This window comes from Podarcis gaigeae, assembly GCF_964106915.1.
Source record: "Podarcis gaigeae genome assembly, chromosome: 2".
In the NCBI taxonomy this organism is placed as follows: domain Eukaryota; kingdom Metazoa; phylum Chordata; class Lepidosauria; order Squamata; family Lacertidae; genus Podarcis; species Podarcis gaigeae.
In genome coordinates, this window is record NC_139679.1 from 8,167,293 (window position 1) to 8,453,522 (window position 286,230).

General features: G+C 46.5%; 6 protein-coding genes and 1 long non-coding RNA gene across 9 annotated transcripts; 4 read left to right on the forward strand and 3 right to left on the reverse strand.

Moving 5' to 3' along the window:
• Window positions 1-45,525: 45,525 nt before the first annotated feature.
• Window positions 45,526-115,567, forward strand: CTDSP2 (CTD small phosphatase 2). Of its 2 annotated transcripts, XM_083729517.1 has the most exons (8): window positions 45,526-46,218; window positions 98,560-98,708; window positions 100,833-100,871; window positions 106,217-106,318; window positions 107,803-107,859; window positions 109,523-109,615; window positions 110,299-110,484; window positions 112,163-115,567. In XM_083729517.1, the coding sequence occupies exons 1-8, from the start codon at window positions 46,155-46,157 to the stop codon at window positions 112,286-112,288; spliced, it is 816 nt and encodes a 271-aa protein (XP_083585643.1). In that variant the 5' UTR covers window positions 45,526-46,154; the 3' UTR covers window positions 112,289-115,567. The 2 variants fall into 2 exon arrangements, with proteins under 2 accessions (XP_083585643.1, XP_083585644.1); XM_083729518.1 differs by lacking the exon at window positions 100,833-100,871 and having other exon boundaries at window positions 45,585-46,218.
• On the reverse strand, window positions 104,703-109,462 carry LOC310840246. Its single transcript, XR_014561868.1, has 3 exons — window positions 107,907-109,462; window positions 106,778-106,842; window positions 104,703-105,582 (listed from the first exon to the last, which is right to left on the reverse strand). It is a non-coding gene; the product is annotated as an uncharacterized lncRNA (long non-coding RNA).
• A 1,867-nt stretch (window positions 115,568-117,434) lies between the features above and the next one.
• AVIL (advillin) lies at window positions 117,435-165,360 on the forward strand. Of its 2 annotated transcripts, none has more exons than XM_083729381.1 (20): window positions 117,435-117,684; window positions 124,761-124,860; window positions 126,339-126,413; window positions 129,920-130,116; window positions 135,744-135,852; window positions 135,967-136,077; window positions 138,941-139,146; window positions 140,685-140,763; window positions 142,747-142,845; window positions 144,007-144,160; window positions 145,239-145,339; window positions 147,758-147,895; window positions 149,933-150,091; window positions 153,436-153,615; window positions 156,327-156,472; window positions 157,463-157,607; window positions 159,646-159,834; window positions 160,761-160,829; window positions 162,321-162,514; window positions 162,875-163,402. In XM_083729381.1, exons 2-19 carry the CDS (start codon window positions 124,795-124,797, stop codon window positions 162,504-162,506), a joined length of 2,409 nt encoding a protein of 802 aa, XP_083585507.1. In that variant the 5' UTR covers window positions 117,435-117,684; window positions 124,761-124,794; the 3' UTR covers window positions 162,507-162,514; window positions 162,875-163,402. The 2 variants fall into 2 exon arrangements, with proteins under 2 accessions (XP_083585507.1, XP_083585506.1); XM_083729380.1 differs by lacking the exon at window positions 162,875-163,402 and adding an exon at window positions 164,793-165,360 and having other exon boundaries at window positions 117,438-117,684; window positions 162,321-162,452.
• A 2,356-nt stretch (window positions 165,361-167,716) lies between these two features.
• On the reverse strand, window positions 167,717-179,730 carry TSFM (Ts translation elongation factor, mitochondrial). Its single transcript, XM_083729492.1, has 6 exons — window positions 179,611-179,730; window positions 177,540-177,683; window positions 175,997-176,125; window positions 170,487-170,609; window positions 169,262-169,346; window positions 167,717-168,370 (listed from the first exon to the last, which is right to left on the reverse strand). Exons 1-6 carry the CDS (start codon window positions 179,695-179,697, stop codon window positions 167,952-167,954), a joined length of 987 nt encoding a protein of 328 aa, XP_083585618.1. The 5' UTR covers window positions 179,698-179,730; the 3' UTR covers window positions 167,717-167,951.
• Window positions 179,731-184,793: 5,063 nt separating this feature from the next.
• EEF1AKMT3 (EEF1A lysine methyltransferase 3) lies at window positions 184,794-189,308 on the reverse strand. The gene is made up of 3 exons (XM_083729529.1): window positions 189,113-189,308; window positions 187,127-187,238; window positions 184,794-185,244 (listed from the first exon to the last, which is right to left on the reverse strand). The coding sequence occupies exons 1-3, from the start codon at window positions 189,290-189,292 to the stop codon at window positions 184,847-184,849; spliced, it is 690 nt and encodes a 229-aa protein (XP_083585655.1). The 5' UTR covers window positions 189,293-189,308; the 3' UTR covers window positions 184,794-184,846.
• A 24,824-nt stretch (window positions 189,309-214,132) lies between these two features.
• Window positions 214,133-232,062, forward strand: METTL1 (methyltransferase 1, tRNA methylguanosine). Its single transcript, XM_083729514.1, has 6 exons — window positions 214,133-214,316; window positions 218,257-218,423; window positions 221,906-222,090; window positions 223,228-223,341; window positions 227,395-227,496; window positions 229,375-232,062. The coding sequence occupies exons 1-6, from the start codon at window positions 214,147-214,149 to the stop codon at window positions 229,513-229,515; spliced, it is 879 nt and encodes a 292-aa protein (XP_083585640.1). The 5' UTR covers window positions 214,133-214,146; the 3' UTR covers window positions 229,516-232,062.
• Window positions 232,063-244,649: 12,587 nt separating this feature from the next.
• CYP27B1 (cytochrome P450 family 27 subfamily B member 1) lies at window positions 244,650-257,953 on the forward strand. Its single transcript, XM_083729455.1, has 9 exons — window positions 244,650-244,916; window positions 248,080-248,270; window positions 250,094-250,290; window positions 251,416-251,616; window positions 252,738-252,901; window positions 254,015-254,181; window positions 254,899-254,980; window positions 256,038-256,235; window positions 256,690-257,953. The coding sequence occupies exons 1-9, from the start codon at window positions 244,713-244,715 to the stop codon at window positions 256,801-256,803; spliced, it is 1,518 nt and encodes a 505-aa protein (XP_083585581.1). The 5' UTR covers window positions 244,650-244,712; the 3' UTR covers window positions 256,804-257,953.
• Window positions 257,954-286,230: the final 28,277 nt, after the last annotated feature.

Sequence of the window (286,230 nt, forward strand, 5' to 3'; positions counted from 1 at the left end):
GGCTCTGCCTGTCATTGGCTCTGGCTCCACCTACTGTTGGTCTCTGTGCTACCTGCCTAATGGGCACCAGCCACCACTGATGCAGAGCCTTGCTCCCAGCAGACCCTGGTTAGGAGAGATGTATCTCATGCAGAGTAGCAGTGCGCACTGTGTTCTGTGGAGAACGGTTCATTGGGCTCATGGGAGTCTTTCATTAATTACACACCCTCCAAGTGTCCCAGGGACAGTCCTGGATTTACAGAGCCATCCCAATTTCTGATCTAATCCCATAAAGCAGAGACATCACCTTGCCAACAAAGGTTCGTATAGTTAAAGCTATGGTTTTCTCAGTAATGTATGGAAGTGAGAGCTGGACAATAAAGAAGGCTGATCGCCGAAGAATTGATGCTTTTGAATTATGGTGCTCGAGGAGACTCTTGAGAGTCCCGTGGATGGCAAGAAGATCAAACCTATCCATTCTTAAGGAAATCAGCCCTGAGTGCTCACTGGAAGGACAGATCCTGAAGCTGAGGCTCCAATACTTTGGCCACCTCATGAGAAGAGAAGACTCCCTGGAAAAGACCCTGATGTTGGGAAAGATGGAGGGCACAAGGAGAAGGGGACGACAGAGGACGGGATGGTTGGACAGTGTTCTCGAAGCTACCAGCATGAGTTTGACTAAACTGCGGGAGGCAGTGGAAGACAGAAGTCCTGGCGTGCTCTGGTCCAGGGGGTCACGAAGAGTCGGACACGACTAAACAACTAAACAACAACAACAATCCCATAATGTCCGTCCCCCCTTTAGGATGTCCCTATTTTCATTGGAGAAATGTTGGCAGGGTGTGTAATTATATATCTTGCAACACTTCAAATTCACTTGTAAATCCTCATGTGATCAGGAAGAGGGTGAGGCGAGACCATGCCTTGCCCCTCCCACACACTAAACACGCAGTCACATGTCCAGAAGCACACGGGTATCAGGTGTGTGTGTGTGTGTGGCAGCACGTGAGTTCCTGCTTCGCTCTCATGCATTCACTGAATATTCAGAGAGGTTAAAACACAATTTCTACTTGCTTGATTTCCATAAACCTTCTTTTATAAACCTTCTTTGGCAGAAATAGATAAACTATTATTACCATGCTAGCTTAATGGCTTTTTCATATACCTTCTTTCACCTCCTCAATACAAAGAATAATTTGTTTGCTTTCTAAATGTGTGTTAGCGGGACAACTTGGGGTGGGTGGGTATGCAGCAATTCTCGAGCAGGCAATTCAGAATAATCAATGAAGCTCTTTCAGGCTCAAGGTACAATCTTAAGTGTAATGGTATTTTTCCACCCTAAACTGAGAAATGTGCTTCAGGCCTGCGCACTTAGCAGTCTGCGGCAGCTTCATAACATCTGCCTATGGGGGAAAGTTATTGCTCAACGCTCAGGAATGCATAGCCAATGTGACAGCAATAGGAAATAACCTCAGAGATTATAGTGGGGGCCACGAAGGGGCAGTGAATTCAAAACACAGACTGAATGTAAACAACATCTTTAGGCTGCAGGACTTCTTCTTTGAGAGATTTCACAGCAGCAAAGGCCTGTAGTTATGAAAGAAACACACCAGGAAGATGTCGATGAATCAATTTTTTAAAAAATAGATGGGATACAAATGTACTGCAATGCTAATTCAGTCATGCAAAATTTTAGAAAAAGTTGATTATTTAAAATATAAAAACGGGGTGGAAGGTATTTCTTCTATCACCCATGGAACAGAATGCCTCTCTTCTGAGATTGTGCCTACCATTAGGCAAATTGCAGCAGCCAATTTTGGGTGTTAGGGAAGAGAAGCAAGTTTTTAGTTATTCATATTTTATTGTATTTTTTCCCTGCAAGGCAGGAGCTCTATAGTGGGACTTTCTGCCTCAGTTTGCCAGGTGACTTGACAGGCCTTGGGTACTATGTACCTTCATTTTAGGGAATGGCAGTATAAGTGGTCTCAATTGATGAATTGATTGATTAAAGTTCCTAAAGCTTCTTTAATCATAGGACAATCCTATTCAAATGTTTCACCTATTCCCCTCGGCTTCCCCTTCCTTTTTCTGAACTGTGAGAGAGATGCATTTAGAACTAAGCTGCGAAATGTAGATGCTGATGACAGGAGTGTGTGTTTCATCTCTCCCATGTCATGCATTTAGAAATGTGTGAGGCGGCGGCAGGAACCCACCAGCAAACTGAAGACCCGGAAGGACACATATTCAGTATCACTGCAAAGGAGCTGTACCCTCAATAGAGTGATACGCACATAGGGCTGCACTGCAGGAGGAATGAACCTGGTTGTCCCTGAATTCCCCCTTGCGTGGAAGACGCTTGCATGCACATACAGCCCTTTCAAAATTGGTCCGTTTTAAAGAAAAGAAGGTGGTGGACTCTCCTTCCTAGAAGTTTTTTAAGCAGAGGTGGAAGGGCCATCTGTCACGGATGCTTTAGTTGAAATTTCTGCATTGCAGGGGGGCTGGACTATGCAATTTCAACTATGCAATTCTATGATTCACCCCAGAGCTATATACTTTCAGCATAACTTGTGAAAAACGCTAAATGCATTGCAAAGGATCTTGAAGTGTGTTGTATATCCATGTGGGACCGGCAAAAATGTTATGGTTGGGGTATTTCGGATAGGGTATGAGAAAAGAATACTCCAGTTATTAGGTAAGGTAAAGGTAAAGGAACCCTGGATGGTTAAGTCCAGTCAAAGGTGACTATGGGGTTGCAGCGCTCATTTCAGGCCGAGGGAGCGGGCGTTTCTCCAGAGACAGCGTTCCGGGTCATGTGGCCAGCAGGACTAAACCACTTCTGGCACGACGGAACACCGTGACAATAACCAGAGTGCACAGAAATGCCATTTACCTTCCTGCCACAGTGGTACCTATTTATCTACTTGTGCTGGTGTGCTTTCAGGCTGCTAAGTTGTCAGGAGCTTGGACAGAGCAACAGGAGCTCACCCCATCATGGGGATTCAAACCGCCGGCCTTCTGATCGGCAAGCCCAAGAGCAGAGGTCAGCTCACTTCGGGGGCGGCTTGTGGGCTGGTCAAACGACCTCCACGGGCCATTTCTGGCCCATGGGCCTTAGGTTGCTGACCTCTGCCCAAGAGGCTCAGTGGTTTAGACCAAAGCGCCACTCCAGTTATTAACCAACCAGTCAGCTAGTGCTGCTCAGCTTACAAGCGTTGCACAATTAATGTGTATTCTTTCAGGCATCTGAATGAACTTTGCCCTTTCTTGTGTCATGCATATTCATATTTAGTTATGACTGACAGCATCCCATCAAAAGCCAACCCCAGAATGGACTGGCATGTTAGACTGCCACTTTTCCCCCCCAACCCCAGGCTCACCAGAACATATGAAAGCACCAGCCTTGCTAATTGACTTCCCCTCCTGCTCCACTTAAACCTATTCACAGGTTCATCACAGGTCATCAAGATTTGCAAATGAGTCAGAGCTGCTGGTCTAGACATTGTTGATAGTCAATCAGCTATAAAAGAGCAGTGGCCGTGCATAAATAATGATTGTGATGGAATATTGAGTACAACAGAGAAATTAGGAAAAACAAAGAATCAACATGAACATGCCAAACTAAGGTGCTACTGTTTCAGTGCTCTACTCTTTTGTTAAAACCTGTTGCAAATTCCAGATTCACCCCAGCACATTTGATTGATTTAGCTTTCATTTGGGACCATACCTATGCTGATTAAAAATGGCTTAATTGAGAGAGCTTTTAATATATATGTTTAATTTCCTTTGGTGATTTTTTTTATTTAAAAAATAGTTTTACTATTGCATGTGTTTGTTGTTCTTCTGCAGGAAAAAAATATATTCAAGGTGACTCCCAGTAATAAAAGCAAACAAACTGAAATATACACAAGATTTAAAACATCGCATAACTCAAACTAGCTAGTGGCAACAGTCGGTTAATTAATCAATTTCAACCATTTCACTTCCCTGGGAGCACGTACTAGTGGCAGGCTGCCACAACAGAAAAGGATCTCCAAGTGGCCTCCACTTCAGCAAAAATGGAATGGAAAAGAAGCTTTGGGGATCTTAATATCTGGTCAGATTCATGAAGATATATGCAGTCATTGGCCGGCACCTTGAACTGGGCCTGGAAATGGATCGGAAGTGAGTGAAGCCGTTTCAAGAGTGGTAAGAGGTGTTCAGTTTGCCCAGCCAGTAATTAGCTGCTGCATACTGTACAAAGTGGAGTTTCTGAACCATCTCCATGTACAAAACACCACAATAATGCACATCAGCCAACTTCACATGCCCACCATTTTAGAAAATGGCAGCTAACACAGCATTAACCCTAGAATTGTAGAGCTGGAAATACTACAAGGGTCATCTAGTCTAGGCATGTCCAACAGGTAGATTGTGATCTAGCGGTAGATCACTGGACGCCTGCGGTAAATCACTGGTAGATCATTGGCTCCCCCCAAAGAAGCTGAACAACTGTAGATCGCAGTCTCTTGGGAGTTAGCCACCCCTGAATCTAGTCCAATCTTTTGTCCAACATGGGACTCAAACCCACAACCTTGAGATTATTAGTCTCCAGCCTTACTGACTGAGCTATAATGCCACTGAATGAATATGTCTTGTTTACACAAGCAAGTTCTGAAGCTATCCAGAAATTCATAGAAAAATATTGGTACAATTACTTTTTTTTTCAGGGCTGCATTGTGGATCCTAGACTGGATAGAGGGGAAAGCAGACCATCAGAATATATTTGACACAATATCATTCTAGGATTCTGTGAATTCAAAAAGATGACATCAAAGCGTAATGCATTGGAAAGGTGCATGAAAGATCTGCACGTTTCCACAAGCGCAGTAACAGCGCAAAGAGGCAAACCATTAAATGTTTCAAAGCAAATTCATCCTCATGAAGATTGAATTTCATATGCAGTGGCTGAATGTCCAAAACCAATGGCCTTATATACATTCATGAGAAGGACATGTTTTATACGGAAGAAAACATTTTCATCAGATTTTTTAAAAAAAGCTCTGTAAGGTGTGTACTCCTTTCTGTTTCCTTTGTGACTGAATCTCAGCAAAAATGTTGGGAGGGGGAAAACAAAACCAGTTTCTGGAAATGTATCCTCAGTGTGCAGGAGAATTTTCTAGCTGCTTGCTGAGTAGTGACCTGGCTACCATATTGTAAACCACTCAAAGCGGACAAGAAAAGCAGTATAATGGAACAAGAACATCATCAGCAATAATAATATTATGAATAAATAATAATTGGGATTTAGGTGGAGCTGTGTGCATCCTGCATTTGTGCTGTAAAGGGTAAAGGGACCCCTGATGGTTAGGTCCTAACCCGACTCTGGGATTGCGGTGCTCATCTCGCTTTATTGGCCAAGGGATCTGGTGTACAGCTTTTGAGTCATGTGGGCAGCATCACTAAGCCGCTTCTGGCGAACCAGAGCAGCGCACGGAAATGCCGTTTACCTTCCCACTGGAGTGGTACTTATTTATCTACTTGCACTTGGACGTGCTTTTGAACTGCTAGGTTGGCAGGAGCAGGGACCGAGCGATGGGAGCTCACCCCGTCACGGGGATTTGAACCGCCAACCTTCTGATCGGCAAGCCCTAGGCTCTGTGGTTTAAACCACAGCACCACCCGCGTCCCCATTTGTACTCTACATACTTGGAATTTGGTAGTGGCTCAGCATAGAGTCCCATCAAATTTCAGTCTGATGCAATCCCATGGGAGAACTGAATTAGGACATACATGGCTGGAACTGGAGCAGAGGACCCAATTCCAAAGCACCCAGAGGCATATCTAGGCTCCCTTGTGCTCCTGGCAAGGAGTTGTATTGGCATCCCCTCCCCCAGTCCCTTGCACCATTGGAAAGACCATGGACCAGGAACTCAACAGGTTTGCTTTTCATCACCTTTAGGGGTGATGGGGGTCAAAAGACCTGGGCCAGCAACTAGATTCTTCTGCCAATGATTCCTCCACCAAGGTGACCAGAAGAGCCTGCAGACCCAGAGCAGCAGAAGTGCAGCCTGGGGGGCACATAGACAAACGGGCAGGCTCTTAGCAACTCCGAGCCAGAGTGGAGAGGCGAGATTTTTGCACACACCCCAGGCCTGCAGCTTTGGTAGGGGCTAGCCTGACTAACCCCTAGGTATGCTCCAGAAGCACCCACATCAGATTTGTATGCACCTGGGCAAACAGCCTCCTTGGATTTCACCTGTGATCTGGAGTAACCTTATCCTACCACCACTTGGATCGCCGAAGTTAGTGGGAATAAGGTCAAGGCTTTCTCTGTGGTAGCCCCACAGCTCTGACATTCTTTGCCAATGGTTCTGCAGGAAGCTGCCACACTTCAGTTCTTCCAGAATGCCTTGAAAGCCTGTTGGTTTTAGATGGTCTATGCATGACAACGTTTTCTGACTGGGATGTTAACTTTTGCTTTTAACAGTTTGTACAGCATTAATTTTTTTTTATTGCTGTTAGTGGACGGATTGTGTTTTAGTGCTGATTTATTGTAGTGGTTTTATTGTTGATATCCTGCCTTTACTGTGTAAGCTGCCTTGAAAGAGTTGTGCTCAGAAAGGTGGCCTATAATTAATTAAAAATAAATAAGTTGGAAATGCTGCTCTCTCATTTTCTCCTTTCATGGAGGAGTGGTGCAAGTACATAATCAAATAAAATGGTTAAACTTGTCTCTAGCTTCATCTGGGTAGGAAATGCTGAATGAAACAAATATTCTGCTTTGACCTAAGGGCAGAATCTTTTCCAAGTGTTCCCTTGAAGGAAACAACAAAAACGGCAACATCCCTCTTCTTGGAAAGCGGAATGGGCGCATGACGAGAACGATTCTATTTCTCAGTGGGATATGACAGGGCACTTGCCATTTGCTTCTTGAACATAGGCGCAAGCCTTTTTCAGTCCACACCACCATCCCATGTGCTGATGGCCCACCCATTGAATTCTGTCATAATTCACGTGCAATCCATAAAGACCAGCTGCCCGGACATTTGACTTGGAAGCTGAAGTTTTGAATGGCTTGTGTTGTGTGTGAGCATGAGAATGAGAAAGCTTGCCAACATTCTATTCAGCCCTAGTCATTTTCATTCACGAGAGGCAAAGGCTGTGCCCGGGAGACCCAGCTCTGGGTCAACCCAGGAGAAGTCCAGTGCAAAAGGCTATGCAACTCTGCTAATACTCTTGTGTATTGTTTTGGATGGACTGTGGATGTCTTTTTTTCTTTTCTTTTTGTACAAAATAAGGATGGGAGGCCTGTGGCCATACAACTCAAATCATCATTGACCATTGGACATGCTGGCTAGGGCCGATGAAAGCTAGAGTCCAGTAACATCTGAGAGGCCACAAATTCCTTGTCCCTGCTATCAAGCTAGCAGCAGTACTTGTTCATTCCAGAGACAGTTTTCAACATGCTCCTGGATCCCTTTATACAGAAACAAGACAGTATACTAAGGCTGCAATCTCATGCTCCCTTGGAAATAAGTCCACTGGAAGTGCATCTTACATCCAAGTAAGGATGCTTAGGGATCACAGTGCACATGTACAAGGGAAGGCAACAAACTTTGCAGCTGAAGGGAGAGCAGATAGGTGGATCAAATGGTGAATGCTTATGTTTTGCCTTGAACGTAGCTCATCTCTTACAGCCATGTGATCTAATGCAATAATAACACTCTTTTCCTTCTGGGTCTTTGATTCCATACTGCAGCTCTCAGTTTTTGTGCTTCATTAGGCTTTGTCTAGACTCCTCACTCTCCTTTCCTGCTAGTCCAATGCAGATGGAGGAGCGATGCTGGCAAGCTACTTTATATCTTTCCCTCTTTTTTTGAAAGAAAAAACAAAACAGAACATCTGGGTAGTGATCATCCAGTCTTTAGAACACCAGCACAACTTGGACACTGACCTTTAGCTCACACATCCAGATCCTCAGTGGATTTTTTGATTGCTGTACACTTAATGATTGGCAGCCAAAGATGCAAGCATTATGTTTCGGAAAGATGTAAGATGCTATAAAGATTATATCTTTGGGGTTAGACCTGCGACGATCTGTTCACACATGCAAGTGTAGCACACGTATGTGTGAAGCAGCCCTCCTTCACTGTTCAGTCTCGAACAGCTTTCATGGTGTTTTCTGTTCTTCCCCATGATGTGCAAAACAAGAGATTTGAAAATATCTCGCTAGCAACACCACAAAAGCAAGAACTGTTGTGACAAGCAAAATGGGGATGCGTAGCCAGGTTCTAGTCTTCAGATTCCTGCTGGTTGAACATTGCTCATTGTCCTGAATGTATTGGAGATTTGTAAATCAGATCCTGCGGGGTGGGGGTGGGGGTGGAGTCCTCCTGCTTCCCATGGGGGTGGGCAGCGGATGAGGACCCACATTTCAAAGCAGCTGTCTCTGGGGAGTGGCACAGAGATCTGTACTGCTGGCAGCTGCACTTCCTGGGACCAGCCAGGAGCAGTTCTGCTGACGGGACTATTTTGAGTTGATTGCAGATCTCATGCTCTGATGTGCTGAAACCTCGGCATTTCCTTGCCTCGTCCTCCCAAGTCATTCCATGTGCTCTTCTTCCCAGCTCTGAGCATCGCTTGACATGAAACGGTGTACATCTGGCAGCTGCTGCCATGGAATAGATTTGCCGTCCTCCCACCTGCAAGCCATTTCCATGAAAAATTGCCACACTCCCACCCAAGGTGAAGACAGTTCAAAGTCTAGCCCTGAGACATCTCTCTTCCTTTGAAGCTGGATTTTAAGTGGGGTCAGGATCGTGTGTCTCAGGTGACTTCACTACTACTTTTGCAAGAAATCCAGGCTGTCCACACACTCCTGTTTACTCTGTGTCCAGTGTGTTCCCACCACGGTTTGGGGAAATGGTTTTACCTATGGCATTAGCCACAACCCTGTATCCATCATCTTGTTTCTTAGGAAATACTGTTTTTAGACACATCCCACTCCCCACCCCCAGCAAACCAGCTTCCATTCAAATTGAGAAAAAGAACAACCCAGCTGTTTTTTAAGCCAGTAATACATACACAGCCCCAGCGTTCCTGGAGATCAACAATGCAGGGCGTTTAGTTTGAAAAGAGGGAAAACAAAGAAAACCCAAACAACCTCAAATTCCTGACGTGCATTTTTTTTAAAAAATGTCTGGCTCTCTTTGGTTGAATGATCTGCATCCCCTTCCTCACATCTCCCCAAGTTCAGTCTCATAAGTATCAGGGAGTTAAAAAGAAGATAAAAAACAAAACAAAACCAGGACAGGCAGGTTTGTAAAATTATAGGGTTTAGATGCATCAAAACCAAGGCGAGGGGGAGAGAGAGAGTGAAGGTGAATTGCTGCACAAACCTCATCCAGAACAGGCCTCTTGGATAAGGATCCATTCTCCTGACAAAACGAGTTGCATAACAATGACGCTGAACTGGAAGCCTATACAAACAAGTCCTTTGGTGAACCCACCTCGAAGGGGGGGGGGAGAAAGGGGGACGCACAACAGCTGCTTCATCTTGCCCTCCCCCACACCACCCACACATTCTCTCCTGCACTACCAAAATCCTTACTCTGACACAGATTCCAAACAAAAGGTGGAGTCCAAGATGCTTAACGACATCTCCGAATATAGATGCACTTTTTGGGATCTGCAAGCTCTGGGGAGCGAGGGAGGGAGGGGCCGCTGCTATTCTTTCTTTCCCCATTGCATTTTCTCCAGGGCCAACTAGAGAAGGATGCCGGCCTTAAGCGACCCTTTGAATTTCAAAAGAGTAGCAGGAATAACGAATTTTGCACGGAGCAAATCCAAAGTGTTGCAAGGAAGGAGGATCGAATCAAGAGATTAACCGGAATGACAGTCATTCTCACGCCAGCTGGAAACGGAGACACACACACACTTTTTCTGCTGTTCTAAATGTGGCCTTTGCCACAGGAATCAGTTGAGCTTCACACGAGCCCATGGGTCAGGTTGGTTGTGATGCCTCCAAAACAAAGAACTCCAGGGTTGAAGAGGAATTAAATTGCACTGCGGAGCAAATTTCACCTGAAAAGAAACTGCCTGCACCAACAGACTTCCCTGGGACTACAGCCTCAAACACACAGGCCCCCATGGGAGAACTGTCCATAGGATTGCAGCAATGCTGCAGAGACTGAATGCAGGGTAGATGTTCTGGGTCATACCTGAAAACTACCGGTACTTTGCCACGGTGGCTGAGAGATTCAATTGCAAACTCAGGAGCCTCCAGTTCTGAAATATACTCAGAGTCGAGAGTGGATTTCATGCTCTTTATTCAGCTCATAGTGGTGAGGAGGAATGAAAGTTTCCCCAAAGTATCTATATACATTATTTACACGATGGGCTGCACGTGATTGGCTAATTCCGGAATTCTCCTGTAGGCCAATCAGGTTGTGGATTCACTTCCATCTGGAGCTGGATTGGGTGGCCCCCGCAGACCAATCATACTGCTGCATTGTTCTAGGACCAATCAGACTGCTGCATTCTGAATCCTATTGTTCTAGGACCAATCAGACTGCTGCATTTTGGGTCCTATTCAACTCAGTACATAACAAGTTCCAATTTCTCCCTCAGCCAAGAATTTGCTGGGTAACTTCCGGCAACCTACCAACTATGAGACCCAACTTTCCACCTGCAACATCGGGATAATAACACTGGTCTGCTGGAAAGGGTTGTGGTAAGGATTATTGAGTGAAATGATGTACCTGAAACATATACCCCAAAAGCACTATGTAGTTCCAAGCACCCGCCCAGATTGTCCCTACCCCAGCAAACTGCTGTGATCCCTAGTAAAAGATTTGCTGCATTCTTGAAAGTTGCATCCCTCCCTTGCGTCGGCCACAGGGTTAAGACCTGGAGCTCATTTTGCTGTGTTGTGATATTATGGAGACCGATAGTCAGCTCTGTTCAGAAAAGATTAGGCAAATTTGTGGAAGACGGGAACACCAGTGGCTGTTTGCCAAAGTTTTATCAGGGGATGGAGCCCGATGGAAGCTGGCCATGCCAGAAATAGATGGAACAAGGAAGCCATATAGCCACCATGTCTCTGCTTCCTGTTCACTTCCTTTTTGAGCATCTGGTACTGGCCTCCAATGAAGGAAGGACACTTTCAAGTTTGACTTATTCCGGAAGTCTGATTTGTTTTGAAATTCCGATGTTCGAGGTTAATGCCCAAACGATAACCTTTTCTGCCTTGTGGGCCTTGAAAACAGAGGGCTTAAAGGCCACCCTGCCAAGAGACAGGAGTTGCACAACCCTAGACCTCTCCGGCAAATGATTAAACTGCCTCTCTAGTCTGTGCTAAAGCAATAGTGGCGGACAGGATTGTCAGGCTGCAGCCTGGAAGTGGCCCCTCCAAGTTCCAACAGGAAACTGAGGAGCCCCATGCTGCCCCCTCCAATACTCTCCTCTTCTGTCTGGAATATCATAGATCCTAGCTACAAAAAGCAGGGGAGAAACACAATAACTGCGGGAAGGAATAAGCAGAGACACCATGACTGTGTTTCCTGCCTTACCTCTTGTTATGTACTGAAGTTCTCTCTTTTTTTAAAAAAAGATATTTATTAGAATTTTCAATATCAATACAATAAAAATCAAAAAGAAAAAAAGAAAAGAAAAATAGTAAAAATACAAAATAATAATAATTAAAAACACACAAATTTTCCATAACTTATTTTCCTTTAACTTACTTCCCAGACCTCCTCATCCCTTCCTTTTTTGTATTCCAATTCAAATTGTTAGTTCAGCAAATCCTTATCAATAAACTTTAACCTACTTCTAAACCTTTTTTTTCCATATTCTCTAAAAGCATTACAGCTGGAAACCACTTAATTTCTATACGACATCATTCTAACATTCATTGATTTTGCAATATTTCTGTAAATAGTCTTTAAATTTCTTCCAATCTTCTTCCGCCGACTCTTCTCCCTGGTCTCGGATTCTGCCAGTCATTTCAGCCAATCCCATATAGTCCATATGGGATTCTCACCCTGGGCCAGCAGGGGGATACTGTAGATAGTTCAGGTCCACATATGCAAATAAGGGATCGAAAGTGACGTTCAGTGATTGGATAGTTACAGAAAGTTGTTACAGTTACGTTGTACTGGAGCTCTATATAAGCAAGCATGGCTGAGCCCTTCAGTTCAGTTCTGCTCTGGCCTGTGCATAAACAAGAGCTGTTTGAAGAATCGCTGTGCCGTCTGATATGTTCACCCACAACTTAACACCTCTAGTTTTAAAGAAGGGATGAGTAACCTGTGGCCCTCCAGTTCCAATCAGTCCCAGTCATCATGGCCAATGGGCAGGGATGATGGGAATTGTAGCCCACTGATGCCCAGAGGGTCACAGGTTAGCCACCTTACTTTGAAAGTGATAGAGCAGATCCATGGGTTACAGCCCATACTCCTATTGGCAGAGTATGAGGATGTGTCTCAGAAATTGCCATCTCTTAGCATAGACAGGTAGTACCCTTAAAATCTCCTGGAGCAGGAGGAGATCAAAAAAGTGTGCCCACCTGTTCATTTTCAGCCATTCACTCCTTTTCCTCATGGTGGAACAGTGCAACTTGCCCCCCCCCCCCATGGCTTGTAGTCTCTTCCCCTTCGCTTGCCTCCCCCAGGCATGTGTCCAAAGGCACTCTCTGGGGAAAGGGGGTGAAATATACTTGGAGTCGAGTGTGAATTTCATGCTCTTTATTCAGCTCATAGTAGTGAGGAATGGAAGTTCCCCCGAAATGTCTGCTTTATATACATTATTTACACAATGGGCCCCATGTGATTGGCTCATTCTGGGATTCTCCTGTAGGCCAATCAGGTTGCGGATTCACTTCCACCTGGAGTTGGATTGAGTGGCTCCTGCAGACCAATCAGACTGCTGCATTCTGGATCCTATTGTTCTAGGACCAACCAGGCTGCTGCATTTTGGATCCTATTCAATTCAGTACATAACAGGATGTCTTCATACCTCGTGGCATTGCTGGGCTCCTTAATCCTACACCCTAGGGGATCACAAGGCAAGTGGAGTTAAATAGATGTTGGGCTGCCCAACTTTACCACTGGGACTACACCTATTCAATGAACAGCTCAGTGAATCATGAGCTGCCATCACCTATTGCAGAGAGAGGGAACCAGTGGCTCTCCCAATACTGTTGGACTCCAGTTCCCATCAGTCCCTGCCAACATGGCCCAAGGTCAGGGATGATGGGACTTGTAGTCCAACAATACACTGAGAGCCGCAGATTCCCCATCCCTGACTGACCAAGTGAGCAGAGCCGTCAGAGTTTTATGAGGAGAAAGTTCTAACTAGGGTTACAACCAGACTTTTTTTTCAGCTGGGACTCACCAGAACTCCGTTCTGGCACCTCTCAGGTGGGCACCATTGCCATTCTAAGAGCACGAGGGAGGTGTTCATGGCTTGTTCTGGCACCTCTTTTTCTAGAAAACAGCACTGGCTGCAACTCTGCTAGCTTCCAATCTCTGCCCACCCAACTCCCCAAGATCTAAATCTTTACAGCACTTTGCTGGTGCAAAGGCACAGCAATCTGCTTTGGGGTACTGAGTGGGATAAAACTAATGTCAATCGACCAGTCTTATCATTAGGTGTTTTTGCTCCCGAGGTGGGGGGGGGGGGAGTCCAGGTGAAACAAAGTTCCAATGTCAGGCTCGAAAAGATCTAAGATTTCTACAGTTTAACCTGCTGCATCCCAGCTCTCTCTGAGACAGAGCTGGGGAGACACCAGTGTTATTGTTTGAGGGGTGTGTGTCTGGAAATGGAGCATAGCAATTGTCGGTAGTTTTAGCACAAAGCTGTACAGCTTTCAAAATTGGGAGGAAAGGACGTTCGTACCATTTCAGGCCCCTGGCCTCAAAGCAAAAGTACTGAACAGTCCAGAATATTTCTGAGCAGTTGGTATCCCTTAAGCCTGGAAATTCATTCTTCTGCATTTAAAAATCCCCGAATAACTGAGAGATGCATCTGCTACGGCTTCTCCTGTCAATCTTTTCCTGGTCCTTTCTGTCTCCCCAGCACCACCACTCTGTTGTACACCTGGGGACCTGCTTGCTGTAGCAGCAGAGGGAGGAGGAGGAAAGGACCTGGGAAAAAGCAAAACAGATGGGGGAAGCTTCCACAGTTGCAGCATCTGCTGTTTAATTGGTGGTTATAAAGGGACAAAGCAAATCACAAGGTCACGACCTGAAAAATCCTATTGGCCGAAGCATCATGGGACAATATCCTGGGAGGACTGTGCGAGTTTTAAGCAAACTCTTGATGCCAACCTGGACAAAAAAAATGTTGGAGATCAGCGATCAGGATTCTTTAAAGCGATCAGACGCTATAGGAATCCAGCACCCATCAGGTAGTATGGCACAATGGTCAAAGATGGTGGGATTTGTGGTCCAAATTCTAGAGATCGCCATACTGGCTTTAATGAGATGGGTGAGCAGATTTCAGCTATCACACTGGGGGAGAGAAATTGTAACCTTTCCCTCCCTCACAATTTTTCCTGATGAATATTTCTCTCTCTGTCCCCTTGCTGCTTTCTCCCTGTTAGAGAAAATTTGTGTTTTCACCCTGTGTACATGTAGGCTTTCTCTAAATGCATACGAAGAACACACAACAGCTTCAAGAAAAGTGATTTTCATTAGGAAATGGTGCTGGGAGGGGGGAATGTCAGCCTCTCCCATAGCACTATGGTCCCAACCTGAATCTTTCCCTGTGACAGCTAACATTTAAAGCTGTACATTAAAATATTTAATGTGAGTTTTGTTTTGTTGACTGAGGCCCTAATAGGAGATCTCTGTGACTGTATCTTTCAACTCTTTGGATTCACACACCATACATTTAAAGTACTCTTATACCACTTTAACAATTGTTGTTGTTGTTTAGTCGTTTAGTCGTGTCCGACTCTTCGTGACCCCATGGACCAGAGCACGCCAGGCACTCCTGTCTTCCACTGCCTCCCGCAGTTGGGTCAAACTCATGCTGGTAGCTTCGAGAACACTGTCCAACCATCTCGTCCTCTGCCGTCCCCTTCTCCTTGTGCCCTCCATCTTTCCCAACATCAGGGTCTTTTCCAGGGAATCTTCTCTTCTCATGAGGTGGCCAAGTAATGGAGCCTCAGCTTCAGGATCTGTCCTTCCATTGAGCACTCAGGGCTTATTTCCTTCAGAATAGAGAGGTTTGATCTTCTTGCAGTCCATGGGACTCTCAAGAGTCTCCTCCAGCACCATAATTCAAAAGCATCCATTCTTTGGCGATCAGCCTTCTTTATGGTCCAGCTCTCACTTCCATACATCACTATTGGGAAAACCATAGCTTTAACTATACAGACCTTTGTCGGCAAAGGTCCGTATAGTTTAAAGGTCCATAACAGTCATGGCTCCCCTTAAAGATTCCTGGGAACTGTAGTTTAAGGGTGTTGGGAATTATAGTTCTGTAGGAGGAAGCACTAACAAACTGCAGTTCCCAGGATTCTTTGAGGGAAGTAATGACTGATAAAGTGCAATAAGAGTACTATAAATGTACACTGTGTAAATCCAAAAAAGGTTGGAAGATCCAACCACAGAGACCTCTTGTCACCTTGTCTAGTTAGTCAACAAAACAAAACTCAAGTCACTATCCTCCAGTTCACAACAAATGAAAACGAGGGGTCTATAAAAAGACTTGCGTAAAGCAGCATAATGAGGTCAAAGCCACGGAGTGAGCCACGGAGTGAGGTCAGGAGTATTTGCCAACCTCTTTTCTAGTCAATAGCCTACTGTGACTATCCAAGCTGAGCGTAAAAATTGCTACACCCGGACGCTGCCAGTCCAGGGCTAATGCTGTTCTCTTTCATGCTCTGGTTCATGTTGTCCTTGTCAGGACAAGGACAATTATGGGATTTTCATTTTTCCAGGAAAGGAAAGGCAATTCCCCAAACTTTTTAAAAGTTATGCACATTGTGGTTAAATTTTTAAAGAGCAGTTTCTAAAGGTGCTTCCAGGTGGACTCTGTTTTCAGATAGGGTTCAATCACACAGTAGCAAATTCAGGTTGAAGTTGGCTGGGGGTCTTGAGCAACAAACCTGCTTCCCCCAAAGTTTGGAGTTTTTGCAGTCAGAAAATGCTATGCGGGGGGGGGGGGGGGGACGGGGACGACGACACAAAAATTTGTGTCTGTGTGTCAAGGAGGGTCACTTGGTGAGGCAGTGAGAAATGTCCCTATTTTCATCTGAGGAATGTTGGAGAGTAATGGCTTCCCCATCAGCGAGGCTGAAAAAATATATCCATCTGCCAATATGTTCAGATTTTATACATAGAATGAAGGGGTGCATGCTATGTTGTCCTCCACTTCTGGTCACCTCTAGACTGCCAGCGTTTTGCAAGACAGGTTCAAGTGCATACCAGACATTAGTTTTGCACAATTAAAAGGTAAAGGTAAAGGGACCCCTGACCATTAGGTCCAGTTGTGACCGACTCTGGGGTTGCGGCGCTCATCTCGCTTTATTGGCCGAGGGAGCCAGCGTACAGCTTCTGGTTCATGTGGCCAGCATGACTAAACCGCTTCTGGCGAACCAGATCAGCGCACAGAAACGCCGTTTACCTTCCCGCCAGAGTGGTACCTATTTATCTACTTGCACTTTGACGTGCTTTCGAACTGCTAGGTTGACAGGACCAGGAACCGAGCAATGGGAGCTCACCCTGTCATGGGGATTCGAACCGCCGACCTGATCGGCAAGTCCTAGGCTCTGTGGTTTAACCCACAGCGCCTCCTGCGTCTGCACAATTAGAACAGATTAAAATGGATATAAGCAGTGGCACGTCACCCCTGCTTGTTCCTGCTCCCCTTAACCACTGGTAAGGCCCAGGGGCAGCCACAACGTGTGACAAAATCCTTCTTACAACATGGCAAGGCCGTAGAGACAACGGGCATTTGAAGCAGCTACGTGAAAGAGTGAAAACATCCTGCTTAGTAAATGGTTAGATGTATCCCATCCTCCAATCTGCTTCAGTCTGCACTCTATGTATAATCACAGAGTTTGAAGGGGCCACGAGAGTCATCTAGTCCACCCCCGTGCATTGCAGGAATCTTTCGCCCAATGTAGGGCTCACAGCTATGACCCTGGGATTAAGAGTCTCATGCTCCACCGCCTGAGCCAGGAGTCAGCAAACCTTTTCAGCAGGGGGCCTGTTCACTGTCCCTCAGACCTTGTGGGGGGGCCAGACTATATTTTGGGAAAAAAAGAAAGAATGCCCCACAAATAACCCAGAGATACATTTGAAATAAAAGGACACATTCTACTCATGTAAAAACACGCTGATTCCCGGACCGTCCGTGGGCCAGATTGAGAAGGCGATTGAGCTGTATCCGGCCCCTGCGCCTTAGTTTGCCTAGCCATGGCCGGAGCCATGTACCCATGCTCTGTGGAGGACCGCTCAGTGGCGTAGCATGGGGGGTGCAGGGGGGCCAGCCGCACCGGGCGCAACATCGGGGGGGGGGGGCGCGCTCGCACTTGCAGCTCTCTGCCCCTACCTGGCTCACTCACTCTCCACAGGTTAGGGGGCGCAAATTACTTGCCTTGCCCCGGGTGCTGACAACCCACGCTACGCCACTGGGACCGCTGTGTGTTTACAATAAAACTTTCTGCAAGTGCTGCAGCTGCAGCTCAGTGGTAGATCAGCTGCTTCGCATGCAGAAGGGCCACAGTTCAAATCACCAGCATTCCCCGTGAAGGCAAGAAAGTTGTGATCTTGCAAACGCCTTTTTACAAGCAAAGTTGCCCCCAAGAGAGAGCCAGGGCCAGTCCCATCTCCCTGGCACACAACTTAGGTTTGCCACAGTCCACGCATGTGAAACGTTTTATTCTGTTTTAAATTCTGATGTCGTCGCAGCTTCTCACATTTCAGGGGGTTTGTTTCCCCCAACTGTGCATATAAAATGATTTATGTGCACACTTCAAAAATATCACGGGTGAAGTGGCAGCAGTAACAGAATCTGGAGATGCTCTCCTTCTGAGCCTTCTTTTTGCTGGGGGAAATAGAGATCGTGGGAGGAGCCCATACTGGAATCTAAAAACAGCTGAGGCAGCTACAGGGGCAGGACTTCTTTTGTGTTTAAAACTAATTTTTGTCGAAACCCACCATTGTGTCAGAAGATGCTTTGGGGAAAATCCATATAAATGGGAATCCGTTGTTTTTTTTTAAAGGGAATCCATATAAAAGCGGGGCGGAGGGAGAAGCTTCCCCCCCCCCAAGGGCCACATGCAGTAGTTTAGTGGGTAGCTGGGGACCCCATGCCACAGAGCAGAGGCAGAGGTAGGCAACCTAAGGCCCGGGGGCCGGATGCAGCCCAATCGCCTTCTCAGTCCAGCCCGCTGACGGTCCGGGAATTAGCGTGTTTTTATATGAGTAGAAGGGACGCGGGTGGCGCTGTGGGTAAAACCTCAGCGCCTAGGACTTGCCGATCACATGGTCGGTGGTTCAAATCCCCGCGGCGGGGTGCGCTCCCGCCGTTCGGTCCCAGCGCCTGCCAACCTAGCAGTTCGAAAGCACCCCTGGGTGCAAGTAGATAAATAGGGACCGCTTACCAGCGGGAAGGTAAATGGCGTTCCGTGTGATGCGCTGGCTCGCCAGATGCAGCTTGTCATGCTGGCCATGTGACCCGGAAGTGTCTGCGGACAGCGCTGGCTCCCGGCCTATAGAGTGAGATGAGCGCACAACCCTAGAGTCTGTCAAGACTGGCCCGTACCAATATGTACTGAGTAGAATGTGTCCTTTTAGCATCTCTGGGTTATTTGTGAGGCCTGCCTGGTGTTTTTACATGAGTAGAATGTGTCCTTTTATTTAAAATGCATCTCTGGATTATTTGTGGGGCATAGGAATTTGTTCATTATTTTTTCCAAAATATAGTCCGGCCCCCCACATGGACTGAGGGACAGTGGACCGGCCCCCTGCTGAAAAAGGTTGCTGACCCCTGCCACAGAGCATGGTTGGAACCAGTGGCATAGTGTGGGTTGCCAGCTCCCGGGGCCATGTGGAGGGGTTGGGAGGGTAAGAGATGGAGTACACATGCACATTCAACTGCCTAACAGCATCCATGCCACCCAGGAGATCGCAGCCGCAGAGATAAGAAAAGAAGAGTTGTTCTGTTATCTGGAGATGTCACTTCTTGGTTCGCACTGAGAAGCCGTTTCCAACTGAGCCCAGCGCCGGAAGCACACAGCACTGGGTGTTGAGTTTTTGAGCCTGGGACAACCACCCCTGTGGTCCCCCCATGCTACGCCACTGGTTGGAACCAACAGTGGGTGTCAGCAACAACACACATTCCTCCCCCCTCTCTCCTACACATAAACGTAACAGTGATTCGCACATACAAATCCGGGTCACGTAACCTGATACAACTGGCTGGATTCACTGCCCCCCCCCCCCGGCTGCGCTGTGGCGATTCCCACAATGAGAAGCCTGCTCCTCTGGCTAACTTGGCAAAGGTGAGGGCAGGGCAGCCACTCCATGGGAGGAGCCTGGCGGGAGGTCAGTGCTGCTTAACACTTTGCTGAAGTGCCCCATAAACACAGTGCAGGACGAAACACAATCTGCCCTCGCGCGGCTTCCCTATTTAGGAGAATACGCTGCTGTTTGCTGCTAAATTAAATCTTGACTCCTGGGGTATGATGTCACATGACCTCTATGGTATAAGGTTACCATTCATTCCAGAAACGTGTCCAATGGGAAGGCCAGCGTCTGATCTCATGCCTGCCTACCTTTCCTTATTTATTTCTGTTGATGCTGATCTTTAAATAACAGCCAAGGTATAATTTCCCACATGACATTCTATTGTAAATGTGCGGGGGGAACAGGGAACCTGATGTTGGTTTTCCTCCACCTCCCTCACCTTTGCCTGGGATGCTCATGAACCAATTGCACATAAAGGATTATATAAAGGAACGTTAGGGACGCGGGTGGTGCTGTGGGCTAAACCACAGAGCCTAGGACTTGCCGATCAGAAGGTCGGCGGTTCGAATCCCCACGATGGGGTGAGCTCCCGTTGCTCAGTTCCAGCTCCTGCCCACCTAGCAGTTCGAAAGCATGTCAAAGTGCAAGTAGATAAATAGGTACCACTCTGGCGGGAAGGTAAACGGCATTTCCGTGCACTGCTCTGGTTCGCCAGAAGCGGCTTAGTCATGCTGGTCACATGACCCGTTTAAGGTATGACATAAGCTTGAAGTACAAGGCATAATACAGTCTAGATGTTCAAACTATTCTCCGGCTAAACCTAGGACTCCTTGGAAGCTTGCCAAGGGTTCCGCAATATATTTATTTATTGTTCACATTCTTATTTATCCTACCTTTCGTGCAAGGAGCAGAGTACTATATGTGGTCACGTCCCTGTCCCTTTGTTTCCTCACGAGGTAGATGGGGATGGAGGAGGATTTGATTCAGTGCATTTAAAGGCAAACTGAACTGAAATATACTCAGAGTCGCAAAGTGATTTCATGCTCTTTATTCAGCTCATAGTGGTGAGGAGGAATGAATGAATGTCCCCTCAAAGTATCTGCTTTATATACATTATTTACACAATGGGCTGCACATGATTGGCTAATTCTGGAATTCTACTGTAAGCCAATCAGGTTGTGGATTCACTTATATCTGGAACATGATTGGGTGGTTCCTGCCAACCAATCATATTGCTGCATTGTTCTAGGACCAATCAGACTGCTGCATTCTGAATCCTATTGTTCTAGGACCAATCAGACTGCTGCAATTTGGATCCCATTGTTCTAGGACCAATCAGACTGCTGCAGTTTGGATCCTATTCAACTCAGTACATAACATGAACAAATTCACACTTTCTAAGACAGTATGCTAACGGAGACAGCCATCCACCGAAAATTGCCCTTCTCCAAATTTTGCTTTGCAGTGCTCCAGCCAAGCAACGTGTACAAAATTGCATGTACTAGGGTCAAGTGTGCATATATAAATGCATGTGTTAGTGAAAGCAACATACAAAATTGCGGAGACTTGTTTGCAAAGAAATGGGAAATTTGCACTAAAATGATGGTGACTTTTCAGGAGGACTTTTAAGGGGGTGGGGATTGCAAATTCATATGGAGAACTGAACTTTAGATTTGAAAAATGAGAAACAGGGAAAAACCCAGAATTGACATATTTGCCCATGCCTACAGGTAACTTAGGGACGCGGGTGGCGCTGTGGGTTAAACCACAGAGCCTAGGGCCAATCAGAAGGTCAGTGGTTCGAATCCCTGCAGCGGGGTGAGCTCCCGTTGCTCGGTCCCTGCTCCTGCCAACCTAGCAGTTAGAAAACACGTCAAAGTGCAAGCAGATGAATAGGTACCACTCCGGCGGGAAGGTAAACAGCGTTTCTGTGCTCTGCTCTGGTTCGCCAGAAGCAGCTTAATAATGACCCGGAAGCTGTATGCCAGCTCCCTCAGCCAATAAAGCGAGATGAGTGCCGCAACCCCAGAGTCGGCTACGACTGGACCTAATGGCCAGGGGTCCCTTTACCTTTACCTTTACAGGTAACTTAGGCCAAGAAGTAGTGACTGACCAACAATTCAGCTTCATGGAAGAATATAATGATTTCAACCTGGGTCTCCCCATTCCATCACCCGAACCCCAACACCTGCTGCTTCATTTATGATGGCGAAGCTTCCTTGTAAGCCAGCTTATCTACCTCTGGAGCAGGACTGGATTTGGAGTATTCTTGGTTGTGCTCCTGACTTGAAGGGATGCTATTCTTGCAGCACACAGATCCCGGACTGCACATTGCATTGTTTTTTGTCATTGCCAGCTTCCTTTACTGCCAAGCTGAGGGTCAGTGCTGCCAACTGACAGCACCAAGGAGGAATAACCTACCTGATGGTGGGGAGACAGATTCCAGCGATTCCTTTCCCTCATCCTTTTCATCAAGTGATCAGCACTGTCAAAAGCTGAACGAATCAGGTATCTGTTCAGTGAGAAGAATTTGGATTTGATATCCTGCTTTATCACTACCCTAAGGAGTTTCAAAGTGGCTAACAATCTCCTTTCCCTTCCTCCCCCACAACAAACACTCTGTGAGGCGAGTGAGGCTGAGAGACTTCAGAGAAGTGTGACTGGCCCAAGATCACCCAGCAGCTGCATGTGGAGGAGCAGGGAAGCGAACCCGGTTCACCAGATTACGAGTCCACCGCTCTTAACCACTACACCACACTGGCTCAGTGAGGAAGAACGAGGCCACAACATCCCACTGCTGCCCATGTAGTCTTCTAGATCTGGGACTTTCATGTTTCCGGTTTCTCTCCAGTCTTAATCATAGCCTTTGAAGAAGAAAAAGAAGAAGATTTATGGAATTTATATACCGCCCTATACCCTATACCTCAAGGCAGTTCACAGATGCTTTAAAGAGTCTTTTTGAAAACTAATATTGTGCAGCTCACACATAACCATTATAATTCCACCTTAATAATAATAATAATAATAATAATACCTTAAACAAACAAACAAAACTTGCTAGTCCTCATCAATTCACCTTGAACTTTAACTTTAAATGTGCACCCAGGTGACAGCTGGGAGGGTACATCCCTTTTTGTGTGAGACGAGGGTTAAGATCTACCTCTGATAGAGGACTTTGTTTTGTTTTTTCCTCCTCTTTCTCCATTTTTAAAAATTTTTCATTTAGATCAGTTTGCTTTTTATTTGTATTGTACGCTGAATATTTTCCATCAACATTTTTAAAAAAGTGTTAAACTGAGATGCACTTAAAGATCAAAAGAATACAGGAGAATACATTTAGAAACACAACATTATTTTACCCAAATCTCAAAACGAACCACAGACCCCGGTCTCATCATTTGAGAGGCTGATACGTGGCTTTTCAAATGCAAATCTGGCAGCTCAGCTGTAGTATAGAAATGTCATAATTCCATCTGTCTGAAAACTACACGTCATTATATCCTTTTCTGGCCTCTCTGTCTCTCCTCCTCTCCTAGGGGAAGCATCTTATCTTGCTCCAAAGGCCTTTTCGCCCATCTGATGTACTCTGCCGGGTTCTGTGCTGCCTGCGGAGTACACAAAGTCCCTGTAATGAGTAGGTGCTGTGAAATAATAAGAGCACAGTTGCTGGGGGAAAGTAGCTGATGATATGTTGAAACAGCCATCCTTGCGCAGGGGATTAGTGCATAATATTGTTTAAGGGCACTCAAGCCTTCAGAAGCATAGTCTGAATTACAGAGAATCACGTCCTGCCTCTGAGCTTCCTGGAAACATGTGGCTGGCCCCAGTCAAAAACAGAATGCTGGGCTAGATGGAATCACGCAGGGCCAACCCTACCATTAGGCAAAGTTGCCTCAGGCAGCTGATGTTCAGGGGTGGACTGGTCAGCAGCAGTCATGTGCTGGGAGGACAGTGTGTCCTGGTCCTCCTAAGCTAGTCTGCTGTCCTCAGAGGAATGTCTGGAGGTAGTTGGAGGATGGATGGCGGCTAACAGATTGAGGTTGAATCCTGATAAGACAGAAGTACTGTTTTTGGGGGACAGGAGATGGGCGGGTGTGGAGGATTCCCTGGTCCTGAATGGGGTAACTGCCCCTGAAGGACCAGGTGCGCAGCCTGGGAGTCATTCTGGACTCACAGCTGTCCATGGAGGCGCAGGTCAAATCTGTGTCCAGGGCAGCTGTTTATCAGCTCCATCTGGTACGCAGGATGAGACCCTATCTGCCCGCAGACTGTCTCACCAGAGTGGTGCATGCTCTAGTTATCACCCACTTGGATGACTGCAATGTGTTCTACGTGGGGCAACCTTTGAAGGTGACCCAGAAACTACAAGTAATCCAGAATGCAGCAGCTAGACTGGTGACTGGGAGCGGATGCTGAGACCATATAACACCGGTCTTGAAAGACCTACACTGGCTCCCAGTATGTTTCTGAGCACAATTCAAAGTGTTGGTGCTGACCTTTAAAGCTCTAAACGGCCTTGGTCCTGTATACCTGAAGGAGCGTCTCCATCCCCATCATTCTGCCTGGACACTGAGGTCCAGCTCTGAGGGCCTCCTGGCGGTTCCCTCACTGCAAGAAGCCAAGTTACAGGGAACCAGGCAGAGGGCCTTCTCAGTAGTGGCACCCGCCCTGTGGAATGCCCTCCCACCAGATGTCAAAGAGAAAAACAACTACCAGACTTTTAGAAGACATCTGAAGGCAGCCCTGTTTAGGGAAGCTTTTAGTGTTTAATAGGTTATTGTATTTTAATATATTGTTGGAAGCTGCCCACGGAGGCTGGGGAAACCCAGTCAGATGGGGCAGGGTATAAATAAATTGTTGTTGTTGTTGTTGTTATATCACTACTGAAATAAGATTCATCTTGTCCTCCTAAGGCAGCAGCCTGTTTTGGGCTGAGTCCATGTTGTGACCCAACAAGGCAGTCCATGGGCACTTTGAAGTTGAGCCCCTCATGACCATCAGAGAGAGCCAGTGTGGTGTAGTGGTTAAGAGCAGTAGTCTCATAATCTGGTGAATCGGGTTCGCTTCCCCGCTCCTCCACATGCATATGCTGGGTGACCTTAGGCCAGTCACACTTCTCTGAAGTCTCTCAGCCTCACTCACTTCACAGAGTGTTTGTTGTGGGGGAGGAAGGGAAAGGAGAATGTTAGCCGCTTTGAGACTCCTTAAAGGGAGTGAAAGGCGAGATATCAAATCCAAACTCCTCTTCTTCTTCTTCTTCTTCTTCTTCTTCTTCTTCTTCTTCTTCTTCTGAGGGAGTCCCTTCCGTTCCTCATTTCCCTAGAATGGGTTCTGTGGCAAGACAACAGCTATTTGCTGGTTTTGCTGCAACAGACTGACACGGTTGTCTGGAAAAAAAATGAAAACTCAAAAACTGAAAGCATGCTGGGATCACGCCTCCTCTTTTCACAATTCACAGTTGGGGACTGAAGAGGGGAAAGTCGCACACAGATCTAAAAGATTGCCAGTGGCTCTCAGTATATTTCCAAGCACAGTTTGATGTATTGGTGCTGACCTTTAAAGCCCTAAATGGCCTTGGCCCAGTATACCCGAAGGAGTGTCTCCACCCCCATTGTTCAGCCCGGACACTGAGGTCCAGCTCCAAAGGCTTTCTGGCGGTTCCCTCCCTGCGAGAAGTGAGGTTACAGAGAACCAGGCAGAGGGACTTCTCGGCAGTGGATCACCCTTCCATCAGATGTCATGGAAATAAACAATACTTTGACTTCCAGAAGACATCTGAAGGTAGCCCTGTACAAGGAAGATTATAATGGTTGATGTTTTACTGTGGTTTTATAATTTGTTGGAAGCCGCCCAGTGTAGCTGGGGCAATCCAGTCAGATTTGCGGCATGTAAAATAAATTATTTTACATGAATTTACACAAATTATTTTACATTGATAATCATCATCGTAATACATTCCACTTTTGATATTGCAGTGGAAGCGTATAAATGCCCAACTCAAGATTGGCTCACACAAATGCGCTTGCTTTGTTCATAATAAATAAGATGAAAGATGGAAAAATCTTTTTTAATAACCATCAACCGTATAAAAATACCTCTTGCTTTGTTCAATTCTCCTTCTCACATTATGCTGGTTCATGAATGTGTGGAGTGGCTCAATTCATAAGCTCTGTTTATGTGTTATAATCTGTAATGGCATGTCATCCCTTGATGGTGCAGTCATCATCAGATGATGAACGTGTATGTGAACCAACCTCCTGGGCACTTTCTGCTTCAGTTCTTGCAGCTGCCGAGGAGGCAGCCATACATTGGAAGCACCCGCCTCACAAGAACCCAACCCCCGGGAACTGTTGAGGGGGCTTCTTCCACATTTGATCTCACCGCACACAAATATGTCGTATACACATACAGTGGTGCCCCGCAAGACGAATGCCTCGCAAGACGAAAAACCCGCTAGACGAAAGGGTTTTCCGTTTTACGATGTGCTTCGCAAGACGAATTTCCGTATGGGCTTGCTTCGCAAGACGAAAACGTCTTGTGAGTCTTGCGATTTTTTCCGCTCCCCCCCCTTTTTCTAAGCCGCTAAGCCGCTAATAGCGCTAATCCGCTAAGCCGCTAATAGGGTTGCTTCGCAAGACGAAAAAACCCCTAGACGAAGAGACTCGCGGAACGGATTATTTTCGTCTTGCGAGGCACCACTGTACGCACCTGTCCCCTTGAGCCAATTGCAACCTCTCCACTGAGCCTACTTCACAAGATTGCTGTAAAGAAAAAATCTGCAAGGGAAGGGATTGTGCACAAAAGCTTCGACAGATAAATGGAATGAAGTTACTGTATTTTTCGCTCCATAAGGCGCACCAGACCATAAGACGCACCTAGTTTTTGGAGGAGGAAAACAAGAAAAAAATATTCTGAATCCCAGAAGCCTCTTCAGGGCAGTGGGATGAAGGCTTCCCGTGCCCTGAAGAGGCTTCATGCGGCTAAGCCAGAAGCTAGAACAGCAGGAGGGAGCGCAGCGCAGCAATCCCTCTTGCTGTTCTGGCTTCTGGGATAGCTGCGCAGCCTGCATTTGCTCCATAAGATGCACACACATTTCCCCTTTTTAGGAGGGAAAGGTGCGTCTTATATAGTGAAAAATATGGTAAATTTTAGCTGTAAGCTTCCTTGAGTCCCTGTGAGGGGATAAGGCAGGAAATAACAACAACAACAACAACAGCAACAACAACAACAGAAAAAGAAAAAGAAACAAGAAACTATGGCAATGATCAGGAACATACCAGAGAGTAAATCCTATTGAATTCAGTGGGACTTACTTCTGAGTAAAAATGCTTAGGATTGTAGTGTAAGGCTCCACAGTCTTTACCCAGTTACCTGGGAGTAAGCTCCATTGACTACAGTGAGACTTCTGAGTAGACAAGTAAAGGCTTGCAGTTTAAGGCCCCATTTGCTTCCTAAAAAATGTCTGGCTGCTAAAGCATTGAAATTAAAGAACGTAAAGTGGATTGGTTAACTTTTCCTTCAAAATTATAGGAAGGGCTTCGTATGCCAGCACCACAATTTCCTTTGTTTCGTGCAGGTATTTTATTTTCAGTATAAATAGGACTCTGTTTTTGCATGCCCCCCAGCAAAGGCTCCTGTTTCCAAAAAGGACCGTGTCTCTCTCTCTCTCTCTGTGTGTGTGTGTGTAATTTTTCCACTTCTTTAAATTGTTCTCCAAGACACAGAATGCAGGAATAAGGGAAGCCAGGACATTGAGGGATCAAATAAAAAACCGGGATGGTTTCTGTAATTCCAGGACTGTCCCTGGAAAATTCAGGGTATTGTAAGCGAGTAGGCTAAAGTATAGATGTCAGGAGCTGTGCAATCTCTCCTCCCAGTATGTCCCAACTAAACAAAAGGGGAGGTTATGCTTTTTCCAAGTCAGACGCAACATGTCCCACAGTACAGCTGCAACTTATGGCAAATCACTAACCCCATGGGGGCTATGATTGTGTTTGGGCTCAAGGGCTGTGTTCTCAGCACTGTGAAAGATTATACGACTCACCAAAGGGTAATTAATTCAGCCTAATTTATCATCAGCAATTACAAGTTCATTATTTACCCTTCATTTCTCAATTGCCATTTACAATCCAGTGTTTATTATGCATTGTTTGCATTAGAATTCTCTGCAGTCAGTCTAATTGGAGTGTATTGATGAATATTCCTAGGATGCATGAGTTCATTTGAACAACCCAATAAAACTGCTAATAGGAAAAATGTGTATTTCAGGCAGAGTGTTACTGTCTCTTTCTTTCTCTCTGTCTCCTTTCTTTCTTTCTTTCTTTCTTTCTTTCTTTCTTTCTTTCTTTCTTTCTTTCTTTCCCACAAATTCCTTAGTTCAGAATTTATAAGATAGAAGTATTTCCCCTGTTTGGAAAAAATAAATAAAAAGTTAGCCCTTTAAAAGTCACACAATAAGTAACTTTTGGCTGCAACCCTGCACTCACCTAGGAGTAAATTACACTGAACTCAATAGGACTTACCTCTGATTTAATTGTTTGCCACATGGTTTGGCTTAGCGCTCTGTGTGCACCGTGCCATTGTCAGTAACAGACCATCCTGCAGAGATCTCTGTTAAGTATGCCAGAGGGGCTGGAGTGTGCCAATCAGAACATCTGACTTCCTTTTCTTATAAACATACAAAAAATAAACAGACATTTAAAAAGTCCTATACCTTTTGAAAGGTAAAGGTACCCCTGACCTTTAGGTCCAGTTGTGGACGACTCTGGGGTTGCGGCGCTCATTTTGCTTTACTGGCCAAGGGAGCCGGCGTACAGCTTCTGGGTCATGTGGCCAGCATGACTAAGCCACTTCTGGCAAACGAGAGCAGCACACAGAAACGCTGTTTACCTTCCCTCCAGAGCGGTACCTATTTATCTACTTGCACTTTTTGCCATGCTTTCGAACTGCTAGGTGGGCAGGAGCTGGGACTGAGCAGCGGGAGCTCACCCCGTCGTGTGGATTCGAACCGCTGACCTTCTGATCAGCAAGCCCTAGGCTCTGTGGTTTAGACCACAGCGCCACCCGCATCCCTTTTAGAAAGTCTAAATTCAAAACCCAGATTGGACATAAAAATCTGTGGTTTGGACCATTTGACTTTAAGCCAACAAACAGCACCATGAATATTGACCTCTCCTCTGGGATGCCTCATCAAATATTGCTTTTGCAACTCCCACAAGGCTGTGTATGGATGTAGTTAAGCATTCAGCACTTTGGGAAAGAAGGCGTTCTGTACAGGCAAACAAGTCTTTTCTACAGAGTCAACTGGTTCTTTCCATCCCGTTTCTCCTTGTTTTCTGCAGAATCCAGCCATGCATAGTTCTGATTGTCTGATAACACCAGGGTCTCCCCAGAAAATGACTTAGATTAGAAGCTGTAAGGAGCCAAAATAATGTTTTGGGGCACAATCTAGTGCAGCACCCAAAAATGCGCATTTCTGGGCGCCGTGCAAGAATGTGGTCTTTTTTCAAGGCAAGAGCACAGTTAATAATAATAATAATAATAATAATAATAATAATAATAATAATAATAATTTATTTATACCCCGCCCATCTGGCTGGGTTTCCCCAGCCACTCTTGGTGGCTCCCAACTGAATATTAAAAACACAATACAGCATTGAACATTATGTTGTTGTTTAGTCGTTTAGTCGTGTCCGACTCTTCGTGACCCCATGGACCAGAGAACGCCAGGCACCTCTGCCCACCACTGCCTCCCGCAGTTTGGTCAGACTCATGCTGGTAACCTCGAAAACACTATCCAACCATCTCGTCCTCTGTCGCCCCCTTCTCCTTGTGCCCTCCATCTTTCCCAACATCAGGGTCTTTTCCAGGGAGTCTTCTCTTCTCATGAGGTGGCCAAAGTACTGGAGCCTCAGCTTCACGATATGTCCTTCCAGTGAGCACTCAGGGCTGATTTCCTTCAGAATGGAGAGGTTTGATATTCTTGCAGTCCATGGGACTCTCAAGACTCTCCTCCAGCACCATAATTCAAAAGCATCAATTCTTCGGCGATCAGCCTTCTTTATGGTCCAGCTCTCACTTCCATACATCACTACTGGGAAAACCATAGCTTTAACTATACAAACCTTTGTTGGCAAGGTGATGTCTCTACTTCTCAAGATGCTGTCTAGGCCTGTCATTGCCCTTCTCCCAAGAAGCAGGTGTCTTTTAATTTCGTGGCTGCTGTCACCATCTGCAGTGATCATGGAGCCCAAGAAAGTAAAATCTCTCACTGCCTCCATTTCTTCCCCTTCTATTTGCCAGGAGGTGATGGGACCAGTGGCCATGATCTTCGTTTTTTTTTATGTTGAACTTCAGACCATATTTTGTGCTCTCCTCTTTCACCCTCATTAAAAGGTTCTTTAATTCCTCCTCACTTTCTGCCATCAATGTTGTGTCATCTGCATATCTGAGGTTGTTGATATTTCTTCCGGCAATCTTAATTCCGGCTAGGGATTCATCCAGCCCAGCCTTTCGCTGGGCCTATAATTGAACATTATAAACATCCCTAAACAGGGCTGCCTTCAGATGTCTTCTAAAAGTCAGATAGTTTATTTCCTTGACATCTGGTGGGAGGGCGTTCCACGGGGCAGGCGCCACTACCAAGAAGGTAGTTCCCTGGTTCCCTGTAACCTAACTTCTCGCAGGAAGGGAGCCGCCAGAAGGCCCTCATAGCTGGACCTCAGTGTCGGGCTGAACCCAAAATGGCCACAATGATCTCGCACAAAAAAAGGATGTCCCAATTTTCTCAGGGCACTTGGTGGGTGTACACGACCTCTTTTGCTTGCAGACATGATTGGTGGGGATTTTAGGGGGATTTTAGACTAAGTTTTAGACTAAGGCTGCCTAAACACTACACAGCTTATTCTTTACCTCAGATAATTACTCGGTTGTCAGCCCCTACATAAACATATTTGTTCTTAGAACCTAGTTAAGATTCATTTGCTGAAAAGATATGATCATACAATTTATTAGTACGTTTCTGGAACAACATGTAGATGTGTGGCATTTTACGATATGTGCGTGAAAAACGAGGCTCATTTTTAAAACTGTTTATTTGGAAAGACTCAGGCTTCACAAATCAATATCGTAAAACTGTTTAGACATTTAACAGTAGTTGTGGTTTCTCTGTGTGTGTGTGAAACTTCTGATTATCCACCCCTCAAATCACTCATAATTGTGTGTCGGACTAGATCAAGGGTCTGATTTTATAAGGAATGGGACATTTTAATCTTTATTTTGGCTAATCAATATTCAGCTGACTGCCCCCCCCTTCTACCTTTTCATTCCCAGGCTAAAATATTTTACTTTTCTTACTTTTCCTATTCCCCAAACTGAGGAAACAAAACGTGTTTTTCAGCTTTCTCCAATTCTTTTTGCAAGGGAGTGGATGTTTGTTGTAGTGAAAGGCTTTTCAGCTGTCAAAAGTGACAGGTCTCTTGATAAGGCAAGTTCTAAATCTGGAGTCTTCTTCACATCTTGATCTTCTTCTCCTTACTCCTCTGGGTGCCTCAGGGGACCGTGGCTCCTGAGGCGGAAGACTTCACTCCTTGTCAGTCATCTCTTTCTAGCATTCTGCCCCCATTTCGCTAGCAACAACACACCAATCCTTTCAGTTCCTTTGCCTGTGTTCCCCAAGGCTTGGGGAGCAGAGCCTTCCTGCATGAACCCTGGGAGACAATCTCCAAATTGTTAAGGACCGCACCGTTTACCTGAAGGCATTTATTTACTTTGTAGGTTCTAGTCAACTCTCAGCTCTCTTGCCTCTTGTGCCATGAAGGAGCCAGCAGAGCAATGATGGCAAGAATCTTAAGGTAAAGGTAAAGGGACCCCTGACCATTAGGTTCAGTCGTGACCGACTCTGGGGGTGCGGCGCTCATCTCGCTTTATTGCCCGAGAGAGACGGCATACAGCTTCCGGGTCATGTGGCCAGCATGACTAAGCTGCTTCTGGTGAACCAGAGCAGTGCATGGAAACGCCGTTTACCTTCCCGCCGGAGTGGTACCTATTTATCTACTTGCACTTTGACGTGCTTTCAAACTGCTAGGTTGGCAGGAGCTGGGACCGAGCAACGGGAGTTCACCCCGTCATGGGCATTCGAACCACCAACCTTCTGATCGGCAAGTCCTAGGCTCAGTGGTTTAACCCACAGCGCCACCCATGTCTTAAGGTACTGAAGGATAAAACAGATTGGCAGGTGGAGCGGACTCTCCTCCTCAGATAGTGCAGTTTGATAGCCTATGTGTTTTGGCAAGATACGCTACGATAATCTTTATTGTCATTGTCCCATACAGAACAACGAAATTGAAAAAAATCTGCATCAGTAGACATTCAACCAACAAGCCTGCTATCCCAGCTTGGTTAACCCCCTAAAAACTCTGATACCCCATAATTAAATACAATATTATCCCACAGAGACTACGGTACCTTACACTGTGTTTAAAACCAAGATCACATTTGGATAAAAACTGTTTCTCAGGCGACTAGTCCTAGTCTTTATAACCTTGTACCTTCTTCCAGAAGGCAGAAGCTGAAAGAGATCATTTCCGGGGTGCGTATTATCCTGCACTATCTCTGTAGCTTTCTTATGACACCCGGAAGCATAGATGTGATCAAAAGTGGGAAGAGTGCACCCAGTTATTCTCTCCACTGTCTTTACAACCCTGAACAGCATTTTTTTCCCCTGAGGGTGCAGCTTCCAAACCACACAATCAGGCCATAAGTTAATACACTCTCAACAGTACAATGGTAAAATGCCACCAACAGGTCCTTTGAGAGATTATTTTTCTGGAGGATTCTCAGAAAATATAACCTCTGCTGTGCTCTCTTCATCAGGTCTTTACTGTTGTCTCCCCAAGTTAGGTCATCTCTCAACTCCATTCCCAGAAATCGAAACACCGAGACCTCCTCCACACACTTTCCCTCAATAATGAGTGGCTGAATATTCAACTTACATTTCCTAAAGTCCACAATAATTTCTTTTGTTTTCTTTAAGTTAAGGAGTAAGTTGTTTTTCTTGCACCACTCCCCAACTGCTCAACTTCCTTCCTATAGGCCGCCTCCCCCTCTCCAGCCGTGATTAAGCCAACCACCATGGTATGTCAGTAAGATGTACTGCCATAACTATATACAGTGGTACCTTGGTTCCCGAACAGCTTGGCTCCCAAACAAATCGGCTCCCGAATGCCACAAATCCAGAAGTGAGTGTTCCGGTTTGTGGATGTTTTTCGGAAGCCGAACATCCGGCACAGCTTTCGCAGCTTCTGACTGCAGCCAATCAGAAGCCGCGCCTTGGTTTTCGAACCATTTCAGGAGTCGAAAGTACTCCTGGAACGGATTAAGTTTGAGAACCAAGTACCACTGTACTTTATATACACCCCAAATTCTGCAACACAGTTTGCAACTGAATTTCAAGCAAATTAGTGGTGGTGTTGGACTCCTTTTATCTCAGGAGACAATGGGGGAGTGTGGACAGGGTGAAATCAAACCATTGGAGAGTTGTGTCTGTAGAGACCGATATGTTTTGTTGCAGCTGGGGCAGAGAGCCAGTGTGGTGTAGTGGTTAGGAGCAGTAGACTTGTAATCTGGTGAACTGGGTTCGCTTCCCCGCTCCTCCACCTGCAGCTGCTGGGTGACCTTGGGCTAGTCATACTTCTCTGAAGTCTCCCAGCCCCACTCACCTCACAGAGTGTTTGGTGTGGGGGAGGAAGGGAAAGGAGATTGTTAGCCACTTTAAGGCTCCTTTGGGTAGTGATAAAGCGGGATATCAAATCCAAATCCAAACACTTCAGATGAAGGCGTCCGGTTGTGCTGCTGCAGAGGCACCAAGGTGTTTATGCTCTCTGTGCTCCTCTTCCCAGCGGCTGTTCCTCCTCTGGTCATTGCTAGAGGTGTAGAACCTCCAGGCACTGTGGTCGTCTGCAAGGGATTCCCACCATGGCGGGGTTGATGTTGCCAGCCTTCACGTCACGTTTGAAGACAACTTTGTAATGCAAAGATGCCTGGTGCCTGAAGCCAGCTCCCTATAGAGCACATCCTTGGGATCCTGCCATCTTCCATTCTGCAGACATGACCAAGCTAGCATAGATCAAGGTTACCAGACGTCCCTGTTTCCCATACAAAATCCATTGAAGTTGAAAAGTGTCCCTGGATTCATTGAAAAAACATCTGGTAACCTGAACGTAGATGGCACTGAGACAGAAGTGTGAACATGCTGGGAATGTGGGCTTGGGAGAGCAAATCTTTGTTTGAAACTATGTCCTGCCAAATTTATACAGTTCTGCTTATTCTGCTTCTCCTCTGGATGAACCAGGGTTCAAAGATCTATGCACGGCATTGAAGCCACTGGAGAAACTGCTCAGCCCCGCCCTGCTGTCCCTGTCCAGCTCCCATCATTGCTGATATATCTGCAACACGTAGCCCACATGCACACCAAACATTTAAAGTAGTATGATGCCCCTTTAAAACAGCCTTGGTTTCCCCCCACAAATTCTAGGAGGTGTAGTTTGTTCAGGGTGCTGTAGTTTATTAGGAGACTCCTATTCCCCTCCCAGCGCTGCAGTTCCCACAGTGGTTTCACAATCAATCCCTTTTCCTAGAGAACTCTGGGAATTGTAGTTCTGTGAAGGGAAGAGCAAACAACACCTCCCAGAATTATCTAGGACAAGCCATGGCGCTTTGAAGTAGAATCATAATGTTTAGCATGTGCACTCCAAATCCATGTTGTTGATGATGATGCTGTCTTCCTCCCTTCTGGTGTTACTAGAAACCTGTCATCCTAAAACAACAACAACAACAACAACAACAACAACAACAACTCACTGTAAAATGAATGCTCACACGGCATCCAGAATTCTGGCCACACAGTGGATCTTGACGGATCCTGGTGGATCCCAACGAGCAGGGTGATGGCGAAGTAGGATAAATGCTAATGTGATGAGGCCATGTCATGTGTGTGTTTTTCTGCTATGTGTTACCAGGGAGACGTGGACTGGTGGCATCCACATATCTCCCTGTAACATGTAGTTTGGGCCTCACGGTTCCAAAGTTCACAGCCCATTAGTCATGGCTGTTTATTGGCCCGAGGAATTGCTGCTGATTGATGGGAGACATTTCGACCCCCTGCCCCCAGGGGAGCAGGAGCATTGCAGTCTCCACCCTGCTGCTTTCAGGAAGGGCGAAAGGAAAGGAAAATCTCTCTCCCCCCTCAAAACAGAGCCCCAGTATAGCGAGTGCATTCTGTGTGTTGTTCAGCAATTACCCTTTGCTTGCGCTTTCTAAACTGAACCTCCCGAGACCTGAATTTGGGGAGAACATAAGGAACATAAGGAAAAGGGAACAAGGGCTGCATGAAATGATGGTGACGTACCACTTTAACAAGCATGGCTTTCCCCGATGGGAACTGTAGTTTGTTAAGGGTTTCCTAACAATTCCCAGCAGAGACATCACTTTGCCAACAAAGGTCCATATAGTTAAAGCTATGGTTTTCCCAGTGGTGAGGTATGGAAGTGAGAGCTGGACCATAAAAAAGGCTGATCGCCGAAGAATGGATGCTTTTGAATTCTGGTGCTGGAGGAGACTCTTGAGAGTCCCATGGACTGCAAGAAGATCAAACTTCTCCATTCTGAAGGAAATCAGCCCTGAGTGCTCACTGGAAGGACAGATCCTGAAGCTGAGGCTCCAAGACTTTGGCCACCTCATGAGAAGAGAAGACTCCCTGGAAAAGACCCTGATGTTGGGAAAGATGGAGGGCACAAGGAGAAGGGGACGACAGAGGACGAGATGGCTGGACAGTGTTCTCGAAGCGACCAGCATGGGATTGACCCAACTGCGGGAGGCAGTGGAAGACAGGAGTGCCTGGCGTGCTCTGGTCCATGGGGTCACGAAGAGTCGGACACGACTAAGCGACTAAACAACAACAATTCCCAGCAGCCTTAAACTACAGTTCCCAGGATTCCTGGAGGGAGGGGGAGCCATGAGTGATATAAGCACAATTTGAAGGTCTGGTGTGGATGTGACCCAGGTCTGCGTAATTGGGAAGTTGAGGGTGCTACATGTTCTCCCTGCTAGCATCAGTGCTTGTAGGTTTGAAGAGAGCAGGTAATAGCAGGGAGGGTGGACCAGGAGGGCAAAGAGAGTTGGAAGTGGTCCACAGCAGGGAATGGGCTTTGCCAAGTGCCCCATTATGCCCAATTGCACTTGCAGAGGCTATCATTTGCAAAGCAAAGGCTGGCTATTTGGAATCCCTAGGGATGCGTGGTGGCGCTGTGGTCTAATCCAGTGTTTCCCAACCGGTGTTCCGCGGCACACTAGTGTGCCCCAAGACTTTGCCTGGTGTGCCGTGGGAGGGAGGCGGGCTCCATGTGCTTAGAGCAACAGGCTGCCGCCCCAAGCCTCGCTCGCCCGACGGGAGCTCCTGCCGGGTGCGCAAGGCTTGCAGACACTCGCCCGAAGCACGGGGCACCCTCCGGAGGGCTCCGCGTGCTTCGGGCAACAGGCTGCCGCCCCAAGCCTCGCGCGCCCAGCGGGAGCTCCTGCCGGGCGCGCAGGGTTGCAGACACTCGCCCGAAGCACAGGGAGCCCTCCGTAGGGCTCCCTGTGCTTCGGGCAACAGGCTGCCGCCCCAAGCCTTGCGCGCCAGGCAGGAGTTCCTGCCCGGCGCGCAAGGCTTGCAGACACTCGCCCGAAGCACGGGGAGCCCTCCGTAGGGCTCCCTGTGCTTCGGGCAACAGGCTGCCGCCCCAAGCCTTGCGCGCCTGGCAGGAGCTCCTGCCGGGCACGCAAGACTTGCAGACACTCGCCCGAAGCACGGGCAGCCCTCCGTAGGGCTCCCTGTGCTTCGGGCAACAGGCTGCCGCCCCAAGCCTTGCGCGCCTGGCAGGAGCTCCTGCCGGGCGCGCAGGGTTGCAGACACTCGCCCGAAGCACAGGGAGCCCTCCGTAGGGCTCCCTGTGCTTCGGGCAACAAGCTGCCGCCCCAAGCCTTGCGCGCCTGGCAGGAGCTCCTGCCGGGCGCGCAGGGTTGCAGACACTGGCCCGAAGCACAGGGAGCCCTCCGTAGGGCTCCCTGTGCTTCGGGCAACAAGCTGCCGCCCCAAGCCTTGCGCGCCTGGCAGGAGCTCCTGCCGGGCGCGCAGGGTTGCAGACACTCGCCCGAAGCACGGGCAGCCCTCCGTAGGGCTCCCTGTGCTTCGGGCAACAGGCTGCCGCCCCAAGCCTTGCGCGCCTGGCAGGAGCTCCTGCTGGGCGCGCAAGGCTTGCAGACACTCGCCCGAAGCACGGGGAGCCCTCCGTAGGGCTCCCTGTGCTTCGGGCAACAGGCTGCCGCCCCAAGCCTTGCCGCCTGGCAGGAGCTCCTGCCGGGCGCGCAGGGTTGCAGACACTCGCCCGAAGCACGGGGAGCCCTCCGTAGGGCTCCCTGTGCTTCGGACAACAAGCTGCCGCCCCAAGCCTTGCGCGCCTGGCAGGAGCTCCTGCCGGGCGCGCAGGGTTGCAGACACTCGCCGGAAGCACGGGGAGCCCTCCGTAGGGCTCCCTGTGCTTCGGGCAACAGGCTGCCGCCCCAAGCGGCATATAGTCAATATAGGCACAGAGTTAATTTTTTAAACATTTTCTAATGGTGGTGTGCCTCGAGATTTTTTTCATGAAACAAGTGTGCCTTTGCCCAAAAAAGGTTGGGAAACACTGGTCTAATCCACTGAGCCTCTTGGGCTTGCCGATCAGAAGGTTGGTGTTCAAATCCCTGTGACGGGGTGAGCTCCCGTTGCTCGGTCCCAGCTCCTGCCAACCTAGCAGTTCGAAAGCACACCACTGCAAGTAGATAAATAGGTATCGCTCTGGCAGGAAGGTAAACGGCGCTTCAGTGCGATCTGGCTTCTGTCATGGTGTTCTGTTGCACCAGAAGAGGTTTAGTCATGCTAGCCACATGACATGGAAAGCTGTCTGTGGACAAATGCTGGCTCCCTCTGCCTTAAAGCAAGATGAGCACCACAACCCCATAGTCGCCTTTGACTGGACTTAACCATCCAGGGGTCCTTTACCTTTACCTTACCTGTTTGGGAGCCCTAAATAGGACCTGGCTGCCCTCCACCTGGGATCCAGCTTTATCCACTAGCCACACCAGTGGCCCATATGATACCCATTTTGCAGACTAGAGTGAGGGTCGGGCTCTGAATCTTGCCTTGTGAGTCCAGGGCAGAGTCAAGGTTTGTACCAGATGTTTTCTGGTGTACCACAACTTGAAGGCCAATACAGTGGTACCTCAGGTTACATACGCTTCAGGTTACAGACTCCACTAACCCAGAAATAGTAGCTCGGGTTAAGACCTTTGCTTCAGGATGAGAACAGAAATCATGCTCCGGCGGCACGGCGGCAGCGGGAGGCCCTATTAGCTAAAGTGGTGCTTCAGGTTAAGAACAGTTTCAGGTTAAGAACGGACCTCCGGAACGAATTAAGTACTTAACCTGAGGTACCACTGTATTGAAAACAGTGCGGAGCATAAGAAGAGCTACGCTAGATGAGGCAAAAATGACTCTTTAGTCCAGCATGTTGGTCTTACGGTGGCCATCCAGAGGCCTTCACAGGTAGCCCACAAAAGTAGAAGATGAGGACAATAGCACTCACTCGCATGGGATTCCCAGCCAGTGGCATTCAGAGGCTGACTGCCTCTGACATATGAAGATTAAACACGGCCATCTTGGCTCCTTTGGGCCTCTGTCTTTGAGCCACTACAGCACAGAATCTCTCCGTGATGATGCATAGTTTGACTGCTTGTTTTGTGTCTGCTTAAGAGCAGGCTTCCTCAAACTCAGCCCTCCAGATATTTTTGGCCTACAACTCCCATGATCCCTAGCTAGCAGACCAGGGGTCGGGGATGATGGGAAATGTAGTCTCAAAAACATCTGGAGGGACGAGTTTGAGGAAGCCTGGCTTAAGAGGGTTATAGACGAATGGGAAGAGGTTCAGAGGAGGGCAATGGAATGGCCTGGAGAATGGAAAACAAGTCCTAAGAGAAAAGGTTGAAGAAACTATGTTTAGCCAGAAGGGAAGATGAGGCTTTTGCCAAGAGCTCACTAGATAGCGGGTGGCGCTGTGGGTTAAACCACAGAGCCTAGGACTTGCCGATCAGAAGGTCAGCGGTTCGAATCCCCACGACGGGGTGAGCTCCCGTTGCTCGGTCCCTGCTCCTGCCAACCTAGCAGTTCGAAAGCATGTCAAAGTGCAAGTAGATAAATAGGTACCACTCTGGCGGGAAAGTCAAAGGTGTTTCCGTGTACTGCTCTGGTTCTCCAGAAGCGGCTTAGTCATGCTGGCCACATGACCCAGAAGCTGTATGCCGTCTCTCTCGGCCAATAAAGCGAGATGAGCGCCGCACCCCCAGAGTCGGTCACGACTGGACCTAATGGTCAGGTGTCCCTTTAAGGAGGTGTATATGAGTGTGAAGAATGCTTGTCCACTGTATTGTCCACTGTATTGCCTATTTATGCATTTCAGGGGTCCCTTTACCTTTACCACTAGATAAAGAGGGGGCAAAAAAACTGATAGAGATTTCCTGGTAGATCTAAGTGATTTGCCAATACATCTTTGCAAAATTTGCAGGTATTATTTCCGAAGTTCAAGAGCAAGACTGAAGCAATGTACGCAGAGATGTAACTTGCTTCTCCCCTCAAACTTGTGGCAGGCTGTCCACTTATATATTTTTAAAACCCATGCTTTGGTAACCTACCAGATGGATTAATTTCACATTATATATGACACTGCCCTTAAATATGTCCCAGAAGCTTCATTTAATGCAGAGCTCAGCTGTCAGAGTTTTAATGTTTGCAAGCAGAGTTGCTTACATTCATAGCTGAGTGGGGGGTGGGGGATTTGAACTCGGGTCTCCCTGATCCTAGTCCAACAATCTAACCACTGTACCACCTTGGCTTTCAAATGGAGCTTCAGCACCTTGAGCCTGGACTCAGTGCTCAGGAAGGGAACTTTAAAATAATCTAAATAATGCATTTCTCTAAAGTGAAAGGGTTTGAGCCATTTTTCTATGTTTAATCTGGTTAAATAGCTAGAATTGCTGTACGATCATGTGAGAGGGAGGGAGGGAGGGAGGGAGGGAGGGAGGGAGAGAGAGAGAGAGAGAGAGAGAGAGAGAGAGAGAGAGAGAGTTTTATAACTGGTAAATTACCAATGTATGCTGCTGGAACACAAATAGGTTGGAGAACTGAAAGTACCCAAATATAGATATAAATATCTGCAAAGAAATAGTGTTTTTCTCTAGGAAACAAGTAACTAGAATCAGATGTCTTCTGCAATTCATTTCAGCTCTTGAGGGGGTGCATATTTATTCATTGCCAGCACCAAGGCCAGCATTATATGGAGAGAGCAGGACTGCATTTGAACGGACAGGAAGGGGTTTGTCTGTGCTCAAAGACACATTGCATGCATGTATGCTCCCCAGTTATGGTTGTGCCATTGGTGGCCAAGCTTACCCAAAGCCAGAGCTCCTTGAGCGGGGGGGGGGGGGTGGAATCTCTCACCACAGGACATGACCTCTTCCCAGTAAGAAGGAGCAGCAGCCATTCACATTTATTTAAACATGTGTACTCAGGGACACCGCTAAATTTGCTTCACGTGGACTTGCTGACCTCCCCAATCCTAGCTCCTGAGAATCAAGTCTGCGTCCACCTGCATCATCCTCTGAAGGAGCGTCTCCACCCCCATCGTTCTGCCTGGACACTGAGGTCCAGCGGCGAGGGCCTTCTGGCGGTTCCCTCGCTGCGAGAAGGGAAGTTACAAGGAACCAGGCAGAGGGCCTTCTCGGTAGTGGCACCCACCCTGTGGAACGCCCTCCCACCAGATGTCAAAGAGAAAAACAACTACCAGACTTTTAGAAGACATCTGAAGGCAGCTCTGTTTAGGGAAGCTTTTAATGTTTAATAGGTTATTGTATTTTAATATTCAGTTGGAATCCGCCCAGAGTGGCTGGGGAAGCCCAGCCAGATGGGTGGGGTATAAATAAACTATTATTATTATTATTATTATTATTATTATTATTATTATTATCCTAATCCTTTTCTGATTGTGTTTCTTGGGCCAAAGAATCCTGGGAACTGTAGTTTGTTAAGGGTGTGCAAGAGATTTTAGGAGACCCCTGTTCCCTCCCTCCTAGAGTGATTTAACAACCAATCCTTCTTCAAAGGGAACTCTGGGAACTGTCACTCATTTCCTAAAAAAAGCTTGTGTGTCCTGAATTTTACTTCCCAAAATGCAGCCACCCTAGGCACACACCTCATGTACATTTGCGTACACAGACTGGGAGCCTCAATGACGCCCCTCTGGAGGCTTCAGCTGGGGCAAAAAAAACCTGCCCCCCCCCCATTGCTTCAGCAACAAGTCTTGGGAGTGTGACAAGACTGGCATTGTAAGTATAATGTAACACTGGCTGTTAAATGGTAGCATATAGAATACTTCATGTTGTGGTTTTATTTTATTTTCAATGGTGGATTTTTATTTTTGGCTGCTTTGGGCACTCATGAGGGGGAAGGGCATGATGGCATAATAATAATAATAATAATAATAATAATAATAATAATAATCCAATTGAATGACATTGTGAAACATATATACATAGATTTACATGCCAGTACAAGTTCAGCGGAAGTATACCACTAGGTCATGTTCTCTGTGATCTTGGATGATTAAAGAGTGGATTATAAGGGGGGAGATTTCTTTGTGGGCAAAAATGCCTTTCCGTATTCCATGCAAAAGAGCATTTGAATGGCTTTCGCCAGGAATGATGTGTCCTTCTGTATCTAAACCAGACTTTTGCTTATCGTGCAAGAGTTTACTTCTCGTTGCCCCAGCAGAAATCCCATAAAACTTTCCTGAGTCCATAAAAGAAGCATGGAGGGTTTTAAAGGAAGAACTATTGATGTAAGCTTCAGAGTTCAAGTTAAAGTTTAGTGGGCCGGGGTGGGGGGTGGGAGTTAACATTAAGAAGGGAGGAGGATGCCAAGTCCAACTAAACCAGAAGCACACTCGCAAGTTCATTGTTTTTCTCCAGCTGATTTAACCTGGAACGTAACCCCTGCTTTCTGTACCGACTGCTCTGTATGAACCACTGCTCTGTATGAACATATACACACTGTTTGTGGAAACCGAACGTTGGTTGCAAAGTATGCTTAAGGGCTAAGGTTTCCTAAGGTGCGCCGTGTAAACCAAGAAAATACATAAACACACTAACCAGCTAAAAGCCTATGGACCCCCGGGGAGGGAGAGGCGAAAAGGGCTGTCAGTTGCTCTTTGGACAAAGTACAATTTGCAATTGGATAAAGTGAGACAGAAGGGGTCTATGCAGAAAGAGGAGTGGGAGTACTTTAGGGGTCAAGGAGGCAGGGGAGAGGAGGAGGAGAAGATACAGAAGTGATCCGTTTGGCTCCATACTGTGCCTCATTCTTCTCCAGATGGCATCGACAAGCCCATCTGTGTCCCTCGGGGTTAGGCAGGCCAGTCCCTCCACTCTAGCTATGTAACTGTTCTTGACAAAGGGGTCAAAGGGCACAGGGAAATGGAGGCTGCTGCCAAACTGGAAGACCCATTGTTTCCTTCAGCCCAGTGGCCAGTCTCAGACAATAGCAGCACCAGATGCACTTGCTTGAGAAAGTTGCAAAAATGACAGGTAGGTACGATAATCCTACTCTCTTTCATAACATCACCCTGAAATATAATAAAAAGTATCAATAGACTGAGTTTGGCATCAGAACGGGTGTGAGGTGCTTTTTTAAGCAATGCTGCCACAATCCGGATTAAAAAAACACAAAACACAGCATTGTAATCAGGGTTCCCCTAGTTTCAGTATTTTTCTTCTTCTCTCTCATGGTTTTATGCTTCTAACAATATGCTTGTCACCATTGCTTGACAGAAACATTTGGGTTTCTAGGTGCATTCGATTACTGAAATGCATTATATGTGGGGCTGCCTTCAAAGATGGTTTGGAAACTGCAGCTGGTGCAGAATTTGCCAGCCAGGGCAAGACGGTCTGAGCACAGAACACAAATTCTGGCCCAACTGCACTGGCTACCGATGAGCTTCCAGGCCCAATTCCAAGGGCTGGTTTTATGTGGCTCAGGCCTTGAGGGTCACTTACGGATTCACTGTGAAGACTGTTTTCATGGAAGGCAATCTTAGTCAGCTACAAAGAAGATGACCTCAGGGACCACCTCTTCCCATATGAACCAACCCAAACCTTGTGTGCCCCCTTCACAGAAGGTCTGGAGGGTGGTAACACTGCTTGCGGAATGCTCTCCTTGGGGAGATTCAACTGTCCCCAACATTATTTATTTCCCACCAGGCCTTTGGCTTTTAATTATCTGTGGACTCCTTCAGTGCGCGGGATATTTTAATCCTGCCTTTTAAAAATACGAAAGTATTTCAAATTTTGCCATGTTGTGTTTCACACTGTTTATAATGTATGTGTTATTTATTGGTTGTTGTCATTTTGAGTGACATTGGTAAAGAAAGCAACTACAGTGGTACCTCGGGTTAAGTACTTAATTCGTTCCAGAGTTCTTAACCTGAAACTGTTCTTAACCTGTAGCACCACTTTAGCTCATGGGGCCTCCCGCTGCTGCCGCCGCACCACCGCCGGAGCCCGATTTCTGTTCTCATCCTGAAGCAAAGTTCTTAACCTGAAGCACTGCTTCTGGGTTAGCGGAGTCTGTAACCTGAAGCATATGTAACCTGAAGCGTATGTAACCCGAGGTACCACTGTATTTATTTATCGTTGTCACTTTGAGTTACATTGGTAAAGAAAGCAACTAGTAAGTTCAATAAAGGATGATAATAATAAGTAGCAGGAGAGGTTGCAGCAGTTCCTCGGCCCCCGTTCCTCCCCAGACATGTTGCCTTCTCTTATCTCCCATCTGCTGAAGCAAGCAGCGCTTCTGTTTTCCTCTACGGCTTATGGGGGAGGCGACTCAGCGATGGAATGGGTGGAAGGTGTGATGGAAAGAACATTCTGCATTGCAGGCGATATAGTTGCTGATTTGAAATTAACTGGAACGATGAGACAACAAACTGAGTCAGGATCTACAGCAATATTTTACTCCAAGGTAAGGGACGCAGGTGGCGCTGTGGTCTAAACCACAGAGCCTAGGGCTTGCCCATCAGAAGGTCAGCGGTTCGAATCCCCACGACGGAGTGAGCTCCCGTTGCTCGGACCCAGCTCCTGCCAACCTAGCAGTTCAAAAGTACGTCAAAGTGCAAGTAGATAAATAGGTACCACTCCGGCGGGAAAGTCAACGGCGTTTCCATGCGCTGCTCTGGTTCTCCAGAAGCGGCTTACTCATGCTGGCCACATGACTCGGAAGCTGTACCTGGAAGCCAATAAAATGAGATGAGCGCCTCAACCCCAGAGTCAGCCACGACTGGAGCTAATGGTCAGAGGTCCCTTTACCTTTACCTTTAAGGGTGTAGAGCATGGTTAGGCAAACGAAGGCCCGGGGGCTAGATCCGGCCCAATCGCCTTCTAAATCCGGCCCGTGGACAGTTTGGGAATCAGTGTGTTTTTACATGAGTAGAATGTGTCCTTTTATTTAAAACACATCTCTGAGTTATTTGTGGGGCATAGGAATCTGTTCTTTTTTTCAAAATATAGTCCAGCCCCCCACAAGATCTGAGGGACAGTGGACTGCTGGGCCCCCTGCTGAAAAAGCTTGCTGACCCCTGGTGTAAAGGATTGCAGCCACAACTTAATTTATTGGTACAAATATGAATTCTGGAATTTGTCAGGGAACCCAAATTTCAATTTCAATATCCAGTCTATGAGTTTGCATTTTAGTTGTGACCCAAATGCTGAAACCTGTGTTTGTTGGTCATTGTGGTGGCGGCGTTTGCAATAATGTAAACTGGTTCCTCAAACAAAATCTCTTACCTCCCCACCTCTCTCCCTGCCCCCGCCAGCCCGTTTTTCAGTGACAGATTTTCCATTTGGGTCTGGGGGAACCATTTCACAGAAGGTAAAAGCAAAGACAGAGAATTTTACATGCATAGGCGATAATGTCATGTTTGGGCCATATAGAAAGAAGGCAAATATTTAGAATTAGGATTAAAGGCATGTAACAACTGGACTCTGTTGGAAACAACAAGAGCTAGGGCCGGATCTATATGAAGTCACCAGCCTTGCCTGGAAAGAAATGCACTTCCTTTTCCACACCCAATTCTTTTCTAGGAAAGTCCTGTTTGTTTTGCGCGGTCTTAACTGGTCCTAGTGATCAGGGCTTTGGAGGCTGGAGGGGAGGTTGGCGGTAGTACAGAAAGACTCCCCATTTCTGTAACAGGCTCGTGTTTACTCACCTGAGCCATTTCCCCCCACCCCCCTGCTCACTTCAGCATAGCTGTCAACGTTTCCCTTTTTTTAAAAGGGAAATTTTCTTATTCCGAATAGGAATGTCCCTTAAAAAAAGGGAGAAACGTTGACAGCCATGCACTTTAGGGAAGATCGCTATAGTTTTTAGTTTTTTTATGGTTTTAGTTTTATAGTTTTAGTTTTTATAGTTTTAGGTTTTTTTATAGCTTTATAGTTTTTTATAGTTTTTGAAAACTTTGGAAAGGGTTCCGCCCATGCAGCTTCCGCTGACTACTCGGAGGCGCTCACCAAGGGCGCTGCTTGCTCGCTAGCTTAAAAAACAACAAGCCCACGTTTGATCAATTTACTGCTCTTGATTGACAGGCAAGAACTTGCTCATCTTTTATTGCTTTGCACGGCCGATAAATGAATGCACAGATTTCCCTGGAGCGCTGCAAACGCTCCTTGCTCTGGCGTTTAGCTTTTAATTTTGGGGAGGGCATTGCAGCCGGCCTGGAAAGAGCAAGCGCGGCCTCTCGGAAGCCCCCCCCCCACTCTCTCTGGCCGCCCACCCCCGAGGAGGCGTGGCTTGGGCCGCCCTTCCCTTTCCCTCCGGCAGCTGGAATGTTTGTTAGGTAAACACCGCATAGTAGAGTTTCTGGCGCCGCCCACCCCCCCACTCCCCCCCTTCGCCTCGCGCCGGACCAATCGCGAGGCCGGAGCGGTTTCAAGGCTGCTCTCTCTCTCTCTCTCTCTGCGTGGAGAAGCCCCCGGACGGGCGACAAAATAACAAAAGCTTTGGAACGTTGCAACCTGGAGCGGGGCTCCCCCGCAGCTGCGCCTTCGCCCTACGCGGTGCCCAGTTCCGGGGAGCTGTCAGGCGGGAGGCGAGCTGCAAAAAGGGAGCTGCTGCGGCTGGTTGTTTATCTGGAGGAGGCGGGGGGGGGGGGACTGGAAACTGCCTGTGTCCCATTTCCTCTCTCTCGCGTGTGTGTGTGTGTGTGTGTGTGTGTGTGTGTGGCCGGTCCCCCCTCCTTCCTCTCTCCCTCCCTCCCTCCCTCCCTCCATTGCTCCAGCCCTGGATTCTCCATGTTGGACCCGATCTGAGGAGCATCTGCGTCGCTGCCTTCGCGCGCGGCTTCCTCCGGGGTTGGGCAAGTGAGGAGGGAGTGGGCGACATCGTGCTCCCTTGCGCTCCCCCCACCCCACCCCACCCCGTTCCTCCTCCTCCTCCTCCTCCTCCCTGGACATTTCCCTCCTTTTCACCCCCCTCCTCCTCCTCCTTCCTCCTCCTCCCTCCAACCAAAGGATCCCCAGGGTCTGTGGGATTGTTAGATGGAAAGCCGGTCCATCATCACCCAAGTGCAGAGGGACGAAGCCTTGGTGCTTTCGAAACAAGGTAAGGGGACGGCGGGACTTGGAAAGTTTGGTGGCTTTTCGCTTTTCCCTTTCGGCGGGGCGGCGAGGGTGTGTTTGCGTGTTTGTGTGTTTGCGCGCGCTCTGCTCTCGATCGGTGCGGGGCAGGGAGATCCCTTGAACCCCGGCGGGGGAGGAAAGGCGTGCACGCGCCTTGAAAACACTCACATATTCTCCCCCTCCCCACAAACACCCCTTCTCACCCCAATTCCTGGAGAAGCCTCTCCTCTTACACAACGCTGTCCCCATTTTTATACGGACGATCCATCTTGATCTACTGGCTGTCATTTCCCCATCTAATATCTCTTCTAAATCTATAGCCCTTTTGGCAGAGACGTCGTCGTCGCCCCCCCCCCAATTAGATCTCTCCTCACCCCGCCCTTCCTCACTAGGTTTTTGCTTTTTTAAAGGGGGGGCCTTGGGGGAAAGTATGGTGCTTTCTTCCGGCGCTGGTTTCCCACAGCTGGGTGGGTGCGAAAAGGCGAGGGAGGGGGGCTTGTTTTTGTTGCTCCGAATCGCCGCCTTCCCCCCCCCCCCCGTGCTACCCCAATGCCTGTTCTTGAGAGGCTGGGATTTGGGGGATTTCCCCTCCCCCCCAAAAAAACATCCCAGTTATGTGGCAAGAGCCATCCCAGCGTTTGTTTTTCATACGACCTCCCCCCCCCCGCGCGCTCTTTTGCGCGCGTGCGTAAGACACGCGAATCCCTCATTTTGCTTCCGAACCGATCAGAATGTGAAGCGTGTCTTGATTTTCTCTCCCCCCCCCCTTCAAGTCGGAAATTTTAAATGCCCATCTATAGGCATAATTCCTGACGACCTGTCGGGTAGCCGCCCTTTAATCTGGACTCGAGTGAAAGCGAAGTTCTTCACCAGGCAAACCTCAAAAAAACCACACACCCCCCCCACATGTTGTTGTTTTAAATCCTATGGACCAGAGTCCTCGAAAATGGACGTGGTTCCGTGTCTGGATATTCCACGCGTCTTTTCCACATCTCCCGATGCGTAGGATGCGCAGGGAGTCGAGTGGTGGGAGTACTATTAAGGGCATTTGAGGCTGACAGGTTTGGGTTTAGTGTGTCAAGGAAATCGGTCTGCTTCTTGCAGTTTCTTCCCCAGAGTACTGACTCCACCTTTTAATCAGTGGTGAAATGCACTGTGTTTCATATTTTTAAAACATGGCTTGTTTGGGGTGTGTGTGTGTTTTAAAACCAGTTTCCTCCTTGGAGGTGGCTCCCAAGACCTGATTGGAAGCGCTGGCATTTTTCCTTTGCCACAAACCTCTCTCTCTCTCTTCTCTCCCCCCCCCCTTTTATTTCTGCCTGTGTTTATTCAGCTGATGTTTGCTGTCCAGCCTTTGCTTCTCCGCTATTGGCGGGCAGCTTCCCCTCCCCTTATGTTCTTGACAGAAGGGGCCTCTAGAATTCCTATTGCAAAGGGCTAAGCATCACAGGGTGGGGTATAAAGGGGGGGGGTGATGTCCTCTGTTGGGTGCATCTGACTGATCGCCCTGTTTGATGCTGGGCAGCCCGACCCTTAATGCATTGCTTTTTACGTGCAAGACCATCCCATGGGACTTACTCCCAAGTCAGTGTGCATGGGATCAGTCTTACAGCAAGGCTGACGTTCCTTTCCTCCTCTGTAGGCTTAGGCTGCAGGTTTGTTTGTTGCCCTCAATGCTCCTGGACAGATCTGCTTGCAAAATAATAGAAGTAATAACAATAAACAAATAATACTGTTTGGGGTGTGTGTGTTTTTTGGTGTGGTTATTTATACTTCTGGACAGTGTAAACGGCATATTTTTCTCTTCATCTCTCTTGACTCTTGGTAAGGTGGGGAGACACACACACACAGGATTTTCTAAAAGAGGTTGTGCGGTGCCAGTTTTTGCCCCAGAAGTTCTGGGACCTCATTGGGCAAGAAGTCCTTGGCACCTGATTTTTTTTGTCATTTACTGCTTGGTGTGTTGTTTTTTCTTGTGCTGGTCCTGAGTGTGTGTCTGTATGTGAACCCTGTGAAGTGTCCGTGGTCTTGACAGAGATTTTTTCTAGATCTAAATTTCAGCCATCTGGAAGGCTACAGAGGTTGCTGTGCGCCTCTTTTTTAATGTATTGTGATTACACCACTTTATAGAATCATAGAGTTGTTCGAGTGGGAAGGGACCACACGGCTCATCTTGTCCAACCCCCTGCAATGCAGGAATTATTTGCCCCACATGGGGCTTGAACCCATGGACTAAGCCATCCCAGGCCCTTAGTTTAGTTCTATGGAGTGTGTTGATTTGGGGAAAGTAGGGTGCTGGTATGTTTGGTAAGCTTTATGTCCTATTTTGGACCACTTGAGAGCTCTGCATTCAGCTTGAGTGACCACCTGTTTAGAGAAGCGAAAGTGCCTGTTTTTGAGGATTTAGGCTGCAATAATCCTATGTCTGCATACTTGGGAGCAAGTCCCACTGAACCCAGTAGGTCTTGAGTAAACATACATAAGATTAAGCTGTGTATAAGAGGGGTGAACGCAGCTGGAGTTTCGAAAAGCTTTCCCTGAAGCTTGTATTTGCTGTTTGTGTTATCTATTCTTAATTCATGCTTATTATTTTTCATTTTCTATAAACTGCTTAGTGGAGTTTGTCTGAAAAATACTAAAAAAAACCATATTAAATTAACGAATAATACAGTGCTAACTGTTGGTTACCTGAGTAAAGAAAAATGTTGAGAGAGAAAATTCTAAGTCTCTCTATTTGTCTTCCCTTTTCATGTTTCTTTGCTTCCTATTGATGCCTGAAAGGGGTTCAGTTTTTCGTCTTGCACATCTCAGCTCTGTCCCATTTCCCAGGCTTTTTTGACTTGTCCCTGTTAAGGAAAATGGAGGCTGTGATGGCAGTCGCCCAGGAGAGGAGAGGACTAACTTGGATATGGAATTCTCTTGCGGATAAACAAGAGGCAAAACAGAGAAGGCCCCGTGGGGTCAGAGTGTTTAGGTGCGCTAGTTAGCGACAAGATGACTCCAGCTTTCTCCAGGTGTCAGAGGTTACTCTTGTAAAACTAATAAGCAAAATGAGGGGTATTTACTGGGCCTGGTTTCTGGTCTTTTTATAGCCAATGCATTTAAATGGAGGCTATAGATAAAGAGGAGGTGCCTCTGTGTATGTGTGCAGTCTCTGTGGGTGGCACTGAGAGTGCAAGTCACTTTTACTGGCTCCATCAGCAACAGGCAAGGATTTTGAGTGGTTCGCTATAATCTCTTTATCGTGGGAATGTGCCCCTGTTTGGTTTTGGGTCCTCGCCAGGCATTTAGAGAAAGGAAGAGCTGCTCTTTTCAATACAGTACCGCCTTCTTATGGATTTCACATTTACAAAAAGGACCAGAAGAAAGCTTGAGTTTCGTGTCAACCGGAGCAGGGAGTAACTCAGAAGAAGAGAGATTTTCCGAAGGAGAGGTTGTGCTGGTAGCTATCCTGAAGGAACTGGGGATATTTATCCAAGGCTTTTGGGTGGTGAGGAATGATAAAGAAAATGTAATGTTGACAGTTCTCAGCTATTGAGTAACGGATGTCCAGCAAGATAAGATGGTGGAAGGAATTCATAGATCATTGTTTTCAGTCGCTGCTCTTTCACGGAGGAAGTCCCTTCGAGGTCTAGGAAAGGTCAGCCCAGAATGGTTCCTTGGCTGAACTTAGCTCTGAAAGGCTGGGTTAGGGATCAAACAGGTTCAGTTTCCCTATTATGTGAAGAAATTTGATTAACTGATTCCCTCTCCCAATTGCATTACTATTATTATTATTATTATTATTATTAGGAACTTATTGTGTTGTAAGCCACCTTGGATTCCAGGAAGAAACTGACTGGAAAGGGGAAATGAAAATAAAGAAATGATTTTGTGTATGAGAAGCAAATGGGTGTGAAATGTAGATGTAGCGCTGATAACACAAAAAGGCCTTCCTCCTGTATCCTTAAGAGTTCAAGGAGGTCACTGGTTCTTTGACACATGGGTGAGAGACTCCTGGAGTCTCAAACTGGGGGTGGGAAATGTTCCCACGATCAGGAGCTGCTATTTGGGCCATTGAGATTTGTTATTGCTACTGCTAGGATCTGCGTAGAGATTTCCCCCCTGGATAGCCTGTCATTTCTCTTGGACTGTTTAGGATAAAATCAGTTTAGTCTTGTGGTTCTCGAACTCTAGGCTGTAAGCCTTTGTGCAAGGCTTTCCTTGAAATCCATGTAACCAAATGCAGGAGTCTAGCTGCATTGTTTTTTTTTTTTTTTTAAGGAATAAACAAAGCCCTCCTCTGTAACTTCCATTGTTGTGGGGGAGATTGAGGCTGTTATTTTGACTATGGTTGCAGATATCTCACAATACAGTATTCAAGCATAAAGGTGGGTTAAAGCAGGGGTAGGCAACCTAAGGCCCAGGGGCCGGATGCGGCCCAATAGCCTTCTCAAAGCAGCCCGCGTAGAGTCCAGGAATCAGTGTGTTTTTACATGAGGAGAATGTCTTCTTTTATTTAAAATGCATCTCTGGGTTATTTGTGGGGCATAGGAATTCGTTCATTTCCCCCCCCCCCCAAAAAAAAAAAAATATAGTGCAGCCCACCACATGGTCTGAGGGACGGTGGACTGGCCCATGGCTGAAAAAGGTTGCTGACCCCTGGCTTAAAGGGTAGGGTTGAATATGAATGCTTGCATGACCCTCCCCTTCGTGCTTCCTTCCTCCCCGCCTCCCAGTTTAAATAAATGCATAAATACTTAGACAATACAGTGGTCAAGCATTCTTCACACTCATATACACCTCCTTAAATGGATACCTGACCATTAGGTCCAGTAGTGACCGACTCTGGGGTTGCGGGGCTCATCTCGCTTTATTGGCCGAGAGAGACGGCATACTGCTTCTGGGTCATGTGGCCAGCATGACTAAGCCGCTTTTGGCAAACCAGAGCAGTGCACGGAAACGCCGTTTACCTTCCCGCCGGAGCGGTACCTATTTATCTACTTGCACTTTGACTTGCTTTCGAACTGCTAGGTTGGCAGGAGCAGGGACCGAGCAACAGGAGCTCACCCCGTCGCGGGGATTCGAACTGCCGACCTTCTGATCGGCAAGTCCTAGGCTCTGTGGTTTAACCCACAGCACCACCCACGTCCCTTATACACCTCCTTAGGGGTGCTTATTCCATCTCCAGGTAGCTGTCTTGATGTGCTTCTGGAGTCCAGCTCTCATCATCTCTCACCATGGACCATGCTGGTGGAAACTGATGGGATTTGGAGGCCACAGGTTCCCCCACCTATACTAAGACCAATCTGAGTCTCTTCTTGCAGAGTCAGGGATTGGGACCATACAGTGAAAGTATCTGTGTGTGTGTCTCTGTGTGTAAATCTCACATCCCTAGGTGCCTGCACCATTTTTTTTTGCCACTAGCTCTGTGGGTTGGTCTCTCAAAAGAGCAGACATCAAGCATGTACGTATGCAAACAAAGACATTTTGACCTGCAAGCACTTACCTCTTACCCTAGGCGGGTTCGGGCAGGCTGCAGTCAGCTGGCAGTGATGGAAATCTACTCAGAGACGCCTCTGTTATTAAAGCATATGTCCCAGGACTGGTAATACAGGTCGGCAGGGCTTAAATGAAGGCCTGAGCAAAGGTGGAAAACCGAAAATGGGGATGGGGATGGTTCATATGGGAGAGCATCATTGATTCCTCTGGGCTTAGAGGAAACGGCCACCCATAATGGAAAGGGAATTGGACAGCAATGTAAGTCTTGACAATACAGTATCTAGGAAAGCCCAAGCCCTGGGTAGGGGAAGAGTCAAGGAAGACCTTTCCAAAATCTTGCCTGCTGCCCTCAGAGAGAGAGAGAGAGAGAGGGAGAGAGATAGGTGTCTTGCTGGTTGAAAAATATAACTCAAAACACATCGGGCAACTTGCTAACCAGAAAAGCTGTGTTTTGTTTCTCTGTATATTTATTGATTATGTGTGTGAACGTGTGTGTGTAATGTAAATGTTGTACAAATCAACACAAAAACAGTAAAATAATACAAAAACAGAAATTAAGTGGTATGGGGTCCAATCTTGTGGATCAGCTGCCCCCCCCCATTTGAAGTAAATTATTATACACACACAGAGTGCTTTTGTTCTAAGACTTGGACCAAGACATAGTGAGCAGCACTGGTATTCTTGTATGTGGTTCCTTCCTTCCAGGAAATAGCAGGTTCTCCACCCACCATCTGCCTAAAGCTTTTCTTGTTCTCAGAGGCAAAAATTTCCCCAGTGCTATCCCTGACCCCGGTCTCTGTTCTGAAGAAGGCTCCTCTGACATCGGCACCAGAGCATTAGGAAGTCCTCCTGCCCACCCTCCATCCCGGCATGGCTATGAGTGGTGCTGCAAGCCTTCCTGAGCTTTTTCTTCCTTCCAGCGAGAGCCAGTGTGGTGTAGTGGTTAAGAGCGATAGACTCGTAATCTGGGGAACCGGCTTCGCGTCTCCGCTCCTCCACATGCATATGCTGGGTGACCTTAGGCCAGTCACACTTCTCTGAAGTCTCTCAGCCTCACTCACTTCACAGAGTGTTTGTTGTGGGGGAGGAAGGGAAAGGAGAATGTTAGCTGCTTTGAGACTCCTTCGGGGAGTGATAAAGCAGGATATCAAATCCAAATTCTTCTTCTTCTTCTCCCAGCCCCCCTCCCCTTCCTTGGCAGGGAATCCAGGGATGTAAGTTCTGTTCCATGTAAGGCCCCACCCACACCATGGCGGTACCATGCCACTTTAAACATCCACGTCACCCCACTCCATCCTGCCCCAAAGAATCCTGGGAACTGTAGTTTGTGAAGGGTTTGGGGAGCTTAACTCTCATCAGTTGTAGCTTTGATAGACTTGTCCAAACTCAGCCCGCCAGCTGTTTTTGGACCACAACTCCCACCATCCCTAGCTAGCAGGACCAGTGGTCAGGGATGAGGGAAACTATAGACCCAAGTTTGGGAAACACAGCTTTACAGTGGTACCTCAGGTTAAGTACTTAATTCGTTCCTCAGGTCCGTACTTAACCTGAAACTGTTCTTAACCTGAAGCACCACTTTAGCTAATGGGGCCTCCTGCCGCCGCCGCCGCCATGCAATTTCTGTTCTCATCCTGAAGCAAAGTTCTTAACCTGAGGTACTATTTCTGGGTTAGAGGAGACTGTAACCCGAACCTTATGTAACCTGAAGCGTCTGTAACCTGAGGTACCACTGTACTTGATTTATATTTTTTAAAAGACTTTTGAACAAACTACTTTATTCATGCTTCTGGATTTAAAACATCAGTTCCAATACAATCAGATTTCCTTAGGAATATCCAACGACATAAAAATGTGATGCCTAGGATTCCACGCATACTTGCAGGACTCTGTGCTGGCCAGGTGCCAAAGCATTTGATATCAAAGCCTAGACATTGGGGGTGGCGAAGGGTTTGTCTGGGTTGTACATATCCATTTCCACTTTCCCTCCCCACCCCCAATCTGTCTAGAAGAGTTTTGCTTTGTACCCTGTGGAAAGGAGAGTAGAGAGAACAGATGTTATCATCGGTTGGTAGCAGCAACACAGGTTCATCCCTAATTATTTCCAAAGTTCATAGTTCTCTGCACTTGGTAGCTTGCAGTGTCGCCTGACAAGGGTGGGTACCTTTTTGGGGAGGGGAGAAATGTCGACTTGGAGATTGCTGCACCTTACAGCTTCTTTGGTTGTAGCTCCAGTTATTTCACCTCCACCCTGTTCACGTTTCAAGTGAATTTTGACTTTCAAAAGCCCCTCGCCAGGAATCGTAAGGCAGTGAGAAGCTGGGTGCGCACGCATTGTAACCCTGCGCACAGCCCATCCCCACAGGGAGTTTGGAGCGTCTAATGTTCAGCGAGTCCCGCTGAATTCTGCACATGCCCCTAAAACACATACAATATAGCGCTGCACCACAAGGAACATTCATTCAGTAAAACTGGGGTGCAAAGCTGTTGTCAATCTCCTCCGTGTCTTTGCACTCATTAGCTGGGAGGTAGGCTTGGGGTTTGCAACTGGATGAACGAGCGTTGCCATATTTCAAAAAGTGAAAATCCGGACAGAAAAGTTGTGAGCTTAAGATGTTGAGCTTTTTTTTTTTTTAGTTTTGCCCAAAGATGTTGAGCTTCTTCGGGGAAATGGCTAAAAAAAAAAAAGACACTTAAAAGCTGTTTTTAATGAAAATAGGCAAAAACGACATTGACATTGTCAGTTGCCATTCATCTGGATTTTCCAGGGCATTTAGCTGATTTCTGCCCAGACACTGCTTCCAGCTGCAGTATTCTGAGTATGTCTGTATGGCAACACTAGATAAATACTTTGATCATGTTTCCTCTCCCTTTTATATCCCAAGAGTCGGGGGATAGAGAGAAGGGTGTAGGTATATGCATAGAAACTAGCCTACAATATGAAGCATAAAATTTGCACCCATTGCTCCACCCACTTTTCCCTCTGGCCCTTCCCACCACTGGAACTCAGACCCGAGAAGCCTGAACAGAAGGGAATGTAGTCTCTGACCTAAAAAAGCTTCCCCATCCCTGGACTTGAGACTTGATTTATTTCAAAGGAAGGGCCACAGATGTCCCTGAAGTGGTCAACCTGCCGTGTAAAGACCCGGCCTCCCCCCACCCCCTGCCACAGGGCCACAGCCCTCATAATGAAGTGTCAAAGCTTGCACAGGAGGGAGCTTGCCCCTCAACTTTCGCAAACTTGGATCTCCAGTTCTTGTTGGACTACAACTCCCATCATCCATAGCTAGGTGTATCAGCGGTCAGGGATGATGGGAGTTCGACAACAGCTGGGAACCAAAGTTTAAGAACACTGCTAGACCCTAGGTCCTCAGGTATGGCCAAACGAGGCCCTCCTGATGTTTTTTGGGACTACAATTCCCATCATCCCTGACCACTGGTCCTGTTAGCTAGGGATGATGGGAGTTGTAGTCCCAAAACATCTGGAGGGCCAAGTTTGGCCATGCCTGCCCTAGGTCTAGGACATACTCTCTAGCACTGAACTCCCAATCCCAAGAAGTCCACACAATATCTTGCACACATTTGAGCTTCACGTAGGGTTGTCACCGACTGCCTTGCCACCCTCCACCTTCTATATCTGTGTGTATCTATATCTTCTATAGGCAATGGAACAATCTTCCAGCAGAGATTTGGTAGGTGCCCTCCTCGCTTTCCATTTTCAGGCGTGTCTTGAAAACCCCAAATATGTATGCAACACAAAATGATTGCCTGATCAAAAGCATAATTGCTAAATATGTCTGCAGTGTACTCACTCGTCAAGTGAGAATAATGCTTCATGCATTGAATGAAGTGACCCCTGTTCCAGGTTTATATTGTTAACCCATAAGGTGTCAATAGGTTTGTTTGTTTGTTTTGTTTCTGCAAATGATGTGATGCGGCGAACCCCCTGGAAGTTACTACTGTAAGTTTATGCTCTGTAGACGCTTCCATCTCTCTCTCTCTGTCTGCCCCCCTCTTGAAGTGCAAGTGGGTTTATATTCTTGTAACTTAACACAACTTTAGTGGAAAAATGGGGACTGTGGTCTAAAGCTTGCGAAATCCCAGGTGCACAATATATTGCTTGGCTGCCTAAAAATACGCTGTTGGTGCCTAAGAATTTGAAGAATGTCTGTGTCTTTGATGGGCATGCTTCTACACATCACAGTGACGTAAGTATTCATTTATGTGTCGTTAGCAAGTTCCCAGCGTGCATAGAAATTAAGGATGCGTCACAAACAGTGGAGCGATTTTAAGGCTACTCTTACGAAAAGTCTAAGTTCTCATTGCTCAGAAGCTGTCGTGCCAAGGAAGAAATAAAACCTGACTGCATGCCTATTAAACAAGTAGCACACAGGGCCAAATGTGCTTTACTGTGTTAGGCTGCAGGAGTCAAGGCAGAGGATGCCACTCTGGCTGGTCTCGTTCAGTCGCTGAACTTAGGGGTGGGATCCAACCAAGTTGTTGTGTGTCTGGAACAAGGTCTGCTTTCCATGCCCCCCCCTTAAAATTATTCTGGAGGGTTAGAGGAAGCCCTCCCCCAACAGAATTAGAGGGTGCACAGAGGGAGGAGTGGGTGGTGGTAGAAGTCCCATTGCAGGAGCAAACCTTGTTCCTCGCATGCATACCCCCACAATACTATGATGAATTCCACCCTAGACCTAATATCTTAAACTACAGTCGTACTGTACAAAACATTCCAAAACCAAAGCGTGGCTTCTGATTGGCTGCAGGAAGCTCCTGCAGCCAATTGAAAGCCGTGCCGGATGTTCGGCTTCCGAAAATTGTTCGAAAACTGGAACACTCACTTCCGGGTTTGCGACGTTCGGGATCCAAAACGTTCAAGAACTAGGCGTTTCGAAAACCAAGGTACGACTGCACTAACCATAAGCTGCATGAGAACATTGGAGCGCAGGCCATCTAGTTCAGCAGTTCTCACAGTGGCCACAAGTGGAAAATCCACAAGCAGGACGTGTGTAAAAAGATATGTTCCATTTATGTTCCTCATGCACGATCATTTGATTTTTCACTTTTCTGCAAAGCAGGAAGTCCCTATTTCCTTACAGTGTTGATGTTTAATGGTAAAGAATGGCATACATTTCATTTTTTTTAAAAAAAATCCTTACGTTCAGGGCTAAGAGAGTTTTAAAATCACTACAGAAATGCCCCTGTTATCCCTCCCTTGCAACTAAAAGCACGTTTAACATTTCTTTTTTTTGGGGGGGGGAGATGTCTTCCATCTCTCCTGAAATACGCCTAGGCTCTGACTTTGGCAGACCTCCAAGTTCTCTTCCTAGGAAACTAGCAATTGGTGTTAAGCTGAGGGTGACTGTAGGAAAAGGATTGACTGCTTGCCAGAGTTTGCAGGAGGCAGCTGCCGCATATGGCCCAACTAGAACCAGTTGCACCTTGAGAGGGGTTAGCAAGAGCCACCTGACAAACCTCACTAGCTTTCAGCCAGCAAAACAAAGCCCAGCCACCTGCTGCCGCCACAACAGGGTGATGCTGTCTTTGAAGCTGTGTGACATTGGCACGGGGGAGAAACTCCCCTTTCCATTATCGCAGAATAATGTAGGTTCTTGTGAATAATGTCGATTATCATGAAGATTCTGCTTCTTCGAAACCTATAGGGGAAAACAAACAAACCCTGGAGCTGCCTTAGTAGCTTAAGAATGACCATGACTGGCTGTTTAAAAATAAAAGACGATATGCACAGGCAATGAAGGTTGGAGGGAAGCGAGATGTTGGTGGTAATTCTGAATGTATTTCTGGGCTTTTTGTTTCTCTGCTGCCTTTGCTGTGATGCTGGAAATCTTCACAGTGCCCTGATTCAGACGAATATATCTTGGCTTAAGAACAAACGGTTGGTCTGTGCACATGGCTCCTTCGCATCTTCTTTTGCAGTTTGCATGAACACAGGAGTCCCTAATTAACCATTGCTTTGTGTTTTGGGATCCTGGCACATTCTGAAACTGGTAACCATGGTTTCCCAGTTTGGATGAAACAGGAAACTAAGGATAATTGGATGCATCCTGGTTTAATTACATCTTCCACCATAGGCTGCTCGTGGGGGCAAAAGCCTCATTCGTATCTCATTGTTAAGCTGAGCTTTGATCATCCAAACACAGCCAGCCAGAATACATTAGAATCCCCCTGTAGGGTTGCTGGTTCCCTCCTATGGATGGACAATTGAAGTGCTCTGGTTCCAGTTCAGTTACCGTATTTTTCGCTCTATAAGACGCACCAGACCACAAGACGCACCTGGTTTTTGGAGGAGGAAAACAAGAAAAAAAATATTCTGAATCTCAGAAGCCAGAACAGCAAGAGGGATCGCTGTGCAGTGAAAGCAGCAATCCCTCTTGCTGTTCTGGCTTCTGGAATAGCTGCGCAGCCTGCATTCGCTCCATAAGACACACACACACATTTCCCCTTACTTTTTAGGAGGGGAAAAGTGAGTCTTATAGAGCAAAAAATCCGGTAATTCTTCTGGAGACAGTGGGACACTGTCTGGCAACAAGTCTCATCAGCCACAGCCAACATGGCCCAGTGGTCAGGGGGAATAGGAGTTGTAGTCCATCACCATCTGGAGGGACACAGGTTCTCCAGTCCTGCTGTACACAGTACTCTTAATGGGGCTGCTGATTTGTGTGTGTGTGTAATGTGGAATTCCTGTGACAGAAACACTTCCTTAGTGGGAGCCAGTGTGGTGTAGTGGTTAAGAGCGGCAGTCTCGTAATCTGGTGAACCGGGTTCACGTCTCCGCTCCTCCACCTGCAGCTGCTGGGTGACCTTGGGCCAGTCATACTTCTCTGAAGTCTCTCAGCCCCACTCACCTCACAGAGTGTTTGTTGTGGGGGAGGAAGGGAAAGGAGAATGTTAGCCACTTTGAGACTCCTGAAGGGGAGTGAAAGGCGGGATATCAAATCCAAACTTTTCTTCTTCTTCTTGTATTCCGTTCCACACATGATTAATGATCCTGCAGGGGTTTGCACACCAATGGAACAAGATGTCGCAGAATTTGGATCTCCAACTTCTGGTGACCAAGCTTGTTCCATATTGGGTAACGTAGTGCTATATTATTTTGCACGATATTACGTAACCCGAGGCAGGCTAAAATTCAGAAGATGGACAGATGAACCCAGTGAATGGGAAGACCTCCTCCTGTAATGTTAATGTATACAAAATGGTGCAGAACGTAGGGCTGGGCTCAGATATACATTCTCCTCTCTTGATGGTGGCATCATCATCATCATCAAATAATGACTTGCATAAGTGATTGGCCTGTTCTGTGGCTAGTCAGTCTAATGCCTCACAGATGTTATTGGGCTTCTATTCCCGTTAGCCCCAGCCAGCTTGGCCAATGTTCAAGGATCATGGGAGTTTCAGTTCAGCAGTAACTTTAGGGCACCCTCTAGCCCCTCCTTGGAAGAGGACATTATGGCTACAGCATCACAGAGTTCGCCACTGACCAGACCCAGACCAGCTTAACTTCAGCAAGTGTGTGGCTTAGTGTGCCTTCTGGTCACAACCCTGGGGCATGCACAACTTTCATCCAGGGGCTGCATGATGCTCCAAAAGTAGTTTTGTGCTGTAGCTGCTTTTCCAGCTGGAGTTACAGGATTGGATTTAAGGGACCTGCTCCCTAGACCACACTGTTCTTAATTCATTCTGTACTCTCCTGGAGCTGTTTTTGTCAGAGTGACTCGAGCCACTTGTCTGTGTGATATTTGATACATCTGCCTGACGACGTGTGGATGGATCCATGTAGAAATACTAACATTCTTGCCCAGTCTCCCAACTGCAGTTCATTTTGACTGGCACCTCCTTCTTGCAGCTACAGTCAGCCTTTTGGGTAGCAACCAAGGCCACCCAGATAGGACATACCCCAATGCGGACGTAGTCTCCCTTTTTTGCATTATGGTTCTGATGCCCTCATAGTGATTTTCAAGTGTGACGTGGGGCAGATGGCACCCTACCATTCTCCCCTGTTTTGGCTCTATGGTTTTTTTACCATCTTAGAGATGTCCCCTCAATCTGGACTATTGTTTCATGACATGTGTTATGTTCTCCAGGTTGCATTTTATTGGAAGGGGGAACTTGTGATCTTACCCGTGCCATTTGGTTGCTGTGGGTTAAACCACAGAGCCTAGGACTTGCTGATCAGAAGGTTGGCGGTTCGAATCCCCGCAACGGGGTGAGCGCCCATTGCTCGGTCCCAGCTCCTGCCAACCTAGCAGTTTGAAAGCACATCAAAGTGCAAGTAGATAAATAGGTACCACTCCGGCGGAAAGGTAAACGGCGTTTCCATGTGCTGCTCTGGTTCGCCAGAAGTGGCTTAGTCATGCTGGCCACATGACCCAGAAGCTGTAAGCCGGCTCCCTCGGCCAATAAAGCGAGATGAGCGCCGCAACCCCAGAGTCGGCCATGACTGGTCCTAATGGTCAGGGGTCCCTTTACCTTTACCTTATCTGAGTCTCTAACACTGGGTTGCAGGCTCCTCACCCCTGCTTTTACAGGCATAGGCTGTTATCCTAAAAAGAGAGTGAGTCCAATTTAGGACCGATTGAGTTCACCAGATGCATAGGCGTAGAGAACCGTACAGGACTGTGTCTGTAGCCTGTTGTGACACGTTGGTCCGGATTGCATGGGCTGATGTGGCAAGAGGCAGCCGATGAGGAAACTGTCCCCTGTTGTGTCCTGGAGCTAGAAGTTTTGTGACAGCAGTGGGACGTATGGCTGCACCGAGGGAGGAGAAGGAATCCTGTGCGTAAGAACGAAAGCTTAAACACAGTGTCTGCATAATGTGTTGAAAGTGGTGTGCAGTTCCTTAAATAACTTTCCATAAAATTTACAAGCCAAGTGCTTGTCAATCTCTGCCCAGCCTAGACCCTGAGGCTTACAGCGGGGGCGATGGGTCCAGTTTCCGTCTGTCGCCCCAACATCTAGGTTGTTGTGAGGATAAAATGGTGGCGAAAACAGCCCTTTTCTTCTCTGCTTTGTAGAGGAAGGATGGGATAGGAATGTAATAGAATATTTATTCATCTTAAGACCTTTGCACGAGTTGCCAGAGACACCCAGAACTGGTTTAACTTGATGGGCAACTGAGACGAAAAGTGCCTGCCTGTTTTCTCTCATGTCTTTTAGGTGAAGAGGCTGGAGGCTTGGGCTAAAACTATTACTGTCGCTTTCCTTATTCTCTCCCTCCCCACCACACACACATATACACATATATATGAGAATAAGAAAATATCCAGATGCAACTTGTAGTAGGTATGTGGGGGGAGAGATTGCTCAACCCTTTCCCCTCCAGAATGTTGTTGTAAGAGTCTGTTTCTCAGCTCAAAATCACCCTCGGCATGTCGCTTTCTTTCTCCCTCCCTTCCCCATTGATGGTGCAAACGAACTCTATAGAATTCCTAATATCATTTCCCCTCCTGTCAATCCTGCAGGTCAAAATGCAGCTTGGCGTGGAAGGATGGGGAGGGAGAGATTTTTGTTTTATAATAATAATGTATAATTTATTCCCCGCCCATCTGGCTGGGTTCCCCCAGCCACTCTGGGTGGCTTTCAACAATAGTCCTTCAGATATTAAAAGCTTCCCTAAACAGGGCTGCCTTCAGATGTCTCCTAAAAGTCTGGTAGTTTTTTCCTTTGACAGCTGGTGGGAGGGCGTTCCACAGGGCGGGCGCCACTACCAAGAAGGACCTCTGCCTGGTTCCCTGTAACTTGGCTTCTTGCAGTGAGGGAACCGCCAGAAGGCCCTCGGTGCTGGACCTCAGTGTCCGGGCAGAACAATGGAGGTGGAGACGCTCTTTCAGGTATACTGGACTGAGGCTGTTTAGGGCTTTAAAGGTCAGCATCAACACTTTGAATTGTGCTCGGAAACATACTGGGAGCCAATGTAGGTCTTTCAAGACCGGTGTTATGTGGTCTCGGCGTCCGCTCCCAGTCACCAGTCTAGCTGCCGCTTTCTGGATTATTTGTAGTGTCTGGGTCACCTTCAAAGGTAGCCCCACGTAGAGTGCATTATTTGAGCAGGAAAAAGACTTGGCGCAAGGGCAGGCCCAAAGTTTGGTATCCTGAGACCAAGCAAGATGGCGGTTGACCTGTTTGTCTGCACCCAGATCTGTCCCCTATAAATCAAGAGATGTGGAGCCCATTTTGAAGAGCAAAATGGGAGTATAGGGAAGGACAGTTTCAATTGGCCGCAGTCTCAAGTGAGCATGCAGTATACATGTATCATTAAAGCAATACATAGGTTGCAAAGGAAAGCCTTAAAAAAATAAAACAATATACCTATGTTAAAGGCTTGGCATTTCAGTCCCTTATTTTTGCTTTGCCGTTTTATTTTTCATAATAAAAAGAGTTCACTAGGCCAAGGCTTTATTTATTGTGGGTTCATAGTCAGCTTTATTGAGCCATTTTAACTACTGGCTGTTGTTTTTTTCTGCTGCTGTTTTAGTGTGCCTGTTCTGTGGATTTTTGTATGGTTTTATTGTCATGTACTGGGATTCCCCCCCCCCCCTTTCTGATTTTACACTCTGCTTGATGTTTTATAAGTTGCTTAGAGACTGCTTATGTAGCAGGCTACTGATAATTTGAACAAATCTTTCCCAGACTGCATCTATATTAAAATTTCATAGAATTGTCGAGTGGGAAGGGACCATGAGAGTCATGTAGTCCAGCCCCTTGCAATGCAGGAATCCTTTGCTGGGGCTCAAACCCACAACTCTGAGATTAAGAGTCTCATGCTCTACTAGCTGAGCTTAATGTGTTTTTATTGCTTGTTGTTTACTGCCCTGGGCGTCTTTGGGAGGAAGGGAAAGATGTAGGTTTTAAAATAAATAAAGAATAGATTTGGGTTTACTAGATGCTAGATTTTGGATGCACCTGCATGCAGCCATAGGGTGAAACTGGCCAAAGCTCTCGGAGAGGGTGAGCTTTGCAGGTAGAGAACTTCGGGTCCAATCTCTGACTTCACCTATTAAAAGATCTAAATGAAAAGAGCCTTAGGAAACGTTTCTGAAACCTGGCTTTAAGGCCTACTGAGAATTATAAGCTAGGTATTTATTTAAAACTATAATGCTTTTCTATTGGGAATATCCAAAGAAGCTTACAGCAGCAAACAATTGTGTTAAGTGCAGTAAGAATGTATGGCTAAAATCTTCACAAGCAGCCTCTACAATTGTTAAGGAACAATTAGGAGTCGGGTAAAAACTCAGAGATACACAAATTGCCCATTGAAAACCCTTAGAGAGTTAAAAAGGTCTCGGCTTGTACTCTGAGCAGTACATCAATGATGGTGTCTTCACAAACCTGCCTTGTGAAGTATCCCAAGAGACATGCTCCTACAGTGGCTCCCAGACTCACCCCCCCCATCCCCACCTCGCAGACCCAGCTGAAAATTGCTGAGGGTCTTGGTACACCACTGAGATATTTTTCCATCTGTCGTAGCGGTTGCCATGCTAGATGTTGCACGATTCTTAATTGTACCTGCGTTGCTTCTTTAATTTTTTTTTATCGTATTTTATTGTGTTACCATTCAAATTCTGCAGAATTAAAACTGTGACGCAGTAAAACACAATAAATAAGGCGCAGTAAAACTACAATTAGAAATCAATATGAACGTTTAATGGAGACAGGCTGCAAACCGCAGTTTGAGAATCCCTCCTCAGTGTTAGAAATTTGCCAGGTGCCGTTTTGCTACTGGTGGGTCCAGTTGAGACCATGTGGAGATCTCTGGATGGCAGGTTGGCAAATGACACCTGCATCTTGCTGGAAAGCTTTCTTAAGCAGGTAAGCAGAAGAACTGATTTATCGTGTTTATATCCCTTTTTCTCCAAGGAGTGCATAAGTTGTAAATTACTTAATTTGAGATTTTTCCCCTTTAAAATATAAGGCGGTATAGAAATGAAATTAATGATCCTAATAAGAAAGAAAAGGGCCTAGACATTCCGTTGTGGCGGCTGTAACTCATGTTTAAAGTGTCATTTGGCAATTAGCTTCTGTATCTGAGTTTCTAACTGTTATGTACTGAAGTTCTCACCCTTGGCCAGCAGGGGGATACTGTAGATACTTATGCAAATGAAGGATCGAAAGTGACGTTCAGTGATTGGATAGTTTGTATGCAAATGAAGGATCGAAAGTGACGTTCAGTGATTGGATAGTTTTAGAAAGTTGCTACAGTTACATTGTTCTGGAGTTCTATATAAGGCTGACTGAGCTCTTCAGTTCAGTTCTGTTTGGCCTTTGAATAAACAAGAGCTGTTTGAAGAATCGCTGTGTCGTCTGATATGTTCGCCCACAACTTAGCACTAACACTGCCCCTGCTGTAGGGTACCATGAGAGGAGTAAACGGGAACATGCAATGGGGGGATTCTGTGAACTCCAAACACTGATCCATGATGGGCGACTTTTTCCAAGGGAGTGGAATTCTGGTATATCTGGGACAGCAGAGAAAACGTCTCTGCTATCAGATGTTTGGGAGACCCTGAGCTAGGTCACTGGTCTCCATGCCTATACAAAGGAGCTGTTTCTGAGAAACTCACTCTTTTTTTATATCCACCAGGCCGCTCTGCTAACCTCACTTGAGGAATAATCATTCCTTGCTAAGGGCGCTCTGGAATCCATTTCCTGTCTGGTGTTACATTGTATTTTTCTTTACTCTTGTTAAAAATAGGTTGCAAAGGAAACAATCAGTTTGGACACAGTTTGAATGGCCCGAAAGGAAATGTATGGAAGGATTTGCAGCTGTTATTTATTTATTTCACATATTTCTCTTTTCTCTGGTGTATTGCATTTCTAAAGAGGGCTGAAACATCTGATGACATCACCCAACAGGATTTTTATTATTTTTGCTCCTTTCAAAAGGTTGCATTCATTTTGATATATGGCGGGTTGCATTTTAGCATATTTTCCCAATACAGCAAAACGTTGCTGCAATTTGCAAATTTTATAAAGAAAATTATGGCATGATTAGCTACAATTCTGCATAATACAAAGCACATGCTGAGTAAGGTCTTTGGAGATCATTCCTTAGTTCATACTGGGTTTTTGCCCATCATTGCGTTTCCTTTGGGAGATAATTTTTATGATTATGGAAAACAGGAAGGCTGTGCTCACACTGTCCTGCACTCTGCATTCATTTACTGCATTCCCAGGACTGCGTTTTTAATGTATGTTTGCATGATGTACCTTGTTATAAGATACTACTGTTCGATGCATTGTTCTTAAACCAGCTTCACATGGTTTGCTTGTTCCTGATTCATCTCTGGCCCAGGTGTGAACACTTTTGCATAGAGCAACAACATACCGTATTTTCCGCCCCAAAGGGCGCACCTAGTTTTTTGGGGGGAAATAAAGGGAAAAAATTATTTGTTCCCCAGCCCCCAGAACAGGCTGCTATCCGCAAGCCTAGGGAACCTGGCGGGAAGTCGCACCGGTCTCCCCAGGCTTGCGGATATCGCTGAGCTCAGCGCGCCCCAGGTTTCAGGATGCAGGCAGCTCTCCCACGGCTTGCGGAGAGCTGCGCAAAGCCCAAAGGCTGCAGGCAGCTCTCTGCAAGCCGTGGGAGAGCTGCGTGACTTCGCGCTGGGCTCCCACGGCTTGCGGAGAGCTTCCTGAAGCCTGCATTCGCCCCATAGGACGCACACACATTTCCCCTTCATTTTTGGAGGGGGAAAAGTGCGTCCTATAGGGCGAAAAATACGGTACTCCTCCCAGCAGCAGACCCCAGTGTCTAAACAAGGAGAAACGGTTTCATTGCAAACTTGGAGGCAGAATGCAGCGTATTCTGAAATTTCACAATGTGGAAGCTGCTATTTGGTCTCAAATTCAGAATCCTGTGAATATGCCCTGAAAGCAAACCAAACAAGCTGGTGGTCTTTAAGATGGTAAAGATAGGGTTGAAAACAGTTGGGAAAAGTCTGGAGAAACTTCAGCAGCCACCGTACGGGCTTAGAAGGAATTTTAGAGTAGTGCTTGGCCAGGCTGCCTTGTTCTGGCGAGCAGCAAAAAACCTGGGAGGTTTAACAGCCCCCATTGGGTTAATAGACTCTGCATGTGGGCTGTGCTTAACTCTGGGAGGTCATAACTTGTTCAGGCCTGATCTGTCCAGCGAGATCCTGACTTTGTTTTCGGTGCAGTGTACCCAATGCATGCCCGAATGTTGCACTGAAAGCAGATGCCGACTTTTCATTCCTCAATCTGCTGCTTCTGCTAATGTGCTTCAGATACTCAGAGGGGAAACATTCCTGTAAGAGTGCTGTCATTCACTGTGTCACAGAAGCATGATAATGAAGATCTCTGAACTTGCTGATCCTAGAATGAGAAGGGCAGGCCTCTAAAACAGTGAATGCTCAAAAGGATACAGATTTTTTTCTTTCCAGATTAGTCTAGCTTAGAATGATCAGAGTTGGAAGGGACCCTGAAAATCATCTAGTCCAACCCCCAGCAATGCAAGGATAGGCAGCTGTCCCATACGGGGATCAAACATGTTATCTGCACCATGCCTCTAACCAACTGAGCTCCCAGTGCCTTGTAGCTCAGCCCACAATCCCTGTGTAAACGTTTGCCTATTGTTATGTACTGAAGTTCTCACTCTGGGCCAGCAGGGGGATACTGTAGATAGTTCAGGTCCACATATGCAAATAAGGGATCGAAAGTGACGTTCAGTGATTGGATAGTTACAGAAAATGGTTACTGTAGCGTTGTAGTGGAGCTCCATATAAGCAGGCTGGCTGAACCCTTCAGTTCAGTTCTGTTCTGGCCTGTGAATAAACAAGAGCTGCTTGAAGAATCGCTGTGTTATCTGATACGTTCACCCCCAACTTAACACCTACAATGTGCCTCTAGATCGGGGTCGGCAAACTAAGGCGTAGGGGCTGGATGCGGTCCCCCAGACTTGTAAATCTGGCCCGCGGACCCTGCCACCCGCACAGTCAGTTCCCGCGCTCTGCGGATGCCTGGCCACGTGGGAACTGACTTCCAAGATGCTGGCACAGCTTCAGATTGGCTGCAGGAAGTTCCTGCAGCCAATCTGAAGCCTCGTTGCCCACATGCTGAGGTAAACCCGGCGCGGCCAGGGATGGAGAGGCCGGCTGGTGGGTGGCAGGTGTGGGCCGTGCCATGGGCATCGTGATGGGCATGTTGCAGGGCTTCAACCGGAGCTTGCTGCACCTGGTGGCCGGCTCGGCGCTGCTGCTGGTGGCGCACTTGGCCGTGCTGGAGCAGCTGGAGGGCGAGCTGCACGCACCTGCCCAGTGCTCCACATGCGTGGCCTGCCGGCCGACCTGGCCTTGGACAATGGGCCACAGCACGTGGTGCACACCGAGACGAGCTCCTGAGTGTGTGCAGAGTGTGTTCCTCCTCCAGGTCTGGAGGCAGCTGCGGGACCAGCTTGCAGGATATTTATATTTTTCAAAATATGGTCGGGCCCCCCCACAAGGTCTGAGGGACAGTGGAGCAGCCCCCTGATGAAAAAGTTTGCTACCCCCCTGCTCTAGATGTTTAGGTTCCTGGTTTCCCCTCATAAATATTTTGCTGCTGTGCTTTAGAGATCCAAAAGGCTGGGAGAAGATGTAGCCTTTTTTTCAAATGAGGACAACATTTAATTTCTAACCACCTTCAGCAATAACCCGGTGGTCTGAAAATCTGCACGTTCCTGCCTGCTCAAGGAGTCTTTTGAGCCATCCAGAGATCCCACAGTGGAGTTTGCCTTTCGTTTTCAGTGACACTGTGGATTGTGGAATATCTACCCATGGTGCACTGCTTCTGAATTGGGACATTGTGGCCCAGTTGAAACATGGCAGCAGTTGTGAACAAAATACAGTAGTTGTCCACGTAAGCATTGTCAAATAGCTTCCACCTTAGTTTCTTGCAAGACTTCCCCCCCCTGAGAAAATTAAATTTCTTTTTCTCTGCACTCACACGTGTTGCTGGAATTAATGCTTGTGAGGTTCTAACCGGGAAGGTGCTTGTGAGGCAAGTGGGGCGTCAAGGGGAAAATGAGGCACTTGGCGAAAAACTCAGCCTCCAAAAAATGCATCTTACCAACAAGAACAGCAACAAGTTTGTAGCCTTCTGGGCTGTAAAGGGGGCTACCCCACAGAACTCTTTGATCATTGGGTGACTTGCAGAAATAAGCATCTATATTACACACATGATTTTCCACCGTGAGTCAAAGCAGGATAGCCTTTGTGCTGATTCTTAGGTTTGCCATATTTCAAATAGTGAAAATTCAGACAGAAAAGTTGAGCCTTTTTGGGGGGCAAAGTTTTGCCCAAAGTTGTTGGCAAAATCACAAAGAGACGTTTTTTAGCTATTTTTATGGGAAATCGGCAAAAATGGCACTGCCAACATGGGCTGCCATACGTATGGATTTTCCTGGACATTTGGCCTCTTTCTGCCTAGACACGGCTGCCGACTGCAGTATTCCACATACGTCCAGGAAAGGTCTGGACGTATGGCAGCCCTGGGATTCCTCTCCCCTCCCTCCCAGCTTAGTACGTATACATGGGTGCAGCATATCTCTAATGTGGGAAAATACTTGGGCCCATGAGGTTCTAGGAGGACAATGGATTGGTGGTGTTCAAGACCAGAAGTTCTATCCCCTGTGTTCAGTGCAGCTGGCAGTTCTGTATATACAAAAATATTTGTCAGAGTATCCGGGACAATAAAAAAATCTCATATAAAGTTATAGAAGCAGTAGGGTTGTGTGTGTTTGTTGTTTTTTAAGGGTGTTTCAGAACAGTATTGTACACGTTGTACCATTTTCCTGTAGCCAAAGGCCTTCTCTCCTTTCCAGTTCGCACGTCATAGTGGACTATAGATTAATGGATTACAGTGGCCTTACCATTTTATCCTAACAACAACAACAACCTAGAGACGACCAAGAGTGAAAGGCCTGTGGTCACCCAGTGAGCTTCATGGCTGAGAGGAGATGCAGCCCTGGTTCCAATCCAGCACTCAGCCCTCCACATTACCCTGGCTGTGTTAAGTATCCTAAGAAATTTCACAAATTTCTCATTCATTCACAGAGTGCAGTGCCCAACAGTGTGTCTCTGTGTGTATAAAAAAATATAAATACAGTGTACATAATAATATGGACCTACTAGGATGGTCTACTCTGACTGTTGTTGTTTAGTTGTTTAGTCCAGCTCTCACTTCCATAAATCACTACTGGGAAAACCATGGCTTTAACTATACGGACCTTTGTTGGCAAGGTGATGTCTCTACTTTTTAAGATGCTGTCTAGGTTTGTCATTGCTTTTCTCCCAAGAAGCAGGCGTCTTTTAATTTCGTGGCTGCTGTCACCATCTGCAGTGATCATGGAGCCCAAGAAAGTAAAATCTCTCACTGCCTCCATTTCTTCCCCTTCTATTTGCCACAAGGTGATGGGACCAGTGACCATGATCTTCGTTTTTTTGATGTTGAGCTTCAGACCATATTTTGCGCTCTCCTCTTTCACCCTCAATAAAAGGTTCTTTAATTCCTCCTCACTTTCTGCCATCAAGGTTGTGTCATCTGCATATCTGAGGTTGTTGATATTTCTTCCGGCAATCTTAATTCCGGCTAGGGATTCATCCAGCCCAGCCTTTCGCATGATGAATTCTGCATATAAGTTAAATAAGCAGGGAGACAATATACAGCCTTGTTGTACTCCTTTCCCAATTTTGAACCAATCAGTTGTTCCATATCCAGTTCTAACTGTAGCTTCTTGTCCCACGTAGAGATTTCTCAGGAGACCGATGAGGTGATCAGGCACTCCCATTTCTTTAAGAACTTGCCATAGTTAGCTACTCTGACTAGGCACAGGTTTTTCCCAACTTTGCTACCCAATATCTTTTTTTAAAAAAAAGAGGTCAGGATTGCATTTGGCACATTGTACGTACCAAGCACGTGCTTTTCCTCTGAGCTGCAGCCTCACCCCTCGGCAGACAGGCCTGCACTTGTTTATACTACGGGCGAGGGCTGCGAAAACACTTCTGGCTTGCCTGGTCTGCTCACGCTCACCTGACCCACATGTCCTGGGCAAAGAACACATGAGAACCGATGCTCACACATTGTCATTATGCAAGATTGACAACCGGTTTCAAGATTAAAATGATACCCGTTTCCTCTAGGCTGGGGCTGAGTCTGCATCACAACATTGGCACTGCCGGCAGCAGGGCGAGCAGCTGGGAGATACGAACGGTTGACATTTAAAATTGAGGCTGGCCTTGGGATGACCTGCTATTGACATGCCACTCAGAAAACCACAACAGTGATGATGGAAAAGGGATCAAGCTAGTTTGCTGTGTGAATCCCTCTCTCCGGCAGGTCTGCTCTAAACGGATCCGGGCTCTGTGTTCAAATATCATTCATGGCTTTAACAGTTCCTGATTTTTATTTGGCACGTGATCGTAATACTGTCTTATTTTGTAGTGTGGCAGTGTTTCGTGTTTTTATATTGCAAGTTGCCTTGAGACTTTAAAAACCTTTTAAAGGTGGTATTGAAATATTTTAAATGATCTGCTATCTGAGGACGTGCTGCTTTCTGCATGCTAAATTTGACTTGGAATGTGGCTTCTGGTGTGTGATCCCAGAGCGAGAGAGATTGACCCATAAATCAGTTTTCAGGGCTGGTTCAGACATGCATGCTCTCATTACTTGATGGAAACTGTGATTTGCATGTATGAATGGGATATCACAGGTCATAGACAGGCTATTCATACACCTGGCACTTGTGGCCCCTTCCAACTTTGCAATTCTACAATTCTATGTCATGCTTTTCATTGGCATTTATACATACACTCAGTATAAGGGAGCTTTCTACATTCCTCTAGGACAGGCATGTCCAACTTTCAAGAGATTGACATCTACTCCCATTATAAAAAAAACTGGCAGTGATCTACCAAAGTTGTTGAGCTTTTGGGGGGGGGGCAGCGATCTACCACAGAGCCCTCTAGGACTAGGCAATGACTGATTTCCTATCTGTACAATCTGAGGGGAAACCGGCATGGGGAGAATCTGGTTTGGGGCTTGGCACCACACGTGACTTGATGCCAGGGAGCACACCAGGTCAAGGGTGGCATGGCAGGATCATGCCAACCTGCACAGTCAAACAGACCGAGCAGGTTTTGCAGAGAGTCGTTGCAGGGTTTGCCGAGGAGCTCTGAGCACAAACTGCTAACAGCCTGCTTTCACTCTCTCTCTCAGGTGCCTTCTCCAGATGGTTGCCCTCCTGGCTAGTGGCAGCTAGTACCCATTGGGACTGGTAGGGCAGAAAGCAAAGAGGCCAACAGTTGGCAGAGTCAATGACAGGAAGAGTCAGCAAGTTCTGGTTCTGTCTACGTCTTGCTCCCTGCCGAGTTTTCAAAGGACAAAACCGAGGGGAGGAAGATGACAGCCAGGGCCACCATTGTTGTGGACTGGCTGGCTGCAGAGGAGTGGTGGGAGGCTGGGAAACCCCGAAAGGAACCGCCAATAGAAGGAAGATCAGAGCCAGGGAATTATTGGTGGTAGAACGACAATGAGTGGTCAGAGGAAACATATAAAAGGTAAAGGGACCCCTGACCATTAGGTCCAGTCGTGGCCGACTCTGGGGTTGCGGCGCTCATCTTGCTTTATTGGCCGAGGGAGCCTGCGTACAGCTTCTGGGTCATGCGGCCAGCATGGCTAAGCCGCTTCTGGTGAACCAGAGCAGCGCACAGAAACGCCGTTTACCTTCCCGCCGGAGTGGTGCCTATTTATCTACTTGCACTTTTATGTGCTTTCTAACTGCTAGGTTGGCAGGAGCTGGGACCGAGCAACAGGAGCTCACCCCGTCGCGGGGATTCGAACCACTGACCTTCTGATCGGCAACTCCTAGGCTCTGTGGTTTAACCCACAGCGCCACCCACATCCCTGAGGAAACATATACCAGAAAGTAAATCCTATTGAACTCAGTAGAGTAAAAATGCTTCAGATTGCAATATAAGGCTGCCCAGTCTTTACCCAGTAACCTAGGAGTAAGCTCCATAGAATACAGTGGGGCTTACTTCTGAGCAGACAGTGTAAGGCTCCGTTTACTATAAAGGAATAAACACGCCCTGCATTTCCTAAGAAATGCTTGCTGAAGCATTGCAATGGAAGAATTTAAAGTGGATTGGTGACACTTTCCTTCAAAATTATAGGAAGGGCTTCATATGCCAGCTTCACCATTTCCTTCATTTGGTGCCGGGATTTTAGTTTCAGGATAAACAGGACTCTGTTCCTCACCTGCACGCACCCCACTTTTAATTGTTCTCCGAGACGTGGAGGAGAGGAAAAAGGGAAAGCAGGACATTCCGGGATCAAATCAGAAACTGGGATGGCTTCTGTGATTCCGGGAAAATCAGGATACTTGGAGGAGATGACCATTGGCTCTGGCTGTGATTGGCTCTGACTCCCCTATCGTTGGTCCATTTCCTTTCTGCCCTACCAACCCCAAAGAGCACCAACCACCACCAGAATTATGTCGCGTTGCTCTGCTACAGGGTGTCTGTGGTGGCGGAAATCTGGAGGGGAAGCCTCTTCATCTAGAAGCTTCCGTCTCAAAAACAGATCCTGCAAATTCCGCTGATCCTCAAAATTCCTCCCCTCCCCTATTCAAGTTGGGGTTTCCTGAGCCCCACGTTGGCCAGTACAGTAATAATTTGAAAGCGAATGGAGCCTTTTTTTTTTAAAGGACAATATGCCTGCCATCAAAGCCTTGGTCATCTTCCAAGTTCATTAAAATATGTTAATTACGTACAAGTGAAAACACTTAAGTTTGGCCCTTCAACCCTTTTACTGAGTTTGCAAGGCGGCTACCGGTGTTGAACAGATTGCTTGCCCCGAAGCAAAACTTCAACACAATTTATGACCACCCTGTCTCCATGTAGCAACTGCCGTCTTTTCTTGAGCGAGTTGCTTGCTGGGCATTCACTAATTGAGCTGAGCACCCCACTCTCCCCCCCCTACCCCCCAGCTGCCGTACGGAGTCCCTTTGTCCTGCTTGGCTTCCCAGCAATGCAAATTCAGAATCGCAGGAGCAGGTTCTTGATACGCTTTGAGCTGCCTCTGCTGTGAACTGGCTTTTGTGAACAAACCTCCGCCTGCGAAAGTAGAATTGGACCACCTTGTAAAACGTGCCTCCCACCTCCGTGTGTGTGTTGTATAACATAGGTTTGCCCCAAAGAATGGTTCTCTTGCTGTTAAATTTATGCACTATGCAGGCATCTGCACTAAGCGTTTGACGCACCATCATGTCACTTCATGCAAACCAAAAGAATCCTGGGAACTGTAGTTTAAGGCTGCTGAGAGTTCTTAAGTGACCTCTGTTCCCGTCACAGAACTACAAATCCCAGAGTTCTCCGGGAAGAGAGGTTGAGTGCGTACCCTCCAACATTTCTCCAATGAAAATAGGGACATCCTGAGGAAAAGCAGGACATTCTGGGACAAAATCAGAAACCAGGACTGCTTCTGTAAATTCAGGACTATCCCTGGAAAACAGGGACACTGGGAGGGTCTGTGGTTGTAGAATTTCCTTTGTAAATACCCAGCTTTTCTGACCACCTGTGCTCCCCTGTTCTCTTAGTTATCTGGAAGCAGCAGAAAAGCTGCCTGACTCAAAGGCCTGCTTCTTAAACCATGGTTTAGTACTATGTGAACCCTGCCCCACAAACTTAACTATGGCTTGCTTACCATTAACAAACCATGGTATAATAATAATAATAATAATAATAATAATAATAATAATAATAATAATTTATTATTTATACCCCGCCCATCTGGCTGAGTTTCCCCAGCCACTCTGGGTGGCTTCCAATCGAGTGTTAAAAACAATACAGCATTAAATATTAAAAACTTCCCTGAACAGGGCTGCCTTCAGATGTCTTTTAAAGAGAAGATAGCTACTTATTTCCTTCACAACTGAAGGGAAGGTGTTCCGCAGGGCGGGTGCCACTCCCGAGAAGGCCCTCTGCCTGGTTCCCTGTAACCTCACTTCTTGCAATAAGGGAACCGCCAGAAGGCCCTCGGTGCTGGACCTCAGTGTCCGGGCTGAACGATGGGGATGGAGACGCTCCTATAGGTATATTGGGCCGAGGCCGTTTAGGGCTTTAAAGGTCAGCACCAACACTTTGAATTGTGCTCAGAAACGTACTGGGAGCCAATGCAGTTCTCTCAGGACCAGTGTTATGTATGAAGTTATGGTTTGTTGTTGGCACACAAACTTTGGTTTGTTTCCGTTGCAGCTTGGTGTCATGTCTGAACCCAGAACCTTTTCTTAGCCATGGTTTGTTTGACCACTCCAAATGCTCATCAAACCACAAAGGCATGAGGTAAGAACAGCTGGGGAACGAGCCAAACATTAGAGAAACAAATTGTGGTTTCTTTGATCACCTGTGGGAGAACCTGTGGTGTGTTAAACAAACATTGATTTAGGATTATGAGGAAACTGGCCATTTGTTTGGTGGCCAATGCAATCTCACACACATGCACTGCACCCCCTCAGTCTTGGGTTCGAGTCAGTGCCTCTGATGCAGTAAACACCCATGCAGATACGTTCCCCAGCTGTGTGTGTGTGTTGAGCATGGAGGCCATGCCGTGCAATGCAGTGCCCTTGCAACAAACGGTTGCGCTAGTGATTGAGGTGTAGAATGCAGCTGCAGGAATATACCAGGCACTTATAACATCCTAAACTCTGGCTTAGAAATAAAACTCAGCAAAGGGCATGTAGGTAGACGGAAGGCTCACAGTAGCCTTTGTTGCTGTGTCATGTAGGGCATAATCTGTGTGGATCTCTTCACAGTCCATGCTTTTAGCCCTGTCCTAACTGGGGTCACTGTCTCCTTGCAACAACAGAATGTTGCACGTGCTTGTATGTAGGGAGCTGCATGTAGTCAGGATACCCATACGGTGCAAGTGGTTGTGCGATTTGTGGCAGTGTTGCCTATTTTGCGACTGGTGCGGGTCCAATTGAGACCACGTGGAGATCTCTGGGATGCCAAGTTGGCGACAGGTTTCTCCATCTGGCTGGCCCTTCCAGTTTTCATTAGCAGGTCAGCAGAATAGCTTATTTATTGCATTTATATCCCATCTTTTCCTCCAAGGACGACATGGTTCACCCCTCTCCTCAGTTAATCCCTACAATGACCCTGTGGGGTAGGTTAGGAGGCTGTGACTGGCCCAAGGTCACCCAGTGAGCTTCAGGACAGAGTGGGGATTTGAACCCTGATCTCCCAGGTTCTAGTCTAACCCTCTAGCCACTACACCACACTGGCTTCTTAAGAGTGCTTCTGCTATGGTGCAACTATATAAATTAAGTAGCTAAATAAATATGGGGAAAGCAAAATGCCACTTAGATAAGGATCTGATATATTTTCCTTGAAGCTTGAAATTGTTTTATTCTGGCTTGTTTTATTTGAGGTTTTAATGTGTTGAGATTTTTTTTCTTTAAAATATAAAGTGGAATAGAAATGAAGTGAATAATAATAATAACAATAACAATAAATGCTGTTGCAAAAAAAAAAAAGTGCCTAGATACAGTGGTGCCCCGCAAGACGAACACCTCGCAAGACGGAAAACCCGCTAGACGAAAGGGTTTTCCGTTTTGGAGGCGCTTCGCAAAACGGATTTCCCTATGGGCTTGCTTTGCAAGACGAAAATGTCTTGCGAGTTCCTGTGGTTTTTTTTCCTCCCCCCCCCCTTTTCCTAAGCCACTAAGCCGCTTATCAGCTGATCGCTAAAAGCTGCTAAACCGCTAATAGCGCTAATCCGCTAAGCTGTCAATGGGCTTGCTTCGCAAGACGAAAAAACCGCTATACGAAGAGACTCGCAGACCGGATTAATTTCGTCTTGTGAGGCACCACTGTATTTCGTTATGATGATCATGGCCTAGATTTAAGGTACCATTTGGAGATCACCTTAAATACCTGAGTTTCCAATACTGCTACTCGGGGGAATGGAACTGTTGATGCACAAGTCACCTGTAGTGCAGTTTTGGGATCTTGGGGAGTCAAAAGCTGGCAAACCACAACCATCCTGATGTATTTAATCTAGGTGTTTGCTGAATTAGAACTCCCATAGTCCAGGACCATTCATTGAGCTTGGAGGTCGAGGCTGATGCGAGTTGGAGTCTAACTGTATCATGAAGGCAGCCAGGCAGCCCAGGATGCCCATCTCTGATCTAATGTCACTACAGTGGTACCTCTGGTTAAGAACTTAATTCGTTCTGGAGGTCCTTTCTTAACCTGAAACTGTTCTTAACCTGAAGCACCACTTTAGCTAATGGGGCCTCCTGTTGCCGCCACGCCGCCAGAGCACGATTTCTGTTCTCATCCTGAAGCAAAGTTCTTAACCCGAGGTACTGTTTCTGGGTTAGCAGAGTCTGTAACACGAGGTACCACTGTACTAGCATTAACTACAAAGGAGAAACACATGACATCGTTTCCTGACAGGATAGGGATATGGCGCCGTGCTCTTCCTGAGTCAGTGGAGATGGAAACTTGGGAGCCGTCAAGGAGACTGTGTCTCCCCGGCAACTGACTGCTCCTTCTAGAAGAGGTTTGTTGTTCTCCCCTTGACACCCAATGCTCTACTGGCTTCAGGCAACTGCCTAGGAAGGAGTCCTAGGAAGGAGCCCCTTTGCCCCAAAGATTTGTCATGAAATGGCCAACCAGAAAGACTACAAAGCCTTTGATTCCACCAAAAGCACTAGAAGCAGAGGCTGTGTGTCTCCTACGAGTTCTGTGCAAATGTTAAAGAAAGCATAGAAAGGATGCCCAGCGCTGGGCAAGGAATCTAGCTTTTTATAAAACATCAAGTTTCTAGCTTTTACGGATGAATCACCCTTAGCCCTTGTGAAATCTAACTTGATTTATTAATTTGACTTCCTTCATGGAGGCAGCGAGAGATTTTCCCTTCTTGGGCTCCAATGATCACTGCAGATGGTGACAGCAGCCACGAAATTAAAAGACGCCTGCTTCTTGGGAGAAAAGCAATGACAAACCTTGACAGCATCTTAAAAAGCAGAGACATCACCTTGCCGACAAAGGTCCGTATAGTTAAAGCTATGGTTTTCCCAGTAGTGATGTATGGAAGTGAGAGCTGGACCATAAAAAGAAGGTTGATCGCCAAAGAATTGATGCTTTTGAATTATGGGACTGGAGGAGACTCTTGAGAGTCCCATGGACTGCAAGAAGATCAAACCAATCCATTCTGAAGGAAATCAGCCCTGAATGCTCACTGGAAGGACAGATCCTGAAGCTGAGGCTCCAAGACTTTGGCCACCTCATGAGAAGAGAAGACTCCCTGGAAAAGACCCTGATGTTGGGAAAGATTAAGGGCACAAGGAGAAGGGGACAACAGAGGACGAGATGGTTGGACAGTGTTCTCGAAGGTACCAGCATGAGTTTGACAAAACTGCAGGAGGCAGTGGAAGACAGGAGGGCCTGGCGTGCTCTGGTCCATGGGGTCACGAAGAGTCGGACACGACTAAACGACTAAACAACAACAACAAGTTGGTGGCCATTACTACTTCTCCCTAGTCTGATGATCTAACCACTCTGTCTCTGTCTCCAGAGAATCTGTAACAGGCGTAGCCAGGTGGAAATTCTGCAAAGAAATGGCACATGTGCAAATGCCCTTGATCTGTACAGGTTTTGGAATTCCGGTAACCTTTGCAACGGAGTACGCATGACCCCAGTTACCTGGCTGGGAGTGGAGAGAGCAGCTGGATAGCTTTGCCTGAATTGCTGGTGACAAATAGCCTGTTGCTATTAATCCTCCTGCTGGGGTGCTGAGTGTTACTTCCCATTCTGCTCTAATGAGCCAAGGATCTTGGTCGCTGCCCCCCTCCAGGCTGCAAGAGCCTGCCTCAAGCAGAGTGGTTGGGGCTATGAATGGGGCCAGCCTGTCTGGGCTCTCTAGCCTTCAGCTTCGGCTTGGCTTGGAGATTCCTGCTTGCCCGCTAGCTATGATATCTCCAGCAGATGTCTCTCAGCTGTTCCTGGCAGCTGGCGGGGAGATGCGAAGGCAAGGAGCAGGGAGATGGAGGAGATGAGGAGGAGGAGAAGGAAGTGAAGACATTCCTTCGGTACTTCCAGCTGCTGTTGCGAAATAGACCGCTGCAACCTTTTCTTTTAAACTCTAGGGAGAAAGATTACTGAAGGCAAGAAAAATTAACTGAAATGATGTTTATGGGGGTGGGAAGAAGGGGAAAGTTGGTTTCAGCAAAGCCCGATATAGCCTTGCCTCCTTTTCAATTTGTTTCGTTTTCAATTTGTGTGCCACCTTTCTAAATTGGGATGCCAGGAAACTGCTTTTATATCGAGTTGGTCCATTGGTCTTTCCAGCTTAGTAATTGAGTGGCAACAGCTCTCCACTGCTTCAGGTAGGGTCGTCCCCCCAATCCTACCTGGAATATACCTGGAACCACCTGCATGCAAGTAGCTGCCCTGGCACTCAGCTGTGACCCTCCCACCTCCCCAGTTACTGTACCCAAGGCGGTTAACAACCCACAGAAATGACAAAGCTAATAATAATAATAATAATAATAATAATAATATAATAATAATAATAATAATAATAATAATAATAGTAATAATAATAAATTTATATATACCCCACCCTCCCCAGCCAAGAGCAGGCTCAGGGCGGCTAACACCAGGTATAAAAACAATTGCTTAAAATACAACTTAAAAACAAGATTAAAATACAACATTAAAATGCAGCCTCAAGGAAAATCGCATTTCTTCTCTGTAGCAGTTCAAATGATACCTAAAAGCAATAAGAGGAATCCAATTTCACACATAGCATTACAAAATGCTAATGGAGTATCACTAAACATTTTAAAAATAATTTTTTTAAAAAATTAAAACATTTAAAAAAAACATTTTTTTAAAAAAGTCACCCCCACTGGTTACAAGAAATATAATTACAGATGGACAAGATGACAGCAGCAAAAACACAGGGACACAAAATGCGGAAAAAGGAATAACTGAGCAGCTAGATCACATCTTTCCTTCCCTGTCCTAGGGGGCCATGTGTCACCCAAGCCGTCCTGAGAACCCGACACTGCCATCTCCATAGATTCAGGATCAGGATGCGCTTAAGATGGCACTGCAGATCTTGGGTGCCACAAAATCAGCAAATCAGCTTCGCCATTTGGTGTGGATTCTGTGTGGGGTGTGTGTGTGTGTGTGTGTGTGTGTGTGTGGATCTGCACTCCCCCATTCCCCCCCCCATCTCTGAACTCAATGATCAGGAATCAGAGCAAAGTTCATTTCAATTCTTTGCAAACATCTCAAGCAACTAGCAGGTATTTGCTAGGCCAGTGATAACTGACCAATAGGTGGGTCATGATTCTACCTACTGCCTTTTCCTCTTCCTCATCACACTCTAGGCTTTTGTTTCTACAGACACCTCCCACCCCCCAATCTCACGTCTCATCTCTCCTCTTTCTGCTGCCCCCAGGCCCCTTCTCCCCAACGCAAAGATCTTTGGATTCTCAACGGAGCAAACTAAAAGTTTGTCATTAACAAAACCCAGAGCTGGAGGGACAGCCCTTGTCCTTAAATGGCCGGCATAAGGTCCAGTTGCCGCAGCCACTTTTGTGTGTGTACCTACGTGCCTTGATGTTGCACAATGACACTGTAAAGCTGGGGCAAAGGCAGGGAATCAAAGAGATGGGAGAGACCCTGAGGATCGTGTAGTCCAGCTGCCTGCAATATCCTGGTTTTAAGAGCATAAGGGTAAGATTATGGTTGGGAGGATTTTCCAAACTCAGCGGTAAGGAGCCTTGCAACAATATCATAATGCACCATTTTGTCATCTCCAGTTAGGGAATTTGAGGACCAGCGTAACTTTATTCTGAGATCTTGAATATCTGTTGCCAGTCAGAGCTCACAATATTGAGCCAGCTCAGTCATTGACTTTCCAAGTCGTTGTTGCTTTCTCAAATCTCGGCTTTGTGGTATAGTGGTTAAGAGCGGTAGACTGTAATCTGGGGAACCGGGTTCACGTCTCCGCTCCTCCACATGCAGCTGCTGGGTGACCTTGGGCCAGTCACACTTCTCTGAAGTCTCTCAGCCCCACTCACCTCACAGAGTGTTTGTTGTGGGGGAGGAAGGGAAAGGAGAATGTTAGCCGCTTTGAGACTCCTTAAAGGGGGTGAAAGGCGGGATATCAAATCCAAACTCTTCTTCTTCTTCTTAAGTTTCTAGTGTTCTTTATGGTAGAGAAGAAACTGGGGAAATGATGTGTTGTTGTTATTATACACATAGCACAGGTTTTGCCAACCTGCCGCTTCCCTGTTCTTTCGAACTATGATTCCCATCAGCCCCAGCCTGCCTGCCTGATGGTCAGGAATGATGGGAGCTATCATCTAAAACATTGAGTGCGCACCATGCTGAGGAAGAAAGCATTTGTCCAGGTGTGTGAATCTGTGGCTATTCACTTGCTGCTGAATGCAACACCCATCATACTTCCTGGGGCTGATGGGAGTTCTACTTTAGCAACATTTGGAGGGTTCCAGCTTCCCCACAGCTGAGCTAGCCCTTCAGAGCCCCCAAAGCATTTCACCTATGTCAGACTAGAAAAGAGGCTGATTACATGGTTTGCCTAAGGACACCAATTTAAGGCTGGGTTTATCAATGTAGCGGGACGTGGGTGGCACTGTGGGTTAAACCACAGAACCTGGGACTTGCCGATTAGAAAGTCAGGGGTTCGAATCCCCGCAACAGGGTGAGCTCCCGTTGCTCGGTCCCTGCTCCTGCCCACCTAGCAGTTCGAAAGCACGTCAAAGTGCAAGTAGATAAATAGGTACCACTCCAGCGGGAAGGTAAACGGCATTTCCGTGTGCTGCTCTGGTTCGCCAGAAGCGGCTCAGTCATGCTGGCCACATGACCCGGAAGCTGTATGCTGGCTCCCTCGGCCAATAAAGTGAGATGAGCGCCACAACCCCAGAGTCGGCCACGACTGGACCTTTACCTTTTACCTTATCAATGTAGCAGAATTAGGCGGGGATGGAGTAATGCCAAGGTGCAGAATGGACTGTGCCATGTTCAGGCTGCAAGTAGGGAAAAACACTTTCCACATTAAACACCCACCTCCCTGCTGGTAGAAAACTAGCAAACCAGGGAGAAAAGTGCAAGCTCAGACCTTTCATGCCTACCGTGTTGTTTTCTATTTGCGTGGAGTTATTTTATGCTGGGGAAACAATCAAAACTGTGACCATCTCTCTCAGAGGTTGCCAACTTGTTTAGACCCAGGGGCACATTGGAGAAACTGTTGTGGACTCCCCACCACACCCCACAAACACCCTTCAACCACTGAAGCGTATACTATCTCCAGTAGAATTTTTCTTCCAAGCCTAATTTCTTCTTCTTTTTTTTATAAATATTTATTAAGATTTTTTTTATAAAAGAAATACATAGATAATAAACAACATTACTTATACCATAACAAAATTTCATAACTTGTTTGGACTTCCTCACGTCTCCTGCTCCCACTTACATCGTTAAAAAATTTTTTTCCCAGGCAAATTATCATCTTATTTGCAATCTTATATCCACTCATTTAAGTATAGTATAGCAATTCTCCGAAGGGTTTATGTTTTCCTTAATCTCACTTATCATCAAATTCCAATCTAGTTTAGTGGTGGCCAATTATTTATGATCAAGCATCCTTCTTAACATTCAACCAAATTACAATAATTTTGTAAATAAATCTTAAATTTCTTCCAATCTTCTTCAATCCTTTCTTCTCCCAGGTCTCGGATTCTGCCAGTCATCTCCGCCAGTTGCATATAGTCCATCAGCTGCATCTGCCACTCTTCCAGTGTGGGTAGATCTTGTGTTTTCCAATTCTTAGCGATGAGTATCCTTGCTGCCGTTGTTGCATACATAAAAAGTGTTCGGTCCTTCTTTAACACCTTCTGGTCGACAATACCCAGGAGGAAAGCCTCTGGTTCTTCCAAGCCTAATTTCTATGGAGGAGGGGCCCTTTGAAGCATCAAGGAAGACCTCTGTGGGCACATGTGTGCCCACGGGCACCGTGTTGACAACCTCTGACCTACAAACGACCTGAAGTGGTTTGGTCTGTTCTACCTGTGTGTGTATAAATCTGTGTTCATGGCAGTTAGTTACAGGTGGGTAGCCGTGTTGGTCTGCCGTAGTCGAAACAAAACAAAAAATTCCTTCCAGTAGCACCTTAGAGACCAACTAAGTTTGTTATTGGTATGAGCTTTTGTAAAGTGTGCATGCGGGTGGGACATGGGTGGTGCTGTGGTCTAAACCACAGAGCCTAGGGCTTGCCGATCAGAAGGTCAGCAGTTCGAATCCCCACGACAGGGTGAGCTCCTGTTGTTCAGTCCCAGCTCCTGCCAACCTAGCAGTTCAAAAGCACAAAGTGCAAGTAGATAAATAGGTACCACTCCAGCGGGAAGGTAAACGCCGTTTCCGTGCGGTGCTCTGGTTCGCCAGAAGCGGCTTGGTCATGCTGGCCACATCACCCAGAAAAACTGTCTGCAGACAAATGCCAGATCCCTCGGCCTATAGAGCAAGATGAGCGTGCAACCCCAGAGTCGTCCGCTACTGGACCTAACGGTCAGGGGTACCTTTACCTTTAAAGCGCTACTGGAAGGAATTTTTTTATTTTGTTTTGTTCGTGGCAGAGGTGAGGCTTTTAAAGTACACGGGCTTGCTGATTCACAGCTCCATCTCTTCGCTGCCATGCTGCTCAGGCTTGGGACCATCTCCAGGGCAGCATCTTCCCTCCATGCGAGAGCACTTGGTAGGATGCTTCATGCGGATGAGTGCACACGGAAGTATTTCACTGGAACAGGCCATCCCCAGAACTCGCTCGAAAGGCAGGTCCCCTGTGAGTAGCAGCTTGCGTTCCTGGATAGACCCAGCTTAAAGAATTGTCTTCCGTCAAGTTTACACGGATGATTTGTTCTGACAAAACCTGTCCGTGTGTGGGCACACACTCCAAAGCTCATCCGGCAGAGGCAGATTGGCGTCCTGGGAATGGCCCAAGCAAATGTAGGAGCTGCATTGTGCAGCCAGGATGCAGCCATTAGGGCCTGGCGGGGGGGGGGCGCTTCTTTCTGCATTGCAACTCCTTGTTCCTTAATGCTGCTTGTTAATGGTTTGTAAGTCTCAATTCCTGAGCAGCAGATAATTAGGGAAAATCCCAATTTCTGCAGATCTACCCAGGGAGCTGGGTTGGGTGGGAGGGGGAAGAGTAGGGACAGACCGTATTTTTCGCTCTGTAAGATGCACCAGACCACAAGACGCACCTAGTTTTTGGAGGAGGAAAACAAGAAAAAAATATTCTGAATCTCAGAAGCCAGAACAGCAAGAGGGATCACTGCTTTCACTGTGCAGCGATCCCTCTTGCTGTTCTGGCTTCTGGGATAGCTGCGCAGCCTGCATTCGCTCCATAAGACGCACACACATTTCCCCTTACTTTTTAGGAGGGGAAAAGTGAGTCTTATAGAGCAAAAAATACGGTAATTCAATTTTTGTTTCAAAAAACCCCCTGCAAACTATCCCCACTGCTGAATTCATGGTTTCTAATGCAGAATTTTAGGCCCCTTTCAGATGGATTCGTTCCTGTCACACTGCAAGCAAATGTGGGCGAGGGGGGCGCATAGCAACAGCGCAGAGAAATGCAACCGGCGAAGGCAGTGTTTTTGCATTCCTTTCCCCCACTCCATTTCAGGAAGGACTCGGCTTCCAAGTTTCACTCAAATGGAGTGCTGGAAGAGAATGCAAATTTGTGTCCCTTTTGAAGTTGCTGTACTGTTTCCTGCAGAACAATCTATTTCAAAACGCTTTGGGAAGCTTCTATACTTTTGCTTGATTGGCTCCACCTATTGCATTTCTCCATCATTCTGGAATGTGACAGGGCTCTGGCAACGGTTGAGCAGGACCCACGGTTTAAATCGAATTCCTTCCATTAATTTGGTAGGTAGCTGTTTGGCAAGCTGATTTTTTCCCCCTTTAGCTTTGGAACTGCAATCTGGGGATATTTGTACTGGCTTACATTACAAGGTAGTTGGAATTATTTTTTTGAGAATGTGTGTGAAGCACTTCTTTAAAAAAACAACATGATACGAATGTGAAAAATAATTATTAGCTTCTGTTTGTGTTGGGTGGGCAAGTAGATGGCGCCTTTTCTGAAAACAGTTGATTGCTAAGAGGAGTAATGTTTTGGCATAGTTTATAAACCATGGTTTGCAGGTAAACTATGGTTATTTTTCGTAAACTGCTTAGGGGTTGTATTTACAATTAAGCAGTATGCAAACTTTGTTAAATAAACTCTCTTGTTTTCTGACCCCAATATTTAGCACCAGAAAGGCTGTTAGGCTTATGACAAAGGCATCTAATAAATTCCTATAATGTGGGGGTGACCCATTAATAGTAAATGAGTGCATAGAAGTTTAGTCTGCAGAATTTGCCCCTGCTCCACAACCAGCGTGGAAGTGCAGAACTAGAAAAAACAACAACCGTGCCTTCTGTCAAGTAGGGTTGGCTGGGATGGAGCACAGCTCTCCGTTCCTCCTCCACTGGCGTTCCAGTTTCCAAACTGGTCACAGAGGACGGGGTTTTCCTTACTCCACAGTTAGCATGGAAACCAAGTGGACTGGTGGGGCAGTGTTGCTCCACCACCCTTCTGTTGGGGTGCTGCGGAAAGTGGAGGGCGAAGAGGTTGGGGCTGTGTGAGTGCGTCGGCGGAGCCAATCTGGTGCTGCTGCTTTTGCACCTGCATGGCCCTGATCTTGCTGCCATCCTGCACCACCCTTGCCCATTCCTGTAAACAGAAACACGGCATCGCCCTGCCATGCACGCCCTGCCATGCCCACAGCTCCAGAGACAGAGACGCTTCCTTGATGTATTGTTAGCCCACCCACTCACCTGCATGGAATTCCCTGTTTTAAGAAAGGAAGGAGAAAGCAGAGCAGAAACAGGGAGTGAGATGATCTTCCTCTCCCAGCACTCATGCACACGCCCTCAGGGCCTCCTCCTAGCCCGGGGGCTCAGCAGCATTTTTCAGCAGGGGGCCGGTCCACCGTCCCTCAGACCATGTGGTGGGCTGGACTATATTTTGAAATAAAAATGAACGAATTCCTATGCCCCACAAATAACCCAGAGATGCATTTTAAACAAAAGGACACATTCTCATGTAAAAACATGCTGATTCCCAGACCATCTACGGGCCGGATTGAGAAGGCGACTGAGCCGCATCCGGCCCCCAGGCCTTAAGGTTGCCTACCGCTGTCCTAGAGGATAAGGAGTTCATATTCTTTTGGCCATTTTTCTGTGAAACTCCTATTCATGCAACTCATCCTGTTCTGACACACAGAGGAGTCCGTGGCAGAACAGGGAACCTGTCCTGTCTCCCTTGCCTTTCAGATTTATGAGTGTCAATAGGCGCTGGACCCTGGTGGTGTAACACAGTGTGTGTGAGCTGCTCTATAAGCTCCTTTATGTCCTTTCACTTTCATGGCCATTCAGCATTATTTGCAGGAGGCAAACCAAAGCATTTTGCTTGGGGCTTTCATCGCAGGCAGAACGAAGCACATATGACAATACAGAAAGCTCTCTCTCTCTCTCTCTCTCTCTCTCTCTCTCTCTCTCTCGTGCACACACCCAATCCATTTCTGTTCTCGCAGCACCTTAAAGAAACACAGTTTTCTTATGTATGGCACAAGCTAAGGGTTGCTAACCTGCAGCCACCCAGGTGTTAATGGACCACAACTCCCTTTATCCCTGGGTTCATAGGAGCTAAGAGTCCAAAACCATCTGGAGGCTGCCATGTTGGCTACCCCTGGTTCGAGTTTTCACCAGATCATGGCGTGTAACCCTGAATTGGCAGATAGATATTCATAATGTGGAGTGAGATGGGATGGGGAACATAGAGAAGAGAGTTCAGAGGGAAATGAAATGCAAAGAAACAGTATTCTTGTTTGTAAGTAGCGTTATGAAATCATCTTTTTGGGGATGTGTATGCAGAGCTGGCTTTAGTGCGGTGCAGGAGGTTCCCCTGCAATACATATATTTCTACGCGGGAGGCGCTGTGGGTTAAACCACAGAGCCTAGGACTTGCCGATCAGAAGGTCGGCGGTTCGAATCCCCGTGACGGGGTGAGATCCCGTTGCTCGGTCCCTGCTCCTGCCAACCTAGCAGTTTGAAAGCACGTCAAAGTCCAAGTAGATAAACAGGTACCGCTCTGGCGGGAAGGTAAACGGCGTTTCCGTGCACTGCTTTGGTTCGCCAGAAGTGGCTTAGTCATGCTGGCCACATGACCCGGAAGCTGAGCGCCGTAACCCCAGAGTCGGCCACGACTGGACCTCATGGTCAGGGGTCCCTTTACCTTACTGAAAATGGTAAATGGCATTTCTGTGTGCTCTGGCACTCATCATGATGTCCTGTTGCACCAGAAGTGGTTTAGTCATGCTGGCCACATTACCCAGAAAAAGCTGTCTGAGGACAAACGCCGGCTCCCTTGGCCTGAAAGCAGAGGTGAGCATCACACCCCATAATCAAATTCGACAGGACGTAACCGTTCGGATGGTCCTTTACCTATTACCTACTGAGAAGCTCCATAAAAAGCAATTGTACCAAAAGGAATTATTGTGAAAAATACTTGTGATGGGGGACACACCAAATTTTGTGTTCGCTCAGGTGCCGTATTACCAAGCTCTGCCCCTGTTGTGTGTATAGGGACTTTCAAACCACTTTTTTTTAAAAAATGTTTTTTATTAAAGTTTTCTTAGTTTACAAAAATACGTGCATTGTCTCTTTTTTCAAGTTGTGTTTTCTACAGATCAGTTTCATTTGTTGTGAGACATTAGTGTTGCATGCAGTACAGTCATACCTTGGAAGTCGAAAGGAATCTGTTCCAGAAGTCCGTTTGACTTCCAAAACGTTCAGAAACCAAGGTGTGGCTTCTGATTGGCTGCAGGAAACTCCTGCAGCCAATTGGAAGCCACGTTAGACATTTGGGTTCCAAAGAACGTTCTTAAACCGCAACACTCACTTCCGGGTTTGTGGCGATCAGGAGCCAAGAAGTTTGAGTCGCAAGGTGTTCAGCAACCAAGGTACGACTGTATTAGGTTGGAAAGAAAATAGGGAGAAAGAGGGGAAGGTTGGGTGGGGTGGCAATGCTTCTATTCTTCCACTTAGTGAATGTGAGGGGTTTTGTGTCAGTGTCACTTGTGTGGGTTCTCTTTCTATTCGCTTTTTATATTTCCTTGGTGGTGAGAGAGGTTGGGGTGGCCTAGGGTGTGGTTAGTTGTCTTTGGTTAGCTGTAGTGAGATTTATTTTTGTGTGAGAGAGGGTGGATTTTTGGGTCAGGTTAGCCATAGGGATGCAGGTGGAGCTGTGGGTTAAACCACAGAGCCTAGGACTTGTCGATCAGAAAGTCAGCGGTTCGAATCCCTGCAACGGGGTGAGCTCCCGTTGCTCGGTCCCTGCTCCTGCCAACCTAGCAGTTCGAAAGCACGTCAAAGTGCAAGTAGATAAATAAGTACCGCTTTGGCGGGAAGGTAAACAGCATTTCTGTGCGCTGCTCTGGTTCGCCAGAAGCAGCTTAGTCATGCTGGCCACATGACCCGGAAGCTGTACGCTGGCTCCCTCGGCCAATAAAGCGAGATGAGCGCCACAACCCCAGAGTCGGTCACGACTGGACCTAATGGTCAGGGGTCCCTTTACCTTTACCTTTTAGCCATATTGATTCTTATGCTGTCAGCAGATTCTTGTTGTTGTCTTTACTTGTAGGCCCAATACCATCACAAATGTGTTGAGTTATTTGGTTAGGGTGGTTGCTGTGTTTATGGGGTCTCGTGTTGTGACCATTAGGTCATCTGCAAAGAGCCCTAATTTGTAGGTTCTGCCTTTTATTTCCACTCCCTTGATGTCTGTGGCTGCTCGGATTTGTGTTGCTAGAGGTTCCAGAGCCAAGGTGAATAAGAAGGGAGACAGTGGGCATCCTTGTTTGTTGCCTCTTTGGATTGCTATGGTATTAGAGTCCATACTGTTAGTCCTGCATTTTCCTGAGGCTTGGGAGTAGATTTGTTTGAGGGTTTGTAAGAAGTTGGGACCAAATTTCATGTTAGTTTGTACTGCTAATAGGTATTTCCACTCTAGGCAATCAAAAGCTTTGAGAATGTCTAGGGACACAATTGTCAGTGGGAGTTTTAGTTGCCTTGCTGTGTTTGATAAGATTCAGTAGTTTCCTTATGGGGTCTGTTATATTGCAACCAGGGATGAAGCCCATCTGGTCTGGGGCTATTAATTTGTGTGGGAATTTTTTTAGGCCAAAATTGATGTGAATATCTTGTAGTCTTGGTTTATTAATGAGATTGGGTAGTATGATTCTACTTTGAGGCTGTTTTGAGTGGTTTTGGGATAGAGAGTATTTTGGAGGCTGTCCAGGTTTTAGGAATGGTCCCCCCTTTTATGATGTCGTTAAATAGGCAAGTAATGTAAGACATTAGAGCTTCTTGGAATTTCTTGTAGAATTCTGCTGTAAAGCCTGGGGCTTTGTATGGTTTCAGGTTTTTGAGGACCGTATATATTTCCTCCAGGGTGATAGGACTGCCCTTGAATTCCTGTTCCTCATCAGTTAAGGTTGGCATGGTGTGTCCTGCTAGGAAATTTCTGATTTCCTCCTCAGGTGGGTTGTGGAAAGTGTATAAGTTGGAGTAAAATTCTGCAAATTCTGAGGTTTTCTTTGGGGGAGAATGTTACGTTGCCGTCTTTTTTTGGTGATGCAGTGTATTCTTGTTTTGAGTGATCTTTTCCTACACCTGTTTGCTAATAGTCTGGAGTTTCCCCCTCCATACTCATAGAAGCATTGCTTTGAGTATAGAATGTTGATCATTGTATGGTTGATTTCTAGGGAATCTAGTTACCTCCTTTTTGTTTAAGGTGTCTTTTAGCTCCTGTTTGTATTGTGATGAGAGGGCCATGATGTCTTCTTCTATTTTACTAATTTTTGAGGATGCTTTGAAGTAGTTTTGGAGAATTTTTGTGAGACTTTCTCTAATTAGTTTATTTGTGGTTAGCATGAGACTGAAGGACCATGATGGGGTGGTTTGTGTTTCTTCTCCTATTTTAAGTGTAGCTTCTACTGAGGCCTGGTCTGTGATCTTAATGCTACCTACGTTCATTGAGTCAACCAAGGGAATCAGACCTCGTGTGAGCAGAAAGCTATCTAATCTGGACACTGTGCCGTAGCGCCCAGACAGGAATGTGTGGCTGGTGTCTCCTGGGTTTTCTTCACCCCATATGTCATAGAGATCTCTCTTTTTTTAGCATTTTGTAAGAGTCCCTAATTGTTTGGGGTTTCCTTTGGAAGAAGGTTGCCCATCGGGCTGTAGGGTGGATGTCTTTCAGGGAGATAACTCTCATATTTAAGTGAGGTTACCTCCCAGGATTCCTTCACTATTGGAGAAGGAGAGGAATTTGTTTAGTGTTTTCTGGATGAACTCTAGTTGTTTCGAGTTTGGGGCAAATATGGAGCTAATAGTCAGTTTAGTTTTGCCATCTGGCGTCCCTTTAGCGAAGATGAATCTGCCTCTTTTGTCTTTTAGGACTGTCGTGGCTTTGAAGTTCAGGTCTCTACTGAGTAATATGGCTACTCCGCAGGCCTTTCCTGGGCCAGGTGCAACCCATTGTTGACTGAAGCAGAGATCGCTCAGGAGTTTGCTTCTTTTGGGTGGATTGTGTATTTCTTGTAGGAAGGCAATGTGTGGTTTCATGGTGTTCACATACGAGGCGATGCATCTTCTTTTGATAGGGTTTCCCCAGCCCCTCACGTTTAGTGCAATTGCTTTTAAGCTAGCCATTCTGCTTGTCTACTCTATAGGATGAGTCCCTGCTGAGAATCAGTGTGGTGTAGTGGTTGAGAGCAGTGGATTCGTAATCTGGTGAACCGGGCTCGATTCCCTGCTCCTCCACATGCAGCTGCTGGGTGACCTTGGGCCAGTCACACTTCTTTAAAGTCTCTCAGCCCCACTCACCTCACAGAGTGTTTGTTGTGGAGGAGGAAAGGAAAGGAGAATGATAGCCGCTTTGAGACGCCTTCGGGTAGTGATAAAGCGGGATATCAAATCCAAACTCTTCTTCTTCTCCCCGTCTGGGCTGCCCTGTGTCTCTCACCTTATATTGTCTATCAAACCTATTTTGTTGCACTGGCATAAAGTGTGATGGGTGGGGGAACAGGGGGGTTAGAATTAGATTTGGGTTAAAGAGTGTGGGGGGGGGGTAGATTACAGAAAGTAACCTATATGTGGTTACTGTATTTTTCGCTCTATAACACGCACCTGACCATAACACACACGTAGTTTTTAGAGGAGGAAAATCCGTAGGCATGCCACCCATAGGCATTCCCTCCATAACACGCACAGACATTTCCTCTTACTTTCTAGGAGGAAAAAAGTGAGTGCTATCGTGCAAAAAATACGGTATATAGGGGTTTGTTTGGGAAAATGTGGACTGTCTGCTTCCAACCAGTTGGTACTGGGTCTCAGCTGGCATGGAGGGCCTTGTTTAAGAACAGGCCGTCCTCTCTGTCATTTGTGATAGGGAATGGTCATTGAAATGGTGTTAAGTGCCTTTGTGATGCCTGTATTTTGGGTATAAGGTTTATAAGCAATGTTGTCAGTGTTGTTAATAACATTATTGGTTTGTTGGCGTATTAGGGTAGGGATATGGGTATTGGCACGCTCTGGCGCAACCGTTGTGCTGGTTGTGTGTCAGATTTTAGCCTGTTTGTTGATTGTTTTATTGAATTTGGGGGTATTGTTTTAGTTTGTATGGGTTTCTTTCTTTGTTTTCCTTTTCTTGTACCTACTGATTTCGTTTGTTGCCTTTGTGTGATGAAGGAAGAGCCTGAGAGGTTGGCGGGTGTGTGTGTCTATTTTTGTTTGTGTGGTGGTTCTTTTTGTGCTGCTGGTAGGGTCCTTGGGGTGGGGAGCTGAGATTGTGGGTTGTTGGGATGATTGAGGAGGGGGGAGTGGAGAGGGTGAATTGTTGTCTTCTGAATATTGGGGTGGGGATGGGATTGGGGGGTCTCTATGGAGGGGTGGAGTACGGGGATAGTGGTGGTGCTGACAATATTAATGGCTTGAGGGGGAGGAGAAAAGGAGGGAGGGTCACCAGTCCGTCAACTTGAAGTGATTTCCATATGCTTCATTTGGCTGTGGTGGTTGTTGCAGAGTTGTCAGTCTGTGGTATATGGGTTTAGCTGAGGTTGGTTTGTTGTCTTGTGTTATATGTTCGGTGGGACGGTTCTGTGAGCCCAGGACTGTTTGTGTTTCACCATCAGCCCGGGGTGAACTGACGATACGCCCTAGAATGCACTCTAGTGGTTAAGAGCAGTGGACTCGTAATCTGGTGAACCGGGTTCGCTTCCCGGCTCCTCCACATGCAGCTGCTGGGTGACCTTGGGCCAGTCACACTTCTCTGAAGTCTCTCAGCCCCACTCACCTCCCAGAGTGTTTGTTGTGGGGGAGGAAGGGAAAGGAGAATGTTAGCCGCGTTGAGACGCCTTAGGGTAGTGATAAAGTGGGATACCAAATCCAAACTCTTCTTCTGCAAACTGTTTTTGTCTCACTGCCTTGATTTTATTTAAAATGGTGGAAGATTGCCCACCATTACCGGTCTTTGAATCTAGGATCCCTTCCCAACAAGCTCTTGAGGAATGCCCCTTTCCCCTCTTTTAAATCAAGTGCTGTAGTCTAACGTTGTGGACAGATGGCAAAATTCCTTCGGAGTGAATGCTCGCTCTTTTTTTTTGGGGGGGGAGAGATAGGTAGCATGTGCCAAGGCCTGCTGTGAAGGCTGAGGAAACTCTGTTCCCTGGGTGGGCTGCTTGCTGGCTCCTTTGAAATTCTCCAGCTTCCTCCCCATGCAGACCTTACAGCTTCCTGCCTCCTCTTTGTTGTTTATCCTATCTGGGTGTTCTGTCTGCAGTGGCTGTGGCCCAAATGCATGTCAAATATGCGCACCCCATTTCTTGGCAATTCCCCACCTCCCCAATCCAAGGGGTGTGCTCGTTAGTGTGTATATGCTATATCCTATATATAATCAAGCTCATCATTCCTCCTGACCTCTCCTGGTGGTGGGCTAACCTAGTAGTAGTAACACCGTAGAATGGTGGGTATAGTTTGTGGGCATGCAGTGCCACCTGCTGGTGGCTCCTTAGCATCACAGACACAAGAGTCGCTCGTTCTTCATTTTTACACGCTGATGGTTTCGTGCTAACTTACAGGAGGTGCAGCCCCCACACGACCGACTTGTGGAATGCATTTTAATAATACAGGGGGTGGGGAAGATTAGGCATGTTTATGAATGATGGATCTGGAGGGAGGGTACTATTCATGGGCTAGTTTGTGTGTTTGTATGCAGAATTTGGGAAATACAGCCGTTCTTGAACGTAATCCGTTCCGGAAGTCTGTTCGACTTCTGAAAATGTTCAAAAACCAAGGCACGGCTTCCAATTGGCTGCAGGAGCTTCCTCCACTAAATCGGAAACCACGTCAGACGTTCAGCTTCCAAAAAAACATTCGCTAACCAGAACACTCACTTCCGGGTTTGTGGCGTTCGGGAACCAAAATGTGGCGTTCGGGAACCAAAATGTACAAGTACCAAGGCGTTCGCAAACCAAGGTACAACTGTATGGTTTTCTGGAATTCATAGCATTGTAGAGTTGGAAGGAACCCAGAGAGTCATCTAGTCCAACGCCCCTGCAATGCAGGATTCTCAGCTAAAGCATCCATGATAGATGACCATCCAACCTCGGCTTAAAAACCTCTACCACCTTCCAAGGTGCGACAGCCCTTTAGGTATTTGAAGATGGCTATCATATCTTCTCTTTTCCCTGATAAACATACCCAACTCCCTCAACCCTTCCTTCTAAGGCTTTGTTTCCTTGATCATCTTGCTTGCCCTCCTCTGCACACTTTCCAGCTTGTCAACATCCTTCTAAAATTGTGGTGCCCGGAATTGGGCACTGTATTCCAGGTGTGGTCTGACCAAGACAGAATAGAGTGTACTAGTACTTCAGTTGATCTGGACACTGTTTTTAGTCTTTGTTGGAAGCCGCCCAGAGTGGCTGGGGAAACCCAGCCAGATGGGCGGGGTACAAATAATAAATTATTATTATTATACTTCTAGAATAGCATTAGCGTTTTTCACTGCTGCATCACACTGTTGACTCATTCAAAAAAACCCCCCACAAATCTCTATATGGTTGCAGAACTCCAAGCTGAGGCTTAGAAATTAAGCTAGACATTGAGAAGAGCTAGCTACGTGTTGGAAAGCCATCAAGGTCTTCACTGATAGCCGTGATTCCAAATTGTTCCCAGCCTGGGGTTCCTACAACCGTATTTTTGCTCTATAAGACTCACTTTTTCCCTCCTAAAAAGTAAGGGGAAATGTGTGTGCGTCTTATGGAGCGAATGCAGGCTGCGCAGCTATCCCAGAAGCCAGAACAGCAAGAGGGATTGCTGCTTTCACTGCGCAGCGATCCCTCTTGCTGTTCTGGCTTCTGAGATTCAGAATTTTTTTTTTCTTGTTTTCCTCCTACAAAAACTAGGTGCGTCTTGTGGTCTGGTGCGTCTTATAGAGCGAAAAATACAGTATCTGTTTAGGGTCAGGGGACATGGCCTGAAGCAAACAGAGAAGGTGACACCCAAGGGCAGCTCTGGCCAGACTCGTCACTTGTCGTTATAGGACCAGAGTGAATCCTTTTGGCCACTTTATGTCACCTAATCCTCAGATCTAGCCAACCTTTCTGTAGTCTTGGTGCTAAAGCACAGCAGTTATTAGGCAGGTAGCTCTCTTCTTCCAGCAAACTGCCCCCAGTAGGCTGGAGAAAAAGGTGCCTTTATCTTGCTTTGAGTGAGCTGGTGCCTTACAAATATATAAACTGTCTATACATTTTACCGATGTTTAGCGATGGTTTGATCTTGTCAATGTCAGGGTAGCCTTGGTGTTCTTTTGTCTTTTCTAAGAAATCTTACTATTATAGAATCATAGAATTGGAAGGGACCTCAAGCCCAACCCCCTGCAGTGCACAAATCTCAACAATCAGTCTCCCATCCAATTTGAAACCAGGCTGGACCCTGCTTAGCTTTGCAAATGTGCCAGCAGTTTTAGTGCGGCACCACTAGGAGGATAAACCACTAGGGAGATAGAAGTTGAACAACAACTTGTAACTTGAAGTGCTTTTTCAACACCTTATTTTAATTATTATTATTTTTTAAATCTCACCTCTTTACCAAATCTAGGGCTTCTTCTTCTTCTTCTTCTTCTTCTTCTTCTTCTTCTTCTTCTTCTTCTTCTTCTTCTTCTTCTTCTTCTTCTTTGGCAATCACTCGTAGCCGAGTAAGATTGCCTTCCATAAACACGGTTTTAACAATGAGTCCATATGTCACTGTGGAGGCCAGTTCTGGATCCACACATCATTCCACAGAGGGACATTGGTTTCCGGGCTGGAGTTGATCAGAGCAATCATGGCTATGAGCTGCGATGGCCATGCTCCACCTCCACAGTCAGAGGAAGCAATGCTTCTGAACACCAGTTGCTGGAAACCACAGGTGAGGTGAGCGCAATTGCACACAGGTCCTGCTATTAGTTTCCCATAGGCATCTGGCTGCCCACTATGAGAACAGGATGCTGGACTAGGTAGAACTTTGGCCTGATCCAGCAGGTCTCTTTATATGTTCTTATGTACAGTGGTACCTTGGGTTAAGTACTTAATTCGTTCCAGAGGTCCATTCTTAACCTGAAGCACCACTTTAGCTAATGGGGCCTCCTGCTGCCGCTCCCGTGCCGGAGCACGATTTCTGTTCTCATCCTGAGGTAAAGTTCTTTTTTTATATATAATATTTATTAAGATTTTCAATGATAATACAATGAAAAATAAAAAGAAAAAATACCAAAAATACCAAAATAAAAATAATTAAAAACACACTGGGTTTTGCCGCTCACGCATGCGCAGACGCGCAAAATGAAGTCACACGCATGCGCAGAAGCGGCAAATCGTGACCCGCTCGTGCGTAGACGTGGGTTGCGTTCTTTTCAGGTTGCAAACGGGCCTCCGGAATGGATCCCGTTCACAACCAGAGGTACCACTGTAATCCAAAAGGAACCGAAGGCTGGTGAACTTGCAATTCTAGAGTGTAGCTGGTCACAACCCAGGAGGGAGAGAGGAGTGGCATTTTATTGTCCTCTCCCTCCTGCTTTCCAGTCTAGGTTGGGCAAAGAGTAATGTTTTTATTTGGCACAGGTGCATGTAGATTTGGTGGGGATTCCAAATTTGGGGGTGCAATTCCTTGTTTCCAGCAATCACCCAGCTGAGCTGTGATAGTTGGGGGCAACTGAAGCAAGGCCCTCAGCAGTGTGGAACTTAAGGTGATGTGGCTATGAATGAGACATTACTATTTTTATATCTACATTTGTTGTGAGTTGGTGAAACCTTTATTATTGGTCTTACATGACAGCTTCACTAATTGGCGTAGGTAGGCAGAGAGGTGCTAGTAATAGAATAATAATTTATTTATACCCCACCCATCTGGCTAGGTTTCCCCAGCTACTCTAGGCGGCTCCCAACAGAATATTAAAAACACAATAAAACATCAAACATTATAAACTTCCCTAAACAGGGCTGCCTTCAGATGTCTTCTAAAAGTCAGATAGTTTATTTCCTTGACATCCGGTGGGAGGGCGTTCCACAGGGCAGGTGCCACCACCGAGAAGGCCCTCTGCCTGCTTCCCTGTAACCTCACTTCTCGCAGCGAGGGAACTGCCAGAAGGCCCTTGGAGCTGGACCTCAGTGTCTGGGCTGAACGATGGGGCTGTTTAGAACCAGTTTCCTTGATGCTTTGCACAATTCTTGGGTTTGGATCCATTTGTGCTGCTTCCTCTTCCTTCTCCTTCACCTCCCATTTCAGCAACTTCTCTTGGACTCTGTGCCACAGCAAACATCCTCCTCAGTCTTGCAACCTTTTGTCCCTGGGGTACTTTATATTACCTGTGACAGGTGCCGTGCTGAGCAGGCCTCCTCAGGTATAACTTGCAACCTCATGGTAAAGCAGGTGTCAATGGGCATTAATATCCCTGTCCATGGCTAGCAAAACCAGAATAAATTAGATGAAAATTTGCTCAATAAAGTATGCAGAATAAGAGCAACTACACTAACTCCATCCATGTGTTAAAACCATAACAAATTGCAGAATGTGAGTCTTAGATTGGTGGTGGAATTTAATGTTTTTAGCATAGAGGAGGTACAGTTCACTGGACGCCAGCTGGGCTGCACTGATGCAACAGTAGTCCTTTGTAGGCAGGCGCACAAGGAAAGACAAAGGCAGTTCATCTGGGGCCACTTTGTTCGGTGCAAGCAGAACAAACGATTGCAAGGCCCCCATGGACCCATAGAATATGATAAGATGTTCTGGGCCCAAGGTCTCCCAGGGAAGCAAAACAGACGAGAGGGGAGGGGAAGGAAGGGTCCCATAGCTTGGCAGGAGAGCACATAATTTGTATGTCCTGGGAGAAATCTTTGGGATCTTGGCTTAAAATGACCACTAGTTGATGCAGAACTTGATAAACTGACTGGGAAGATTAGATATCTACGAGATCAAAAGTTCATCGAGGACTGGGGAAAATTAGTTGAATACTGGGAATGTATAAGTGATAACGGAATAACGTTAGTGGCATTTAGAGAAGCTCTGTAACAGCATAAGAAATATTGTAAAAAAGCAAAATAGAAGAGGCGGGTAGGTATAAAGGCAATACCAAAATTTGGAAATGTGTATTTAAAGAAATTAGAATTTGGATGATTGGCAGAGAAGCCGAAGGAAGTCAAAAATCGAAAAGTTTAATAGAAATTGTAATGTGGTATGAATGTATGGAAAATTAATAAAATATAAAAATAAAATGACCACTAGTTGTGGGGTCTGCAGATTGCAGGGCCAGACGGTTACTTCTAGTAAGGTAAAGAGACCCCTGACCATTAGGTCCAGTCGCAGACAACTCTGGGGTTGCGGTGCTCATCCCACTTAATTGGCCGAGGGAGCCAGCGTACAGCTTCCGGGTCATGTGGCCAGCATGACTAAGCCGCTTCTGGCGAACCAGAGCAGCGCACAGAAACGCCAGTTACCTTTCGGTCGCAGTGGTACCTATTTATCTACTTGCACTGGTGTGCTTTCGAACTGCTAGGTTGGCAGGAGCAGGGACTGAGCAATGGAAGCTCACCCCGTCGCGGGGATTCGAACCGCCGACCTTCTGATCGGCAAGTCCTAGGCTCTGTGGTTTAACCCACAGTGCCACCCACTCAGGTAGCTCCAACTACCTGAGAGCAATTGCTAGAACTGGAGCTGAGAAAGCTGGAGCCAGAAATGCAGATGTCAAAGAGATAAACAACTACCTGACATTTAGAAGACGTCTAAGTTTTTAATGTGTGACAAATAATAAATTAAAATTACAATGACAGTGGGCAGAAGATGCTGCTCTTGTTGACCCCGGCAACAGAAGAAATCAAGTTTCATGAATTTATGCTAGGCCTGGACAATGCAGAAACTTCATGTTGCCTGACCCCAGACTGTACTGATGGTGGAAGCCAAAGTGTTCTGTGAGGGTGGGTTCTGGGGGAACGCCCGCAGCAAACTGAAACCACCTCAGGCAGCAGCCATTTTGAGTTCAGCTACTGTCGCCAGAGTCTCATAGGTGAAATCTACACACACACGAAAAACGCTGTGAAAATGCTTTTTAAAAAAACGTTTTGAAAAATATGTTGGATTTGCCATAGCTCACCATCGCCATCTAATGTCACATTTGTATATTGCACTTTACAAAGCACTTAAAACGTTTTATTTGCAGTTGTATAGCTGAGTCCATAGCGTTGTTCCGCAGTTCAGTCTTCGGTGGCATCATTTTGTGATGTTTGCAGTAGCTAATGTCGCCCACACAGTTTGGGAGAGCTGTTTTGCTAGGGTCCAGTTGCACGAGATTCCCAGTTCATTTCTCTAGGATGCTGGCAGCCACTCTCCAATGTTTGAGGCAGAAGTTTCTTTCATCCTTACTTGGAGATGCCTTCTGCATGCAAGGCAGCTACTGTACCTCTGAGCCAGGGGCCTTCTCCTAGCAGATTCCTGTTAATTGGACGTTGGTACTCAAAGCAGCGAAGGGACGCGGGTGGCACTGTGGGTTAAACCACAGAGCCTAGGACTTGCCAATCAGAAGGTCGGTGGTTCAAATCCCCGTGATGGGGTGAGCTCCTGTTGCTCGGTCCCTGCTCCTGCCAACCTGGCAGTTCGAGAGCACGTCAAAGTGCAAGTAGATAAATAGGTACCGCTCCGGCGGGAAGGTAAACGGCATTTCCGTGCGCTGCTCTGGTTCGCCAGAAGCGGCTTAGTCATGCTGGCCACATGACCCGGAAGTTGTACGCCGGCTCCCTTGGCCAATAAAGCGAGATGAGCGCCGCAACCCCAGAGTCGGTCACAACTGGACCTAATGGTCAGGGGTCCCTTTGCCTTTACCTTTTACTCAAAGCAGCACACACCTTTCTGTCCTGCACTGGTTTGGAGAACTGGCGTGTCACTTTTTGGGGCCAGTCAAAAAATGTTCCAGCGAAGAAGCTTGCCTCTTTCACTGGCCACCCCCAGTGTCTCTCAAAGGAGGCATGCTTCAACCTGCCTGAGACCTAATTCACAAACCCTTGCCCTGGATGAAGATTTGCCTGCTCCTGTGTTTTGGTCCTGGACGAGTGCCGTGAGATCTAACAAAGTTCTTTTTGTCATTCCCTTCTCAGTCTTGGTGTCCAAATCCTCCCCGAAGAAGCCTCGTGGCCGGAACATCTTCAAGGCTTTCTTCTGTTGCCTTCGCGCACAGAATGTCGGGCAGTCGGGCTTTGGTGGGGATCATGGCCCACACAAGGAGGAGACCAGCACCATTGCCAAGGTGAGTGGAGGCTGACGCAGCAATCGCTGAATTACACCCAGAGAGTATAACAGGCAGTAAAAGTTGTATCTGAGCTGCTTTCTCTAGCTGCTTTCTGTATTCTAGCTATCCAGATTTAGGGTGTGCCCAATTAGGATATAAACTCTGTCTTAGTCCTTCAGCTACCCAAATCCTGAAATTATCCCTGTCTCTCTGTAAATGATCTCTCTCGCTTGACACTTCCTCTCATCAGCATTTTTAACTTTTTAAACTCCTGGCTGACCAGAGTTCACCAGATGTTAGCCTCTGTTTACATCTGACTGGCTCTCTCCCAATCAAAAATGGCTTTCAGGAGGGAGCAGTTACTTTGGATCGGAAGCAAGAGCTTCTGCGGCCATTTCACACATCACAGCGCTGCCATGTAGGAAACAGCATAAACCCCACACGCAGAGCATGATCCATGACTATTGTGAATATCGGTATTTCACTGCTTGCTAATGAGCTGGGAAACCATGGCTAGTCTCTGTGGGAAGACATATAAGTGGGCTTCAGCCTATTTTCTATCCAGGGAAGGAAAACTCTTGTATAGTGGTACCTTGGTTCTCAAACTTAATCCGTTTCGGAAGTCTGTTCCAAAACCAAAGCGTTCCAAAACCAAGGCGCGCTTTCCCATAGAAAGTAATGCAAGGTGGATTAATCTGTCCCAGACTTTTAAAAACAACCCCTAAAACAGCAATTTAAGATGAATGTTACTATCTAAAGAGACCATTGAGCCATAAATTGAAAGCAATAATCAATATACTGTACTATAAAATAAATAAGACTGCATTGTAGATGATAAAAATTAAAATTATTATTTTTTCTTTCTTGCACTGATGATAGTCATTGTTTGTATGGGGGGCTTTTAGCCATTTCTGCAGTCACACAATCAATCAATCAATCAATCAATCAATCAATCAGTAGTGGGTTTCACGCAGTCACAAAAACAAATTAACCAAAAAAGCCTCAAAAATGCGAAATAAATAGCAAAAACAAAAGTGCCAAACTTAATCCATTCTGGAAGTCTGTTTGACTTTTGAAATGTTCGAAAACCAAGGTGCAGCTTCTGATTGGTGTAGGTGCCCTGGAAACAATAACTGACAGCTGCATCAGATGTTTGGCTTCTGAAAAACATTCGAAAACCGGAACACTTACTTCCGGGTTTTTGATGTTTGGGAACCAAGGTGTTTGAGTATCACAGCGTTTGAAAACCAAGGTACCACTGTAGATGCTGCTGGTCTCATAGACCCATCCCTCCTCAAAGCATATCCATTTGACCGCATTGTTACCGCCACCCCATCTATAGATACCCCCCTCCGCTTTAAAAAATAAATATATAGGAAGCTATATATGGGACGCGGGTGGCGCTGTGGGTTAAACCACAGAGCCTAGGACTTCCCAATCGGAATGTCAGCAGTTCGAATCCCTGCAACAGAGTGAGCTCCCGTTGTTCAGTCCCAGCTCCTGCCAACCTAGCAGTTCGAAAGCACAAAGTGCAAGTAGATAAATAGGTACCACTCCAGCAGGAAGGTAAACAGCATTTCCGTGTGTGCTGCTCTGGTTCGCCAGAAGCGGCTTAGTCATGCTGGCCCCATGACCCGGAAGCTGTATGCCGGCTCCTTCGGCCAATAAAGCGAGATGAGCGCCGCAACCCCACAGTTGGCCACGACTGGACCTAATGGTCAGGGGTCCCTTTACCCTTTTTATATATGGTAAAGAAAACTACTGCTGATCACATATATAGAGTGCTTTTCCTCTCAGCACTGAATTTCTGCAGCCTGTTCCCCACACTCTTTAGAGTTAAGGAGCTGAGGCTTCCTTCTGGGTCAGTTAGCAGGGCTCCCACACTGTTCTCAGTCAAGAAACCTTTTCTTTGAAGACTTGAGACTTCCACAGCCTCCATCACAGTCCAAGCTTTTGAGGCTTGTGTCAACCTGAACCTACTCGCCCATTCTAGGTAGAAAATGCAGCCTTTAGGATCCTGCTCCTTAAAAACTTAGTGGGTAAATTAAGAGGCTTTCTGAGATCCCTGATAGTAGTATTACACAGCCTTGCCTTTTTCATGATACCTACATCTCTGCTTTCCTCTTTCCCCTCCCCTTTTAGTCTGATCTGTTGCAGTGTCTTCAATACCAGTTTTACCAGGTATGTCTTTGTTCCAAAGCCAAGGGAGATCTGCATCTCCTCTTTAGCCAGGACTGTGTTTACCTTGTGCGCAAGAGTGAAAAAAAACATTCTCCACTGAGAGGAACTTGCGTTTCGATTCTGATATCAGAATAAATTCAATCTAATCTGCTCATCATTTGGTTGCATTACCCTGCTAGCCATGGGAAGTGGACAAGGAGATATAATCAAAGCCCCACATCCTGATCTCTGCAAGTTCTGCATTTCATACTCCACACCATTTTTGCTCTTCCCAGGCAAAGGTCTGTCCTTTAGAAGCTCCAAGTCCGAGCTGGGGTTTTTTGCCAGCTCCTTAGTGTTCTTTAGGGACGTGGGTGGTGCTGTGGGTTAAACCACAGAGCCTAGGACTTGCTGATCAGAAGGTTGGCGGTTCGAATCCCTGCGACGGGGTGAGCTCCTGTTGCTCAGTCCCTGCTCCCGCAAACCACATCAAAGTGCAAGTACATAAATAGGTACCACTCCGGCGGGAAGGCGTTTCTGTGCTGCTCTGGTTCGCCAGAAGCGGCTTAGTCATGCTGGCCACATGACCCGGAAGCTGGACGCTGGCTCCCTCGGCCAATAAAGTGAGATGAGCGCCGCAACCCCAGAGTCGGTCACAACTGGACCTAATGGTCAGGGGTCCCTCCTTTAGTGCTCTTTAACACGCAATTGGAGCAAATGTCAGTTCCGCAGATGGTTGTTTGTCTGATTGAGCTTTAAAGAGCGGGTTTTCACAGGGAAAGCTGCTGAGTCTTAAAACAAGTAGTGCTGGCTGATGTCAATTGGGACTGGTAAGGTGGATGACAGGGAGGCTTAACTTTAGGTGGAGCCGCAGTCAATGACAGGCAGAGCCACCCCCAAGCGAGGGCAGCCCGAGGTTCATGGGGCAGTGCCCCATTCACCTTAATGGACCAGCCTCAGCTGAGAACAGAGTGGGAAACCTGTGATCCTTCAGACCTTGTTGGACTCCAGTTCCTATCTCAGTGGTCAGGGATGATGGGAGCAGTAGTTCAGCAATATCTGGAGGGCCATAGGCTCCACACCCCTTTTCTAGTAGCCTTTGCCCATGTTTGCCCCAGTCCAGGCAAAGTCAGTCACCCCTAAGTCCTTTTGAAGCCAATGGAGCAAGTTTGTCACAACTTATACAAATACCACTGTTTTCAACATTGCAGTGTTTGAGTGAGACTTAATTGCAACTAACTTAACACAGTGGGTGGCACTGTGGGTTAAACCACAGAGCCTAGGACTTGCCGATCAGAAGGTCGGCGGTTCGAATCCCCGCGACGGGGTGAGCTCCTGTTGCTCGGTCCCTGCTCCTGCCAACCTAGCAGTTCGAAGCATGTCAAAGTGCAAGTAGATAAATAGGTACCGCTCCGGCAGGAAGGTAAACGGTGTTTCTGTGCGCTGCTCTGGTTTGCCAGAAGTGGCTTAGTCATGCTGGCCACATGACCCGGAAGCTGTACGCCGGCTCCCTTGGCCAATAAAGCGAGATGAGTGCCGCAACCCCAGAGTCAGCCACGACTGGACCTAATGGTCAGGGATCCCGTTACCCTTACTTTAACTTAATTTTGATTGTTCCAGGCTAGATAATCTCTGCAGTAACAAGGGCCAGAAATGTTCTTGAGTGAAAGAAGGAAAGAAAGAGAAAAAGAGAGTGGTTTTTAAAATTGCCTTCCACATACATGCCTCCAGGCGACGTACGAAATATGCCAAATGATGGTCTAGATACCAAATTCCACGTCTACATGGCATAACGATGGGCGCGCAATGTACACACAGTCCTGCCTACATACGTGTGCGTGTGTGTGCGCATGTGGGTATTTGTGTTTGTGAGTGTGGGAGAAAAGAGACCTTCACTTACTAAGCAAATTTCTCTTCCTGCTATCGAGAGAGGTATCGGTCGCAGACCTCATTCGTACAAAGAGCCAGACTTCTTCTGGGGGCAACAGGAGAAGCTGTCACATGGTTGAATGTTTCGCAATGGGCAGGGACGGGGGACTTCTACACGCACCAGACAAGCACATCTGGGAGAAAGCTGGCCTGCAACTCTTCTTGACAGCTCTCTTCCTGTGTGAAGGGGCTATTGGCCGTATTGCAGCGCAGTTTTCACAAACAGACAGAGTGCTTCTGAATGCAAACTACTGCTGCCTCCTCACTGTAACGTCTCTCTCGGGGCAGCTGCCTCTCCAACGTCAGCCAGGTGGAGATTGCTATAAGTAGTTCCCTCTGGTGGGTGCCTCCGCATGGAAACAACAGGCACGACAATCTTGCCACGCAGTCTAGGCAGTTTCCCCCACGATACCAATAACTACCAAGGGCAAACGAAAATAAAAATGCACCATTGTGGAGAATATTGCTTGCCCTATCGCAGGCATAGGCAAACTCCGGCCCTCCTGATATTTGGGACTACAATTCCCATCATCCCTAGCTAACAGGACCAGTGGTCAAGGATGATGGGAATTGTAGTCCCAAACATCTGGAGGGCCGGAGTTTGCCTATGCCTGCCGTACCGGCATGGTAGGCTTTTGGAAGGGAATGGGATCCCTAGCCACCTGTTGGCTATTTTTATTTATTCAATTTTTGAATTTGGAACATGGTTGGCTTTCATTGGGTGCATGCATTTCAGAGGTGCTCAACTCCTTTTGCAGTGGGGTTCGTTTTTGAAAAATCATACTTCCCTATCAAGAAAGGTCTGTCCGAAGCAGGAGGTAGCATCAGCAGTGCTGATGTACTGCAGAAATAGGGAACATGTGGCTCTCCAGATGTTGTCGGGTGCACCTCTCATTGTTCTTGACCATTTGCCGTGTTGGCTAATGGGAGCCTGAGTCCAGCAAGATTTGGGGAGCAACAGGGTCCCCGCCTGGCGTAGGACCAATTTCTATAAAAATGCCTCCTGGCGCAAAATTGAAGTGATGAAGCTGCAAAACAAGGACTTTTTACCTCAGTTAGAACAAAAGAGGAGTTAGTACAGTGGTACCTTGGTTCTCAAACTTAATCCGTTCCGGAAGTCCATTCCAAAACCAAAGCGTTCCAAAACCAAGGCGCACTTTCCCATAGAGAGTAATGCAAAATGGATTAATCCGTTCCAGACTTTTAAAAACAGTCCTTAAAATAGTAATTTAACATGAATTTTACTATCTAACGAGACCTTTGATCCATAAAATGAAAGCAATAAACAATCACACAGTCACACTACCAATCGATCAGTAGCTGAACTGGGTTCCACACAGACACAAAAACAAAGCAAAAAAGCCACAAAAATGCAAAATAGAAAGCAAAAACTGACAGACCTCAGCGTAACACTCAAAACGGAAGAGTGGCACTCAAATTGGAAGTGTAACGCTCAAAACAGAGCATGTTTTGCTTCTGAAAAAAAATTCACAAACCGGAACACTTACTTCTGGGTTTGCAGTGTTTGAGTTCCGAGTTGTTTGAGTACCAAGGCATTTGAGAACCAAGGTACCACAGTATTATTATTATTATTATTATTAATAATAATAATAATAATAATAATAATAATTTTTATTTATACCCCGCCCTCCCCAGCCAAAGCCAGGCTCAGGGCAGCTAACAAGCAATAATTAAAATAAGTTGAATGAATACAACTTAAAAACAAAATTAAAATACAACATTAAAATATTAAAATGTAGCCTCATCACAGGAGGAGAAAGGAAAAGAACAAAGAAAGACGGGGAGGGAATCAAACTAGTTCCAAGCCAAAGGCCAGGCAGAACAACTCTGTCTTACAGGCCCTGCGGAAAGAAATCAGATCCTAGAGTTGAAAAGGCCCTGGCTCTGGTTGAAGCCAATCTAACTTCTTTAGGGCTTGGGACCACTAGGGTGTTGTTATTTATGGACCTTGAGGCTCTCCGTGGGGCATACCAGGAGAGGCGGTCCCGTAGGTACGAGGGTCCTAGGCCGTGAAGGGCTTTAAAGGTCAAAAGCAGCACCTTAAATCTGACCCTGTACTCCACCGGGAGCCAGTGCAGCTTGAAAAGCACTGGGTGAATATGCTCCCATGGCAGAGACCCCGCGAGGAGTCTCGCTGCAGCATCCTGCACCCGCTGGAGTTTCTGGGACAGCTTCAAGGGCAGCCCCGCGTTGAGCGAATTACAGTAGTCAAGCCTGGAGGTGACTGTCGCATGGATCACTGTGGCCAGGATTGAGATTTTGGTTGTTGTTAAAATTTGCAAAGTAAGGGGAGTGCAAAGTTGGGACGACGCCAACTCATCCCACCTTTTCATATGTAGGCTGGTGGGTCTTCTGGAAAGAAATATTAGGACCACAGTACAGTACAGAGATTGTTAAATATGTCAACTGGGGCTGCTTCCAGGAAGGTGTTCATTGTAGGATTGATGCTTTGTTATGCATGCAAGTTTTTTGCAGCGTTGACATCATGTCAGTGAAATAAAAATGCCAGCCCCGTATTCTCCTCCCACCCGAAGCTCACACACATTATCAGGAAAGCTTCAAGAATGTCGTGCCATGAGGTCTAGCGATGGCCATTAGCTCAAGTGACTTTTGACGATAACCCGTTTCTTCATTTGGGGTCATAGCTGATCAAATGCTCTCGTGCACAGGCCTCTTGCACCTTTAATGGTTGTATGGAAGAGCAAATAATTCTCAAATCCCTTTCTTCTGTGCAATGATTGAAGAGTCACAGAAGCCTTATTCTCTGATGCTGCTGGTCAACCTACAAAGCGATGCAAAGCACACGTACATACACTAACCCAAATAACACTTCCCTTTATTCTGATCTGTGCCATTTCAAACTCTAAACGTTCATGCCAGAGGTTGCCAGTTAAAACCTCCCTTTAAAAAATAAAAATTGAGAGTTCTAGCAAAAACGTGGAAAGATTCATGAGGACCAGAGACTTAGGCCATTTGAAAGTTTTTGCATAGGGTTTCTACTCCTTGTTGGCATTGCCTGTGCTATTCTCTAAACACAAGATGGGAAAGGTTTCCTAAGTCAGTTTTGAAGGACTTCATATTGGGCTTCCCCAGTGCTTTGAAGCCAGTGTGGTGTAGTGGTTAAGAGCGGTAGACTCGTAATCTGGTGAACCAGGTTCGCTTCCCTGCTCCTCCACATGCAGCTGCTGGGTGATCTTGGGTCAGTCACACTTCTCTGAAGTCTCTCAGCCCCACTCACCTCACAGAGTGTTTGTTGTGGGGGAGGAAGGGAAAGGAGAATGTTAGCCGCTTTGAGACTCCTTCGGGTAGTGATAAAGCGGGATATCAAATCCAAACTCTTCTTCTTCTTGTTAAATATACCTCCAGCAACATGATTCACCATGCCAGTGGTGGCTAAGTTCCCTCTCTTCTTCTAGATTCCTGGGACCTGCCTTCTCCCTGAGGTGACTCTGCAAGACCAGGGCCGAATCTGTGTGGTGATTGATCTGGACGAGACCTTAGTGCACAGCTCCTTCAAGGTGACGTTCTAAGGATACTCCTCCTTTTCTGAGAAGTGGGGGGGGGAGGGGTCGAGGCAGAAGGCATCCTTGGCCCACCAGACGTTGCTGGACTACAAGTCTAATCATCACTGGCCATCTGGTTGGGGCTGATGGGAGTTGTAGTTCGGCAACACCTGGAGGGCCACAGGTTCTCCATTGCTGACAGTGCAGGAGAGGACTAATTTGGTGTAAGTCCTCTAAGAACAGCTGCAAAGGCATATGAAGGGATGTGGGCCTTATGGAATATCAGTGTGAAGGATAGGACTGGGGCTTTGGGAGTTAAACAAAAGGACCTCAGCTTCATTGTTTTCCTGGCTAGAAGTTTTCTAAACCCAGAGGGTTGTATCCAGTGCAGCCTGTACATCAACAGAATGAACTTCTGCTCATTCAATGGGACTTCCCCTTCCCCTTCTCCCCCCACACAGCCCAGCCATGCACCTTCAGATTCTGTTCCAGATGGTTGTGGAATCTTCTGGAGTGGATTTTGATGTCTTTGCAGGAGGCTGCAGGGGGCAAAGAGAGCAAGGTTAAGTCAATGAGGTCCACTTGCATGGTGGTGCATTCCTTGAAGAATCTCCTTGGTTCTCCCATTATTTTAATAAATTAGTTCTGTGTCTGCAGCCAGTTACTACTGCATACCAGACACACAATGCTGTTATTCCTGGGAATGGAGAAGGAAGCCTATTTATTTACGGCTATTTCTATTTCAAGGCCTGAACCCTTCCCACTTCACCCCTACACGTAAGCTCTGCCACTGGAAGAAATTTATAATATTTGCGTCTCTGGTTCTGATCAGCAAATTCTGAAGAAGCTATGAGGGGACCAAACAGGCAACAGAAGTTAGAAGGACTCAGCGATTGATTCCCTGACAATTCATTTGATTCTGTTATTAGGTGCCTTGTTGTTTCAGACAGGGCCACATTCCACTGTGGCAGCCTTCCAGGGGCCACATTGAAGAAGCAAATGTGACTCCTGCCTTTGTATGCTAGAATAGATCCCAGCCATGCAAATCACTGAGTTTTCCACACACGCATCCTGGCATTGATGGATGTGGCCTGGGCAAAGTCTCAAAGGACCAGATATAAAGACTTGGAGGGGCTTCATTCAGCCAGACATCTGAAGGCAGCTCTATTTAGGGAAGCTTTTAATGTTTAACAGACCACTGTATTTTAATATTTTGTTGGAAGCTGTCCAAAGCCGCCAGATGGGCGGCGTATTATTATTATTATTATTATTATTATTATTATTATTATTGAACCGGAGATTCCCTGCCACTGGTTTGAGTGGACATGACTGTCCTTTTAAAAGCGTATGGCTCAGTACTGGTAAATTGAGCCAAACCCAGTGAGCACCAGATAGTGTCCTTGGGTGCAGAGATTGGCGCGACTTATGGACAGAGTGGGGCAGAATTGTGTCGTGTTACCTTCCCAAAACTAACGTGCACCTTTTATAACATTTCTCAGCCAATCAACAATGCTGACTTCATAGTGCCTGTTGAGATAGAGGGGACAACCCACCAGGTAAGGATGCTGTCTCTGGGGGGAAGGTCTCCTACCCACCCACCCACCTTGCCAACCGTTTTGGGTTCTCATTGGCATCTGTTCTGGAAGTGGGGCAGCAGAGGGAGGGGGCAATCTCATTTTATGAGCCAAGGAGACAGCCTCCCATTTTGGTGCTGTAAAGAAGAGGAGGAAGACCTTTCTATGAAGGCTTCGGCCTGGTTCAAGTAATCCAGGATAGGCTGTTATATGGCAACACGGCCTATTCTTGATTACTTGTTTCAGGAGGTAGCTGCTTCCAGCGGATGTTTAAGAAGGAATGACTTGGATCGACTGCGTGGCAGCGAGAGCTCCGGGAGAGAGAAATGCGACCAGCTGAAAACTGGTGGGGAACCCTTGAGGAATCTTGATGTGCTTTGCAGCATTTAAGCTTCTTTGCTGTATTCCGCTCACCACAATGCCTGTGGCTGCTTGTATTCATTTAAAATGCATTCGGGTTAGTCTAAGCACGCTAAGGGGGACGCGGGTGGTGCTGTGGGTTAAACTACAGAGCCTAGGGCTTACCGATCAGAAGGTCGACGGTTCGAATCCCTGTGATGGGGTGAGCTCCCGTTGCTCGGTCCCTGCTCCTGCCAACCTAGCAGTTCAAAAGCACAAAGTGCAAGTAGATAAATAGGTACCACTCTGGCGGGAAGGTAAACGGCATTTCCATGCGCTGCTCTGGTTCGCATGGAAGCTGTACGCCAGCTCCCTCGGCCAGTAAAGCGAGATGAGCACCGCAACCCCAGAGTCATCCGCGACTGGACCTAACGGTCAGGGGTCCCTTTACCTTTAAGCATGCTAAAGGGCAGTTTTTCCCTATCCATCAATAAGGATGCTGGTGACTTGAAGAAGTCAGCTGGTAGTTCGCCACACCTCAACCAGCAAAACAGCTTCCTCCAGAGTCCCCAGTTAAGAAAAAAGCTCCTATCCCATACATTTCAAAGTAGCAAATTGTTCATTATCTACAGGCACAAGACAAAGCTAAACAGCACTGTCTACTATAGACAACTCTTCTGGTCTCTGAAGTAAAGATGCATATGTACAGAGAATTCCAATAATACTATATCACCATGCTAGTTAACGCTGCTATGCGAAACTCACAGCCTCTTGCCCTGACTCTCACGGATTCAGAGTCAGACAGCAAACAGGACAGGGCATGGACAAGACAAGAGAGCATAATGAAAACAATGCCCTAGAGACTGTTATACCCATCTCTACGCACACTTCATATTTCCTGAAGCAATGGGAGGGCGAATGACTCATGCACTCAACCTAGCTGATTTTGCTATGGTAACCCGGTGCACCTGGTACCCTTATCTCAGAACATCCAGACATAGGGGATGTGCTCCTCAAGAAATGAGTCCAAGCACACAGTAATTTAACCCATTGTTCACATTACACCACTAAAGGGGAGGTATTCTTTTACTTGCCTCAGATTTTTTTTTATGATAGCCATGTCACACAAAAAGGAGTGAAGCTTATATCCTGTTCAATGATAAAGGGTTAACACTGAATGGACTAAAAAGGCAAGCCACCGGGAAGTTGTGGGTTTGTGTCGCACTCCCTGAAATGAGAAGTCTCTCTCTTAAATAAAACCAGTAGTCCCTCTGTGTCATTCCTCACCTCTGCTGCTCACTTCTAGGTGTATGTGCTGAAGAGGCCATTTGTCGATGAGTTCCTGAGGCGGATGGGGGAGCTGTTTGAGTGTGTGCTCTTCACTGCCAGCTTGGCAAAGGTGAGAAGGAGGAGGAGGGTTTAGCCTAGACATGGACTTGGGGAATTGGTTGATACTTTCAAAGTTAGCAGAAGCTAAGGCAGAAACGGTGGCAATGGTGTGCTGTGTCACTTTCAGCTCAGAAGATAAACTGGAGGTGAATATAGACGATTCGCTCTCTCTGTCTTGCTAGAAGACTGGTTTGGGAGCAGCTTTGACTTGGGCTAAACGTGGAGTATTGCCGAAACTTCAGAGCTGTGTGCATTTTTCAAAACCCAAATGCTGCAGCAAGAAACACATGGCCTATTGGTACTTGAATAAATTGTGCCAAATGTCAAGTTTGCATATAGTTGCTTGTTTTTGCTTCTCCTAACTGTGAGGAAGAGTGAAGGACCATGCAGAGTATCCAAATCTCCACCATTAACTGACCTCTGGAAGTTCTGCTTAGACCCTTCCTGGCCTCCGAAATTGCAATGGGCATCACTGAGAGCTCCAAATCCACAGGGACTTGAAACTTTGAATGAATGAATGAATGAATGAATGAATGAATGAATGAATGAATGAATTCCATGCCAGATTCCAAATTCCATGTTTGCACTATCTGGCCAGAAGTGGGCATGTTCTCCTGATTCCCCCAGGTTGGGTTTCTTGCTTTCTTATGCTGAGCCCTCATCTTCACACGCTCCTCTTATCACTCTGTTCAGTATGCTGACCCCGTAACTGACCTGCTAGACAAGTGTGGAGTCTTCCGAGCCCGCCTCTTCCGAGAGTCATGCGTGTTCCACCAGGGCTGTTACGTTAAGGACCTCAGCCGTTTGGGGCGTGATCTGCGCAAAACCTTGATCCTGGACAATTCTCCTGCCTCCTACATCTTCCATCCAGAGAATGCGGTGAGCATGCCTTCAGGAGGGGTGGGTGGGTGGGTCCCCCATAAGTGGTTATTCAATAGTAGCTGGCGCTGACTCTTGATTTACCTTACCAGGAAAGCAGCAAAGGCTCTTTAATTCGTGTGTAAGACTTGAGTTCTAGATAGGTAGGTAGGTTGCTTGATTGGTTTAAAAATCTTTGGTCTCTTAAATAAAGCATTCCCCTTTGTTTCTCACCCCTGCCTTTTAAGATGATGCTGACTGCAACACTTGTGTGCTAGGTAGGGCCATTCAAAACATGTTCGTTCTCTCTCTCTCTCTCTCTCTCTCTCACTCACACACACACACACACACACACAAACACCCCTGAAGTGGTAATTTCTAAGGAAGGCTGACTGTACCACATCGTTTCCCCCTTCAAATCTTCTTTTTTCCTCCCTTTTCTCACTACTCCAGCCAGCTCAACCCCAAAAGTTCTCCAGCGCGTGAAATATTCTTCCAAACCTATCCAACAGAGCACATCTACAAGGTTTTCCAGGTGACAATTCATAGCTGTGGCCATAATTGTAGGAGTGAGTGAGCAGTTAGTATTAGTGTGACTAGTTTTGTCAACAACGATTACCTTTCATGCACCCTGTTTAAAAACTAAGTCTTGTATTGTCACTGTATTTTGAATATTCGCCCGAATACTTTCCAAAGCTCTTTAAATACATGGAGTTTATAGATAGATAGATAGATAGATAGATAGATAGATAGATAGATAGATGATATAGATAAACTCCATGTACCGTATTTTTTGCTCTATAAGACTCACTTTTTCCCTCCTAAAAAGTAAGGAGAAATGTGTGTGCGTCTTATGGAGCGAATGCAGGCTGCGCAGCTATCCCAGAAGCCAGAACAGCAAGAGGGATTGCTGCTTTCACTGCGCAGCGATCCCTCTTGCTGTTCTGGCTTCTGAGATTCAGAATATTTTTTTCCTTGTTTTCTTCCTCCAAAAACTAGGTGCGTCTTATGGTCTGGTGCGTCTTATAGAGCGAAAAATACGGTATTTAAAAATGTATATATATATATGGGACGCGGGTGGCGCTGTGGGTTAAACCACAGAGCCTAGGACTTGCTGATCAGAAGGTCAGCGGTTCAAATCCCCGTGACGGGGTGCGCTCCCGTTGCTCGGTCCCTGCTCCTGCCAACCTAGCAGTTCGAAAGCACGTCAAAGTGCAAGTAGATAAATAGGTACTGCCCCGGCGGGAAGGTAAACGGCGTTTCCGTGCGCTGCTCTGGTTCGCCAGAAGCGGCTTAGTCATACTGGCCATATGACCCGGAAGCTGTCTGCGGACAAACGCCGGCTCCCTCGGCCCATAGAGCAAGATGAGCGCCGCAACCCCAGAGTCGGTCACGACTAGACCTAATGGTCAGGGGTCCCTTTACCTTTATATATATATATATATATATATATATATATATATATATATATATATATATGCCTGATGTGAGGACAAATCTGTTTCTTCTGAGAGGATGTCGCCATGTTTCATATTAATAGCCATGTGATTACTTCAGCGTTTGAATTCGGCTCCCAGGTCTTCCTGAGTCTTCCTGGTTCCTTACAATTTCCCCATAAACATTAGGTCCCTGCTTCCTGTCTACATCCACCGCAGTGCTCCCGACTGACTTCTCCTTGCCCTTTTCGCTTTCCCCGTAGGTGCCAGTCCAGTCCTGGTTTGATGACATGGCCGACACCGAGCTCCTGAACCTCATCCCGATCTTTGAGGAGCTGAGCGAAGCGGAGGATGTCTACACCAGCCTTGGCCAGCTGAGGGCACCCTAAGGCCTTCCGATGCCCAGAGAGGAACATTTTCACTCAGTGCCTTCAGTCCTGGCCTGGAGGGGAAGGGGGAGCCGTGGGGATGGTTCTCCGCAACCCCACCGCAAAGCAGATGCAAGCACTTTGGAGGCAATAACCTGAAGGGCCGCCCACTGGGCAGCGCCAGAGCGGTTTCCATCCAGGGTCTGGCGGGATCCCAGAGCCTCTGGCCTTTCCTCCAAAAGCAGGGTCGCCCAAGACCCCGTCCCCAACAGCGCTCGTATCTATGCACTGCGAGGATACAGGGAGCATTCCTCCATTCGCTGCAGGGTGGTTAGTTCTGGGTGTGGTTTGTGCGGTGTAAGCTGCCGGTTCCTCCTGCCTAGCCTCTCCTCCCCTCCTCTAAAGCAATGCCAAATGATTTGGCTGACCCTTTTTCTTTTGTTATTCAAAAAGCTACCTGCCTCCTCGCTCCCTTTTAGATGCTCCTGAGAGTGCTGCTCACCCAGGACGTGGGGCACAGCCATGGGGCCTAGCAGTTTTGCCGCCTTATCTCCCAGGCAAGGCAGGGCAGAGCACTGAGCTGGCTGCCCAATACTTCTGCCCTGGCCAGGTGTCTTTCGGAGGGATCCTCTCCTTCAGCTGCTCAGGACACTGGATTCCTCGGAGGAGAGGCTTTCCTTACCTTGGATACCTGGTTAGAGAGAGGGGGGGGAAGTCTTATTTTTTAATGAGGCCTTTTTCCTTTTTTCCCTATTCCCTTCCAGCGCTTCCCCTTCAGAGCCGTAGTGAACCAGCAGTTTCAGGGGTGTTGGTCCCTAATTATCCTGCTGGCTTTTGGGAAGCCTTTAACTTCTTTTTATACTGTGTCTTGTGGTTTGGGTTCAGCCCCAGAGGGGAAGGAACCCTTTCAGAAACCCTCAAACGTTTAAAAAAACAAAACAGTGGCACGAGCGTAGAAAAGGACTAAGGCTAAGTCAGCCGTCCCATTCCCACAAACTCCACATTGGCTGAGGACCGATGCTGCAGAGATTGCCATATTGCTTCGCTCTGGCCTATTTTTGCTTCTTGGGTGGGGTGGGGTGGGGGGACACAGACCAGGTCACAGGGTTACTATAAACCTGCCTCAGCACTGTCAGTTCTTCCACCCTCCTTCAGTGCGAATTGCTAGCTTTGAAGGACAGGAGGGTGCTGACGTTTTGCCCGCGGGTGGCTTTCTGGGGGCGGGTGCCGCAGAGGCACCCTGCCTTCCCCACTCAGGACTCGTTCTGGGCTCCATCGCCGTAACTTGAAAAGCCCGGCCCCTCGGGTGGCCTCAGGGAATCATGGACTAGCGTGTTAGGAGCTGGGGGTGGGCAGGGGACAGCCTGCTCCATTGCCTTGCCGTGTTCGTTGGGAGAGCGAGGAGGAACGTCGCTGCGACCTCTGCGCATGAACAGATAGCGCCTCTCTGTTCTGCCAGGCTTCCTTAGGAAACGGGCCCCAGAGAAGCAGCTGGGCCTTTTTGCCACACTCTTCTTCCCCTCAGCATTTTCATGGCGGCGCCAGCTCTCGAGAAACCAAACGTAGATGTTGATATTACTTGGGAGCGGCCGCCGCCCCCTCCCTTTCTCCGACTCCCCCCAGCAATATGGTACGCTGCCTTTCCTAGTCATGTCTCTTAACGTGCTGTGAACAAGTGCTTTCGAAGTGCCATTGGTGGCAACCAAATATCTTCCGCTCAGCCAGCTTGCTTTTCTCCCTCCCGCTCCCATAAGCAATACATTGCAAGTGACTCCATGCTTTGCCGTTGTGGGGGCAGGATGGGGCCATTCAGGGTTCTTTTTGCTTCTTTCTGGTGCTGCCTCCTTGGTTTGGACGCGGGGGGGGGGGGGCAGGTAGCGTGGGTCACCTCACCACCTGGGGCAGGAAGCTAAAAAACAAAACCAGGGGTGAGGAACCTGTGGCCCATCCACATGTTGCTGGACTTAGGACTCTCATCGCCCCTGACAGTTGTCCGTAGTGGCTGGTGGGGCCCAACAACATCTGGAAGGCTTCCTCCCTGCTCAACAGGACCAAAGCTTTACAATCCTTGTTGTTGGCTGAGTGAGCAGGCAGCTCTTAGCCTGGCCAAAGTGCTTCTTGAAGTTTCCGTCGCCGTTTTTTAAGTGTGCTGAATTGGCTACTCCTTGACCGGTGTGTGTGTGTGTGTGCTAGGCCTCAAATGGTGCTTGAGATGAGCCTGCGGCTTCTCTTTCCTCCTTCTCCAAGACACACAACAGTGAGAGAGCTTTAAACACTGCAAAGTTAATGTGTGCTAGAAAGAACAAAAACTCTTTGTTTTTCCTTCCTGTTTGAGGCTATCCTCGCAGTTGCCCGAGGAGGACTCATCTCCATTTCCCTCCCTCTCCTCCTCACGCAACCTGCCCGCTCTTGTCCTGGCCCATCCTTTTGCTCAGCTCAACTCCGAAACCCCTTCACTTGATGGGAAAACGTTGCACTCCTGTTTTCTACACTCCTCCACCTCGGCTGATGAAATGTGCTCCAGAATTTCTCCTCCGTCCCAGTCACGGGACTTAAGATTTGGGCAAACGGGTGGAAGTTTTGTCAGTCACAGCGTGGTGGGATCTGTGCAGAGCTGGTTTTGGCTAAGGAGGCCGACACATGATAAATTAAACCGAGCACTCCCAGTTTCAACAAGCTGCGAACGCTTGCTTGTTGAAAGTAATGTGGAACTACAGAGTCTGCCGAGTGATGGCCCCCATCTGGAACAAGCTTGGCTGTGTGAATTAACTCGAGGGCAGAGTCTGCTGATGCCCGTTCTCACTCTGCATCAGGCTTCCTTGGCCTGTTCAATAGCCATGATGATAACCTGAGTCCAATTGCCAATGTTGGGATTGTGCCTTGATCAAACCCATCGAAGAGGCAGCGCTAATGCTTAATGCAGGGCACCTCTAAAAGGTGTGCCTTAAGAGGTGCCCTGCATACTCCTCCTACAAAAGCAAACACACACACACACACACACACACACACAGTCTTTTGCTGTACCCCCTGCATCCCTTCTTTTCAAACATACATAGCTGGTGGCTTTTGAGTAACAGAGCCCAGGGCTTCCCCCTTCTGTCCCCACCTCATAGAAGTATGAAAACATCAGTTGCCTTAGTCATGTGTCCTCACTTGCTGGGTGGTTTTTCTTTTTTTAAAATTTTGTTTTAATTGAAAAAAAAAAGATATCCCAAAACTTGAAGCCGGCACTGCTGCCATTTCGATCTCTTTCTATTTTTGGAATCTTTGTATTAACTGCAAATTAAAGAAATAATAAAAGAGAGCAGGTGTGTGTCTTCTCTTTTTCCTAAGTCTTTGAGCAGAGTGGGTTCTGGAGGCCTAAATGCAATATCCTTTTGAAGCTGGGCAGCAAAATTTCGGGAGGTAAAACTTCCTTCCCCCGGCTGCAGAAAAGAAATCTAGCTCTGCAAGCGCCGCAGACAAGGCTGGTTCACACATGAGAACTGGAATGACAGGTGAGAGCTTAGGAGCCACAAAGGGAGTTTAGGAGCATCTCAATGCAATCCTTTTCCTTTGAAAGTAAATTTGCACATTTGCTGCCCTTTGCAATACAGTGGTGCCTCGCAAGACGAAAATAATCCGTTCCGCGAGTCTCTTTGTCTAGCGGTTTTTTCGTCTTGTGAAGCAACCCTATTAGCGGATTAGCGCTATTAGCAGCTTAGCGGCTATTAAAGGTTTAGCGGCTAAAAGGCTATTAGCGGCTTAGAAAAAGGGGGGGGGGAGCGAAAAAAATCACAAGACTCGCAAGACGAAAACGAAAACGTCTTGCGAAGCAAGCCCATAGGGAAATTCGTCTTGCGAAGCGCATCGAAAAACGGAAAACCCTTTCGTCTAGCGGGTTTTAGTCTTGCGAGGCATTCGTCTTGCGGGGCACCACTGTATGAGAAATCAGTGATGCAGGAGCATATCAGAGCTAGAGGGTAGTCAGCATTGGGGGTGGGGAGCAATGGACAATTACATTTCACTGAAGGGATTTGAGTCATTTGTTAAAAGTTACTGAGTGCTATAATCCAAAAACATGGATAAGACTACCCTGGGGGGGAGTGAAGGGGGGGTGGAGAGAAGCAGAAAGCATTTTAATTTTTAGAATTCAGAGGAGAGATAAGTGATGGGAATGGGATCTAGTAGCTTCATCTATGAACTGTGAAGGTTTGCTCTCCCCTGACTTCATCCCTTGATTTTTCGCTTACCGTATTTTTCGCTCCAAAAGATGCACCTGACCATAAGACGCACCTAGTTTTTAGAGGAGGAAAGGGGGAGAGCCTTGTTTTTTGGGGAACAGATCAAAGTTGTTGAGCTTACTTTGCAAAGGGAAAAAATCCTGTTTTCATGGGGCTCAACTCTTTAGCTTCTTTAGGAAAGGAAAGGGAGCCGTTTCTACAGTTTCTAGACAGGTAAACTAATCAGCCAGTCACATGTCACTGGGGAAAACCGCCTCCGTCTGCAGAACATTCAGCAATGGAGGCCTGGGCAAGGGGGCGGGGCCAGAAAGGGAGCCAGCGATCGACCACACATTTACTCCAAAAGATGCACAGACATCTCCCCTTACTTTTTAGGAGGAAAAAAGTGTGTCTTATGGAGCGAAAAACACGGTACCAACCGATGAACTCCATGTGCAAAACCAACTGCAGGACTTGGTTGGGGGTCACAAGGCTTGACTGCTCCGGGTTTTATATTTTGGGGGCCGGAGTAGGCCCAGGCAAGACAGCCACCCTTAACCTGAGAGCAAGGTGGGACATGTGGAATTCTCCCTGCCAGTGGTCCTTTTGTCTTCTTGACTGACTGCCCCGCTCTCTGAGGCTAGCCTTGCCTTGGAGAACCTCCTTTGATGCCCCAAAGCCACCACCCCACTCGATATCCAATGCACCATTTAAAGATTTGCTGGAGACCTCAGACGTATCAAGATTATCCCTGGCGGACAACCCTTCTCTCTGAAGGGCAAAGCCATTGCCTCTCCCCCCAGCCTTCCTCGGTTCCGAGCAAGCCACTCTAATGTGGTTAGATCCCCATCTCCTGCCCCCATTTCTTTGCATTATTGATGCAGCGCTGCACTTTAGAAAAATCAATGGGAAATGGGGGGAGTGGACATGCGGAGAAGAGAAACCAGACTTGGGAGTCTCCTTTTGTCAGAAACAAATAAAAGATATTTTCCCTAAACTAATCCATGCTGCTGGGCTAGGCCAGCACTGATTGGCCCAGGCGGCTGATATAAAGGCAAGATGCAAATGCAGTCAAATCTTAGCGAAGGAGCCTGGATCGTTCCTCTGGACTGACTGTGCTACTCGGAGCTGGAGCAACCCATTTCTTCCTGCCTGAACAGCTTGTGCTCCTCAGCCCTGGGCCTTGCAGCGCAGAGGAGTCAGCAGCAGACCCAGGTGAGTGCTGCTTGATTTATGGGTGGTCAAACCAAGAGGAGGGAGGGAGGACCATCCCAGGCACGGCTTGAAATAAGGGGTGGTTGTCAAGAGGACCTGATTGATCTAGGTTTTCTGGAAAGGCCTCTGGAGAAAAATCAGATTCTGTTAGCGGGAAGTCAAAGACACGAGAGGGACTCTGAAACACAACTGCTTAGCTTACAGAATATCCGTTCAGAAGCAAGCACCCCTAAGTTACTCCCAGTTGCGCATGGGATTTGAACCCCAGATTTCTGAAATTTATTTGGACCTGTAAGAAAACGGCTGAGCTGAAGAGAATTTTATTTGTATCTTGGCCTTTATCCGGGGAGCATAAGGTGACAGAGACTGAACTCATCTTCTCACAACAGCCCTGTCAGGTAGATGAGACAACTTTCCAGCTGAGCAGAGGGTTGTTTGTTTTTTTTAAAAAAAAATTATTTATACAGGGCATGTCTGCCAGACAAGACAGGTGTGAGCTGGTTGCGGTTCCTTGGTGGTAATCGAAAGGCACTCTGTACATACTCAGAAGTCACGTTTCACATATTCCAGGGCCAGGCAATGAAGTCGTTTTCCTTGGGCAAAGCTTGTCTCCCCTGTTTCGTGTTCATGTCTGGCTACCTGGTATGAGTCAGTGACTTTGGGCATCCATTAGGTGACATCACAGGCAGCAGATTGTAAGTTAAGTCAATTAGTGGTTCTATTATAGCTGCCAAGACTATTGCTGCATTTTGGAATTACAGTAAGTGAATGTTCTCGGATGAGGGCTGGCTGATTGTGTTCTGGCCCAAAACAAAACACACAAACATATATATATTCCAACGACAAGGAAACTCAAATTCTGCATTTGCTCTATGTTTATTCTGATTACAGTATGGACATTTTACAGACTGCAGAATATTTAAACAAACAGCTATAGGAAAGAAGGAAGGAAGGAAGGAAGGGCTACTGTGAGCACACTGAAGGGTTAGGAGCTACAGCACTGGGCATTTCGACATGGTTCTCTGCAGGGAATTTTTCTGGAGTGGGGAGCTGCCTACCATATTGGCCTGAATATAAGCCACACTCCCCACCCACCCCAATTCCGATTGTGAAAAGTTAAAGTGCTGCTTATATTTGCAACCTTATGCCGCCAGCGAAGCAGCCCAGGAGCGTGGGGCAATGGCGCCCGTCCCGTCCGCGGCTCCCAAGCCTCCCCCAAGCCGCCAAGTTTTAAAGGTGTGGCTTATTTGTGGGTGTGGCCTATATTCGGGCCAATACGGTAGTTTCTCCCAAAGGACTCGGCTATGCAGCTGAAAATATAACACTTTAGGTGCATTTCAAGTGCATTATGCAAATCTGACCCTAGATGGTGATGGTGAGCTTATGGCAAATGCAATATATTTTTCAAAAGGCTTCTTATAAAAGCATTTCGCAAAATTTTTTTAATGCGTGTCTAGATTCCACCAAACAAAAAAGAAATGAGGTTAATTGTGGCTGTACATTTTGCAATGTATATCAGGTGGTAGAAATAAAAAAAGAAAGAAAGATGTCTGGAGAGTATGGTTCACTGGGGGAGAGGCAACAAATGCCCCCCTCCTCTGTCTCGTTCCCATGGATATCCGTGTTCCCTGATAACCAGATGCCACACCCAAGACTTCTTAAACCATTCTAAAACTTTTCTGCAGAAGAGTGACAACAAACTTACTTTGAAAAAGAAGGTTGAGTCCAAAATCGCTTGGATTGGCTGCCTATTATTTTTATTATTAAGGGATGCGGGTGGCGCTGTGGGTTAAACCACAGAGCCTAGGACTTGCCAATCAGAAGGTCGGTGGTTCGAATCCCCACGACGGGGTGAGCTCCCGTTGCTCAGTCCCTGCTCCTGCCAACCTAGCAGTTCGAAAGCACGTCAAAGTGCAAGTAGATAAAAAGGTACCACTCCGGAGGGAAGGTAAACAGCGTTTCTGCGTGCTGCTCTGACTTGCCAGAAGCGGCTTAGTCATGCTGGCCACATGACCCGGAAGCTGTACGCTGGCCCCCACAGCCAATAAAGCGAGATGAGCGCCGCAACCCCAGAGTCGGTCACGACTGGACCTAATGGTCAGGGGTCCCTTTACCTATTATTATTATTAAAATATTCTCTGTAAGATACCTTTAACAACACTTCACCTTTCAGACAATACAGTAATGCTCCTTTGCTTGCCTGGATAGGAGATGAAAGAAGGGTGTGTGAGTTTGTGTAAAAGCTAGTACAGTAGTACCTCGGTTTAAGAGCAGTCTAGTTTAAGAACGATACAAACTCCGCAAAACCGGAAATAGTGTCCCAGTTTGAGAACTTTACCTCCGTCTAAGAACGGAATCCGAACAGTGGAAGGGCACTGGCGGCGGGAGGCCTCATTAGGGAAAGCGCGCTTCGGTTTAAGAATGGTTTTGGTTTAAGAACGGACCTCCGGAACAGATTAAGTCCGTAAACCAAGGTACCACTGTATGTTGTTGCAGCCATTGCTCCTCCAAATTTTGCCTCTGGCCCCACCCACCTCTTACCTTTGACACCCACCCAGCCCACAAAACATTTGTCCAGAAGAGACGGTGGATGAGGAAGCTAATATTTCCTACCTCTACCATAAAACTATTAAGTCCTGGTTCTAAGCTGTACCATTGAAACTGGGACGGTATATTGTAACGGATGAATACCAGTGCTATTGATTAAAGATTGCTTTTGAGGGGAAAACAATTTTAAACAAATTAGAGGCATCAGGATGCAAAGTATCCTCCAGTGGCGTAGCGTGGGTTGTCAGCACCCGGGGCAAGGCAAGTAATTTGCGCCCCCTAATCCGTGGATTTGCGCCCCCTAACCCTAACCCCCAGATGTTGCGCCCGGTGCGGCCGGCCCCCCCTGCACCCCCCACGCTACGCCACTGGTATCCTCAATGATCCCTTTTGCATTGTGAGATATAAGAACATGCATTACAATCTGCATATCAATGCAGGAAGGAATATGTATCTTACACAGTTTCAGGATTGAATCCTAGGCTGAAGGGTCTTTGACCCTCCCCCCCATAAAATATTTGAGGGGGCCGGGCCCCCACAAAGTTGATGGGCATTGCCGTGCAAATGGCGTGTGCATGCCGTGCCTTGTGACCCATGGCTTACCTGCCCCCCCCCAATATTTTATTCAAGTTGGCACCCCTGCCATGAACTATATCTGCGTAGAGTCATTATGTAACTCTGTTATATGAATTACCGTATTGGCCTGAATATAAGCCGCACCCGAATATAAGCCGCTCCCTTAAAATTCCGCCGGCACTCACACATGTTCCATTTTACCGTATGTCTTTTTCAGCAGCGATACCGCAAAAGCCAATTTTTGTAAGGTTGTGAGTTTAAGCCAGGGTCAGGGTCAGAATTTTGAAGAAGAAAAAAGTGAGGCTTCTATTCAGGCCAATACGGTATATGTTATATGAATGCAATCTATAACCGGGCTGAACCGGCAAATGATGAAAAACATGGAATCCTATCATCCCTGGAGTCACAACTTGACTATGATGGTTACTCTTGACACTGCCAGGAATAGCTGGCATAGTTCAAGGCTACAGAGTGGTTCTGTATTAGACAAACCTGGCCTGGAAATAAGGCTGCAGAGTTAACTGCGTTGGAGACGACGCCTAGACTGCAGTCCTTCTCTGTGGCTGGTAATCACAGTTAGTGAAGATTTTCACCCACACCAGCCATTGCATCCATAAAGTTTGATGGAACCCAGAAGGAAAATCCCAGAGCAAATGTAGCAGCTGTTCGTTTGCTGGACTGAGACATTAACACATGAGTTAGTTCTGATGTGACGTGAAATTATATTTCTGTGTTGAGTTTACTGGGATGAAATGCACCAGAACATATATTTTTTTAGTTGTTATGCAAGAATGGCAAATCCCACAAATATTCTGTAGGAATGATCCACAAACAGAAAGCAATTTCCTACTTCCCTGCAGAATCCACATGGAGGATTTCCAACTCTGATGCAAAAATTTCCATGTGTGTTTGGCTACAGGAATTGCTCCAGACATCGCCCATGGAGTGAAAGGTTTATAGTGAAGCCACCCACTATATCTGTGTTGGTCCCCTATAGTTTTTACACAAAGCAAAGGCAGATTCCTCAGCTTTCAGAAGTGTTGGTGGTGGTGGTGGGGAGACCTGAACCACAGACCTCTGTGCCAAAAGGAGGAAAGGCCCAGACAGTTCTTTCAGAGCAAAGTCCAAACGGCTGCCCTGTTTCTCTGGAACTTGAGCTGGCTCAGCCCTGCATGTTTCTGGCTAATCAATCCCAGCCTCTGGGATGCCTCCAAACGAGAGTCTATAGGACTGGTCTACTCCCCTTGTTAAATCCCACCATCTGCTTTCAATGACTGAGCAATTGGGGGTTATGGAAAAGGGGGAGGAGGGTGTAGTCTGCCGCTGCGGGTTCAGCCGCTCTGATCCTGCCCGCCCTTGCATCTCCCAGAATGCTTTACTGGTCTTTTTGAGTGTGCCTCTCCCTGCCGCATTCAGGAGGAACTAGCACTGAGCATCTACTGCCTCACAGTTATTTGTAAGTATCTGCATGCCACTCTCCTGTCCTCTATAAGTGTGACTTGAGCCCCAGCTGTAAGGATGAGAAGAGAGGCTCACATGTGCCCATAGAGAACAGGCTTTTAACTACTGGGGCAAAATTGTGTGCAATCCAGCATGAGATATCCTTGCCAGAAAAGCTCTACTCTCTGTCTCTCATTTAACTGGCTTGGCTGTGATTACTCGGAGTCGAAGGAAAGGAAGTAGGGACACGCTCAGCACCGCTCTTGCTCTTCCTTCCTGTCTTCTAGCACAGAGATTGGGGACCTGCTGGGCTCCAGGTGCAGGATTCCAGCTCCCGTCAGCCCCAGCCAGCATTGGCCGGTGGTCAAGAATGACGGGGGTTGCAGTCCAACAACATCTGGAAGTCCGTGCTGGCAAACGCTAGGCATTAAAAGCTGGTCCTGGCTGCGGAGCAAGGCAGGGCAAGGGGAAATTGGGGCGTAAATTACGTCGCTTAAAAATGTGGCGTGGCACGGTGCATGGTGTGGACACCATTCTTGTGTGGCAGGTCCCCCCTTGTGAAATAAAGACACAGGACACTTTATTTAAGGTTAATGGGTGTAAAAGGCCACAACTTTATTGATTACAGGAATTGAGAGCTATTGGCTTAGGCATTGGTTCCTATCGACTAACTGGCTTCAGCCCAATTGCATGAAGACCGGTGAGGGTTAACCACCAGCGGGGGAAGTCCTGCTGAGGTACGTCAACTAGGACCCCCCGGGTGTCACCGCTCGGGGGCGTGCCTTAGGCCCACACCTCCACAGGCTTCGGACAGGGCAACGTCCCTCGGAATCCTTTACTGGACTCAGTGGCGGAGCGTGGGGGGGTGCAGGGGGGGCCGGCCGCACCAGGCGCAACATCTGGGGGTTAGGGTTAGGGGGCGCAAATCCACGGGTTAGGGGGCGCAAATTACTTGCCTTGCCCCGGGTGCTGACAACCCACGCTACGCCACTGACTGGACTACCCTTTGCTTGGGGAAGATAATGGCGCTTCCTTCCCCCACTTCATTTGCATAACAATACCCCTGCCAATGCCAAACCGCCAATACCAAGGAAGTTGTGACGTTTGCTACGAGGTAGGCGAAAAACCAAATGGCCGGTGCTAATTCACCAAGTGGAAAAATTCCTACCAGGCCCCTCGAAGGCGACCAACTGAAATTGATCAACTGGAGAGGCGAAGAGAGGGCAGTCCTCGGGCGCACCGGGCATAAATAGCCCGGGCCACGCCTCCCTGTCCAGCCAATTGGCTAGGCAGGGAGCTGACGCGCCCAAGGATTCCCTCATTCTCGCAGAGGCTGTAAGCCAGCCCCCCTGTGTGTGGGGAGGGCGTGGGCCCACAACCCCACCTCCTCTCCATCTCGGAAGTGGCTTTGTGGCAAAGCAATGGCAGTGCTCTAGCAACCACGCTTGTCTCTGTTTCGATAAGCCCTGCCAACTGGGAAGCTCCCTCCATGCCCAAGAGAGAAGGAAAATGTCAGAAAGGCCATAGCTCAGCGGCAGAGCATCCAGTTTGCATGCAGAAGGTCCAAGGTTCAATTCTCAGCGTCTCCCGGTTGGGTTGGAAGAGACCCCCATCTGCCTTTTCTTCAAGGAGCGCAAGTCAAAGTACATGATTGTTGTTGTTGTTATTTATCTGCCCTTCACGCAGGTGGCGCTGTGGGTTAAACCACAGAGCCTAGGACTTGCCGATCAGAAGGTTGGCAGTTTGAATCCCCGCGACGGGGTGAGCTCCCATTGCTCGGTCCCTGCTCCTGCCACCCTAGCAGTTCGAAAGCACGTCAAAGTGCAAGTAGATAAATAGGTACCGCTCCGGCGGGAAGGTAAACGGCGTTTCCATGCGCTGCCCTGGTTCGCCAGAAGCGGCTTAGTCATGCTGGCCACATGACCTGGAAGCTGTACGCTGGCTACCTCAGCCAATAAAGCAAGATGAGCGCTGCAATCTCAGAGTCGGCCACGACTGGACCTAATGGTCAGGGGTCCCTTTACCTTTACACCTTAAGGTCCCAGGGTGGGTTACAATATTAGAAACAACTTAAAACTGCAGAAATAAGAAGGTTCCTAAAAACATACATTTCAAGGGTCAAAAGCTAGGATAAAAAAGTTAATCTTCAGCATTTGCCAGAAGCTGCATAATACAAGAAGGTGCCTGACACACTTCAGTGCAGAGGGAGTCCCACAATCTAGGGGGCTGCCACAGAGAAGGCTCTGTCCTGGGAAATCCCCTGGGCTTCTGAGGATGGTGGGACAACCAAGAGGCATCCCCCCTGTCAATTTTAGTAACTGAGAGGGCTCATAGGGAAGGTTTCATTCTTTCAGGTACATGGTGTGTTCCACCCCCTCATCGTTTTATCCTTACAGCAACTCTGTGGAAAAAACCTCAGTCTGGCTCAAGATCACTCACTGAGCTTCGTGGCAAAGTTGCACCCCATATTCTGCCCTTGGTAACAGGCTAACCTGTTTGTTCTTATTTGTCAGGTTTTGCTGAGTATTCCAAAAACTGAAAGCCACCATGGCTCTCACCAGTGCCTTCAAGACTGTTACCAACACACCTGGACTGATCATCTGGAGAATTGAGGTGAGACAATGAAATTTTCTCAGGTCTAAACAAAAGGTTACCGAACTTGCCATCTCTTACCTAGCTAGGCAAGGTAATTTCTTTCTGAAATTCTGAATTTCTTTCTGAAATTCCAAAGGTGGAGATCATTCCTATAATTGTACTTACCTGCTGCTGAAAGCTCCAGTTTGCTTAATTTCTATCCTGCGTGTGCTGGCAAATGATTGGCTGCTGTAACATGCATTATATATGGCTGCCCTTGAAGATAGTTCAGAAACTGCAGCTAGTCCAGCTTGTATTTTGTCTAGAGCACATTACACCAGTGGCGTAGCATGGGTTGTCAGCACCCGGGGCAAGGCAAGTAATTTGCGCCCCCTAACCCGTGGATTTGCGCCCCCTAACCCTAACCCCAGATGTTGCGCCCGGTGCGACGGCCCCCCCTGCACCCCCCACGCTACGCCACTGCATTGCACTGAAACTATGGGAACTCCACAAGTTCTGCCTGTAATTCACATCGCTTAAGCCTGAGATACTTAAGGGAGCATCTCTTTTCCCCAACAACCATTGAGTATTAACTGGGGTAGGCAACCTAAGGTCTGTGGGCCGGATGCGGCCCAATCCCTTCTCAATACGATCTGTGGACAGTCTGAGAATCAGTGTGTTTTTACATGAGTAGAATGTGTCCTTTTATTTAAAATGCATCTCTGGGTTATTTGTGGGGCATAGGAATTTGTTCATCCCCCCCCAAAAAAATATAGTCTGGCCCACCACATCGTCTGAGGGGCGGTGGACCAGCCCATGGCTGAAAGAGATTGCTGACCCCTGTAGTATAACATAGCAGCAATGGATGGAGATAGGGAAGGTCAATTTTTTTTGTGAGCCGGGAGCTGCTGTTAATCAATTTTTTAGCCTTAAGCACTTATTCATACAAGGGACGCGGGTGGCGCTGTGGGTTAAACAACAGAGCCTAGGACTTGCCGATCAAAAGGGCGGTGGTTCGAATCCCCGTGACGGGGTGAGCTCCCATTGCTCGGTCCCAGCTCCTGCCAACCTAGCAGTTCAAAAGCACGTCAAAGTGCAAGTAGATAAATAGGTACCACTCTGGCAGGAAGGTAAACGGAGTTTCTGTGCCCTGCTCTGGTTCACCAGAAGTGGCTTAGTCATGCTGGCCACATGACCCAGAAGCTGTATGCCAGCTCCCTCGGATAATAAAGCGAGATGAGCGCCGCAACCCCAGAGTTGGTCACGACTGGACCTAATGGTCAGGGGTCCCTTTACCTTTACCTTATTCATATAAGTCTGAAATGGTTTTTTTGAAAGGTTTTAAACATTTGTTTTGAATTGAAAGTGTAAATTGAAAGTATTTTATAAGGAAATCGTCTGCAGCACCACGGGATGCCTGAGAGAGGGTTGGGGGCATCGATGGTTAGAGGCCGTGTCACTGAAGCCACCAAATTGGGTCAGGGGGTTGCTTAATGTACTGTGTTTCTCCTTCCCAGAAAATGGACCTGGTTTTGGTTCCTCCAAAAGCTCATGGCAGCTTCTACGAAGGTGATTGCTACGTCCTCCTCTCAGTAAGTGGAGATCCTTGCTTATTGGTTTCCAACACCCCAGTCAGCTCTAGTTTAGCTGCAAAGCCACTCTGAGATTAGCAAAAGGCTCCAGGTCCCCCCCCCCCCAGCAGCATCCTGCCAAATCTTGTTTCTGAAGATGCCACTCAACCATATGCCCCATTCACCTCCAATGGAGGCAGCTGGGAAGCCCAAACGCCATCCTTCAGAGGCCGGGATTTGTTTAGGGTCTGCCAGCTGCTGACCCTTATCTTAGGTCTAAAATAAATTGGGCATGCAGGCTAACAGGAAAGTCCTGCGTGTGCTGGCTGATTTCAGTTGCTTCAGACCGTAACAGGGCAGCTGTGTCCAGGGCAGCTGTTTACAGTGGCGTAGCGTGGGGGGTGCAGGGGGGGCCGGCCGCACCGGGCGCAACATCTGGGGGTTAGGGTTAGGGGGCGTAAATCCACGGGTTAGGGGGTGCAAATTACTTGCCTTGCCCTGGGTGCTGACAACCCACGCTACGCCACTGGCTGTTTACCAGCTCCATCTGGTAAGTAGGCTGAGACCCTATCTGCCTGCGGACTGTCTTGCCAGAGTGTTGCATGCTCTGATTATCTCCCCCTTGGACTACTGCCATGCGCTCTATGTGGGGCTACCTTTGAAGGTGACCCGGAAACTACAACTAATCCAGAATGCGGCAGCTAGATTGGTGACGGGGATCGGCCGCCGAGACCATATAACACCGGTCTTGAAAGACCTACACTGGCTCCCAGTACATTTCTGAGCACAATTCAAAGTGCTGATTCTGACCTTTAAACGGCCTTGGCCCAGTATACCTGATGGAGCATCTCCACCCCCATCGTTCTACCCAGACACTGAGGTCCAGCGCTGAGGGCCTTCTGGCAGTTCCCTCGCTACGAGAAGCCAAGTTACAGGGAACCAGGTAGTGGCACCCGCCCTGTGGAACGCCCTCCCACCCGATGTCAAAGAGAAAAATAACTACCAAACTTTTAGAAGACATCTGAAGGCAGCCCTCTTTAGGGAAGCTTTTAATGTTTAATAGGTTATTATATTTTAGTGTTCTGTTGAAAGCTGCCCAGAGTAGCTGGGGAAACCCAGCCAGATGGGCGGAGTATAAATAATAAATTATTATTATTTTAACAAGTGGACTAACCCAGTCCTTGAACATTTTCTCTTCCGGCGCATCATCCCAAGCACTCAAAGGCAACATTTGCATTTGTAAGCTGAAAACCCAAACCCCACATGTATTGGCAGATAGATGCACATGAACAGCAGGGGTGGGGAATCCGGGGGCCACAGCTCCTATCATTCCTAACCATTGGCCATACTGTCAGGGAAATAAATGTTGGAAATGTAATGAGACTGAAGGTACATTCTTTCACCTTTGGTGGACATGCCCAAGGATTAAGACATTCTGGGAGATGATTTATAATGAATTGAAAAAGGTATTTAAGTATACCTTTCTGAAGAAACCAGAGGCCTTTCTCCTGGGCATGGTCAGCCAATTGGTGCCAAAGAAGGACAGAACTTTCTTTATGTATGCAACAACAGCAGCAAGAATACTCATCGCGAAGTATTGGAAGACACAAGATTTACCCACCCGGTAAGAATGGCAGATGAAGTTGATGGACTATATGGAATTGGCGGAAATGACTGGCAGAATCCGAGACCAGGGAGAAGAGTTGGTGGAAGAAGATTGGAAAAAAATGAAAGATTATTTACAGAAATATTGTAAAATTAATGAGCTATAGAAAAATGGTGGAGTGAAGTTATACGGCTTTGGCAGAAACGTTATAAGGAACTAGGTACAGATAGATTGTTAATGTATTAAAGGGAAAAAATAAGGTTAGAATATGTTAAGATTAATTACAGGACAGAAAACAGAGGAAGATGGAAAGGAATTGCTGAAACAGTTAATTGAAGTGGAATACAAAAAGGGAGGCGTGAGGAAGTCAATGAAACAAGTGAATGAAAGTTAAGATTGAAAATATTGGAAGTGTTTTTAATTGTTTTTGTTTTGTTTTGTTAATTCAATGTTTCATGTAGTGTTTTTGTCTTTGTTTTTTGTATTTTATTATATTGTCACGTTTAATTCTTTTTCTTTTTGTAATCTTTAAACTCTTAATAAATATTATTTTTTTTAAAAAAACATACTGTCAGGGACTGATGGGAGTTGGAGTCAAACAACATCTGGAGGTGCCATCCCTGCTCTGCTTTGATCAGCAGGGCATCAGGCAAAGCTCTTTCCCATCACCTACTAATACATGGTGCCAAGGTGTTACTTGGAACATTCTACCATCAAAGCACGCACCCTCTCATTGAGTCCTTCTCCTAAGTGTGGGGTAAACATGCAAGACTTTTCCTGTTGCCCCCTCACATTGGGGGGGGGGGGGAAACCAGGATCATTAAATGGGGGGCGGGGAGGACAAGTGGAATGCCTAATGTTTGCAATGACATCTGCTGGAGAGAGTGATAAATACATTTAGACACAGCATATTTCATCCTACACAGCAATAGGACCTCTTCTTTTTATCTGCTAAGACACAGTTCTTCAAGCTTGGGTCCCCAGATGCTGTTAGACTACAACTCCCATCATCCCCAGGCAGCTTAGCCAATGGTCAGGGAAGATGGAAGCTGTAGCGTCTGAGGACCCAAGGTTGAAGAAGGCTGTCCTAGGAGATGAGCTGGGTCACTCCAAGCTTCTGTTATGGACAAAATCCCATAGCTAGTGGCTGCAGACAGTGATGCGCTGCGAAGGTTGAACAGCAGTGGTGGGCCTTGGGGTGGAATGGCTCCAGGGCAGCATTTTCCAAACCTGGATTTTCAGCTGTCGTTGGACTATATTTCTCATCACCCCTAACCACTAGCTAGGGATGATGGGAGTTGTAGTCCAAAAAACAGCTGGAGACCCAAGTTTAGGAAACCATGCTGTTGGGATTCTAAGCTGGGAGCAAACTCAGTGCTCAGTCATTCAGGGACTTTGGTTATTATTAGTATGCCCTGCAGAGGACCTTAAGGTCCACAAATAACAACCCTTTGGAGGTCCCAAGGCTCAAGGAGGTTCGATTGGTTTCAACCAGAGCCAGGGCCTTTTCAGCACTGGCCCCATTGTGGTGGAACGCTCTTTCACAAGAGACTAGGGCCCTGCGGGACTTGACATCTTTCCTCAGGGCCTGCAAGACAGAGCTGTTCCGCCTGGCCTTTGGTTTGGACTCGGTCTGACCCGTATGTTTCCCTCCCCTTATGGTCTTGATTTATTGGCTACTTTAAAATGAGGCTGCATTTTAACCTGTATTTTAAATTGGTTTCCCCCTCTCTCTTTCCCCCCTATTATGTTTTTACTGTGATTTTATTGGTGTTAGCCGCCCTGAGCCCGGCTCTGGCCGGGGAGGGTGGGGTATAAATAAAATTATTATTGTTGTTGTGGTTGTTGTTGTGTGCAAGTCAGGGGTTCCGGGCCCAATGACTGCACTTATTTATCCCAATGACGTCTGTCCCTCCTGCAGACCCGTAAATCGGGCAGCGCCCTGTCCTATGACATCCACTACTGGATTGGCAAACGTTCCTTGCTGGATGAGCAGGGCTGTGCTGCCATCTATACCACCCAGCTGGACGACTACCTCGGTGGGGTTCCCGTGCAGCACCGTGAGGTGCAGGGCCACGAGTCTGAGCTCTTCAAGGGCTACTTCAAGCAAGGTCTCATGTGAGTAAGGGGCCGTCATTGGGAATGGGAAAATCTCGGCAGGCAGCCCTTTTCTTGTCAATCCAGGCCGCCCCAAGATGTTTTGCTGCCTGAGCCTGCCAACCTCAGTTTCATCACATATCCGCATTAATTTGGGCGGGGGGGGGGGGAGTGCTCATGAAATGAAAGCATTTGACTGCACATTTCTCTTTTGTATGCTGATTTGCCTAATATACATATTCGGTCAAATTAGCTTTCCCCCCTGAATAATGCTCCTCTGTATGCTGTTTTGATTAAGATGTGCATTTTCGCATAGGTAAAGGGACCTCTCTGACTGTTAGGTCCAGTCGCAAACGACTCTGGGGTTGCGCTGCTCATCGTGCTTTATTGGCCAAGGGAGTCGGTGTACAGCTTCTGGGTCATGTGGCCAGCATGACTAAGCCGCTTCTGGCGAACCAGAGCAGCGCATGGAAACGCCGTTTGCCTTCCCGCAGGAGCAGTACCTATTTATCTACTTGCACTTTGAGGTGCTTTCGAACTGCTAGGTTGGCAGGAGCTGGGACCGAGCAACGGGAGCTCACCCCATCGCGGGGATTCGAACCGTCCACCTTCTGATTGGCAAGCCCTTTGCTCTGTGGTTTAGACCACAGCACCACCCGCGCCCCGCATTTTCGTATACTTTGCCCCAGTTAAATGCATTTTCTTACATGCTTTTTGTTGGAGAACAGCATCGTTTTATTCAGAGAGCTGCCAATTTCAAGGATCGCTGTGTTTCAACACACATTTTGAGAAGCATTTGTCTTCCCCATCCCTCAAATCCTCTGGGGTTCTTGACAGACATATCTACAGGAAAATGATGTTCTCCTCTTTTAAAACTGGAGAAAGTGGTCACTTCTTGTGCAAGGCTTTAAAAACAATGGGGTGTTATATTTGCAGGTAATAGTATCTACAAATCATACAATGAAATTTGCATTTCTGAATAAAGTTATGCCAGAGGGTGGATAAAGAAGATGTCTGTTTCCTATCATTTAGCAAACAACATGTTGTTTGTTTAGGCAAATGCACCTGCAAACCATTTTACTATTCTGTCTCCTGGTGGTGCTCAGCCACATGACCCACGAGTATTCTTAAGCAAGGAGTGAGATCCATTCTCTGATGCTACTTGTTCCCAGAATCTGGTTACATCTTATTTGAAGCAGCCTCCTCCTAATGTGGATGTTGTGCTTCCGACGATATTTCCACGTGGAAGAGATGGTTGTGTAACAGACTCTCAGGCTTTTGACAACTTGCAGTAGCGTGGCAGATGTGGAGGCAATCCTGACAACCACCTCTGTCATGATTTGATTTCCAACTCTTCGTGACCCCCTGGACCAGAGCACGCCAGGCACGCCTGTCTTCCACTGCCTCCCGCAGTTTGGTCAAACTCATGTTAATAGCTTCGAGAACACTGTCGAACCATCTCATCCTCTGTTGTCCCCTTCTCCTTGTTCTCTTTCCCAACATCAGGGTCTTTTCCAGGGAGTCTTCTCTTCTCATGAGCCTCAGCTTCAGGATCTGTCCTTCCAGTGAGCACTCAGGGCTGATTTCCTTCAGAATGGAGAGGTTTGACCTTCTTGCAGTCCATGGGACTCTCAAAAGTCTCCTCCAAGCACCAGAATTCAAAAGCATCCATTCTTCGGCGATCAGCCTTCTTTATAGTCCAGTTCTCACTTCCATACATCTTTTATATAGTGCTTGCTTTATATACACCTTTTCAGGCAGACCTCACAAAGCTGTTTACATACCGTTATTAAGAAGCATCAACAGAAAATCAAAGAGCCCATGGGTTGTGTTCAACTTACTTGCAAAGACAGTAGGACAGGCTTGTTACTTCAGTTTATGTGAAGTCATACGCATCACCATTTAGGGAATTCCCCCACCCTGTAAAACTAATAAGTTCAGACTCTAAGATTACCTAACCACTGTAGTTTCCTTGTACCTATCCCGCATCAACCACCATCTCTATACAGTGGTACCTCGGGCTACATACGCTTCAGGTTACATACGCTTCAGGTTACAGACTCCGCTAACCCAGAAATAGTGCTTCAGGTTAAGAACTTTGCTTCAGGATGAGAGCAGAAATCGTGCTCCGGTGGCACAGCGGCAGCAGGAGGCCCCATTAGCTAAAGTGGTGCTTCAGCTTAAGAACAGTTTCAGGTTAAGAATGGACCTCCAGAACGAATTAAGTACTTAACCCGAGGTACCACTGTATCGGCCTTGTATTGGGATTTGGGGGGAGTTGCCTTGTTAATGTTCTGCGAATATGGTTTGCAAGAACTGTATTTCTCCTGGGATCAGCCCCCTTAGTGGAATATTTCTTAGTGAGCATATGCACATAAGTGCATGAGCCCGAGGTGCCGGTGTGGGGCAAACTCTGGCATCTCATGTTCTGCAGCTGCTGATGTGCATCTTCTCACTGAAAGCTGATGGGCTTTGCTTTCTCACTGTGGCTGACAAAGTACAACCATTAGCAGAAGCAGTGGCGGAGCCACAAGCTGCAGCCCCCGGAGCGGAGAACAGGCGGGGGCGTGGCTGATGTGCGTTCCAAGGGCGTGGCGCATCACCTGTGGGGGCGTGGTGCATCGCTCGCAGGGGCGTGGTGTGCGTTCGGGGGGGGGCAGCTGCGATGGCACCCTTTCCCCAAATGGTACCCGGTGCGCTGCGTTCCCCTGCCCCCCCCCTTCGTACGCCAGTGAACGGAAGGATTTCCATTTGCCCAATGAGCTTCTCCTTCCTCTCCTCCCCCCATGTGCCCCCTCCTCAAATCTACTTCAGAAGTAAGTGCCCCCCTGCTTAAAATGTTGGGTCCCCACTCTGCCAAGAAGAAGCTGACTGGGTGACCTCGGGCCAGTCACTGTCTCTCAGGTTTATTGTGATGACACAGCGGGGAGGCGAGACCCATGTTACACCACCTTGAGCTCCTTGGATGAAAAGGTGGCATATAAGTGTAATAAAGTTGGTATATAAATGTAATAAAGAAAGAAATACAGTGGTACCTTGGGTTAAGTACTCAATTTGTTCCGGAGGTCTGTTCTTAACCTGAAACTGTTCTTTGTGGGGTTTTTTTAGTTTTTTTTTAGTTTTTAGTTTTTTTAATTCAAAATTATAACAAGACATATTATCCAAAAACATGTCATCCTTGTTTTCCCCCCAATTTTTCCTCCACCCCCCCAAACCCACCCACCCACCAACTTCCCTCAGTTCCCGTCTTTGGTTTCTCTAAGAATGCTGTTTTCTGCATGTTACAAATCCTCAAACTATTTAGCTGATTATTATCAATAAAAAGTTTGTGAATGTTCGCTTTCTTGCGTCTGAAACTGTTCTTAACCTGAAGCACCACTTTAGCTAATGGGGCTTCCCGCTGCTGCCGCACTGTCAGAGCACGATTTCTGTTCTCATCCTGAAGCAAAGTTCTTAACCCAAGGTACTATTTCTGGGTTAGCAGAGTCTGTAACCTGAAGCGTATGTAACCCGAGGTACCACTGTAGTCTGGGAAGGGCTGATCACCAAGAACTCTGCATTACCTATTAACTCCACTAGATGGGATAAAGCGCCGAGTCTCTGGGGGGCTGAAGTTCCTACCTACTGAAAAGTGCCATATATTTGCTTCATGTTGCCGCAGAAATTTCCCCTACCTTTCATGCTTTTTAAAGAAAATCCTTTTGTATGAGCCAAAACCGAAGCATCCTTAAAATCCCCATCATTTAACTTGCTGCCTCAACCATTTTCCATGGACCTTGCCTTTAGGCGGGTTACCGCAGCAGCAGGAATCTTATAAAGACGTCTTAAATTGTTTAAAGGCAAAGGGTAAAGGGACCCCTGACTGTTAAGTCCAGTCGTGAACGACTCTGGGGTTGCGGCGCTCATCTCACTTTACTGGCCGAGGGAGCCAGCATACAGCTTCCAGGTCATGTGGCCAGCATGACTAAGCCGCTTCTGGCGAACCAGAGCAGCGCACGGAAAAGCCATTTACCTTCCCGCCGGAACAGTACCTATTTATCTACTTGCACTTTGACGTGCTTTTGAACTGCTAGGTTGGCAGGAGCAGGGACTGAGCAACGGGAGCTCACCCCGTCACGGGGATTCAAACTACTGACCTTCTGATCGGCAAGTCCTAGGCTCTGTGGTTTAACCCACAGCGCCACCCGCATCCCCTTAAATTGTTTACTCATTGGGGGGGGGGAAATAACTGGGGTGACAGTGCAACCCTATGCTTTCTTACTCAGAGAGAAGACCCAGTGATGCTTGCTCTCAGGAGAACAGGCTTAGGATGGGAGCCTAAATCTGCATATGAACAAAATAATAGTTTGGAAGCGGGGAGGGAAGCCCCCCTTTTTTGTTTTAGATGTTGCATGGATGTGTCACAGAAGCCACGGTCTTGGCATAGGCACGTTCCCTCCTGTGTCTTCCAAGATGGAACCCGGCAACCACGGTTCTTATAAGTATATTAAAAATAGCCAAGTTTTTAAGCATGTTATATGATTAATTGGCCAACCTAGCAGTTTGAAAGCACGTCAAAGTGCAAGTAGATAAATAGGTACCGCTCTGGCGGGAAGGTAAATGGCGTTTCCGTGCGCTGCTCTGGTTCGCCAGAAGCGGCTTAGTCATGCTGGCCACATGATCCGGAAGCTGACTGCGGACAAATGCCGGCTCCCTCAGCCAATAAAGCGAGATGAGCGCCGCAACCCCAGAGTCGGTCACGACTGGACCTAGTGGTCAGGGGTCCCTTTCCCTTTACCTTATGATTAATTGGGGTCATAGGAGCCAACTCCAGGGGGCCATGGGTGCTTGGGCGCCCACAATAATATAACTGTGGGGGCCAGGCACCCACAAAGTCAATGAAGAAAGCCAGAGAGAGTCAGCCAGTCAGCCTCTGTGGCACTGCATCCGAGAGAGAAGCAGTCCAGTTCTGCCTTCTGCAACCAGCAGGTGAGGCACCTTTTTCCAGATTTTTTTTTTTTGTGGGGGCTCAGATGCAGAGAAAGAGGCTCTCTGCCTCCACATCTGAGCTCCTTCCCACGGAGTTGCGTTTTTGGAAGAGCCCTCATTACGGTGATGGACACCCACAATTCTGAGGGCAAGGTGGCATCCCTGATTGGTGTTACAGTGGTACCTCGGTTTTCGAACGTAATCCATTCCGGAAGACCGTTCAGCTTCCAAAACGTTTGAAAACAGAGGAGCAAAGGGCGGTCTGCAAATTTAATGGGAAAATTGAAAAAAAATCAGCAGAAGCCGTTCGATTTCCAAGGTGCATTCGAAAACGGAAGCATTTACTTCCAGGTTTTCAGCGTTTGCAAACCAAAACGTTCGGCTTCCAAGACGCTCGAAAACTGAGGTACCACTGTATCTCTCTCTCTCTCTCTCTCTCTCTCTCTCTCTCTCTCACACACACACACACACACACGCACACATTTAAAATCAATACATCTAACTGATTGATTAAAATATGAAGCCACAGTGAAATGATTACCACAGCATTGGTTGGATATTTCTCTGCTCATCATTTGCTAGTTCTTCCATAGCCGGAAGACACAAGTGATCATTCCTAATTCTCTGGAGCAGGTTGTTACCCAGCCTGCACAGTTCTCACACCCCTCTCCCCCAAACAGCTACAAGAAAGGGGGTGTGGCGTCTGGGCTGAACCACGTGGAGACCAATGTCTACAACGTCAAGCGTCTGTTGCACGTCAAGGGCAAGAGGAATGTGATAGCTGCAGAGGTGAGTTCTCCCTGCCCCCCCCATCTGAAAGTGCCCGCATCTTCTGGTTGCCTTGCTCTAACTCACCGCTTCCCTCTCTTCCCTGCCCCTGTCTCCTGCCTTCGACACTCGCAGGTGGAGATGAGCTGGGACAGCTTCAACGTCGGCGACGTTTTCCTACTGGACCTTGGCAAAGTCATTGTGCAATGGAATGGGCCACAGAGCAACAAGCAGGAGCGTATGAAGGTGTGAGCTCTAGCAGGAGGCGCTGTCTTAAGTTTATACTTCCTTGAGGTTATGACTGAGGGCACACCAGGTTTGGAGGTGTTGTTTTTTTAACAGTCTAATAATAATAATAATAATAATAATAATAATAATAATAATAATTTATTATTTATACCCCGCCCATCTGGCTGGGCTTCCCCAGCCACTCTGGGCAGCTTCCAACAAAATATTAAAATACTGTAATACATCAAACATTAAAAGCTTCCCTAAACAGGGCTGCCTTTGGATGTCTTCTAAAGGTCTGGTAGTTGTTGTTCTCTTTGACATCTGGTAGAAGGGCGTTCCACAGGGTGGGTGCCACTACCAAGAAGGCCCTCTGCCTGGTTCCCTGTAACTTGGCTTCTCGCAGTGAGGGAACCGCCAGAAGGCCCTCGGTGCTGGACCTCAGTGTCCAGGCAGAACGATAGGGGTGGAGATTCTCTGTCAGGTATACTGGGCCAAAGCTGTTTAGGGCTTTAAAGGTCAACACCAGCACTTTGAATTGTGCTCAGAAACATACTGGGAGCCAATGTATGTCTTTCAAGACCGGTGTTATGTGGTCTCTGCGGCCACTCCCAATCACCGGTCTAGCTGCTGCATTCTGGATTAGTTGTAGTTTCTGGGTCACCTTCTAAAGGTCTGGTAGTTGTTGTTCTCTTTGACATCTGGTGGAAGGGCGTTCCACAGAGTGGGTGCCACTACCAAGAAGGCCCTCTGCCTGGTTCCCTGTAACTTGGTTTCTCGCAGTGAGGGAACCGCCAGAAGGCCCTCGGCGCTGGACCTCAGTGTCCAGGCAGAATGATGGGGGTGGAGATTCTCTGTCAGGTATACTGGGCCAAGGCCGTTTAAAGGTCAGCATCAGCACTTTGAATTGTGCTCAGAAATGTACTGGGAGCCAGTGTAGGTCTTTCAAGACTGGTGTTATATGGTCTCGGCGGCCATTCCCAGTCACCAGTCTAGCTGCCGCATTCTGGATTAGTTGTAGTTTCCGGGTCACCTTCAAAGGTAGCCCCACATAGAGCGCATGGCAGTAGTCCAAGCGGGAGATAACCAGAGCATGCACCACTCTGGCGAGGCAGTCCGCAGGCAGATAGGGTCTCAGCCTACTTACCAGATGGAGCTGGTAAACAGCTGCCCTGGACACAGAATTAACCTGCGCGTTCATGGACAGCTGTGAGTCCAAAATGACTCCCAGGCTGCGCACCTGGTCCTTCGTGGGCACAGTTACCCCATTCAGGACCAGGGAATCCTCCACACCTGCCCACCTCCTGTCCCCCCAAAACAGTACTTCTGTCTTGTCAGGATTCAGCCTCAATCTGTTAGCCGCCATCCAACCATCCAACCTTCTTAGCCTTGGTTCTCCAGATGTTGCTCGACTACAACTCTCATCATCCCTGCCCACTGTTCCTGTTAGCCAGGGATGATGGGAGTTGTAGGCCAAAAACATCTGGAGGGCCGAGTTTGAGGAAGCCTGCCCTGAACAGGCTCGACGCAGTATACCTGAAGGAGCGTCTCCACCCCCAGCAACATTCTGGAGACCCAGGTTTGGCGAACTGTGGTGTAGACCGAGCCACAGAGAGGTTGAGAAAAGCTGGTCTAGCCCTTTTACTTTGTGCCACAGCGCTGATCACCATAGTCCGCACCATCAACATCAAGCTGCAATTACTGTACTCATGGAGGGAAAACTTGCAGGCTTACATTTATTTTTGATGCTTTAAGAGTTTCTTTGCTGAGAGGAAGGCAAAGTAGGAGCAGGGAAAAGAAGAAGGCTGGCAGCATTTGTTTGTTGTCGGCTGCTCAGTTTGAATAGTAATAATAAATAATAAATTTTTATTTATACCCCGCCCTTCCCGGTTCAAAAACCAGGCTCAGGGCGGCTAGCAACAAATTTAAAACACTTAAATGTAAAAACAGCATAAAATACAGTATAAAAACATGAATAACAATAAAATTCAAAGTTCAGAAATCAATTTAGGGGAAATCCATCTAATAAGCATTAGATAATCACCAGGGCTAGCTGGCTGAATTGGTCCTACTTGGGCCAGTGAGGAGGCCAGGGGAGAATTAGCTGTGGGGTCTCAGAACAGGTAATCTTCATAAAAGGGGAGGGGGAGGGAAGAAAAGGGAAATAAGAGATCAGGCTGAATTCAGGCAGAATAGCTCTGTCTTAGAGGCCCAATGGAAGGAGGATAAATCCTGAAGGGCCCTAGTCTCACAGGACAGAGCATTCCACCAGGTCGGAGCCATCACTGAAACGGCCCTGGCCCTGGTGGAGGATAGTCTGACTTCCTTAGGGCCCGGGACCTCTAAACAATGGTTATTCATGGACCTTAAGGTCCTCTGCGGGGCATACCAGGAGAGGCGGTCCCGTAAATACGAGGGCCCTAAGTCGCAAAGGGCTTTAAAGGTCAAGACCAGCACCTTGAACCTGACCCTATACTCCACCAGGAGTAATAGTAATTATGTGCTAACAACAATAACAACAATTCTATTGCATGTGCAGATTAAATCCTATAGAGTCAACAGTGTAGACCAGGGTTTCCCAAACTTGGGTCTTGGACTACAACTCCCATCATCCCTGACCTGACTGGTCCTGTAGCTAAGGATGATGGGAGTTGTAGTCCAACAACAGCTGGAATTTGGGAAACGCTGGTGTAAACCGAGCCACAGAGCGTTTAAAACTTCTAAAACTAAGTTTACATGTATAGACATGAGTAGCGTGGAAGGGCCGTGCATTTCGGAAGGCCCCCTGAGTTCAATCTCTGACATCTCCAGCATGGGCAAGACTGAGTTAGATGGACTACATGGTCTAATTTGGTCATGGGCTGTTTCCTGTGCTCCTTAGGCGATGCTTCTGGCCAAAGATATCCGTGACCGAGAGCGTGGGGGCCGGGCTGAGATCGGGGTGGTGGAGGGCGAGGTGGAAGAAGCCAGTCCAGACTTGATGAAGGTGATGGAGAATGAGCTTGGGGAGAGATTGCAGGAAATCCAGCCTGCCATTCCTGATGAGGTGGTGGACCAGCAGCGGAAGACAAACGTCTCACTCTATCGGTAGGTCAATAAGACTTTCCTTTTGCATGCGAAGCTCAGTGGTAGTTGTCACTGATGCAGCAGGGGAGTGAAAGAGGTACTGTATTTTTTGCTCTATAAGACTCACTTTTTCCCTCCTAAAAAGTAAGGGGAAATGTGTGTGCATCTTATGGAGCGAATGCAGGCTGCGCAGCTATCCCAGAAGCCAGAACAGCAAGAGGGATTGCTGCTTTCGCTGCGCAGCGATCCCTCTTGCTGTTCTGGCTTCTGAGATTCAGATTTTTTCTTCTTCTTGTTTTCCTCCTCCAAAAACTAGGTGCGTCTTGTGGTCTGAAGCGTCTTATAGAGCGAAAAATACGGTATTTAGTGCTCATAGAATAGACTGAAAGAAGGAAAATAAGGTTGTCCCTTTTGCTTTCAAAATCCCGCCTGCTAGCAGAGCTAGGATAAGGGGACATTTTGGAAGCTGCTGGGTCATGCACAGAGGAAGGGGGGGAGGAAAGAGCTGGGCAGGCCCCCCCCCCACCCCCGGAAGCGACAAGAAGAGGCAAAGCCTCAACATGGTACTGAGACCAGTCTTTATGAATAATAATAATTTTTTTTTCTTTATACCCCGCCCTCCCCAGCCAAGGCCGGGCTCAGAGCAGCTTACAAGCAATAATAAAAACAAGATGAATGATTACAACTTAATAACAAAAATAAAATACAACATTAAAATAATGGAACATTAAAATATTAAAATGTAGCCTCATCGCAGGAGGAGAAGGAAAAGAAAAAAAGAGAGAGAGGGAGAGAGCGAATCAAATTGATTCCAAGCCAAAGGCCAGGCGGAACAACTCTGTCTTACAGGCCCTGCGGAAAGAAATCAGATCCTGCAGGGCCCTGGTCTCATGAGGCAGAGCGTTCCACCAGGCCGGGGCCAGAGTTGAAAAGGCCCTGGCTCTGGTTGAAGCCAATCTAACTTCCTTAGGGCCTGGGACCACTAGGGTGTTGTTATTTATGGACCTTGAGGCTCTCCGTGGGGCATACCAGGAGAGGCGGTCCCGGAGGTACGAGGGTCCTAGGCCGTGAAGGGCTTTAAAGGTCAAAAGCAGCACCTTAAATCTGACCCTGTACTCCACCGGGAGCCAGTGCAGCTTGAAAAGCACTGTAATAGTAATAGTCTCGATGTGATCTGGTTGACTGAAGCAAATAAGTGATGGTCCCCTTGGGTGCTGGCCAGTCTTTGGGTGGATTCACGCAAACATGTTCATCACTCAATGACTTGACCATTCCATGATTTGCAGCAGAATGTGTGAAAAAGCATTGCGATGTGGGGGTGTGATATTTGATGTGATGGCTGTCCTTCACAAATGTGCCATCAGTTGGCATTGCAGCTATTGAATGATGAACATGAAAACATGAATTCACTTGAGGAGGGACAGGGACTTGAAGGGGAATGAGTAAAATTTTAGGGGGACTTTAGTGGAAATGTTTGGGGGAGTTGGCCAATCTGTTGAACGCAGAAGCGAAAGAGCAGACAAATCTCTCTTCCTCCCTCCCTCTTGCCTCTCTTCTAGTGTCTCGGACTCCGAAGGGAAAATGCAAGTCACAGAAGAAGCCAAACGGCCCCTCATGCAGGATATGCTGAGCCATGACGTAAGTCCAAAATGGGGGTGCAAGTTCTTCAGGGGCCTCGGTGTGGTGTGGTGGTTAAGAGCAGTAGACTTGTAATCTGGTGAACCGGGTTCGCTTCCCCGCTCCTCCACATGCAGCTGCTGGGTGACCTTGGGCCGGTCACACTTCTCTGAAGTCTCTCAGCCTCACTCACCTCACAGAGTGTTTGTTGTGGGGGAGGAAGGGAAAGGAGAATGTTAGCCGCTTTGAGACTCCTTCTGGTAGTGATAAAGTGGGGTATCAAATCCAAACTCTTCTTCTTCTTCTGCCCATGTTAAAAACCGAGCCTGTAGCTGTTAGGGGTGTTTGAGAAATCAGTCCGAAACAGAAATGGAAATTGCTTTGATTCACGTGTTCCTTGGAGGTCGGGAACAGAAACCATGCAAGCAAAAACGAGTGGTTTCGCTGCAGGTTTTTTAGCCTGCAAAGATTACATAAACAATTGTGTTGTTTTCTGTATTTCCCTTCCACTGAAATTAATTTGGTTAAGCAATGTAGGTTATAGCAGAAGCCAAGCTGTAGCCCAACTGAAACAGTGCTGGTCGCAATGAACTCAGGATGGAAGAGAAATCTCTGCCTCTTTCCACCCCTGGCAGCTGCAATCCACAAACCGTTTACACTGAGATTACTGTAATTCTATGGAATAAATCACTTGTGGTTGCAACCTTGTACAGTCATACCTTGGGTTGAAGTAGCTTCGGGATGAATATTTTCAGGTTGTGCTCTGCGGCGACCCAGAAGTAACGGAGCATGTTACTTCCAGGTTTCGCTGCTTGCGCATGCACAGACACTCAAAATGACATCAGGCGCATGCGCAGAAGTGGCAAAACGCAACCCACGCATGCGCAGATGTGCAATTGCGTCTTACGTTTACTTCAGGATGCGAACAGGGCTCTGGAATGGATCCCCTTCATATCCAGAGGTACCACTGTACGGGCAACTTCCCATTCACACATGTGTTACGTTCCAGGTCATTGGTGGGTTGCACATACACTTGCCCCATCTTGCCCCTCCCCACCCCCACACTGTTCTGTCCCTGTTCTTCCCCCTTCCGGGACCGAAAACAGTGTGAGTGTCAGCGGTTGCACATGCCTTGAATGTGTGCAAAATGGGAGCTGCCTGTACTCAATTCTGAGTACATGTTCTTGGAAACATTTGCTGAAACCCATAAATGGTTCACACACGCCACAATTCTTTCCCTCAAAGAATTCTGGGCACTGTAGTTCATTAATGATTGCTGGAAATTGCCATTTGTAAACTGCAGTGCCCAGAATTAACAGAAAGAATGTCTTTTGAGTGTGCTTTCATAGTGTGTGCACAGCCCCAGTATACTCTACTACAGTGGTGTCCAAACTTTTTTCAAAGAGGGCCAGATTTGATGAAGTGAAGGGCCATGACCTTTGTTGACCTTTTTTTTAGGATGGAAGTTGTTGAACTTTTTATGGTTTTACCCCAACCTTGTTGAGCTTTTTTTAAGATTGAAGTTGTTTAGGGTTTTTAGGATTTTACCCCAGGAAATAAACCGACCAGGGAGCCAGATTAGGCCCCCGAAACGGGCTTTGGACATGCCTGCTCTACTATCTAACCACATGTAAATCTGCCATATGTGTTTCTTCTACTTTCCCCACCTGCTGGCCATAAGACGTGGCTGCAATTCAGAATCCACATGTGAATTGACTAGGCAGCAACCTGAGACAGCTGGTCTAGAGTGGCAGCTGCTGGCCATTGTCATGAGCATAAGATTGCCTCTCACAACATTTTTTTTTTTTTTAATCTTGTCTCAAGTCTCTTCCCCTGTCATCAACCTCAGGTTGAGACATTCCTCTTGCCTGTTTATGTAAGAGGTGGGTGGGGAACCAAGGATTTATAGTTTTCGCCCATTTTACACAGAAACACACGAAACCAATCGAGGAGCTGCGAGAAATCCTTCCTGTGCTAATCATAAACTTCTCATTTGTGCCTTAGGACTGCTACATTCTGGATCACGGCGGGATGAAAATCTACGTCTGGAAGGGCAAAGGAGCCTCTAAGATGGAGAAGCAAACAGCCATGTCTAAGGCCTTGGTATGGCACGAGAATTCAGCTAAGCTGCAATTTTGTTATAATTTTAAATGCCCCAGTTGTCTGCAGATGGGAAATGCAGAGACAGAAAGATGTGTATATAATTCTTTTTAAAAACGCAAGGTTGGAAGGTGAACCAGTTTTGCCTGTTCCAATTTACCAGGGACTGCCTCTGTTTTCTAGTATTTGTCACTATCCTTATTTAGCCTTTCGGAGGATATGTGGAAGATGCCTTTAAGGAGCTTTTGTTAGGGTGCGCTAACTTCCCTTCCAGCCGCCCCCTCCTCTTGCCGCTGCCAGTAATTGCTTAACATGGTTGTCAAACCACCATAAAACACACAGCCTGACTGCAGTTGCTGTGGCTTATTTGAGGCCTGTTGGCAGAAACGGAAGATTTACTGGGATTGTTATTCTTCCCCCAAGCTCAGTTTTTAATAAGCTGTAGAACCACATTTAGCCGGCAGTCCTGAGTTTCACTGTCCCTGCTGTAAATCTATTTTTCACTTTTATGTCCCCACCTTTACATTTATGTCCAAGGAATTCAGTGTGGCACGGGTGCTTCTCTCGCTCCCAATTTTATCCTCACAACAACACTGTGAGGAGATGAATTAGGCTGAGAGATGGTGACTGGGGATTTGGAGCCTGGTCTCCCAGTTCCTGGGGATGCGGGTGGCGCTGTGGGTTAAACCACAGAGCCTGGGACTTGCCAATCAGAAGGTTGGCAGTTCAAATCCCCGTGACAGGGTGAGCCCCCATTGCTCGGTCCCTGCTCCTGCCAACCTAGCAGTTCGAAAGCACGTCAAAGTGCAAGTAGATAAATAGGTACCACTCCAGCGGGAAGGTAAACGGCGTTTCCATGTGCTGCTCTGGTTCGCCAGAAGCGGCTTAGTCATGCTGGCCACATGACCCGGAAGCTGTATGCCGACTCCCTTGGCCAATAAAGCGAGATGAGCGCCGCAACCCCAGAGTCGGTCATGACTGGACCTAATGGTCAGGGGTCCCTTTACCTTTACCTTTACCTTTACCTCCCAGTTCCTAGTCCAACACCACACTGGCTTTCTTTCAGTAGCAACATGCTGAAGGCTGCAGAGGAAACCTGCGCTAGAGGCAGGACCCAAAGCCTATCCTTCCTTCCTTCCTTCCTTCCTTCCTTGCTTGTTACAGGAATTTGTTCAGATGAAAGGCTACCCTCCGAGTACTAACCTGGAGACGGTTCATGACGGGGCAGAGTCAGCCATGTTCAAGCAGCTGTTCCAGAAATGGACAGTCCAGGACCAGACTGTGGGGCTAGGAAGAACGTACAACGTTGGCAAAATTGGTAAGGATGTGCAGAGACATGCCTCGGATCCTTTGGGCAATTGGCAAGGAGCTGCATAGACACCTCCCTCTCTATCCCTGGTTCAGGCCAATTCTGGTTTGCATTCTGTCATTCCCAGTTGCCATTGTCTGGAGGCGCAGGTCAATTCTGTGTCCAGGTACGCAGAGACCCTTCGTTGCCCACAGACTGTCTTGGCATAGTGGTGCATGCTCTAGTTATCTTCTGTTGGACTACTGCAATGTGCTCTACATGGGGCTAGCTTTGAAGGTGACCCAGAAAATACAATTAATCCAGAATGCGGCAGCTAGACTGGTGACTGGGCCTGGAAGACCTACATTGGCTCCCAGTACGTTTTCAAGCACAATTCAAAGAGTTGGTGCTGACCTTTAAAGCCCTAAACCAGGCTCCCTCAAACTCGGCCCTCCAGATGTTTTGAGACACAGTTCCCATCATCCCTGACCACTAGTCCTGCTATCTAGGGATCGTGGGAGTTGTAGGCCAAAAACATCTGGAGGGCCAAGTTTGAGGAAGCCTGCCCTAAATGGCCTTGGCCCAGTATACCTGAAGGAGCGTCTCCACCCCCATCGTTCTGCCTGGACATTGAGGTCCAGCTCTGAGGGCCTTCTGGCAGTTCCCTGACTGTGAGAAGTGAGGTTACAGGGAACCAGGCAGAGGGCCTTCTGGGTAGTGGCGCCCACCCTGAGGAACACCCTCCCATCAGATGTCCAGGAAATAAGCAACTATCTGACTTTTATAAGACATTTGAAAGCAGCCCTGCTTAGGGAAGTTTTTAATGTTTGATCTTTTATCGTTCTGTTCTGTTGGGAAACGCCCAGGGTGGCTGGGGAAGCCCAGCCGGATGGGCAGAGTATAAAAAACAAATTAATATCATCATTATTATTATGATTAGCATCTTTAGGTTTTCAGCAATTTTGGCCAAAAGGTTGCAATTTCTCCTAGCCTTGTTGCGACCCTTGTACTTGTCTCCAGGCCCAAGGGATCATGCACCCCACTTGGCAAAACCTCGCTCTGATGGATGCCAGCTGCTTCCTCCCTTTGATAGATGTTTCCTTTCCAGCTAAGGTCGCCCAAGAGAAATTTGATGCCACCCTCTTGCACGCCCGACCAGAGTTGGCAGCCCAGGAGAGAATGGTAGATAGCGGGGAAGGAAAAGTGGAGGTAAGAAAGAGTTATGAGCCCGAATCCCAGAATGGAAGCTGGATTTCTTGTTGGCTCTCTGGTGAGTACAGTGGTACCTCGGGTTACAAACTTACCATATTTTTCGCCCTATAGGACGCACTTTTTTCCCTCCAAAAATGAAGGGGAAATGTGTGTGCATCCTATGGGGCGAATGCAGGCTCCTTGGCTTCAGCGTTGCTTTCGCTGAAGCCAGAAGAGTCTGCTCTTTGAGGCTGGCGGTGGGGGAAAGCAGCGCTTCCCCCCCATCTCCAGCCCCACAAGCTGGGTCGAAAAGCCCGCAGGAGCCATGCAGCCTTTAAAGAGCGCACGGCTTTTGCCTGCTTTTCCCCAAGGAGGGAGAAGGGACGGACTGGCCGAGTCCGTCCCTTCTCCCTCCTGTGGGCTTTTGCGGGAGATGGGGGAATTCCCCCACCTCCCGCAAAAGCTGCGGGCACTTTAAAGGGGCTGCGCGGCTTCTGCTGGCTTTTCTACGAGGTGGCGGAATTCCCCCACCTCATAGAAAAGCCCGCAGGAGCCGCACAGCCTTTAAAGAGCGCGCTGCTCTTGGGGGCTTTTCCCCAAGGAGGGAGAAGGGACTGACTGGCCGTTTCAGTCCGTTCTCCCTCCTGGTTGAAAAGCCCGCAGGAGTCACGCACGGCCCCTGTGGGCTTTTGCGGGAGGTAGGGGAATTCCGCCACCTCCTGCAAAAGTAGGAAGAAGGTCTTGGAGTAGAGCACAGATTGCGTGCACCCTGTCCGCAGCTCCCAGAGCTGCGGGGGGGGGGGGATCATATTTTTTCCTCGATTTCCCCCCCTGAAAACTAGGTGCGCCCTATGGGCCGGTACGCCCTATAGGGCGAAAAATACGGTAATTCGTTCTGGGGGTCCATTCTTAACCCGAAACTGTTCTTAACCTAAGGCGCGCTTTCACCAATGGGGCCTCCCGCTGCCACCGTGCGATTTCCGTTCTCATCCTGGGGCAAAGTTTGTAACCCAAGGTACTGCTTCTGGGTTAGCAGAGTTTGCAACCCAAGGTGTTTGTAACCCAAGGTACCACTGTACAGGTGTCCCACATTTGCATACAATATTTTTCTCTTCTTTTATATTTCCAAAATATCACACTAGCACAGAGGTGATTGATATGCTCCAGAAGTGAATGATTGTGTGCTCTGATACTGGAAGTGAGGTTGGGCGAGTCACAGTCACCTTGCCTGCCATTGGCTTATCTCAGGCATAGGCAAACTCCGGCCCTCCAGATGTTTGGGACTACAATTCCCATAATCCCTGACCACTGGCCCTGTTAGCTAGGGATGATGGGAATTGTAGTCCCAAACATCTGGAGGGCCGGAATTTGCTTTTGCACCCTTCCTCCGAGTTTCTACAAAAGGTTTTTTAAAAAAAAATAATAACTGCCATTTCATGGCAGGAAAAAGCAATTCTGCAGCCAGAGTTGTTCAGAGTAGGAAAAACTGCATTGTTTTCTTAATTGGCACCATATAATCTGGGTACAGAATGTGATTGTTTAGCTCTTAGGAGTTGATGTTCCTTGGAATTTATTTTGTGTTCATTCACAAGAGATGGGATGCTGGAAGTGTGAAATCTACAGTATGCTTGCTCAAAAGTATCTTTGCGTGCAGAACTAGATGTAACGAAGGAAACACAAGGATCCCAATCCTGCGTTAAACTTGTCCAGTGTTTCGGGGGAGAATTGGTGGGCAGAAGAAGAGGTGCTTATCCTTATCCCTGCTCACAGATTCTGCTTTGCAAGTGCCACTGTCAGCTATTTTTAATTCCCCCACTGCCACTGCCTGCTGCCATGTCAGCTTGTGAAACTCGGAGCAAGCCTGGCCAGAAAAGCAGCCCTGAGGATCAGTGATGTGCCAGCACCAGAAGGATAATGTGTTGCTTCCACCTGCTCACCTGCCAGTCTAACACTGCGTGAGTCCCCTTGCCCTACATTTCAATTAATCTCAGCAGAACAAGTGTTAAGATAGCAATGAAAGGATCTGTCAGTTGTGGTTCTCTGGGCTTCCCTTTTTTCCAGTCTTAAATTCAGTTCTCCACATTTAATGCAGCAATTTGCATTTTTTTAAAAATCCTCATGAAAATTCATCATCATTTTAGTGCAAATTTCTCCCAATAAATAATTTTTTGTATGCCGCTTTTACTATTGTCCGTATTGTCGCAAGCGTTTCCTCCCTAATTTTATGCCACCGTCACTAATCATTTTTATTATGTGTATTTGAATCTATCGTCTTTGATAAAATGCGTGCTGCAATATGAATTTTCGTGCAGTTTTCTTTTTAAAAAAGCAGATGAATGCCCAAACATGGGCCAGAAATAGGTTGATTAACCTAGGTTATGACTGCACATTTGCTGAGATAACATCTAGTTCCACTCTCTGTTTTGTTATCTCTAGGTCTGGAGGGTTGAGAACCTGGAGCTGGTGCCAGTGGACCATCGATGGCATGGATTCTTTTACGGCGGAGACTGCTACTTAGTCCTGTACACCTATGAGGTCAACAGGAAACCCCATTACATCTTGTACATTTGGCAGGTAAGTGAACAGCTTCAGATGACGAAGGCCCTGTTTCTTCCCAGAGGAGCTGGCTTCAGAAGTCTTAGGTGATGCTACCAAATGTTCCTATCAATTGTCCATGGTGTACAGGTAATGGCGGCTGTAAACTATGGTTAGGGAAATGGGCTGGTACACAAACTGCATGTGGTGCACACAGTCCCTGCGCTCTGCTCCCTCCCACCATAAAGCTTGACATGCATAGATTTTACGTGTGTTACCCCCAGGACACAACCCTTTTGGATGGATGAGACTGAGAGAGGTTGACTGGCTAAGAGTCGTCCAATAACTTTCAGGGCTCCGTGAGGATTTGTACTTAAGTCTCTTAAATCCAATATGGCTAATGAGAGCCTACGTTGGAGACCCTCACTCAGCGTGGCTGTAATGTGCAGCTATACTCACCGCATGCTAGATCTCTCTGTGCTTCAGGGGCTGTTGAATATATGGGTAGTGAAAGTGCATCTAAGAAGGTCAAATCATATATATGACTGACACCCTTCTTTGGAAATTAAACCAATGTCCAGACTCTAACATTCAAAAACTTTACTTGCAGAAACTGTTAATTGTAGTATTATTATTATTGTAGTATTATTAATATTAAAACATAATATTTACAGTCACATGCTCATCCAAGCATGGGCCTACATTTATTTATTTTTTACATTGTGGCCGTTGTTTTAATTTCATTTTTGTATTATTCCCTTGTATTCATGGATGCATGTTTGTATTTAACTTCACACTGATTTGAAGCCACTTTGTGTCCTTCCTAAAAGAGGCTCCTGGGAGGCCGGAGGGACATTGCTGGAACAACTCTTGGGTTGGGGCAACTGGCTAAAAGGTTTTAAAATGTTTTAAACGGTTCTAATTTTGGTTCCTTTTTCGTTTTGGTCAGGTTGATGCTGGTTAAATGTTTAGTTGGGGGTGGCAGTTATTTTAATTTGGGTATAACTGTAAACTGATTATTATTGCTGTTGTTGTTTGCTATTGATTTATTGGCTTGTTTGTTGCTCATATAGGATATTTTGTTTTTTAATGTTTGATGCTTTGTTGTATTTTAAGCCACCCAGAGTGGCTTGCGAAACCCAGCAAGATGGGCAGGATATAAATTTTAAAATTCTTATTATTATTACGGTCTCTTCTTCTAACTTCCAAACAGCTGTGTTTTCCTGTCTTTCCAGAGCTCAGCACTCAGCCTTCTGTCTCTCAGTTAGGCCATGCCTTGCAGCTCCTATGAGAGATTTACCTTCTCCATTTTACCTGCTCTCTTAAGCAGAGAAGAAGCACTCTAACACTCTATGCAACTGAGCAGTGTTCACAGTGGATTCTAAAACACAGTCATCTTGCTTCCCATAAAATGAAGTCTCTCCTTCACTATTTCCCTCCCATGTGACCAAACCTTAACTAATCACATGAGAACCGCTGTTGTTGTTCTTTAGTCATTTAGTCGTGTCCGACTCTTCGTGACCCCATGGACCAGAGCATGCCAGGCACTCCTGTCTTCCACTGCCTCCCACAGTTTGGTCAAACTCAGGCTGGTAGCTTCGAGAACACTGTCCAACCATCTCATCCTCTGTCGTCCCCTTCTCCTTGTGCCCTCCATCTTTCCCAACATCAGGGTCTTTTCCAGGGAGTCTTCTCTTCTCATGAGGTGGCCAAAGTATTGGAGCCTCAGCTTCACGATCTGTCCTTCCAGTGAGCACTCAGGGCTGATTTCCTTCAGAATGGAGAGGTTTGATTTTCTTGCAGTCCACGGGACTCTCAAGAGTCTCCTCCAGCACCATAATTCAAAAGCATCCATTCTTCGGTGATCAGCCTTCTTTATGGTCCAGCTCTCTCTTCCATACATCACTACTGGCAAAACCATAGCTTTAACTATACGGACCTTTGTTGGCAAGGTGATGTCTCTGAGAACCGCTAAAGAACGCTATAGAATTCAGTTACCAACCAATCAAATTTAAACCCATAGCAATGCATACAAGCACTTTCAATTTCAGTGAATTCAATTGCTGTACTCAACAGGGACGCCATGCCACAGTGGACGAGCTTGCGGCCTCAGCCTACCATGCAGTGGAGCTGGATCAGCAGTACAACGGGGAGCCTGTGCAGGTGCGGCTGAACATGGGCAAAGAGCCGCGCCACTTCCTGGCCATCTTCAAAGGCAAGCTTGTCTTCTTTGAGGTATGGAGGAGGATTAAGGAGCACCATGGAAAATCACAAACTGAATTCCCCAGGCGTCAGGCCTGTTACAGCTAAGCGTATTGCTGTAGCTTAGAAGCAAGGAACCCGGGACCCTCCAGATAATGTTGGGGCTTCACATCCCATAATCCTGAGCCCAATGGTTGGGGGTGATGGGACCTGGGGGGCCACAGGTTCCTCATCTCTGCTGTACCTGCTCAAGGCCACTGTGAGTCACAGCCAGATTCTCCCTGAACACAAACTCTTTGCTCTTCTGGTATATTTTGAGGGGCAAAAGTCAGGAGTGAAGGAGGAGACCAGAACGCAGGTTCCCTGATATCTCAGTGGAACAGTCTGTCCTTGGGTCTTATTCTTGTCGCTTACAGCAGCCAAGATGGGAAGGGCATAGAGTGACACCACAGTTCATTCCTTGCGGGAGCTTCCCTTCTTTGAATGAATATGGAAGCTTGTGTCTGTCATCCCTGCTGTAAGAAAAGGGAAGAGGGTGGCAGGGAGTCCTAGATACTCGAGCAATCACGTCAACCATGCAGAATCAGGCACCAGCTTTGGCTTTTCGTGTTTTTCCCTTTCTCCCGCCTTTCCTTTAAAAAGGAAAAAAAAAGAGAGATTATAGTCCTCATTGTACAAGCAATATCTTCTGAAAGTTGAAAAAAAAACAAATGGAGACTGGATTTCAATGGCTTTGGAATAGGGATTCCGACAATCTCACAGTTTTGGGAGTCCTGACTTTCCTGCCCTTCCCCCACTCCATCTGCTGTTGCCTCTATTGTTCCTTGTCCTTACCAGATTGCCAAAATATTCCAAATTCTAGTGTTACAGTCACTCTGGCTGAGCAATATATTTTTTTACAGTGGTGCCCCGCAAGACGAATGCCTCGCAAGACGGAAAACCCGCTAGACGAAAGGGTTTTCCGTTTTGGAGGTGCTTCGCAAAACGAATTTCCTATGGGCTTGCTTCGCAAGACGAAAATGTCTTGCGAGTTCCTGCGGGGGTTTTTTCCTCCCCCCCCTTTTCCCCAAGCCGCTAAGCCGCTTAACAGCTGGCCCGCTAAGCCGCTAAGCCGCTAATGGGCTTGCTTCGCAAGACGAAAAAACCGCAAGACGAAGAGACTCGCGGAACGGATTCTTTTCGTCTTGCGAGGCACCACTGTACTCTGCTCTGGGTGATTATATTTTATATATATATATATATGTATCACACCTGGATAAGGATCAGCTAACCAATTTTTTTGCAGTTGACACCAATTGGGGTAGCTACCCTCTTGTGGGGATCATATGGTCCAGACATTCATTTAATGAGTACCTGGAACTAGGCTTTTAGTGGGATAGCATCCATGCCTTGAGATATTCTTCACCTCAAAGTTGGATGGTGCCAACAATTTGTTCTTTTAGGTGCCTCCTTAAGCCTTTTTTTAAAAAAAATCCAATCAGGCATTTTCAAAGCAGCATTGCTGAATATTGTTCTTATTGGTTTTACAGGTTTTACAGATAGTAACTGAATCATGGGTTAGAGAGGCATTTCATTTCTTCCACAAACTGGGAATTAGGACCAAATATGTCACCAGCTGGTATCTGCAGAATCAGTGATGAAGAATCCCATTTATACAAATGAAATCCTTTGATCCAGGCAGGTGTCAGATGTAGCAGAAGATTAAATACTTCTTCTGAGGTTTCCCTGCTAATGATGAATTTATCAATATTCAGAAGTGCGTGGAAAAGGTATCTGAACTCCCAATAGTCTAGTAAGTCTGCCTCCAGGAATATTTGTGCACTTATTTAATAGGATGGGAAAGAAGAAGTGTTTCAATAGATGTCGGTCACAGGCAGTGCTTTCTAAAAAAAATAATGTTTAGGGGTTCTCTCATTTTCCTACTCATATTGAAATACTGCCCCTCTATGAAGTCAAACATAGATTCACAATATGTTTAGGGGTATGCCTGCCCCCAGAAAAAAAAGCATTAATCTCAGGGGTGGTTTCGCCTTTGCCTTAAGTATTTAACTCAAGTCCCAGCTAGAAGCTTCTCATTGAAAATACTTGTCTGTTGCACAGTTGAGAAGTGATAATCCCAGACCTTTGCCCCTCCAGCTTCTTTCCCAGTAGATGTGCATTTTGTAAATTTTCACCTGCATAGCCAGTGCGGCCATCAGGGTAGGACTCTGGGGTAGGAGACCAGTGGCCCAGTCAGGAGAATGAAGAAGAGGCTCCCCACACGCAGCAGCAAGCAAAGGAATAAATACAGTGGTGCCTCACAAGATGAAAAGAATCTGTTCCGCGAGTCTCTTCGTCTTGCGTTTTTTTCGTCTTGCGAAGCAAGCCCATTAGCGGCTTAGCGGATTAGCGCTATTAGCGGCTTAGCGGGTTTAGCGGATCAGCTGTTAAGCGGCTTAGCGGATCAGCTGTTAAGCGGCTTAGCGGATCAGCTGTTAAGTGGCTTAGCGGATCAGCTGTTAAGTGGCTTAGCGGCTTAGCGGATCAGCTGTTAAGTGGCTGAGCGGCTTAGCAGATCAGCTGATAAGCGGCTTAGCGGCTTGGGAAAAGGGGGGGGGAGGAAAAAATCCCCGCAGGAACTCGCAAGGCATAGGAAATTCGTTTTGCGAAGCACCTCCAAAACGGAAAACCCTTTCGTCTAGCGGGTTTTCCGTCTTGCGAGGCATTCGTCTTGCGGGGCACCACTGTATAACCATCTAATCCAGGGGTAGGCAACCTAAGGCCTGTGGGCTGGATGCGGCCCAATCACCTTCTCTTTAATAAAAAATATATGAGGAATTTGAACAAAACATATTATCTTAAAACATATCAGCCTTAATTCCCCCCCCCATTTTACCTCCCCCCCATAAAATGACCCACCCTCCCCTCCCCCCTTGACTTCCCTCAGCTCCAATCCCTGGTTTCTCTACAGATACTATTCTCTGCATGTTACAAAATTGTATAAATCCTTAATTTATCTGACTGGTTATTGTCAATACAAAGTTTGTGAGTGTTTATTCAAAGCCTGCCAAGGAGTCTTGTTCACTTTGCTGCTTCGCCCAATCACCTTCTCAATCTAAATGCATCTCTGGGTTATTTGTGGGACATAGGAATTAGTTCTTCTTCTCCCCCCCAAAAAAAATATATAGTCTGCCCCCCCCACAAGGTCTGAGGGACGGTGGACCGGCCCCCTGCTGAAAAAGTTTGCTGACCCCTGATCTAATCCATCACCGCTGCTGTAAGGCCAATAAGGTTACTTAGGTGAACTGTGCCACTGTACACAGCATTGCTCCAGTTGCATCATTAGGTTAGCAGCGATGTCGGTTTGTTGTTCTGCCCTTCCATCACTTGCTCTTTAGGGCGGGACATCAAGGAAAGGCAGGAGCGAAGCGGAACCACCAGTGCGGCTCTTCCAGATCCGTGGAACGGACAGCTCCAACACGAAGGCGGTAGAAGTGCCGTCTGTGGCTGCCTCTCTCAACTCCAACGATGTCTTCTTGCTGAAGACCCAGACGGGCCATTACTTGTGGTATGGCAAGGTGAGGCGAGGAAAGGTGGCTCGGAGCAGGGATGAGGGCAAAGTCAAGCCGGAGGGCAGGTGGGAATCCAGAACCCCACCATCCATTGCATTTCAAACAGGGACATCCCGCCAGAAAGGTTTTTACATGGACAGGTGGGTGTCAGAATTAAGAAAAGAAAAATGGGTGAGACCAAATGTCTGGTATAGAATTTGGACTCCTTGCCGTGGCAGGGGAATCTTCAAATTTCATTAAAAACAGCAGAGTAGTCCCAAGTCTCTGTCTTTCATGGTTGTGAAAGATAACTTTGAAATGTGTCACTTATTATTATTATTATTACTACCCCACCCATCTGGGTTTCCCCAGCCAATCTGGGTGGCTCCCAACAGAATATTAAAAACACAATAAAACATAAATCATTACAAAAATTCTGTAAACAGGGTTGCCTTCAGATGTCTTCTAAAAGTCAGATAGTTGTTTATTTCCTTGACATCTTGTGGGAGGGCGTTCCACAGGGTGGATGCCACCACCGAGAAGGCCCTCTGCCTGGTTCCCTGTAACTTCGCTTCTCGCAATGAGGGAACCGCCAGAAGGCCCTCGGAGCTGGACCTCAGTGTCTGGGCTAAACGATGGGGGTGGAGACGCTCCTTCAGGTATCCTGGGCCGAGGCCATTTAGGGCTTTAAAAGTCAGCACCAACTCTTTGAATTGTGCTCGGAAACGTACTAACGTAGGAATAAATTTCGAAAGCGTTTCAGCTATGGTATGCTATACAGATTTTTGCACACAGTGAGTAGCAGCTTAAAATTAAATAGAGAAAGGAAGTCACAAGCCCCCGTGACTGTAGAGGGCACTTTGAGAAAGTGCACATGGTCAGGAACACAGAACTAGGATTATGACGGAGCAGAGTGCAGCAGTTGCCTAGGGCAGCAAATTCCAGAGGAAGAGCACCCTACCTATATCTCAGAGGTGATAGAGCACACATTTTGCATGCACAAGGTCCCAGATTCAATCTGTTGCAGCTCCAGGTAGGTTTACAAAAGACTTCTGTCTAAAACCAGCTGCACTGGCTCCCGGTGGAGTACAGGATCAGGTTTAAGGTGCTGGTTTTAACCTTCAAAGCCCTATACGGCCTAGGACCCTCGTACCTACGGGACTGCCTCTCCTGGTATGTCCCACAGAGGAACTTACGGTCTTCAAACAAAAATATCTTGAAGGTCCCAGGCCACAGAGAGGTTAGGCTGGCCTCAACCAGAGCCAGGGCTTTTTCGGCTGTGGCTCTGATCTGGTGGAACGCTCTGTCACAAGAGACTAGGGCCCTGCGGGACTTGACATCTTTCCGCAGGGCCTGCAAGACAGAGCTGTTCCACCAGGCCTTTGGTCAGGGCACAGCCTGACCCCCTCCTCTGGCAATCCTCACAGAACTCTAGCCCAATGGTTGCCATCAATCTGATTTGAATTAATTTTATAATGAAATGGTTTTAGAATGTTGTATTATTTTATTGTTGTTAGCCGCCCTGAGCCCGGCTTCAGCTGTGGTGGGCGGGGTAATAATAATAATAATAATAATAATAATAATAATAATAATAACCACCCCTGGAGAGCCACTGTCATCCAGTTTTGGGTAGCCAATACAGAGCTAGATGGACCAGGGGGCTGACTCTGTATAAGGAAACTTCTTCTATTCCTAGAACATTTCTTTGCAGTGGCTGCATTTGCATTTTTGAGGACAACCCATAGCAGCTCTTGGGCTACAATAGAAACATCTCTCTTGGAAGCTTTTGCTTCCATTTTAGATTAAATGCTGCTTTGTGTGATGTCACAACCCAGGCAAACCAGGGTTAATCTTAACTATGGTTTGTCAAAACCAGTCACGTCAGAAGAGGGGGAAGCGTGTGACTACGATGGCTTGCCACAGCTTGTTCTTATAATGCTAAACCAGGGTTTAGTGTTATGTGCAAACACAGCCTGTGTTGCCCTTTTTATGGGAGCGGGCAAGATTGTTGACTTCTAGCTCCAAGTGCAGAAGTACATAAGGCCTGTACTGCCCAGATAGCTCAGGGGGAAATGTTTGGTGTCTTGTCAAATAGTAGACCAGTATGAAGCACATAAGCGGCATACAAAACACTACCAAACCATTCTACGTTCTAAATCTTATATTAATAATCCAAACACCGAGAGAACAAGGTACAAGATCTACCACAGAAGCCACAAACAGAAAACTCATTCAAATTGTGTCCAAAAGGAAGATTCAGTCTTTAAAGTTCCTTTAGCCAGGCTCCTGTAGATATCAATAAGTAAGTTTGATCAAACGAAGTGTCGGTGATGTTACGCATGAGAGTTAGACAAGGTGCCGGCGTTTGTCACCTGTTTCACCCATGAAGAGTCTCGGACTTCTTCAGTAAATTCTCTCTCACGGTTTTGATATATTTCTAAACATTCAAGTCCATATGTTACATTCCTCCTTGGCTTAAGCTACAATATTTAATTTCTTTCTTCAGGAAATTCTCCCTCAAGATTTTGGTGCATTAACATACATTCAACTTCATATGCTAAGTTCTTTCTTGACTTAAGCATTTATTCATTGTATTTCCCATGGTGTCTTGTCAAGGCATGACTGCAGGTGTCTCCTTACACCAAAACCTTTCAAGATTGTTTCGTAGCCCACCTAGATGTGGGTCAGCAAGCTGCCCTTCCACTTCCACGCCTTACCTCTGTGGGTTTTCATTCCAGGGTTCCAGTGGCGATGAACGGGAAATGGCCAAGGAGCTTGCCACCACCCTTTGCAACGGGATTCAGGAGATGGTAGCAGAAGGGCAGGAGCCCCCCGAGTTTTGGGAGCTGCTTGGAGGCAAAGCCCCCTATGCAAGTGAGAAAAGGTACTTGCGCCCTGTCCCTAAATTCTAGTACTTGCTTGTGTATCTCGGTGCTTCTAGGCAGGGGGCTTAAATATTGCAAGCAGGTGTTCGGATATCACAAGTATCACTTACCAGATTTCCCCCAGTAAGGGTGAATCTGGATTAAATGGGGCAGGGGGAGGATATGGGTTGGTATTTTGATACTAATGATATCATATGGATGCTGTGAAAAACTTGCATGCATTGATCCCATAATAAACAGCCACTTGGAAGCACCCTCTGTCCCCAACTTTAGCGTCCCAGAATCGTAGAGTTAGAAGGGGCCCCAAAGCGTCATCTAGCAAAATTCCCTGCAATGCAGGAATCACAGATGAAGAATTATCTAGAGAGGTAGACTCAACTAGTGCCTACTTCCAAGAGCTTTTCAACAGCCCAGGCTTTAAAGCCAGTGTGGTGTAGTGGTTAAGAGCGGTAGACTCGTAATCTGGTGAACCGGGTTCGCGTCTCCACTCCTCCACATGCAGCTGCTGGGTGACCTTGGGCCAGTCACACTTCTCTGAAGTCTCTCAGCCCCACTCACCTCACAGAGTGTTTGTTGTGGGGGAGGAAGGGAAAGGAGAATGTTTGCCGCTTTGAGACCCCTTCGGGCAGTGATAAAGCGGGATATCAAATCCAAACTCTTCTTCTTCTATATATATTATGCTTTTATTAGGCTTTTAAAAAAACAAGCAAACTAACACTATTGGGTTGTGATTACTTTTACTGCTATTGTTTTTTTATTACAATGCTGAAATACTTTTGCATCATAAAGTTTGTGCATTGATTGTTAAAGGCAGACGTAAGTTACCTTGGCAATATGCCAAGGGCAGCAGAGAAGCAAGTAAAATTTAAATAATAAATGAAGGGATTAATAACGGGGCCAGCAGATCTTGGTCCACATCTCCACATCCTTCTAAGCACATTGGAAGTGAGACCTACAAAGGACTTTCTCAAACAGTCTCTGTCTTGCAGGCTACAGGAGGAGGTCCCCAACCACCCTCCACGGCTCTTTGAATGCTCCAACAAGACCGGATGCTTTGTAGCCATCGAGATCACAGACTTTACCCAAGATGACCTCAGTGAAAGTGATGTGATGATGCTGGATACCTGGGACCAGGTGAGGCTGGGGCAGGAGAAGTACTGTCCTGAATTTCTTAGCCTCTCATTCTATGGTGGCTGTGTGATTTAAAGTCTCTGGCTACTTCCTGCAATTCTTTCACTCTATTTGAGTGTTATGGAGTACAAGGCAGCCTTTTGAAGGTATGATTACTCTGTGGAGCAGGGAGCGTGGAGCATTGGAGGCTTGCAGTACCTTAAAAATATTGTAGTTTGGAAAGGCTTAAAAAGGAAAAGGTAAAAGACCCCTGACAATTAAGTCCAGTCGCGAATGACTCTGGGGTTGCGGCGCTCATCTCGCTTTATTGACTGAGGAAGCCGACGTTTGTCTGCAGTTTTTCTGGGTCATGTGGCCAGCATGACTAAGCCACTTCTGGCGAAACCAGAGCAGTGAACGGAAAAGCAGTTTACCTTCCCCGCCGGAGCAGTACCTATTCATCTATTTGCACTTTTTGGCGTGCTTTCGAACTGCTAGGCTGGCAGGAGCTGGGACTGAGCAGCGGGAGCTCACCCCGTCACGGGGATTCGAACCACCAACCTTCTGATCGGCAAGTCCTAGGCTCAGTGGTTTAGACCACAGTGCCACCCACTTAGCAGAAGGCAAAGGCAGTAAGCTAGGTTCTAAGGCAGAATAAATGAGCTCCAAAATACCCCCCGCACACACACACACAAAAGAGCGTATTAAGTTTCTAGAACTAGCAAAGGAACTATAGAAATGCAAAAATAGCTTCATGAAGGATGTCTGCTGATGGTTATAAGCCACAATAGCCAGGACTGGTCCTTTTCCCTTAGTGCCACTGATAATATGGAGATAGACAATAGAATGCAGCTCCTGACCCACTTGCTTCGCTCCCCTTCAGCATCTAACTGCCCCACTGTTAGGAGTTCTGGCTTTGAAGGAGCCTTTGGACTGCCACAGTCTGTGGATAATGCCACTATATAGTTTAGTCACTTAACTTACCTGCCTATCGGGATGGAATCAGGAGTTTCCACCGTTTGTCTTGGTTTAGCTTCCTTACTGGTGTGCCAAACTACGGTCAAAACCAAACTAATGTTTCCCTAGTTTTCTCCCGGGGCAGCTGTATACTACAAGCAATGGGTGACGTTAGACCAGGGGTAGGCAACCTAAGGCCCGGGGGCCAGATGCGGCCCAATCGCCTTCTCAATCCAGCCCGCAGATGGTCCAGAAATCAGCATGTTTTTACATGAGTAGAATGTTTCCTTTTATTTAAAATGCATCTCTGGGTTATTTGTGGGGCCTGCCTGGTGTTTTTACATGAGTAGAATGTGTGCTTTTATTTAAAATGCATCTCTGGGTTATTTGTGGGGCATAGGAATTCGTTCATTTTTTTTTCTTTTTTAAAATGATTTTATTGTTATCATTCACTTTAACACACCAAACCGAAAAGAAAACAAATTTCCATCACCACCAAACAAAAAAAAAGAAAGGAATCAACTAATAGTCTTCAAACCATAAAATATTTTTTTTCCTGTCAACCAGACTTCCTGTCTATTCCTTATTACAGATTCTATATTATTTGTTCACTGCCATTACACAGCTAGTTTTGTTCAAGTTTAATAACCCTTGGTCCATTCATAGGTTTTACACCATTCTTAAAACTGCTACTGAAATTATTCGAACGGCCCCCCACAAGGTCTGAGGGACAGTGGATCGGCCCCCTGCTGAAAAAGTTTGCCAACTCCTGCCTTAGACTAAATCTAGACCTCTGAATGGGGACAGAGCTCAGTCCCTGTGTGCTCCTTTTATCTACTATGATCAGGACAGATACTGTGTTGTCCTGCACAGTTGCATCAACTTTTGCCGATATCACTGCAGTCTGGTTTCAGAAAAGCTTCCTAGTTCTGACTCCAGGGGTGGCTGTCATTGGACTCTAATTCCCATTGAGCCAGCAGGGCCAATGGTCAACTGTCAAGAGTTGTGACCCAACAACATCTGGAGAATCGCAGGTTCCCCCGCTCTAATGCTCTCTGTTGCTCAAATGAGCAACTTCTGAATCATCGCTCTTCTCTTTCCCCAGATTTTCCTATGGATTGGCAAAGAAGCCAACGAGACAGAGAGGAAGGAGGCAGTGACGATGGCTCAGGAATACCTGCAGACCCACCCCAGCGGGAGGGAAACCGACACCCCCATCCTCATAATCAAGCAAAGTTTTGAGCCGCCCAACTTCACAGGCTGGTTCCTGGCTTGGGACCCATATCGGTGGAGTGTAAGTGGAAACCATGAATCAAATCGCCTGAAGTGGAAGCCTGAATCAAATCGCTTTTGTTTTCTAGAGATCTGGGGGTGATTTGTACCGCAGGTGGAATTCAACAAATGAGTTTGGTCAGCGGAGGCCTGTGCAATAACTTCCACTTGCACAATAGGGCTTCTCCCCCCCCCCAAAAAAAATGCACCCCCTGAAATGGGCTCTGAGGCTGTCAGGAGAACCCACAGAACAGTGTCTGGAAAGCTAAAAAGGCTTGCGGGGACAGAATGATTGACAGTGTGATGTTGAATTTCACCCCATGTGCCAAATTGACAGAGAGTGGCACATCCACTTTTTGAAATAAATAAAATAGATATAAGTTGGGTCCTTTGCTGAAACAAATACTGACAAATATTTGAAATCTGCAGGTATGTCCAGTTTTGTCAATTAAGTTTTTGAATGTGGAATTTCTCATATAAATTTTGATTGTGAAATTTTACTGTAGCATTCAAAATCCAAGTGCTTTGCAAGCTACTTGGGGGGATCATTATATTGTTTTGATTTTGGCAGGCATTCAATTTGTACACTGTTGATTATCAGATACATCTGAACCACTGGGATACTGCGTGTCAGCTAAACCTCATGCATAACATCCTGAGTTCCTTTCAATATATCCAGGCTATAGATGTGGAAGATCAATGCATTGACTGTGCAGTCTTAACCATGCCCACTCTGACTTAAGTTCTACTGAATTCTTGATAAGGACTTTGGTCTTGTGCAAGTGGGTCATCTTAGTTCTCCACGTTTTTCCAAAGATTGGTTGCAACTCGATTCAAAACAGGTCTCGGGGAGAAATGCTTGGGAGTAAAACCCTGTTTCTAGCACAGTAAGGTGCTATGGTGCCATAACCCTCTTACAGATAAGTGGGTTTTTTTTATCCCTTGCAGGAAGGAAAGACATATGAGCAGCTGAAGAAGGAACTGGGAGATGCCAGCAACATTGTCAGAATCACGGCTGTAAGTGTTGACGCTTTGGGTTTCCCCAGTGAGAAATGAGGTCAGTGGCTAAGTAGGGGGAGAAATCTGGGTGCGTAAGAAGCTAGAAAACTACCAGATCATGTTGTTTGTCCAATCTAACCCTGCATTATCTATTTCATGGGTAGGAAATCATGAAGAAAAAGTGGTTGGAATGAAAGATAAGATACTAATGAAAGATAAGATACTGAAATTATTGGGTGCGTTCTAAATTGTGTTGTTGTGTTTTGTTAATTCAATGTTTTAGTGTTAGTGTTACGTAGTGTTTTTGTATTGTATTGTTTTGTTGAATTCTTTTTCTTTCTTTTATAGTTTCTAAACTGTTAATAAATATATTTTTTTAAAAAAACAACAACAATACAAGACTAAAAGATGCCTGGAAAAAAATAAAGAAAGAAAAAGTGGTTGGGGCAACAGACATGACTCTTACCTTTCCACAGCAGACAACATCCCAGCTGTGAAAAAGTCAGAGACTTCTATTCTGCACATGAACCTTCTATCTAGGCAAACAGGTTGCAGCCAGCTAAGTTTTACTTAGAGTAGACCCACTGAACTTAATGTGCCCAAGTTAGCCATGTTGGTTAATTTCAATGGAACTACTCCGGGTAAGACTAGCACTGGCTACAACTAGTGTCTCAGGAAGAGAGTATTTCACATTGTCTGTTGGTTAGGAAACAAAAATTAATACCTGGGAATTTCTGCATGCAAGGCATGAGTTCTCTGTTGGACACAGTCAAAACTGAGCTAAGGTTCTGCCTTCTCCTACTGCACCTCCAGCAACATTGTGGCTGAGGGAAGGAAAACCCATCCCTTATTCCTTTGCAATCCCATAATAAACCAGTACTTTTGGTACAGCAGTGGCTTTCTAAAGTAGTGTGCCATGACCAGAGGATGAGAAATTTATTAAATAATTGAAAGGTTCTCCCAAGCCCAATATTCCCATCCACAGAGGAGCCTGCCCACTGTGTGTCTGCAAGATTCACTACTCCTTCCATTCATTCTCCCCTCAAATCCAGAGAGAAATGGCCGAGTTACTCATCCTCTCCCGTGCAGTGAATCGCACAAAAACACAGGAGGTGGATTTCTCTGGGGTCAAATAAGTTCCTAGTCTTAAAAGTGCTTTCAGTTTTGCTTCCTCATAAACATAGAATTTATTTATTAAATTTCTGTATATAAGAAGCGTGTACAGTTGTACCTTGGCTCCTGAACGCCTTGCGAGTCGAACGTTTTGGCTCCCCAACCTGGAAGTGAGTGTTCCAGTCTGCGAGCGTTCTTTGGAACCTGAACGTCCGACGCTGCTTTTGATTGGCTGCAGGAGCTTCCTGCAGCCAATCGGAAGCCACACCTTGGTTTCTGAACGTTTTGGAAGTTGAATGGACTTCCAGAATGCATTCCGTTGGCCTTCCGAGGTACCACTGTATAGGGTCTGCTTCTACAGATGGCATTTTAAAAACCTGCCCTTTTTCTGCTCAGGATCTGAATGGTGCATCCGTCACTCCAAAGCCTGGGACCTTCGACAGCAGCAACTGCCCTACCTACCCTCTAGAAGTCCTGCTGTCCAGCCAGGATGAGCTACCAGAAGATGTGGATCCTGCTAAGAAGGAGGCAAGTTGTTTATTTGTTTTCTTGCATTTATATCCCAGTTTTCTTCCATCATAGGGACGCGGGTGGCGCTGTGATCTAAACCAGAGAGCCTAGGGCTTGCTGATCAGAAGGTCGGCAGTTCGAATCCCCGCGACGGGGTGAGTTCCCGTTGCTCGGTCCCTGCTCCTGCCAACCTAGCAGTTCAAAAGCATGTCAAAGTGCAAGTAGATAAATAGGTACCGCTCCGGAGGGAAGGTAAACGGCATTTCCATGCGCTGCTCTGGTTCTCCAGAAGCGGCTTAGTCATGCTGGCCACATGACCTGGAAGCTGTACGCCGGCTCCCTCGGCCAATAAAGCAAGATGAGCGCCGCAACCCCAGTTGTCCACGATTGGACCTAACGGTCAGGGGTCCCTTTACCTTTCTTCCACCATGGAACTCAAGATGGCATTCCTGTGGGTTGCTAGGCTTTCACCTTTCTAGACTTTTTAGCCTCAAGCACCTTGGTCCACACCATGGCATGAGGTCTGTTCTGCAGTACTTAAGCAGCAAGGCACATGCTTGAGCATGTAGGGATACCCTCTGCTGCTGCTCCGTCCTTTCTTCCCTGGTGTTGTTTTTTAAAGGAAGTGGCTGCCAAGCAGCAGCATTGTGAGCACATATGCCTGCCCTCCTTACTGGAGCCTTCCAACAGAAAAAAAACCCAGAGCACTAAAAGTCTGTGATACACAGGTTGGGAAACAGTGCTGGGAACAGAAGACTGGAAATTTCATTCATACATGCGTCCTGCTAGGGCTACCAATAATGTACCACACAGACATACATTTTGGAATTGGGGGCAGAATTCATTGTCTTAAGCTTTAAAGGGTAAGTTTCCAGAGCAATGGATGAAATTTAAAGACTATTTAGCTAAATATGCTAAGATAATTTAAATAGAAATACTTGCAAGTACCAGATTGGCTTAGGATTTAAATATGTGAAGTTATAGAATAACATATCTAAAGTTAAAACGAAAAGAAAGATGTTAATTGATTAAGTAAATTTTATGAGAAATTAGTTTTGGAAAACTGTTACAATGATATACACAGAAACTCAGCCAGGGGTATTCGAGGAAGTCACCTAACAATGTTAACAAAAGTGGAATTATTATAGTTAGGATTTAAGTTTTGTTTATTTTTTTATGTTTGTTATAAATTTGGAAAATTAATAAAAAAAATTGGGGAAAATAAAAAATAAAAGGTAAGTTCCCAGTCCTCTTGGCTGCAGAGGCAGGCTTCAAATGACTATTCAAATGGGCTATTTTCTTATGCCCGACTGTAACTCGGCCTGTTAAACCACTCCCCTCCATTTCCCGTGTTTAGTTTTAGATTGTAAGCTGGTTGGGGCAGGGGCCTATTGTTGTACTCCGTAAAACGACCATTCACATAAATCGCACGGTTGATAAATAAATAAAATAATTCTATGTGTGGGAAGATCTAGAAGTAAATCTACCTCAAACATTCATTTGCTAAAGAGGAGCATTCTGTCCCCTCACCCCAAATACCTGGAGTCTGATGTTCCACATTCAGAAGTACCGTATTTTTCGCACCATAGGACACACTTTTCCCCTCCTAAAAAGCAAGGGGAAATGTGTGTGCGTCCTATGGAGCGAATGCAGGGGGGAGGCAGGCGGGAAAAGCCCCCAAGAGCTGCACACAAGCTCCGTGCGCTCTTGCGGGCTTTTCCACAGGAGGGAGAAGGGACTGACTGGCCGCATCAGTCCCTTCTCCCACCTCCCAGAAAAGCCAGGAAAGCCCTGCGCAGCGTCTCCCGGCAAGGAGAGGCTGCACGGGGCTATGGATTCTTTAGCCCCACGCAACCTCTCCCGGGAGGCTAAATGGGAAGCCAAAACAGTGACCGGGATCCATCCCGCTTGCTGCTTTGGCTTGCTCCATAGCTGCACGCAACCCCTCCGGCAAGGAGAGGCTGCACGGGGCTAAAGGGGAAGCCAAAACAGCGAGCGGGATCCATCCTGCTCGCTGCCTTGGCTTGTGCCATAGCCGCGCGCAACCCCTCCGGCAGGGAGAGGTTGTGCGCAGCCTGTACGCTGCTCTTTGGGGCTGGGGGGAAAAAATGTTTTTCTTGATTTCCCCCCCTAAAAACTGGGTGCGCCCTATGGTGCGAAAAATACGGTAGGTTTTCCACCTCAGCTGATACCTGTGAAGACTACGGCCAAAAGCAATCCATCACAATTAACTTACTTCCTTGGATTCTCTTGTGCCAACGTGACCTAGAGTGGGGCCTCATAGTGTGCACTCACTGCTCAAATCCTATCTTTCATTTATTCATCTAGTCACTGTGGTCTTTTCCCCCTCATCAACAGAATTTCCTGTCAGCGCAAGACTTCCTCCAAGTCTTTGGGATCCCCAGGGAAAAGTTTGCTGCTCTCCCTACTTGGAAGCAACTCAACATGAAGAAAGAGAAGGGGCTTTTCTGAAGAATAAGTGTTTCTTCGAGGTGGAAAAGATGACACCTGCACTCAGTTCCTATTGATTTGAGGGCAGGTCCCCTAGCCAGAAGCAGCTGAGCCTGCGAAGGGAGCTGCGTTATGTATCACGTTTGTGCCTAAATTGCGCTTTGAAGGTTGGTTTCGTATCTTTTACTCAGGGCTGCTGCTGTCCAGGAACTTTAAAAAACAACAACAAAAAAACGGCTTCACCATTGCAAGTCTACAGTGGTGAGAAAACCCAACTCAGACGAAGCAGGCAGAACTGATTTTCAGAAGATCCACAGGCTCTTGGCTATTGGCTGCGCTTGATGCAAATTAAGTAGCCACGCTGTGGCAGTTAGAAATTCAAGCCACGCGATGGCTGGCTGTTGTGTGAATTGGGCCTTGTAGAGTGCATACCTATATTGCAAACATTAAAAGCCGGCTTCACTGTCCTTAATAACTCATTCCATCCTGCCTGTGACCTCAAGGAATGCTGGGGCTTGTAGTTCTGCAATGATTGCTTACGGTCATGTGCAGAAAGCTCTAATTTTGGGGACCGGGTACGGGATTTAAGCACACTAACACCTACGATATTGATGGGTTGCTTTGCCTTCTCCAACTCCAGCGCCACTGTGGTCTACTCAACTATTAGGGGATGTGCTGTGTCACTGGTAGAGCCTAGCTTCCCACTGCAACTGCTGTTGAGAAAGAGGAGCTAAGAGAAAATATAATAACAATTCAGCATCAAGCCATGTGCCACTAGCACCCTCTCCACCTAGCCACACTGAAAGATGGGCAGGCAACATGCGACCTCCAGATGTTGCTGGACAATTCCCATCATCCCTAGCCCACGGGGGCTGATGGGAGTTGGTCCAACATCTGGAGGGCACCACGTTGGCTATCTCTGCTGTCACAAAACAGGACTTCTGAGCAGCTACTTCATGCTTGATCTTGAGCCAGCCCAAGAGAGTTGAGGAGCACCACTTTCCTTGCTAGGAGCAATTCCTGTATTCCTTCCTGCCTAAGGGAGTTTGGAGTTTAACACAGCCAGTCCTCAGTTCTCTAGAGCCAAGCGATTCCTTGTTTCTGAAACACATCCTGCAAAACTACAATGGTACCTCTGGTTGCAAGCGGGATCCGTTCCGGAGGCCTCTTTGCAACATGAAAAGAGCGCAACCCACAGTGCCTCTTCTGCGCATGCGCAGGTTGTGACTCACCGCTTCTGCACATGCGTGTGACGTCATTTTGCGCTTCTGCGCATGCGGCGAAACCCAGAAGTAACCCTTTCCGGTACTTCCAGGTTGCCGTGGGACATAACACGAAAGAACTCTATCAACTGGCCCTTGGGTCAAGAAATGATTCTGCACCCTTGCTTTTAAAGCATGTGAACCACTCATTCCCAAGGGAATCAGGGTGTGTAGGTGCTGGGGGAGCAGTCTTCTACAGTCAAAGAGTAGATATCGACCCAAGCTGACTAGTAGCAGAAGAGTTTATGTCATGTATGTGGTGCGCAATGGGACGCAGGTGGCGCTGTGGGTTAAAGCCTCAGCGCCTAGGACTTGCCGATCGAAAGGTCGGCGGTTCGAATCCCTGCGGTGGGGTGCGCTCCCGCTGCTTGGTCCCAGCGCCTGCCAACCTAGCAGTTCGAAAGCACCTCCGGGTGCAAGTAGATAAATAGGGACCGCTTACCAGCGGGAAGGTAAACGGCGTTTCCGTGTGCGGCTCTGGCTCGCCAGAGCAGCGATGTCACGCTGGCCACGTGACCCGGAAGTGTCTCCGGACAGCGCTGGCCCCTGGCCTCTTGAGTGAGATGGGCGCACAACCCCAGAGTCTGTCAAGACTGGCCCGTACGGGCAGGGGTACCTTTACCTTTATGTGGTGCACATCTGCAAATATCACAGAATTTGGGCATGCGATCACAGGAGGTCTGGGCTTACTGCTTAACAGGGGCTGCCAGAATGCAATAGGAACAATGTGCATACCCCAGTAGCAAGGAAAGTGAAGGAGACACTGCCCTAGTCCAGGAAGATGACTTGCCTGTCCAAGATGCCGTAAGGCATTCAAGAGAGGTGTGGATGAATGCAGGTGGGCTGTCCGACAACTTCTGCAACCCGGCGGCAGAAGTCGGCTTGTTTTCAATATGTGTTACGGAACACACAAGCCTTGTTCATTGACTTGCTTGTTGGGTACCACAGTAGCTACACTTGCCACTCATGGCCAACCAAGCATTGCCGGCTACAGCAGAAGTAGCACACGCTGTTCTACGAAGCTGGACAAGGGAAGCTGTCTGCGGGCAGATCAGTTGTCATTCTGGCCCATCTCCTAGTGCCCCCTTGCCTATTAATACTTGGGTGGCTGGGCGGAAGAAAGGAGCAGGCATCTCCAGCAATAATTACCAGGGACCTTGGCTTACTAAATGGTGAGAAGGCTGTTCAGACTTCAAGCCTTTAGATTTCTGCTGGAATAGAAGAGGGTGCCGAGGTCGTGCTTCCCATAAGGAAAAACAAGGCCACCCAAGCTCACCATGAAAACCCTTGACAAGGTGGACCGGGACTATTCATTTCAAGAAGAGAGTGGGGCTCTGATGGGTTTCTAGTAGCCCCCACAGTCTTTCTGCATGCTTCAAGAGCTGCCCAGTTCCCTAGACCCACTAGCCTAGAGCCACTAATGTTTAGCAAAATCCACCTTTCCTCTCACTTTACTGCACCCTCTGTCTTGTTCTGGTACACTTAGAATGGATAGCATTAACTCAAATAAAAATGTACTCCCTGGGGTTCACGACAATTCAACAGATGCGCTTATACCAGCGGACCCTATTCCCCTCCTTGCTGCCAGCTAGTTTTATTTGTAACATTGATAGCTGTCTTCCACACCTGGGCAGCTGGGCAGAATGGTCTCTGGAGCTTTGAAATGAGATTCCATGATTAGTATTCGGCTTCCATGACCACAGAGTTTAATTCGTGACTGGTCAGGTCTGTTGGCCATGGCAGGGCCCAAACAGAAACAGGGAACAGTTCACTTGTCCCAGCGCCACCAGTACAAAAGTACTGCTTACTCTGATGCTGACAGTTCTATATCCTCTCCGCATTCAAACCGCACAAAGTCTAGTACAGATACACCCGTGGGCTGAATGTACTGTCCCAAGGAAATAGCAGGGTCCAGCAGGAAGGGCTGGGCAAGCATCTTGGTTTCAGAATCATCGCCGGGTTCATCCTCCAGAGAGCCTACAGAGAGAGGGGCCATGCCCACCACATGCTGGCCCAGCCTCCAGCCCAGTTCAGCAAAGTCCGACTTTTCACATGGCTCAGAGGGACAGCAGATCACCAGAGCTCCGTATTTGCCAAACATCATGTTAGAAAGTGAGGGGTTTCCTTCTGGGAGAGCCCCGTGCACGTAAGAGCCGATGAAAAATTTCTTTGGCACCGATATCCACACTGCTCTCTTAATGACCATGTTCTCCCCCAGCTTGCCTGGATAGAAAGAGAGAAGGCAAAAAGTAATATTGACCATTACAGCACAGGTGATGTTTTAAGGGCTGAGCTATGCTATGCCTATGGCAAACAGCTGCATTCTGAAAAGGAAGTGGTCCTTGCAGTAAGCATTGCATTCTGCGCAACTTAATCGCCTGGTAAAGGTAAAGGGACCCCTGACCATTAGGTCCAGTCATGGCCGACTCTGGGGTTGTGGCGCTCATCTCGCTTTACTGGCCGAGGGAGCCAGCGTACAGCTTCCGGGTCATGTGGCCAGCATGACTAAGCCACTTCTGGCGAACCAGAGCAGCGCACAGAAACACCGTTTACCTTCCCACCAGAGTGGTACCTATTTATCTACTCGCACTTTGATGTGCTTTCGAACTGCTAGGTTGGCAGGAGCAGGGACCGAGCAACGGGAGCTCACCCCGTCGTGGGGATTCAAACTGCGACCTTCTGATCGGCAAGTCCTAGGCTCTGTGGTTTAACCCACAGCGCCACCCACGTCCCTGCACCACCTGTGTCCCCTGGAAACACCTACAAATTATAGAAAGGGTATTCAGGCAGAAAAGGACTGTTGGCTCAGTAGTAGAGCATCTGCCTTGCAGATCCTTCAATCCCTGGCATCTCTGGGTAGGACTCGGAAATGCACCCTGCCAAAAACCCTGGGGAACTGGTGCCCAATAGACAATCCTGGGTGAGATGAACCAAATGGTGTGACTTAGTATAAGGCAGGTTTCTTATGTGCTCCCTGCTTTCTTGGTCTTATTTAGCAATAATCTTTCTATATTGCTTACATAAAAAAGAACTATCAAACTGGTTTACAACAGTAAATTGAAACAATTTAAAATAGAGAAACCAAATCACAGACAATTGAAATGTAACACTCACCAATAGCCAGAGCCAGCTGGTCCACAAGCAAGGAGCCATCGGGTCCTATCCTGAGCTGAGAAAGCTCATTTGAGTTTAAGAAACACTGCAAAATAAGTATATTGTGCATTATAAATCTACAAACTTATCAAGCACTTCTCTTGATATGCACAGCGAGATTTATAACCTTCACAGTTAATTAGAAAAGCTGTTTAGGCAACTGCTAAAATGGGTTTGGGGGGCCAGGGAGGAGAAGAGTGAGACTTGATCTACAAATGCAGCAGTAGCTGCTGGTTTGCCACTCGAAAACAGACTCAGTGTGGAGCCTCAAGCCAACCCAGACTTCCGAATATGTGTTTATGTGTAATGCATGTGCATGCAAAAATACCATATTTTTCGCTCTATGGGACGCACGTTTTCCCCTCCAAAGATTAAGGGGAAATGTGTGTGCGTCCTATAGAGCAAATGCAGGCTGCGCGGCTAAGCCCAAAGCCAGAACAGGGAGATGGAGTGCTCCGTCTCACTCTTCTAGCTTGGGGTTAGCTGCACAAGCCTCTGCAGGGCAGCAGGGTGCCTTCACCCTGCTGCCCTGCAGAGGCTAGAAAGGCTGTCCTGCTGCGCTCCGGAGGCTTTGGGTGAACGCACCTTGTTTTAGAGGGGGAGAACAAGAATTTTTTTTTTCCTGTTCTCCCCCTCCTATGGTCTGGTGCGTCCTATAGAGCGAAAAATACGGTATGTTTCCTTCACTTGCTGTTTAAACTATGTTTCCAGCGAAACAAAGTGTCTGCACTCATGACAAATGTCTGTAGGCAAGCACACAGGAACAGTAACTCACAGTCCTCTTGAAGGGGTGCAGATGAAAAGCCCAAAGTACTCTTTCCTGAGTTATTTCAATCTAAGCCAAGGCAATCTTCCTCAGAACCCAGATGCACTGGGGTCAGTTCACAGCAAATGGTCAGCATATACAGACAGAGAACATCCCTTAAGAGTCCTTTTCACTCCTGCAGAAGCTTCCTAGAAGCATTTGCTTTGTGTGGGAATCAACCTACCAGGTCTGGTAAGAAAAGGTGGAACAAGCCTCTCTATCCCCGCAGCTCTACGATTCTGTGACCTCCCTTTGTATAATTTGCTTATTAAGATTCATTCAGCAGAAAGGTGCACTTTGCACTTAAATGCACAACTCTGGTAACTGCTATTAAAATGTGCCAGGAGTTTTAAGCTATGGAGCCTTTTGTGCCACTCTCACCTTGGCGTAGGTGCTCAGCTGGTCCCTGGTCCCCTGATAATGCAGCATCGTTCCAATCGCCGCCTGCTGAATCAGATGCTGGAACTTGACATTTCGGGCCACAAAGTCAGTCTCGCAGTTCACCTGGCAAAGAAGCATAGCTAACTTTGAACTGCCGTGGTCACCGACTTCTATGGTGCTCAAGACGCAGGAATAAAATCAGAAGTGGCAATTAGAGGATGAGATGACATCTTGTTTTCCAAAAGCACAGGCGGGGAAGATAAGGCACCCAACTTTTTCATCCAGGCTTTCCCTGAGAGGGGATCCAAGCTCTGCTGATGTATTAACCTGATCTAATTATTTGTTATGTATTTTCAATTTGTTTTATGACTATTTTTATTGTTAATTTTGTACTATCCGCTGCCCTATTCCCCCCCCCCCAATACTGTTGGCAGTATAGATATTTTTGAAAATAAAATAAAAATGGCTACAGCTTTGCTTCTGTTCCATTTAACACCCCTCCCCCATGGATCCACTTATTATGCTAGGGTGTGCATTTTAATACTAAGATTAGTCTTCATTGATTTTGTCATCTGAGAGTGAAAATATCCCTGCAAACCACTCAGGTGCCCTCTTCTACTTCTGTAGATTTGTGTCGTAAAGCATCAAACTTCTGATGAACACATGAATATTCCCATTAAGCATATAATTTTACCCATTCATTTTCAGGCAGCATATCAGCATGAAGGCAACATTTTAGCAAGAATCTTTACATTAACATTCAGAGGCTGCTTTGAAATCAAGAAGATCTAGCAGGCAATCTTGATTGCTGTGTGATTTCTGTAAGATAATATGCTGGCGTGGCACAATTTATTCTTAACACATCTATATTGTTTGTTCATATTCACTAGGTGTCCTTCTACAGTTTAATTTTGTCAATACTTTCTCAGGAATGCAAATGAAGCTAACCTCTCTATAATTCCCTGCAGCTTCTTAATCTGCTTGCCTCCATCACATTGTTTTCTTGTCCATAAGAAAATCATGGTTTGTTCGCTCTCTAGTCTTTTTTCAAAAATATTAGGAATGTGAGATACCAGTCCTTTTGCTACCATAAAATTATACATTTTTTCACTCCACAATCTTGGACATGGGACACCCACAGAAATTCAGGGTGCTCCAAATAGTGGTGTGGTTTTTTTTGGAATAGGGGACATAAAATCAAAAGCACAATGGTGTAGGGATAATCGCGGAGAGGGCTGTGGGGTCCGGAGGGAACACACTCCCCACCAGCAGGCAGCCACAATCTGCCTGCACGCGTGACCCTGGGGTGCAGGGCACACCCCCCCCCCCCCTCAGACAAGCCACGGCTGTTGGAACATCGTTCCCTCTGTCTAACCTTTTGCGGTCTCAGTAGTCTGCGGTGTCCTGTCTGTAACCTTTGTCTCTGAGACCTTTTGCCTCCTTCGTCATACACTGTGCAAGGGGGAAATGACGCGGTGGAAACAGGTGCCAAAATAACTTTGTACCACCCCACAATCTCAGGATGGAAGATGTGTAAAGGTCACAGCCCAAAATCTATCTGCCTAGCTTGCATATTTGTCTCAATAAAAGGAGGCTCCACAGGACTGGCCAGCAGCTCGCTTCAGCTCACCTGTGCGCAGCTCACCTGATGATCAATCCCCAGTCTTGTGCCTTCACTTCACAATGGCATGTGAATGGTGTCCATGACTTTCAATAGGATGCACATTAGGACATGCAACCACATCCTTAACTTCCCAAGAATCTGCGCATCCATTATTAACAATTCCCTACTCCCTCCCAAAAAATTAATTGGGTGGAATGTGAGAGAAGGCAGGCCTGGGACAATTGTCCACACTAGTGAAACAATATCCATGTCCTAAACTGAAACAGCCAGATGTTATCCCTAAACCATGGCTAGGGGACCTGCAGTCCTCCAGATGCTCTTGTGCTATAACTCCCATCAGCCAGCATAGGCAGTGGCCAGGGATGATGGGAGTTGTAGTCCAGCAACACAGGTTCCACATCTAAGCCCTGTCCTAAACCAATTCTAAAATCAAAGCCAGTACAACTAAGTTTTTAAGGCAGCCACAAAAAAGCTGTCTTTCAATCAAATAAAGTCTTCTCTATGAATGATTTGAACTCTTGTACCCATGTAGTCACACTAGCAGGTTTACCACTGAAACTACTGCTAGAGGTGCCCCTGCCCCTGTGGGATCTTTGCACTTGAGCAGCGACAGTGTGGTATGAAATTACTGCTGAAAAGATCCTGCAGTAGTTTCCTCTGGGTTGGGTGTAAGAGAAAGTGCAAACACACACTGACAAGAAGGCAGCAAGCTTGGTCCCCTTGGGCATGAACTGTTGGGCAGAATATCCTTTGCAAGAGGCAGCATCATCTTTGAATCCCCTTTATTTAATGCAAAGATACCCAAGATAGCCACAAAGGGAGTTAGAAAACAATGAATTATTGGATCTTGAAGGTTTTGATAACAGATTTGGATGGCACGCATATCTTTGGTGACTAAAAAAGGAGGGTTCACAAAGGATTTGGAAATCACATCTTCAGGGGTTCATTAATAGAGGTATGGGAAAGATATAAAAACATATTGGAACCGAAAGACCCGCACTGGCTGTCTCCATTGGAGGTAATGAGTGTTAAGAAAATTAATATGAGGAAAAAATGGGGTACTTATAGTGAATTGGTGACTAAAGAAGGAGGGAAATGGAGACTGAAGCCATATGAACAAGTTAAAGAGCATATATATGATTGGCTGCATTATCGTCAGGTAAATGAAATAATTAAAAAAGATTTGAAGGAAAAAGGTTATGTAGAAAAGGAATCAACCTTCCAAAAAGACATAATGAACAATGAATATAAAACTCTGTCAAAAATGTATAAGATATTGCTGGAGTGGCATACTAAGGATGAAGAGGTTAAATCGGTAATGATATAGTGGGTAAAGGATTTTGGGTATAATATTCAATTTGAGGAATGGGAAAAATTGTGGAAAGAGAATATAAAATTTACGGCATGTACGTTGTAGAAAGAGAATGTAATGAAAATGTTTTACAGATGGTATATGACTCCTGTAAAATTAGCAAAGATGTATAAGGTTGATAACAAATGTTGGAAATGTAAAGATAAAGAAGGGACGTTCTTTCATCAGTGGTGGGAATGTAAAAAAGTTTAAAATTTCTGGGAAATGATATACAATGAGATGAAAAAAATGTTAAGATATACTTTTGTGAAAAAACCAGAAGCTTTTCTTTTAGGGATAATAGGAAAGGACATAAGAAGAAAGGACTTTAAACTTTTCCAATATGCTGTAATGGCAGCCAGAATCCTGTTGGCCCAGAAGTGGAAACAAGAGGAGATACCGACGATAGAAGAATGGAGACTAAAACTGATAGACTATGCGTAATTGGACAAATTAACTGGAAAAATCAGATATACTAAAGACCAAAGGTTCATCGAGGACTGGGGGAAATTGGTGGATTATCTGAAAAACATTTGTGGTATAAATACAACATTAGTGGGATTTCAAGAGGCACTGTAAAAAATCAAATATGTATTGTTTATTAAAAATAATGGGATCAAGGAAGAATAATGGCAATATAAAAAAAGGGAATGCGTATTAAAGATATAAAAACGGATGACTCTCAGAGACGCTGAAGGAAGTTCAAAACTGACACAATTTATTGTATTCGGGTTAAAATGTATAAAATGTATAATTGGAATTAATAAAAATCAATTATATAAAAAAGATAGCCACAAAGGGGACGAAAAAACAGCAGCTTAAAACATTTCTGTGAACTGGTGCAAATGGCACAGAAATAAACACATTCCCGCTGTTGGGAGAGAATTACTGCAGGGTTTCCCACCTTGATTCTCCAGGGTACTTTTTAGGGCTGCTTGCTGAAATTGGTTTAGGAGACACAGAAGGAAGCACTTGTGTTTTCAGATCTGCCCTGATCCATCATGGTAAGCCTAAACAACAGGCCTTTTCTCAAGAGCAGGCACTCGCAGGACAAACCCCCAGAGGCACGTCTCCCAAAGAGCCATGTTCGCTCTGAGGAATAATGTGAAACTGTCAGTTCTTAAAAGAAGAGGTCCGTGTAGCTATGCTTTTCGTGGAGTCATGTGGGAATTACACCTGAGTGGCCCAAATACATTCTTTGCTCCAACAGCAAACTGACTTTCTATTATCAAGGAGTTCCGTTTGGACAAAGAATTGATTCTGTATGTATTGTGAGCTGCTAGAATGGTTATCATAAGAAAATAGAAATCTTTAGAAGGATCAGAGGAGGATTTATGGTCCATAGCTGTGGGTGAAGAATCAACTCAAAAATTAAGATATACTGGAGGGCAAACAAAAAAGATTATCTTCGGCAACATGGCAAAAATTTAATGATGATAACAATGGTCAAATGCCTCCTGTGAAATATGCTACTATTTAGAATTATTAGCAACTTCTCAGTTTTAAACAAGAAACGTCGTAAGATCTCAAGGACAATATCCTGATATTTATTTTTTATTTATTTTTTAAATGTTACTACCCCTCAGCACCAATAATACCGTATTTTTCACACCATAGGGCGCACCGGACCATAGGGCGCACCTAGTTTTGGGAGGCGGAAAACAAGAAAAAATTATTCTGAACCCCAGAAGCCAGAACAGCAAGAGGGATCTGGCTTCTGGGATACCGTGTGGCTGTTCTGGCTTCTGGGGTAACTGCGCCAAGGCTCTTCAGGGCAGCGGGATGAAGGCTCCCCCTGCCCAAAGAGGCTGCGCAGGGCTAAAGCAGAAGCCAGGACAGACGCGTCGCTGAAGGGGCACTGCGCCTTCTCTCTCTCTGCGCAGCGCCCCTCCTTCACAGGAGAGGTGCTGCGCAGAGAGGGAGAAGGTGCAGCGCCCTTCAGCGAAGCTGGAGAAGGAACAGAAGAAGACGCTTCTGTTCCTCCTCTGGCTTCGCTGGACAGGCGCGTTGCTCAAGGGGCGCTGCGCCTTCTCTCTCTCTCTGCGCAGCGCCTCTCCTTCACAGGAGAGGCGCTGCGCAGAGAGGGAGAAGGGGCAGCGCCCTTCAGCGAAGCTGGAGAAGGAACAGAAGGAGACGCTTCTGTTCCTCTTCGGCTTCCAGGACAGGCGCGTCGCTGCGAAGCAGGAGGAGGAACAGGAGACCCTTCTCTTCCTCTTCCGGCTTCCAGGACAGGCACCTCGCGGCGAAGCCAAGGAGCCTGCATTCGCTCCATAGGACGCACACACATTTCCCCTTCATTTTTGGAGGGGAAAAAGTGAGTCCTATAGAGTGAAAAATACGGTAACTTTTTTCTAAGAAAAATGAATGAAACAATCCAAATTTGTACTTTGCATATGTGTGTTATGTTTAATATTACTTTACATTCAGTTGTGTTTTTTGTTGCTGTATGTTATTAAAGTGTATGTTCTTTTTTTAAATAACCAAAAAGTATTTTTTTTTTAAAAAAAAAGTTTTTGTCAAAAGGAAAATGCTCACCTCTACCATCACTGCAGAGCTTCCCTCTTGCAGCAGCCCAATAAGCCCTTCTTGTGTCTTCCGTCCTTGAAGTTTGGAAGCTTTGCTCCAGCCTTCCTTTTGGGCTTGCTCATGTAGCCAGGCTTCAGCCTTGAAAGACAAATGCAAACCCATAAACTGAGATACTCTTGCCAAGGACAACACAACAAATCAATTCAAACCCCAAATAAAAGCACAAGTATTCTCCCAGTATTATACCACTGCAGAATCAAAGGGGGGATGTTCAAATATTATTATAAATATGGCCTCATATATTTTATTTTTAAAATGTCTTGCAGATGGAAAGGCGAATATAAGAATATGAAAATATCTGGTCCACTGATATCCTTGTGTGTAAATATAAACTTCAGATCAACAATTTGAAATATGCTGATTAGATCCATTGCAGGTTCTAGAAGACATAGAATCCATATCTACTTCCAACAGGAAACTAAACTAATACTGTTTTGGCGCCTCCTCTGGTGCCATTCACAGAGACTGCTGTTAAGGAATCATCAGTTTACTAAGGTTTCTCTGTATGACCAAAGATAAGAGTTAGCTGTTCATTTGGAAGCAATTCCCACTGACTGAAAGACATTTTGAAATGCACAGTGTTTTTGTGAATCACAATGCCTTTTGTTTTTCCCTGAACTTTTGGGTTCCTTCCCCAAGTTCTTCATCACAATAATTCATCTGGCATGGAAACATCTCCTGGTTGTCTTTTTGTGGGGCTGGGTGGACAGCAAGAAAATAGTCCCTACCCTTTGCCTACACTGACTGAAGACGCACAGGATAAAACATTCTGGCCTCTAAGACACAAGATCTACCCACCCGGGAAGAATGGCAGATGAAGGTGATGGATTACATGGAACTGGCGGAAATGACTGGCAGAATCCGAGACCAGGGAGAAGAGTCAGTGGAAGAAGATTGGAAGAAATTTAAAGTTTATTTACAGAAACATTGTAAAATTAAAGAATGTTAGAAGGATGCTGGAATGAAGTTATGTGGTTTTAGCAGTAATGTTATAAAGGATTAAGTAAAAATGGATTGTTAATTGGTGAGAATGTAAAGTTATATTATATTATTTTAAGATAAATAATTAAGACAAAAACAAAGATGGAAAGGATTTGCTGAAATAGTTAATTGAACTAGAATACAACAAAGGGAGGTGTGAGGAGGTCAAGGAAACAAGCAAATGAAAGATAAGTTATGGAAAGATTGATTTGTTTTTTAACTGTTTCTATTTTTCTGTGTTTTCTTTTTTTCTCTTCTTTACTTTTGTAATTTTTTGAAACTTTAATAAATATTATTTTTTTAAAAAAACCAAAAACATTCTGGCCTCTAAACTCACTTACAACCACATCTCAATGTGATTTACCCCACTGCCAGTATGCATTGGACTGCAACCTTAACATAACATAAAAAATGCTTACAATACCATTCTTTTCCCGAAAGTACTTGAAACACTCGGGCAAAAAACTAAAATTAAACTTGCATTTTACATCACCGAAACATTTGTTCTTACCTCACTGACATCATCAAATTTCTCCAAGGCTTTCTTGCAGTTCACAAACGAGTAGCCAGTTTTCTTTCTGAGCTTCACCAGAGCTTCCTTTGCTGCTAGAACTGGAAGGCCAGCATGAAGGAAACGAACTAGATGCAAGTCAAACTACAAGGGGAGAGCAAGACAAAAATAAGTGAAAAGGATCCAACAACCAAGAAGGAGAGGAAAATTTAAAGAGCAACCCGACGCATGCTTACTTAGGTGTCAGCCCCATTGATCTCACAAGAACCTTTCTCCAAATATATGCATAGAATCAGAATAAGTTCTGATGCAACTACCTCTTTCAAGGGCTATTTTCTGGGTAAAAAGGATTCCCAAGGATCTACACATGTGCTTGCCAGCTCAGCATTTTTGACTCTTAATTGTTTAATAGCAGCAACATCTTGACCACACCCCCTCCTATTAAGATGCTAAATTAAGAACTTTGGGGAGGGGGAATCAGTAACAGATGTTTGTGTGCTGCAATATCTGACATAGAAAACAATTTTTTGTCTTCAAATACACTCACACGTGCCTTGCTCGTCAGTCTTACATGCACGTCCAGCCCCTTTCTTGACCACTCTTTTGCGCTGTGCTCCAGCTAGTGGTCTTCAGGAGTCAGGAACCCCAAACCGTACAGGTGCCACACAACTCCCACCCCGCACATGAAAGAACCCGATTGTTTAGTGTGTCGGCACCTAAACTTTGGAACTGCTATCAAGCAGGCACTTTCATTGAACTCTTTTTAAACTTTTGAAGTCCCCACCTACTGCTATCAAGCAAAACAAATGCAATGCCTTGTTACGCAGATGCAATAGTTACAACATATAGAGTACAACAGGCTGAATGGTAATGTTTGTAACAAATTTCTTTACTGGTTACATCCTAACATACAAATCAAGTCCAGGGTGCATACCATATACAATCCTTAAGCAAGGTATAAAGGTACCCCTGCCCATACGGGGCAGTCTTGACAGACTATAGGGTTGTGCGCTCATCTCACTCTAGAGGCCGGGAGCCGGCGCCGTCCGCAGACACTTCCGGGTCACGTGGCCAGTGTGACATCGCTGCTCTGGTGAGCCAGCACCAGTGCAGCACAGGGAACGCCGTTTACCTTCCTGCTATAAAGCGGTACCTATTTATCTACTTGCACGTTGAGGTGCTTTCGAAATGCTAGGTGGGCAGGAGCTGGGACCGAAAGACGGGAGCTCACCCCGCCGCGGGGATTCGAACCGCCGACCATGTGATCGGCAAGTCCTAGGCACTGAGGATTTACCCACAGCACCACCCGCGTCCCACCTATTAATTAAATCCAATGCATATTTCTTTCTTTCTTAATTCATTCTTGATTGAGTTCATATATTACACATATATTACCTCGAATGTGGTTGTGCTCTATATGTTGTAACTACTGCTATCAAGCAGGAACTTTCATTGGACTCTTTTTGGCACCTGCTAGAAACCACTCTTGTTTAGACATTGCCTACCCGGGGTGATCTCCCATTGCTCGGTCCCTGCTCCTGCCAACCTAGCAGTTCGAAAGCACGTCAAAATGCAAGTAGATAAATAGGTACCGCTCTGGTGGTAAGGTAAACGGCGTTTCCGTGCGCTGCTCTGGTTTGCCAGAAGCAGCTTAGTCATGCTGGCCACATGACCCGGAAGCTGTAGGCCGGCTCCCTCATGCAATAAAGCGAGATGAGCGCCGCAACCCCAGAGTCAGTCACGACTGGACCTAATGGTCAGGGGTCCCTTTACCTTTACCTTACCAAGGTGCTTATAAATGCTGGTGTGAATTTAAACCTCTTTTGTAGTATTTTAACTTTTTGCGGTTTTTAACTGACTTTTCCCTTCCCCTTTGATTTTATCGTTTTTTCCTTTTTGTGTGAACTGCTTTCACGATTTAGAGGAGTATTAAATTTTATTAATTTAAATTATTTTAAAATGCAGACCCCGCAAGCCTGAGCTCCATCATCACGCTCCGTTTGCCCTCCCCACGGATCCAAGCAGGGAGAAGCAGAGGCAGCGACGCCCAACGAAAGACTTTCGCACTCACTTGCCCGGCCAGAGAACCCCTTTTCCGCAAGGGCAGCAGCGCCCTTCCCAGCCCAGCCATCCGCTGCATCTTCAAGGCGCTTGCCATTACGCGTCACTACGTGCGCGACGCGTGCCATTACGACCGTTTGGCTGAGGCCGCGCACGCGCGGTGCCGCTCGTCACTTCCGCCCATCCGGTCTGCCGGGTTCCAGTTCGCGCAACGCACGCCATTGGCTGTAGCAGCTGGAGGGTGGGGTCAAGGTGGCGCCGAGGAGAATGAAATTGATAGAGCAGCACTCAACGTTTCAGATTCCGGGTTTGCTTCTGACCTCTCGTTTCGCCTTGTGCTAAAAGCAATCCAAGGATATATTTATTATCAGGATATCAGGATATATTTTTATCAGAGGTGATAAAAAAAAATAGAACTGCGCAAAGGCCGCGCCTCCGATTCCAAGTGAGGGTGGAAGGGCTGAGGCGGCTTCGCAGTGCAACCCCCACCAGGTCTACTCAGAAGTAAGACCCATTGAATTCAGTGGGGTCTAGGATCGCAGCCTTATTCTTGCTGCAGCCTGAGTGTTTTTGGTGGAAGCCGTCCTTATATTCCCCCGCTGGTTTCATTTCCACGGCAGCTCCTTTAAGCACCACAGAACACCCTGGGGTCATTCTGCAAAAAGATGGACACCCTGCATCAAATATCCCTAATGCCCAGGGCTGGCCCAAGACATTTTGGCACAAAATGGCTCCCCCCTCCCCTGGGGGAGAAGGGGTGAGTGAAGATCCACATCAGGAAAAAGGGGTGAGGGCAAAGATCATCTGCCCATGTGGATCCTGCTGCCTGAGGCAGTCGCCTCACTTTGCCCCATGGGTGGGCTGGCAATGCTGATAACACTGAACTACTGGGAAACGTCATTATAAACTGCCCCAGCATTGCTTCAGGTTGTTGTTGGGATTTTTTTGGGGGGGTGATACAAGACTACATTTTGGACAGTGTTCAGCCATCTCTTCTCTTAGACGCTGGTTTCTTCCCCAACCTGCAGCATAGGTTGTACACAGGCTCTCTCTCTGTGTTTTCATACAGAAGACCTGCTTTTTGAAGACCGCCCACTTTTCTCTTTACTTCCACTCCCATCATATATTTTAGCCTGCATTTTCCCCAGCAATTTAACATAACCTGATTGTCTCGCAAGCTTATCAGTACTTATCCTTGCAGGCTTATCCTGGTTTGCCTACATTGGTTGTATCCACATATGTGGAAGAGACATTAAGCAAGCTTTTGAGGTTGTGGTTGCTGGAGATGGTTCATTCCACAATTGCCGTTTCATATGCTTTCCCCCTGTACTATTTCTGGACCGCAACAACATCAGGCCCACGGCAACTGAGCAATGTTGCACTTCCCATATCCATGATTAACAGCATGGGAAGCCTGTTGTTCAGTATGCTCCTTCACTCTCTGCTGTCATAAAGAAAGATCAGGAATAATCTACTCTACAGGGTCATTGTAAGGACTAATGATGTAATATATGCAAAGTTATGTGTAATGGTTCTAAGGGGGTTGCTCGTGCGTAAGTTGCCGCCACTCCTGGCTAGGTTGCCTGGTTGAACCCTTTCTCTCTGGACAGCCTTGCACTCGTGGCTGTCTCAGTCGCTGGCAGAATCCGTCAGTGGGCGTTTCTTAAACTTCTTCCAGCAAAGAAGTTCTTTGACGCCAAGTCTCCTCCTACTCTCCCTGCGCGGAAGTCTTCTGCGCAGGGAGGGTGTGGGCAGCGGAGTACCCGAGCTCTCCCCACTGGTCTCCGGTGAAGAGTCCTGGAGCTTTCTCTCCGATTCCCCCATCTGCCCCCCTTCACCCCTGGTGTTACGCTGATTTCCTTCCCCAGCAGATGGGCTGTCTCTCTCCCTGCTGGGACCCTCTCCAGCATCGCTCTGGAGCCTTCCCTCCGCCTCTGGCTCCGATGGCAGTTCCCTGACATTATGTGATAACTTAAAAAGTACTATACTGTAGTAAGTGTTTAGAAATACAAGCAATTAAATAACGGATAGACAAGAGGAGGGAACCATGTACTGCACAGAAACATTCCTTCAGCTAATCATCTATAAATCCTAATGGTCTCAGGGATACTGGGATATATTCTCCTGCAATGCAGCTCTGAGACACTTTACAATACGGTTACCAGATTTTTTCCAAGGAATCCGGGGACACTTTTTTTGGAATTTCATGCTTTATTTTAGGAAAGGGTTGCCCAGAGTTCTTGACCTTTTTTGGGGGGGGGACGCCAAAGTTGTCGGGTGTGCACCTTGACACAAGTCAGGCGGAGAAGCCCATCTACAAACACACAAACGCCAAAAAAAAAAAAAAAGGTTGGTGGTGGTGGAGAGAGAGAGAGAGAGAGAGATTGAGTAAAGGCACTTGCTGGCCTTGGGAAAACACGCATTAAAACACACACACAAGGCACCGGCTTCCCATAACCGGGAGACTGCTGGAGGGTGAGTACAGTCTCTATAGAGATTTAACTGGTGGTGTCTCTGTCTCGCAACGCGGCAGAGCTATTTTCTATGCTTCTCCTCTTCTTCACCGCCTCAGCACCTCGCTCGCCCCTCCCCCCAACTCGGGCGTGCAGAGCCTGCAGAAGAGCGCAGTGGACTCTCTGCGTGATTTCGGGGCGAGCGTTGATCAAGGAAGTGAGTCAGAAAGAAGCTCTCTGGCTCGCGCTTCGGTTTAAATAGCCCCCCCCCTCTAGCCAGCGGATTGGCTGGCTGGAACTCTGACGTAGCTGGGACCTCCGGTGTTGCTCGCTGCCATGACGCCCATATGTTGCCTCGCCGGAAGTCCCGAGGCATAAATCCGGGGACATTAATTAAAATCCAGGGATATTCTGGGGACAGATTTGTGAATCCGGGACTGTCCCTGGAAACTGGGGACGTTTGCTAACCCTACTTTTTTTAAGAAATGCAAACATAGAATATTACTTTAAATAGCTTCTGTAATTCACATGTTGAGTAAAATCTTACCCAGAGCATTTATATGCATAGCTTCCTTAAGATATTATACAAATTGAATTGAAATCAGGGTCCCTAAAAATGCTACCTATTAATAATTTATATAATCAGGAAATTGATAAGGAGATAGTACCTTAATGCAAAATAGAAATACATACTGCATATGCATGTATGATGTTAAGCCAGCTTTAAAAAGATAACATTATCCTTGTAGAAATGATATATCCATCTTTTTATGCAATCACAAAATTGTTATTTTAAAAAAGCATCTCTTAAAATGAGAAAAGGCATCTTAGTGTAAAGCACTTGTGTAATGCTTCAGGTCCCTTGCCCTGGAGTTACTAAAATAATATTTTCTTTTTTGAACCAGGATCATTATTAAAGGTTAAAAAAAAGTAGTTTTACAAATTTCACTTAGAAAAGAATACCAGAGTGCCAAACACATTAAATCTAAGGGCACATCCGAGAACGCATGCCTTCTCTGCTTGGTGCCACAGATGCACACTTGTAAAATATTACACCAAAGGGGCTAAGAAGTAAACGACTCCTGTCAGCCAGATCACATTCCGGAGCGCCTGCTCTCCTGTGCACAGAGCTCCAGATTTATCTCTGCATTTACCTAGGTAAAGGTAAAGGGACCCCTGACCATTAGGTCTAGTCGTGACTGACTCTGGGGTTGCGGCACTCATCTCGCTTTACTGGCCAAGGGAGCTGGCGTACAGCTTCCAGGTCATGTGGCCAGCATGACTAAGCCGCTTCTGGCGAACCAGAGCAGCGCACGGAAACACCGCTTACCTTCCCGCCAGAGCGGTACCTATTTATCTACTTGCACTTTGACGTGCTTTCGAACTGCTAGGTTAGCAGGAGCAGGGACCGAGCAAAGGGAGCTCACCCCGTCACGGGGATTCAAACCGCTGACCTTCTGGTCGGCAAGCCCTTGGCTCTGTGGTTTAGCCCACAGCACCACCCACGTCCCTCTGCATTTACCTAGGAATGTTTAAAGAATGGACCCATCATGGTAAATCAGAAACAAGCGAATGCTGCTGAGTTGCTCCAATTCTTGTTCCACCATCCCTGGAGCAACAAACTGAAGCTTGGCTTACCATGCTTACCAATTGGGATTTGTTTGGCGGAACATGTGCCCGTAAGCCGAGGCGCATGGCTGGACGCTCCAGGAAGGGTAGAACAAAGCAGGAATGGTTCAGTAGCCTTCACTAACATGTCACTTTTTCACAACAAACAATGTGGCCGTGATCAGTGAAGCCTTTTGAAGGCCTTGAGAATCATAGCAGTGGGGATGGCACTGCCCTGACATGGCTAGGGAATCGAATGGAAATGCATGTCACATGAACACTTAGGAAGAGCTTGATGGATCAGAACAAATGCCTGTCTAGGCCTTCATTCTGTTCTCACAGTAGCCAACCAGATGTCACCAGGAAGCCCACAACCAGGGCACTGCCCGGAGATTGACAGATGTAGGGCAGTATGCTAATAATAATAATAATAATAATAATAATAATAATAATAATGGCAATCTCTCTCAGAAAACACCTGCCTTTTGAGGGAGCATGACCTTTCACATGCATACAGTGGTACCTCGGGTTAAGTACTTAATTCATTCTGGAGGTCCGTTCTTAACCTGAAAGTGTTCTTAACCTGAAGCACCACTTTAGTTAATGGGGCCTCCTGCTGCCGCTGGGCCGCCGGAGCACAATTTCTGTTCTCATCCTGAAGCAAAGTTCTTAACCCAAGGTACTATTTCTGGGTTAGCGGAGTCTGTAACCTGAAGCGTATGTAACCTGAAGCGTATGTAACCTGAGGTACCACTGTGCTGGGATTTTCTTACTGCAGCAGTCCAGCAAAGATAAATTATTACAAATACAGTGGTACCTCGGTTTTCATTCGTAGTCCATCCCAGAAGACCATTCGAGTTCTGAGATGTTCAAAAACCGAAAACTGAATACGGAAGCCAGATGGCATGTTCAGCTTCCGAAAAGTGTTTGAAAGCTGAAGCATTTACTTCCAGCTTTACATCGTTCGAAAACCAAAATGTTCGTCAATGGAGACGTTTCAAAAACCGAGGTACCACTGTATTACTATTTGCTGATGGATAGAGAACTCTGGATAATAGCTACCGCAGATGAATGGGTCACCTCACCCCCACCCCAGACTTCTGGATTAAAAACACTCTGTTGTTTTTCTAAAAAAAAAATTAGGTAAAGGCAGTGTTTGCTACACTCATTGGTAATCCAAGAAGCTCACGGTCTGATGTCACTTTTGCAGGTCACTTTGTAGATATTAATATTCTCAACCTCATCTCTAAAGACCAGCTTTGAGGCGAAGTGCACAGGCAGCAGCGTCTCAAAGAACCGCGCCGTACTATGCTCCTGACGCATTTTGGAAGACAGGTAAATGGTAGAATGAGCACCACATAGATGCTGGAGAGTTCTGATCAACAGGGGGTAGGTGTGCTTGAGATAGACAATATCTGCACCCAGAATGAAGTCATAATTTTGGGGAAACTCTTTGTGGTCCACACCCCACGACAGAGCACAAACTCTGGTTCGTGTCGCGCATTCTTCAGGCACGTTCCGGCGGACATTCTCCTCTATCTGCTTCATGGCCACAGGAAGATCTGTGATGGTCACATCACCTCCTGGAAGAATGGAAAGGAAACTGTTAGCAACAAATTCAGTTTGGTACCATATGTATTACTCATAATGTCACTTGAGACTCAAGTGGCCTCAGTGGCACAAAGTGCCTTTCATCAGCTTTGGCTGGTGGCCCAGCTGTACCTCTATCTGGCCAGCCTAACTACTGTTGTCTATGCTCTGGTAACCTCAAGGTTTGTTGTTGTTGTTGTTTAGTCGTTTAGTCATGTCTGACTCTTCGTGACCCCATGGACCAGAGCATGCCAGGCACTTCTGTCTTCCACTGCCTCCCGCAGCTTGGTCAAACACATGTTGGTAGCATCAAGAACACTATCCAGGCATCTCGTCCTCTGTTGTTCCCTTCTCCTTGTGCCCTCCATCTTTCCCAACATCAGGGTCTTTTCCAGGGAGTCTTCTCTTCCCATGAGGTGGCCAAAGTATTGGAGCCTCAGCTTCAGGACCTGTCCTTCCAGTGAGCACTCAGGGCTGATTTCCTTCAGAATGGAGAGGTTTGATCTTCTTGCAGTCCATGGGACTCTCAAGAGTCTCCTCCAGCACCATAATTCAAAGGCATCAATTCTTCGGCAATCAGCCTTCTTTATGGTCCAGCTCTCAGTTCCATACATCACTACTGGGAAAACCATAGCTTTTACTATACGGACCTTTGTTGGCAAGGTGATGTCTCTACTTTTTAAGATGCTGTCTAGGTTTGTCATTGCTTTTCTCCCAAGAAGCAGGGGTCTTTTAATTTCGTGGCTGTTGTCACCATCTGCAGTGATCATGGAGCCCAAGAAAGTAAAATCTCTAGGTTAGATTAGTGCAATGTTTTATATGTAGGGCCGCCTCTGAAGATGGTTTGGAAACTTCAGCTGGTGCAGAATTTAGCAGCCAGGATGCTCACTTGGGAAGACAGTCTGAACATGTGACACTAATCCTGGCCCAACTGCCCTGGCTACCACATAGTTAACAGGCCCAATTCAAAGTGCTGGTTTTGACCTATGAAACCTTAAACAGCTCAGGACTGCAGTACCTCAAGGACCGCCTCTCTCCATATGAACCAAACCAGACCCTGCGATCATCACCTGAGGCCCTTCTTTGTGTGCCTCCTCCACAAGAGCTCCAGAGGGTGGCAACATGAGAAGGGGCCTTTTCTGTGGTGACTCCCCATTTGTGGGATGCTCATCCCAGGGAGGCTCACCTGCCACCATCACTTATGCAACTTTAGACATCATGCAAAAACGCTGGAAACAGCAAGAAATACCGACCGTGGAAGAATGGAGAATGAAGTTGTTGGACTATGCGGAGCTGGACAAATTGACAGGAAAGATTAGATACTTAAGAGACCAAAAGTTCATCGAGGACTGGGGGAAATTTGTGGAATATCTGGAACATATAAGTGAGGGACAGATAACGCTAATGGGATTTAAAGAAGCACTGTGAAAGACTAAGAAATATTGTCTAAAGGGAATAGAAAGAAAGATAAACAATGTCAATACAAAATTAAGAAATGCGTAACTTTAATTATAACTACGGATGATTTACGGATAAGCTGGAGGAAGTCCTGAAAAGGAATATGTTGTGAAATTTTGATGTGAAACTAATAATTTTTTTTGTTTTTTCTTTTGATGTAAATTAATAAAAATTCATTTAAAAAAAAAAGACACCATGCAAAAACGCTCCTCTTGAACCAGGCCTTTGGCTGAATAACATTCTATGTCCTTTTAAATGTGTTTTGTGGGAGAGGGGCAGATTATTGGTTGCTTTTGTTTTTATTTCGTGTTGTGACTTTATCTTGCATTTTTATGCTGTGAATCAACCCTGAGATCTTCGGATGAAGGGCAGTATATAAATTTAACAAATAAATAATCATTAAGTGATCCTACTTACCAAGAAGGGCTGCAAGGATGCCCACGACGCCCGTGCCAGCACCCAGTTCTATAACCTTCTTGCCCCAGAAATTCAGTTTCTGTGCTTCAAAATACTGGCAGAGGGTTAGAGCCTTAGACATGGGAAGAGAGAGAGAGAATGAAGAGTAAATGAGGAGTGAATTAAAGATCCCAAGGATACATTCAGTATGCCAAGCACATCTATGTAGGTGATGCAAACTTTCCGATTCCATCTTTGACAACAGGACTAGTAGGCCTCGGTCCAGTATACCTGAAGGAGCATCTCCATCCCCATCGTTCTACCTGGACATTGAGGTCCAGCGCCAAGGGCCTTCTGGCGGTTCCCTCACTGCGAGAAGCCAAGTTACAGGGAACCAGGCAGAGGGCCTTCTCGGTAGTGGCGCCCACCCTGTGAAACGCCCTCCCGCCAGATGTCAAAGAGAGCAACAACTACCAGACTTTTAGAAGACATCTGAAGGCAGCCCTGTTTAGGGAAGTTTTTAACGTGTGATATTTTACTGTATTTTGGGTTTTTATGGAAGCCGCCCAGAGTGGCTGGGGAGGCCCAGCCAGATGGGCGGGGTATAAATAATAAATTATTATTATTATTATTACAGCACTCTTCCTTGTCCATAGTTTGGTTGGCCAACCCACCAGATGCTCACCAAGCTGACAATGTCTGCAGGGGAGGAGGGGAGAATTATAATTGTTCCTGTGAAGCATTTGACATTCAGGGATTAAAACGCTACTGTAATGAGGAAGGAAAAGATGAAGTTCAACAGCACAGCAGCCTGCACTGAACACAGGTCCATCTCATGCTCATGTCAAGGGTGGACTTTGGTGATATGGCACTCTTAGCAAAGGCAAAATTTGGGACCTCCCCCCCCCAAAAAAATTCTTATTTTCACAATAATTCGTTTTGATACAGTTGCTATTTATTAAGTTCTTTTAAAATTCTTTTTATTCTGTATCAATATAGGTTTTTAAAAAATGTTGTTGTTGTTGTTGTTGTTATTTTGTGCCCCCTCAGCTCAGCACCCTGTGCAAGGGAACCACCCACACCTCCCTAAATCTGGCACTACTTCACAGGACACCAAAAAGCAGTTGCCCTTTTTAAAAGAACTAAAGCAACACTTTCACATTACAGTACAGTGGTACCTCGGGTTAAGTACTTAATTCATTCCGGAGGTCCGTTCTTAACCTGAAACGGTTCTTAACCTGAAGCACCACTTTAGCTAATGGGGCCTCCTGCTGCTGCTGTGCCACCGGAGCACGATTTCTGTTCTTATCCTGAAGCAAAGCTCTTAACCCGAGGTACTATTTCTGGGTTAGCAGAGTCTGTAACCTGAAGCGTATGTAACCTGAGGTACCACTGTAATAGTAATTATGTGCTGACAACAATAACAACAACTCAATTCTACTGCATGTGCAGATTAAATCCCATGGAGTCAAAAGTGTGGACCAGGGTTTCCCAAATTTGGGTCTTGGACTACAACTCCCATCATCCCTGACCACTGGTCCTGCTAGCTAGGGATGCTGGGAGTTGTAGTCCAAAAACTACTGGAGCCCCAAGTTTGGGAAGCCTTGCCTAGATCTATTTTCAGTGCAGACTGCTTTGCCCTTTTGAAATAGGCTCGTTGGGGCAGGCTTGTGCAAGAGATGCGCCGAAAAGTTCCTGCGGAGATCACTGCTTGAGCCTGGATGCATGCCATAAAAAGCTCAGAGGCTTAGAAAACGTAAATATGCAACGACAAGATTTCTACCTGTTTTAAGAAGAGTCCTGCACGGATGTGCCAAGATCTACCTGAAGCAATAGCCCAGCTGCCTGCAACCCTATGCACACTTACCTGGAAGTAAGCCCTGCTAAACTTACTTCCAAGTAGGCTTACTTCCAAGTAGACACGCGCAGGGCTGCGCTAGTAAGCCCTTCCTCCCAGCCTCGTGCAAATCTCTGGCCCCGGACGGATCCAGCTGCGCCCGGACTCACCGCCTCCCAAACCGGCGCAGCCACCCCCAGCTGGGCGCCGTGGTGCTGGGCGATGCTCAGCTCCAGCCCGCAGAACCGGTAACGGGCCTCGGCCGGGAAAGCATCTGCAAAGAGCCCCAGCTCCTGCGGGAACACCGACTCCAGCCCGGCCGCCTCCACGTCGGCGGCGAGCGCGGCCATCTTCGTACCTTTCCCGGGGGCGGGACGGAGGAGGCCCTTTCGCAGTTGGGCTGCACGGATCTGCCGCCTCTAGGGGCCGCTGGGCATCACCATCACCACCACCAATAATAATATTATTATTATTTCGCTTTCTCTCACTCAAGGCAACCCAAAGTTACTTCCAAGCAGGTAGGATGCTGCTGGATGGATCAGGCCCACCAAATCTCCGTAGTTAGTTCTAAGATCCAGTAAATGTTTCGGAGAACAGATCTTGCTCACCTGTTCTCCAGGTGGGTTGGTTTGGTGGCGGTCCCACCCTAAGGCTTCATAACAGGGGGTCTTCTTAGTTTTGCCCAAAGTTGTTGAGCTTTTTTTTTTTTTTTTGCAGCATCTGAAAATAGAAATGTCGAACAATTTATAAGGAAATTTGCCAAAATCTACGCTTCCAACAGAGGGACGTTAAACAGAGGGGTTAAACCACAGAGCCTAGGACTTGCCGATCAGAAGGTCGGTGGTTCGAATCCCCGCGACTGGGTGAGCTCCCGTTGCTTGGACCCTGCTCCTGCCAACCTAGCAGTTCAAAAGCATGACAAGATGCAAGTAGATAAATAGGTACCACTCCGTCGGGAAGGTAAACGGCGTTTCCGTGCGCTGCTCTGGTTCGCCAGAAGCGGCTTAGTCATGCTGGCCACATGACCTGGAAGCTGTATGCCTGCTCCCTTGGTCAATAAAGCAAGATGAGCGCCGCAACCCCAGAGTCGGTCACGACTGGACCTAATGGTCAGGGGTCCCTTTACCTTTACACTTCCAACATGGCTTGCCACACATACCGGACATTCAAGCGATTTCCGCCCAGACACTTTCTGACACCCTTCATCCCAGGATCACAGGCCAGTTTATAACATAAAAACACAGAAATGCATAATAGCCAGTGCCATTTTTCAAGAAAAATAGGTGCCGGAACTCACCTTGAATACTTGCCTCCTGGGCATGGTTGGCCAATCGGTGTTAAAGAAGGATAGATCTTTTTTTATGTATGCTACAGCAGCAGCAAGAATACTCATCGCAAAGTATTGGAAGACACAAGATTTACTCACCAAGGAAGAATGGCAGATGAAGGTGATGGATTATATGGAACTGGCGGAAATGACTGGGAGAATCCGAGACCAGGGAGAAGAATCGGTAGAAGAAGGTTGGAAGAAATTTAAAGACTATCTACAGAAACATTGTAAAATTAAGGAATGTTAGAAGGATGTTGGAATGAAGTTATGTGGTCTTAGCAGTAGTGTTATAAAGGAGTACGTAAAAATGGGTTGTCAACAGGTGAGAATGTAAAGTTACAACGTATTAAGATAAATGATTAAGATAAAAACAAAGATGGAAAGGATTTGCTGAATTAACTAACTGAACTAGAATACAAAAAAGGGAGGTGTGAGGAGGTCAAGGAAACAAGTAAATGAAAGATAAGTTATGGAAAAATTGATTTGTTTTTAATTGTTTTTATTTTTCAGTTTTTTGTAATTTTTTGTTTTATTATCTTTTTCTTATTTTTATTATTTTTTGAAATTTTAATAAATATTACTTTAAAAATAAAAATAAAAATACTTGCCTCCTTTTCTTAGAATGGCAACGGCACCCACCTGAGAGGTGCCGGAACTCACCTGAAAACATGCTGGAACCCACCTGAGAGGAACTGAGTTGCTGTGAGTTCCCCTTAGGAAAATGCCCAGATAGTAGCAAACAAACAAACAAAAAACCCTCCTGTTTTATTATAGTTGGGAAAGTATGCACAAATCAAGCTGTAACAAAGATTATTATTATTTATTAAATTTGTATACTGCCCTACAACTGTAAGTCTTAAGGCGGTTCACAACACAAAGTTACAATATACGAAGGACAAAATACATTATAAAAATAATCAGAGCACAAAATACATAATGAGAACAATAAAAACATAATAAAAATAAAAACAATCAAAATATAATAAAAACAATCAAAACACTAATAAACAATACACTCCCCAACAAAAGCTCCTAAACATTACAAAAATCTAAATTAACATGTAACATTTCACAACAGTTTAAAACAATCCCACCCTCCAAATAAAAAATCGCCCACCCAAGTTAAAACCCAATTTTTATCCAAGCTAAAATCATTGTGGATTTTCACCTTTACAATTCACACTTTAATGTAAAGACTGTGATTTTGACTGCTGCAAGTCCAACCCCATCTACTTAAAGGAAGAAACAAAAAAAAGTTTGCTAGTTACGATCAATGGAATACAAAAACTAAGACCAAGCCCAAAGAATCACTGTAATGTTTCTTTAAAAAAAAAATATTCAAAATTAAAACAAAACATATTATCCAGAAACATATCCTTATTCCCCCCATTTTTCCTCCCTCCCCTCCCTCCCCCCACAGAACCCCACCCCCACCCCCAACTTCCCACAGTTCCAGTCTTTGATTTCTCTAAAAATGCTATTTTCTGCATGTTACACAGTTGTATAGATCCTCAAACTATTTAGCTGATTATTATCAATAAAAAGTTTGTGAATGCTTATTCAAAACCAGCCAAGGAGTCCAGTTCGCTTTGTTGCGTCTTCAAATACTTTGTATCTTTAAAGTCACAGTTATCCTTGTCCCATAGTTTGTATGTCAGTTTTGCCAGTTCTGCATAGTCCATCAATTTTTCTTGCCATGATTCTTTAGTTGGGGTTTCTTCACTCTTCCATCCTTGTGCTATTAAAATTCTCGCGGCCATTGTCGCATCACTGTAATGTTTCTAAGCAATTCAAAATCACTGTAATGTAATGTTTCTAAGCAATTCAAAAACATAAAAGATTAGTAAGTATTCATGTAGTATACACTAGAACCACATCCCTTTACTCCAGATTGGTTAATTTGGAAAAGCTCTCAGTTCTTAAGCCTCAATTTACTTTGAGTGGATATGTCTAGAACTGATTGCAGTTATGTAATTATAATGATTATACCCTCCACACCATTTGTAAGAGCAACCAAAAGAGTTAAAATATAGTGGTCTTTGCTGGACTGTTGCAGTAAGAAAATCCCAGTACAGTGGTACCTCAGGTTACATACGCTTCAGGTTACATACGCTTCAGGTTACAGACTCCGCTAACCCAGAAATAGTACCTCGGGTTAAGAATGTTGCTTCAGGATAAGAACAGAAATCATGCTCCGGTGGCGTGGCGACAGCAGGAAGCCCCATTAGCTAAGGTGGTGCTTCAGGTTAAGAACAGTTTCAGGTTAAGAACGGACCTCCGGAACGAATTAAGTACTTAACCTGAGGTACCACTGTAATGTTAACAACAACAATTTCCCCCTAACTCCTGTTAGCACCAGTGGAACAAGTTGGCCACGACTCAGACTGCAATTCTATACACGTTTACATGGGCTTCAGTCCTGGTCAATTCAGTGAGACTTACGGCTGTGTAGACATAGAATCATAGAATTGTAGAGTTGGAAGGGAGCCTGAGGCTGATCTGGTCTAAAACCCTGCGATACACACATAGGATTGTGCTGTAAATTTAGTCCCATTGCTTCCAGTGGGATTTACAGCCCAATAAGAAACATCCACGAAATTAGAAGACACCTTCTTCTTGGGAGAAAAGCAATGACAAACCTAGACAGCATCTTAAAAAGTAGAGACATCACCTTGCCAACAAAGGTCCGTATAGTAAAAGCTATGGTTTCCCCAGTAGTGATGTATGGAAGTGAGAGCTGGACCATAAAGAAGGCTGATCGCCAAAGAATTGATGCTTTTGAATTATGGTGCTGGAGGAGACTCTTGAGAGTCCCATGGATGGCAAGAAGATCAAACCTCTCCATTCTGAAGGAAATCAGCCCTGAGTGCTCACTGGAAGGACAGATCGTGAAGCTGAGGCTCCAATTCTTTGGCCACCTCATGAGAAGAGAAGACTCCCTGGAAAAGACCCTGATGTTGGGAAAGATGGAGGGCACAAGGAGAAGGGGACGACAGAGGACGAGATGGTTGGACAGTGTTCTCGAAGCTACCAGCATGAGTTTGACCAAAGAGCCAGTGTGGTGTGGTGGTTAAGAGCAGTAGTCTTCTAATCTGGGGAACCGGGTTCGCGTCTCCGCTCCTCCACATGCAGCTGCTGGGTGACCTTGGGACAGTCACACTTCTTTGAAGTCTCTCAGCCCCACTCACCTCACAGAGTGTTTGTTGTGGGGGAGGAAGGGAAAGGAGATTGTTAGCCGCTTTGAGACTCCTGAAGGGGAGTGAGAGGCGGGATATCAAATCCAAACTCTTCTTCTTCTTCTTCTTCTTCAAACTGCGGGAGGCAGTGGAAGACAGAAGTGCCTGGTGTGCTCTGGTCCATGGGGTCACAAAGAGTTGGACACGACTAAACGACTAAACAACAACAAAGAAACAGTCCCAACTCCATGTTCAACAGGACCTGGGCAAAGTGTTCTTTCATGAGTCCTCTCACAGGGCCATGATGCTTGTCAATATGGCAGGTTAGGGTGGGTGGGAAAGACTTGCTGATTCCAAATCCCCCTGCAAGCCTGTAAGCACAGAAACATACTGCGTCCTCTGAACGATTCCTATTGGTGACAATGTCAGAGCTGTCCAAAATTCAGCAATTTTTCTTGTTGGGATTTACTTCTGTAGAAGAAATGGCAGGGACACTGGAGCTGGGCAGAGACTGCCTCACTCCTTTAACAGAGGCTGTGTTCATAGTCCGGTTTAATGTGCACTCACTTCACTTTCTAGTGCTGGGTTTTTAATCCTTGTTCACAGGACCTTATCCAAAATGCTTGCATGTAGTGTATTTTGTTCTAAAATACTACCGTTTGATGTGTTGTTTCTCAAAAGAGCTACAGACAGACTGGAGTCCTTAAGCTGTTTCTAATTCATTTTTAGTCATGGTGTGAGCATCTTTGCATTGGGTAAATACATCCCCTCAAAGCCCCTTGGTACAAAGACAGAGGTGAATATGACACTAATGAAATCATGCTGATGTGAACAGCTGGTGGGTGGGAGAAAGAGCTGTGACATAGCTGTCAACCGTCCCTTATTTGGCGGGAAACTCCCTTATCCCAGTGCCGTGTCCTGCTGCTGTCCTGGATTGATGATGTCCCTTAAATTTCCCAGGTTTCATGCTCGCCTGGTTCGGGAGGGAAGCAGCGGCTCAGGGTCCTCCGCCGTGAGAGAGAGTGCGCGCACGAGCTGCCGCATCTCCGTCTCTCCCTTTTCCCCCTCAGGGGCGCGTCGTGAGGAGACAGGTGGTGGCGGGCAGGCAGGCAGCCCCTCTCTTGCGAGACTTCCTCCACGCTGCCAGGGGAAGCCAGAGGCGGCCTGAGGGAGGAGGAAGAGGAGGAGATGGGGAGGGACACAGAAGGACGGCGCTTCAGCGGGCGCCGCAACCGCCTCATGCCGGGCTCGCGGGCGGCATGGGCGAGGGTCTCTCTTCCTCCCCCCCCTCTCAGGCAGGGAAGGGCCAATGGAACTCCTCGCCCCAGGACGACGGCAGCCCCGACGTGCTGCTTAGCATACCCTCCAACCAGTGCAGCATCTTAATGTAGCGATTTCCCCCTCTGCATCCCTTTCATAACTCTATTTTTATAAATCATTTGTCCATCCATAGTTCAAATTTTTACTACAAGTTTTCTGTCAATCCTACCAATGTATGTAACTCTTTACAATAGCTTTTCAACTAAATTATAAACTTTCCCCATTCTTTATGAAAGAGGTCCTCTTCAGTTTCTCTTCTTTGGTGGGAGTTGTAGACCCTTAGAATCATCTAGTCCAACCTCCTGCAAAACACAGTCAGTGGCAGCAAAAGCAGCATGGATCCATCAGTGCCGGATTTCTGTATAAGCTAAGCAAAATCCCTTATTTTGGCTGCTGATCCCTTATTTTCGAGGCTGCAGGACCCTTATTTTCAAATCTGTGACAGCTATGAGCTGTGCGTTGCACAGGGGGTGGGAGAGCTTCACTGCGCTCTAAGGCTGGATCCAGGCACATCATAGAAGCATTGCAGTTAAACACATTGCAAACTTTGTATGAGAGATTGGGTTAGCCAGCCATCTGTTGTCACAGTGTTAGAATGCATAAACAACACATACAGCAAGGGGGGGGAAAGTATTTGATCCCCTGCTAAATTTGCCCGTTTGCCCTCTGACGAAGAAATGACCAGTCCATAATATGTATAAAGCGATTTTTCTTTGCCAGTGTAGCTGAGTCCGAAGTAAGGCAGTAATGTGAAGACACCCATAGTGCTTGCTAGAAAATATAATCTCAAAACTATTATTTCTTTCATGAAAATTTACGCCCCTTTAATAAATTCACGCATCACCCTCCTTTACTCTATTAGGCAACCTGTATTTAAGCTCTGGCTGTTTGTTCCGCAGTGATTCACAAACAGACACACATCACTAACATCCCTGGCAACGTTAACTATTTGGCTGTGGGTCTTGCAGGCCCTCTCCCCTCTATCGTCATTACGTACGTTTGACTAGTAAAATAATAACACTGTCGCTCGCTAGGTTTTGACCCATTTCACTAAAGTGTCTGAAGGATGTTCCCTGACCCGTTTCCGCCTGCTGCACAAGACTAGGGGTTTTAGGACAGAGAAATGAAGTTAGTTATTCCCACGTTTACCGAGGGAGCAAAGTCACCTGCTTACTGCTGCCTGCTGAGCTTTGAGGACTGAAGCCATCCCTTGACGCACAACACAGTTAAATGTTAGCTTGGCATGACTCCCATACAGAGAAGGAAACACTTGTTTGGGTGAACCAGCGACAGCTGTAAACTGAAGCCAGCACAGAGTTAAAGATTAAAAGCCCCATCAAATCCCTGTTACTTTTATTTGATTTCTCAGTGGCTTCATTATATTAGTTTTTTATAGATTTGTTTTTATTTGGACTCTGTTTTCTCATTTTGATTATGTGCTTGGCTACTCACACAATATTCCCACAATAACCTCTTGCTTCAAAAAAAGCCTTTTCTTTATTTTGATCCTTACCAGACCCTATTTTTTACAAGAAGAGAAGGGGGGAGGAGAGAGAATAACATTTAAAATAGTAAATTGTATCCAAGTAAGTTAGAATAGACCCATTGAAATTAATGGAGCAAAGTTAGTCATCTATTAATTTCAATGGCTTTACTCTTGAGTAGGGCTAGCAACCCACAATAATTATGATGTTGCACTCGAATATGAAATAATTCACATCTATAATGATCAGGCAGATAATGTTTTCTGCTACAGATTGTATTTGGTACCAGAATTTTAAATAGATAGAGCTGTAAGTTAGAGATTCTCCTAGTAGTGTAATAGCGGTTTGACGGCAAATGTGTTGTCCTTAGTTTTGGAATATCTGATTCAAGCCCACAGTATGAGGATCAACAGATAACTTTGGACAAGTCACTTTAGCTACTTAGGGTGGAACTGTACACAGTACAGTGGTGTCTTGGTTTACGAACTGAATCCATTCCGGAAGTCCGTTCTTAAACCAAAGCATTCTTAAACCAAGGCGTGCTTTCCCATAGAAGCGGGGGACTCAATTTACAAATGGCACACACTCAACAGAAAGCGAAACATGTTCTTATTCCAAGGCCAAGTTCACAAACCAAAACACCTCCTCCCGGGTTTGCAGCGTTCTTAATCCAAGTTGTTCATAAACTAAGCTATTCTTAAATCAAGGTACCACTGTACCTGGTTACCTGGGATTACGTTCCATTAAACTCATCGGAGCTTACTTCTGAGTAGACATGCACAGTATTGCTCTGTTAGCCTAGAGTAGCCATTTACTTTTTATGGTGCCTGTCAGGCCATTGTATGCCACTCTTTTCTGTGTTATTCTCCCATAGCTTTTTCAAACCCCTTTAACTGTGTCAGCCTGTTCTTTGTGACTTGCACTGTGCCGCTGCTGATTTTCCAGGTTAAAAGTAAAGGTAAAGGGACCCCTGACCATTAGGTCCAGTCGTGACCAACTCTGGGGTTGTAAAGCTCATCTCGCTTTATTGGCCAAGGGAGCCAGCATACAGCTTCCGGGTCATGTGGCCAGCATGACTAAGCCGCTCCTGGCGAACCAAAGCAGTGCATGGAAACGCCGTTTACCTTCCCGCTGGAGCAGTGCCTATTTATCTACTTGCACTTTGCCATGCTTTCGAACTGCTAGGTTGGCAGGAGCAGGGACCGAGCAAAGGGAGCTCACCCCGTCACGGGGATTCGAACCGCCAACCTTAGATAGATAGATAATACTTTATTCGGCTATAAGCCCACAAGGTAAAACAAATCAATAGATACCTTCTGATCAGCAAGTCCTAGGCTCTGTGGTTTAACCCACAACGCCTCCCGTGTCTTTTTCCAGGTTACTGTGCTGTTTAATTAGAAGATTCCTCCTCTGTAAAGAATAGCTTCTCTTGCCTCCATGCTTTCTGTTCAGCATGTTTTGCATTTCAGATGAATTGCAACCACAAGAACAGCCCTGCTAGATTGAGGGCAACAATGTTTTTTTGCTGTGGTTTCTAGGAACTGGTATTCAGAAGAACACTGGAGAGGGAGAGGTCTTCAGTGCAAGCCTATAAGAACTATTCAGAAATAAAGCTACACCACTTAGTAAACCCATTGAAATCAAAAGGACTTCTGAGTAGACATGGGTAGGATTGCAGCTGATTCATTCTGTTCCTTTCTTTTAGTGACTAGTGTTATTTCATGCTAAAACAAAGGAAAGAGGCAAAATTTGTGAGTAGAAACCAAAAATTGTACTCCACAGCCGGGAAATGGAATTAACTAATTTTGCTGCAATAATGTGGCAATTCATCAGTATTTCATCTGCAGTGGTGGGACCGCAATTGACGGGAAGCAAAGCTGCAAGGAGGAAGTTTCTAACTGAAGTTGCAAAGGACATCTGTTGAAGGAAACTTACTCATGAATAAAATCATGTTGGCCTTCGGGATAATATATTGCCATGTATAACCACTGTTTTAATTCTGTTTCCAGCCATTTACAGGAAGACAAGATCCCAGCTGCTCCAAAGGCCCCTTATGTGGAAACAATCGCTGTATCAGAGCTTCACGGATATCGCAGGACTGTTAAGAGGCTAAACTATTGCCTCGTTCATTCATTTGTTCGTTCATTCAACCATTCATTCATGCATTCATTCATCCAATCAATCAATCAATCAATCAATCACATCAATTGATTTTTAATGTCAAATTTCAATATTATATTTTGAGGTCAAATGTCTTCTTCAAAATAGTGAATTCTAAAAAAAAAAAATGCAGAATTTCAAAATTTTGCAACATGTAATTTTTAGCTCATGAAAGTTGAGGCTTTAATGATCAGAATTATTATTTGAATTATTTCTTCATAAAATTATGTCCTCGTCACAGCCAGGATAACATGCAGGTGGATGAGAGCTGGTGGCATCAGAGGGAAATTCTGCCAATATTTTCATTTGTTTTAGGAGGGGGAAAGCAGCTCCAATATCTCAATGTCTGTCAAATCAAGGTCCGCTGTGTTCATTAATCCACATCTCGTCACGAACAAGAGGCTGTCAATTGTACTATTACTCTTTAACTACTGTTCTTTCAGTTTCCTGTTGGAAGTAGCCAAACCATTCATCCATCTTTGTCAATGTGCGTCAAAGCCACAGGTCACTCCAGTGTTCTGAAGCGGATCTTTGGCAGGGAAGCCTCTGAAGGTTATTTTCCGAAGCTAATATGTTAGACAGTGGAGTAAACCAGAGGTTCTCAGCAGAATAATTCAAACAATGCTAATGAGCATTCAGTGGAACAGAGGGCTACAAATGCAGTTTCTTCGCAAATACAGCACGTCGCCCATAAGGTCCTATCAAAAATAAAGTACATAAAAATAAGATGCTAAAGATGATTTGAAGATTTTGGACTTGGGGGGACACTTCTGCAAGTGGAACCACTTGGTCTGAAAACACATTGCAAACACATTGCAAACACAGGCTGGAGCCTGAAATAAATATTGCTACATGCAGGACTACTGTATTATTATAACCACTGTGCTTATTATTACTTTGCTGATTAGGATTAAAGGTAAAGGGACCCCTGAACATTAGGTCCAGTCATAACCGACTCTGGGGTTGCGGCACTCATCTCCCTTTATTGGCCGAGGGAGCCGGCATACAGCTTCCGGGTCATGTGGCCAGCATGACTAAGCCGCTTCTGGTGAACCAGAGCAGCGCATGGAAACGCCGTTTACCTTCCCGCCGGAGCGGTACCTATTTATCTACTTGTGAAGGAGCATATTACAATATAATAGTTCTATTATTGAAGGACATGCTTAAATGTTACATTGCAAATGGGCCTCTCGGAATGTCTAGCTTGGGCAGATGGAGATAAGGAACAAGGATTTCTTGTAATATCAGGATGAGGGAGGTTGCAGGAAGGAGGGAGAGAAGACCAAGACCTTATATGGTAATAGGAACTTATTATAAGTTTTGATTTCCCAGAAATCAGGTGGTTTACAAGAAATCAGGTGACTTACAAAAGATCAGGTGGTACTCTATTTTGCAAATCTATATAAAGGGGGCGCACCCTGACTACTGTGTACAGGTTGCGTACTGATCGCCCTGTATCTTTCTTTTGCATATGCACTTCAAATAAAAATCCTGTTCACTTGCACTTTGGTGTGCTTTCAACATGCTAGTTTGGCAGAAGGTACCACTGTAAATATAAATCCAATTTACAAAATAAGTCTTCGCACATAATTAAAACACAGGGTAAAAAACTTCATTGAAACAGTTACAAAATGCAATAAACTCGACAGAACTACAGCAATTTAAAACAGTACTGAAACCAGTTGTGTGAATTAAAGAGATTGCGGCAAAACCTTTGTGGGAAAGGGGGTTTTCTTTTTTTAAAAAAATAATATTTATTACTTTTAAAACTTACAAGAAAAGAAAGGAAAAGAAAAAAGACGAGAGAAAAAGACAAAAGAGAGAGGAAAAGAAAAAGGAAAAAAGAAAAAAACAATACAATACAATATATAAACAATACAAAACACAACCTTAACACACTAAACAAAACAAAACAACAACAACAACAATTTAAAAACATACACCATACCATTTCATTACTCTATCTTTCATTCCCTTATTTCATCAACCTCCTCTCACCTCCCTTTTTGTATTCCACTTCTGTTAATTGTTTCAGCAATTCCTTTCCATCTTTCTCTATTTTTATCATTATAAATATCTTAACCTTATTTTCCATTAATGCTAAAGTACTTATTTATACTTAACTCCGTATAACATTTCTGCTAAAGCCATAAAATTTCATTCCAACAATTTTCTAGCACTCATTAATTTTACAGTATTTCTATGTATAAACTTTAAACTTTCCCAATCTTCTTCCACCATCTCTTCTCCCTGGTCTCGGATTCTGCCAGTCATTTCTGTCAATTCCATATAGTTCATCAACCTGGAGATCTTCTGTCCGAGGCTCTTAAATCTTTTCCAAGTCCCTTCTGCAGTTCTTCTTCATATTTTTTGATGCTGAAGATGCTGAAGAGCAGGTCCGGGGGGGGGGGGGCATTCCCTCTCGACAGGCCAGCCAACTCTCCCCAGCTAGAACCAAGTTCCATACAATATTTCAGAACATGTTTCAAAGCTCCTCCAGATCCAAAGGCCCCCACAACTCCAATCACCTCCTGACCCAGATCCAGGACCCAAAGGTCAGTAAATCCCTGCATGAAAGAGTCTATCCAACCTGCCTTGGGAAAGGGGGGTTTCAAGGAGGGATTTGTGAAGGAATCAATAGGTATGGTATCTCAGAGGCGGAGGGGCAACAGGGCAGAAAAGGCAAGGTCATGGCAGGGAGCCGTGAGGCTGAGGGGTGTGGAGATAGACATGTGACGGTCACATGTGAAGGCTCACCACTGTCACCAAAGCTCTCCCTGAGATGTCTGCCAATTGGCCAGTGCGTTTTCCTCACCCATTAAATTCAATGGTACTCACTTCTGAGCAGAAATCCACAGAAGGATTTCTATGATGTTCAGCCCACGCTTTTAAGTTCCTTGACAATATTGTTCCTGAGAAATGACCTGGAAAGATGAATAACATGAGCACGCAAGAACCTCTATGAACCTGAACAAAGCAAAACAATGTGTTTCTATATTATTATTCTGCAAAACAAGATCACAATTTCAAGCCAGTTTCTAGGCTTCTGAAGAAACCTGATTATATGGAAACTGATACTGTGCAAGAGGCTGCAATTCACTTCTATGATGTAACAACAGCCTTTGCCTCAATTAATACAACTTGTAATTTTTGTGCTATCTTTCTGCTGGCTTCTGTGTTCATTGATAAGAAACTGCATTTTCTAATTATGCTTTTCTTCCTGAAGATGATGTGAAGATAAAAGGTAAAAAGGTAAAGGACCCCTGGACAGTAAAGTCCAGTCAAAGGCGACTATGGGGTTGTGCCGCTCATCTCACTTTCAGGCCAAGGGAGATGGCATTTGTCTACAGACAGCTTTTCCGGGTCATGTAGCCAGCATGACTAAACTGCTTCTGGTGCAACAGAACACTATGACAGAAACCAGAGCGCACGGAAATGCTGTTTACCTTCCTGCCATAGCGGTACCTATTTATCTACTCGCACTGGTGTGCTTTCGAACTGCTAGGTTGGCAGGGGCTGGGACAGAGCAATGGGAGCTCACCCCATCGTGGGGATTTGAACCGCCGACCTTCTGATCAGCAAGCCCAAGAGGCTCAGTGCAGTGCCAGATTTATGTATAAGCTGAACAAACTATAGCTTAGGGCCCCACTCTCTCAGGGCCCCCAAAAAAATTTAAAAGAAAAAACACTGGTTGTACATTTCCAAAATATAAGATAAAAAACAAACAAAATAAAACCTACATACAGCAACAGTGTTTTGTGTTGTGTAGGCTCCTATTTGTTATGTGCAAGTGGCTTTAGATATCTATTAGCTCCATAAATTACCATATAGCATATGTTGTTGTTGTTGTTTAGTCGTGTCCGACTCTTCGTGACCCCATGGACCAGAGCACGCCAGGCACTTCTGTCTTCCACTGCCTCCTGCAGTTTGGTCAAATTCATGCTGGTAGCTTCGAGAACACTGTCCCACCATCTTGTCCTCTGTCGTCCCCTTCTCCTTGTGTCCTCCATCTTTCCCAACATCAGGGTCTTTTTCCAGGGAGTCTTCTCTTCTCCTGAGGTGGCCAAAGTATTGGAGCCTCAGCTTCAGGATCTGTCCTTCCAGTGAGCACTCAGGGCTGATTTCCTTCAGAATGGAGAGGTTTGATCTATATATATAGCATATATTCAACACAAAAAAACAGTGGCAATTTGTTGTTGGCAAAGGACAGCTGGACATATAGAGGGCCCCATTACCTTCAGTAGCTTAGGGCCTCATCAAACCTACAAATCCGACCCTGGCTCAGTGGTTTAGACTCAGTGCCACCCGCGCCCCCAAAAATGATGTGATTCACTTAAATCCCTAAGAAAAATATGTGCCTTTTTCCCATACAGCTGTTACGCAACTGGCCATTACTGGTAGAGCTCAGTGGTTACGAACAGCACAAAGAGGAAGCACTCTTCCAAGAACATAAGCTCCTGTCTTACAAGGAAAACCAAGCAGAAGTCAGAGTGTTTGGTTGTAAATAACAATAGCTTGAAGTTCCCTAATGCTTGTCTCAGCATCTTGAGAAGTAGAGACATCACCTTGCCAACAAAGGTTCGTATAGTTAAAGCTATGGTTTTCCCAGTAGTGATGTATGGAAGTGAGAGCTGGACCATAAAGAAGGCTGATCACCGAAGAATTGATGCTTTTGAATTATGGTGCTGGAGGAGACTCTTGAGAGTCCCATGGACTGCAAGAAGATCAAACTTCTCCATTCTGAAGGAAATCAGTCCTGAGTGCTCACTGGAAGGACAGATCGTGAAGCTGAGGCTCCAGTACTTTGGCCACCTCATGAGAAGAGAAGACTCCCTGGAAAAGACCCTGATGTTGGGAAAGATGGAGGGCACAAGGAGAAGGGGGCGACAGAGGACGAGATGGTTGGATAGTGTTTTTGAGGTTACCAGCATGAGTTTGACCAAACTGCGGGAGGCAGTGGAGGACAGAGGTGCCTGGCGTTCTCTGGTCCATGGGGTCACGAAGAGTCGGACACGACTAAACGACTAAACAACAACAATGCTTGTAACCACAATAATACAATGTGCATACACAAGGTAAGGGAATGCATGGGCACACATTGCCTATTGAAGATGAGAACACATAGAAGCCACATTTCAGTCTCTTTGGAAAGGGGTTCTATGGTTAGTCAAGACCATGTGTTCACTTTGCATAGGCAGTGGATTATGGTGTTGTTGTTTAGTCGTTTAGTCGTGTCCGACTCTTCGTGATCCCCTGGACCAGAGCACGCCAGGCACTCCTGTCTTCCACTGCCTCCCGCAGTTTGGTCAAACTCAGGCTGGTAGCTTCGAGAACACTGTCCCACCATCTCGTCCTCTGTTGTCCCCTTCTCCTTGTGCCCTCCATCTTTCCCAACATCAGGGTCTTTTCCAGGGAGTCTTCTCTTCTCGTGAGGTGGCCAAAGTATTGGTGTCTCAGCTTCAGGATCTGTCCTTCCAGTGAGCACTCAGGGCTGATTTCCTTCAGAATGGATAGGTTTGATCTCCTTGCAGTCCATGGGACTCTCAAGAGTCTCCTCCAGCACCAGAATTCAAAAGCATCAATTCTTCAGCGATCAGCCTTCTTGATGGTCCAGCTCTCACTACCATACAACACTACTGGGAAAACCATAGCTTTTACTATACAGACCTTTGTTGGCAAGGTGATGTCTCTGCTTTTTAAGATGCAGTGGATTATACATGACCTTAAAGGCAGATAAGAGAGGAACTAGTTTGACCCATTAGACCGATTTGGAAGTAGGGATGCTTGAGAATTCAACTTTTGTTCATTTTGATGCAAACTGAGGCAGGTTGCTTTTGGATAACCTGTTATTGTTGAGCAGCATGGCTGCTTGAGGGGGGAAACTTGGTGCCACCCTGCCCTGCTGCACCCCTCCACTGCTTTCCACCCCCTCAAATGTTTTATTAGGGAGGGTGAAGACCCCTAGGAGTTGGCTCCTATGTTCCACTCCTATGTGAAGGCGGTGAAGGTCCTGTGTGAGTGCCTGTAGGTGGTTGGAAGATGGATGGCAGCTAACAGATTGAGGTTGAATCCTGACAAGACAGAAGTACTGTTTTTTGGGGACAGGGGTGGGAGACTCCCTGGTCCTGAATGGGGTAACTGTGCCCCTGAAGGACCAGGTGCACAGCCTGGGAGTCATTTTGGACTCACAGCAGCCCATGGAGGTCCAGGTTAATTCTGTGTCCAGGGCGGCTGTCTACCAGCTCCATCTGGTACGCAGGCTGAGACCCTACCTGCCCGCAGACTGTCTGGCCAGAGTGGTGCATGCTCTAGTTATTTCCCACTTGGACTACTGCAATGTGCCCTATGTGGGGCTACCTTTGAAGGTGACCCGGAAACTGCAATTAATCCAGAATGCGGCAGCTACACTGGTGACTGGGACTGGCCGCCGGGACCACATAACACCGGTCCTGAGAGATCTGCATTGGCTCCCAGTACGTTTCCGAGCACAATTCAAAGTGTTGGTGCTGACCTTTAAAGCCCTAAACGGCCTCAATCCAGTATACCTGAAGGAGCGTCTCCACCCCCATCGTTCAGCCCGGACACTGAGATCCAGCGCCGAGGGCCTTCTGGCAGTTACCTCATTGCGAGAAGTGAGGTTACAGGGAACCAGACAGAGGGTCTTCTTGGTAGTGGCACCCGCCCTGTGGAACGCCCTCCCTTCAGATGTGAAGGAAATAAGCAGCTATCTTATCTTTAAGAGACATCTGAGGGCAGCCCTGTTTAAGGAAGTTTTTAATATTTAATGCTGTATTGTTTTTAACGCTTGATTGGAAGCCACCCAGAGTGGCTGGGGAAACTCAGCCAGATGGGTGGGGTATAAATAATACATTATTATTCTTCTTATTAGTCCAGGGGCTACATAGCAGGAGTATGGTGGATGAGGCCAGGGGCAAAAATGGGCAAGGCAATGGATGTGGCTTTTGCCTTTCAACAGTAGGCTGCGGTCCAGCCATGCAAGAGTCTCCATGCAGGCAAGCAAGAGGCATTATGACAGCTGAATGACATATTCCAGATAGGCAAATGGTGGTTGTGGGGAGGGGCTGGTGAGAGGTATGACACAGGTGAGCTGGTGAGGCCTTAGAGAGAGTCCCAAGGACTGGAAAATGAAGTCTGGAAGGTAGAACACTCGCCCTAAATGATTCAAATAAGCCAACTGGGAGATTTTGATTGCTTGCTTGTAGCAATGATTTGACCCTACACAATTATGTTCTATTTTGTTGCATTGTGCAAAATATGAGCAGGCAAGGGCTGAACTGATACTACCCTTGCTGGTACCTTTCCCAGGAAAATCAGAGGCTCACTATGTCAGGTTCCTACTGGAAGACTGGACAAATGCTAGAATGTTAGCAGTGGCAAAGTTTTTATCGGTGGTTGCAAGAACAAATGAGCCCTGTTACTGTATGTACTGAGCTGAATAGAGTCCAAACTGCAGCAGTCTGATTTGTCCCAGAACAATAGGATCCAAATTGCAGCAGTCTGATTGGTCCTAGAACAATAGGATTCAGAATGCAGCAGTCTGATTGGTCTTAGAACAATACAGCAGTATGATTGGTTGGCAGGAACCACCCAATCATGTTCCAGATATAAGTGAATCCACAACCTGATTGGCTTACAGTAGAATTCCAGAATTGGCCAATCATGTGCAGCCCATTGTGTAAATAATGTATAGAAAGCAGATACTTTGAGGGGACATTCATTCATTCCTCCTCACCACTATGAGCTGAATAAAGAGCATGAAATCACTTTGCGACTCTGAGTATATTTCAAGCCCTATATTCTAAACAAAATACTTGTTTAACCTGGAGGGAGGCTGTATGAAATGTGTATTGATTTGTAATGATTTGTTGGGTCTCTGGACCGTAATAAAGATTGAAATTGAAATTTTAAAAAATTGAAATTATGTTCACAGGGCTGGAAAACTTCTTTCCTTTCTAATAATCCACAACATTTCTGCAAAATGACTTAAGGGCAGGATGTTTTGTTGCAAACAGATTCAGGAGTCATGGAGAGGAATGAAACGTCCCTTGAGAGTATTCCTCGAAAAATGTTGGAATTAGGGTGATGTATGTTTATCAAGAATGCATTCAAAAAGAAAGCATTCTGTGCCAAAGAACCGTTACGCCCGGAATTTCTGTGTTGACCTCCCCTTTTCATAGAAAAGATCTGCAACACATAAAATATGGTAAATGCTGCCTGGGAATCAGAGAAGGCCTGATAATTAAAACAGGCAGGCAGGAGGGATGTCTCGGCAGATCTGAGTGGTAGAGGAAGCTATACACCTGTCAGGCGTTTGCACAGAGTTTTGGGAAAAGGAGATAGCCTTGGATTGCTTTGCATGGTTCAATTGCCCCCACATTCAGCAAGTCAAGGAAGGAAGACTGGCAAAGCTGGCATTGAACTCACCCCACTTCTCAGAGCGGTGAGAAATTCCAAGACCACAGCTCTTACTCTCCCGTTGGAAGGAGGTCAATGGAAGCTTATTGGTGTTTTACACTATTTGCTCTTATTGGTGTTTTGTGATGTTTGCATTTATTTACAAATGTACAGACTGTTATGTACTGAGTTGAATCCTAGACCAATAGGATCCAGAATGCAGCAGTCTGATTGGTCCGCAGGAGCCACCCAATCCAACTCCAGGTGGAAGTGAATCAGCAGCCTGATTGGCCTGCAGGAGCAGCCAATCAGGCGCCTGGATGAAGGAATCAGCAACCTAATTGGCCTGCAGGAGCAGCCAATCAGGCTTGTGGAGGAAGTGAATCTGCAACCTGATTGGCCTACAGGAGCAGCCCGGAATTAGCCAATCACATGGGGCCAATTGTGTAAATAATATATATAGCTAGACGTTTTAGGGAAAGCTTCATTCATTGCTACTATAAGCTGAATAAAGAGCATGAAATTCACACTTGACTCCGAGTATATTTCAGAGACACTGCTTAAACATAGCAACAGTTGGCCAAAACCAACTTCTCCCCACATCAGGTGTGGAATTCTACATAGAATTTGGGTATGTGAGTGGGAAATGAGGTTGGCTTGCACAATGCAACTTCCTTGCCCTGTGCCTGTTCCGGGTTTCTGTCCAGCTCTCCAATGCAGAGATATGGGGCACAGGGCAAGGAGGCGGGGGAAGTTGTGTGAGCAGACCTTGTTCTACATGTGCAACAACTGAATTGAATCCTCCCAGGGTCTCCAAAGAGACAGGTAGCATTCCCAAAACACTGGAAGTTACAAAGTTTTGCACGCAAAGCAGCAAATGGGTCATGGGATATGTCTTTAGCCTCGTCCCATCATGTGCTCAAGTGTAACTTTTTATTTATATTTATATCTTAACATTTATGCACTGCTTGATTTTTTAAAAAAACAAACTCAAAGCAGTTTGCAGAAAGCTAAAACAAGAAAATCAAGAAGAAAATCACAACTATACTTTAAAACATGCAAAAGTGGAAAAGCTAAAACAGATTAAAACAGATTCGTGTTAAAGGTCCCCCTCCAATTTAGAACCCTGGTATTCAACTGATAGCCCTACAAACAGAAAATGTAGATGAAACTGACCCCACTGGGAAAGACCCTCCCCTCCCAATTAATGGAACCAGGTCTCTGATACACACTACCTCTTTCTGCCTGCCTCTCCTAGAGGGGGAGCTGCTTTAAAATGGGCTGACTTTGAGAGCAGAAGAAGTATCACCCAGTGCAATGAATAGGCTTCCACTGGGTGGGAAAAGGAGAGGAACTGTTGAACTTATGCCCAGCTTCCAGGCTTCCCATGGTTGGCCCCTGTGAAAGCAAGAGGCTGGACTAGATGCTATGATCCAGCAGGGCTCTCACGTTTCCTGGTATCCACAGCTCTCAGTGACCCCAAGAGCTGAAAATCCAACTCTCTCGCTTGGATCTACAACAACCATCTCCTCTCAGCCGAGGGTCCAATACTAAATTCCTACTTCAGACAAGTAGGACATCTTCACTCCATGCAACCCCCAAAGTGTCAAGTCCAAAAGGGTCAAACCTTCTTCCTAGAAGAATCTGCTGGCCTCAGCTAGAAAACTGGGTACTGCTTTGTGATGGTTGGTGAGAAGGTTCTTCTCTCTTCTGCAGGTCCCGGGCTGCTCAAAATGGTACCGGTAGCAGAGGGAGGCACAGGGAAGTGTGGGAGGTTGGGAGGTGGAGGGTTAGAGGGATGTTTTTAAGTCCCTCCAGTCCTCTGACACTGCTTCCTACTGCCGTAGTGTCATAGCTCCTCAGCCCCATGCATGGCAGCCTCAGGAATTAACCCTCACCCCAGGACAGGGGTCTGCAACCCACGGCTCCGGAGCTGCATGTGGCTCTTTTACACCTTTGTCGCGGCTCCGGGGTGGATACTAGCGAGGGGAGGAGGTGCATTGTGCTCCCCGACACTCCCCACTGTGGCGGGCGCTGTACTGGCTGTGACGTCGCATGGGGGCGGTGCGTTGAAAGGGGGCGTGTACGCTGGTCACTGTTTTGAAGGGGAGTGAAGAACACACACACAAAAAAAGGTAACTTGTTAATTTAATGTTTATTTCTATGAGGAGGAGTAATTCTGAGGGGTCAAACAAAGAAATAATAAAAAAGTGACAAAAAGGTTATTTTTATAAAGACGAGTTTTGCGGCTCTCAGTTTTTTTTTCCTTCGGAAACGGGTCCAAGTGGCTTTTTTTTGTCTTAAAGGTTGCAGACCCCTGCCCCAGGACATTTCTGTAAGTTTATGTAAATGTGTTTCCAATAACCCAGGAAAGACCTCCATATGTCTACAATCAGTTGCCAAGCATGTTCTTCTCAGCTATAAATAATAGTTACAACTTTGCAAATAAGCTTCATGTACCTTAAAAAAGAGAGAGAGAGATTATGTTCCATTGATAGAACACTAGACTTTTACCAAGTTTTGGGAGTCCACCTTTTTTGCTGCTGTAAATTATACACAATCAGTTTCCTCATTTGTAGAATACTCCCTCCAGGGAGGCTCGCCTTTGTCACATATGTTCAGGTGCCAAGCAAAAACCTTCCTCCTCTCTTTGCCAACCAGCAAATGGAAGATGCCAATTTCCACATGTGACTGCCACATGTTGAAAGCAGTTCTGGTTTGGGAGTGCTGGTCTCTCACATAGTTTATAGGAGGGATTACAGACAATTGGAAATTGCAGAGTTTGGAGAAAATGAAGGATAAAGTGCGAGACTGGTTACATTACGCTCAGATTAAAGAAGTTTTTAAAAATGACAAAACGTTAGGGTTCCAGGTGGAGAAATCAAAGTTGGAAACAGAATTGTTAGAACCAAAGACTAAGGTACTATCAAGAATGTATAACTTGCTGTTAAAATGGAACACACAAGACGAAATGGTTAAATCTGCTATGATAAAGTGGGCACAGGATATTGGGCATAACATTATGTTTGAGGACTGGGAAAGGTTGTGGACCACTGGGCTGAACTTCACTGCATGTAATGCGTTGAAGGAAAATGTAATGAAAATGATATACAGATGGTACATGACCCCAGTTAAACTTGCCAAAATATACCATTTGTCTGATAATAAATGTTGGAAATGTAAAGGAAATGAAGGAACATTCTTTCACCTCTGGTGGACTTGCCCTAAAGTGAAGGCCTTCTGGGAAATGATATATAATGAGTTGAAAAAGGTATTTAAGTATACCTTCACTAAGAAACCAGAGGCTTTCCTCCTGGGTATTGTCGACCAGAAGGTGTTAAAGAAGGACCGAACATTTTTTATGTATGCAACAACGGCAGCAAGGATACTCATCGCTAAGAATTGGAAAACACAAGATCTACCCACACTGGAAGAGTGGCAGATGCAGCTGATGGACTATATGCAATTGGCGGAGATGACTGGCAGAATCCGAGACCTGGGAGAAGAAAGGATTGAAGAAGATTGGAAGAAATTTAAGATTTATTTACAAAAATATTGTAATTTGGTTGAATGTTAAGAAGGATGCTTGATCATAAATAATTAGCCACCACTAAATTAGACTGGAATTTGATTATAAGTGAGATTAAGGAAAACATAAACCTTTCGGAGAATCGCTAGACTATATTTAAATGAGTGGATATAAGATTGTAAACAAGATGATAATTTGCTTGAAAAAAAACTTTTTAACAATGTAAGTGGGAGCAGGAGACGTGAGGAAGTCCAAACAAGTTATGAAATTTTGTTATGATATAAGTAATGCTGTTTATTATCTATGTATTTCTCTTATAAAAAAAACCTTAATAAATATTTATTAAAAAAAAATATAGGAGGGATTACACCAGAGGCTAATTGCAGCACATACAGTGGGCTTTTAAAATGTTTTTATATGGTTGACTTGCAGCAGACCTCTTTACCACTCTTGTCCAAATGCGTAAATATCACTCATGGATAAGATGCTGAGATGGAAGAGGTTGGGCCCTGAGGATTGAGCTTCTAATTCTTCTAACAACTCTTTACCATTTGTGTGAAAATGTAATTCCAGTACAAATTGTAATCCCTTTTGAAAGTATTCTTTTTAAAAATTTAACATTGCGCTCTTCCGGGACCCCGGGTTTTCTGATGAGAATAGAACATGCCATACCATGCGGCTGTGAAATATTTGCTGATGCAGCTAACAGCTTCATTAATTGGAAACAGACATTTAGCGACTGCATGAGTCACTATCAGTTGCATATCAAAATTCCCCCGTGTGGCCGTGCTTCCAGTAAACAAGAGCTGCCTGCCACTTTATCAATGCCACATCAGTGACAAGAAGAAGCAGGAGTTGGTTTGCAGAAAGCGCCTTGACCCACCCTCTTCCCATCTTTTTCTCACATCTGTTATGGCGGCATGGCCATCCAAATAGCAATGATTTGGTTGACCAAGGTGGCATTGAAGTTCCTTTTGGTTTTACCTGACCTTTGTTGCACCCTGCGCTGCTGCTATTCCTGTGAGCCCTCAAGGAGCTTCCTGTGGGCATGGTTTGTACTCTCTCAGTGCCCTGGTTGAGAGATGACCAGGGTAAATGAACCAGACACTCTAATCATCCTTTCCCACTAACACAAGCTCATTCAGGCCTGTGGTTTCCTGGGGACCTGGGGGTGATGATCCAGATGAGATGTTGGCTCAAATGCAGCTGGTGGAAAACTCAGAGCCAATCAGCCTTCTTTGCCGTAATCAAGGCAGCAAAGAACCGATAATTCTCCCCTTTGCATTATTGTAGGGTGCATGAACATGGCATTTTAAATGGGATTCAATACGTGTGCATGTCTTTTGTTTTTTGCATTTTGATCTGCCATACTTGCACAAAACGGTGGGTTAAAAAACAACAACAATGTGTGTGGCAACTGGTCCAACCCCAAACTCAACAAGAAGCACCTCAACAACAGAAGTAGGGGGTGAAGTGATAGACAGCACCCCTCGCAAAACATGTGGGAACTTGAACAGACTAGCTATGAATCACAAAGGGCCTGGTATGAATCTCATCACTGCCGTGAACTCCCTAGTGATCCCCTCTCTCATCTTCAGTCTCCCAGTCTCTGTTTTGCAACATGGGGGGATAATAATACTGACATACAGGGCAGTTGTGAAGATTATACTTAGACAATACATGTAAACTGCTTTGAACACCTGAAAGCACAATGCAAATATTAAGGGGTGGGGGTATTTTAATTGAAGAATATTCAATTATAATGTTTAGACCAAATAAATTGACACCTAAGCAAGAATTAAAAGGGGAGAGTTGAAATATGGAAGAGAGGGATGGGTTAGGGTGTTTGAATCATATATACTGAAAACACAAATATGGTGGATGGTCAACTAGTACAATGCAAAAGTCTCAAGAAAATCCGATAAAATGTTCTTGTATTTCCCTTCTTTCCACTCATGTCAATTCAATGCATGGCCAGTTCAAACAGGGACAGGGAGTGCAAATCATTAACCCATTGCTGCAAGGAAGGAGATAACTTCTCATTCCAGTGTTGAAACACCATTCATTTGGCTGACGGTGGTTCATGACCCATAGCTTGGTGGTAATTCTCCCTATTATTGGGGAGGTAATTCAACAAAGCATGCACATCTTTGAAATGTAGTAAGGTTTCCAGGAACAAAATGGATTAGCAAAACCTCACCCCTAAATGTGCTTGCAACCAGGCAGCTCCACATCATGTTGGTAAGGGACACCATTTCTAGCAAGTCTGAAATGTTAATTTTTGTTGCATGAGACACATCCTCCAGTCAAGGGATGACCATTTGATACATGAAAGTACTGGGGACCGCTGCATAGATTGCATGGCCATTCGAAAACCCTGTTTCCCTTACTATTTATTATTAGTTGGCAGATGGGGTGTGGGATGTAGGCAAGCTATAACACATCTCAAGTCTCACACATAAACATCCCATCTGTAAAAACAGAAGTTGCCAGGTGGAAAACAACCTATGGCCTTTTAAATATGTTTGTGGGTGTTATTGTTTTGTTGCTGTTGTTATTACTTTGTGTATTTCCTGTTTTTATGCCCTGCAATTTTCGGATGAAACGAGGCATACAAATTTAATAAAATAGTAATGTCAAAGACGGAATTAAAAAGAAATGGCAGCAGAGAGGAAACCAGGCTGCATTGCGTGATTCGGAAATGAGTGTGGGGTGTGTGTCTGTGTCTCTGTGTGTAAACATACACACATACTGTTCTAGCAACCTCACACCCAGGAGTGCTTGGGAATTCTAAGAGAATCGGTGCAGTTTTTGAATGGTTCAGTCCGCCACTTTTGTTCAAAATAGGTGTCGCAAACCTAGGTGAAAACTTACTCTGTGATCTTGTGATTCCTGCATTGCAGGCTGTTAGGAAAGAGGACCTAGACTAGAGCATGTGACTCTTAATTTCAGGGTTGTGGGTTTGAGCCCCATGTTGGGGAAAAGACTCCTGCATTGAGGGGGTTGCCAACAAAGGTCCGTATAGTTAAAGCCATGGTTTTCCCAGTAATGATGTATGGAAGTGAGAGCTGGACCATCAAGAAGGCTGATCGCTGAAGAATTGATGCTTTTGAATTATGGTGCTGGAGGAGACTCTTGAGAGTCCCATGGACTGCAAGAAGATCAAACCTATCCATTCTGAAGGAAATCAGCCCTGAGTGCTCACTGGAAGGACAGATCGTGAAGCTGAGGCTCCAATACTTTGGCCACCTCATGAGAAGAGAAGACGCCCTGGAAAAGACCCTGATGTTGGGAAAGATGGAGGGCACAAGGAGAAGGGGACGACAGAGGACGAGATGGTTGGACAGTGTTCTCGAAGCTACCAGCATTAGTTTGACCAAACTGCGGGAGGCAGTGGAAGACAGAAGTGCCTGGCGTGCTCTGGTCCAGGGGGACACGAAGAGTCGGACACGACTAAGCGACTAAACAACAACAAATTGTGGGCTAGATGCCCTTCGGTGTCCTTTCCAGCCCTACAATTGTAAGAACTGATTTGAGCTGGAAGGGACCCCGAGGGTCATCTAGCCCAACCCCGCCTGCAATGCAGGAGTCTCGCTAAAGCATCCATAACAGGTGGCCATCCAACTTCTGCTTAAAAACTTCCAGGGAAGGAGATCCCACCACCTCTCGTGGGAGTCTGTTGTCGCCAGGAAGTGCTGCAACCGCCAGAAAGGCAGCTCAAACGTCGCCATGGAAACAGGCAGGAGCGCGCCGGGCCCCGCTGGCCCTTTAAGGCGGAGGGCGCGACGCGATGACGCGCGTCTCCCGCGACTCCTGCCCACTGGGTGCTCCACGTGGCTCCGGCGCTGTGATCGCGATGGAGGGGCCGGTGGAAGCAAAGGCGGCGCCGCCGCCGCCGCAGAAGCGCTACTACCGGCAGAGAGCGCATTCCAACCCGCTGGCGGATCACACGCTGCGCTAGTGAGTGCGGGCGGGATAGGGAAGCAGCAACAACCCCGCGATCGCCACTCTTCCGGGCTCCCACCCTCGCCGCCCGTTTCTGTAGGCTCCCCACGGGCTCACACAGACGTCTGTCCGCTTTGCCGGGCGCACCCCGATTTTACGGTGCCGACGTGTTTTGCTGTTGAATTCCCTTCTGAGTGAGCCTGCCGTGTCGAAATTCGCACCTCTCGCCCCTTGACTCAGGGAATATGGACCCCATAGGGAGTCAGGCCGCGCACTGGTCTCTTCGGACCGGTGTTGTCTCTTATGAATGGCAGAGGAATCTCTGCGTCAACCGGAGTTGCTTTCGTGGGAGGGGATAAGGAACCTGGGGGGTTTCTGCATGCAAAACATGGGCGACTGGTCTGGCTTACCTGCTTCTTGGGCACACGTTTTGGTGATCTCTAATTTCTATTTCTTTTTTTATAATAATTTTTTATTAATTTTAACATATTAATTATCATTCATACAACCAAACTTCACTTCTTATACAATCTTTTTGGACTTCCATCAGCACCTCTGATGATCCTTATCACCTATTCTGCATTTCTTAGGTTCACATTGCCTTTAGTTTTCTTAACTAACAGTCCTCCTCATTACCTTTTTTTTGCAATATTTCAAATAGTTCACCTTACAAAACTTCTTGCAAACTTACAAGCATAATCTGATCATCACAGTTACTTTTCTAATAGTCTGTAAAATTACATCAGTCTTCTGTGAATCTCTGGTCCCACAGATTTCGAATTCTTCCTGTTAATTTGTCTAATTCTGCATAGTCCCTCAGTTTCATCCTGCATTCTTCTTTTGTCGGTAATTCTTCTTGCTTCCAATTTTGTGCCAATAATATTCCTGCTGCCGTCATTGCATATAAAAATAATTTACACGGTGATCTCTAATTTCTAGGGAATCTAACCTTCCAGATGTTGGACTCCCGTCAGCCACGGCCAGCAAAAAATGGGGGGTGGGGCTCTAGTTCCCCATCCCTCCTCTAGAGTTTACAGTGGTACCTCACAAGACGAATGCCTCGTAAGACGAAAAACTTGCAAGACGAAAGAGTTTTTCGTTTTTTGAGTTGCTTCGCAAGACGAATTTCCCTATGGGCTTGCTTCGCAAGACGAAAACGTCTTGCAAGTTTGTTTCCTTTGTCTTGCAAGTTTGTTTCCTTTTTCTTAAAACCGTGCATTCAGGGGGTGCAGTTCATAGGGAGGAGCAACTCATAGCACGTGGTGTGGTAGCCTTTTTTGAGGTTTTTGAAGACTTTGGTGATTTTTGAAGCTTTTCCAAAATCCGTGCTTCGCAAGACGAAAAAACTCGCAGAACGAATTAATTTCGTCTTGCGAGGTACCACTGTATATTCATCAGTGACAAACTGTCTTGGCGCACCCCTCTTCATGGTGAACTGAGTTGATGGCACTACAGTCCTACATACATGTTTGCTCAAAAGCAAGCCCCATTGAATTCAGCTGTAATGGTTCTAACTCTGCTTAGAAACAAGGCTCCTTGATAATCAGTGGCCTGCCTGGCACATAATGCTTCACTATTGTTTTCAACAAACTGCAACTTGTCCTACAAACTCTGGTTTGGTTCTCCCAAGTTTGTCCTGTTTTGCCTTGTGTCTTTTTAACTTGGTGAGCATCGGGTGGGTTGGCCAACCAAACTATGGACAAGGAAGAGTGCTGTAATAATAATAATAATAATTTATTATTTATACCCCGCCCATCTGGCTGGGCCTCCCCAGCCACTCTGGGCGGCTTCCATAAAAACCCAAAATACAGTAAAATATCACACGTTAAAAACTTCCCTAAACAGGGCTGCCTTAAGATGTCTTCTGAATGTCAGGTAGTTGTTTATCGCTTTGACATCTGCTGGAAGGGCGTTCCACAGGGCGGGCGCCACTACCGAGAAGGCCCTCTGCCTGGTTCCCTGTAGCTTTGCTTCTCACAATGAGGGAACCGCCAGAAGGCCCTCGGCGCTGGACCTCAGCGTCCGGGCAGAATGATGGGGGTGGAGACGCTCCTTCAGGTATACTGGACCGAGGCCGTTTAGGGCTTTAAAGGTCAGCACCAACACTTTGCATTGTGCTCGGAAACGTACTGGGAGCCAATTTAGGTTTTTCAAGACCGGTGTTATGTGGTCTCGGCGGCCGCCCCCAGTCACCGGTCTAGCTGCCGCGTTCTGGATTAGTTGTAGTTTCCGAGTCACCTTCAAAGGTAGCCCCACGTAGAGTGCATTGCAGTAGTCCAAGCGGGAGATAACCAGAGCATGCACTACTCTGGCGAGACAGTCCGCAGGCAGATAGGGTCTCAGCCTACGTACCAGATGGAGCTGGTAAACAGCTGCCCTGGACACAGATTTGACCTGTGCCTCCATGGACAGCTGTGAGTCCAAAATGACTCCCAGGCTGCGCACCTGGTCCTTCGTGGGCACAGTTACCCCATTCAGGACCAGGGAATCCTCCACACCTGCCCGCCTCCTGTCCCCCCAAAACAGTACTTCTGTCTTGTCAGGATTCAACCTCAATCTGTTAGCCGTCATCCATCCCCCAACCGCCTCCAGACACTCACACAGGACCTTCACCGCCTTCACTGGTTCTGATTTAAAAGAGAGGTAGAGCTGGGTATCATCCGCATACTGATGAACATTAAGTGTTCGCACTTAATGTCAAGCCACAGTTAAAACAAGCTAAGGTGTGTAAGCCAACATTGATCCGTCACTTCAGATCATGGTTTGATTTGGGAGTAGACAAACCATAGTTAAGCTGCTGGGCAAGGTTTGCAAGTAAACCTAAAGCATGATTTATGTAACTTTGGTTTAATAAGCTATGACTCTTATGTTATATGGGAACCAGACCAATGGGACTTGCTTCCAAGTAAGGATACTTAAAGCTGGATCTCATGCACGCTTGTTTGGGCATATTGATAATTGAATGAAAGGGAGCTTCTCTGTGTCCATGTGCATACGACTGAGGCAGCATAATTTGCAGTCTGCAGCTCAGTTATGCCTTTCTTGAAGGTAAGCGTCATTGCATTCAGTGGGATTTGCTCACAAGTTAAGCGTGCCTTAATACAATTCATTTAAAAAGCAATTTCCGGTGACAGTAATTTCCAGTGACATCAATGGAACTTGCTTCCAAATAATTGTGGTTAGAATTTGACTGTGGTCCCCTAAATTTTATTGTCTGGATCTCCCCCCCCCCTTCTTCCAGATGGACAAATTGTCATTTTCCTTGTTTACGACATAAGTCTTTGGAATGTTTCTGGAGATGCAAATCATGGGAATATTTCTCTGTGTCAACATTATATGATGCATGCCAGCCCTGACTTCTTGCCCAATTCAGTTAATGAAACCTGTAATAAATTGTGTCCCACAGAAGTTGTTCCTCATGGTTCCCTCTTGGGAAAACAGCCATTGTTGCTTCATACCAAAATACTAGGTTTATAATCTGATAACGGTAGCATATAACAACAATGCAGGTTATATACACACCATACATTTAAAGTACATTGCTCCCCCTCAAAGAATCTTGGGAACTGTAGTTTACACCTCACAGAGTTACAATTCCCAGCACCCTAAACAAACTATAATTCTCTCTCTCTCTCTCTATTTTTTTTTTTTGGGGGGGGGTGATCTTGTACTTTAAATGTATGGTGTGTCTGCAGCCTTAGTCTGCAATCACCATTTCCCACTTTTTCGGTCACCCGTTTGTTTGTGTGATTACCTTGCCTGGTGCAGAGTTCTGGAGATGCTTGCCACTATTTTGTGACATTTTAGTTGGTCTTAATAAATGAATTGCCCAACTGCAAGGTTTTTTGCCTCATATGTACCAATACATATTACATTGGGTGGTGGTTTTTCTAGGGTCAACGTATAATTACTGTTCTGCACTCTTCATGAAGTCCTCTGGTTTCTTTCCTGATAGTCCTGCCAAGCCTGAAGAAATGGACTGGTCAGAGATCTACCCGGAGTTTTTTGCTCCTTTAACTGCAGACAACCAACACGATGACCTGAAGGATGCAGAAGAGAGAACTAAGCCTGCGTCTCAAGTAGAGTTTGCTGATATCGGCTGCGGTTATGGGGGCTTGCTTGGTAATTTCTCCCCAATGAGAGTTAGCTGATGGTTAAGGTTTCTCTACGGGTTAAAGGTAAAGCTAAAGGAACCCCTGGCCATTAGGTCCAGTCGTGACCGACTCTGGGGTTGCGTGCCCATCTCGCTTTATTGGCCGAGGGAGCCGGCGTACAGCTTCTGGGTCAAGTGGCCAGCATGACTAAGTCGCTTCTGGCAAACCAGAGCAGTGTACAGAAACGCCGTTTACCTTCCCGCCAGAGCGGTACCTATTTATCTACTTGCACTTTGACGTGCTTTTGAATTGCTAGGTTGGCAGGAGCAGGGACTGAGCAATGGGATTCGAACCGCCGACCTTCTGATCGGCAAGTCCTAGGCTCTGTGGTTTAACCCACAGCGCCACCCGCGTCCCATCTCTACTGGTTACAAGCCTGTAAAAGACTACAAAACAATCCTTTTCAAATGCTTTCCTTCTCTCCCTGGTCTGTGACAGCTGTTTATTCAGAAACCATAGTAGGAGGGAGGAAGCGGGAGAGATTGGACAAATAAGAGAGTATTTTTTCCTTGTTTTTCATTTTGCAAGGTTTCAGGGGGTTTTCCTGGGGTAAAAATTCTGTGGTCAGGAATGCATTAGAAATTTCCCCATAGGAATCAGTGGAAATCATCGACTTGTCATGTGAATGCTTGCCTAACAAAAGATTTCCTGAGAACGCATCCTGTTTTGGATAGCGAGACCCTGTGCATTTTGTTGTATTGCAGTTTGAATTCTATACTATAAAATGCAATATATGAGAAATAGAAGAACTGATGGAAACACAATTGAGAACCATACAGTATCTAGCACAGTGCATTACAATGGCTACAACAGGCAGAGAAATCATTAGGTGGTTTGCCAAGTCCATCAGCAATTTTCAAGGGGTCTGCGTAGAACACATTTGAGTTAGAGTTTACATTCATGTTGGAGGAACGAAAGCAAATGGGGTGGATGCTGGTAGTATTTTCTGCATTTGTAGCTGGCGGTACTGTAATTCCACAGCCTGAGAATTGTCAGCCTTCATTTGAAAAAGCAAGTGTGCAGTCCTCATGGATGTGAGGACAAGCCTCAAAAGATGCAGGCTGTGACCGATGTAATCTTGGAACCCGGAGATTCTAGTGATCAGGAGCAGACAGCTCTTTTTATCCTTCCTCATAATTAGTAGAAGCAGAATAATTTATTGAGATGGCGACACATCTGCTTCATTTGGCAAACAGATGTTCGCCGTGGAATTCCCAGTGAGAAATGTGTCATTTATTAAGCATGAATAGGCCCTGGCTCTTACGAAGACTGTTGTCTATATTTTTAGAATTCATTCTTGCTGATTCACAGTGATCGGAAGGCGATGGATTGATTTCTACTGTGGTGTTTTCCTTATAATGAGGGTGGCTATCATGCGATAGTCTTGAGTTTATAAAGAGTCATGATCTGCCGGTTATCTACATAAAAAAAAAACCAAAACCCCTTTACTCAGGAAAGAAGCTTGCGGCAAGTTTTTCACATGATTAATTGTCGCTCCTTGACCATCTTGTGAATCCACAGACAGGAATGTGTTGGATGGAGGTAAAAAGAACTACTGCAATCTGAATTGAAAGTGAGTCCCACTGAATTCAGGGAAGTTACAGCCCCCTATTTGTATGGAAATCATAAGTTCAGTGGGACTCGCTTTCCACTGCAATCTTATCTCTTAGCCCCAAAATAGCATCTAGGGTTGAGTCTTTGTTCTTAAGTGTCCTCCAGATGTTTTGGACATCTGTGCTGACTGGGACTGATAGGCATCCAAAACATCTGGATGGCAGCAGGTTGGGGAAGTCTGCCCTCCATGAAACTAGGGCTGTAGCTCTGTGTGTGCTTTTTCCTTGGAGCAAGCTGGACCAAACGCAGCTGGAGTGCTTTCCAAGTCAGCCTGCATAAGACCAGGCTTGCATAACCCTAGATGCACTTCCTTGTGTGTTATGTTCCTCTGAAATTAATGGGATTTACTTCCTAGGAAATACGCATAGGGTTGCGCTGTGTTCCTCAATCGGTGTCACTCCATGTGCTTAAATTCATTGCTGGCCATTCTTGTTTTTCACATTTCTTTGTCCTCTCTTAACGCTGAAATTTAAGTTTTGCAAAGCATCGTCTAAATAATGTTTTGCAATAATAATAATTTATTATTTGTACCCCGCCCATTTGGCTGGGTTTCCCTAGTCCCTAGTCAACAGAGCATTAAAAACAGAATAAAACTTCAAACTTTAAAAAGTTCCCTAAGCACTGGAGGTAGCCAACCCGGTGCCCTCCAGTTTTTTGGGACTACAGCTCCCAGCATCCTTGACCTCTGGCCATGTTGAGTGGGGCTGATGGGAGTTGTAGTCCAAAGAATCTAGAGGCTTTCACTTGGTCTACCCCTGCCTTATGCAGTAACAGTAAAGGCACACACTGAGAATGTTGAGAATGCTACAGAAAGTGGACCATAGCCGGTTTTGAGTGGACTTCCCCGCTCCTGGTAGATTCTTGCAAAAAGTGCTAAACTTTGTAGACCTTGCTCTGCTCTAGGAAGACACCCCTGTGTTCTTAAGCAAGAGGATATAGCAAGCTCATACTCTGGTTAGTTACGCTGTTTTCTTTTAAGAGATTTTCACGTCGTGTCCTTTGCTTTGGAAATGTGCATCGTATTTGTTGACCGTCAGAATTCTAGTAAAGAAATTATGAGTAGGCCTACTCTTGGCAGACCTGGTCCTAGCTAAGCTTACTGAAGAAGGAAGTCCCATATATTTCCGTGGACTTCTAGGACCCTCGTACCTACGGGACCGCCTCTCCCAGTATGCCCCACGGAGAGCCTCAAGGTCCATAAATAGCAACACCCTAGTTGTCCCGGGCCCTAAGGAAATTAGATTGGCTTCAACCAGAGCCAGGGTCTTTTCAACTCTGGCTCCGGCCTGGGGGAACGCTCTGCCTCATGAGACCAGGGCCCTGCAGGATCTGATTTCTTTCCGCAGAGCCTATAAGACAGAGTTGTTCCGCCTGGCCTTTGGCTTGGAGCCAATTTGATTCCCTCCCTCCCTCTCTCTCTCTCTCTTTTTCTGTTCCTTCTCCTCCTGCGATGAGGCTACATTTTAATATTTTAATTGTTCCATTATTTTAATGTTGTATTTTATTTTTGTTTTAAGTTGTAATCATTCTTCTTGTTTTTATTATTGTTTGTAAGCCGCTCTGAGCCCGGCCTTGGCTGGGGAGGGCGGGGTATAAATAAACAATTATTATTATTATTATTAAACAGAGGAATGATGCAAAGACAGTGTAAGAAAAGGAAGTTAAGTCTAGCAGAGGGGTTAGAAAGCATCTCTTTGGCTTTGAAATGTGGAGTTGCAGGGAGATAATGCATCTTTGACTTTATGGCCACCTTGTGCTGATTTTATTGAACAAGATTTATATATATTAAAAAACCTCTGTCCTCTTAAGTTACTGGCTGGCTGTTATCTTTTGCAGTTGCACTGTCTCCCCTGTTTCCCAAGACTTTAATGCTGGGTCTGGAAATCCGAGTGAAGGTCTCCGATTATGTGCGGGACAGGATCCAGTCTCTGAGAGCATCTCACCCCGGGCAGTTCCAGAACATCGGCTGCATCCGCAGCAATGCCATGAAACACCTGCCCAACTTTTTCCGCAAGGGGCAGGTTAGTTTCTAAAGAGTGTTGCATGGAAAAAGCAATCTCTCCCTATTTGGAGTTTTAAAAATTAATTGTGTACACACTTTTAAAGACGTCTGCGTCACTTCCGCCCTGGACATTTGAGGTTCTCGCCATTTCCTCCAAGAGAGAAACCTCTGTCATCTGATGCTGCTTTTTCATGGATCTTTAGGGTAGATCCTTGTGTTAAAAAACAAAACAATGTACCATACAAAATTGCTTTGTCCTGTCAGACTGTTGGTGATACCGTATTTTTCGCTCTGTAAGACGCACCAGACCATGACGCACCTAGTTTTTGGAGGAGAAAAACAAGAAAAAAATATTCTGAATCCCAGAAGACAGAACAGCATGAGGGATCACTGCGCAGCAATCCCTCTCGCTGTTCTGGCTTCTGGGATAGCTGCGCAGCCTGCATTCGCCCCATAAGACGCACACACATTTCCCCTTACTTGTTAGGCGGGAAAAGTGCATCTTATAGAGCGAAAAATACAGTATCTATTACAGAGATGAGGAATCTGTGGCCCTCTGGCTGTTGCTGGACTCTGGCTGTGTACACATAATGCATTTAAAGTACATTTAAAGCATGTGGCTTCCCCAAAGAATCATGGGAACTGTAGTTCACCCCCTCAGCACTACAGTTCCAGCAACCCTTAAAAAACTACAAATCCCATGGGTCTTTGGGGGAAATCACGTGCTTTAGAAATATGGTGTGTGCACAGTCTATAATTCCCACCATGCCAGTGGTCAGGGATGTTGGGAGCTGTAGTTCAACAACATCAGGAGGCCCATAGGCTTCCCATCCCAGCTCTAGTCTAATGGTTCGTCAAGGCTTCACTGAGGTCCTCCCCAGCTGTGCTGCCCAAGGTTTTGTTTATCTGGCGGTGCATCCAGAGTTTGATTCTGGAGCTTTCTACAGGCAGAATGTGTGACCTCCCGCTGAGTGCCAGTCTCATTTCTTTGGGGACGGGAGGGAGACGACAAAGTCTTTGTTGGCCCTGGATATTCCATAGCCAGGCCAAATGCAGATTAGGGGGTTGTGTTTAATTTGCAGGCTGCTGACAGGCTAACCTCTTCCATTCCTTCTGGTGGTGAGGCATCTCTTGTTCTTTTTTGCATAAAACCCAGCTGCGCAAAATGTTTTTCCTCTTCCCCGATCCTCACTTCAAGAAGACGAAGCACAAATGGCGGATTATCAGCACCACTTTGCTGGCAGAATATGCCTATGTTCTCCGTGAGGAGGTGAGTGCATTGCTCTCGAGGGGGGTGTCGCCTCTTCCAAGCCCCTTTCAATAGGAAGGCATCCAGTTTGTTTGCTGCCGCTTTTCTGTGGCAGAACCATGCTCAGAGCAGCTCACAAACACCCTACAGAATAAAATGCAACAACATTTCAAGGCAAAAACCAAAAGAGACAGACAATTTAAGCAAAAAGCACACTAATATTCTATTATTCTATGAAAGGTTGTTTTCTGCTGCTCCAGAGACACGGAGCAATGGATCCAAACTACAAGAAAGAAGATTCCACCTAAACATTAGGAAGAACTTCCTGACAGTAAGAGCTGTTCGACAGTGGAATTTGCTGCCCAGGAGTGTGGTGGAGTCTCCTTCTTTGGAGGTCTTTAAGCAGAGGCTTGACAACCATATGTCAGGAGTGCTCTGATGGTGTTTCCTGCTTGGCAGGGGGTTGGACTCGATGGCCCCTGTGGTCTCATCCAACTCTATGATTCTATGACTATTCTATGACTATTCTAATATCAATAGGGCAAACAATTATCTCACATTAATAAACACTGAATGCAAAACATTTTGCATCTACTGCAATGGCAGTAATAATAATAATATAATAATTTATTATTTATACCCCACCCATCTGGCTGAGTTTCCCCAGCCACTCTGGGTGGCTCCCAATCAAATGTTAAAAACAGTACAGCATTATATGTTAAAAACTTCCCTGAACAGGGCTGCCTTCGGATGTCTTTTAAAGATAGGATAGCTGCTTATTTCCTTCACATCTGAAGGGAGGGTGTTCCACAGGGCGGGCGCCACTACCGAGAAGGCCCTCTGTCTGGTTCCCTGTAACCTCACTTCTTGCAATGAGGTAACCGCCAGAAGGCCCTCGGAGCTGGATCTCAGTGTCCAGGCTGAACGATGGGGGTGGAGATGCTCCTTCAGGTATACTGGACCGAGGCCGTTTAGGGCTTTAAAGGTCAACACCAACACTTTGAATTGTGCTCGGAAATTGTGCCAATGCAGATCTCAGAACTAGTGTTATGTGGTCCCGGCGGCCACTCCCAGTCACCAGTGTAGCTGCCGCATTCTGGATTAATTGCAGTTTCCGGGTCACCTTGAAAAGTAGCCCCACGTAGAGCGCATTGCAGTAATCCAAGCTGGAGATAACTAGAGTAGTTTTTGTTTGTTTGGTTGGTTGTTGTTTTTTTCAATATCTCCCATATGTCTACTAACATCTCTGGTGGTCATTTGCGGTCTAAGGAGTGCAGGGGAAGAAGCAGTAACTTTTGTGACACTTCCTTGCTGGAGGCTCTTATTACTTAGCATACACAGCCGGGCATCTGTTGTGGGGATCCTGTGGCCTGCCAGAAGTCGCTGAACTACAACTCCCATCAGCCTCGGTGAGCATGGTTAGTGGCTGGGAATGATGTCCATTGTAGTTCAGCAACATCTGTCAGTTTGCATTTCTTAGTGCAGAAAGTATTGATCTGATGTGTAGAGATCTTTCCTATTCTAATTAATTCAAGAGGGTTCTGGAAGCTTCTCTGTGTGAAAGAAACAAGCAGAACGTTCATAATGTTTGGGTTATACCTTCAGAGAAGCAGAGTACAGCTGACTTAAACTGCTTAATCTGTTAAGATCATGCTGGCTATAAAGGTAGGACCAGAAGGAGCCTGGGTTTCACTTTCACCTTCTCTTTTCCTTCTGATGTGGTGTTCTGTACATAGATAGTGTTAAGGTTTAGTCTTATTATAAGTTATTGTGAGTTAAGTCTGCTGCAACTGGATTTCTTATAGGCAGTGCCAATCCTGAATGTATTGGATTTGTGACCATTATGCTCATTTGACTTCAGTAGGAGTAAAGCTCTGCTGAATGGAATATCAATTGCCTCTGGTCTTTTTTGGGGGGAATCCTGCAACGTGTTTTAAGTTTTTACTCTGCTAACTATACGTTGGAATCTGCTCTGGATCAATATTGAGTAGAATTCCATGACAGTTTTCTGGATGATCTCTGTCTGAGAGGTGAGCCACTATTAGCCAGAGTAGACAGGCAATCTGACCAGGTAATAAACCAGCTACCTAGGATTGGGCTAGCAGTCCCTGAGACCTGGGAGCATGCCCTGGAACCACCTCAATTCCCAGGTATTTCTCCAGGATGTCAGGCAGATGCATGGGGGTTCTGTGGCAGCTGAGATTGGCGAGCGATGGGCTCCATGAAGAGGGACAGTGAAGGTTTTGGAGGTGCTTCTCTTGGGCTGCGTTGCGCCACAGAGGTCTCTGTCTAGACATTCCCTTCCACCTCAGCATTCCAAGAGGATGCGTGAACAGAGGAGGAATGTGTCTGCCCTCCGGCTTAGACGCCCTTCTGTGCTAATTGAGTACTTCCTGAGGGTAGGCCTTCCCAGAGTAAGCTACGCCATCTTCGTACAAATAATCACTCTCTTTTATCAAAACTCCAGGTGCGTCATCGTGCCCGGGAGCCTAGGGAAAAACAAGACGCCCTGGATCGCTTGGGAATTTCACTCCCAAGATTTAGGGACGGGTGCTAATTAGTGCTGAAGGCAACACTGTCTTCCCAGCTCCTAGCAGGAGGCTTGTGCTGGCAAACTTCCTGGCAGCCGAGCGAGCATTGTGCCACTTCCAGCCCCTGACTTTGTCCTGGCAGCTTCTCCCCAGGGCACCCTGGCTGACTCTCCTTTCACCTGCCAGAGGGGTGGGCGGGAAACATGGAGAGCATCCTTGCTGCTGCTTCTTGCGTCGCCTCTTTTGGGGTTGCACGCAAAAGGGAGCCAGCCTTCGTGATGAATCGGCACCAGGCCTCACCCAGAGTCAGCGTGAGTCACCCCACAACTTTCCAGGTAGCTTTCCCAAGGCTAAGGAGGAGTCTGGCACAGCGCGAGAGTTGGCAGTGCAGCAGCGCCCTCAACAATCGTGACGGCGGCAATTGCTGAGCCCTAGGCTGCAAGGAAGTTGGGGCTTCAGAATACCCAGTAATTACTCCTTTTCGGAAATGAGCCCAAGATCCAACTTTGAACAGGAAGCTTCCAGTGGTTTGGGAAAATCTTTTTCTGTTGAAAACCTTCCCCCTCCATTTGCATTGGAATATTTTGCCCCAATCCCAAATAGCAAACTGTTCTGGCTTCTGTCCCATGTAAAGGTAAAGGGGGACCCCTGACCATTAGGTCCAGTCGTGACCGAATCTGGGGTTGCGGCGCTCATCTCGCTTTATTGGCCGAGGGAGCCGGCGTACAGCTTCCGGGTCATGTGGCCAGCATGACTAAGCCGCTTCTGGCGAATCAGAGCAGCGCACTGGAAACGCCGTTTACCTTCCCGGCGGAGTGGTACCTATTTATCTACTTGCACTTTGACGTGCTTTGGAACTGCTAGGTTGGCAGGAGCTGGGACTGAGCAACGGGAGCTCACGGGGGATTCGAACCGCCGACCTTCTGATCGGCAAGTCCTAGGCTCTGTGGTTTAACCCACAGTGCCACCCGTGTCCCTCTCTGTCCCATGTAGTGCTAAGCAATTGTCCTGTCAGCTTTCCTGCTTGCACAGTGGGACTTGCCCATCTTTCCCCCCCCCACACACACACCATAAGCACCCCCAGATCTGTCCTGGGGCTTTCTCCAACCCTCCAGATCAGATTTGGGGAGGGGGAGAGTCCCATTACGCAGACTGAATACAGTGGTGCCTCGCAAGACGAAATTAATCCGTTCTGTGAGGCTCTTCGTATAGTGGTTTTTTCGTCTTGCGAAGCAAGCCCATTGACATCTTAGCGGATTAGCACTATTAGCGGTTTAGCGGCTTTTAGCGGATCAGCTGATAAGCGGCTTAGCGGCTTAGGAAAAGGGGGGGAAAGGGGGAAAAAACCCGCAGGAACTCGCAAGACATTTCGTCTTGCGAAGCAAGCCCATAGGGAAATTCGTTTTGTGAAGCGCCTCCAAAACGGAAAACCCTTTCGTCTAGCGGGTTTTCCGTCTTGCGAGGCATTCGTCTTGCGGGGCACCACTGTAGAGAGTGTCCTCTGCATCCTGCGTCCTTGTAACATCTCCCTTATCTCTGCCAGGGGCTCGTCTACACCAACACGGATGTGGAAGAGGTGCACAGGTGGATGGTGAAGCACTTCGGGGAACATCCGCTTTTTGAGCAGGTGTCCTTGAAAGAACTGGTAAGTGCAAGGGAGCGGGCACATCCGTGCAAGTGCATCATCTCTGATGTAAGGGTTTTTTGCAGTTCCAGACAGGCTTTCGAAGCAACCTGCATGAAAAGGTTTCGTAATGCTCCCAGGCTGCTCTCTTGGAATTAGGTCACCGCCCGATGAACTTCCAGGTTCCAGATATAGCCTCTGAGGAAACCGCCCCAGTGACACATCGGCACTTGCACTTGTAATCTTAAATTCCAGCACTTCTTAAAAGTATACAGACCTAAAGAGGAGTAAAATGCAACAAACATGTAAGGGATCGCTGGCGCCGAATAAATGCATAAAAGTTTCATGGCATGAATCTTCCATGTGCATACCTAGAAGTCAGTCCTACTGAGTTGAGTGGGGTGTCTGCTCCTTGCTAAGTGTGCACAGGATTGCACCCTTCGACGCAGATGCATAAAACAGGCCCCGAAGTAAAGTTATTAATCCACAAAAGTCTTCCTCTTTCTGCTGCACGTGTTCATTAACTTGTAGGAAAAACGAGAGACATGTCCTGTTCTAAAGCTTCCCCACCCTGTCATTTGGGAATAGCTGGACTGATCCTGCCCCCTCCCTCCTCATTTTCACCCTGAGCCAACCTGTTCTTAGTTGCCCCGTTGTCTGAGCTCTGATGTACCAGTTAAAGCAGATTAACATCACCATCCCAATGAAATGCCATTCCGCAGCAGCCCCCAAATTCTATAGAGCAGAACAACAGTACGGATGTGTGCCGTTCCAGCCCCGATCGTTTAATACTGGGAGCGCCAAAAGTAATCAGTGTCGAGGTGAGAAGCCACAACTGAAAGCTGAAGTGAAATGCAGAGATGAAAACAGCCTCAATGGTTTTAAGAGGACTAGCGAAATAAAAAGAGGCGTTAAAAGTCAGCAGCGGGCAAGTCTCTCTGAAGGAGGGCATTCCCTGACTGGAGGGGAGCCCTGCTTAAAAGGCCCTCTTCCGTTTCGCCACTGTGATCTCAGGTTGTGGAAGTCCTTGAAGAAGTTCAGTTATTCCCCTTTACACTCAGTTGTGGTTAACATTTTTCTGTTGGGATGCAACCAAGGGAACAGGGGCAATTTGCAAGCCCCCAGGTGTCTCCAGCGCAAACAGAAGTGGCAGGAGACGGCTGTGAGAGCATATCTACAAGCAGTTTATTCAGCATGCATCAGGACAAAGGAAAAACATGTCTTCTCCCTTCGTGTCCAAGAGCAAGCGGCAAAAGCAATAGCAAAGCGGAAGTTCCCAGCAAGCTGTGCTGGAGTGTAAACAGACATGTGACACACTACAGTCATGCCTGTACTTAAGGTGGAACGGAATATCAATACCCTAACATTTTCAACCTGAGAGAGGCATTAAAGGTTGGCCCAAAACGCCGGCGAATGTGCCCAAACTTGTCACAGATGCAGGGATATAACTCTCTCGGACACAAACACACAACTCATCCATGCTGTAGTGCAGGACTGAGAGTAGAGCTGTAAATTTATTGGTCCACTGCTATTGTGGGACAATTTCCCCTTTTGGGGGTGTATGTGCAGAAAATGCCTGGTGGAGGTAGGAGCCCAGTCTTTCTTCCCGCCCTGGTAAGGTCAGGGACCCCTGGACGGTTAAGTCCAGTCGAAATTTGGCTGTGGGGTGCAGCACTCATCTCCGTTTTCAGGCTGAGGGAGCCGGCATTTGTCCACAGAGAGCTTTGGCATAGCAAGGTCTGTGCACTTTTATTTCCCCGCTCTGTGCAACTTAGTGCTAGATGGATAGTTTCAACTTCCACAGGGTGAAAGAGAAGTTCTCCCAGTGCTGTGTGTGTTTGTGTGTTGCGACCATCCTTTTTTAATAAGCAACCATACCTCCTCCTCCTCTCCCAACAGGCCAGTGATCCTATCGTCGGCCTCCTGGACACCTCAACTGAGGAAGGGAAGAAGGTCCAGAGGAACGGAGGAAAGACCTTCCCGGCTGTCTTCCGGCGCATCAGAGACACCACAGAGGAACAGGAAGCGCCAGGATCATGACCGGGGAATTTCCGGGGCCTGAGAAAATTCACGTCGTCCCAACTCGTGTGTCGAAAGGGAGGTGTTGGGGGCAGGGGTTGCATCAAGAATGGGACGGACTCAACGCCTCTGGTCACACTGGGTTCAGCCTTCTATTAACACAGCTGGGGATTCCCCTTCTGGGGTAACTCGGGTTGAGTAAGGGATTGCCTGCTTTGTTTGCTGCTTGTTTTGCCCGTAGAAGGACGGGGGTGCCTGGTCCCAGCTATACCGGGGTAAGCACCAGCCCCACGTAGCAGGATGAGTGATCTGGGAGGTGCCTCCCACTCCACTGAACCATCAGTCACTTTCATTTTGTGAATGAATTATAAACAGGAAGAAAGAACTATCAGGCACTATGAGTTGTCAGGTCCAGCCTAGCTTCTGAGCTCAGCCCGCAGTTGTGCTTTGGAGTTGCAGTCTTCCATCTTCTTCCCCAGATCAGTGCCAGGTGTAACCCCTGGCTCTTAGGGGGGGGGGTGTTAGAGAAAGAGAAAGCCCTGCCACTATGAGAACCTGTGCCTTTCTTAAAGCAGGCCATAGATGTAGCTGGACTGCATCTCAACATCCCCATGCTATGAAGATGATCAGCTGGGCTAAGGCAACATGCACCTAACCCCCAGTGCAGAGAGCCTCAGATGGGGGAGATTCTGAAACTTGTCAGTCACCTATCTTTGAGTACTGTGGTCTTCTTGCAAGAATCATTCCGTCACTAGTAGCCTAGATTGTAGGGGAATGACTGCAGTTGTTACCCATGTGCAGTAGGATAGCTTCTGCACACTCGACTTCTGTGAGCAATAATCATGACCAGAGTTCACTTTCCAGCCAGGCAAAGACACTCGAGGAGGTTGTGGAGCAAGGACCAAGGGGCTGGGAGAGTCCAATGAGCCAGACAGAGAGGTCCAGAGAGCTGCATTTGGTCACTGGGCCAAGTGGTTCCCCACGTCTGCATTTAGCTTATAGGGAACATGTCATTGCAAAGATGCTCCATAAATATACACTTGGATATGTCTCTGCCATGCATTACAGTGGAACCTTGGGTTGCGAACGTGATCCATGCGGGAGGCACGTTTGCAACCCGCGGCGCCGCGTCTGCGCATGACGCAATTCAGTGTTTCTGTGCAAAGCGCAATTTAGTGCTTCTGCACATGTGTGAGCGCCAAAACCCGGAAGTAACCCCTTTCTGGTACTTCCAGGTTTGGCACAGTCTGTAACCCGAAAACACGCAACCCGCAGCGTTCACAACCCAAGGTATGACTAATAATTTGTCCAAAGAGAAGTGTGACCTATAAATTAGGCAATATTTTCCATTGTTGATTCAGCTCTAACAAATAAGGGGGCAGGATTCCTACCACTGGAAATCCAAAGCAGCGCCCATGGATTTTGCAGGTTTATTAAAGAACCAAAACCATTTCAAGCCAGCATCCATAAGGGCTAAGAACTTGTTTTTGAGAGCATCAAACCCAGGATGCTCAAGCTACCGTGGAACTGGGAGAATATACAGGGATGAATCTTTTCCCGAGGTTCCTTTCTCTCGGTAAATACATCGTGTCCTAAGGTGCATAAAAAGATCGCTAGGTCTGGAACCTTTGCCACGGTGCGATAATGAGTCATCGCCAAAGGGTACCGCAAGGTGGATAGGCTGTGCACATTCACAGAGCACTCCCCAAACTTCAGAGTTGCATGAGCTAAGCCTGAGTCATCCTTTTTTTTCACTCGCCTCGTAAGCGGAGCCGGAACAGCCTGTTGTTTCTGCCCCAAGGGTGGTCTGCCGACTTGACGATTGGAGGGCTGCAGGTTGGGGAGGCAGGTGAGCCTCCTTTCCTCGTTGCCAAGTACCTAGTGTGGCAAGCCGGGTAATTCCTAGCGCACAAGGGAACTTGGAACAGGACACATCCAGACTGGGATTTGAAGTCGCCTCCCTCCCCCCACCCAATGCTCCAGACACGGGAGTGTGTATCATGCTGATAAGAGGAACCAAGATGATGTCACCTGACTTGGGTTTTTAAGGAAAAACCCCTTCCCAGTCCCACAGCTGGATTTGATTGGATGTTTGGGCTATAGTCCACTGTTTGCAGACACTGTCCTGCAGGGTTATTTGGCTCAGCAAGCTGAAGCCAGCATCCCAAGGATCGTTTAGCGGGGTGATGTCTGTTTGGTCCCATCGTTTTTTGTCTCCCGACAGATGTCTCCTGTCCGGCAGAGTGGGGGGGCTCCTGAGGGGAGCAGCCAGGCAAGGCAGCCTTCCCCATTCACAGAGGCTGGCTGTGTCATCCAAACATACGGGCTCAGATGAGGTTCATTAGGGGAAGGAGGGATTCTTGGGGAATTTGAATTTTGCTAGCAGATTTTTCAGAATGTCATTGTCCTACACATGTATCCTTTCTCCAGATTTTGCAGTACCCTTTCTTAGCTTCCCTTACCCCCCAAAAAAGTACCAAAATGCATGAAATAAATTGTGCTGTTTAGATATGCAGATATTTGAGATGAGAATACGTAATTAAAATATGTATTTAAATTTCAAAACAATGCTGTGGAGTTTTGTGTTTTTAGAAAGAAAGCACAGGTAAATATTGGTCCCAACTGTGCTATATATTTAAAGCAGCATGATATTGCTTTAAGCCACCGAAGAATCTTGGGAACCTTAGTTTGCCAAGGGTGCTGACAATTGTTAGAAGACCCCTGTTCCTCTCACAAAATTCCCACAGTTCCCTGGGACAATGCATTGGCTGTTAAACCACTCTGGAAATTGTAGTTCTGGGAGGGGAATAGGGGTCTCCTAACAACTCTCGAACCACAGTTCCTAGGATTTGGGGGCAGAAGCCACAACGGTTTAAAGTGGTGTGACAGCTTTAAATGCATAGTGAAAATGGGGGCAAAGAAAGGAACGCAGATGAATTTGTTGTGGTCTGGAAATGGACTGATCCTTCCATCCCGAACTGGAAGGGGGATGTGAGGCCAGGAGAAGTGGCTGCTACATCAGGGCTAAATGTACACGTCTGGAATAATTTCAGTTTGCAAAGGGGTGCCCCCACCCCTACGGCAATGCTATCCTTACTTGATCCCAATGGGACTTATTTCTGTGTAGACAGGCCCTTATAGGATGCCAGTGCTTCAAGATGAAGAAATCCCTGGCGCTGCCCCTAACATAGAACGTGGGTCCATTTAGTGTCTGTGGCTATGACTTACTCACTTAAAACTTTTATATTCTGCCTTTCCATTGAAAAACAAGAGGTCCACAAGGAGATGGACAAATATTAAAGCCCAATAGGATGTGACTAAGGACTCAACTAGATCTCGCAATAAGCGTGCGACTTGACATTTGTGTGGTTAGTTTATCTCCAGCCATGGAGGAAGCCCCGTCAGATGCTGGAATGTTCTGTGGGGGAGAGGGAAGATATTTAACCCTTTGCTGCGGCCCTGATCCAGATCAGCTAGCACATCGGAAAAGCAAAAGGTGTCAAGGCTCTTGACTTCAGACCAGAGCAGACAGCCCAAAACAGCAAGCCTGTGAGGAATTAACTGCTACTTTCATTTTAGTTCAGTCTTTCAATGACATGGACTGTAATCCTATTGTTTACACCCCTGGGATCAATGGGGTTTGCTTCCCAAGAAGTAAAAATAGGGTTGTAGCTTTTTTTCATGGCGATTGATTGATTTATTGTAGCCAGAGTGTCCTGACTTAAGTTCTTATTGTGGTGATAAACCTGTTTCTGAGTTGAACTACATCAGACTACAGGTAGGTGCTCACATGAATGAAAGGCCCTTAATATTCAGTCTGCGCTTGGGAGGAAAAAATGTATATAAAGGCAATGCTATTTAGAAAGGAAACAGAAAGCTGATTCGTATAGAAGAGAGGCAGACACATAACCCCGTTGCACACACAGAAAGCCAGTGTGTTAAGAGAAAGTGGTTCGCTGTAGCCTAGGACTAGATTAACTTTCCGTGCAGAGGGAAATTTTTGTGTGGAGAAGCATTTGTGAAGCTTGATCTGAAGTAATGTAGCTCAGATACACAGTGAAAACAAGCCATAATATTATGAGCTGCAAGGAAACCCCAAAGATCAATGAAAAAACCTCTCCTGTGGGGGTGAGGGAATACATAGTTCTATATAAACAAATCTTTCCATTAACTTAAGTACAGTTTCATTAATTTCCACATTCTTAGGGTCACACAATTGCATGACATGACAATGAAGGGGGAAATCAGTACATGCATATACCGTATTTTTCGCCCTATAGGACGCACTTTTTCCCCTCAAAAAATGAAGGGGAAATGTGTGTGCGTCCTATGGGGCGAATGCAGGCTTTCGCTGAAGCCTGGAGAGCGCGAGGGGTCGGTGCACACAGACCCCTCTCGCTCTCCAGGCTTCGCGGACCTCTCCGCAAGCGGGGGGAGCGCTCCCGCCGCTTGCGGAGAGGTGCCTGCATGCCGAAGCCTGGGCGCGCTGAGCTCAGTGCGTCCAGGCTTCGCGGACCTCTCCACAAGCAGCGGGAGCCAGCCCTGGGCTCCCACGGCTTGCAGAGAGCTGCCTGTTTGGGGGCTGGGGTCAGGGGAAGCTCCGGCGGGCGTCCCCCGCCCCAGCCCCGCGCCTGGGGGGGGAAAATAATTTTTTTCCCTTTATTTCCCCCCAAAAAAACTAGGTGCGCCTTATGGGACGGTGCGTCCTATAGGGCGAAAAATACGGTAATATTAGCCAGGGAAGAATAATTTCAATGCCCGTTTGTAAATGAATTGTTGTCTATATCCCATGGGATGCTGGTGTGATACCTGCTTTGGCCAAAGCCTTATTTATTAACTGGCTTATATTAACAATTCATTGGTAGGTCTATTTAATCAAAACAGCCCTTCAGTGCATTGCGTAGCCACTGGCCATTGCAAAGATCAATTTAAAATGATGTTAAAATATAAAACGTAAGATGCATGGATTATACATAATGGTTGGAGAATGTGCAAAATTCAGACAATATATGCACATTCCGCAATACCTGTTGGGGAACTGTATTGACTGGGAAATATGCATAATTCCTTCTTCATGAATGGCTTATGTGCACAGTCTCCATGAAGACTGGTAAATGTGCACACTTGCTGGCTTGGTGGGAACCGCTGCCTTGGTGGGAACATGTAGTCATAGGTTTCTCATCACCTTAAGAAAACAAAAGATGTTTTAAGTAAACAATTACTAACTGCTCCTGTTCTCAACAAGTTGCACATGTTTGCATTTAAAGGTGAAAAAGAATACCAACTATCTCTTGTTGTTGAGAGCACTTTCCTCTCAGAGAACAATTGGCCCACAACTTGCATTTCCCGTTACAGATGAGCCCCTAGTGATGGTTTACGCAAAACCGGGGGTGGGGGGGGGGAGAAGAGAAGATTGTTTATTGGAAATGTGAAAAGTCCCTCCTGCTGTTTGGCCTTAATAGGGACATGGAAGAAACAGGATGGACAACCGAGAAAGAAGCTGCTCCATTAGGACATTGGGATTTGGGAGGAGATGCACAGGGACCCATTTAGCAGAATGAGCAGCCCCCCCCCCCCAAATGCACCAGATTTTGAAGCAAGGGAAGGAACAGAGCACACATTAACATCTAAGTGGGGTTGGAGGTTGCGGGTGGTTTGAGACCATTGGGTCCAGAGTCCAGAATTACTTAACTGTAGCACTAGCATATAGAAACCAGGTAAAACTCTCAGAAGATCACAGAGAAGTTGAGGTTCCTCCCTAGCTGTGTCCTCTTTCATGTGTAGTTTCAATTTGCTCTTGGGGAAAGCAAAGTGCTGTGTTTCAGGGCACCATGGCGGCTGAGCGCAAACCTTTCTACCTAGGAGTGCAGCCCAGTCCTTTCTAATAGAGGTTTAGGCTCAAATGCTCTCCGCCAGTGGCGTAGCGTGGGTTGTCAGCACCCGGGGCAAGGCAAGTAATTTGTGCCCCCTAACCCGTGGATTTGCACCCCCTAACCCTAACCCCCAGATGTTGCGCCCGGTGCGGCCGGCCCCCCCTGCACCCCCCACGCTACACCACTGCTCTCCGCAGCTGCAAAGTTCAAGGGGTGGCGGCCTTAGGACAGCTTGTCATTTCTCTCTTCCTTGCTCCCCTTGCAAAAGTGTTGATATGACAGCATTCTATCAGAAGTTTAAAGCACTGCATCACACACAGTGAAGTGTCCCAGCCTGCAATCCTGTGCATACTTACCTGCGAGCAAATCCCACTGAATTAAATGCAGCTTGCTTCTGAATTGACACATATAGGCTCACACAATGCTAGATTATCTAGCTAAAGAGCAGGTAGTTGCGTTGGTCCATGGAATTCAGACAAGGATAGTGAGTGAAACAACACCTTTATTGAGAATAATCCCAAAGTAACGTGTATCTTCAGAGCTCTTCCACAGGCGAAATCAAAGAGGTGGGGAGAGGAGATGGGTGTTTCAGGGGAAATGTTTGATGTTAAGACAGGTTTCAGTCTTAAAATAATGATGGAAGGAGGTCTTGCAGATTAACTAGGTAAGAACAGCCTTGTGCAAAAGATCTCTGGTTACACAGAGGCATGTTGGGTTGGAGACTAAAGATCTAGGAGTGAATTTGGTGGGGGGTTTTTTTGCGTTTTTTGAATAACTTTTTACTGAGTTTTTAAAACAAGGATCACAGGGATAATAAATAGACCAGGCATGTCCAAAGTCCGTTTCGTGGGCCTAATCCGGCCCACTGGTCAGTTTAATCCAGCCCCTGTGGCAGTTTATTTCTTGGGTAAGATCATAAAAAAAACCTCTACAACTTCAATCCTAAAAGAAGTTCAACTACTTCGATCCTGAAAAAAGGTCAACATGGCCCTTCACTTCATCAAATCTGGCCCTCTTTGAAAAAAGTTTGGACACCACTGAAATAGACCAAGTCTTCTCCATGCCATTTGTATCTCACCAAAATAGCATAATAAAATTTTCCGTAATATCTACAATGGGGAGAGGTACTACCTCTGATGAGGGGCACATGCTTCTTCTGGGGTAGTTTGTTGACCTTTGGTCCCCACCCTGCACCCAGTTTACACCTGGTCTCCAAGAAGCTGTCAGTATTTGACAGAGGCCGCACCCTGGGAACAGAATTGGCTGGCCGGCTAAACAAGGTGGGGGTAGCTGAAGAGTCTCAAACCCGTTTTTAAAAAATATATATTTTTATTTTATTAAAATAATTCAAGATTAATACATGCATATTACGAATATACAAACATACATTTCCTACAATCCTTAAAAATATTCATACATACCCACACTTAATCCCACAGATACTTCCTTCTCCCACCACCATCCCTCACCTCTCACCCCATCCTTGTGTTAGACTTCCAATCTACTCAATTGCAATTTCTTTCCACTTCTATTACTTTCTTTCACACACTTTTAAACCAACTTTCTACTTCTTTTTCTGTTACACAGTGTTATCCATCTTATTTAGTATTTCAGTATTTATAACGGAAGAGTCTCAAACCCTTGGTGAGTTAGGGACTTCCCCAGCATGCAAAGACAGGTTCCTGCAGATTGAGTGGATGAGACCAGCGGTCAAGAAAGTGGTCTCTGCATGTGATGTAGAGGGAAGTGAGAGGCAGATGGGGTTTGTCAACCTATCTAGAAGAAGGAAAACTCTGATTCTAAACCTCTGCTGCCTTGTGAAGTATCTTGTCTAGGAGTGAACCCTAGACAAATCTGGAGTTGAGTCCCTAACAAAGTTGGATGCCTCACCTGTTTCCAGCAACTCCTGCAGCCCAGCTGGTGACAAATGCCTTCCTTTGGACCACATCAGCAAGGCCGAAAGTGGGGTCTTGTCATCTGAGAACCCCAGAACCTCCATCGACACTGTCCAGGCTTGTGTGCCGGACAAGTCACTTTGGTGCTGCTAACACAGCAGTTTGCCTTCACTCTCAGATACACACTCCATTGCCTCTCAAGTCAGACAGATGGCAACAACAAAAACCTACAACACATGATCCGTATGTCATGGTGGTCAATGTATGAATTTGATCGTTTTATTGATTTATTGTGTTGTGAAATGTCTCATAAAAATCACGTCTCTAGGCGATGTTAAAAATACAAAACAAAAACATAGCAGTAAAAACCATATTCAAACAATAAAAGAACCACAACACACATAAAAGATAACCAGCATTAAAACCCAAATACACAGCCAGCAGGGGGGAAAAATGCAATATACATCATGGAAGGAAAAAAGCTGTCAGATTCATGGCAATCCATTAAAACCGCTAGCTGTAACAAAGGAACTGAGAAACAGAGCCCAAAAGTCTTGGGAGAGCAAAAAGGTGTTAGGAAGACAGCAGTGTGGGCACTAAAAAGCTTTCCTAGGGAGAGTAATCTGTAGAGTGGGGTATTAGCCACCAAAGATGCCTCCTCTTTCTTGTGGCCATCCTCCATATTTCAGACTGCAATGCAAGGATACATAGAAAAGTGTCTCTGCTAATGACCCAAGGGTACTCATTCCATTTGGTACTGAGGTCCCAAACCACAAAGGAGAAAGAAGCAGGAAATGAGGCCACTAACTATAAGAGGCATCAGTCTACTATCGGGAAGAAAGTCAACACAGGTTAGGTTAGACAGACAGTCTATCCACCCCTATATTTTCCCACATGCAAACTCAACAGGCTTAATAATGATAATAATATTTAATTATATCCCGCCCTCCCCAGCCGAAGCTGGGCTCAGAGCGGCTAACAACAGTAAAAGTAATACAGCATTCTAAAATCAATTCATTCTAAAATCAATTCAAAATCAAATTAATGGCAACCATTGGGCTAGAGTTCTATGAGGATTACCAAAGGAGGAGGTCAGGCTGTGCCTTGGCCAAAGTCCTGGTGGAACAGCTCTGTCTTGCAGGCCCTGCGGAAAGATGTCAAGTCCCTCAGGTCCCTAGTCTCTTATGACAGAGCTTTCCACCAGATCGGAGCCACAGCTGAAAAAGCCCTGGCTCTGGTTGAGGCCAGCCTAACTTCCCTGTGGCCTGGGACCTCCAAGATGTTTTTGTTTGAAGACCGTAATGTCCTCCGTGGGACATACCATGAGAGGCGGTCCCGTAGGTACGAGGGTCCTAGGCTGTATAGGGCTTTAAAGGTTAAAACCAGCACCTTAAACCTGATCCTGTACTCCACCGGGAGCTGAGTTGGACCTCAACATTTCTCACAAAAACTAGCACTCTGAACTGTGCCTGGAAACTAGTGGAAAGCCCAGTGACCTGATCCTGGAGTCCTGAGTGGGCAGAACTCTGCAAGGAAAACCTTCCCCCAATCATTCACATGCTGGCAATTTTTTTGCAGACAGCTACAATGCAACACACAGTTGTAGCAGAAAGAAGTTGCCCTCCTCCTACTCTAGTCAACAGCGAAATGCCCTAAGTGAGCAAAGTGTGGGCAGGGCGAATGAAGCATAGCAAAAGTGCCTGGGTATTGAATTCCAGAGTCTTCAGAACAGTGTACTTCAACCTTTCCTCCCCAGGTGTTGCTGGACTTCAACTTCCATCATCTCTGATAATTAGCTAAGGTGACTGGGGGTGATGGGACTTTGAGTCCTATAACATTTGGGAGTCCAAGATTGAAGAACATTGCTCTAGAAGGCCCCATCCCTATCTTGAGTAACCACCACCATGTAGAGATGGAGAACTTAAGAGTGGGGGGCAAATCTCTGGCCCGTGGTCCAAATGTGACCCATCAGATTTCCCCAGTTGGTCAGCCAGGGCATTTACCTCAAACCATGCCCAGCTACCCACACTTAAAGTCAAATGCAATGTCAGGTGGCTGTAAAAAGGATGGAGCTCTCCACCCAAAAGTTCGATCTTGCTTGGTTCAAGAACATGCTGTGCCTGAACGCTGCAGAAAACAGGATTGAGAATCAGCTGGTGCTGCGTGTTAGAACACACGCTTATATACGTACAGAATTTCCCACATTTATTCCCAGGCAATTTCAAAGCTGTCTTCAAAGCATCTGAGACAACTCACAGGTGATACGAAAGACTTCTCTCTGCCTGAGAGTCTGGAGAGGTGCTAGCAGTCAAAATAGACAATACTGAGCTTGATGGACAGATCAAAACAGGCACTCTCAAATATTGTGGATCTCTAAAGATCAGTCTGATTGGCATGGCTTTTGCTGGCTGTGAAGATCAATTCTGTTGCCTATGGGAAATGAGCAGGCTTATGAATCTGTGGGATTGTGGAAAAACTACAGAATGTGGTAATTAGTACAGAATTCAGTTTCCGGGGTATTTCTGGCTTTTAAAAAGCTTGTGGAGGTTCTGGCTTCCATTACATAGAGACGTTTTCTAAACAATGCGTCTGAAATGGTATGAAATGGAAGTGGCCGCAAATTACTACACAGTGCCCCAACACAGTACGCATTTATTTAGTTTCTGGAAATTTGTTCTCACTTTGTCACCAAATACCTCAAGCTGGCTAATAACGATATAAATAAGGCAAAATTAGAATGGTTAATCCCCAGTTTAAACAAAGGCATTGACAACACATTGTGAATCCAGGAAGGCAGCAAATAATGCAATATACAGACTTTGTGGGTTGCAGGAGTCATCAAGAATGAGGGATGCGAACAAGTCAAAATCAATTACACATTTGTAATTGTAATTGTAAACAATTACACATAGACTAACTTGAGTCTTTTTTAAAATTTCCAAGTATTATTAGTACAAATTTAGATAGCATTTCTGACCATTAGGAGTAAAAAGCACATCACTGAGTCACAAATGGTGGGCTGTGGCCAGCTAAATTCTACTCAGAGTAGACTAATTGAAATGAATGGACCTAAGTTAGTCATCTCCATTAATTTCAATGGGTTTACCCTGAGTATGACTCACATCAGATGCATCCTGTTATCTCTTTTCTATATGTGAAAACTTCAGTGTGGTGAAATTATAGAATGATTTCATTCGATTGTGCAACCTCTTCAGCAGACTGAAACCAGCATGATTCTGTTTATCTGGGGAGTCCAGTCCTAAACAAAATTGTGTGTGTGTGTGTATATATGTATATATATATATATATATATATATATATATATATATATATATGATAAAGCGCTAGAATAAAAGTGTAAATCTTCATTCCTTTGCAATCAATTTTAGCACAAAGATTTTTTTTAAAATCAAAACCTAACATTCAAAAGGTAACACTAATGCATGCCCCTAATCTGAGGTCATGTGCTCACATTTTCTAAGCCCAGCAGAGGTATTAAAAGATAACACAAGCCCTGCTTCCAAGCTCACAATCTTATAGACGCAATACAAACAGAAAAGAGAAGGGGAAAGCAAACACTGGAGCCCTGGGTCCTCAACATATTAATTAACTTCAACACTTTGAATTTATGTATATTAATTATAGTATATTATTATAACATTATATATAGAGAATGTGTTATAATGATATATTAGCATATATCTTCCTTTTTTGTAATAAAATATTTATTAAAGTTTTTGGAAATACAACAAAAAAGTCAAAAAAACATTTTAAACAAGAAAAGATGAAATACAAAGAAGAAAAAGAAAAAAAAGGAAAAGGAAAAATCAAAAAGAACATAAAACAGAGAATTGAAATCCATTAAGCAAAAAAGAAAAATCCATAAAAAATACAACAAATCTTCTCATTACTGATCTTTCATTAACTTATTTCCCTGACCTCCTCACACCTCCCTTTTTTGTATTCTGAGACAATTTTCCATTTCAGCAAATCCTTTCCCTCTTTTCAAATTTTTGTCCTGTAAATTTATCTTAAAATTAGTATAACTTTACTTTCTCTCCTTTCACCAATTAACAGTCTATTTTTCCTAAATCTTTGTAACATTTCTGCTAAAATCACATAAAATCATTCCAACATCATTCTAACATTCATTAATCTTGCAATGTATATATCTCCCTATACACATAAAAATGTAAGGCTGTCGTCACTCTGCAGTTGGTGCGCCACCAATAGGCAACACCACCAGCTGCAGTGTGGCATATAGCAGGCCCTTGGAACAATACAGCGGCAGGTGGCCTAGGTGAGCCGTTTAACAAAGTGGGAAGCACTGTAATGAAGTCTAACAGAGAGCGGAAGGTTCAGTAAGCCTCCACACTCTGTTAAACACACTTGCGGTGAGGGTTAACAGAGCGGGAGAGGGGGTTCATACAGCAGCTTAGCAAGACACTCTGTGAGTTGCCTTCTGCCTCCTTTGAAAAGTGAGTTGATGAAGCATGTTTTTTTGCAGTTCCTAGTAGCTCATATAACTGCAAGAGATGCCTTATGCGATATAGATGCCCTGTTAGGCTTGTATCAGTTGTAGCAATTGGTTTTAGCATTTATACTATTTTTTAAAGTTGCATTGGGTCAATTTTATGAGAAAAGCAACTAATAAATGTAACAATAAATTATCATTATTATTAAGGTATATGTTTTAATTATACACACACACACAAACAAACACATACTATACATGAATACAGTGGTACCTCGGGTTACATACTCTTCAGGTTACAGATTCCGATAACCCAGAAATATTACCTCAGGTTAAGAACTTTGCTTCAGGATGAGTACAGAAATCGTGCTCTGGCGGCGCGGCGGCAGCGGGAGGCCCCATTAGCTAAAGTGGTGTTTCAGGTTAAGAACAGCTTCAGGTTAAGGATGGACCTCCGGAACAAATTAAGTACTTAACCCAAGGTACCATTGTACATTAACAAATTACGTGTGCACACACCCTCAGAAGCATTGAAGATTTTTTTAAAAACTCTTGTGTTGAGTAATTTACCTGTAACCATCGATCATGTTTAGTACCTTTCCTCTCTGGCAGTACCACTTGCAGGTTCTGAGAGGCCCTTGCAGGTGTGAGGAACTGTTTTGGCCCAGTGGGCCAGATCCTTATCTGACTACGTCTCTACCTGCCCACAAATGGCATTAGGTGTGTGGGGCAGGTGGGTGTGGATTTTGAAAAATGGCTCCATGTGCCAAATGAGGACACCAGGTGGGCCAAATTGGGCCCATGGGGTGGAAGTTCCCCACTATGGCCCCTGGGGAAAAATGCTCATCTCCTCCTCACCTGCGCATTCACTTACCCTTGGCCCCACACGCCGCAATGTCCCAGAGAGACAGGGAGGCGCACCGGCAAGGAGGAGCAACAAAGATGGGTATGGCCACCCTCCCAGAACATGCTTCGAGAAAGCCCACCGGCAGGCCATGTGTGCAGCAGCCTTGCTCTGTCCACGGCAGCCTCAGCCAATTGCTGGTGCTGCAACGGCACTGAATTTGGGGGGGGGGGTACTGGCCTCAAAGCGGGTGATGAGAGGACAACAGGAAAAACAGTGGAACCAACAGCGCAGTGATGACGTTGGTTGGATTTCTCTGGAACATTTGGGCAAGCGGTTGACGTCAATTCTGAAGAAAACGCCTTGTGTTTTTGGCGCACCCATACATACATATGGGAAGCAGTTCAGTGCTCGGTCTTACAAATCCATGTGAATTCTCCAGAACTAGGAGCTCTCGTGGGTTGTTCCAGGAGCCCTACAGGAGACCTTTCCCTGCAGTGGTGCTGTTAGGTAATTGAATTTAATGGTCTTGTTCTCCTCCCCTCACCCCCAAAAAGCCCATTGGATGTTCATGTGCCTTATTTTGAAATGTGCGAAACCATCCCTGCTCCACTTGGGAGACCTTCTGCACATTTGGCTGAGTCAGATCCTGGACTTCTGCCCCCCCAGCGCTTCCTTGAAGGTATCACTGATTCTTTCCTCTGTTGCCTCCCCACCAAAATTTTAGATTCTAAACTTGGCAAGGCAGGGACCTGCTTTTTGTTTTACTTTCTGCATCCATGTAACTTCTAGGCTGCCTTCTACCCAAATTTCTCTGGGTAGTTTCCAAGGATGAAAACCAACTAAATTGCCATCAGATCAACAACTTGCAACCGGTATACCAATATTAAATCAGAAATCACTCAGAAACAGAGAAAAGTGAAAAATGCACTTCCTCTCAGAGATTCAAATAAAAAAACCAAAGGCAAATGTTGCCCACTTCTACTATTCAACACATCATCTTCATAATTTATGATACAGTGGAAATGCAGGATTAAAATGTTATACACATGTATCATAATTCATTGCTATGCTTATTGCAACATTATTTATGGCTAATTTATCCTCAGGAGACTCTACTTAGTTATCATTCCTAGTGATTTTTTGGCATCAGTAGAGATTTCTTACACTCCTCTCTTATCTTAATGTTAACTTCCTGGTAAAAAAGACTTTTCTACTCTTGCAGGATATGAAAAAGCTACTTTTGGCAGGCGGTACAAGCAGACTTTGGGAACTGGTACTTGGAATACTTGCTGGGGGTACCAGCCTGCAACCCCTCTTGCTTTTTCTAGTTTAATTCTGATTCCATTTCCTTTCCCTGCATGACACCGCACCGCAAATCTCTACGAACCATTGCTGACCTTTCTCTTTCGTTTTATTGTTTTTATTCCTTCTTTGCGCTGTTCAGCGAAAACCAAAACCAAAAATAAAATCGGCTGGCGCGAAGATGAGAAAAACCGTTAATTCTAACCCTCGGGCAGCCCGATCTTTTGCACGTTCGTGCGGAGGGGTTTACAACCTGTCTTTTGCTTTATCAAATGGCAGGGCTTCAGGAACGTTTTTGGGGTATATTATTCCCACTTGGGGTCGGCCCGCGTTAAGAGCGGCAGCGGACGTTTGTCATCCGCGTGACGCTCTTGCGGACAGAATGAATCTGCAGAGACAGGGACGGTGGCACTTTTGCGCGCTTGCTTTTATGAGCAAAAAGCTCGGCATGGCTCCTCTCGTGTCCCGAAGAAGCCTTCCCGGAACTCTTCAAACCAGGCGCAATGACTCTTTTGCAGGCTCGAGGAGCCGCAGATCAGGCGCGCCCTCTCCAGTTCATCGCGCGCGCCTGCCCGACTCTTGCAAAAGCGCACGGGACGCCATCCCCACCCACGCGCCCTGATTGGCCACCCTTGGCACCCTGCGGCAGGATGAGGTGCTGGACCAAGAATCGGGGCGGGGACCCAAGGTATGAGGCATGGCAGGGGCGTGTCCTGCCGGCTTCCACATGTTTTCTCCATAAATAGAAGGCGCCCCAAGATGCTCCTCCAACAGAACTTCGCCACCGGCAACCAACTCTCGAAGTATTTCGGCTTTGGAGAGCAAAGATGCCTCAGACGCTCAAGCTGGCCGGCAGGGCATCCTTGCTGGCGCGATGCTTCCCTGAGATTTGGGCTGATCCTGTCCTCAAAGCTCCGGTCAGGGTGATCAAAAGCCACAAGACCCTGGACGAGATGCCAGGACCCAGCGCTCTGAGTTTCTTCAGCGACCTCTTCTGCAAAAAGGGGCTGTCACGGCTGCACGAACTCCAGGTAAGCTTTTACCAGCGTAAAAGTAAAGGGCGTTGAATATCCTCTCCCCCACTTTTTCCTTCTTCTTTTTTTTGCCATTGATTTGTCTAGGATCGTATGTTTATGGCAGGAAAGGCACATTAAAACGGTCGCTAAGTTCTTCCTCTTAGTGCTTTGAGGCTTGAAAACTTTCCTAGTCACATCTACTTAAATTTAATAGTGGACTGGTTTGGTTTCAAAGGGTAGGAGGAGAAGTCAGGTTTTTCTTTTTCTTTTAGTTCGAAGTGTCTCTTGAATCAGATGGTGGGGCTCTAGAATTCTGCAAGCTTTTGAGTTTCACAGAAATCTTCCTCTGTGGAATGGAATAACATTACTGTATGTGCAAACTTTGATTCATTGAAACACACACATAACACATGTTGGAAGTGTAGATTTTGGCAAATTTCCTTTAAAAATAGTTCAGAAACTGATGGTACCCCAGTTTTTATTTCTCTGTTACCTTGGCTCCATCAAAAAGTTTGTATGCTTGAATGTGGTGAGGTAACCAGATATTTTTCATCCTGGAGACTAAGGAGAAAGTGAGCCTCAAAGTTAAGGTCAATGCCTTAAAAAATTCCAGGAGATTCTGATAAAGAACACTCCAACAAATCTGTTGAAAATCCTGACTGTATCTATATATCTGTATCTACATCTATAACTATATCTTCAATGAGCACTGGAAATTTCTTTCCAAAAGTGACGAGAACAAGGCACTGCAAACATTAAAAAGTTTCCCAGGGATGTCAGGGATGGGAAACCTGCAGCCCTCCAGATGTTTCTGGATTCTAACTCTCACCAACATCAGCCAGCATAGTATGTGGCTAGGGATGATGGGAGTTGTAGTCCGATAGCGTATGGAGAGCCCCCAATTTCCCATCCCTACTGAATGGGAGCATATTTTGTTTTACGTTGTTTATGCAATTTAAACACACGCCCTGCAAGGAGAATAAAGCAAGGTACAAGGATCTTCCCTCAGGTAAACTTAACATTTCCGATGAACACCACTCGTCTCCAGCCAGGCTTGTAAAAAGCTATTTAAATAATGTAGACTAAGCTTTCCATTCCTTGGCTTGCTTGTCAACACAGCCCTGTGAAAGCTTGGCAGTAAGGCAGGTTGACACAACTCTAGGTGTTTCGTTCTTTTTTTTGCTTTGCAGTGTAAACCAATTGTAAACCCTTAAATACCATCTCTGTGTGTTTAAAGCCCACACTTCTGCAGTGATGTGTATAAATGGAGGCAGTTTAACCCATAAATGCTTGCTTTGACTGCATGTGTGGAACGAGCGTAACAAATGTGTGATTTAGTCATCTTGACAAGAATGTTAAAACCTTTTTAAAAAACTAAAAATGATCATTATATTAGCCTTCACTTGCTCACACACGTCCTGAAAGTGCGAGAATTGCTTGAAGCGGAGGACGAATCTTAATTGGCCAGTTCACTAATCTGGTGACAATTTCCGTGCCTTGTACTTCCAAAACTTGCTTGCCTTCCAACTTTGTTGATAGTTTTATACTGTACATTCAACATGAACAGGAATGTATAGTTCAACAGACCTTTGTGGGAATTTAGGCGTAGATAAAGTAACTTGGGCGGCAATCCGAAGCAGTTATGTTTACTCAGAAGTTAGTCCCACTGAGTTATTGGGACTTACTCCAATGTAGTCTTTCCCCTTCTTTTCCCTTCTAATAAACATAGTTTTATAGATTCCCAATATATAACAACAATTACAAAAAAGGAAAAGAAATACAAAATCCCAGCTTATTTCCTTCCCCGCTCCAAGAGAGATCAGTCTAATTTAAGTTTGCCAAAGTCTAATCTGTGATCCAATGTAGTCTTATGCACACAAAATCCCATTGAAAGGGAGAGTAAGGCAGGTGTTTAAGACTGCAATTACATAATAAGGGCCAATCCTCACTTCTACTTGTCCTGCTGCTTGCTGCTTTCTTTAGTGCTCAAAGTAAGCTCCATGAACTCAGTTTCAGAGTAGGCATGTATAGGGTTGTTCATTAATTTCCTTCCATATCAGTGGCACTTGAAATGTGTTGAACTTTTCCCTGGATAGTGTTCTGTTGTGAGGATGAGCGTGATACAGCTTGTAAAGCACAATTTGCATGTGAAAGTACTATGTAAATGAAAGGTTGCTTTTATTTTTGTTTATTGCTGAAACGTAACTCAGCAATGAATAACTTCCCCTTTGGGCTGTATCAGGTGTGATGGTTGGAACCGTGAGTGAGACTGAAAGCTTCTGTTTGAAACAGGCCCCTCCCAAACCTAATTAAGGCAATGAATCATTCATTTAGCTTACTGTATCTGGCTCCAGCACCGGAGTAACACATGCTGCGTTTTTATACAATTTAGTCGGGCTCCTGATGCCCCAGAGCTATGCCAGGATGACAGAGTGAGATTTCTTGTGGCAGTTTCTATGATGTAGGGTTCTTGCAACAGAGCTTCCTGTCGCACCCACACCCCCAGAAAAGGCACCCACTTCTCAGTGATGGAATCATGGAAACACAATCCCGTTTGTAGGTCAGCTGATCACCACAACTGCTCTATATGGCCATAAACAGCATACTGTTTTTGCCAGAGAGCCAGTGCACTGTGCAAGGGCTGAATGAGATCTCTTAACTCTCACCCTGCAAGGAAGTCTATCTTAATTAATTAATTAATTAATTAATTAATTAATTAATTAATTCCATTTCTGTATCACCCTTCACCTGAAGATCTCAGGACAGTTCACAAGATAAAAACACAGGATAAAAGCTCAAATCAATAGTTAGAACAAAACAATACCCCTCTCACCGCCAATACTGCTTCTCTGCTCTGGTACGAGGGGACTGAAATTCAGTGCTCAAAGCCTTCCTAGTATGGGAACATGGTATTGTGCAAAGCTTCACCTGTTGAATATGTGCCTTTCATGCAGCTGTTTTAAAAGACCAATGCAGTTCAGAACAAGAGCCATGCCAGGTGGTAATCCCACCTGCAATCTTCTTTCTATGTAAGATTGGAAGCAATCCAGCAGGTGAAATTAAAAACGTGTGTGGATAGACCATAGTAAGCATGGAGGGAACTAGACCTCTCCTCTTGCGGAACCCTCCTAGAGCGTTCTGTGTTATCTAATAAGTTTTCCTCCTGCTTCTGTCCTAGATCGAAGGCAAAGCCAAGTATGGCCCAATGTGGAAGGCCAGCTTTGGACCCATCCTGACGGTCCACGTTGCAGATCCCAGCCTGATTGAGCAGGTGTTACGGCAAGAGGGCAAACACCCCATTCGCTCCGCCATCTCCTCCTGGAAGGATTATCGGGAATGTCGAGGCCATGCGTATGGGCTCCTTACTGCGTAAGTGTTAATTCTTCTCTCTCTCTACACATGGGGCTGAGGAGGACAGATGTTGCAGGAGAGAGATTTCATTGTCTAGTCAAAAGAGGATCCTTTTTATCCTCTTTCTTTATACCATGACAATTCGGAATTTGCACGCTGGTGTGGGGCTTGTGAAGCGCATTCAATCGCTCTCTCTAGTCTTGTCTGGAATACTTTCAAGATGATCTTCGTTACATGGAGCCATGTGACGTGGAGGCCATTTTGGGAGCGATCCTGAGACCCTACCGTTTCCCATGGGCTGCTGGATAGAATTGAGAGCCTGGGAAACAGTGTGGGATCCGACATGGTTTTCAGTTCCTGTGCCATGAAAATTTACAAAAGTCCCCACAGTAGGCAGTTACATAACCTACCACCTACACACAGTGTGTAAGCTGCTCGTCTTAAAGGAGTTGCATGTAACGTCCATTTCCTGCTCTCCCTGTCCTATACGGTATTTGGCACCCTTCCTTGATGAATGAAGTCGCAACCACCTGACTCTTACACAACAGGGGAGGGGAAACCTGTGAAAATACAGCTCTGATCTCCCCCAGCCAACGTAGTTAGGCGTGATGGGAGATCTGGTCTAGCAACATCTGGAGAGCCACAGCTTTTACAGGGCGGACAGCCTACAGCAGAGGCATCTGGCAATCCTAAACCAGAGAATTAAGGCCTTGGTGTGCAGGTCTACAGGATTGCCGGGTCTCCTGTGAGATATTGGCTGGAGCTGAGGAAGTAGATAGAACCCAATGACACTTGCCAGGAGAGGACACCTGTGTCCCCTGGAGTCCTTGAGAAGGATACTAAAGCCCTGACATTTCAGCTCAAGGGATTAAGACCTGCAACTCTAGCTTGACTTGTCTTGCTTAGTGCTACCTTGTGGACGGCTCCATATCTGAGGTGAAGATTGGTCAGGGCAGGCCTGTTTATGTTCTCGCATGCACCAGAGTGACATCTCCCCATGCTCTAGACAGGTGGCAGGCTTGCCACTTGCCTGCCACTGTGGTAAGAGTTTGGGCCGAGGAGTTGGACAGCTGGACAAACGGGCCAGAGCTCCTGGCGCTTCATCATCACCATAAAGCTGGGATGGGGGGGAAGAGTCTCTCTTCAAAGTACCACTTTCCAAGGACAGAGCTGCAATGTTTGCAAGCTGCTCCCTGAGCAACAATCCCATGCCTGACTCTTATCAGCAGTTTCACAGAAGCTCTCTCCATTATTGCTTTGCTTGGGTTTTGTACTGCTCCTTCGGGAGCCTTTAACTGCAGATTCTGAGCTTGCCTTTTCTACTGTAGAGCACCGGTGTGGTAAACAGAAAAAAAGGGGGTCCCCCTTCCCCACCTTCCATCCGTTTTTTGCAACCCTGCTGGCTGCGGTTTCCTGTTCCTCGCTCTCGCGGTTTTTTTATTTCCCGGAAATGTGTCAGGCAGGAACTGCAGGATCCTTCCGGGGCTTGCACAAAAGTGCCAGCTGGGAGTGAGAAATAGCTAGAGCAATTCTATGACTCAAGGCTCCCCTTGGTGGGCGTTTTCTCATCAGCTGGGCTGCTGCTTCTGCAGTTTAGACACAGGATGTGAGTAATAAGGAGAAGCAGAAGAACAAAGCCACTGGTAGTTTTTCTCTTTCGAAGCACCGCTCATCAATTTCAGCGGGACTTTTATCCTACCCTTGTGGAGGGAACATGCTTAGATTCCCAACGCTGAGGACTTGGGGTCCCTTGTTTTGAGGTGCTTGTGGCTGCCCCCTGCACGGGGTTTGGACAGGTCTCCTGCCCAGGGAGCTAATGGAGGCCTCTCTCTTCCATGCAGGGAAGGCGAGGAGTGGCAGAAAACTCGCAGCCTCCTTGGGAAGCATATGCTGAAGCCCAAAGAAGTGGAGTCCTACACTGGCACTCTGAACGATGTGGTCGGTGATCTGATCCGACGGCTGGAGCACCAGCGGAGTTTCCATGATCAGCACGTGGTCAAGAATGTGGCTGACGAATTTTACAAGTTTGGATTGGAAGGTATGTGTTTTGTTTACCGCATTTGTGTGTGCCACCCTAGTAAACCGCGTAGCCCAGAGTTATATCGGTTTGACATTTAAGCATCGAGGGAAGCCGAGATTAATTTTTGTTCTTCTTGCAACAGCTAAGGTCGTCATTTTGAGCAGGTTCTGGGTTGGATTTGTTTGGGAATGTTTTTTTGTTTTAGGACAGGGTGATAATTCAGTGAGATTATGTCAGGAACACCTTTCTTCCCTGCCCGTTTCCTGCAGCGCCTCATTCAACTCTGCTCCTGCAAAGCTGCATTTGCCACTTCACAAAACCTCAGAACCTCTCCTGGTGTCCCTACTTCCAAAATCCTTCCGTACCATAAGCCAGAACAATGTGTTCTGCAGGAACTGGCACTGAGTGCAGAATCCTCCGGCATCCTTTTAAAGAAAACTCTCGGCTTTCATTTTTGTTTCTTAAATGACAACAAATTCTAAGTTTTTAGCCCTTGTGGCTGTAAAGATGGACCTGAAAACAGAAGCCAAAGTGCGAAGTTTTGTGAAGGAGGATTTACTAGAGCCAGGAGCTGGGATTATCGTGCTTTACATAGTTAATTGATCTTTCTCCTATCTAGTGGAAACAGTTATGAAAGGTGTAACTGAATTGGCTTAGTTGCAAAATCCAGATCTTGTAATAGAATTCTGAGAATTTTTGGGGTTGTCCAGGGAGCTGCTCCACCAACACATTCACAATATTTAACTGTCCTTATATGGATATATTAAAAGAGTTCTCCCCCACCCCCACACACCTGTCATTCACCATGGATGTGCCAAACAGGTATTGTGAAAGATCCATATCTTGGTCTGACTCAAGTTGTTGAAGTGTTGTTGAAGAGCTGGGAAAATCTGTGGCCCCTCTAGATGATGCTGGACTCAAACTCCCATCAGCCCCAACCAGCAGGACCAGTGGTTAGCGATGATAGGAGCTGGAGTCCAACAATGTGCAGTGTGGCCACATTTTCCCCATCCCTATTGCAGCAGGTGTTTATTACAGTCCCTCTGAAAGTCACATCCACATAGTTGGGCAAAGCAGCAAAAGGAGCCAGGCCAGATAGCATCTCCTCTCGTGGCTTAATCGATTTAATTGCTTTTGTTCTAGGCATCTCTTCCGTCCTCTTTGAGTCCCGCATTGGTTGCCTGGAGCCCAAAGTCCCCCAGGAAACGGAGAACTTCATTAGTTCCATCAACACCATGTTCATCATGACTCTGCTAACGATGGCAATGCCCAAGTTCTTACATCGCATCTTTCCCAAGCCATGGCAGAAGTTCTGTGAATCCTGGGACTATATGTTTGAATTTGGTGAGTGTTGCCACCAGAGCTTGTCAGCACCTTGAAGAGGAGCTAAGTGGCCTGTTGTTCTAGCACCAATCAGAATCTTTGTCGCTCACTAAGCAAGCTTGGCATAAATCGTTGCATTTCATTCTCACTGCACCTGTGTGTGTCTGTGTTGGGGTTATTTCTCCCTCCTGCAAGAAGTTGCACAGTTTTTGTTGTGTTTTGAGACTGCAGGTTAAATGTATGTGCTGCTTAATTCCACGTGGCTCTGAAGGGTGGTTTAAAACTGATGCAACCACCGTTCCAATTCTGGAAAGAAAGAAAAGATTACTGTATTTTTCGCTCTATAAGACGCACCAGACCACAAGACGCACCTAGTTTTTGGAGGAGGAAAACAAGGAAAAAAATATTCTGAATCCCAGAAGCCAGAACAGCAAGAGGGATCGCTGTGCAGCGATAGCAGCGATCCCTTTTGCTGTTCTGGCTTCTGGGATAGCTGTGCAGCCTGCATTCTGGGATAGCTGTGCAGCCTCCATAAGACACACACACACACACACGCGCGCGCACACACACACACACACACACACATTTCCCCTTACTTTTTAGGAGGGAAAAAGTGAGTCTTATAGAGCAAAAAATACGGTAATCAACGTAGGTTTTAATAGCAGGACCAAGAAAGCCGCCTGCAACACTTACCAATAATTATATGGCAGAGAAGGCCTTCGTAAAACGAATATTTTTATAGGGTTTTCTAGATATTGATAGGATCCAGCTTTAATAGCAACCTTTTTCCAGAAATGCATTAGTACTGATGCCACTGGCAAAAACAAACCACTAGATTCACTTCTGGGGGAGAAGCCACGACTGTTAAAGTGCTTTAAACATGTGATGAGGATGTGACCCATGCATAACCAGCCATTTAGCCTCCTTGCGGCTAGATCATGCAGCAGCTCTCCTGTCTAGATAGCAATGCCATGAGAATTCAAAGACAGGGCAGCCTGGAAGCCCCTGAAATGACTGTTTGAGCTGTCTTCCTGCAAGAAGCAATTGGCCCAGGCTGACATGTCCGCGACGGGTGACTGAATGCCTTGCTTGGCGGCTCTCCCTGGAGAGCAAGTGCTCATTTCGTGCCACTTCCTTTCCAGCCAAAGGACACATTGACAAGCGGATGGCTGAAGTTTCGGAGAAAATCTCACGGGGGGAGAAGGTGGAAGGAAAATACCTGACTTACTACCTGGCACAGGAGAAGCTGTCCATGAAATCCATCTATGGGAACGTGACTGAGCTTCTGCTAGCTGGCGTGGACACGGTAAGCCTTTTGGAAGACACTGGGGGGAGGTGCTTCTTACAGGAGCAGCCCCCCCTTACACAATTGGGCACTAAGTGAAGTAGGTCTCTGAGATGGAAAAATAGCAGAAGGCCCTGGTAGCCACTGGTTGGCATGCTGTGCTTTCCTGTGAGACAGACAGCGGCTTCTGATAACAGTGCCACTCTGGTTAACAGTGCCATGCCATGCCATGGAATCCTATGTACTGACCCCAATTTGAGGATTTTCTTTGGCCTTTGTGCCTCTTTTTCACTTCTATCTCCTCTTGCAGGAGGGCAATTTTACAGCTATTAAAGGTAAAGGGACCCCTGACCATTAGGTCCAGTTGTGACTGACTCTGGGGTTGCGGCGCTCATCTCGCTTTATTGGCCGAGGGAGCCGGCATACAGCTTCCGGGTCATGTGGCCAGCATGACTAAGCAGCTTCTGGCGAACCAGAGCAGTACACAGTAATGCCATTTACCTTCCCGCCAGAGTGGTACCTATTTATCTACTTGCGCTTTTGAACTGCTAGGTGGGCAGGAGCAGGGACTGAGCAACAGGAGCTCACCCCATCGCGGGGATTCAAACCGCCGACCTTCTGATCGGCAAGTCTTAGGCTCTGTGGTTTAACCCACAGCACCACCCACGTCCCTTTTACAGCTATTAAGTGGAGCTTAATTTGAGCCTGGAACTTATTTTCTGTGCCAAGGCCTAGCCCTAGAATATGAAGTAGCTGAGTTTTTGTTTTTGTTTTAAAAGAACACCTCTATGCAAATATGAAGTAAATTTCCTGGTTCTGGGGAATGGGACGCTGCACACACCTCTTTCTCTCTCTTGGAATGAAGGCCAGGAACACTCCCTTTCTCTTAATTGGTCATAATTGCAGCGTAACATCTTGGCTGTTCTGTGCAATGTGATTGGCAGAACAAGAACCCTATACCCTCTTACCCTATTGAACTCAATGGGACTTTAACTTCTGAGTAGGCACGTATAGGATTGCCCTGCTAATATTTACTCTTCTGCCATGCAAAGGAGGAATAACTCTGCTGCAGAAATCCCATTCTGACTCCTAATAGCCTAATGATGAACCCTGCCCTGGTCTCTATCGCTGCAGATCTCGAGCACTTTGTCCTGGAGCCTGTATGAGTTGTCCCGTCACCCGGAGGTGCAAACAGCCCTCCACAAAGAAATTGCAGCAGTGATGAAGGGCAGTGCCATCCCAACGGCAGCCGATGTAGCCCAAATGCCCTTGCTGAAGGCGGTGGTGAAGGAGGCGCTGAGGTGAGCCCCATTTTTGGGAACGGATGGGAGAGTACATGGGGAGGTTGCTTGCTGAGGTTGCTGGGGGAAGCATAAAATGTGACCAGGTCTGCCATTGCCTAGAAGACCACTCTCCCACCAACCTTATCCTGAGATTCCTGCATTGCACGGGGTTGGACTAGATGACCCACGGGGTCCCTTCCAGCTCTATTATTCTATGACATTGGCCATGCTGGCTGGAACTGTTGGAAGCTCTATTGCCAACAACATCAACAGAGCACCAGGTTGAGAAAAGTCAGTCTAATCCTTTTAAAAGTTGCATTGAAGCTGGCATTCAGGTGAGGACCAAGGATGGAGCCTTTGGCAGCTGTATAGGAAAAGGAGGCAGATTCCCTGTGATTTGGCCACTAGCATTCATCCTGATGATCCTTAAAGCCAGGAAGATTTAAACTTATCTGCTGCACTTTTCAAGCTCTGTGCACATAAGTACTTTTACTGTTGTTAGCTGCTCTGAGCCCGGCTTTGGCTGGGGAGGGCGGGATATAAATAAAATATTATTATTATAAGTAAGAAAATCGGGTGCTTCCTTTGGGCTGCAACAGCTGCAGCAGCATAATCAGCCAGCTGGGAGATTTGCACTCAAAGAGGAAAAGGTTAGGGAGCTGAGTAAACATTGCGACACGTTGGGGGGAATCAATTCCTTTATATTCACTTTGGCTGCTCTGTTTTCCCCTCCAGGTTGTACCCTGTGATTCCTGGCAATGCACGGGTCATCTCAGACAGGGACATCCAAGTGGGAGACTATCTGATCCCCAAAAAGGTGAGCGTGTTACAAAATTGGATGCAAAGAGGGGATGGGGATGGATGATAGCCATCATTCTCTGGGTGGAGCTAAAGAGAAGCAGTAGCTTTAAGAAGGCAGCATCCATTCTGGGATATGCATGGCTCCTAAAGGGCCATAGCTCAGTACTTGCTTTGTATGCAGAAGGTCACAGGTTCGATGCCCCAGCAGCTCCCAGAACGGCCAGCCAAGACTTGTGCCTGAAATCCTGGATAGCCACTGCCAGTAGATGTAGACAATGCTGAGCTGACTGGACCAGCATCAAGACTTGGTAGAAGGCATGTTCCTTTGTTCATAAAGGAAGCAAGCCTGGGAAGTGTAGCTTGGCTTCCTTCTTTGAGTCCTCTGGAGCATTCTGGCTCTGCAGTGCATCTGCTTCTGGCACACTGTGGTCCTCAGCCACATAGGTTGGTGGTGAGCAGATGGCCCTGGCAGGCGGAATTGCCTTGTCTTCTGCTTCATCCTACACAATGCTCCTCTGGCCTATGATGTGCAACTGCTCCTTTAGGTCAGCAATGCTGCAGGCAGAGAACTGCTGCAAATCTGGAGTATGAAATCCCAACACTTACAATATCTGGCCAAGAAAACACGTGTGTGTATCGGGTGGTCATTGCTTGGAAGTGTTGGACGTGCACTCAATCTGTGCAGGGTCCTGAAGAGGTCTTAAAAGCAAGCCTGGCAGGTGAACCCAAGTGAATGGAATATGCATCCTTTAAAAAAAAAAATGCTTCTCAGCAACATCTCAGGCACATAGGTATCCTCAGCAAACTGATGCATGTGCAAAGGGGTCCTTGCAGGAGGGAAAACTAGTGCAGGAGAAAGAGGAATGGCAGTAGAGATGCAGGCAGAATGAGGTTAAGGCTGCAGCGCAGAAGCTTTGCTCTCCAAATAAGAAAGAGAGGAAGCCGTTGAAGGAGGACCAGGATGAAGCTATGAAGGCATTCTTCTTAGGGATGGGTCTTTTGGCCATGTGCACTCTGAACTTAGGGTCCCTGGGCTGTTTTCCTCATGATGTTCCCTTTCCCTGCTCTTTCAGACCTTGATCACCCTCTGCCATTATGCTACGTCACGTGACGCAAAGTACTTCTCCAATCCCAACTCATTCCAGCCGGAGCGATGGCTGCGAAAGGACGACGCTCACCACCCGTACGCCTCTATCCCCTTCGGCTTTGGCAAGCGCAGTTGCATTGGACGACGCATTGCAGAGCTGGAAGTGTATCTCGCCCTGTCTAGGGTGAGTGTCTGCAAGGAGAAGACCCTAGATCAATGCTGATGGAGAAAATGTGGATGACCCTAAGGGGCTGTTTTCATCTTATGGAACTGAGACACAGTGGGTGGGTTTATCCCAAAAGCCCTGTTCTTGGAGGGACAAGAGGTCGCATTCACTTTCTGCCAGCTTTTACACCACCATCCCTCTTGCTGATCCTGGTCCTTCTTAAAGGGACCAGCACATTCAGGTAGAAGTTTGGCAGGAGCCAAATCTAGTGGCCCTAGATTTGCAAGATTCCTTGAATCCCAGTGGGAAGTGAATGCATTCAGATCTTGTCTCTCTTGTTCTCCTCTCCTCTGAGCAAGCTCCTTGAGCATCTCCTTTGGCCTTTTTCCAGATGACATCTTTGTTTTATGCCTTGCTGCTCCTTGCTCAGCAGCTGCCCTGCTAACAAGCCATCGCTCCTCTTGTCTTGCAGATCCTGATGCATTTTGAAGTGAAGCCAGAACAAGAAGGCCACATCGTGAGACCCATGACACGCACTCTGCTGGTTCCAGAGAAGGAAATCAATCTGCAATTTCTGAGCCGCTAATCAGGATGAAACAGAACAACTGATGCTGGTCTTCCCGTCAAAGCACACTAGACCTTGAGGCTGGGTGTGACAAAGCTATTCTTCTGGATTCTTTGGAGTCTGCTTGAAGAACGGCTGTAGAGCAGTGACATTGACTGAGGTCAGGCAAAGGGGCCACTGGTGCTTCCTCTCTTAAGTGGCACCCTCCGCTGTGTCTTGGAGGTCTTGCTAGAGGTGATTTCTCCAGAGCCAGAGTTTCCCAGCACATTATATAGAGTATCAATGTGCACTTAAAATAAACAAAGGGGAACTGTGGGAAGAGCAGTTTTGCTCTGAAACGTACCTGCTTTTCTCACTCAGTTTGATAGTTCCCAGAACTTTCAGGAAATCTGATGGAAAGCAAGGAGCCCAGAAAACCAGTGGCAGGTGTGACTGTACTGTATACCAAACTGCCAATGTGATATCTGTGCAACTGTGAGTTCATGTGTGCGTGCCCAATGCTCCATGACAGCAACCTCAAGGAAGGCCATCCAAAAACGAAGCAATACGGGTGAAGTTTGTGCATCTTCTCCACCGCAACATTGTCCATTAGGTGCCATTGGCATATGTAGATCGTCCATATTAGATCAGTGTTGGATCACTGTCAGAATGCAGTCACCCAGGTTATCTCTCGCTTGTATCTTGAAAGTGATATTTAGTTTCCTTCTCAGGGTGGAAAAGCTGGTTTCTAGATGCAGTGACAGTATTTATATCCCCACCCAGGTGTGTGAAAAGACCCCCCAAAAGCAAGCCAAACTTCATTTCAAATTATATGTGTTTTTTTTAATCACTGAAGTTGAGGCAGTTATACAGATCTTCCCTGTTAGGAGCTGTGGGAATGGAGAACAGGAATGTATTTAAGAGCCTTATTATTTATTATTATTAATATTGTTATTATGCTAATCTTTTGTATTTTAAATATAATCATTTATATTTAATACCCTTCCCCTACATATTTATATTTTTATAACCTATAAATTATGTGTACAAATGTTCTGTATTTTAAAAACAGCTGCATCAGAACAGTTCCTGTAACCAAAGCTGTCTACCTTAAAGGCTGTTTCTTTGGTGCTATGTTTAAATGTTATTTATTATCTCTGGATAATAAACATGAACTGTTTTTTTAAAAAAATCTGACTTGTTTATCTGTGACTTTGAGCTGAAACGCCAAACAGAGAGATTGTGATTGATTGATTGATTGCACTTTTGATCCCACCTTTCCTCCACGCCGCTCAAGGTGGCATACATCATTCCCCTCCTCTATTGTAACTTCACAACAACCCTGTAAGGTTGGGTAGGCTGAGAGTGAGTTACTGGCCCACAATCACCCAGTGAGCTTCATAGCTGACTAGGGATTTGAACTCTGGTTTCCCTGGTCCTAGTTTCAACACTCAAAACCACACTGACTCTCTAATGGTAATGGCTGGGTGAGCATTATCTAGTCTGGAAACTTGAAATTTGCTTTCTAGCAACTTCGCCTTATGGTCTCCTTACGCTTGTGAGTGTTATAGGGGGTCACTGATGGTTAACTCCCAGCACCCATCACAGTGCAACTCCCAAGGTGGCCAAGCCATCATGGTTAAACTGAAGTGGCAGACATAATTCTAAAAGAGTTCCAACATTACAAAACAGCTCATGACTTGTTCTCTCCTACACCTTATCATTAACCAGTGTGCCAAAAAGCTTTTTCCTCCTACAGAGTTCCATGGAGCAGCCACTCACAGTGCAAAATCCTTTCCCTTCCCCACCCGTAGTGCAGTTATACCAAGTCTGTCTAGGTTAGCGCACCCGACAAACTGAGCCCATTTTTAAACCCCAAGGAAATGCACCACGGAGGGCTTGGAAGGGCTGGCACCCACATCCAGGAAACCTGGGCAGTTGCTGAAGCCCCAGTGCTCAAGCAGGACCCACAGCTGACCCCTGCCCTGAGCCAGGAGGCTGGCTCTGACAAACCCTTAAATTCCCACCCCCCACTGTAGCATCACTCTGGGTCAATGTGAATGGCAGATAGACCCAGCCACCCAATGGTTGCAGCATTGCTGCTCTCCATCACTGCCCATAGCTGTCAACTTACAGATTTGAAAATAAGGGACCAGCCGCCTCGAAAATAAGGGATCAGCAGCCAAAATAAGGGATTTTCGGCAACCAGCTGAAATACGAAGTTAAAAGGGACCAGCGCCGGTTTTTAGCCCTTCGTTTCCAGAGGTTGCTGCTCAAGACACCAGCTGATGAAACACTGCAATTAAATAACTACAAGCAGCAACCACTTTTTGCGCAAAACGAAGTCCAAGCTACGAAGATGCTGCTGCAGTTCTGTATCTTTTCTCTTGTGTTCCATCTGCAGCTCCCAGTTCCATCAGGTGGGGTGGGAGGAAGGGGGGGGGGAATACCGCCCAAAGTAAACCCGCAGATCAGACCATCTATGCTAGTCTACCACTACAAATCTATGGGATAAGCGCTTGTGGTCCTTCCTCCACTTTCCCCCTCTATGGTTAGCCCTTGGAACACCTGCCCGCGCCTCCGCCTCCTCCTCCTCTCTCTGAACTGCTTTTTCTATGGTTGCCCTCGCTCTCCTCTCAAGGCTCCTCAGCAATTCATAGGTCGCGCCAGGCTGCCCATCTCATCTGGGTCCTTTAGCGGTGCAGCCGCAGTACGGTCTAGTGGGAGCGGCGGCGGGCAGAGGGGAGGCCCCAGGCAGAGACGCTCAGTTTGGCGGCTGCGAGGAGGATGGCAGTGGAAGGGCCCGAGACGCCCACCAGTCCCGGTGGGGAGGGGCTCCCGGGGGTTGAGGCTGGTAAGAGGAGGCTGGAGAGGGGCGAGCCAGGGAGCCAAGCAACACAGTTGGAGCCTCCCTCCTCCCTGGCTGGCAGAAAGGGGGGAGGGAGAGGAGCTGCTTCCTTTGAAACCCAGGAAATTTAAGGGACATCATCAATAAGGGACAGCAGCGGGACACGGCGCTGGGATAAGGGACTTTCCCGCCAAATAAGGGACGGTTGACGGCTATGTCACTGTCTCCATATCAGACAGTGGAGCCATCTCCTGTATCCACCCCTCTCTGGCAAGGCAGTGCAGTGCGACAGGGGCAGGAAAAGAAAGGCTTGCATAAAGGGGAAATAGCACCATCTGAAGCAGAGTGTTAATAAGAGGCCAAGACTTGGGATAAATAAATAAATAATATAAATAAATTTTTATTTATACCCTACCCTTCCTGGTTCAGCAGACCAGACTCAGGGCGGCTAACAACAAATTTAAAACACTTAATTGATGCAACAAAAAACAGCATAAAACGTGAATAAATTCATAATTCAAAAATCAATTTAGGTGGAAAATCCATCCTATAAACATTAGATGGTCACCAGGGCTAGCTGGCTAAATTAGTCCTATTTGGGCCAGCGAGGAGACCAGGGGAGAATTAGCTGTGGGATCCCAGAGCGGGTAATCTTCATAAAAAGGGGAGGGGGAGGGAAGGAAAGGGAATAAAAGCTCAGGCTAAGTTCAATTTGAAAGCCAGGTGGAAAAGCTGTGTCTTACAGGCCCTGCGGAAGGAAGTTAAATCCTGCAGGGCCCTGGTCTCATGGGACAGAGCGTTCTACCAGGTCGGAGCCATCACTGAGAAGGCCCTGGTCCTGGTGGAGGACTTCCTTAGGGCCCGGGACCTCTAAACTATGATTATTCATGGACCTTAAGGTCCTCTGCAGGGCATACCAGGAGAGGCAGTCCTGTAAATACGAGGGCCCTAAGCCATAAGCAGTGTCCAGGCTACTCCTGGTATCTCCTGATTCAAAGCACACATATGCCAAGTGGTGCAGACGTACCCTTGCCTGGGCCAAACTGGAACATGATTCAACTGCCTTTGTCTGGTGCGGTACAGGAATCCAGCATTTCTCCCCTTTCCTGCTGGCTGTTCCTTCCAGTCTTTTATAGTGCCTGCTTGCTGGAAACATTGAGGAAAGCTCAGCATCCAGACATGCCCATACCAGAACCTTGTGTTACTGTAGTAATACTTACTTTTTACTTTTTACAGTTACTGTAGCACTCAGACTTGCCCTTCATCCCTTGTAGGGAGACAAAGACAAAGAGATGGTGGCTATTTACTTTACTTCCTTGTGTGTTGGACATCTCACTGGGAAACCCCCATGCAGCCATAAGCAAACTTGGCCCTCCAGATGCTTTTGGACTACAACTCCCATCATCCCTAGCTAACAGGACCAGTGGTCAGAGATGATGGGAGTTGTAGTCCAAAAACATCTGGAGGGTCGAGTTTGCTTATGCTTGCCCCAGTATATGTGTGTGTGTGTGTGTGTGAGAGAGAGAGAGAGAGAGAGAGAGAGAGAGAGAGAGAGAGAGATGAGAATGAGAGGAGGGGAGAGAGGGAGACTTTATTTAATGCTGCTGGCTTTCATAAAATCATAGAATTGAATAATAGAATAGTAGTTCGAAGGGACCCAAGGGTCATCTAGTCCAACCCCCAGCAATGCAGGAATCTCAGCTAAAGCATCCCTGACAGTTGGCCATCCAACCTCTGCTTAAAAACCACCAGTGAAGGATAGTCCACAACCTCTACTGCCGAACAGCTCTTACTGTCAGAAAGTTCTTCCTGATGTTTAATCGGAAACACCTTTCTTGTAACTTGAATCCATTAGTTCTGGTCCTACCCTCCACTAGAGGAGAAAAAAAGCTTTCTCCATCTTCCATGTGACAGCCCTTTAGATATTTGAATGTGGCTATCATATCTCCTAGAAAGGAACGCGGGTGGTGCTGTGGGTTAAACCACAGAGCCTAGGACTTGCTGATCAGAAGGTTGGTGGATCGAATCCCCACGACAGGGTGAGCTCCCGTTGCTCGGTCCCTGCTCCTGCCAACCTAGCAGTTCGAAAGCATGTCAAAGTGCAAGTAGATAAATAGGTACCACTCCGGCGGGAAGGTAAACGGTGTTTCTGTGAGCTGCTCTGGTTCGCCAGAAGCGGCTTAGTCATGCTGGCCACATGACCCGGAAGCTGTATGCCGGCTCCCTTGGCCAATAAAGCGAGATGAGCTTCACAACCCCAGAGTCGGTCACGACTGGACCTAATGGTCAGGGGTCCCTTTACCTTTTATCATATCTCCTGCCAATCTCCTCTTATGCAGGCTAAACATACCCAGCTCCCTCAAGCGTTCCTCATAAGACTTGGTTCCCAGGCCCTAGATCATCACCCTCCTCTGCACATGTTCCGGCTTGTCAATACAGTGGTGCCTCGCAAGACAAAAAGAATCCGTTCCGCGATTCTCTTCGTCTAGTGGTTTTTTCATCTTGCGAAGCAAGCCCATTGACAGCTTAGCGGATTAGCGCTATTAGCGGTCTAGCGGCTTTTAGTGATCAGCTGTTAAGCGGCTTAGCGGCTTAGGAAAAGGGGGGGGGAGCGAAAAAAACCCGTGGGAATTCGCAAGATTTTTTCGTCCTGTGAAGCAACCCCATAGGGAAATTCGTTTAGTGAAGCGCCTCCAAAACGGAAAACCCTTTCGTCTAGCGGGTTTTCCGTCTTGTGAGGCGTTCGTCTTGCGGGGCACCACTGTATCCTTCTTAGTGCTCAGAACTGGACACAGTATTCCAGGTGTGGTCTGACCAAGGCAGAATAGAGCAGTACAGTACTATTACTTCTCTTTCTTGGAGGTGAGAGGTAGCAGCATTTAATAAACATTCACAAACTTTTTATTGATAATAATCAGCTAAATAGTTTGAGGATCTATACAACTGTGTAACATGCAGAAAACAGCATTTTTAGAGAAATCAAAGACTGGAACTGAAGGAAGTTGGGGGTGGGGGGGTTCTGTGGGGGGAGGAAGCGGGAGGGAGGAAAAATGGGGGGGAAATAAGGATGATATGTTTCTGGATAATATGTTTTGTTTTAATTTTGAATAAAAAAGTTATTTTAAAAAAAGAGAGGTAGCAGCATCTTTGTTGAGAACATTTAGCACCTTTATTTCATAATTCCATTTACTTCATAAAATTAATACACCGCAATTTACAAAAAAACCAATAAAACAATAAGTCTATTACTAAAAAATTTACAATTGTAATTTAAGCCATATGGAAAATTAAACTACAATAGAACAGACCTCTGAAGTTTTGAATACAAAACGCACAAATAAAGATGAGAAGCCATGTGATTTGTGACCTGGCTGAGTTCCCGCATTGTCATGCCCAGGAAAGCAAATCTCACGAGCAGTGAATCATCACTTCTGGAAACAGGGAGTGTATCAGGTTATGAAAGGTAGCATAGCATTTGGGGAGCTGGTATGCAATTCAGATACACCCTCTGGCAGTGCTTTCCTGCACACCCCTTGTGCTAGCTCCTTTCTGCATCGTCCTCTCAAAGAGCTGCTCAAAAGACCTTAAGAAAACGTTGCAACTGTTTAGAAGGTGTTGTTGTTGTTTAGTCATTTAGTCCTGTCCAACTCTTTGTGACCCCATGGACCAGAGCACGCCAGGCACTCCTGTCTTCCACTGCCTCCCGCAGTTTGGTCAACAGATATAAAAGGGATGTTAATGAACGCAGAGAGATCTTTCAGGTGGCAACTGCGCTGAAGAATAAGGCAAGGCCAGAGGTGTGACCTTGGTTACTCTATCACATCCGTCGAAATAAAAGATTAGGCCCTTCCTTCCTCACAAGGATGAGTTTTTGTGGACCAGTGCAAGCACAGACACACAGATTGCATTTGCAATTTTTACACTGGGATTTATTTATTTTATCGCGGCCTGCTGTTGTTTTGGAATATTTGTGTTTTAAATGCATTGTACTGCTTTATGTTGTGAGCCTCCCAGAGAGCGATGTTCTGTAAATAACAGTAACTAATAATAATAATAATAATAATAATAATAATAATAATATCTTTATTGTCATTGCCCCCTCTCAGGGACAACGAAATTACTTGGCAGAACAACTATAAAAACACTAATTAAAACAATATAATATAATACAGCAAGGAAGATTAGATGACTTCAAAGTCCAGGTTTCCCATTCAGGGCCGAGATCGCTCTGGAGAAGAAGCTGTTCTTGAGACGGCTCGTTCTTGTCATCATCGTCCTGTATCTCCGTCCCGACGGCAGGAGCTCGAAGAGACAGTGACCAGGATGCGATGGATCTTTTACTATGTCCAGTGCCTTCCTATGGCACCTTGTGGCATAAATCTGCTCTAAGGTGGAGAGTGGGCAGCCAACAATGCTCTCTGCTGCCTTAACAACTCTGCACAACACCATCCTGTCCTGGGTAGTACAGCTTCCGTACCACACACATACGCCATAAGTGAGCACGCTCTCAATGGCACAGTGATAGAAGGCAAGCAGCAGTTTCTGCGGAAGATGGTTTTTCCTTAGGATTCTTAAAAAGTACAGTCTCTGCTGCGCCTTCTTCACAAGCCCCCTTGTGTTGACACTCCAGGACAGATCCTCTTGTAATTCAATACCCAAAAATCTGAACGTTGTTACCCTCTCCACACAGACCCCATCAATCAGAAGTGGCTGGACATTGCTCTTCTGTCTCCTGAAGTCCACCACAAGCTCCTTTGTCTTCCTTGTATTTATGAGCAAGTTGTTAGCTCTGCACCACTCTGTCAGCCGCTCAAATTTTGCAGCTCTGATCACGCAGGTGATGTTCATGACAGGCGTCCTAGCTTGGAACGCCCCAGGCAACCACCACCTTCGTTAGTGCCACACCTCATAGGATGTGATTGATAGTTACACATATCCCTGGAGGAGAGCGACGGGTTTCTACATGGATTAGCTGGGAGTTTAGGTGAAAATTGAAGTCCCATGCCCTCGTGTGACCGAAACCATTTCCTTTGTTCCACGTATTTCCACCCTGCGTGTGGAGGTCCTGGGCTGCCTAAATGGCAAGACCTCCGAACAAGAAGGAGATAGACTGAAACTGCAGAGTTTTGAGAAATTAAAAAACAAAGTGCGAGATTGGCTTCATTATTATCAGATAATGGAGGCATATAATTTGGACAAGAAAATTGGCTTCCAGGTGGAAAAATCAAAATTAGAAACAGAGCTGTTAGAACCTAAAACTAAGATTTTGTCAAGGATGTATAACTTGCTGTTGAAGTGGAACACTCAGGATGAAACGGTGAAATCTGCTATGATTAAATGGGCACAAGATGTTGGACATAACATTATGTTTGCTGACTGGGAACAGTGATGGACCACAGGTTTGAAGCTTACGGCATGTAATGCCTTAAGAGAGAATATTATGAAAATGATTTACAGGTGGTACATGACCCCAGTCAAGCTCGCAAAAATTTATCATTTGCCCAATAATAAATGTTGGAAATGCAAAGAAAATGAAGGTACATTCTTTCACCTTTGGTGGACATGCCCAAGGATTAAGGCTTTCTGGGAAATGATATATAATGAAATGAAAAAGGTATTTAAATATACCTTCCTGAAGAAACCAGAGGCCTTTCTCCTGGGTATGGTCGGCCAATTGGTGTCAAAGAAGGATAGAACATTCTTTATGTATGCTACAACAGCAGCAAGAATACTTTGGACCCAATAATGGTCTCATTCGCTCAATCCACCAGAGCCCGTTTTCACATGCAAGGAAGTCCCTAACTCACTGAGGGTTTGAGACCCATCAGGTACCTTCACCTGGTTTAGCCGGCCAGTCCAAGTCATGGTTGGAAGTAGAGAGATTCAAGGAGCCACAGCCGAGAGCTGAGGGCAGGGTGGAGACCAAAGGTGGACAAAGAACTCCAGAAGGAGCACAACATGTCTCCCACTAGAGGTTCTACCCCTCCTCTAACATGCCATACACCACTATGTACTATGCAGCGCGCATGGCCCTAGTGCTGAGATTTGTGGGTGCCCGGCCTAATCATGGGGAATTTTGTGGGTGCTCAGGCACTCAGGGAACCAGCACCTATGCCATACACCCCAACATTTATTTATCAGTTTGTTTGTTCATTAGATTTATAGCTTGCCCAGGGCAGCAGTACTGATTTATAGCGATTGATGCTGATAACAATGGAACACTGAATGGGAATGAACATCAATGGAGGCTGTTGCTGCTGCAGCCACAACACCTGGGCCTCCACCGGCTTGGGAACGGCCCGGCAGCCATTTCCCAGGGAGGCTGCAGCAAATCACAAGTTCAACAATTCCCTATCTCAGCAAATTGATGGTGGTGAGACCCTGCAAGCACGGGCTTGGTGTGCTTACTGCAGAAACGTTTTTTTTCGGGCTAGGCAGAGGTGCTGGATTTTGGCTGCCAAAGGATCCCACTGGTTGCTGTGAAGCGACTTGCATGGATCCGGCCCTTTTTCTCCCTCTCCTTGAGGCTCTTCCTCCTGTCTTCTAGAGCACAGCCAGAGAAGATTGTGATCATTTCCTCTTTCCTCTTGGCACAGTTTAAGCAACTGAGGTGCCTGCTCTCCATGGATTGAGGCCTACCTCTCCTCCAGGCATCCTCGGCTCCTTTGGGCTTGGGTGGCCATTTACACATCATCGCAACAGGGGATGGGGAAAGAGGAAAAACGAGGGCACATTCCCATTAAATGCGAACATGTTATATGTGTAGATGCAGATATAGAAATAGTTACTGTCCACCTCACCATCAAGGGGGGAACTGGGACCAAGGGACCGCCCCGTCTTCGATCCAGGAGCTAACTGTGGACTGGTATCTTCAATGCCCTTACTGCTCTCCTTTCTTAGAGTCATTTATCTTTAAACCAGACTTATACTGGACAGCTGTCCAAACAGAGGATGTGCTCCAGTAGAGGACTGGCCTCTGGAAGCCCATCAAATAGAGGACTTGCCTCTGGAACAAAGCAGTCCCAGCCTCTTCAAAAGGTCATCGTTCTTAAAATGGAGACAAGAGCTGTTGCCTGAGAAGATGTGAGCTTGCTGTGTGCACACCATTCCTTTAAAGCACATTCAAAGGATGCTCTTTCCCGCAAAGAATTCTGGGAACTGCCTCTGTTCCCAGCAACCCTTGGCAAACTACAATGCCCATAATTCTTTGAGGGGAAAGAAAGCATATACAGTGCTACCTCAGGTTAAGTACTTAATTTGTTCTGGAGGTCCGTTCTTAACCTGAACTGTTCTTAACCTGAAGCACTACTTTAGCTAATGGGGCCTCCTGCTGCTGCCGTGCTGCCAGAGCCCGATTTCTGTTCTTATCCTGAAGTAAAGTTCTTAACCTGAGGTACTATTTCTGGGTTAGCTGAGTCTGTAACCTGAAGCGTATGTAACCTGAAGCGTATGTAACCCGAGGTACCACTGTAATGTGTACACAGACTCAACATTGGCACTGTAGAACTCAGGAGGAAGGCACCTTGGTGTGAATGCAACAGATTAATCCACTTCCGATTTGATCCACTTCAGTTCCACAGACGTGAAGTTCTGGTTATGTGCTTGGATCCCTCCTGCAAAACGCAGTCTGCATGCACCTTGAGTTGCCGTTTACTATCGCTTTACTAGCTCTGTGATATTATGCATGGGCTCTTCGAATAAACCGACTCCTTGGATCTCATACGAGTGTCTTACCTATGGTCCAAAGCAAAGAGTAACAGGATGCCACAATAAAACTGTGGTTAATAAATCTACAGTGAGTCTTTATTGCCCCTCTCTTTTTTTGCTCTGACACATGCTGCCTCTTGCTGCTGCTGACGAGGCAACGTTCCGGTGAGAGGAGCACAGGGAAGGAGTCCGCCTGGGGTTCCTGCCGGAAAGGTGAAGGAAGGGCCATTGGAAGCGATGCACGTCGTTCTTGTGCCAGAGGGCTCAAGTGTGAGAGGTAGGAAGGGAGGTACGGAGAGGTTGTGAAAGGGCACGAGGAGGAATGGAAAAAGAGAACCAATAGCTTGCAGCAGCTGCTTCACCTACCTCTAACCTGCTTTGAGTGCAACCAAAGTAGCTTAGTTGTTCCTATTTGGATTCATTGAAACCACCCAAAAATGCCTGATTTATCCAGAAAATACTAGGATGTAACAAGTTGGTTTGGGTGTGATTTTAACTTTCAGAACGCCCCTATTTTATATTATGTGTAAGATTGCCAATTAACCAGGAAAACAACAACAACAACAAAACCCTGGCCTGTTCCACTCCTGCACCTTTTAATAGCAACTGCTGTGGGTTAAACCACAGAGCCTAGGACTTGCCGATCAGAAGGTCAGCGGTTTGAATCCCCGCAACGGGGTGAACTCCCGTTGCTCGGTCCCAGCTCCTGCCCACCTAGCAGTTCAAAAGCACGTCAAAGTGCAAGTAGATAAATAGGTACCGCTTTATAGCGGGAAGGTAAACGGTGTTTCTGTGCGCTGCTCTGGTTCGCCAGAAGTGGCTTAGTCATGCTGGCCACATGACCTGGAAGCTGTACGCCGGCTCCCTCGGCCAATAAAGCGAGATGAGCGCCGCAACCCCAGAGTGGGTCACGACTGGACCTAATGGTCAGGGGTCCCTTTACCTTTACCTAATGTCTGCAGACAAAGGGGAGGTGTCTTTGTGGCAGCAGGACACTTGCTTTGCATGCAGAAGGGCTTGAGTTTAATCTCTGATGGGCTCTCCAGGAAGGGCTGGGAAAGATTCTGGCCTGAAAGTCTGTGGCCAGTGCAGATGGTGGTGAGCTAGAGGAAGCAATGGTTTGATCTGGAATAAGGCAGCTTTTCATGGGCCTCCTAAGCTGCTGGTAAAAGCTGATCAAACAGTGTCCTCACTGGTTATCCCTGGGCATGCAAACCACCCCAACAAAGTGGACAGTAAATCCATATAATACCACTGTCGTAGAAGCAAACACAGTGGAAGTATAAACTGCGCCACATGAAGCAGCATTCCTTGGGACATACATAAAAGGCTTTTAGAAAAGGCAGGGCAAATTCATGGAGGGAAAGGTTGCTAAGCAATGAGCGTCATTCCTTCTGTTTCCTTATGATCACTGCATACTGGCAGCGAGGGATGGAAAGGTCTGACAATTTCAGTTCTCTCAGCTTCTCATTTTTTTCAGTCTTAAATTTAGGTTGCCACATTTCTGCCGTAATTTTCAATCCCCCCCCAGCATTTTAGTGGGAAATTCCTCCTAATAAGCCCATTTTGGCATGCGGTTTTGACTAATGTCCATATCTTTGCTAGAAATTTCTCCTATTTTCTGCATGCTTTCTCCTCATATGTGCATTTTTTATAAATATTGGTTGGAAAACTGCATTGGAAAATTCAGACAGCTGTGAATTTCAAAGGATGACTGCGTTTCCATTCTCATATTGTTTTGGAATGTGCAAATTTGACTGATTTGGCCTTAAATGTGAACCAAATTGATTTCTCCCCGATTCCTATGGGCCCACAGGAGGTAGTAAACTCGCTAAACCCGGAAATCGTCTTAAATTATTGTATGTGATAATTTTGTGTGTGTCATTTATGAGAACAATCAGGTTTATATTTTCTCTGACAGAAACAAGCCATGCCAACTGCCATGTCAATTAATACTACATATAAAGAACTCCTGTACATTATATATATTCTGATTACATTTCCTCTTCTCATAATGTTTCATCTCTGATTTGAAGGAATGTGATTGGGTACAGGTGGTATAATCAAACTAAATTGGGAAGCCTGCCACTTCTTATGTAGCTGAAAAGGCACCATCAATGTGCATATAGACACATTTGCTAAACACAGAATAAACACCTATTTAAAAACATATTTGCTGTCTGCTAATTTTGTTGATCTCATTGCTTGGCCATTTGTTTCAGTATTTTGAATGGGACAAACCAACAAACAGATAAAATAGGGAGGTATCAACAGGCTCAAGGAAACCCCTGTTTTCGGAAGTTAAAAAAAATTAATTAAGGGGAAACCCTTAAGTGGGAGGATCCCAAAATAGCCCAATTTGTCCAGTGCACATTTAGTGGCCTTAGAAAGCTAACTGAATTTTTGTGGGGAAATGGAAAAGCAGGAGAGAGGAGGAACCAAATAAAATATCTCAAACAATAGAATTCCATGCTGCAATATTTGCAGCTCCCCTTCTTAGCCATAATAAGTGTGGTTGGACCTGATCGGCGGCAGCATTCTTGCAATTACCAGTTGATGGGGACAAGCAATAGAAGATAAAGGTAAAGGGAACCCTGACCATTAGGCCCAGTCGTGACCGACCCTGGGGTTACAGCGCTCATCTCGCTTTATTGGCCGAGGGAGCCGGCATACAGCTTCCGGGTCATTATTAAGCTGCTTCCGGCGAACCAGAGCAGCGCACAGAAACGCCGTTTACCTTCCTGCCTATTTATCAACTTGCACTTTGATGTGCTTTTGAACTGCTAGGTTGGCAGGAGCAGGACCGAGCAACGGGAGCTCACCCCGTCTCGGGGATTCAAACCACCGACCTTCTGATCGGCAAGTTCTAAGCTCTGTGGTTTAACCCACAGCGCCACCCGCATCCCTGTCTAATAGAAGATAGCTGTCTCCATCATCCCTTACTTGCGAGCTTCCTAGGGATTATTATGGCGAGAGCAAAGCTGCAGTAAACATTTCACCCGAGCTCCCTTGTTCCCACCAGGGCTCCTGTGTCTCTGTCTGCATGAAAGGATGAAAGGTATAAGTGCCCAAGGTGCACCTCCCATGCTGCCGAGGGGAAGAAATGCACCTGTTGGATTGCCACAGCATAGCGCTGCAAGGATGGGGGGGGGGGAGAAACCTGGGAGACATGTTAGAAATGCGTCCTGCAGTGTGTCGTCTTTTTTTTTTACGTTTGGCTATGGGAAGAACTTCTCTTTCAGTGAACGCTGAGCAAAGGGCAGGTGGCATTTGGAAATGTGGCATCTCTCCAGGGGGAAAAGGAGCAGTGACGTCCACATATGGTTGAATGGGTATCAGAGGGACGTTGCTTTGGAGCAGGCCCGGCTCATTTAGAGTCCAGAGTCCCAGATAATTGACGTCAGCTAGTCTGCTATTTCTCTCTCGCCCTCGCCCTCCCTCAACATCACTCATACAGTCGACGGTGTGGCATTAACAGGCTCGGAAGGGCAGCTGGGGAAATGTCAAGTAGCATCCTCTAGGCGAGCCTGGCTGGTTAACCATTACGCAGAGGGTTTTTTCCAACGTCGCCACGGCTGAGCTTTCCGGGGACCTGCCATAGGATACCGTCAGCGGAAAGACGGATACCCTGGCTCAAGGCAGGGGGTATCCTTTCAACTTGGTTATCTGTCTCCCAAATAAGCTAGGCCTCACAGATCATCTTTTGATATGCATTTCGATATCGAGTGCGGTGCAAGCAGCATCCTGCGTTTGACAAATAAGACACGGGCATTGCCCGCCCGCTAGCCTTTGACATCATTCGTCATATAGATCATTTCTCTGCAAATTAGAAGAGGCAGTTGTGAACACTGGCATAATATAACGGTGAAGGATACAATCTTGAGGGATCGCTGGTTAAAATCTAATCTTGGCCTAGAATTTACAAGGGTGGCTTCAGGGCAGCAACAAGCTACAGTGCTGCCTTGGTTCTCAAACTCCTTGGTACTCAAACAACTTGGAACCCAAACACTGCAAACCTGGAAGTGTTTCAGTTTGCAAACTTTTTTTGGAAGCCGAACGTGCTCCGTTCTGAGTGTCATGCTTCCGTTTTGAGTGCCACACTTCCGTTTTGAGTGTTACGCTGAGGTCTGTCTGTTTTTGCTATTTATTTTGCGTTATTGTGGCTTTTTGTTTCTGTGACTGTGTGGAACCCAGTTCAGCTACTGACTGATTGGTTGTGTGACTGCAGTACATTGTTTATTACTTTCATTTTATGGGTCAATGGTCTCCTTAGACAGTAAAATTCATATTAAATTGCTGTTGTTTTTAAAAGTTGTTTTTAAAAGTCTGGAATGGATCAATCCATTTTGCATTAGTTTCTATGGGAAAGCGGGCCTTGGTTTTGGAATGCTTTGGTTTTGGAACAAACTTCTGGAATGGATTAAATTTGAGAACCAAGGTACCACTGTACTGCTTCTAGTTCTCAGTGCTGCCGATTGAAACATTGGGATAATCATACTGGTCTACCTCACAGCATTGTTTCATAGCAAGGATTATTGGGGGGGGGGGTCCCTGCTTTGCATGCATACCAGTTTTAGGTAAACCCCCTTAGAGGTTTGCGATGATTAAGCAGCATATAAAATTGTTGTGGAGTGGTTGGATGCAGAGGAATGGTGGGAGGAACCAGCTGGGAAACCCTCAAAGGAAGAAGGCTCAGAGCACGGGGAATGGTGGTGGTGGGTAGCAGGGCTTAGTGAGCTGGGAGAGTCTGTGGCAGAGAGCAGTCCAGAATCGGAGGCAGAAGCTGCAGCAGGTGAGTGGCAGGTGGGAGGCCAAGAGGCAGAGAGGAATCAGGCTGGTGATGAGTCATGGGTGTTCTTTGCTCAAAATAACTGCAACAGCAACATTTTCTCCTGCTGAAAATTTCTGTGGAAATTCTCCCTCATTTCTGCGGAAACTTGGGCACTTTTTGGAAGAAAGTCAGCATGCAGGTGAATTATAATAAATAAATAAATAAATAAAATTGACCAATTAAAAAAATCACCATACCTTTATGTTTTTTTATAAAAAAATATATATACAAGACCAGCACGTGGTTACAAACAACTACCCCAGATGAAAAAAAAAGAAAGGCAGAGAACTCAGGGTTAACTTTGCTGTGTCTGCTACTGTCTTCCTTTCCTAAACACCTAAATCTGCACAGCTGTGCTTAAGCCATGCAGCCAAGGACAGCCCAACTCTTAAAACTGTTTTTATTAATTTAAAAAAATGACAAAGGAACTAAAATCACGAAACAGCAAAGGCATGCTAAGCCAGGAGGAGTGTGGCTCATGGCTTAGGGATATTCAGGCATGGTCCACAAAGCATTAAACGACTGGAACTGATGTGTAGCATGTGGGGAAATAAAATTTTGCCATTGACAAAATATTGTGGTTGGAGAGTGCTAGGAAAAGTGAAAGCCCCTTTAAAAGCAAGGCTGAATGATTCCCGACAGATCTGTATGCACTATAAATTGACAGAAGGGCAACTGATCACAGAAACCCTGGTCTCTGCTGCCACTTTCAGGACACAATATTCAATTGCAGCCATCCTGCACAGTTTGAATCACTAGAAGGGTTGCCAACAACTCCTGCCCTGCGCCCCAGATGGTTTTGGACTACAAATCCCATCTTTCCTGACCATTAGCTGGGCCTGAGGAGCACTATAGCCCAACACATGCACAGGGCACTAGGGGTGGGAAACCAGAGGCTTGCCCAATCTTAATGAACTATCATAATCCCCAGACAATGGTGATGGGATCTGTAAGAGGCTAAGGGTGTGAGGAAATAATAAATGAAAATCTGGCCCATTTGTAGGTTCTCCATCCGTCGGAGAAAATAACAGAGGCCAACCAGAGAATATTGCAAAGCAAAGCAGCTAGTAAGCCTGATCTTTATTGAACTGTTGCAACAGGGTGCTCCCCTCACATGCAGGATAAAGAAGGAGGACCCAGAACCCAGGTGTGCCCGCCCTTACATAGACATTTTAAATTACCCACCTTGGAGTCCAAGACCACCCCCAGAAACATCATACCTACATCACAGAAAGGGCGGGCTACAGCAGAAATCTGAGTGGGTTGTTTACCTCCTGTCTGGCAAGTTACCTGTTAATGCTTACTTGATTGGATACCCTGGAGAGCCTGGCCAGTCTTTTGTAATGTTAAATACTTAGTTCTTGAGCCAGGTCACAGGCTCACCCTGTTCATACACAGACATACCCTTAAGACAGGGTTTGTGAAGGAAAAGACAATGGGGAGGCTTTTGCATTTGACTTTGCAGAGAAAACATTTGGTCAGTTTGGGAGTCAAAATGGCTGCTCCTCTGCGCTGCCCCAGACATGTGGTTTATATATATATTTATGTATGTGTTTGCTTGGTACATTTATGAACCTTTATTATACACATAAGACCTTAATTTTTTTATTTCATGTCTTTCTGCTTTCTTCGTTCCAGTATCGGTTTTCTCCAAACCGCTTTCGGATGCCAGGGTCTTGAATGACATTACTCCGAATGAAGTATAGCTTTCTCACTCATGGTTGCTTGTTACTTTCTGGGATGCTGGAACAGAAAGTGCATTTTTATCTCCTTTTCACTGTCGGGGTATAGGTCTGGGCCTGCCTTTCATCATTCTCAAGGAAAACCAAGTCCCTGTGGGCTCCACTAGGTGGAGACACTTTCTTGGCGGAATAGGACATAGACGGTATCACACTAAAGGTAAAGGTAAAGGGACTCCTGACCATTAGGTCCAGTCGTGACCAACTCTGGGGTTGCGGTGCTCATCTCGCTTTATTGGTCGAGGGAGCCGGCGTACAGCTTCCGGGTCATGTGGCCAGCATGACTAAGCCGCTTCTGGCGAAACAGAGCAGCACACGGAAACGCCGTTTACCTTCCCGCTGGAGTGGTACCTATTTATCTACTTGCACTTTGACGTGCTTTCGAACTGCTAGGTGGGCAGAAGCAGGGACCGAGCAGTGGGAGCTCACCCCATCACGGGGATTCGAACCGCCAACCTTCTGATTGGCAAGTCCTAGGCTCTGTGGTTTAACCCACAGCGCTACCCATTAAACTACGACACCTTAGTCTGACACAAGGCACTTGCAGATTTCATTGGGAAACCATGAGGCTCAGGTCCCAGGGTCTGACACCTACTGGACCCTCCGATGTGATGAAGACTTGCAACTCTTCAAGAGATGATTAGGGAAACTTAGCAGCCTTTGAATCCGGAGCCTTCAAGAAGGAGGAAGACACTTTTCTGCTCCGGACCTTCCTCACAGAGGAAGTGGGAAGAGAGACCTTGCTGCAGGCTCTGACATCATACACCCTGTTGTCTCTGCCCCATTGCTGCGCACATGTTCAAAGAGGTGCCTATGTGCCCACAGCTGCACACACACAGAGAGACACCGTGCCGCACACAGATGGGACTCCCAGGGTGGTGGCCTTTTGCAATGTTGCCATGAATGCATGGGATGGGGCAGTACTGTGTAGTTCATGGGGGTGGGCCTCGGGTCATGCTCCCAAGCAGAAAGATCCGAAGAGGCTTGTTCCACCAGTCCAATGGCAGGGTTGCGAGAGACACTGTACTTTTAAAAGACAAGGAACCTAAACCTGCTCATGAGCCATTTTGTAGATGTTGTAAGGGAGGCAGCAAATCTTCCAAGCCTTTCATTCTGCAAAGCAAACCACTCAAGGCTTTTGATCTGACAGCATAAATATACAGATTTGTAGCATCTGTCTTGCTCACTAAACCTACTTGGGTGGTTGAAATAATGGGATTTCCTTCTGAGGGAATCCTTTAAGAAGCAGTGGGGATAAGGACAGGAGTGGACACACAAGCACAAAAGGCTTCTCTGGTGAATCTTTCCTGTGGCCTATGGAATCTACTCTCCTTCGATGCATGTATCACGTGGGCCAAGAGCCCAGCACATGTGAGTGCAGTTGCCAACTTTCCAATTGGGGCCTGCAGCTGTGCCTCTAACAGTAGCAGAGTATGCAGACGTTAGCAGCTCCTGGGAGTCATTTTGGACTCACAGCTGTCCATGGAGGTGCAGGTTAATTCTGTGTCCAAGGCAGCTGTCTATCAGCTCCATCTGGTACGCAGGCTGAGACGCTACCTGCCCACAGACTGTCTCCCCAGCATGGTGCATGCTCTAGTTATCGCCCACTTGGACGACTGCAATGCGCTCTACGTGGGGCTACCTTTGAAGGTGACCCAGAAACTACAAGAAATCCAGAATGCGGCAGCTAGACTGGTGACTGGGAGTGGCCGCTGAGACCACATAACATCGGTCCTGAAAGACCTACATTGGCTCTCAGTACGTTTCAGAGCACAATTCAAAGTGTTGGTGCTGACCTTTAAAGTCTTAAACGGCCTCAGCCCATTTGGAAACTCAGACAGACTTAATTGAAAGCCCCATTGTGCAATGAAGAGAAAGACCTGTGCACACCAACTGAAGCAGGACCCTGAGCCCATAGTTGACTCATCTCTCACCTCTCTGTTTCAGAGCACAAAGGTATGGTGGTAAAAAAACCACCATACCTTTGTGCTCTGAAACAGCACAAACCTCTTACATCTCTTACCTCTTACATCTCTTACCTCCTTTGTCAGGGAGGTGGAGTCTGAACTGGTTGAGCCTGATAGTTACAATCTAAATGGTGGAGACTTGGGCAAGGGGAAGGGGAAAATAGTGAAAACTGGCAAAGACTTTGGGCAGTGTTAATGGGTAAATCAGTCATTCAACAGTTATAGGGACAGAATACTTATTGAACTACCCAATAGCTGATTTGCTCTGAAGTTGTCCCCAGGTGATCTTGTCATTGTCTCTTTCCAAGAATATCTGCAACCAAAGATAGATTGTGTTTTCTTAGAGTCTTTGGAATAGGTAACAAAGGTAAAGGCAAAGGACCCCTGGATGATTAAGTCCAGTCAAAGGCGACTATGAGGTTGTGGTGCTCATCTCGCTTTCAGGCCGAGGGAGCTGGCGTTTGTCAACAGACAGCTTTCTGGGTCATGAGGCCAACATGACTAAACTGCTTCTGGTTCAACAGAATACCATGATGAAAACCAAAGTGCACAAAAATGCCATTTACCTTCCCACTGGAGCGGTACCTATTTATCTACTTGCGCTGGTGTGCTTTCGAACTGCTAGGTTGGCAGGGGCTGGGACAGAGCAATGGGAGCTCACCCCATTGGAGGGATTTGAACCACCAACCTTCTGATCACCAAGCCCAAGAGGCTCAGTGGTTTAGACCACAGCGCCACCTTTGGAATATGCTCAGAAGAAGACTCTTTCTTTCTTGTTGGTTGCATTCGGACTGTTATTATATGTATGTTGATGCTGCTTGACTAAATGTTTCAAATTTTTACTGATTCATAATTTCTGTAGTGCATTTAAAGTAACTTTAGACTCTACCTTACCGAAGGCTCCCCACAACCCTTTAGATCAGTGGTGGCCAAACCTGGCCCTCCAGCTGTTTTTGGACTACAATTCCCATCATCCCTAGCTAACAGGACCAGTGGCCAGGGATGGTGGGAATTGTAGCCCCAGAACAGCTGGAGGGCCAAGTTTGGCCATAGCTGCTTTAGATGGTAACAATGTGAATGACTTACGGTAATTTACTTTAAACAAGCTAAGCCAGCCATGTTGCCTTGCCCGCCCGCCCCCCCAGCTCATTTTGCTGTGTGGGGTCCTGGACATCTACCCAAATTGTGCCCTTAATAAGCTCTGGTATTGTTCCATTAGCGATGGATGAATCTGTTGGTTTTGGCTTCTCTCAGTTTCCCACATTTCCACAGCAATTTGTGATTTGTTTTATTTGGGTGGTGGTGGTGGGGAAATCCTTTGAAAATTTTGCTAGCATTTAACTGTGGATACCTCCTGATATCTGGGACGCGGGTGGCGCTGTGGGTTAAACCACAGAGCCTAGGGCTTGCCAATCAGAAGGTCGGTGGTTCGAATCTCTGCAATGGGGTGAGCTCCCGTTGCTCGGTCCCTGCTCCTGCCAACCTAGCAGTTCGAAAGCACGTCAAAGTGCAAGTAGATAAATAGGTACCGCTCCAGTGGGAAGGTAAACAGCGTTTCCGTGTGCTGCTCTGGTTCGCCAGAAGCTGGCCACATGAACCGGAAGCTGTATGCCAATAAAGCGAGATGAGCGCCGCAACCCCAGAGTCATCCGTGACTGGACCTAATGGTCAGGGGGACCTTTACCTTTACCTCCTGATATACATATTTTTTTAAACAGGTCCCCCCCCCCAATATAATGTTGCTTTGTATGTTATTTTCACCAACCTATGCACACCTTCCCCTGACATGTGCATCTTCATAAACATGCAGAAATTCATTGCAAAATTCGGAGAAGTGCAAATTTCGAAAGATGCTTGTGTTGCTGTTTGAGACGCCCCGGTGGCAAGTCCTTCAAATGCTTAGACAAAGCATGAATGATACATTGGGCAAAGGATTCGGGATATAATATCCAAATGGCAGGTTGGGAAAGGTTATTGCAATGGTTCTAGGGGTTGCTCGTGTGTAAACCGGCACCACACCTGGCTGGGTTGCCTGAGTGAACCTCTTCTGTCCGGACAGCCACTCGCCCGTGGCTGTCCCAATCGCTGGCAGAATCCGTCAGTGGGCGTTTCTTGAACTTCTTCCAGCAAAGAAGCTCTTTGACGCCTAGTCTCCTCCTACTCTCCCTGCGCGGAAGCCTTCTGCGCAAGGAGGGTGTGGGCAGAGGAGGACCCTTACTCTCCCCGCTGGTCCCTGGCAAGGAGTCATGGAACCGCCTCGCCGATTCCCCCATCTGCCCCCCTTCTTCACTGGTGCTACGCTGATTCCCTTCCCCAGAAGATGGGCTGCCTCTCCCCATCCCAGGACACTCTCTGGAATCCCTCTGGAGCCCGCTCTCTCCCTCCGGCCCTGATGGCAGTTCCCTGACAGTTATGGAAAACAGACTTGAAATTTACGGCATGTTGTACATTGAAAGAAAACTATATGAAAATGATGTACCGGTGGTATTTGACTCCTAGTGAGTCGGCAAAAATGTATAGGACAAGTACAAATATCTGCTGGAAATGTAAAGAAAAAGAAGGTACCTTTTATCATATGTGGTGGACTTGTAATGTAACAAAAGCTTTCTGGGAGATGATATATAATGAAATGAAAAAAAATGCTTAAACTAACCTTTGTTAAGAAACCAGAAGCTTTTTTATTAGGAATTACAGGTACCGACATTCCAAGGGAGCAGGAAAGACTTTTTATGTATGGAACAACAGTCATCCGGATGTTACTAGCCCAGAGATGGAAAGAAGACAAAGTCCCTGCCAGAGAGGAATGGCAAACCAAGATGATGGACTATGCCGAGATGACAAAACTGACTGGAAAACGCAGAAACCAAGAGGACAAAAACTTTATAAAAGAATGGGGAAAATGTATAAGTTACTTAGGAGACCGTTGTAAGCAGATGGAAACATTGGCAGGATTTTGATTTCACTTGTAGTGTAATAATTACCATGGATAATAAGGATTGATATAAAAGTCAGAGTATGGCAGAATATGCAGGTCTAAATGTTTAAAATGGGACCCCATGGAAGGGATGAAGTCATGAGATTTGGATGAATCTCTGTACAGTGGTACCTCTGGTTAAGAACTTAATTTATTCTGGAGGTCCGTTCTTAACCTGAAACTGTTCTTAACGTGAAGCACCACTTTAGCTAATGGGGCCTCCTGCTGCCGCTGCGCCGCCACCATGCGATTTCTGTTCTCGTCCTGAAGCAAAGTTCTTAACCCGAGGTACTATTTCTGGGTTAGTGCTGTCTGTAACCTGAAGCATATGTAACCTGAAGCGTATGTAACACTGTATACGGCAATGAATGTATACATACATTCTAGACACAGAATTTTCAAACTCAGCCCAAGAACCTTTATTCAGAGCCTGGGACCAGCCCCATGCCTGGTAATGATATTTTGGAGAGTGTCTGTAACCCGAGGTACCACTCTATATGGATACATATCTGGTTTTTCAAAAAATAATTTTGTATTTGTAAAACCAAATAAAAATGATTTTAAAAAAAGAAAGACAAAGCGTGAATGGGGCAGGCTGTCTTGAAAATGCAGATGGAACTGAATTTCACCCCCACAGACTGGAGATGGGACTTGACTCAGCTCCCACTCATCTCAGATTTGGTCTATCAGACAAGCCACATAACGGTCACATCCCAGAGATTAATAAACAGTAGGAAGTGGCTGTCCTGGCCTGTGCTCTGGCAGCCTTCCTGACCCCTCCCAGCCCCCCGCACTCGTGCCTCAGCCTAGGAATCGAGGGGCCTCTTGTGAGGTCTCGTCATCTGGAAGATAATTGGATTTTAGCAAAAGGGAAAAAGCTTTGGAGACGGTGCCCCTGGGGCTGAACTTGCTTGTGTTGCCTGGGCAGGCGGCAAATTATCCCCTGCCCAGAGGACCCAACTCTCTTCTCTTTTCTCTCTCTCTCTGAACCAGGGAGTCCATTAAGTTGAGTCAGTTTCTGTCTCTTCAATTTCCAGGCAGGGAGGTTTAGTGCAGCTTGATGAGCGGGAGATAATAGCATAGTAATTTAATCGTCTCCCCAACCCCCTCCTTCCCTCCCACCCCCCATCTTGTAGCATCAGGAAATTAGGAGGGAAGGAGACAGCAATCCGGATGGCATCGACTTTAACCCTTGTAATGTGGAGCGAGGCCAGTTCCCCTCCAGAAGCAGCAGCGGCGGTGAGAGGGAGTCATACGGCAGGCCCCACCAGGCTCCCTGTGAAATGGCTCTTGACCTCTTGGCGCTTGGTGAACTCTTGTGAACTGGCTCCGTCGGAAAGCCACGCTCTCCAGGCCACCCCAGGGCATTTGAGCACCTGGAGCAGAGCTGAGACTTGCTGCAACATTCGGACGCCGGTTCCTGCGTTAATCCCATTAGTATTGCTAACAAGGGTATTTGGCGCTTTCTGCCCAGGAGTTATCTTGCTCTCAGCAAGAGCCAGTTGTAACAAGAGGGCAAATGTTCCTTTAAGAGGTTCCTTTAAGAGGAACCGTTCACCATAGGCACAGAGAGGTTAGTCTGGCCTCAACTAGAGCCAGGGCTTTTTCGGCTGTGGCTCCGATCTGTCACAAGAGACTAGGGCCCTGCGGGACTTGACATCTTTCCACAGGGCCTGCAAGACAGAGCTGTTCCACCAGGCCTTTGGCCAGGGCACAGCCTGACCCCCTCCTTTGGCAATCTTCACAGATCTTTAGCCTAATGGTTGCCATCAATTTGATTTGAATTAATTTTATAATGAAATGATTTTAGAATGTTGTACTATTTTATTGTTGTTAGCCGCCCTGAGCCCGGCTTCGGCTGGGGAGGGCGGGATATAAATAAAATTTATTATTATTATTATTATTATTATTATTATTATTATTATTATTATAGCACCCTATCTAGCTCCACCTCCCCTGATTTGCAGCAGCTGGAGGAAAATATTCAGATGTATCTTTGTGCACCTACCCACACACTTAACACACACACACACACACACACACACACACACACACATATATACCATGCCAGTACAGGAAACCCATGACTGTAGCATTCCAATTAAAATGTTCACAGCCGGTAGAGGGAGAAAGAGAGAGAGAGAGAGAGAGAGAGAGAGAGAGAGAGAGAGAGAGATTGTAATATTAATGCAGGGCAATAACTACACACACAGACCATTCTCCATCCCTATAGAAACACACACATACACACCACCCCTGAGGAAGATGGGAGCCCAAGCTAATAATGATGATGGTAATAATAATAATAATAATAATAATAAATTATTTATATCCCGCCCTCCCCAGCCGAAGCCGGGCTCAGGGCGGCTAACACTGAATATAAATACAGTAAAAACACTAAAAACAAAACAAAACAAAAACAGTTGATTAAAATATAAGTTCGAATACAGTTTAAAAGGCAGCTTAAAATGCAGCCTCATTTTAGTGGTAGCCTATAGATCAAAGCCATGATGGGAGACAATGTCAAATATTCACCAGGGCCAACTATCCATGGTGGTCCTACAGCAGAAAGAGCCGAGAGAAAATTTATAAACAAATCCCATATAAGGGGTTCCATTTTTTAAAAAAAATGAGAGAGGGGTTAGACTGAGTCCTGCTCAAAGGTCAGGCAGAACAGCTCCGTCTTGCAGGCCCTTCAGAAAGATGTCAAATCCCGCAGGGTCCTGATCTCCTGCAGTAGGGCGTTCGACCAGGCTGGGACCAGAGCTGAAAAGGCCCTGGCCCTGGTTGAGGCCAATCTAACCTCCTTGGGGCTCGGGACTTCCAAAGTGTTGTTATTTATGGACCTTAAGGTCCCCCGTGGGGCATACCAGGAGAGGCGGTCCTGTAGGTACGAGGGTCCTAGGCCGATGAAGGAACAAGTGAATTATGTATCCAGGTGACAAGAGGGAAAGTACTACCTCTTTAATTAATGAGTGCTGAATCAGTTTGCTGCACTCTGCTGCAATGCCAAGGCAGCACTTTGGGAGCAGAAGTTGAAGAGGAGAACCAGGAGGGTCCCCAAACTCGGGGGTTGGGGGTTGGGTTTGCTTGTCTCTGTTGCTTGGAATGAGAAGTGTGGAAGGTGCTGCCGCTGCACTCGAGTCCGGTTTTCGGGCTTCCCAAAAGAGGCATTTGGCTGGATGCTGAGCTTAGAGGGGCCTTTGGCCTGATCCAGATGCTCACCATTCACTCATGTCTCTATGCCCATTCTCTTTTCTGACCACACCTCCAGCTGTAATCTCTTTTTACAGTTTTGTTTTTAAAAAATAAATAAATAGCATTTTCTTTGTGTCAGGGGCTGAACTGAGGAGGAATGGTGGGAGCCGCCCCCCCTTCTCCTGATCCTTCCCAAGGGCAGGAGGACAGTATTGATTTAGAACAGTGGTTTGCAGAGGGGCATAGTCCAGAGGGGGAAAGCTGGGGAATACTGGGTGAGAGACAGCTGGCAGATCCAGTGTCCTTGGACAGCATTCCTGACCCCCCCCCCTTTGCCTAGGACTAGATGGGCTCTGAGAGTGATAGAACAGAAAGCGCAGAGGCAACAAGCTCAGATTACCCAATTTAGGAGTGACGTAGATTAATGGGGACGGAGACAGTGAGCCTTTACTGGGAGCAACGCCATCTCTAGAGAGATATGCGCTCCTTTGCCTCTCACTGTGATTATGGAAGAAACTAACTGGTAAGAACGCTCCTTTTCGTTTGATCTGCTCGTTTACTGCCACCAGGGAAGGGATCCCGTTTCCTGAAGCCTGACACTTTGGTGCAAAAACGAAAAGAGGTGGGTTCTTTTTGACAGTGCAGAGTATGAACCACCTTGGTGGTGGGAGCAAAGGAAGGATCTGGCTATTCATCCAATGGGCAGGTGAGGTCCATCTGCCCAGGGGCTTAAACCTCCAGGGTGTACTTACCTGCTAGGCAGCCACTGTTGCTACCTGTGCAACCTGCTGCTGTGGAGCATATCTTCACAGCTCCAATCCAGAAAATGTGGCACTAGGCTGGTAGATCCATGAGGAGAAGAAAAGGTCCAACATATGTTTCTGTAATCACCCTAGGAGAGCTTGTTAACATGAGCTTTCCAAATGCCATATTTAGGATTTGCACAGCATTTTCCTTTAGGTCAGACTAAAGGTGACCCTGCCATTCTCATCACTATGTAGCTGGGCTCACTTGCCTAAGATACCTAGAGCAGAGGTGAGCAGACTTCAGGTTTGTGGAGACTTGGGCTGCGCTTACACACCACATGTCTAAAACATATCCCTCCAGCAGCCCAAGACCCCTGGGAACTGTAATTTATGGATGATGGGAATTATAGCTCTCTGGGGAGTAAACTACAGTTCCCCCAAATAATAATAATAATAATAATAATAATAATAATAATAATAATTTATTATTTATAACCCGGGACGCAGGTGGCGCTGTGGGTTAAAGCCTCAGCGCCTAGGACTTGCCGATCGAAAGGTCGGCGGTTCGAATCCCTGCGGCGGGGTGCGCTCCCGCTGCTCGGTCCCAGCGCCTGCCAACCTAGCAGTTCGAAAGCACCTCCGGGTGCAAGTAGATAAATAGGGACCGCTTACCAGCGGGAAGGTAAACGGCATTTCCGTGTGCGGCTCTGGCTCGCCAGAGCAGCGATGTCACGCTGGCCACGTGACCCGGAAGTGTCTCCGGACAGCGCTGGCCCCTGGCCTCTTGAGTGAGATGGGCGCACAACCCCAGAGTCTGTCAAGACTGGCCCGTACGGGCAGGGGTACCTTTACCTTTACCTTTATTTATAACCCGCCCATCTGGCTGGGTTTCCCCAGCCACTCTGGGCGGCTTCCAACAGAACACTAAAATACAATAACCTATTAAACATTTAAAAAGGAACATGGGTGGCGCTGTGGGTTAAACCACAGAGCCTAGGACTTGCCGATCAGAAGGTCGGCGGTTCGAATCCCCACGACGGGGTGAGCTCCCGTTGCTCGGTCCCTGCTCCTGCCAACCTAGCAGTTCAAAAGCACATCAAAGTGCAAGTAGATAAATAGGTACCGCTCTGGCGGGAAGGTAAACGGCATTTCCATGTGCTGCTCTGGTTTGCCAGAAGCAGCTTAGTCATGCTGGCCACATGACCCAGAAGCTGTATACCGGCTCCCTCAGTCAATAAAGCGAGATGAGCGCTGCATCCCCAGAGTCGGTCACAACTGGATCTGATGGTCAGGGGTCCCTTTACAGGGCTTCCTTCAGTTGTCTTCTAAAGGTTTGGTAGCTATTTTTCTCTTTGACATCTGATGGGAGGGCGTTTCACAGGGTGGGTGCCACTACCGAGAAGGCCCTCTGCCTGGTTCCCTGTAACTTGGCTTTTCATAGCGAGGGAACCGCCAGAAGGCCCTCGGCGCTGGACCTCAGTGTCCGGGCTGAACAATGGAGGTGGAGACGCTCCATCAGGTATACTGGAATCAAATGCAAAGCAGTGTTCTATAGGGAACAACAGACTTTTGGAATTTACGAACAGGGAGCCTCTGAGTCCAGGAATTTGTTTTCACTACCGGAATTGTGCTCATACTCCTGTCACACAAAAACGCACCCCTTGTCCCCCCCACTCCAAGCTCTCTTTATTTCAGCAGCCTAATTTAGATGGGTTGGGGGGAGGGAAGAGCATTTCTGCTTCTTCTACACATATGTTTAAGAACAGCCATTCCCAGGAGCTGAGTCATGTCAGCGCTGAGACTTAATGGGCTGACTCATTCAATGTATCATCACCTGTTCTTGCCAGGCATGCAACCCTGTTTTCTGGGATAGGCACCATCACATGGGATGGGAAAGTGTGAATAAACATGCCTTGCATGCTGCTGAGTGCTTCTGGGAGTTCACCCTGCCTCCCAGGCTGCGGACCAGACCAACGGTGCAAAGTTAGCCCCTGAAATAATTCTTCTTGTACTGTATCACTTTGAATGGGTGGCGACAGAAACAACACGTTTGAATGCTCCCCCATATAAATAAATCTAAAACTTAGCCCATCGAAAAAGGCTTTTCCTTAATCTCCTCCCTATATGTTTACTTTCTACCCACCGTGAGAGAGTTGTGTGTGGGCGTGTTTTAATGCGGGGGCGCAGCTAAGCATATGATCTCCCCCAGCTGCAGTCTGAAGTGGGAGAGACAGGCAGACTTCTGTTGCATATTTCTCATGACTGTTGATAAATTTGGCCCTACTCATCAGGCCAGAGTTCTAGCTTGGCCAGCCATCCCCAAATATGTGTCCCTTTCCTAGCAGAAGAGCTCTCCTTACCCTTTCACCATTGTTGTTGTTGTTTAGTCGTTTAGTCGTGTCCGACTCTTCGTGACCCCATGGACCAGAGCACACCAGGCCCTCCTGTCTTCCACTGCCTCCCGCAGTTTGGTCAGACTCATGCTGGTAGCTTCGAGAACACTGTCCAACCATCCCATCCTCTGTCGTCCCCTTCTCCTTCTGCCCTCCATCTTTCCCAACATCAGGGTCTTTTCCAGGGAGTCTTCTCTTCTCATGAGGTGGCCAAAGTATTGGAGCCTCAGCTTCAGGATCTGTCCTTCCAGTGAGCACTCAGGGCTGATTTCCTTAAAAATGGATAGGTTTGATCTTCTTGCAGTCCATGGGACTCTCAAGAGTCTCCTCCAGCACCAGAATTCAAAAGCATCCATTCTTCGGCGATCAGCCTTCTTTATGGTCCAGCTCTCACTTCCATACATCACTACTGGGCAAACCACAGCTTTAACTATACGGACCTTTGTCGGCAAGGTGATGTCAGCTTTCGCCATTACATTGCTCCAAATATTCCAACCACAAAATCCACCCTTCTGTGTTTCGTTTTCCAAAAAGCTAGCCTCTGGAACCCTTGCCTTATCCAGCCACATATGTGAATGGCAAGGGTGTGTGTGTGAATGCACTCTGCACATGCTCAGAAGCACTCTTGGACTACTTTGCATGTCCCAAGGGTTGATATTTGAAAGGAATCTGTAACGTCCTCACACCCCACCATTACTGCCTGCCCAGCCTTGTTAAGGTGTTCTCTACCTTCATACTTCAGGGGCAAATATACTCATAACCTTGCTCTGTCTTTTCCAGCAACAATAAATTTCCTTCCAGGGTTAATGGCTCAGCCTCAGCACCTGCCTTTGTGAGAACTTGAAGCTGGGAGATAGATGAGCCACCCGTCTGTTTTCTAATGAGGCTGTCTGGGCTTACTTCATTCAGCCACCTGCTGCCTCCCACATCAGCCGATTCCTGATTCTCAGCTACTAGGTGACTCCATCCTACGCTGCTGGCATTCCCCCCAGCATTACATCAGTCTTTGGATGAAAATGCCTGTAGGCCTCTTGTTGCTACACGAGGCTGGGATGCTAAAGGCCAG

What these genes read in the sequence shown, in the direction of transcription:
- CYP27B1 (XM_083729455.1), top strand. Translation starts at nt 244,713, where the DNA reads ATGCCTCAGACGCTCAAGCTGGCCGGCAGGGCATCCTTGCTGGCGCGA. An exon ending in TGCTAGCTGGCGTGGACACG is followed by an intron (nt 252,902 to 254,014) that starts GTAAGCCTTTTG and finishes CTATCGCTGCAG; the next exon opens with ATCTCGAGCACTTTGTCCTG. An exon ending in ACTATCTGATCCCCAAAAAG is followed by an intron (nt 254,981 to 256,037) that starts GTGAGCGTGTTA and finishes CTGCTCTTTCAG; the next exon opens with ACCTTGATCACCCTCTGCCA.
- EEF1AKMT3 (XM_083729529.1), bottom strand. Translation starts at nt 189,292, where the DNA reads ATGGCCGCGCTCGCCGCCGACGTGGAGGCGGCCGGGCTGGAGTCGGTG. An exon ending in CTGCGCCGGTTTGGGAGGCG is followed by an intron (nt 187,239 to 189,112) that starts GTGAGTCCGGGC and finishes CCCATGTCTAAG; the next exon opens with GCTCTAACCCTCTGCCAGTA. An exon ending in CATCCTTGCAGCCCTTCTTG is followed by an intron (nt 185,245 to 187,126) that starts GTAAGTAGGATC and finishes CCATTCTTCCAG; the next exon opens with GAGGTGATGTGACCATCACA.
- AVIL (XM_083729380.1), top strand. Translation starts at nt 124,795, where the DNA reads ATGGCTCTCACCAGTGCCTTCAAGACTGTTACCAACACACCTGGACTG. An exon ending in GCGGGGAAGGAAAAGTGGAG is followed by an intron (nt 145,340 to 147,757) that starts GTAAGAAAGAGT and finishes TGTTATCTCTAG; the next exon opens with GTCTGGAGGGTTGAGAACCT. An exon ending in TGCTGGATACCTGGGACCAG is followed by an intron (nt 157,608 to 159,645) that starts GTGAGGCTGGGG and finishes CTCTTTCCCCAG; the next exon opens with ATTTTCCTATGGATTGGCAA.
- TSFM (XM_083729492.1), bottom strand. Translation starts at nt 179,697, where the DNA reads ATGGCAAGCGCCTTGAAGATGCAGCGGATGGCTGGGCTGGGAAGGGCG. An exon ending in GCTCTGCAGTGATGGTAGAG is followed by an intron (nt 170,610 to 175,996) that starts GTGAGCATTTTC and finishes CTTCTTTGCCAG; the next exon opens with GTGAACTGCGAGACTGACTT. An exon ending in CCAGCTGGCTCTGGCTATTG is followed by an intron (nt 168,371 to 169,261) that starts GTGAGTGTTACA and finishes CTTTCTATCCAG; the next exon opens with GCAAGCTGGGGGAGAACATG.
- CTDSP2 (XM_083729517.1), top strand. Translation starts at nt 46,155, where the DNA reads ATGGAAAGCCGGTCCATCATCACCCAAGTGCAGAGGGACGAAGCCTTG. An exon ending in TAGTGCACAGCTCCTTCAAG is followed by an intron (nt 106,319 to 107,802) that starts GTGACGTTCTAA and finishes AACATTTCTCAG; the next exon opens with CCAATCAACAATGCTGACTT. An exon ending in TCACTGCCAGCTTGGCAAAG is followed by an intron (nt 109,616 to 110,298) that starts GTGAGAAGGAGG and finishes CACTCTGTTCAG; the next exon opens with TATGCTGACCCCGTAACTGA.
- METTL1 (XM_083729514.1), top strand. Translation starts at nt 214,147, where the DNA reads ATGACGCGCGTCTCCCGCGACTCCTGCCCACTGGGTGCTCCACGTGGC. An exon ending in CCTATGTTCTCCGTGAGGAG is followed by an intron (nt 223,342 to 227,394) that starts GTGAGTGCATTG and finishes TATCTCTGCCAG; the next exon opens with GGGCTCGTCTACACCAACAC. An exon ending in AGGTGTCCTTGAAAGAACTG is followed by an intron (nt 227,497 to 229,374) that starts GTAAGTGCAAGG and finishes CTCTCCCAACAG; the next exon opens with GCCAGTGATCCTATCGTCGG.